The sequence below is a fragment of the Taudactylus pleione genome, unplaced genomic scaffold, assembly GCF_031769625.1.
Source record: "Taudactylus pleione unplaced genomic scaffold, aTauple2 ptg000306l, whole genome shotgun sequence".
Taxonomy (NCBI): Eukaryota; Metazoa; Chordata; class Amphibia; order Anura; family Myobatrachidae; genus Taudactylus; species Taudactylus pleione.
The window spans coordinates 6,204,830-6,493,187 of record NW_028284707.1 but is presented as its reverse complement, the minus strand read 5'-3'; the positions used below and the strand labels follow the sequence as shown (position 1 = coordinate 6,493,187).

Here is a 288,358-nt window from a genome sequence, read left to right as displayed (position 1 = left end):
TGATTGATGTCAGAAACGACTAGCGGAAGCCCGCTTTGCTGGTCGTTTCCGACATTTGCAGCCCGATTAATGAGCGATTGAATGATAACGATGTCATTATAATTCAATCGCTCTGTTTAATCGGGTAGTGGATGTGCGCCTTCTGTCCCAGAAGAAGTGTCTTCACTCTGCTAACACTGACGGTCCCATTAGGGACATTGGCCCTCATTCAGAGCCGTACGCTCTGAGCAGAGCGCACGCTCTGAATGAGGGCCGGGCTCCATTTTCATGGAGCGTCCTCCTGGACGCTCGTATAGCTGTGGGTCACCACCCACAGGCTATACGAGCGTGCTTTGTGATGGCCGCGATGGTCGAGACCATCGCGACCATCGAAATTGCGAGCCGGAGCCTGCGGTTGAGGTTTTCAACCGCAAGCTCCGGAGTGATTTTGGCTCTATCAGAGCCAAAATCACTCCCACTGACATCACTAGTGATGTCAGTGGGCCGGCTTCTGACGGGAGGCGTTCCCGTGGGAACGCCCCCGTCAGGGAGGCACGCCCCCGGCACGCCCACCAAAGGGGGCGTGCTGTCAATCAACATTGACAGCACGCCCCCTTTGATCGGACACAACGAGCGAAGGACTTTCCTTCGCTCGTCGCGTCTGGCGCATGCGCACCACGGAGCTCCCTCCGTCGTGCGCATGCTCAGTGCATAACATCGACCCACTTGCGAGCGGACAGCCGCTCGCGAGTGGGTCTGAATCAGGCCCATTGTATCTATATTGAAAGATATACACTATGGGCCTGATTCAGAGCCGCTCGTAAGCGGCCACTCGTTCGCTCCGAGCGATGTTTGCCCAACTGCGCATGCGTACGGATCGTTATACGCATGCGCGAACCAGTCAGTGCAGTCGAAATTCATGTGCTCACAAAATAGCGAATGCCTGATAATTTGAGTGACAGGATGAGGCGTATGTGGGTGGTAACGGGGGAAGGTGCTTGAAAACGGGGAGTGGAGATCCGAACGCAGGTGTGCTTAAAGGTCAAAACGGGCGTTTTATGGGTGTGCATAATTAAAACAGCAGCGTCATTGACCACGTCACTGGGTTATTTTATAGTCAGAACTGCTCGCAAAATTGTGGTAGGAAAAACCAACCCCAAGAATAGCGAGCAGTTCATACCCTGGTCGATGTACTCGATTAATCTAATAAATAGTGGACATGACGTAGGATGCGAGCGGCCAGGGGGCGTATTTTTTCAAAAAACGACCGCAAGTTTGGTTCGCTCGTTCAGACCTAGAGGCGTGAACAGACCGCAAAGAGCGAACGGTTGATTTGAATAGCCACCCCTATTTTCTGGACGAGCGAGCGCTAATTGCGTCCGGCTCTGAATCAGGCCCTATGTTTGCCCATTTTTTCGCCACATATGTGACGAGACATTAAAAAACAGGAGACAAAGAATAAAGAATACAGAAGTGGTTTATAAATTCATTTAGGGAAGTACTTTTCATTTATTTTCCTCTATAAACTCAGCGCCAACTGTTAACCTCATTTTCTAAGGGCACCCTATTTAAACCAGCAACTGACTGCTCATTGCCAGTACAACAACTCTCTCTGAGGATCAGTAGCCTGGCTCTTAGATCAGTATCTGCTCCAGTATTGCTTCACAGTATTCTACTCCACTGCTATCCAGATAATCTGCTCCAGTATTGCTTCACAGTATTCTGCCTCACTGCTATCCAGAAAACCTGCTCCAGTATTGCTTCACAGTATTCTACTCCACTGCTATCCAGAAAATCTGCTCCAGTATTGCTTCACAGTATTCTGCCTCACTGCTATCCAGAAAACCTGCTACAATATTTATTTACAGTATTCTGCTCCAGGGCTATACAGAAAACCTACTCCTGTATTGTTTTACAGCATATTTAATTGCAGCTTTCATCAGTTGTGCTCCCGTTACCCATTTCCAATATATCATAGTCTGCCTCTAAATCTTACATTCTGCTACAGCCACAGGCTATCCTGCTGCCCTGCACCTGTTCTCAATACCTATTCTCCTAACCATTATATAGCATCAATCTTCCATTGCTACTAGTAACCTGCATAAGGAACTGCATTATTAAGCCACCCAACCAACACTTCAGCCCGTACAGCTAGCCCAAGGGGCCCTTACCTGAATCAACAAACCCCTAGTGCCTTGACAGTTTGTTTTTTAGTTCTGGTCAAATAGATTCAGCAGGGAAACCAACCCCAAAGGTGGATCCAGTCCAATATTTGTCTAGCAGACTGGAAAGCAAGAAGCCATTCAAGGCCAATTCATTCAATTCCTGCAGGACTTATCAACTTGCATGGTTTTGATTCAAGTATCTCTAAGTAAGCAAGCAAGCCACACCACAGTTGCTTAATCCAGTAAGGTCCAGTACTCTGCCTTCAGCAACCAGGCTCCATTTGGAACCTACAACTTGATGGGGATTTCTGAACCAATGCAGCATCTACTTTGTACTGCAACCTGGTGACTTCCCTACAGCAAGAACTAAGATTGCCAACATTATATCCCTACTGTATGGACAAGCCTTGGCCTGTGCATCTCCTCTGTGGGAAACATAACACAAATCCTATCAGACTGACAGCTTCTTAGCTACATTTTATAGGATCTTAGACAAGCCTAGAATAAGAACATCTTCAGCACCTGAAATTTTGGGACTTCATCAAGGTTCACATACAGTGAAACAATACATTGTGCAATTCTTAACTATTTCATCAGAACTCCAGTGGCATAATGAGCCACTTGTCACTGTTGTCTAGCAAGGCCTCCCATACAGAATTAAAGCTGAACTAATGACTTTTTTTATCCACTTGCCTAGATGATCTGATATCGCTTTGCAACAGGGTAGACCATCACTTCCGTTTAAGAGCCCAGGAAAGGAATAGGGTGGAGTGTCCCAAGGAACCCATGCAAGAAGGCCATTCTTTTCTCACCCCCAGAAGAACATAAACGATGATTCCAAAAAAAACCTTTGCCTTTATTGTGCTGGTCCTGGCCATACAGTATGTTTTGGTCCTGAAACAGATTCAGTCATACACAGATATACAAGTGTTGCATATCAAATTAATCAGTGCTGTCTCATAAAGCAGTTTGTTGTATCTATTTGTGACTAAGATGCACTTTCAGGTGATAAAGATGCAAAAAATAAGCTCGGTGCAAGCCGAGTCGCACATGACCTGGTGGTTTACTCGTGGCAGGCATCTCGCGCAACACATGAGGTATTGGGGCTAGTTGTATGAGGACACATCTGCAGTTTTATTTTGGATACACACTACAATGCCGGATCAGTCAGAAGACTGATCCACCATCCAATCAGTCAATTGGTAAGCTATACACATACACATGTCTGGCGTGATATCACAACTGGGCGGGCATTTAAATTTGTCCACCCAGTTGAGATGTCAGTGTCGGCGGTCCCTGCATTAAGTGTATGGGAGGTCGGGGGGTGGTCCGTATAGACATGCAGATTCAGGGATTCAACTGATTGGATGGCGGATCAGTCTTCTGACATTGTAGTGAGTATCCTAAATAAACTACAGATGTGTCCTTTACTAGCCCCAATACCTCATGTGGGTTGTGAGATGCCTGCCATGAATAAACCACCAGGTCCTGTGCAACTCGGCTTGAATGTGTATTGGATGATTTAAACACTCATTGACAGTTAAAGCGCAGTTCCTCAATTTTTGTTAAGCCTGCAGAGACTTAATTGGAACAGCAGCTAAATAATCAGCTTATGAGTGGTGTTATTAGCAGACTGGGATAATTAACGCCTATTGGTTATATTGTTAGATTCAGAGATGACCTGATAAGTCTGTGAACAACATCATTCACAGACATATCGGGTGTACATACCTGTTGATGCACTCACCATATATCATTAATCAATCGAATGAATGATATAATCGACAAGTGTGTACCTAGCATTAGGCAACAAAAATCTAAAAACAAAAAAGGGTTACATTTGTCTGTGGAACGATGAAAAGAAGGTTGGAGCAATTCTCCATGTCAGATGGGCTTCCAATTTTCAGAAGTCACATTGCCCCCTTTCTGCTGGCTCACTGTGAAGATACTATTTAGTTTTTATGGCCGCTTTGTCCTGGTTTAGAGTCAGGGTATATATTGTGACAAGTTAACGTACAAAACCTTATGGCCTGCTATAAACCGTTATCTGTTATCTGATCCACAAGCATCTCCCTACATCTGGCACCTCCTTAAGCTGGGTACAGACGATGTGTACCCAGCCCGACATTGGCAGCGATGGGACCCAGCAGGGGAGCTGGCATTGGCAAGTGCATACACAATTGCTAATGCAGGCAGCGACGGAGCAATGGCGGGGACTATGCTGCATTCAGCAGCATCACCTTAGCTAACGACATCCCCCATCCGCCCTGCAAGTAGGGCCGACAGAGAATGTGGCTGACAACGCATAAGAGCACACATCGTCAGCCACATACTGGGCACACACTAGACGATGTGTCTGATGTCTACTGTGTACCCAGCATTGGACAAATAATTAACCCTGCAGCTGGATCTTACACAAAGGTTCATCTGCAGGTCACCATGCTTGGTAATTAAAAGAAATACATTTAATAAACACAAAGGGTGACATGTCTAATATGTGAGCGATCTATAACATAATCATGACACTAACCCTCCCTCTAGTGTCTAACCCTAACCTGACCTCCTCACTGCCTAGCCCTAACTTTCCCCTAGTGCCTAATCCTAACCTGCCCTCCCCACTGCCTAGCCCTAACTTTCCCCTAGTGCCTAGCCCTAACCTACCCTCCCCACTGCCTAGCCCTAACTTTCCCCTAGTGTCTAACCCTAACCTGCCCTCCCCACTGCCTAGCCCTAACTTCCCCCTAGTGCCTAACCCTAACCTAACCTCCTCACTGCCTAGCCCTAACTTTCCCCTAGTGCCTAGTCCTAACCTGCCCTCCCCACTGCCTAGCCCTAACTTTCCCCTAGTGCCTAACCCTAACCTGCCCTCCCCACTGCCTAGCCCTAACTTTCCCCTAGTGCCTAACCCTAACCTGACCTCCCCACTGCCTAGCACTAACTTTCCCCTAGTGCCTAACCCTAACCTGCCTTCCCCACTGCCTAGCCCTAACTTTCCCCTAGTGCCTAACCCTAACCTGCCCTCCCCACTGCCTAGCTCTAACTTTCCCCTAGTGCTAACCCTAACCTGACCTCCCCACTGCCTAACCCTAACCTGACCTCCCCACTGCCTAGCCCTAACTTTTCCCTAGTGGCTAACCCTTACCTGACCTCCCCACTGCCTAGCACTAACTTTCCCCTAGTGCCTAACCCTTACCTGACCTCCCCACTGTCTAGCCCTAACTTTCCCCTAGCGCCTAACCCTAACCTGACCTCCCCACTGCCTAGCCCTAACTTTCCCCTAGTGCCTAACCCTAACCTGACCTCCCCACTGCCTAGCACTAACTTTCCCCTAGTGCCTAACCCTAACCTGCCTTCCCCACTGCCTAGCCCTAACTTTCCCCTAGTGCCTAACCCTAACCTGCCCTCCCCACTGCCTAGCTCTAACTTTCCCCTAGTGCCTAACACTAACCTGAACTCCCCACTGCCTAGCACTAACTTTCCCCTAGTGCCTAACCCACCCATCCCGCAGCCTAAGCCTAATGTCAACAATTCTGACAATGTCAACATTTCACATGTCGACATTCTAACAGTGTTGACATGTTGTCTGTCAACATTTTAACATTGCTGACATCATAACTGTCAACATTATGAGTACCAACATTGTAAATGTGGTCCTATTGATTACATCCTCCTAGTGCATAGCTGCATAGCTTGTCCCTGAAAATCTCCCTCTATCTCTAATACTGACCAGTTGCAGGCTACAGCTCCTGAGTTCCTCTTGTTTTGTATGCTTCATGCAATTCCCGCTATCTGTTCTTATCATCGGCGGTACATGGAGTATAAAGTACAAAACAATACATTACGGCTAAGTTTACTAAACTCGTCACTATGAGAATTGTTTGTGATGTGCTTTGGGAAGCCACAATCCCAGCACATAAATATCTTTCCAGTGAGATGCTACCCATTCAAAGTGACACGGGTCAGTAAATAATGTTACATTAACTGGACAGAGGAAAAGAGATAGAAGAAACTGTCTGGTTTTTGCTGTTTATTTAGCTTCTCCTAATTCCCAGTATAGATTGGACTTTGCTGTGGTTTCTATGGATAATTTTCCTTTATGTATGGGATATTGATACTCTCCCTAGGGGCATTATTTTCCAGTCTCCCAATGAGCTGCCATTGTAAATGTAAAGTCCTGTGCATTATCCATCACAGGGCCCCTGATATCACTGGTTACTGTCTTATGGGTGAGGCTAAACACAGAAAGAGTATTCCAGCTGGTGTGAAATGGAACCATTGGTCAGTAGGGCAGTTTGTTTGGCTATACTCAACTGCAGTCATGGAGAGTGGAGATTGCCACAACTGCCACTTAAAGGAACACACACACATCAATTTACTCTGGTGCTCATGAGGTGCCATGACCTATAACCAATATTTTCCAGACTTCCAAACCTGCTGTAATTATATGGGTTCTATTTCTTCCAATATACTCTGGTACATGAGGAGTTTTGCAGTACGCATTGGTGAATAAGGTAGATTGCGTGCTTGGATGAACAAATTATTATTGTTCACTACACTTCAGTGAGCCAAAACCATATATAGAAGATGTCCTTCAAGTATAGATGTTCAACCAAGTTATTTTATTTCAAAGAATTCCACAATAATGACCTGAAGGAATAATCCATTCTCCAGGTGTGGAAAATAACATTTACAGTATCAAAAATAAATATAAAAAATGATGAAAGTAATAATATTATGGACAGTGTGATAAATAGATAAAAGTAAAAATAAAGCATAAAAGTAAACATAAATGCAACGCGTTTCGCTGGTCCAGATTCACTTCTTCAGGCAGTTCAGACGTGTATCAACTCGCAGACAAGGACATGTCTGTAGTCAATCAAGTTCCACCAGTACTTATTCCATTAAATACTACAATACTGAGGCATCTCTATTTCTATGAAACAGGCCTCGGTTTATTCAACTAGTTAGAAGTGTTAACCATCCAACTATGCCTGACAGATGGTGCTGAGAATACTCAGAAACATGGAAACCCAGGGAAAAGCTGCTTCATTGTACAGTCCTTGATGCTCCACTAGGTGGAAAGAGCAACTTAGTTTATTAGAAACAAAAAAAATAAGTATAACAAAGATCTGGTATAATGTGTGGGGTCTTGCGATAAAGCAATGGTGTCCCCCAAACACTGCCCCTGCTCTCAAAATTCCAACATCCATAATCAGAAATTTGAACCCCCCTATGGGGCATATACAATTGTGCGTGAGGTTTAGCGAGGAAAAAACCTGGCACCCCTCGCGCCCTATTTAGAAATTCCGCGGGTATGCGCACTCCCGATACCCACGTTATTCAATTAAAAAAATGGTTCACGCGGGGTTTTCAGCTCTGAAAACCCCGCACCGCGTAAATTTAAATTTAAAAAAAATTGTTCACTTACCTGGCCGGGGGTCTCCGGTGGTCTCTGCGGCTCCCAGTGGCCTCCCCTCTCTCCTGGGGAGGGGGCTGCTGGGAGTCCCGGAGGCTCCTGGAAGGCTCCAGGGGCTGGTGGGAGGGGCAAGGGCTGCTGGGAGATGTAATTCTCCCAGTGCTCATTCCGGGGGCCACATGGACACTGGGCGGGGGGCACATTGGCACTGGGGGTCACACACTCACTCATACACACTTACATACTCACCCTGCTGCAGAAGAGCCGGCTCCCGATGCTGGATGTAGAAAGTGCTGCAGAAGGTAAGTAATTAAGGACTAATTAAGCTAATTGGAAACTTCCAATTGCTTAATTAGTCCTAGGTGGGGTTGCCGCCGGGGTCCCAGAGCAAGTCCCACTGATTTTTCCAAAATTAACGATATTAGGAAAAATCACATTTGCTCTGGAGGTGTGTGAAAAAAACCTCCCTGCGCGAAAAAAAACAAAACATGCACCTAATTGAATAGCAAAAAATCCAGAGGAGGTGCAGGTTTTTTTCTATTCTCGCACTCAATAGAATATGCCCCTATGGCTGCATAATGCATATATCCTGGATGATAATTATGCAAAAGCCATTTTTGCTTTTGATGACATATATTTCTGAAACTGATGATCTAATGGGAGAAGCTGTAGCAAGCTCTTTGGTAATCTTCCTGAATTTGTTCATGTTACTAAAGGCGGGCGTACAATTGTGTCATTATTGGACCCATCCACAGATTATCGGCGGAATTACCTGATATTCAAATAGTGTATGTCTGCGACCGATCAGCGATGATCCAATGGTCTGAGGCATGAGAAATCTTCCAACACGCCCAATTGATCCGATTATCGTTCGGCCGCATTTGACAGTGTACATTACACGCTGCCGCGGTCAGGCATATCCACTTTTCCTTCACAGGGGAGGCACAGGGAAATGTCTCCTCTCCAGGAGAGGACCCCAGATTTTGTGTGGCCATGCACTGTGAATTATCTCACAGTGTATGGCTGCGATTACTGCTGGGTGTCAGGCTATTAGATAAAATGTCTGTCAGTCTGCTAGATACTTGCAGCAGCTATAAAATACAGATTTAAGAAGGTGTCCATTTTGGAAGAATGATAATACATTTTAATATCTAAGGCCTCTACACTGTCTGGGGCAGATGTACTAAGCTCTGTAAAGGGATAAACTGGAGAGTGATAAACTACCAACCAATCAGCTCCCGTCATTTTTTAAACACAGCCTGTAACATGACAGTTAGGAGCTGAGTGGTTGGTAGTTTATCACTCTCCAATTTATCACTTTTCAGAGCTTAGTACATCTCCCCCCTCTATAAGTTTGCAAAAAAGCTATAAAAAGAGAGAACCCTTCTGCTCCAGTCTGTGTTTTTTTCTCACTATCAGATTTCTGGAATAAATTTATGATATTGTAAATATGGGATTGCACATTTTCTTTATTGTAACTGTGAAGTATGTGCTGCTTCCCACAAGCAACTCTTTGTTTATCCTAACACCTTTATGGAAATTGTACTTGAATTGGATTGCTCTTATCTCCGTTCTCCCATGCACACAGATAACAGCCTCTCAATTCTGTAAATATCTCTACTCCTTCCCAACAGAAGCAGCTGTGGCTCCGGACAATCGCACATAAAACCAGACATTGACAATCAGGTCCAGCATTCATCTTGTAAGATAAAAGTCTCATTGTGCCAACTCTCTGCTGGCTCATATCTCATCTGCAACAGGCGTTATTTAGATAAGCTCATTTACTGGGTGTCACAATAAAAATGAAATATATGAAATATGAGAGCTTAGCGCACAGTATCAGGAGAAAACACAAAAGTGTTCATTTGAAATAGAGTTCATGAACGCACTCAGTACGCTCAATATACTGGAACGCGAGATGGTCTGGATCAGTTACTGGATGGAATTGTATGCCTTATAGAGAGTTTTCAATGGAAACTGCTGTAAGATGTAGTTATATGTATATAAAATATCAGTTTGTATGTTCTATCATAACATTGCGAAATGTATCTATCCCTCTCTCTCTCTCTCTCTCTCTCTATACATAAATTCTAAAGGAATGTCTTGTATAGCATTAATTAACATGAATCATTTTTAATACATGATCATTTACTATAGACAATGCAGGAAAGAGTATATGCATAGGCTCATTTTAGAAGCTGCAAAAATATGACCCTGTTGGGCAATATACATTTTGTGAAGACATGTACCAATTCCTGCATAAATGCAATAGATGACTATGGGCTCTATTTATTAACAATATTTTGACTAAAATAAAGAGAAAAAGGGTGTTTTAACACCCTTTTCACATTATTTTAGTATCACCTATAGTTATTACAGGGCAATTGGAGTAGAATTCGTAAAATTCTACTCCGACCCCTAATTATAACTTATTTTTAGTAATCAGATCGCATTTCCCATAACTGTAATGGGAAATGTCATCCGACCAAAGTTACTAAAAATAAATTGTGAAAAAATACCGGGGAATGCCCTGTGATAATAACGCCACCTGGAGGTGGCGTTATCCAGGGTCTCCCCCGGTTACCGGCCTCCTACTCTGCTCTAACGGGCAGGGCAGAGCCGGGAGTCGGTCCCAGTAATCAGCAGTGTGGTCTAAACAGACCGCAAGCTGATACACTGCATGAAAAAAAAAATAGTAAAAAATGACTTACCTGACTCCATGGACCGGTGGTCGGGGCTCCGGGTGATGTCCTCCCTCCGGTCAGCTGGTCTCCCATGCTGCACTGCTGCCCGGTCATCAGGTGATTGGGTCCCAGTGCATTATAAGAGATCAGCTGACTGGAGGCATGGATCATGCAGGTAAGTGTAATTAAGGGAAGGGGGGGTCACGGGGGTCCGCAATCGTGGGGGCGGGGCTTAGTGCCGGGGGTAGCAGCGGCGGCCGGTCGGCGCATGCACGGCCACTTTGTCACAGTATTTTTTGCGAAAATACCGTGATAAGGCTCCGGAGGGGAGTCACAGGGACAGAGCTTTATCGCAAGCTCTGTCCCTGCAAGGGAATTGTAGTAAATCCCTGTGATATTGCCTGAATTCACAATGCAAATTCAGTCGGTAATATCACACTACAATCTGCATTCAATATGCGGATTGTAGTAAATAGAGCCCTTAATAACAGTTATATAAGTCAACACATGGCTTGAGTTGGTGTTGACTACGAGGATCAGCTTTGTGCATTAGGACATTTGTTGCTCAGGAATCAGTATGAATGACCGCCAGATGTCAGCCCGGTGGTTCAAATCCTGACGCCGGCAGCCCGATGGGTGAAAATCCCAACAGTGCAGGTAAGTATACTATCCCAACCCCTCTCCCCCCCTAACCCTAACACCCCCTTAGGGGTGCCTAACCCTAACCTTCCACCCTAGTGCCTAACCCTAATCGCCCCCCCTAGTGCCTAAACCTAACCCCTCCCTTTCCCTAGCCTAGCCCTAACCTTCCCCAGGGGGGTGTCTAACCCTAAATCCCCCCGGTGGTCCCTAAACCTAACCCCCCTCCCATCCCCGGCTAAGTGTATACTCACCCCCGGCAGAGGACGATCGGTCCGGCGTCCTCTCGGCGTTCCGGCATCAGGATTAACATAGGCGTCGGTATTTCAACGCCTATGTTAAATCCCTTCCCGGGATTACAGTGTCGGGATTGAGACCGGCGGCCGCTACAAGCCATTGCTCAATGTGGTGAAGGAATAGGGCCTGATTCATTACGGATCACAACTGAGAATGCAATAACGATTACGCACGCAGTCTCACTGTGATAGTATGCTAATCCATTGCCATCCCTATGCCATCGCAGCACAACATAAGGACGCCCACCTTACCTTACACATATCCGTAATGTTTAGCAAGACTGCAAAACCATCGGTAACATCGAGTACCATCGCAGTCACACGCACACTTGCACATGCTCTGACCTCACTCAGAAATTGCTGACCTCGTCGCACACTGCGAGTACACAAGCTGTGTATGGCATCGCAGTGGATAATTTATGCATGCCCATGCAATGGTGTTCAAAAGCACTGGCAAGCCGTTTCGCCGACCACCCTCCCATCACTTCCCACAAACAGCACTTCCTGTCAATCACTCTGCGATGGGTCTGCATAGTCACTGAGATCGCAGTCCCGATCGCAGTGGCTGGTTCGCGCACGCGCACTGCAATCCATGCGCAAAACGCAACTATCGCCCAATTGCGTGCATAATCACAGTTGCAATTCTTGCTGAATCAGGCCCATAGTCCGGTAGCCGAGAGGGGGGTGGGTACAAATCACAAGGTTCCATCTGGCTACCCAGGCCTGCTAGGGAGCTGCAGCCACACCCCCCAAAATGGACAGGTCACATCCCCTTCAGTGGTGCGGCGCCGCTTTCCTCCAGCGTATCATATAAAGAGGGCTTACCTATTCACAGGGTATGACAATGCCCCCCAACTTGGCAATGTCCTCTCCTTCAGCACTGGGGCTCAGAAAGATGTCTCAGAGGGGCCGGAGCATATGAATACTTCTCATTAACATGGAAAAACAAGATTTTGCGTTGGACTCACTTGAGCCTGCGTGACCTGTGGGTGCAAAGAGTAATAAAATCAAAATCACCTGGCCTATCTATAATGATTAAAATGCCCCCTTTTTTACACCTTACACTCCCCCTTACGTACCCGAATTAGACACCACGAAGATTTCCCCAAAGCTAAAGTCTGGCAAAAATATACATACAGTAAAAGAATGCACATGTTTTGCATAAAATAAACGAGTATAAATCAGAATATTAACTTGAAGTCAATATTTTGAATTAATATACGACAGCTTATTCGTGAGGATAGATTTTCCCAAAAACTGACAACTTTCCTCCAGAATAACTGGGGTTTAAAACCTTTTCCCTGTGTCTCTTCCTTCCTTCTTCTGACATCACTGGAGAGTGCAAGGCCCAGGATGTACTAAGGTTGCGGTAACCATTACGCCAGTCACCGGAACCTTACTAATTGCATATGTACTAACAAAGGACAACTCTTGCGATAACAGCTGCCCTTTGTGAAGCAGCCGATGCCGGGTGAGGGGGTCTCCGTGGGACGCTGCCCCCTCCCGAGCCCCGAGAGCTTCCTGCTGGTCACATGTGCAGGAAGCCCCGGGCTCCTCCTCCTACTCCCTGCACCGGGAAGAAGATTAGGAGGAGGAGGAGGTGGAGGACCCAGGAGGAGCACGGGCTGGCGACCATGGACAGCAGGTGAGTGGGGGCCAGTGCTGGGCGCCGGCGGAGCGGCGAGGCGCTGGCGAAACGTCGGGTGCAGGGTGCGATTAGAAGCCCATAGGTTTCTATAGGGTAACAGCAGGTTTTTCTGGCGTTACCCTCCACACCGAAAAAATGGCGGCTGGGGCTTAGTACAAATGGAAATGCGGTAAAAACCCCGAAAACAGGGTTTTTACCGCATTTTTCCTTTAGTACATCCCGGCCCAAGAGAGAAGAAAAACAGAGGGTAAATGGGCTGATTCATTATGGATTGCAATTGCAGCAGCGTACACAGATCGGCCGATGGTGTACACTGCGCATGTGTATGCATGGTAGTGCGCGTGCCTGAGTTAGCATTGCGATCACTTACGCAGATACAAAGCCATCGCAGAGTGAGTGACAGGAGGTCAGAGTCTGGGGGTGGTGACAGGGGAAGTGTTCGGAAGAAATGCAGGCGTGCCAGTCCGGTGCATTGGCGTGCATAAATTAGCCACTGCGATGGCATACATAGCTTGAGTACTTACTGCGTGTGATGAGGTTAGCAATTTCGGAGTAAGGTCAGACCTGTTGTAATTGTGCGTGAGGGGCCGATGTTACTCGATGTTCCCCACGTATATGCAGGACTGCGAAGTATTACGGATGTGAGACAGAGGTAGTGGGCGTCTCTATGCTGGCTGAGCGATGGTTTTGCGATTGCATTCATTAATATATATTTGCAGCAGACCTGTGTGCATAATTGCAGCTGCAATTGCAATAGCGATCCGTAGTGAATCAGGCTCAAAATGTGATCCTTAGTAAGCAAAGATAAAAGTAAGGGCTAGCACTAACAACATGTATAAGAAACACAATATCAAAAAATGCATAACAGTGTCTTTAGAGCAGGGGTGGGGAGCCTTTTTTCTGCCGAGGGCCATTTTGATATATATAACATTATTCGCAGGCTTGGTGCAGGCCATGCCCCCTTGGTGTGATGTCACATGGGGGTGGGGCCACAATCGCCGGTGATTACAGCAATGCCCAGAGCATCCTGAGGATGCTCCAGGGAGCTGTAAGGGCAGCGGTGTGACCGTCTGAAGCGTCCTAAGGACACTCCAGGCAGCACTGCTGCATAGATTCTGGCTGCAGGATGCCATTCTAGGCACACTGCTATCCAGATGAGGCTAGCAGAAAAGAGCTCAGAGGGCCAAACCAAATGATTCCAGGGGCCTTATACGGCCCCCGGGCCTGAGGTTCCCCATCTCTGCTTTAGAGTATACACAGTGATTAGATTAATTGCCTAGAAAAGCATTATATATGAGCTTCCTATACTGTAGTCTATTAGATAAGGATGTGATTCCTATACCTGGATGGATCATAAAAGGGAAACATGTAAAAAATAAATAAATAAATAAAATAAAATGTTAAAACTACTAGAAGAGTGAGGTGATTCACCCCTCTGAAAAGTGTGGTATTATTTGTGTAAGGTGAAATATTAGTGATAAACAATGTTAAACACACATATTAAAATACAACACCACGAACCTAGAACTGTCCATAAATACTGTATATAACTACAATTGTTTGTAAATAGCCCTCATTAATAGTAAAGGGAAGATAGGAGTTCCACAATTAGACTCCTATATTTGTGTAACTTCAGTATAGATAGAGACAATTCATAGAGCATGTGCAAGTACTTAGATAAGGATTTGTTTTCCCCCATTTGCTAATTGCATTGTAAGGAAGATGACAGTCCTCATCTCCCACTCAATACAATTAGCTAATTGGGGAAAGCAGATCCTAATCTAGACAAGTGGACAGGTTCTATTAATTTCCTCTATATTGTATTGAAAGGGGAGTGCGCTACTACACAGACTCCATTTTATGCTGGGTACACACTGACAGATACATTGGCTGATCAATTGATTGGACAATATATCTGCTGCCCGTCGGCCAGTGTGTACCCGCGATGTCGGTGGACGTTGGCATTCACCGACATATCGCATTGGCTGTGCTGCACAGTCGATGGACAGATATGTCTGCAGACATATCTGTCCATGGGCAAGTGTGTATGGGCGGTCTGCCATGAGGAGGGGGGCGGAACACGCCCCAGACCCACCCACCAGCCTTCGAGTCCCGCCCCCCTGGTTGCCGAGACCCGAGGGCACAAGCAGATGCTGGCCGTTCAGTGTGTATAAGCGACCATCATCTGCAGATATATCTGTCACCCACCTTTACTGTCCCTCCTGGACACTTCATTCCCTGTAGCAAGATGGCGGCCGTATGTAATACTGTTCATGCATGGGTGCCATCTTGCCACTGTGTAGAGTGACATGGTGGGAGACAGACCTCCCACTAAGCTCGTGAGAGACCCAGTGATATAACTACCCAAAACGCTGTTCCAGTCAGTGGCGGAACTCCCAGAGACAATGGAGTAATTTGCCGCCGGGCTCCAGCCCTCAAGGGGACACCTGGCTCCATTGTCCCCCGGGCCGTTCCGGGCACTGCTATGGAGATGGAGCGCCGCTGATCGGCATGCCACCTCCAGCAGCGTCAATAGAGGGGGTGCAGTCATGCCCCCTATTTGCCGGGCGCCCGCTGAGTGTGTCACCAGCGGGCGCCCGGCTCCTTCTTTCCCCCCGGCGGTAACCAGAGGAACGGAGCTCACTCCTGAGCTCCGCTTCCGGTTCCCGCAATGCACTATGGGAGTGACATCATGACATCACTCCCATAGTTCTAAGGAGTGGGCTTCGGGGACGGAAGGCAGCAGCACTGGAGCGAGGTTTCAGGTAAGTATTTTTTTGGGGGGTTGTATGCATGTGTGCTCGCGGGGGGGCTCACTACAGGGGGCATTATTGGGGGCTCACTACAGGGGGCATTATTGGGGGCTCACTACAGGGGGCATTACTGGGGGCATACTACAGGGGGCATTACTGGGGGCTTACTACTGGGGGCACTACAGGGGCCCTTACTACTGGGGCACTGCAAAGGGGGACTACTACTGGAGGTACTGCGTAGGGGGACCATTACTGGGGGTCACTACATAGGCAGCACTGCATAGGGGGACCTCTACAGAGGGCACTGCATAGGGGGACCACTAGTGGGGGAACTGCATAGGGTGCGGACAGCTGGGGCTGACATAGGTGCTGGGGGGGTACATTTTAATTTGGGGGGGCACCAACATTTATCTTGCCTCCGGGCACCTGGGATGAAGTTATGCCACTGTGGCCTGCACCGGTACCTGAAAGAGTCATATACTCACTGGATGGTGAATTGCATGAAACACGCTCTATTCAAGCCTTCCGGGAGGTGGCAGCCAGATTGGAGCAGGGGGCATGGCCACACAATCTCTTCATTTTGTCACTTCCCCCCGCTACACAATGTAGAGATTACCCACATTGTGAAGCAGGGGGCAGGACCAAAATGAAGCAATTCAGAGTGAATATCGTCATGGGACACTCCCACTGCGGGGGATTCTCTCACAATCGCAGGGGAGGCCAGAGGGGTCGGCTACCCGCCGGAGGTTTGCCTGCTTTTCCAGAGGGCCAGGAGCGGTGCACGATTTTCGGGAGGCTCCCAGCCGAATTGGGAGGGTGGGCACGTATGGTATAAGATAGCCAGACATACAAGCTGAGACACCCAAGTAAGCATATAAACTCCATCTTAGGCACATGTGTAGTGCAGACTGAATAAGAGCACAGACTGAAGACAGCACAGTATGTAAGCACAGCGGCTAGTCAGTACATAGAAGATGCATAAGAACATAAAGTGAAGAAAGCACAGAGTGTTTGCAGCACAGTGTGGCAACAGTGAAGCTAATTAAAGTACATAAGCTGCATAGTCATGTCTGTAAGAAGCATACATACAGGAGCTACACCCATAATGTGCTTTAGTAAGCTAAAGGGTGCAGAAAATTATACAGCCTGAAAGTTTACTATAGAAATGCAATTAAAGCGTGAGAGGTTGTGGAAGGTCACAATAGCCCCAGAGCAGTTGCAAGACCGGATGATATAGAGAAAGCCATGAGGACCATAGACTTAAGTGTAGTGCAACATGTGTACTCTATAATACATGGGAAAAAGTCAATAAAAGAAATGTCGACAGCACTGCAAGATGTGTATCAAGATGGAAGTCTCATGAGAAGGATACATTTCAAACATGTATTGCATAACACCAAGTTTAATGAATGCAGTAGTATGAGTAATTACATCAGTAATTCCCAACCTTGGTCCTCAAGGCACGTTAACAATCCTGGTTTTAGAGATATCCATGCTTGAGCACAGATGATTAAATCAAATTATCCAAGGTACTGATTAAGTCACCTGTGCTCAAATATGGCTATTCTCAAACCCTGGAATGTTAGTGTGCCTTGAGGACCGTGGTTGGGAACCCCTGAATTACAGAGACAAAATGATGAAGAGATTGCTACAGCAATGCTGCAGAACTTTACACCTGAGTTTGACTTCTTGGTTGCAGCATTAGAGGCAAACGTTAACAACAGACACAGTAAGAGAAAAGTTGTTACAGTTTCAGGAACATGTGTCCTGTGATTTTAATGCTGAGAAAACTATATTACATACACAGAATGAAAAATTCAGAAGATTTAAATTCAAGTGTTACAATTGTTTCTTAGGTCAATTGAGCAATTGAGTGTAAACACAAGAATGTGAATCCTGTACAAAGCAAGAAATGTAATGGCCGAAATTAGGCAGCCCTGAGTGTTACTGATAACCGCAGAAAAGATTGCTGGTACATCAATTAAGGCACATCAAGGCAAGTCAGCTTCAATGAGGAATGGTTCACCAAATCAACTGTGACCATACTGCTATCAAAGGAAATGGCAATCAAGTCCTTATAGCAAATAAAGTTGGGACAATTAAAGCTTGCTTACAAATTGGAAAAAGAACAAGTCACAGAGATCCAAGATGTGCCAGAAATGGGAACAAATCTTATTGCCATCAGTGTCCTAGAGCAGATAGGCCACAGAAATTACTTTGCTACAGGAAGGTGCATTGTGAGAAATAGAAAAAGGACCATCATACTGTAGCTACAGACACAAGATGCCAGCGATTGCATGTCCTTGAAACATAGCACTGTTGTGCAATGATGACAACTGAATCACAGTCATTAGAACTCTGGTATAGAAAATTTGGTCACCATGAATATGATGGTGTTCAGAAAACACCCATTTATGCTGTGAAAGTATAAAAGCCATCTTGTTCAAAACAGACTCTATCTTGTCTTTAGACTTACAGATGTGACACGTAAGAGCACATAGAGATATATGTACATATAAGGACAGAAAAGGAGTTATTCAATTGTTTTAGCTTAAGTTTCCTGCCAGCTCATCACAGAATGACAGTTTTACTGGCATTGATGAAAAGCAGACCACTTTGTGAATGGTTGAAAGTTTAATGTATATCCTGAACAGATGTTCTGCCTAGCAACTTGAAAGGTATAAATATATGAAAAATTGTAACATTTAAAGCAGAAAGAGATACTTGTGGTCACAAACACTGGTGTCCTGTGTCTCCTTCTCTGATTGATCGTATGCAGCTGCAGCAAGAGGCTTGAGGGTTACCAAGAACTCAGTTCACTATCCATAGAAAGTGGCACAATTGATAACCTAGAGGTTCCACCAAGAGACCCATAAGAATTGACCACTGAGCCTGATTCAGCTTTGGGAACAGAGTGAGAAAGAGCACGTAACTGAACCAGGACAAACCATGTTGCAATGCAAGGGGTGCATGTAGGGTAAATACTTGCTGCTTTTGCATGCAGCCCACAAATACTGCACAGCTTTATTTTTACACTGCAATTTGGATGTCAGTTTGGACACACTCCTCCCAAATCTAAATCTCTCTGCACATTTTACATCTGCCCCACCTGCAGTGCAGCATGGTTTCACCAAGATGATAAGTTATGTGCTGTTTTTCATTCTATTCCCAAAGCTGAATCAGGTCCACTGGACAGACATCAAGGCGTGTTCTGAGGGGAGAGACACCAGGACAATAACCTGGGTGAGTAGTATTCTACTCTGTTTTGGCTTCTCTATCTTCACCACATGTAGCGTTCTGTCCTGGGGCCAGTCTTGGGTATTTATTGGTCACCATCAAGGTTCTTTTTCTTTACTTTTCTGAAATGTACTAACCAATCTGTCTCATTTGTTGTTATATGTTTAGTGAATGATAGTTAAATGTTTGAAGACTTGTCTGAAAGAACATCTGTCTGCATAAGAACTGTATACAAGCTTCTTCACCTCTTTGAGACCAATGACAACCCCTGGCCTTGTAGGTGGTGTATACCACACATTGCTGTGATGCCCCTGGGTCACTGAAACGGAACATCGTCTTATCAGGTGTGAGAAGCCCTGTTGTATAAAAACAGGCAGTGATATTGGCCAGATTCCCTGTAGTTCCTACGGGTGACACATATGAGGTGTCCTAGGTCAGGGAATGTCTTGTTTGTCTTGTAAGTATATGTATAGTATTTAACCTGTCCAGAATGTGTAGTTAGAATTACATTAGCATATCCTACAGATTTGGCAGGTCCATTAGGTCCACCTGAGTGGTTTGTTTATGATATAGAAGAAATTGAAGAAAGTCCATTAGATCTGCAGTCAACACCCACTGGGAATTGGCAATAGGGACCAGAAATTTTTAGAACAGTCTGTTGTCATTTCTGGTTATCAGAATAACAGGTAGACCCTGGAAAACAGTGACCAGTCAAATTAGAGGGGAACATCAACCAGTTAACAGCACCAATCAGCCAGTAGACCCTTCACAATAAGGAAGTCCATAGATAAGATATATAGTCAGGATACTTAGGGAACAGTAGGGTCCACAGACATAGGTAATAAGGGACTTTGACCACAAACTTTGTTAGACAAGGGACAGTCTACCAATGGGAAATACTGACAGTAAGTCAGTGCCTCAGGGTGATAACGAAACTATATGGCAATACAAAGGGAAACAGTTTTGTGAAGGTGTTCAAAAGGCAGGACCTAGAAGGGCATTATATCAACAAAGATATCCAAATTGGTCATGTCTTGCTTGTGGATTTTGTAATGTCCCAGGGGACACCATGTGCAATAATTATCAGGTCCTGTTGTCTGAACAATGTCCAACCTGTGAGTTAGGACTGATTGATAACCTAAGACCCAGAAACCCATTGACCCCAGAACAAATAATGTATCACATCAGAAATCCAGCAAAACATACTTGGTGATGTGACTGTGGAGTCTGTCACTATTGGCAAGATAAACAATGTACCACTTGTAAGGTACTGAGAAGTAATAGAAGAGACTCTTTCTCTGTAGGACCTAAAGGGGCCTTATAAAACCAGACCAATATTTCCAGTCTCAGTCTCACAGTCAAGAGACAATAGCAATAATGTAATATGTACTACCTCCTCCTCTAAGCTGTGGACCCCTGTGGAAGTAATGGGGTTCATAAAAGATTTACCAAACCCCAGAAACAATCCTATGGGTTTCCATAGGTACGGTACATGGAAAGGATTAGAAGCATTCATAATGACACATGGTTAGATATGCATGATCTCACTGAAACAGCATCAGGAATACATGTAGCCAATGAAATAGCTCAGGCTAGAGCAGGAAATGGGAATGGTGATTTTATTCCACCAGACATAGCAGACCAGACAACAGCAGAAAGTGGGACCCAATGGGTAACTAGTTGCAGAGTTTGGACCCAGACAGAGGCTGCTAACATAGAACCAGACTAAGGATCAATCTGTGGTGGAATATTAAGAGCAACTTCTTAAGAGGCATACAGACCAGGGTTTTAATATGCAAGACTCTGGTCATGTAAGGATTCTCAAATTAACCTTGGTTGCAGGAATGAATCCTGAATTAATGCAACAGTTAAAAGTCTGTAGGCCTGAATATTCCTCTATGCCTCTGACTGACCTAGTCAAAATACTTAGGTCTATAGAAGATAATGCTAAGTATGATAGAAAGAAAGATGCCATGCCCAAGCCCATGTATGTTCTTACTTACCCTAATTCAAACAAGAAGGGTAACAAGGAACAAGGGGCCTGATTCAGAGCCGCTCGTAAGCGGCCACTCGTTCGCTCCGAGCGATGTTCGCACATCTGCGCATGCGTATGGGTTGTAATGCGCATGTGCCAACCAGTCAGTGCGGTCGGAAATCGTGTGCTCGCAAAATAGCGAATGCCTGTTAATTTGAGTGACAGGATGAGGCGTTTGTGGGTGGTAACAGGGGAAGGTGCTTGAAAACGGGGAGTGGAGATCCGAACGCAGGCGTGCCAAACGGTCAAAATGGGCATTTTAAGGGTGTGCATAATTAACAAAGCAGCGTCATCGACCACGTCACTTGGTTGTCTTTTAGCCAGAACTGCTCGCATGATTGCGGTAGGAAAATGCTACCACAAGAATAGCGAGCAGTTCATACGCCTTTCGATGTACTCGATTAATCTAATAAATAGCGGAGATAACGTATGATACGAGCGGCCAGGGGGCGTCTTTACAAAATAGCGAGCGCATGTTTCATTCGCTCGTTCAGACATAGAGGCGTCAACAGACCGCAAAGAGCAAGCGCTCAATTTAAATATCCGGCCCCTTTTTCAGAACGACCGTCCGCAAATAGTGTCCAGCTCTGAATCAGGCCCAGGGCCATAGACCACCCAAGCCACCAAGCAGACCAAGTAGTCAGCAATCTAGAAGATCAGAAGAATGCATGAAAAAAGTGCGTTGTTTCAATTGCATGGAGCAGGGACACATTAAGAGAAACTATCCCAAGTTAAAGAAACCCCAAACCCAAGGCATATTTTGGGGGATCTTAACCAGCAATAGGAAACAGGCCTCCAGAGTCTAATTTGTCCCTTAATAACTAAAGCCATGGTAGGACCTCAAATTGTGGTCCCAATTAAATTAGGAAACAAGAAAATAAAGTGCTTAGTAGACTCCGGGGCCGCCGCAGGCGTCCTAATGGACACTTCATTGGATAAACACTTGATGGGGACAGAAACCACTAAGATAGTGGGAGTGGGAGGCCAAGTCACAAAACTCCCCAAAACCAAACCTGTACAGATTCAATTAGACTCAGGAGTAATGCTAATGACCCAGTTTCTAATCTCAAAAAATTCACCAGTCAATATATTAGGAGATGATCTTCTGGCAGCTCTTGAAGCTATCATAGTGTACAGAAATGGGGAAGTTAAGTTAAGTACACCAGCAAGATTGTTGTAAACTATGGCCTAGGACACTGCACATGCTCTAATGACATGTTTACCCTCTGAACAAAAGGAGCAACACTAATTGTCTGTAATAGAGGTGAGGAAACCATCAGGGGTATGGGCAAAGGGAAAAATGGATGTAGGGCTCTTACCAGTAGTTTCAGTAACAATAAAAATTAAATCTACAGCAACGCCTGTAAAAAATGAAACAGTATCCCCTTAACGAAGGCCAGACACAGGCAATAGAAACACAGATACAACAGTATGTACAAGCAGGAGTGTTGCTGTAGATCCCCATGGAGTCCCCTGTAGATCCCCATAGAATACTCCACTATATCAGATTAGGAAAAGATCTAAGGACAATGAACCAGTATCCAACAGGATGATTCATGATCTAAGGGAGGTTAACAAGCGTATGGTAATTGATAGTCCTATTGTGCCAAATCCATATACGCTGCTAAATCAGATCCCTCCCTCTGTTACACACTTTACAGTCATAGATCTGGCTATCGCTTTCTTCTCAGTCCCTCTGACAGAAGAAAGTCAATTAATGTTAACCTTCACTCACAAAAATCAACAATACACGTGGGCAAGATTACCATAAGGATTAGCCACTTCACCTCGTTCCTTCTCAGAAGCTATGACACTGGTATTAAAAGGATGGGTACCAATTACAGTAAACCTTTCACACTATACTATCATGAGGTCCAGGGCCACCCACAAGGGGTTTTAACACAAGAACATGGGGGTAGATAGACGTCTTTGGCTTACTATTCCATACAGTTAGACCCAGTCATTAGAGATGCCCCAACCTGTATCAGGGGGCTGGCAGCAGCAGCCATTTTACTAGACAAAACTGCAGACATCGTTTTAGGTCATCCACTGACATTACAAGTGCCACGTGCAGTCACAGAAATACTCAATCAGGCATAGACTAAACACTTATCTGCAGCAAGACTCACATCCCGAGGTGTAAGGTATTAAATCCAGTGTCATCGCTTCCAAAGCATTCAAAATGGGGGAGTCTAGACAACAATTATTTTTTAGAAACAGGAGAAACTGATACATCAGCAGCACCGGATATGCTAATTAATAGTGGAGCTGCTAGTGACAGTAATAATTGCAGAAGGGGAAGTGAAAACCTCAATACTTTTTATTCAAACACATGCTGTGAACATGATTGCAGTCAACTTATGGAACAGAAAATCACACAGATCTCTCCTGTATTAGATATACCAATCCCTAATGCACAGTTAGAATTGTTTGTAGATGGTTCAAGGTACTACATAGACGGCCGCCCACACATGGCATATGCAGTTACCACTGCACATGAGCCAAGAATTCAAGGACATTTATCACCTAACGTCAGCACAAGAGGCTGAATTAGAGGCATTGATGACTCCATGCATTTATGCTGAGGGACAGACTGTAAGCATCTACACTGATTTCAGGTATGCCTATGGAATTGCTCGAGACTATGGGCCAATCTGGAAGAGTAGGAATTTTATAGGTTCTACAGGCAAACTAATAAAACATGCAAACTTTATTAGACAGTTATTTGAGGCTTTTCAGGTTCCCAAGCTGCTATCAGTGATCAAGATCAAAGCCCACGCTAGGGAATAGACTCCAAAAGCTAAGGGAAATGCATGTGCGAATGCTGCTGCCAAGGAGGCAGCCAATAAACCCCTACAACAGTCACCACAATCATCTGCTCTTATAGCATCAGCTGTAGAATTACCTAAAGTGAGTCAGGACCTTCTCTTACAGTTGCAAAAACAGGCCTCTCCAGATGAGTTGAAACCTGGCAGAAACAAGAAGCTGTGTGTATACTAGAAGAATGGTCTTGTAAAGGACTAACCTGCCTGCCCAGGAGCTTCTACCCAGTGATGGCACAAATAGTACATGGAAAGGTGCATGTGTCTCCAGACACCATGATCAACACTATTAATAAACATTGGCATGCTCCAGGGTTTGGCCAGGCTGCGCAAGCCTTTGTATCCAGGTGCATGGTATGTGCACTTCACAACCCTGGCAAAGCTGTCAAGGTACCACTTAAAAGTACCCCACAGATGTTTTTCCTTTTCAGAGAATCCAAATATATTTCATCCAACTGCCTTCCTGCTCTAGATATGTCTATGACCACTATAGTCACTGATCTGAGGCTTGGGCCTGTAGGGCAGCATATGCCAAAACAGTAGCAAAAAAGCTAATCCAAGAAGTCATTTGCAGATATGGGGTACCAGAAATAATAGAAAGTTACTAATTTTTCAGGTGAAATTGCACAACACATAATGAGTGACCTAGGGATAGTCTCCACCCTCTACATGCCATACCACCCCCAAAGTTCTGGGCGGGTGAAAAATTAAATGGCACCCTAAAACTTAAGATATAAAAATTAATGGCAGAAACAAGTAAAACTTGGGTAGAATGCGTTCCAATGGCTCTACATTCTGTAAGAAGTGCAGTACCTCATTGAAAAAGACTAAGCTGACACGATATGAGATACTATTTGGTAGTCTATACAAACTTGGTAATTACTTTCCTCAGCAGTTGCAACATTTACATGGTTATCTAACTGGTTATATGATACAGTTGCAGAAACATCTAACTCAAATCCACCATCAGGTGTTTTCACTATTCCAGATCCAAATGCAGACTGAGGTTTTCATAAGCTACAGCCTGGAGACTGGGTAGTCATTAAAAGACATCTGAGGAAGATCCTTGAACCCAGATATGAGGTTCCTTACCAGGTTTTCCTGACAACTCCTACAGCGGTGGCATAGAAAAACATGTGGATACACACATCACACTGCAAGAGCTTCACACAAGGGAAGTTGGAGAAAAATTAATAGATATATGCTTTTAGGCCCCCGACAGGGGCCTGTGGGGATGTATTCTATGCTTTGCTTTGGTTATTGTACTTACTTTAGCAATGAACTTTGAGGTATTGATAAACAAGGGAAATTATGCTTTTAATTATACAAATGGAACTAATCAATACTTGGTAAGGGTTAAAGGGGAATTGCATTAATATCTTAATGAAATAATGGACAACAAGTTCTTGCAAATGCACTATCAATTGATTAACCTCTCTAACTGTTGGAATTGCACACATTCCCCAATCTCAGCGAAAACCATGCCATACGTGGCAACCTCAGTAAGTTGGGAAGAATGGAGCAGAAATATAGACACCTGGTCTAGGCCAATACAATTGACAAATGAGCCATGTAATAACTCTGCAGTAAAACTGTTTGTGGCTGGGTGGACTCCAACCCCCCTCCTTTTGGAAAGCAGTACGCGACGGTTGTTCTCAGCATTGGAACCATACTGTCCAAACAAGCTACTATAGTGAATGTGTTAATGTTAAGAATGAAGGGTCTAAAAATGCAAACCTACAACTAGGGACTATTCACTTTAAAGTAAATGTTACCTTCTACGCTAGACACAATATTGGTGGGGTACAGATACAACAAAGGAGAGAGTGAGTCCGCACAAGTAATGCAAATTTTAATTATTTTATAATAAGATAATATGTACCAACATGATGGTCTATCACAAAGAATAGATTCTGGATGATAGTAGGTTGGTGGTGCAGCCAAAAAAAATTGTGCAATACACATATAGCAAAGTTTAGGTAAAGAACGAAAACTAGGAAAAAAGACAAATATGTCTATGTGGGCGCACTCTTGTAACAATATAGATAGGAAAGTTTATATGAATTTCCTGCACAGAACTTAAGTATTAGTCTTAAACCCCCTATTAATATATTTTCGTTGATATTGCCTCAATGATACGATCTATGTATTGTTTATCACATATTAAGGTGTGGGGGAAGTGGTGCCACCTTGCTCACTAAATAGGTATGATATATAATCAAAGGAAGGGGAACAATGTGAGACTATTAAGGTGCACACTAAGACACAAGGAAATGGTTACTTAGCAGAATAATAAAACTTAACTTTTATTTCATATATAAAACATATATATATTTATTGACATTTTATTGTTTCTTTAAAATAAAAGTAGAGAAAGAAGTGTTGATAGTTTGGAAAGGTGTTTTAAAATCAGTCAGGTCGTTCCATGGAGTCACAGTGGGATAACATTATTGGCTCTTGTATTTATAATAGCTATTCAGTGCATATCAAAAAATAATTCAGTATGGTTACCAAATAAGATGAAAATATGTTTATTTCTATCAGTTAGATAGTGATATATAATGGTAACACATGAAGTGTCTTAAAGGCACAAAATAATCTGTTTGTAGTTAGAAAGAGCAACTGCAACAGTGTAAGCTAGTTATTGCTTCACTGTTGCTTGGGTCCACAGTTTATGTTTGTTACAACATATTGTTAGAATAAATTTCTACAGCGTGTCCATATTCCTATTAACAAACATCTAGAATTCCTATTTTAGGAGCTCATATTAGTGTTGATAAAAGGTACATTCCAAAACTTTTATAAATTATTTAAATATTTTTCACAGATGTACTTGGTCTATTGTACGCTGTTACTGCGTGAAAATGTATAGGAATTCTTATGTAGATATTTATTCCTAGTATAAGCACACTGACTACATATACATAGTTTATTTAAATATTACACAGATGTACTTGGTCTATTGTACGCTGTTACTGCGTGAAAATGTATAGGAATTCTTATGTAGACACTTATTCTTAGTGTAAGCACACTGACTTCATATACTTGTTGATGATAGAACACACATATAATTAGATATATATCATAAAGTAGTATTTAGTTATTATTTGGGCATAAGCGCTTGTATGTATGCTAGACACGCATACCAATAAATGCTGTAATGAGTGTGTGTTTTAAGTCAGCCGTCTAAAGTTTCTCCAACCACGCGCCAGCATCGGCGCTGTAATGGTCAGACGCGCTGATACTATATATTGTAGACTGGGAGTGGGGTGAGCCACAGCCTCGTTATTTCATGTTATTCACATAAGATGCTCTGATCACTCGCTGCCATAGACGCCGGGATTTACAGGCGCGCTAACACTGTGGACCACCCAAACTGTGACTCCGTGGTCAGAACTGACAATAGCCTAGCCGATACGTATTTCGCCAGATGTCCGGCTTCTTCAGGGCAAGCCGAGCAGGTCCCTCGTTACGCTTTAAATACTTTGTGTATGGATACTGTTGATAGGGGGCGTGTTTATAAATCTTTTTCTGATTTCTCCCTCAATAAAAAATATTTCTCCCTTATCGTATTTATTCCAATATTGTATAGTAGTTATAAATTACCAGATATTAATGGATATTATTTTAGATTATTTATAATTCAACAAGTAAGGTAATTATGAGTTTCAAAAAATAGATATAATATAAAATAGATAAATTATATGGTCATCAATCATTGCAGTTATGATGGGCATTTCACAATATCATGTGTAAAAATATGTTTTATAAATGATGTTTATATTTTACTATATATATATATATGTTCCTATACTTTTTCCCTATTTATTAAGATATGTATAGGAATATAATTTTTTAATGACGTATTTCGTCTATCAAAAAATATATTTATTATCAAGTGAAAAGAGAAGAAAAAAGAGGGATTATATGTGAAAAATATAAACAAATGTGATATTCAGAGTGTCAGTTATCTGGCACATTTAATGTGTTGTGAATAGACAAAATGTATCCCGAAAGGGGAGTTCTTGAGACTGCGAAGAAATTGCTCAGATGAGAATTCATTTGAAACCCTGAGCAAAGATTTAACATCAAGACTTCATGAAAGAGGATACAGCAAGTGATCCATCAAAAAGGCTGTAAATGATGTCTCAGGAACCAAAAGGGAGATGCTAATTTTTGCGGACAAACCGCAAAAACAGGATTCCAATGAGATAAGATTTATAGGAGACTTCTGTAATAGCTGGAAAGAGGCCAGGGACACATTACAGAAATACTGGCACATCTTACTCTCAGATTCCGACCTGGCTGACAACATAGGCAGTAGAGTTAATATGAGCTGGCGTAGAGCCCCAAACCTGAGAGATAGATTAGTCAGAAGCCACCTCAATTTGCATTCAAATCTAACCTCAACCACTGTTGGGAGCTACCCCTGTGGTGCTTGTACAGTGTGTGCACACATACAAAATGTGGATAAGGTCACAGATAAATTTGGTCAGGTCATTAAAATGAAAGAATTTTACAATTGCAGAACAACGAATGTGATCTATTGCATTACATGCCCATGTGATAAAAAATATGTGGGCATGACATCTAGGATGATGAAAGTCAGAATCCTTGAACATCTGGGAAATATTCAAAATGCTGAGACCGATATAAAAAAGATGAAACAACTAACCACAGTGGCCAGACATTTTCACTCTAAACATTCTGGGCGAACGCAAGATCTGAAGGCTTTTTGCCTTGAAAGAATCAAACTCGGCCTAAGAGGAGGAGATCTTAATAGAGCCCTCCAACAAAAAGAGAGCGAGTGGATATTTAGACTGGGCACAGTAATACCCGGTGGTCTCAATGAGAATATTAACTTTAGTGTTTTTCTTACAGAATAACTCATGTCCGTACTCCTTCGAATCAATGACCTTCTCAAGGGTTCGATCTCTTTGCTGATCTGTCAATTCTAATTCACTACACACATCATCGGTTTATTTCTTTCTCATGCCTCTCAAATCCTCTCTTATTTTTTACTTGATTCAGACATATTCCCTGTATGTTTCATAAATTCTGAACTCTTGAATTTTCGTATATATTTATTTTTCAATTACTTTATATATTTTTTATTTTATCTCTGCTTTTTTCAGGTTATACACCAATTTTTACCAATTAGTCCCCACAACTCACTCACTAGATCATCATCCCCTGCACATCACAGCACTTACATCACTATATTTTCCTTTACTCATTTTACTTTTATTTCTTTTTCACCTGTTTTTTATATATTTCAGAGTCCCATAGGGTCACCTTCATTCAAATCCCTATTACACCTCAATTATCTGTTTAAGCTTCACATTTTCTCAAGCATGTCACAACACACATTCACAACACTACCCGTATGGGTCTGATTGATGTAACAGTCACTTACCCACCTAGTCCGCTGAATAGGCGCTTGACACAGACTATATTTTATTTTTTGGATTTTATCTATGTTTACACACATTCATTCCTACGCAGTCTAACACCTTTCAACATCATTTGCACTTTTACAGACTATCGTCACCACAAATCCCATGCTAACAATTTTGGGTATTGCACATACCTTCTTATTTATTAATCACTCATTTCATCAGTAATCTCTTTTGAATGTTATTATTATATGTTTCATATCTGAGACTCGGGCCTTCTTTATGTTTGCAAATACTTTTAAAACTACTTCACCTACATATGCTAACCGCACGATTTTAGAACATCTTTAGAACCAATCGGATGCACGCAATGGCTGGTACTTCTTTCGTCTGAATGACTGGCTTGCCCGTCAATAGTAAATAAATCCTCATGATCGGATTTGCTTTTTGACATTTGTATTTAACATGTGTCTCCTAACTGAGAATTACCCATTTTTTCATCGATTATATCTCCTTCATTTCCGAGTGTGTTTACATTGATCTACGATTTCTTTCATAATTGATCATTATCAATCTCTAACAGGTTATTACTTAATCTATTTGTATACTCTTTCATATACTTTGATATTCAATTAGCATTCTCTGCTGCAGATTATAAACACATGCTTCACATTTGAATTCTTTAGTTCCTCTCAGTATGCTTAAATGCTTTCCTAATTACTTTGTTTACATATGCTAATTTCCTACGTGGGCTGAACACCTTCAGAACCACGTGGATGTATGTGTTGCTAGTATTTTTCTTTTCCTTCCTTACAATTGGCTGGTCTATCTATCATTTATAAATACAGTCCCATGATAGGACATACTTTCCGTTACTAAACGGATTAAATAAGTGCCTTCCTAATGAGACTAACAAACCCTCCTTTCTCAAATAACACTCATTTACATACATTTGTAACACCCATTTATGTTTATTTTGTGTCTGGATAAACTTCCTTTTAAACTACGTCTGTATGAGCATTAATTAATGCTACCCTATTACGATTGGCTGCTGTGTCAGTCACTCAGATAAGGAACGCTATGATTGGACGCCTGTCCTTTAACTATGGGAAGCAGTAGTGCAGCCTAATGACCAGGTGATCAAGCCTTCCCGGCGAAACGCGCGTCCTGCTGTGACAGCATTTAGCTTTTGGATCTCACACACACTGCACTCCAGCACACCGCTTCTGACACAGGTACTTTCACTATCGCTCAGATACACTCTCTCATCTGAGTCCATAGCATGTGACTCCCCTTGCAATGTCCAGCTGGTATCAGGGCTCAGACGCAGCTACATCTCAGAAAGCAGAAGTGTCTTCCTGTTGTTTCATCTGAGGCTATGCCATTGTCACTCTCTCATTCCCAGTTTGATTGACTGGGAACAGTAGAAGAGACTTAGAGCGTTTCTCTCACCTCAGACTTTACTGTTTTCCTCTAACCATATGTGACTCCTAGTATTATACATATACACTCAGGTTTCAGACCCTTTGCTTTGAGGTCAAGCCTGCACTGGTTTGTACCCTGTTAATTATATGTGATTTTTACATTTGATCTATGTCTGAATTATTTATTAATATTGGGAGAACCCAACTGTGAATGGCATCGGTAGCGATCATATTGACTGACATTGTACATATCACATGTATTGAATTGATTCATTTTTTGTCGGTCGTATTTGATGTTTTTTGTTTTTTATGTGTAATGTCCCTGTGTCCATTGTGGACCTTTATCAATCAACTGTGATTGGTATCAGTAGCGATCATATTGACTGACATTGTACATATTACTCGTATTGAATTGATTCATTCTTTGTCAGTCATATTTGATGTGTGTGGTGTCCCTGTGTCCACTGTGGACCTTAATCACAGAAACAGGACTTTAGAGATCCTTCTAATACAAGCATTTATTTTCGCCATCTCTTCCTGCATTATGCCTTCAAGCATGGGCTAATTATAATAGATATATTCTACATAGTGTACACCACCTCGTGGTTTCTATGTCTTAGGCCTTTTTGCAGGAAACTTAATAATTATTGTGTATGTATCATCCTGATTTAATATTTGTTTCTACACATTTTTGACCATTGTATTTATACGTTGTATCTATACGTTGATCTATAAACATAATAATTACTGTGTATGTATCACCTTGATTTAATATTTGTTTCTACAATCTTTTGACTATTGTATCCACACATCGATCCATAAATAAGTGTGATTCTTTGTAGTGAAGAGATTCTCTTCTCTTTTAATTATTAAATCTCATTAAAAGTTAAGTTTTAATTAATTCTGATCTATCTATATTGTTACAAGAGTGTGCCCATATAGACATATTTGTCTTTTTTCCTAGTTTTCGTTCTTTATCTAAACTTTGTTATATGGGGCACAGATACATCAACAACTAATAATGTATAACACTAGCGATACTAGATAGGTACAATATCTCAATCATTCCAGTGTTTAGGATATAACTGAAAATCATACATGATCTACATCAGAAGACCGAAGTACGTTATACGTGATAGAGGGTTGCCCTGTAAAAAATACCACAAAGATGTTATTGTATGCTGAAGAAATAATCCAAAATTTGCAGCTTAGACTGCCAGAAGGGTATTATTGTATGTGTGGTCATAAGGCATATAAAGTTCTATCTTGGGGAGGGTCAGGCAGTTGCTCCTTAGCAAGACTAAGCCCAGCCTCATGGATAGCAGAAACCATAGACATAACAAACAGCCCAGCCAATCATCGAGTAAGGAAGGATCTTGTAAACAGTAAAACTCATGCCCATGATTTAGTATATATCCCATGGTATAAGCAAATGGGCCTAGCTTTATTAATATCCGGACTTAGGGCCTGATTCAGACCCGCTCACTAGCCCTGTGCGCTCGCAACTGGCCCGATGGTTTGTGAACACGCATGCGCATGCTTCGTTCTGCGCGTGCGTGAACTACTCTGTGCGATCGCAGCCCGCTCACTTGCCCAGCACAGACAGCCCAGTGAAATGAGTGACAGGAGAGGCCATTTGTGGGTGGTAACAGGGGCAGGACACTAATAACGGGGGTTGGAGATGCGAAAGCAGGCGTGCCAGAGTGTTTCAATGCTGTTTTCAGAGGCGTGCATAATTAACAGGCAGCGTCATACTACACATCACTTTCCATTACCCTGATTTCCTCGCAATGCTTGCGGTCGGGTAAAGCTCCCACAAGCACTGCGTTAGCATACGATGGTGCTCGATGTACCAATGTTTTAATACAATTCCAGGAGATGATGTGTGCTGGTGGGCAGCTCTGCTTTTGCGATTGGGCGTACGTTCACACAAAGTGACCGCTCGCTAAGACATGGTGGGCGTGCTTATACCTTTGTGAGCGATCGCTTCCAGTGGCGTCACTTTGAAAAATTTGCATACCCATCTAGCGAGCGTACGCAGATAGCAACTGGGTCTGAATCAGGCCCTTATTGTACAGAATGCTCACAACATAGAAGCATTAGCCAGACTATTTGATAAAGTTACAGATGAAATATTGGATGTATTAAAGATAGTGGTTGAGACCTTAAGGTATCATACCAAGATTCTCAGACAGCATCAGCTGGTTCTGGACTATCTAACGGCCTCACAAGGGGGCATGTGTCAGATAGTGGGGCCTGCTTGCTGCAATTATATACTGTAGCTGATAATTTCACTGTCCCAATATATGCACACTTGGAGAAAGTCAAGGAATTGAAAGAGCAATTTAGGAAGATAATAATGATCCATACTATGATCTTGATAGTAATGGATGGTTTGCATGGATGAACCTGGCAAATTGGTTCAAGGGGACAGGAGGATGGCTTTCAGGTATCATCATTTTAATAGCCAAAGGATTGGCATTGCTTGTATTAATTTATTTTGTTGTTAGACTTCTTGTGTGGCTAATAAGGAAAATACTTACACTTGATTGTTGTTCTAGGTTTAAAGTGTCCAAAGAAACATAGGAGACAGCTATGGTCCTGCTATATGAACACACCCAGAACTTCTGTGTAATCTGCAAGACAGGGGACCTCTTGCTGGGCACAGACTTGTGCGAACAATGCATGGTAATAATAGAAAACTTTTACAAAAATATGGATGAAAAAGAAGACACAGAACTATAGGGACTGAGGGACTCATCACCTATGTGGTCTTGAATGGGCACTGCCCCAAGAAGCTACCTTGTTAGGAGGGATACAATTGTGTGAAGTAGGGACCGGATACGTAGGGGGTGGGCCATGGCTAGGTAAGCTAGAAAGACAATAGTATGTCAGATTTGAATAAAAAGGAGGGAAATGTGAAAGTATAAAAGCCATCTTGTTCAAAACAGACTCTATCTTGTCTTTAGACTTACAGATGTGACACGTAAGAGTACATAGAAGTATATGTACATATAAAGACAGAAAACTGTTATTCAAATGTTTTAGCTTAAGTTTCTTGTCAGCTCATCACAGAATGACAGTTTTACTGCCATTGATGAAAAGCAGACCACTTTGTGAATGGGTGAAAGTTTAAGGTATATCCTGAACAGATGTTCTGCCTAGCAACTAGAAAGGTATAAATATATGAACCATTGTAATATTAAAAGCAGAAAGAGATACTTGTGGTCACAAACACTGGTGTCATGTGTCTCCTTCTCCGATCGATCGTATGCAGCTGCAGCAAGAAGCTTGGGGGTTACCAAGAACTCAGGGCCAGATTCAGGTTGGTTCGCAAGGCTGCATTCGCATTCATCCAGCCGATGTTTGCATTCTGCGCATGCGTATAAGACGCAGTGCGCGTATGCGAACCGGTCACTGCGATCAAGAAGCGATCACAGTGAGCACGCAGAGTCTTCACACAGTGATTGACAGGAAGTGACCGTTTGAGGGTGGTGATGGGGTCGGTGGTCAGAGAAACGCAGGCGTGCCTGGGCATTTAAACGCTGTTACAGGGGTGTGCATAATTAAGCCCATGTGATAGCAAATGTTGGCAGAGGTCTAGATGGCGACAGGAAGTTTAGCAGTTCCTGCGGTAGGGTCAGGTCAACCACAACTGTGCGGATGGTTCCGATGTTACTCGATGTTACCGATGTTTTTGCTGACATGTGGATGCATGTCATGGGAAGTGGGCGGCCTTATACAGTGGTGGGCGTCTTAGTATAGAGCTGCGGTTGCCGTGCGATTGCATACATTAGCATATTTTTGCAGTGAGCGGGGTGTGTGCGAACGCAGCCTTGCGAACCAACCTGAATCAGGCCCTCAGTTCACTATCCATAGAAAGTGGCACAATTGACAATGCAAACACACCCATTTATGCAAATGCCCCCAATTATGCAAAACCCCTAAACCTGCAGTCAAGGGTGTATCTAGGGATCCGAGCGCCCCTGGCAAGGTAATGGACTGGCGCCCCCCTCCCCCATAATTTCAGGAAGTGCCCCCCAGTAGTAGTCCCCTCTATGCAGTGCCCCCAGTAGTAGTTCCCTCTATACAATGCCATTAGCGGCCATCCCCCCCATAATGTGCCCCCTGTAGCGGCCCCCACAATACAGTGCCCCCAGTAGCGGCCATCCCCCCCCATAATGTGCCCCCCAGTAGTGGCCCCCACAATACAGTGGCCCAGTAGCGGCCATCCCCCCCAATGTGCCCCCAGTAGCAGCCCCCACAGTACAGTGCCCGCAGTAGCATCCATCCCCCCCATAACATGCCCCCGGTAGCGGCCACTCCTTATACAGTGCCCTCTAGTAGCCATACTCCCCACCCCTGTGCTTTGCCAGAAAAAAGAAAAAAAAGCAACTTACCTGATCCCCGCTCCTGCCGATGACCACCGCTGTCCACTCCTCTGGCCCGCTCTTTGCACTATGGGATGGGAGAGATGACATGACATCTCTCCCATCACCCACTGTGGAGGGAGCCGGAAGACGGAGCTCATGAGTGAGCTCCAGCCGGCTGCCTCTCATTGGCTGGCTGCAATAACAAACAGGCAGCCGCCGCTTGCGGCTGAGTGTTTGTAACTGTGTAGGGCAGACCGCTCTCACTGCGGTCTGCCCTACACTTGAGGTCCAGGAGACTAGCAGGGCTAGTTCAAGCCCCTGGGGTAATCCACCCATTGGCTGCTCGTAGCACTGCCGGACGGCGCCCCCCTTTGGCCGACGCCCCTGGCGAGTGCCATCCTGGCCAATGGGTAGATACGCCCCTGCCTGCAGTGTACTAAACATTTAAACTATATTTAAACAGTCATATTTACAATACAGAGCACACTCATCTTTCATAAATAAAATAAGTTTGATACCCAGTTGGGTAAGAGGAAGCCTGCACGTACATTTTAAAATGTTGTCATTAAAAGAATTTCAAATTCCTATTTGCGTCTGCTACTATTCGCACCCTACAGGATCCATTCCAAAGATGCAGCAGCGATGCTAACAGTGTACAGCTCTAAATCAGGCACATAGGCAGCATCTGTATGCCCACTGCCCACTTCTGAATGTCCATTCCAGCCCCAGTCTCAGCTTCCTAGTCGTACAGTCACATGTCTGTCGTACGACTGTATAAAAGACACACACTGAGAAGTTGAGCACTAAAAAAAATACAACGTGATGTAAAATAGCCACAAATCACTGTTCTTTTTTATTTTGCCCTGAATAAGGCCCTTAATCTACAGCACCTAAGCAGCTAATCCTGAAGGCAGCAACACTAAATGGTTTCTGAGCAACCGGCACTGACAGCCAGAAGAGTGGTGGCACTTGCGGGAATGATGGCAGCAACTGTTACTAAGGAAGAGACCTGGGCTTGGGACAATTAAAGCTCTCTTAAAAATTCACAGAGATCCGAGATGTGCTTTATGTACCAGAAATGGGAACAAATCCTATCACCATCAGTGTCCTAGAGCAGCGAGGCCACAGGGTTACTTTCCTAAAGGAAAGAAAAGTGAATTGTGAGAACCAGAAAAGGGACCGTCATAGCTACAGGCACAAGATGTCAGAAATTGTACGTTCTTGACACACAACACTGTTATGCAATGATGACAACTGAATTGAAGTACTTAGAACTCTGGCATTGAAAATTTGGTCACCTTGAATATGACAGTGTTGAGAAACTACATAACGGGGTGGTCATAGGAATGTCAGTGACTAACACAGAGAAACCATATGTGAGAGCTGTATTCTGGGCAAACAAAGTCATTAGCTATTTCCAAAGTCAACAAACAGACCTACAAAACCACTTCAAGATGTGTGTGTTCCAATGAAAGTAAAGTCTGTGAGTGGAGGGAGGCTTCATTCCCTGTACCAAGATGGCCACTGTTTGTAATACTGTGCATGTGCAGGCACCATCTTGCCACGTTGAGAGTGACATGGTGGGAGACCCAGTGATATACCTACCCAAAATGCTGTTCCAGTGTCCTGCACCGCTACCCGCAAAAGTCATATACTCACCAACTGGTGAATTGTACGAAGCACCGCTCCATCACCAGTGTATACTGTATGTAACAGTGAGTAAGTTTGTACCTAGGGCCGTTGCTTCCATTAGGCAGCTTTAGGCAGCTGCCTAGGACACCGGCCACTAAGGGGCGCCGCTGAGGCCGCCTACCATAAAAGTAAAGGATGTATCTGAAAGAGACATCTTTATTCTAAAGTGACATTGCTTGTGACAGCTGCGAGTCTTATTATACACAGATGGCGCTATCTAAACACTTCTCTATGCTTCCTGGCCCTTACTTACTGTACATGTATGCTGTATAGCGCCAATGCGGCACTGCAGCTTCTCCTGAGTCCCATCCTGCCCTTGCGGCAGTGGTGGGCTGGGCCAGGGGGCAGGGTGCCATCTGCTCCCCGGGCCGGTGCAATTGTGCAGCACTAGGGCTGCCGCTGCGCTCTATGAGCATATACCAGTGACAGCCGGGGAGGTTCCAGTGCCTGCCTCCCGGCTGTCACTGTCAGGCTGCGCTGCAGCAGTGCAACTAGATCGAGAAGAGGCCAGCCCAGCAGACACAGACAGGCACTAGGGAAACTAAAAGGTGGTCCCCGGAGGTATGTGCTGACCACATGTGTCAGCACATACACTAATAGCTCCGAATCTGCAGGAAAAAGGGAGGGCACGGGAGGGTGGGCGGAGCCTTAGGGGACCACCTGCTGAGCCTGAACCTTTGAGAGATCAGTGCTTTCAGACAGGGGGGCGTTGTGTGGGCGGAGCGTGACTCGCTACTCCTGCCACGCCCACACCACACCCCCAGTATGGAGGCACGGATGATCTCTCAATGTAATGCAGGCTCAGCAGGTGATCTCTCCCCCCTGTGTGTTCTGTGTTAGGGGAGGGGGGGATCTATGTGTGGGTCAAGCACTGTGTCAGCATGGTGGGGGAAGAGCTGTGTGTGGGGTCCAGAGTGAGTGGGGAGAGTGTTTGTGTAAGGGGGGAATCTAAGTAAAGGGGAAGATCTTTGTGAGGTGGGGGATCTGAGTGATCTGTATGGGTGCAGCGCTGTATGTATGTGAGGAGGTGATCTCAGTGATTGGGGAGAGGTGTGTGGGGGGGTTCCTAGTCCCGATAATTATAATTTCTTAAAAAAAATATCCTACCAATCGAAAACAACCATCATAGGAAATGGATTCATAATATTCCAGGAGGACAATTCAGACGCATAAAAAGGAATTGTACCGAGAACTCCACTTACCAACACCAGATTACAGAAATGAAAGAAAGATTCATACAAAAAGGATATAAAGAGAGTTTTCTCCAACAGGAAATAGAAAAAATATCTAAATTAAAAAGAAGAGAACTCATCACATATAAACAAAAGAACAAAGAAGATCACGGACCAATTTCTTTTATCACCCAATTTAATGGAAACCATGCAATAATAGAAAACATTCTCCAGAAGCACTGGAACATACTATCTTTGGATAATGATATTAAAACAATAATAACAAAGAAACCACGTATAATATACAAAAAAGCGAAAAATTTAAAACAGCATTTGACACAGAGCTTCTTACCGAAATCTGAAACATCAATAAATATAGGGCAAAAAGGTTTCCACTTCTGTACAAAATGCATGGGTTGTAAGAACCAAAATTCAAGTACGAAACCAACACAGATATTTACATCCTCAATTACCAAAAAAGAGTACAAAATAAAAGAAATTATATCATGCGAGAGTGAAGGAGTTATATATTTACTCCAATGTCCCTGTGGGATCCAGTACGTAGGACAAACAAAACGTAAACTGAAAATAAGGATATCAGAACATCTACAATATAAGAAGGGGCCTTACCACCCACAGTCTATCGGCCCACTTTCTCAACCATCACAACAAAGACCCCAAAGGGCTAAAATTTATGGGAATACAGAAGATATATGCCCCATTGGAGAGGAGAAGATGTGGTAAACCTCTTGAAGAGAACAGAAACAAAATGGATCTTTCTTTTAAACACATTGGAACCGAATGGTTTAAACATAGATATAGAACTCAAATCCTTTTTATAACACATACAGTCACACATAATTTAAGCATAATAAACGGTTTTAACATTTCTAAACAATTTAAAAAAAAAAAAAAAAAAATGTAAAAAAAACTTTTTTATTTGTTTATTTGGCCCAGGAACATGTGCTTGACGCCAAAACCTGAGGCACATCCGGTTTTTAAACTAATTACCAATAAAGTTTTACCTATTTAAAGAGCTGTGGGAGAGGTCTCTCCTATTCTTGAGAAAGGACCTAGATGGTCTGAAATGCATAGAAGCAAGGAGGAAAGAGGAAGCAGTACATTCAATTCTGACAAACGCCTAACAGGACTCGAGTATTACATCCGGTGCCGGGCGCTAGACGTCATCAACCAGCGCCGCAGCACAGCCGACTGCCCGCAACAAGTCCCCGCCAAAGAAGCAGAGGGAAGTCCCTGACGGAGGTAATCCCTAAGAAGATCGGCGGTAAGGTAGAGACAGGTAGTACTGGCATAGGCGGACTATCACCCGGACCGGGTCCTGACTTTCCTCCCACATTAGTCAAAAGACTATAAACATCAATCAATATCATTTATGTTTATTTTATGTTACACGTTTATTATGCCTAATTTATCCATATAGCGCTCATTCTCATTTTTATATACTATCAATAATACTGAGCTGCTTTTACACCACAAGCGCATTGCACTCATCCATTATTTAAAATTATAATTTCTTGTCGCCAATATTGCACGTGTGTGTGTATACAGTATATAGATGGATATAATATGCACCATGCCAAACTCTAACTTGTCTCCGGGTGAATGGGATGAAGTTACAACGTTGGGTGCGGTGGTTGGATGTTGTATGACGCAATCGCAGTTTGTCAGTGTGAAGAGGAGCCGGTAAAGAAGCTGAGGAGCTGCAACCAGCGACACACAGCGCACCAGCCAGATGCTGGCAGTAATACTGTTGGCAGGGCAGCTGGAAGAGAGGCAAGTGTGGCGTTGCTGGATGCTATAGGGGCGGGCTGCGCATGTGAGGCCATGGCATATACTAAGTCCTGACAGTGACAGTCGCACTGGCAGCCGCAGTCATCTCTCTCATGTCTGTGTGTCTGTCTTCCCACCCTCCTGTCTCTATAATTTATATCCCCATTATGTCTCTATAAGCTGATATTATATTATATATATAAAAAATAAAATATTGGTATGTATCCACAGTCTCCCTACCCCCGAAATGTTTTACCTGCTCCATTTCTTCCTTTCCTTCCTCTATGTCAGTGGTTCTCAAACTTGGCCCTCGGGACCCCACACAAGTCACGTTTTCCAGGTCACCTAGCAGGTGCACAGGTGTATTCATTACTCACTGACACATTTTAAAAGATCCACAAGTGGAGCTAATTATTTAAATTGAGATTCTGTGAGGAGACCTGGAAAACATGCACTGTTTGGGGTCCTGAGGACCGAGTTTGAGAACCAGTGCTCTATGTGCTCCCCAGATCCTATTTTCCTATTTGTAGTTGTGGCCTTTGCTTGCCAATTGGGTGCAGCCAAACAGAGGAAGCAAGGTTGAAATAAATGTAGTGTAGGGATATACATGTGCACTGTGTGCCCTTAACTAAACTGCACTCGTTCCGGAGCACTCGCTCCGGCGCTCACATCCAAAAGGGACGGCTGTCGATGTTGATCGACAGCTCGCCCCGTTTGGAAGGTGGGGAGGGGGGGGTGGCTGGGCAAACGGAGGTGTTCCTGCAGGAATGCCTGCCGTTTGTGGGCAGCCCTACTGACATCACTCATAATGTCAGTAGGTGGACTTCCTGCTCTTTTAGAGCAGGAAGTCCACTGGGGCTTGCGGCAACGAGACCCTACCGCAAGGGTCTCGTCGCAAAGCCCGATGGTCGCGATGGTCTTGACCATCGCGACCATCACCTGGCCGTCCGCTAAAGCTGTGGGTGGTCACCCACAGCTTAGCGAGAGGCCAGCTCAGAAAAAACAAGCGGCCGCCCTGATTCAGAGCGAGCGCTCGCTTTTTGCGAGTGCCTCTGAATCAGGCCCTGAATTCCTTAACCACATAGAGACTGTCATTCAGACCCGGTCGTTAGCGCCGATGCGCTCGGACCGGGTCGATGGCCCCCCACAGAGCATGCGCATGACGGCGCCGTCATGCGCATGTGTGAGACCCGCTACGACCGACAGCGCTGGTCGTAGCGGGTCTCGATCCAAAGGGGACGAGCTGTCAATGTTGATTGACAGCTCGCCCCGTTTGGAAGGCGGGCCGGGGGGGTGGCATCCCAAACGGGGGCCTTACCACCGCAAAGGAGGACGTCTTGAAAATTCAAGACATCCTCCCCTCATTCAGACCGACCGCACGCTCTGTGCGACCGGCTCTGAATGAGGGCCACAGTCCCGCTGCTAAAGGAGCCGTTTAAAGAAAAAAATCTAAATTCAGGAGTGCTTTAATGCACAGGCAGTGTGACTGCATACTGGCCTAATAGGAACAACTGAGAGAGGGGGGCAGAGGAATGTGCCTCTCCTCTTACTTTGGCTGTCCTGGTGCTGATGATCCATTTCATCAGCGCCGCTATGTCAACAATGCCATAAGTCATTGCCGATGCCCATGTCTTGCTTAGCACATGGACATAATCAGGTGATCTGCAGTGCTATTTTACAGAGGGAACCACCTTAGCAGGTGGGTATGGCTGCCCCCAGTGTAAACCATAAGTGGAAAGACATAACTCTATTACAATGCTTTCTGGTTTGGGTCCTCGGTGCACGTTGTGCATGCACGGCTGTTGGTCGGTGCATATGTCACTGGGGGCTGACGGAGAGGGATCCAGAATACCCCTCTCTGGAAGGATTTGCTAAATAGTAGCCCATAGGCTACTATAGGATAATGGGCCTGATTAAGCAAGGAACACAGTTGCAAAGACGCACGCAATCGGTCGATTGTTGCGTTCTGCGTATGCATGAACTAGCAATTGTGATGGAAACTGCATTTGCAGAGGCTATGCAGACCCAGAGCAGAGTGATTGACAGGAATTGCCGTTTGTGGGTGGTGACGGGGGGTGGCCGCGTGACCGCAGGCGTGCTGGTGCGTTTCAACGCTGTTTCATGGGCGTGCATAAATTAGCTACTGCGATACCTGACGCCTCCTGAGGTCTCATAGCATGTGCAGTCTGGAGATGGCATTACCCTATCAGGGCCAAGCTCCTAAATGCTTCACAATATGCTAGTAGAAAATCCAGGGCCACTTGCTTGTGTTTGCCCCCCAGGCTGAAAGTTGCCAGCCAGCCCCTGCCTTGCGGCACCTCCCCTTCCCTCCCAGCCAGAGAGGAGCTCCATATCCCAGCCGAGAAGCTGGCAACTGCTGCTAAGAAGGATGAATCACAGAATGCAGTCTCTGGGGGCATGTGTCCCGGGCCACTCTCCCTCAAGGACCCCCTCTCGGTCATTATTTCAGCTAAACTGCCTTGTAGGCAGAAGGACGAGTAGAAGGATGTGACAGTGTCCCAGCAGGGGGCGGGGCTACACAGTAAAGGATACAGCACTGACTCCTGCAATGTAACATAGGAGATAGGAGGGATGGAACAGTCCACTATCAGTGACAACTCCCTATTCTGTAAGGTATGAGGGACATTAGTTATATTGTATTGCCCCAGTCTGTGTATGTTTAGATATGTGTCTGTGTAACTGTATATGTGTATATATGTGTCTGTGTAACTGTATATGTGTGTCTGTGTAACTGTATATATGTGTCTGTGTAACTGTATATGTGTGTCTGTGTAACTGTATATATGTGTCTGTGTAACTGTATATGTGTGTCTGTGTAACTGTATATATGTGTCTGTGTAACTGTATATGTGTGTCTGTGTAACTGTATATATGTGTCTGTGTAACTGTATATGTGTGTCTGTGTAACTGTATATATGTGTCTGTGTAACTGTATATGTGTGTCTGTGTAACTGTATATATGTGTCTGTGTAACTGTGTATATGTGTCTGTGTAACTGTATCAGGCTTGCCTACCCTCCCGATTTGGTCGGAAGCCTCCCGAATATCGGGTGCCGCTCCTGACCCCCCGGAAAGACAGGCAAGCCTCCCGGCTGCCGCGGGGGCACAACTACTTGAAACCCCCGCAGCGGGGATGCCCGCTGACGCGATTCGCGCTGAATCGCGTCATTGTGGCTCCGCCCCCCGCTTCACAATGCCTTTATTTTTGGCATTGTGAAGAGGGGGCGGGGCCACGATGACGCGATCGTGTGCTCACGCCCCTGGCCCCGCCCCCAAAACGTTGTCATAGCCGGCCACACCTCCCCCTCTATGCTTGCATTCAGCTCCCTCCCGGAAGGAGGGAGCTGAATATCGGCAAGTATGAACTCGTACAACCTGAAGAAACTCCAGCACTTGGAATTAGGGAACTGGTAGAGTTGCATGTGTGTCTTTTTTCATGGCTCATCTTTGCGCAGCCGCAAGTGTGACTTGTGAATGTATACGACTGGAGGGGGAGTGTATGTGGGAAGCTGGGCGGAGGTATTGGGGGAAGCAAGGGTGGTATTTACGTGGCAAAGGGCAGGGTCGGCTAGAAACCTTGCACTGGCCCCAGCTGTACTTGCTACTTTACAATAAACCACAATCACAGGTTAAGTACAAGCGCTGTGTATTAGTAGTCACTTGCTGGTGTGTACCTAAAGGTGCCCACACACTGTCAGATGTCAGATATTTTGTGTGATTTGCCGATTTCGACACATCGGAACAACAAATCGTGCAAAATATGTGCAATCGTGAGTGTCCACTCACGATTTCGATGCGCGTACCGGGGATCGTACATCGCATCTTCAGAGCTTCCCTCCTGCTGATAGGATCTGGCAATCTCGTTAACGATGCACTAGAAGTAGTTAAGAACGCACGATAGGTCGTTGGTAGATCGTTTGTCAAAATGAAAACTTTATGCATGATATCGTCAGTCCAAGAATGCCAGGGAGCTGCCGGGGAGTTCACGGGAAATCGCTAGCAACAACAACTCTGCATATTACAACACCTGCACACACATCATTTACAAAATATTAAAGTTACACTAAAATAGGAGTCTAATTGTGGAACTCCAGCACTATCGCTGTCCCATGGCACCTGCATGTGGCTTGCAGGGTGACTGGAACAGCACCCTGCAGCCATTAGCACTACTGCAGAACCACCCAGATCATCCAAGGGATACTCCGGGCAGGCACCCTGCAGGGCTGCCCACAGTGCTCTACTTTATGGAGCTGGTGGTCCCATCCCCTAGACATGATGACATAGGATTAGGAGGCACGGTCGGCACAGGGCAGCATAGAGCCCTGTTCTGGCACTGTCTGCAGCCACAGCCAAAGTTTTTATGCTGCCGGAACCAGTGAGCCTGCGTCGGAAGATGCAGACACTGGCCCCAGGAGCCCCCATTATTTAGAAAGCTAGCCATCGCGGCCCAATCCACACCCCCAAACAGCCGCATGTGGGGGGATTGCATGTGCAGATCTCACACTCCCCCGAAGATGTACTTAAACCAAAGTTAATTTCCAGCAGTACAGCATCCAACTTTATGTATCAGCAAGCAGGCCCGGCGACAGAAGGGGACCAGGGGCACAGCTGTGCCGGGCCCCGAGGTTGTTAATACTTACCTTGATTGTTACCTGCGCTGCTGCTTACCTTGCCTGCTCCTGTCTAATGGCAGTGCCAGTGCGGTGCTGCGTGGCGTCATGTGCTGCAATAAACAAAAAAAACTATATTGCGCCGGCCACCGCCAGTGCAATAAAGTTTTTCTTGTTTATTGCGGTGCAGCATGTGACGTCATGACGCATTGTCACTACCATTAGACAGAAGAGCCGCGACAAGGTAAGTACTGTAAGTAGTAGTAGTAGTAAGTAGAAGCTGGTTGGCAAGCGGAGGGGCTGGCCATCGGAAAGACGCTGTCAGGGGGCTGGACACTGCAGGGACACTGACAATGACATGGGGCTGGCCACCAGAGAGGCACTGACAGGGGGCTGGCTGCAGTGACATTGACAGGGGTCCGGCTGCAGGGAAACGGGGATGGGGGTCCCCTAAAAAATGTTTGTTCTGGGCCTCATTATTTCTGTTGCCGACCCTGCCAGCAAGGACCACTCTGCTTAATGGAATAGATAACTGCTGCAATTAGTGATGTGTGCAGACCCCCATGTTTTTGGTTGTAATTCATCACCGCATTTAGGTTTTGGTTTTTGGCAAAACCACCCTCAAATCTTTTGGATTGGACTCAGTTGTGGTTTGATTTTTGATATCCCACATGACTGGGGCGGGGATGTACTAAGCATTGGAGAGTGATAACGTGCAGAGTGATAAAGTGTAGAGGCCCTGATTCAGAGCCGGACGTTCTGACAGAGCGCTCGCTCTGAATCAGTGCCGTCCCTCTTGCTGTTTGGGGCGGCCTCCTGGCCGCTCGCATAGCTGTGGGTGACCACCCACAGCTATAGCGAGCGGCCAAAATGATGGTTGTGATGGTCAAGACCATCGGGTTTGTGACGAGACCCTTGTGGTAGGGTCTCCCTGCCACAAGCCCTGGAGTGATTTTGGCTCTATCAGAGCCAAAAGCACTCCCACTGACATCACCAAGGGAACGCCTCCGTCTGGGCAGCCACGCCCCCGGCACGCCCACCAAAGGGGGCGTGCTGTCAATCACCATCGACAGCACGCCCCCTTTGGTGCGAGACCCATAACGACGGCTTGGCCGTCGTTATTCGGGTCTCGCGCATGCGCAAGACGGAGCCGCCTCCGTCGTGTGTATGCGCACTTGGGCAACATCGACCCGCCTGCGAGTGCTCAGCGCTAGCGAGCGGGTCTGAATCAGGCTCAGAGTGATAAAGTGCCAACCAATCAGCGCTAAACTGTCATTTTTCAAACACAGCCTTTAAAGTGAGTTAGGAGCCGATTGGTTGCTACTTTATCACTCTGCACTTTATCACTCTCCAAGGCTTAGTGCATCTCCCATGTAGTCTTCTATGCCACAGCTCCATGGACTGATTTGTATCACATGTTGCCTTTGCACAACACTTCTCAGTGTCAAGGACATACATCTGTTGGCATCAGGTTGCAGTTGCTATCACAGTCCAGCTTCTGTAGTGTACAGCACACAGGACCTGATTCAGCAGGGATCGCACGCAGCCAGCCGATGTTTGCATTTTGCGCATGCGTATGCATCGTACTGTGCGTGTGCAAACCGGCCGCTGCGATTTTGAAGCAATCGCAGTGAGCATGCAGAGTCTTCACAGAGTGATTGACATGAAGTGACCGTTTGGCGGTGGAGAGGGGGGTGATCGGCGGAAGGCAGGCGTGCCTGTGCGTTTGAGCGCCGTTTTAGGGGCGTGTATAATTAAGCCCCTGCGATTTTATATGCTGGCAGAGGTCTAGATGGCAACAGGAAGTTTAGCAGTTTGTGAGGTTGGGTCAGTCCAACCACAACTGTGCGAATGGTTCTGATGTTACTCAATGTTACAGATGCTTTCACTGACTTGCGGATGCATGTCATGGGAAGTGGGCGGCTTTATAAAATGATGGGCGTCTTAGTATAGTGCTGCGGTTGCCGTGCGATTACATTCATTAGCATATTTTCGCAGATAGCGGGTACATGTGTACGCAGCCGTGCGATCCATGCTGAATCAGGCCCATTGTCCCTTTCCAAACTGTACCTTGAAGGCTATTTTTTCCCAGTATGCTTATGGTACACACAGCACATCCTCAATATCAGTGACTACTGTCTCGCCCTTCATACTCAAATAAACAGTTATTGAACCAATTTCTGTGGTAGTAAGAGGCCTATTCATCAAGATATAATTACCATTAGTGATAATTATGTTTTGAACTCACTGAGAGTTCAAAGTACCATTAAGAGGCATTCATCATGCCTCACTAATAAAGTACCGTTAGGAGGCATTCGTCATGCCTCACTAATAAAAGTATCACTTCCGAAAAACTGCTCTTTTTGCAGAGTCAGCTTTTTGGAAGTGATCCTTTTCCCCTGCAGCTACGGTATCCACAAAGATTTCCTAATACTGCATGCCCTGCGGTGTCCTATCCGCTCCCTCGTGGGTGTACAATCCATCCCCCCTCCCCCCGCGGATGTATGATCCGGCAATCCCCTTCCCCCCGTCCCCCCGCTGCCGCATCCCCTTCCGGCTCACCTGTCTTCAATCGGTGAGTCTGGTCCACATAACTGCGGTCCCCCGGAGCTCTGCAGTGTAGATACAGCAGGGAGGGATCTTAATAGATCTCTCTGCTGTGGCTGGCATGTAATTCTTCACAGGCTGTCGCGTAAACAGCAGCCTGTGAAGATTATCGGGGGCTGAACACAATCTCAGGGTGTCATACAGTAACACCATCAAGTTCCGAAAAAAATGCTTTTTCAGAACTTGACGAATGGCCCTGACACTTACTTTTTACACAATTATGTGAAAATGTTAATTTTCACCTGCTTTTGTAAAAATTAAGTTATGATGAATAGGCCCCTAAGGATCCTATCTCCTATCCCATTGACTGTTACATAGTCACATCATTTTAAAAACTTGAACCAAACTTTGTTGCAGCTTAAGTGCCTTGTGGCTCCTGTGTCCTTGTACTAGCACTCCTTTCTGTGGCTGTTGGCTACATTTATTCCGTCACAATTCCATGAAATACCACTTGGTTCTCTTGACCTGCATTCTGAAGCTTTATCACGATTGCGATATATAAAATACTTTGTTGTCAAGGCAGAACTCTCAGCATTTGTCTCTACAGTTTTACGCTCTTGAAACTGCAGCAGCTTGGCTGCACAGAACTCCAAAGCAACCACTAGGAAGTCAAATTCTGGAGCCAGATTCTGCAGCATCCTCTATGCAACCTCCTTTTTGTCCATCTGGACTTATATTGATGTAAATTGCTGAAATATAAGCAGCATTTTATCCATGTACTTGTTCATATCCATGCACACATTCAACTTGGTACAGTACAAAGTACATCATATGCATTGGAGTTGTTACCGGGATTGCACGTGACCTTCCACAACTTCTCCAGCTTAAGTTGCAGTTCCATGGCAAATTTTCATGTAGCATACAGAAGTTCTTGAGCCAGCAAGTTTTGCAAAACTCATAGTAGCCCCTGCACTTTACATGAACCCTCTGTTCATGAATAAAGAACTTTGGGCCTGATTCAGACCCACTCGCGAGCGGCTGTCCGCTCGCAAGTGGGTCGATGTTATGCACTGAGCATGCGCACGACGGAGGGAGCTCCTTCGCTCGTTGTGTCCGGTCAAAGGGGGCGTGCTGTCAATGTTGATTGACAGCACGCCCCCTTTGGTGGGCGTGCCGGGGGCATGCCTCCCTGACGGGGGCGTTCCCACGGGAACGCCTCCCGTCAGAAGCCGGCCCACTGACATCACTAGTGATGTCAGTGGGAGTGATTTTGGCTCTGATAGAGCCAAAATCACTCCGGAGCTTGCGGTTGAAAACCTCAACCGCAGGCTCCGGCTCGCAATTTCGATGGTCGCGATGGTCTCGACCATCGCGGCCATCACAAAGCACGCTCGTATAGCCTGTGGGTGGTGACCCACAGCTATACGAGCGTCCAGGAGGACGCTCCATGAAAATGGAGCCCGGCCCTCATTCAGAGCGTGCGCTCTGCTCAGAGCGTCCGGCTCTGAATGAGGGCCTTTTTCTGTACTTTCAGCTTCCTTTTGTTAATTTTTCTTGCAGCTGCTCTGGTTTTATCCTCTTTTTGACACATGGGGCCTGATTCAGAGTTGCACACTGCATCTTCATGCTATTGCCGTGGCTGAGGGTCTTTCGACTATGTCGATATTTACTATATCGAAAATGCAATGCCATCGCCAGTATCCTGACATGGTTCTAATGCTTATTAAAGCATTATAACTTTGTGTGCTTCTTAACAAGCTGTTTATATATTTGTATAACGTTTTAATGCCCGCATGGTTGAAAGGTACGAGTTTGTCCCGCAACTCACAAATGTAATAGGGTGTCAGTTTTAGGGTCCCATTTTGACTCACATGCGAGTTAAAGCTTTTGTGTTAAAACAAAAACCTATAAAAGTGTAAACATTCAAAAAAAAAATGAAGTGGGACCCCCCCCCCCTAAAAGCACAACCAGCACCAGGCTTATCTGAGCCAGTCCTGGTTGTGAAGTACAGGGAGAAAAAGATGTAGAGGTCTCTGGGTACCTCTAGTTCACCTTCAAAAGAAATATTTAAAAAACCACAGGACACAGAAGTTTTATTTTTTATTTCACATGCACTCACTCATTCACTCACTCACACTCACCTGCACTCTCACTACATTCTTAACTTGTCCCTAGCGCCGGTCTGTCCTCTTCTCCAGTAAAGTCTTGTGATCGGGACCTGTAAAAAAAATTACCATACTCTCCTACCCCTTGGTTCTGGTCCTCTTCTGTCCATGTAGACATCCTTTGTCTTAAAATAATAAACCGTCCTCTAAGGGCCTGATTCAGCAAGGTTCGTAACTTCTAAATCGTACGCAGCCTCTCTCAGCCAATGAGCGGTTCCCACCATTGATGTAACTTCCTGTTTGAGTTGCACCAGCTCTACTTCCATCACCAGAAGCAAATCTCTCAGGTCTCTCATACAAATCTACAGAGGGTTGGGCTCTTCTCTGGCGTCAGAGGGTCACTGGTCACTCACTGTAGCATCTGTCTGTATATGGTGAAATATTCACATCTTGTTCAGCTAGATCTGCCCAGTGGCAAGTTGCAGAGGCCCGTGGCAAATTGTTCTTGTAGTCGGTTATCAACTGTACCCAGAGCCTGGATGACTTTATAATATTCCCTCCACCTCATCTATACGATCAATTCTTGCAGGGCATTTGGCAAACTGCAGGATGGTCTCATGTCCCTGATTGCACATGGAAAACCTTTTCCACAACATTGCAGTGCGAGGTCTGTCTGCATCTCCTCCGCCTCCTTGTGTGCTGCACCTCACGCTCTCTGCCGCCAATCAAACATCAGGTTCCGTCCACTGAACTTGGGCAGATGGGCCACCACCTCCCCGGCCCCTTTGTGTGCTAGTGTCGCAGTAGTTGCTTTATAGGAAGGCTGCTTTGGACGTTTTGTGTGGAGAGGTTTGGGCTGAATACGATGGACCAGGGATAAAATAATATTATTTTAAAGGTGTGGGCCCCACTCATTAATTTGCACAAGTTCTCGAGGGCCCGCATCTGGGATCACATTTTGTATTGTATTGTTTTATACTTACAATTTCTGCAATGTACATCTTTGCCATAGATTTGGCAATAGCACTAGTGAGTGTCTACTGTAAATTTATTCTGGCGCAGTGATGTCTTTGTCTCAGATGGGGGTCAGGTGGCCTGTAGATGCGGTCGTTCAATAAGGTGGAGTTCCAGAGGTAAATTTACGAAGATGGGAGTTCTATTAAGAAGTGATGTTGCCAATAGCAACCAATCAGATTCTACTTCTCATTTATCTAGCACCGTCTAGAAGATAATACCTGGAATCTGATTGGTTGCTATGGGCAACATCACTTCTTAATAGAACTCCCATCTTAGTAAATTTCCCCCCCATTCTGAACATCAAACAGATGTATATGACTGGAGGCAAATAACTTGCGGCTGCTTGACCACTGGCACAACTTGGAAACTGATGATGACCAGCAACCTCATCTGATAGGCTACGTGTCTAAATCCCTCCCAATTATGCTAATACTAACATTTTATACCCATCATTCCCCAGAGCACATGGTTTTCTTCTTCCTGTCATATTTTCCCATCCCCACTTTATTTCTGTCTCCCCCTTCTCTGTGAGGCCCAGCCATGGACTGTAAGGCTCTCAACATATCTGGTGATCTCTGTGTGTTGTCCGCTCTCTCTCCATTTTTTATCTGGCACTTGCCGTGGACTATCAGGTTTCTCCAGAGATCCTATTTTATTTGTTGTCCGCAGCACTGGGGGACATTGGCAGGATGGTGGTGGTGGTGGTGGGCGAGGGGGTTCGGCTTCCACTGCTCATGGTGAAGATAGGACATAATTCAAGATTATACAATGGATTCTCATAAAAATGTTGCTCCGAACTATTTGCAGGATTACAGTAAAATGAGTGAGCGGTTTCCAGTAAGAAAAGCATACAGATGTTTCCTCACACACCTACCACCTTTACGCCATATGGAGGTGCTCTGCCACGGGTGCCGAAGTGTACTCTATCCTAACTATAGCATCTTAGTCACATTGTAGCCACATACAAAGCCGCTCACAATGTGCCAGGGACGCTAGGTTCATACTATTGATTAAGCATACCAAAATGAGGTGAATGGCCGCGTGCGTTCGTATCGGAACTTTTTTTTTAACAGATTTGCGACTAATGCGGGTCTTACAACTACGGGCCGATTCCCCATTCTGCCAACACCCATCTGCCAGGGAATCAAAAAATCTCCAAAACAGACTAGAGGTATCGGCTCCATTAGTCGCACACAGAAGTACTGTAAGTCCCAGTGGTCAGTGTAGGCTTGCAATGTAGTTTTCTCGCTTTAGTGGGGGGAAAAAAATTATATAGAGGTCTGAAAAGTGTTGAGTTAGCAATAATTAATAGTCAATAATTTTAATTCGAGGGTATAATTTAAATATGAGGGTGAGTCAAAAAATGATTAAACTACAGTTATATTAAAACTTGGCCGCACTGTCTTATAAACGCTTTCGTATTATGTCAAGGTCTCCCCAGTCACTGCTGCGCAGATTTGAACGTGTTACGTCTGTTCATTTGTGACAGCAGTGCAAGAAAAAATGGCTGCCCCACTTGTGATTTGCACGAAAGAAGAGCAGCGTGCAGTGATTCGTTTTTTGTGGTCTGAGGGGGTGTCTGGTGCCGATATTTATCGACTACTTTGTGCATAGTATAGAAAAAGTGTTTTGTTGCGAAGAAGTGTGTATGAATGGATAGAGAAGTTCAAAGAAGGTTGCACAAGTGTCAGCCATGAAGAAGGAGCCGGACGCCCGTCCACGTCCACAACTGATGAGAACATTGAGCGTGCACGTGAACTGATTCTGTTGGATAGACGAGTGACAGTGGATTATGTTGCAAATCAGCCATGGCACTGCCTATGCAATAATCCACGACAGACTTGGGTTTTGAAAGGTTTGTGCTAGATGGGTACCGAAACAACTCACGGAAGATCACAAAAACAAGTATTTGGACATCTGCAAACAAAATTTGGACCGATACTCTAAGGAAAATGAAAGTTTCTGAAAAAGAATCATTACTGGTGACGCGATATGGATTCATCACTACGAGCCTGAGAGTAAACGACAGAATATGGAATCGAAACATCCTCAATCGCCGACCAAGAAAAAATTCAAAAGTCAACTATCAGTTGGAAAATTGATGCTTATAGTTTTCTGGGATTCTCAAGGGCCAGTACTGGAACAATTTCAGGAACAAGGTTCAACAATCAACAGTGCTCGTTACAGTGACATGCTCGCTGAAGAGTTGAAGCCTAAAATTCGAACAAAATAAAAAGAGGACTCCTATCCAAGGGTGTTGTGTTGTTGCATGACAATGAACATCAGCACACCGCTTTTCATACTGTTGACACTCTCCAAAAACTTCGTTTTGAAGTGTTAAAGCACCCTCCCTATAGTCCTGATCTTACCCCATCAGACTGTCACCTGTTTGGTCCCCTGAAAGAATCCCTAAGAGGACGAAGATTCATGTCTGAGGAAGAGGTGAAGACAGCGGTGCATTTGTGGCTCGCAGCTCAGCCTAAAACATTTTTTAATGAAGGAATACGAAAGCTTGTTGACAGATGCACAAAGTGTATTGAAAAGCAGGGACAAAAAATAATGCATTTGTCTTTTCTGAAAGTTGGTTAAAATAAATTCTACAGCCAGAGGCCCTGATTCAGATTCGGTCTTTTTTTTTTTTTTAGAACGGCCTCCTGGCCGCTCGCATAGCTGTGGGTGACCACCCACAGCTATAGCGAGCGGCCAGGAAGATGGTCGCGATGGTCAAGACCATCGCGACCATCGGGCTTGCGACGAGACCCTTGTGGTAGGGTCTCATTGCCGCAAGCCCCAGAGAGCTTTCGGCTCTAACAGAGCTGAAAGCTCTCCCACTGACATCACTTGTGATATCAGTGGGGCCGGCCCCAGACGGTAGGCGTTCTCATGGGAACGCCTCCGTCTGGGCAGCCACCCCCCTGGCCCACCCACCAAAGGGGGCGTGCTGTCACTCAACATCGACAGCATGCCCCCATTGTTGCGAGACCCGGAGCACCGGCTTGCCCGTCGCTATCCGGGTCTCGCACATGCGCACGACGGAGCCGGCTCCGTCGTGTGCACGCGCACTGGCCCACCATCGACGCGGATGCGAGCGCATACCGCTTGCGACCGGGTATGAATCAGGCCCAGGGTGCAGATAATTTTTGACTCACACTCGTATAAACTAAAATATGAAAAGAGCAGCAAATGGCTACTTATCTCTACATAATAAAACAAAATTAGACATTCTTATAAACAGCCACCAGGTGTCACCAAAGAACCATGAATCACTTCCTTTCAGGAAAAGTTAATATTCAGAACCCAGACAAGGATAGGACATTATACATTTATATACATATATACAACTTGCTTCATGTTGTTCTATATTATCTATGGGCCTGATTCATTATGGATCGCAACTGCAACAGCAACAGCGTACACAGATCAGCCGATGGTGCGTACCGCAGTGCGTAAATTAGCATTGCGATTGCACAACGATAACCTACGCTGATACTAAACCATCGCAGACCGAGGAACGGTACGTCAGTGTTTGGGGGGGGGAGTGATGGGTCAGTGGTCGGGGAAATGCAGGCATGCCTGTCCGTTTGAACGGCGTTACATGGGCGTGCATAAATTAACCACTGCTCTGCTGTGTGCAGCTTGAGAACTCACTGCGTGTGACGAGGTTAGCAATTTCTGAGTAAGGTCAGACCTGTTGTAGTTGTGCGTGAGGGGCCGATGTTACTCGATGTTCCCAGGGCCGGCTCTAGGGGTGTTCGATCTGAGCAGTCAAACAGGGGCACCCCTCCCCACCCATAGGGAGCGCACCCCTCTCCAACATCCCGATTTCACTTCAGTACTGTCCCGCTGTTCCACCCATGGGCCAAAGTGAACCGCGGGTGGTCAAATCGGGAGGTTAGGGATCCCGACCGCCGCTGCTGTGCGGCGGTGCCGGACCCTGGAGTAGCTGAATGGATGCTGCGCGCATGCGCACGGCATCCATTCAGTGCCGGGAGAGGGCTGGGGGAAGCCCAGCTAGTGACAAATGCTGGGCTCTCCCCCAGCCTGACGTTATATGGAGGTGTGCCATGCGGGCACGCCACCAAATAACGTCACTTAGGGGGCATGGCCTGGGAGGCGCTGTTAATAGAGGGCACAGGGTGGTCGGACCCCTGGAGCCGGCCCTGAATGTTCCCGATGTATACGCAGCACTGCACGGTATTACGGATGTGAGATAGCGGTAGTGGGCGCCTCTATGCTGGCTGTAGGACGGCTTTGCGATTGTAGTCATTAGCATATTTTCGCAGCAGACCTGCAAGAGTAATCGCAGCTCTGATCGCAATAGCAATCCGTAGTGAATCAGGCCCTCTATGCTTTATGTCACTTGTCTGGCATTTTCTGTGATTCAAGCATGGAATACATTGCTAAGATAACCTTACAGTCAGCTATGGGGGGCAACCTCTGGGGCCTGACTTAACTGCACCCAGGTCAACAAGTTGTCTTCCAGGTTCCAATAATTACCCACTAAGCACTGTGTGGCATAATGTGAACTAAGGAGCTGAATCAGAATCCGTAGCTGGCCGATATTTGCAATCTGCGCATGCGTATGCATCTACAATGTGCGTGCACGAACCACTGCGAAAGATCGGGAAGCATTTGCTCGCTGCGCATAGACAGCCCAGCAGAGTGAGTGACAGGAGAGGCCGTTTGTGGGTGGTGACAGGGGCAAGCCACTAGAAACGGGGGAGTGGAGGTGCGAACGCAGGCGTGCGTCTCAACGCCGCTTCAGAGGCGTGCATAAGTAACAGGCATCGTCATAGTACTCGTCACCTGGCTTGATTTTACACTGAAGTGATCGCAGTGCATGCGGCAGGCTATTGTCAAGCTCAAGCGCTGCAATTGCATCCGATGGTACCCGATGTACCGATGCTTACATACACTTCCTGGAGATGAGGTGCGCAAGTGGCTGTCTTAAGACAGGCTGGTGGGTGTCTGCATTCACAAAGTGATCGCACGCCAAGACATGGTGGGTGTGCGATTGCCTTGCCGTGCGATTGCCTGGCTTTCTGGGATCTGCATACGCTGGGAGCGAGCGAACGCATCTAGCGAGCAGATCTGTATGAGCTGGGCAATGTGTACTGGCAGCAGTATAATGAGGTATAGTGTTAGCTTGGGGGGGGGGTACAATATCACATTATATGAACGGGGCACTGTGTGGTATAATGTGAACCAGGGCATTACTCTGGGGCATAACATTAACTAGGACACTAGTATTGCACATTAAATGAACAACTTCTGTGAAGAGCGTTGTCTCTCTAGAAGGGGAAGGGGCCCCTCTAAAATGTTGCTAAGGGGGCGCACAAAGTTCTGGCTACACCCCTGCTTGCGGTGCTTCAGCTATAGGAAAAAACTGTCATTTATGCATAATAAAACAGCTCTCTTACATCACGTGGAATGAGCATTTCTTAAAATTAGAGCTGTACCGAATCCTGGGCCTGATTCAGACCCGGTCGCAAGCGCTGGGCGCTCGCAACCAGGTCGATGGTGGCCCAGAGCGCATGCGCACGACGGAGCTGGTTTCGTCATGCGCATGCGGGAGACCCGGATAGCGACGGGCAATCTGTTGCTCCGGGTCTCGTACCAAAGGGGGCATGCTTTCGATGTTGAGTGACAGCACGCCCCCTTTGGTGGGCGGGCCGGGGGGGTGGCAGCCCAGACGGAGGCGTTCCCATGAGAACACCTACCGTCTGGGGGCGGCCCCACTGACATCACAAGTGATGTCAGTGGGAGAGATTTCGGCTCTGTTTGAGCCGAAAGCTCTCGGGGGCTTGCGGCCACGAGACCCTACCACAAGGGTCTCGTCGCAAGCCCGATGGTCGCGATGGTCTTGACCATCGCGACTATCATCCTGCCCGCTCGCATTAGCTGGGGGTGGCAACCACCAATACGAGCGGCCAGGAGGCCGCTCCATAAAAAAAAAGAGACCGGCCCTGATTCAGAGCGAGCGCTCTGTAGAGCGTCCGGCTCTGAATCAGGGCCCCTATTACAAAAGATTGTGTTGTTTCACCAAGTAGGGCTTAAATGAGAGAAACATAGTTTTTTACGCTTCCTGGTATAGTAACCAATTGCCAACACGATCCTGGCAGGGCCTCAGGGTGAACAGCTCACGAAAAAAATAACCCGGGACGATTTACCCGGCAATCTTACTCGGGATGAGAGCTGTGTTGAAACGGGTTGGTCCCGGGTCATGCGGCAGTGTAAACGGGTGCTAGCCGGATTATTCGACGTGGTTAGCTCCGAAAGACGCTGATTGGAGCTTCTGGGGCACTGGCAGATGCATACTTGCTGACAAACAGCTAACAGCTGGGTGCGTGTCCGGACGGTTATGACATATTGGGGGCATTATTTTCGACATTGTGAAGCAGGGGGAGGGGCCATGATGATGCGATTCAGTGCGAATCGCGTCACCGCCTCCCCCTTCCCGCTCCCGGGATCTCTCTAGTTTATTCTGGGGGGAGGTCGGCAGGGTTGGTGGATGCCGGGAGGCTTGCCTGCCTTTCTGGGGGTCAGGAGCGGCACCCGATATTCGGGAGGCTCCTGGCCAAAATCGGGAGGGTAGGCAAGCCTGGGCAGATGATGTAATTTGTCAGTGCCCTGCAGAGAGAGATACAGTAGCACACGCAACCATCGCTTGCCTGCCTAACCTCCTGCACTACAGCAGCCTGACCAGAAGCCACAACAGCAGGTAGACACACAGCCTGACCAGAAGCCACAACAGCAGATAGACACACAGCCTGACCAGAAGCCACAACAGCAGGTAGACACACAGCCTGACCAGCAGCCACAACAGCAGATAGACACACAGCCTGCCACAGCCTGCCCAGCAGGTAGACACACAGCCTGACCAGCAGCCACAACAGCAGATAGACACACAGCCTGCCACAGCCTGACCAGCAGGTAGACACACAGCCTGATCAGCAGCCACAACAGCAGGTAGACACACAGCCTGACCAGCAGCCACAACAGCAGGTAGACACACAGCCTGACCAGCAGCCACAACAGCAGATAGACACACAGCCTGCCACAGCCTGCCCAGCAGGTAGACACACAGCCTGACCAGCAGCCACAACAGCAGATAGACACACAGCCTGCCCAGCAGCCACAACGCAGGCCTTTTGTTGCGTTTTGTGACCTCATCCTTGTCAGCCCTTAAAAAAGTAAAGTTTAATTACATCTATAGGGAAAAGCAGGGATTATCCGGGTGTAAACGGGGCCAACCCGGGAAAAACTGGGTCGAGTTGCAGTGTAAACGGGGTCTGAAGCCGCATTCGACCGGGGATTGACCAGTGTTCACATTCCTGGGTCGTACCCGGGATTTTGGTATAAAAGGGGTATAAGTAACCCTATGGACGCGCAGAATGGTCGTGGGAACTGAGACGCCATAGCTATTTTTATTGCGGACGGGAACGCAAACGAAAGCTGCGTTTTTGTCACCTTTCCCACGTTACCCCCCCAAATGCTCCCTGTTAATTACACTGCAGGAAAATAGCCGCGATGGCATATACTGTACCTTGACGCATCTGCAGTACCACTTAGACACATGCGCAGTCTACCGATAATCGCTCAACTGCGTAATTATTGCCATTGCATCCATCCCCAAAGCAGGCCACAAGTTCTACGATGATGTAATTTTGACAGCCGCCATACTGATCGAAGGTACGCGTGGGCATCTTAGCTGTTAGCCGCAGGGGGGGGGGGTTGGTTTAGGCACCACAGTGGGGTTAGGCTTTGGGGGGGGGGTTAGGCACCACGGGGGGAAGTTAGGGTTAGGCACCAATGGGGGGAAGGTTAGGTTTAGGCACCAAGGGGGGAGGGTTAGGTTTAGGCACTAACGGGGAGGATTAGGGTGTGGGGTGGGGAGGGTTAGGGATACCGAGCATCGGGATGCCGCTGTCAACATTTTGACAGTAGACATCTCGACTGCCGGCATTTCATACCCAGAGAATATTTATTTGGAGCTTGCAATCTATGGGCCTGATTCAGAGTTTGGGGGCAGCGTCCCAGAAAACAGGGGCGTTGGCTCCTTCACTACTTTCAGCTGTGTGAAAACACCGGCCATCCTGAGTATCTTTAAGGTAATCCCCATGTCCAATGGCCACGCAGATGATCCGGTGCTGCCTCCTCAGATGCAGCCGCAGATCACAGAAGTCGGCAGGAGGCCCAAATTTACCCAAAACGTCTCCTGCGGCATTTAACATATCTTAGCATTGCTGCTGCGCCCACAGACCCGCACACACACATTAGGATAATTTTTTTTTTCTTTCAGAATCCAATTAACCTACCTGTACAGTATGTTTTAGGATTGTGGGAGGAAACCGGAGCACACGGAGGAAACGAACTGCAAACACTGGAAGAACACACAAACTCCATACAGATAGGACCTTGGTGGTAATCGAATCCAAGACCTAAATGCTAACCACTACGCTACCTGGGCTACCCATATCTTTCTTGTGTGCGCATACACATAAGTAATGTACCATCGATGGCTCACACCATCGAATGGCTTAGAAACGATGGTTACCTGCTATTGTCCGACGCCCACCCGTGATCCGTAGCGGGGCGATGGTGTCATTCGCAGTGCCACCCCCACCAATTATATGTAATATTGAACAAAAATTTTTACAGTAGCAATTTCACCCTCAATTGGGAAATATTGTAGCTAAAATTGTATTATTTATATACATAAAATCTACTTTGCATTCTGTTATTATCCATGATATGCAAAGCACCAACGTATTGTGCAGTGCTGCATACATGACAATCTAGTTCCTGCATAGTGTATACTTAATATCAGATGTGAGCTAGCTAGCCTGCCATCCACGCCTGCATTGCTGTGACGTCACGTCTCTCCCCTCAGCACCACGTGACTTCTCACATCACAATGAGCCTGCTGGGGGAGGGAGCAGCAGCAGCAGTCTCTGTGACGTCACTGATGATCCGAACCTGGGAGACAGCTGGTTCCATGTTACCTGACACCAGCCTGCTCAGGTGGGAAGAAGAGGCAGCCCTGCACCTGCCGCACTGACCTGCTCTGGTAGGATGGGATAAGGGGGCTTTTACATCTTTGCAGCCACATTGTATTTCTGTGCAAATGTACAGCCTGAATTGCATGACATGCCATTAGTAAAGATGGGTGGCCTGGGATCTGGGTATTGGACTTAAAACACTATTGAAATGAGCAGTGTGCCCTGGAGTCAGCAGAATGGCAGTAGCTTATCAGTGCTGCCATAATAACATGCTTTATGGCTGGAGGAGGAAGCTTTGTTGTACTGATTAGTACATATGGACACTATGACAGAAAGAGAGGGGCCCCCTCCCCAGTGCACTGGCAGGGAATCCTGTGCATACAGTGGGGGCAGGTACTGCCCAGAGGAGGGGTGTGAGAGCAGGAGTGAGTGAGATTCCAGGCACATCTGACGTTGCATACACATACATCAGCCTGTCTCATGCAATTCCCAGTGTTATCATCCTGTGTGTGTGTCTGCAATCTGGCAGGTAATCAGGGTTCTCCTCTGTATGTGGAGGTGCTATATAGTGGCTTATAATATTCCCACAGCAGTAACATATGCTCACCCTCTCTCTGTTACTTTATTATGATTTTTATTATAATTATAAGTGAAAGTCCACCAGTGCACGCTCAGTGTGTTACATAGGGGAAGGACACAGGACACTCTTATAGGTGAGAAGTACTACTGTGTATGTGTGTTGTGATTATGTGGGTAAAGCAACATAGCTAATGGAAAAACATTATTTCAAATTAAACTCTACTTTGTTCTTTAAGAAGCACAAAAATAACAAATGACATTTGGGGTCTGGTGACAGACAGGCAGGAAGGACTGCAGGTAGATCATGAGAACACGTGCATGGGAGGGGGGACACTTATATGATGTCACGCAGGAAGGGAACCAGTTTTCCGATATGGTTCTGACTTTTTTCTGCTTTACGTCGATGAAATACCCAGTGCAGCTGTGTACACATTGTGTGTCTTCATGTAATGTACCTGACGTTAACACTATGTGACCGGTAACGATTACACGACAATCCTGTCAAAGCACTTGTGATCGCTTAAAAATGTTGTTGTTTTTGTATGTAGCAGACAAAGTAAATGACAGGCCTGTAATATCTATAGAGCTTCCCAAATAACTGGTATCAGTCATTGTAGCGGAGACCCCCAGCCTCATTAGGTTTTTGTCACTGTACCCGGAGTTCCCTAGGCAGGGCATGTAGGACGGCCCAGTGTACACAATGGCAGCTGTACATGTCTGGGATCCACGTCATATGTTCATTAGTCACCTGTTTATTCTGTGTTCCTGTACCTGGAGCGTTATCACGCTCGGCCTCCCTTGTGTACCTAAGACAATGTTCCTTTTCATAATTACAGCAATGAATGCAAGCTTTGCAATAATTGAGTGACTGGGTGAATGCAATATAAACATTGTTTTGTGACAGTAAATCTACAGATGTATATTTTTTTTTTAATCAAACCTCCTATATCACAATTTTTGCTGGAGTTTCAGATTTTCTACCAGCAATATTACCAAGCAGCTGATGGACATTGGTCCCCCACAAGCTGTCCAATCCCTTTGACTTGTATCTATCTAGCAGATAGTTTCATGTAACCCCCTTTTAACCTCTAATACCCCTTTTACACCAAAGTCCTGGGTCCGACCCAGGATTTGGAACACGTTTCCAACCCGGATCAGACCTAGGACAGACCACGGGTCGGCACCGTTCACACCGGAGCTGGGTCAGCACTAACCCGGCTCCCCAGCGCAGGGGAGCAGCTCTTCTTACCCTCCCTCCCCCTCTGTGACCTCCTTACCTTACGCCGAAGCGGTCCGAAGGCACGGGGGGCGGGTGGGGTGCGCGTTCTGGTCGGCACGGCGGTGGACACTTGGAGATGATATCTGAAAGCGCCACTGAAGCCGGCCAATCGGGCAGCAAGTGGCGCAACCCAGGTCAGCGTGACCTGGGTAGCACCGTTTACGCTGCAGGGTGACACGGGAATGACCCGTGCTCAACCCTGCAATCCAGCCAGGTCGGATCCCCGGGTCACTGGATCCGGGTTGATCCGTTTACGCCGACAAAAATCCCGGGTTGATGCACGTTCACATGCATCAACCCGGGATTTTTAAGTCGGTGTAAAAGGGGTATTAAGGGACTCTGGGGGACGTATTCAATTAGAGACGGAAAGCCGTAATCGGCGAAAAAGTTTTGCCTATTGCTGCTTTTCGCCTGTTCAGAACTTATCTACAAATTAAATTCCAGGACAATTTCGCCTAAGCGGATACTCAATGCAATGTAAGAGGAGAGAAAGTTGCTCCAAAGAATAGCAGGTGACAATAGGACAAATCTGGCCAAAAAAAAAAAACACCTAAGAACACCCCAAAAAAGTTCTTTAATTTTTGTTGCGAAAAACTAAAAAGTGTGGGGACCAGCATAAAAACTAGCGAAATAGACTTCTTGGGGGTCTGCAAGGATGGGTCAGGTGTTTTTAGGATTGCAGGTGCGTTTTTGATGTTTTTTAAAAGTTCACTTTAGAGACATAAAAATATGTTAGCACCCATTTTCAAGTACCCCAAATTTGATTGGACAAAAAAAATACTGCTTTATGCTATTCTTCACTTATGCAAAGACGCAATTAATACAACTTAAGTACCCCAAACACTTTTATTAGGGCTATTAGTACACATCTACATTGATTCCCTATGTTAGTGCATCTTTTTTGGGCGTACAAACTGATTTCCCCACTTCTGACAATATTTTCCGCATTCGCCCCTTTCAGTTTTCGCCTGTTTAGGAACTGAATAGGGCGAAAAGCAGGGACGCGCATGAAAAGTTTTCGCCTCTGAAACAGGCGAAGGAGGCGGAAAGTCGGGTAGGCAAAACGTATCCGACTTTTAGCCTCTAATTGAATGTGGGCCTTGGTTACCAATTACCTTGGTGTATAGAACATCCTTTTATCAGTGCCTCCACCCATTAGTGGTCAGTCTGGCCCTACTTGGGAAAACCCAAATGTTAATCGGGATTACATAGGCAAACGCAGGGGGGGGGGTTTCCACCTGCCTGGAAACCCCCCCCCCACCCCACACCATGACCACAATAGAAATAGTAATATATTGGAATTTTACTAGCGCTGCATGTTCTTCTCAGTATCATAAATTAAATAATTAGCACCACCTGTGGATCTTTTAACATGTATCAGCCAGTAATAAATAACCTGTGCACCAATTAGGGGATTTGGAAACCATGCACTGTTAGGGATGCACTGCTATAGAGCCCAATATGTACATATATGTCCAGGGCAGTGCTAGGTTCTTCTGCTGCTCCCCCAGACTCCCAGACTTGCTCCCATGCCCTGGAATGGTGCTCACATCTAAAATAAATACATTCAGCTCAGGCAGGATGGCCCTAACGCCGCATCTAATGGCTTACTGTGATCTCTGGTCCTGTATATGCCGGAATTATGACACATAGTATACTTTGTATGATGCATATTAAAACTGGATAAGTGGTAATTATACCGTCTTCATGGACTGGCCACACTCGCTCTAAAATCAAGCATTTGGAAGCCCCCCTCAAGAAATCCTGCGTTTGCCACTGGATTAGTAAATTGGTGTAGATAACCCAGTGTATAAAGTATAATAGTAGTCCTGTTCGAATCCTAGGTTAGGTCTTCACCAATTACTCTCACCACTCCTCCAGGTAAGTAACACAACTAGGTTATAATTTATATATCTTTATAGGCATAAGTAATACCTAGGTGATAACAAATATTTACTATATACTTTAACTTTAAAATACTCAGTCAGACATGTTTATATATTCACTAGGCATTACACGGGTTTAATTATTCCAGTTATACCCCTTTTACACCAGAGCTAAAAAACCTGGGTTTTTGCTGGGTCTACCCGGGTCGCAGCTCAGTGTAAAAGGGTCCCTGAAAAATAACCTGGGTCAAGTGACCCTGCAATAGAACCCAGGTAGCTACCAGGGTTGGACCCAGGATGGACCCAGGTTATGGTGCAGTGTAAACGGTGCAACCCAGGTTATCCGACCTTGGTCATGCCTAAAATTAGCTGATTGGTGGTTGTGGTGGTTGTGGAGCATTCACCTCCCACTTTTTATGACCTCACAGGTTTAGCAGGGCAGACCTGAGTTCAGTGTGAACAGGGCTGACCTTGGAGTAACCCAGATCAAAGGTGCAGTGTAAATGGGTCTGACCAGGGTTGGAACCATGTCCAAAAACCCAGGTCGGACCTGGGTTTTTGGTGGAAAAGAGGTATTAGTAAGTGAGGCATCCCAGACCAATTGCTGCCCCTCTGTGATGTTTTCATCCAAATCCATCCAGTGGAAGGCCCAGAACAGGCTCCTCGGGTCAAAGTTCTGCCCACCGTACACCAAAAGGATATCCGACCGGGACCCCAACCCCCCCTAAAACCTGGCCAGGATCCAACTGGAACACCTCACTTTGGTTTGATCCCAATCGGTGCAGACAAACAAATACCCCTTTCAGATTGCTAATGGCGGGATTTGTGTACGTATCGATCCCGGGTGCGACCCGCCCGAGTCCCCTTTCAGACTGGCGGTCCGACCCGGCCCTAATGCCGGGTCAATGACGTCACCGCCATCTCCAAGCGCCGGCTCTCCCTATGCAGTGAACGGGACCCGGGTCACCTCAACTTGTGTTCAACCCTGCTCACTACCCGAATTGAAATGCCAGGTCGCTCAACCCGTGTTATTTCAACTGGCCCCTTTCACACTGCAGAGCAGCCCGGGTTGCTGCGCGTTCATGTGCAATTACCCAGGTTACATGATGGCAGTGTGAAAGGGGTAAAAAAAAGACCAATGAATTTTATATAGCTGATACATGTTTACTGAGCAATACTTTTATTCCCCTTCAGAATTATATATAGTGTATGTATGTATGTATGTATGTATGTATGTGTGTGTGTATATATAAATAAATAAATAAATAAATCGACAACCAGGCGGCACTTATGACAATAAAGTGGCAGGAAACCCAGATACGCCATATATATATATATATATATATATTTTCCCTAAGTTGAAACTATGGCCTGTATTCAATTTGATCCGTACCCGCGATACTTTTTCGCCTCCCGGACTTTCCCCCTACTTCGCAAGCAGAAAAGTATAGCGCCCGTGCCCACGTATCCTCGTATTCAATTTTAAAGTACGTGAAAACGGGACCCGGCGAAACTGAAACAAGCGGAAAGTCCTGTCAGATTTGGGGATTTCAGCCTGGCACCCCCCCCCCAAAAGATGCTCTGACATGGGTGTTCCCTATGGTACCCCCCGATTTGGCTTGCTGATGGTATTTGTTGTTTTTAAATGTGCTCAATATCTGCTAAATAGCGTTTTCGTATAAGTGGTGCAGAATAGTATTCAGGAGGTTTTTTTGCAGAAAATAACTTGTCCCATAAAATTTGGGGTACTTGACAATGAGGGTCAGCATATTTTAAAGTTGCTAAAGTGTAGTTTTCAAAAATGTGAAAAATCCACCTGCTGCAAGCACCTGCAATGAAAAAAGACCTGGGGCATACTTGGGGACCCCCCTGGAGTCTAGTTCGCTAGTTTTTAACTTTGTCCCCCAATTTTTTTTTACGCCCCCAAAATGAAAGTGATTTTTTTTATTTGGGGTGTTCTTAAGTTTTCTTTTTACCTTTTGGGGGACTGTCTGAAGGCTGCACGGGGGTTCCCGCAACGTTGCACCCCAAAACCCCAATTCTGCACTTTTTTCTGCATCCTATTCATAGGCAAAACTTTTCCGCCTATTACATTGCATTGACTTTCCATCTAGGCGAAAGTCTTCCAAATTGAATACGGCGATACTTTTCCGCCTGGTGAAATGAGGTCATCGGCGAAACTTTTTCGCCGATTACGGCTTTTCGCTTCAAATTGAATACGGGGCCTATGCAGGAATCTAGAGTGTTACAGCGAATCCAACATCCCTGTAAATATCAGTTATATACAGTTGTCCATTTCCACTTGTTTAAATCGCACACAGTCAGTAGTTGGATCAGAGTAATAATGACGTATCATAAAGCCAGCAGAGGAAGAAGCCGTAGAATAAACTTATAAATACAATTTTGACTTTTTTGCAGAGTTTATTTGTTGATATCAATAGGAGACAGGACGATTCAGTGGTCCCGCAATTTATCCCCACATATCCATCATTTGCTTCTAAGGGCCGTATTCAATTGCCGGCGAAAAGTCACGGACTTTTTGCATGTTGGAGTTTTTGCCGTCATCGCTAGTTTTGGATACGGAAAAGTATCGCTTTCGTCATCGCTTTTCGCCCTATTCAATTCCAAAGGACTCGAGAACGCCTCCCGGCGAAACTCAAATCGTCAAAGTGCTGTCAGACTTGGGGAAATCACCCTGACACCCCCCAAAAGATGCAATGACATGGGGGATCACTATGGATACCTTCAGCAGGGCTATTCGGGGGTATTTGGGGTGCTTAAATGCTCTCAATTGGTGCTGTTTAGCGTCTTTGCACAAGTGGTGAAGAATAACATTTAGCAGTTTTTTTACCAAAAATAAGTAGTCCCACCAAATTTGGGGTATATGATTATGGGTGCAAGCATGGTTAAAAAATTTTAAGCGATGCAAAAACCGCATATTCAGCATGCACCTGCAATTCAAAAAAACACCTGGGGCAGACTTGGGGGACCCCCTGGAGTCTATTTCGCTAGTTTTTAAGTTTGTCCCCCAACTTTGTTTATTTTTTTTGCCCCCAAAACAAAAGTACTTTTTTGGGGTGTTCTAAAGTATTTTTTTTTTTTATTTGTTTGACGCAGTGTACCTTTGGGGGACTGTCCCAAGGCTGCAGGGGTGTTTCCACAACGTTGCACCCCAAATCCCCAATTTTGCTCTTTTTTCCGCCTACATTCCGAGGCTAATCTTTTCCGCTGGTTACAAGGCGCAGACTTTTCGCACCGGCGGAAACTGTTTGCAATTGAATACAGGGAAAAGTTCTCGCCTGGCGAAATGACGTCACCGGCGAGAACTTTTTCGCCGGCAATTGAATACGGCCCTAAATGTGGTATTATCCGTCTTTATATATAGATGTGTGATTTGTATACTTTATTTTTTTATTTTTCTACAATAAATTGCATAATATCGATCAGTGTGGTCACTTGACTGAACTAGTGCTCCACTCTTTTCTCTTGTTGGTGTGATATTTAGCAGGTGCAGAACCTGCTTGTGTGAGCTGCTCTGTTTTTTCAAGGGGGTATCTTCTGTTTTGTCAGCACACCGGTGTTCTAGTATATTGGAGTATTTCTATTTAGAGCTGCTGCCAAGTCTGCGTCTCCTGCTACATGGATAATTAGTGACGCAGTAAAGTAGTGTTGACTCTAGCTCCGACGGCAGGCAGGGCGCCGGAGCTAGAGAGGGCACTGCAGTGCACGCGTTCGAAAAGGGGGCGTGGTCATTGAAAAGGGGGAGTGTCTATAAGACGCGTCCCCTTGTCATCTCTCTTTGGGGCATGCCCGGCACTTATGGACACGCCGGGCAGCCCCCAAGCGCTGCAGACAGGGAGAATAGAGGCCGGGTGCATGTTCTCTGGCGGTGACCAGGTCACCGCATATTTCCCCACCCGCGGGACACTGGTGAAGTCGGCACCCGCAGGCCCACCCGCGGGTGAAGACGGCACCCGCAGGCTGTGAGAGCAGGGCGCATTTTGTCCTCCTTCTGGAGGGCAGGGTGCTTTTTGCCCTCCAGAAGGAGGGCAGGGCACCGCGCCCCGCTAAAACAGCCTAGCAGGAACACTAGTAAAGTGGAATTGCTATAACCCCTGGAATTAGCAGTTTTCCCAGTGACCGAATACCTATATGTAATCCTCTGGCATGGGTATACTCCTAATATGCTCTCCCCTTAAGCTGAAGGTTTCTAAAGCTTGGTACACATTAACCGATATGTCATCAGCCAGTATGTACGCACTACTACGACCATTTGCGCTCCCGTTTGGTAGTCAGTTCAGCCCTACATGCATCTCAATTTGACGATGCAGCTGATGACCCCATGCAGCGGGATGCAGTTGGTGCCAACATATCGGGCTGTCGGTCACCGGACCGTGTAATGTGTACCTGCCACCCGATATGTCGGACCGTCGGCGGTGTGGTCATCTGTCGGCTCACTGGGTACACACATCGTTAAGTGTGTACCCAGCTTTAGAAGTGCTGAGTGTAATTATTATGTGTTCCGATCATCAGTGGCGTCACTAGGGGGGTGCGGCCCGCAGCGGGTGTCACCCTTCAAGGGGGTGACACCAAGAAGAGCAACACGTCACACCCGCGGGCCGCACACCCACGGCACCACCGCCGACCATGCTGCTGGAGCCGGAGGAGACACTTTTACTGTATACTGTATGCAGGTCCACCGTCTGCGTCCGGCCCACCGCGCGCTGGTCCTCTGCTCTGCCCGCCGCTGCTGGGGTGAGCTGCACAATCTTTCACCGCGGCCAGCGTCCAGAGCCACACACAGACACAGAGAATCTCTTTGTGCTTGTGTGTGGTTCTGGACGCCGGCTGCGATGACGTCATCGCGCACGCCGGCTCCGCTTGTACTTCTGGGAGCCGCTCATCCTGATGGAGGAGGAGGGATTATAGGCCTGTGAGTGCGCTGCATGTCAAGAACAGAAGGACTCAAGTGCGCAGTGCGCACCCCACCCGGACTCACCCAGAGGTAAGTACTGACTCACTGCACAGGGGGGCACAGCATAAGGGGGATTACTGGGGGCCGGGGCCACTGCATATGGGGGGCACTGGAAGCACAGCTTAAGGGGCATTGGAGTTCCATGCTGGGGCACTGTATAAAGGCACTACTGGGGGCTATGGGACACTGCATAAGGGCACTACTGGGCCATGGAGCACTGTATAAGGACACTACTGGGGGCCGGGCCATGGAGCACTGTATAAGGGCACTACTGAGCCATGAAGCACTGTATAAGGGCACTACTGGGGGCCATGGAGCACTGTATAAGGGCACTACTGGGGCCATGGGGCACTGTATAAGGGCACTACTGGGCCATGGGGCACTGTATAAGGGCACTACTCGGGGCACACCAGGCACAGCTTAAGAGGCGCTACTGGGGGCACTGTATAAGGCACATTTCTGGGGGTACTGTATAAGGGGCACTGTATAAGACACACTACTGGGGATACTGTATAAGGGGCATTACTGGGGCACTGCATAAGGAGCGCTACTGGTGGTAAAGTATAAGGGCGCGATGATGCCACAGACTGTGCGCGGCTGCAACAGGTGAGTGGTCCCGGTCCAGCCTTCGGCATACACGTGGTGAATTGTAGTTTTCTATTTAAGGTGAGAGTTGTTTTGTGTTAATTAGCCTGATGACAGAGCCTGATTAAACAAGCACTGAAACGTTGCAAATCTAATGCCAGAGTTGTGTTATCTGTAAGAGCATGGAATGCTGCATCCCCCGCTGCTGTGTGTGTGTGTGTGTGTGTATATATATATATATATATATATATATATCATACAAAAAATGTAAGATACAGACCAGCACACCACCATAAGTTGCAAAAAGTATATACTGTATTTAAATGTCCTTAATAAAGTGCATTAGCATATTTAGCAGCAAATTTATACAGAACGTATTTGTAAATAGGCGTGTTACTTATCAAGTATAACAAAGCAGCCATGTCAACCGTCTTGGTCGATATCCGTCGGCATGATACAATGGTGACCTGGTAGCCAGATAATAGTCACTTTTGGGCAGGCTATCGCCCCTCCCCCAGCCATATCAGTGAATGTAGCAAATGGCTGCTTTATTGTACTCGGTAAGTAACACGCCTATTTACAAATATGTTCTGTATACATTTGCTGCTAAATATGCTAATGCACTTTATTATGGACATTTAAATACATTTTTTGTATGATATCTATGTCTTTTGAATCCTTATGTGACGTCACCACCCAATGAAAATTTGAGCCAGGCTTTTGTGCTTTTTTTTCTGATTTTTATTTATTTTTTTGGGTGGAGGGGGTGTCACCATGAGTTCTAGCACCGGGTGACACCAACCCTAGTGACGCCTCTGCCGATCGCCCACTGCCTGCTCTCCTGTCCAGCTGACAACTATAGAGGTCTACTCCATGAAGCAGAGAAGGGCCTTGTCAATCTGAAATCAGAGCTCTTCTCTGCTTCGTGCCATTCATGGAGCTAGCTTACCGTGGAGAAGTGTAATGCTTCCCCAGCAGTGCCCCCGCTCCATGAATGCATCGCGTCACCGTACTATTGTATGGTGAGTGCGATTCATGAAGCAACGTTCCTCTCCTCCAGTACAGATTCGCCATCTGAGGATGGCGTCATCGGTACCGCAAGCCGAACAGAGCAGGGAAGCTGCATACTTCCCTGCTATCTGCCCGGCACTCTGCGCTGGCTCCGCCCCCTTTTCCCAGCATCCCTAGCAGCAGGTCTGACCTGACCTGCTGCTCTTGGTCCACGGCGCATGCGCAGTGAGGAGCAGGCATATCGGGCTCCCGATACGTCTATATTCACACTGCGTACAGGCATCGCGGAGGGGCCGGACAGCGCATGAAGGCATCAGAGAGGTAAGTGTACATGAATGGCTACTAAACATCACTATATATCGCATCGATGTGACGCGATCACATACCTCCCAACATGACCCCCTCCAGGAGGGACACAATGCTCTGGTCCTGGACTTCCCTGGTCATTTATGATTGGTGGAGGCTCCAGAGGTGGGGCTGCAGCACAGTCCAATCAAATAGGGGAGTCACACCAACTGCCAGTGAGTCCCAGCCAGTGATGTTGGGCAGCGTGTGAAATGACAGTTGGTGTGGCTCCTCTATTTGAATTTTGAACTGTGCTGCTGCCCCGCCTCTTACCAGGGAAGTCCAGGACCAGAGCATTGTGTCCCTCCTGGAGAGGGTCATGTTGGGAGATATGCGATTATATAGTGATATCTTTTAGTAGCCGCTTCATGTTGTACATGAATAGACCCCATAAATTTGTACAGTAGGTGAATGATATATCTTCTATCTCCTATGTCTGCCGTTGGTGCTATGTGAGTGCTCATCACCTCCTATAGTAGCGGTGACTTCTGCTATCCGGGCTCTGCTCAGCTGACAGACCCTGGAATTTGGCTAGATGCGGCTGTCTCCTCCCGGGTGTCTGAATAGTGCGGCCCCTCCGGTGCTGCTCCGTCTCCTATTACAGCTGAGCCCCCTCAGCTGACTGACTCAGCTCAGCTGCTGCCGACCTCCAACTGCTGCCGGTCAGCCTCCTAAACTGCGGGCGCGTCCCCTCTCCTGGAACGCAGAGTCTCAGCAGGGAAGATGTGCCGCAGTTCTGCCATCATTGTCCGCGGGTCACCTCTTGTCACTGCCACCGTCAGTTGCCACCTCCGCTCCCGTCCGCTGGTCCGTCAGCTGTGCTGACAGCGGTTATATCCCCTCCTGAAAGCCGGCCTCTCTTTCTCTGACAGGAACCAATTCACTCCCAACTGTATCACTCCGCCCCCTTCTTCTATAGCGCATGTAGAGGGAGATGTATCATCGGCGACATCGCCGATGCGTTACATACCGCGGTTAATTACCGCGGTATGTACCAAGAATATCGCAAAGAACAGCTCTCTCGATGAGAGCTGTGCTTTGCGATGCTGCTGGGCAGAGGGACTTCCGGGTTTAACACCCAGAAGTCCTTCTGCGCATGCTCCGCGGCCCGCGGGAGCTCATGGGATGGATCCGTCCGGATCCCTCCCAGCCCCGAGCGTCGCGCTAAGAAGCCCATAGGCTTCTATTGGGTAATGCCACCTGAAGGTGGCGTTACCTAGCAACGCGAAGCTGCATTCTGCTGCTTAATACATACAGGGAATGCGGTAAAACCCACGAAAACTGCATTTTCGGGGGTTTTACCGCATTTTTGCCGTTACTACATCTCCCCCGTACATCCCATACACTGGGGCACATCCTCACCACCGTAAGAAGTACCATACAAAGTTATATGTAAATACATGAATTACATTTACCTGTATACATAAATGACTTCAATATATATTGTTAATATTGGACTAAACATATTTTACCTCAGGGGAGTTTATATTTATGAATTACACATTTATAGTACCGGTCATCCTCAGGATTTGTCACATATATCTTATTACGAATTACAATGAATATGTTTTTAATAATATACTTGAATAAAAAAAAAAATATATATATATATATTATTTTATTTAATTTTTTTTTTATTTTTTTTTATTTTACTTTACATATTTGTAGCAACACATACATGTTTACTAATATAAGCAACATACTTTTGCAAACTTTAATTAGTTAAATCCCCTCAAGTGTAAATATATGAAATATACACCCATATATACTTTTCTTATTAATACAGAATATTTATCTAACCCTTAACCTGGGTTACATTCACAATAGTAAAATTGGAGAACTCCCTTAAGCTGGGTACACACCTTACGACGGTGCAATAAGTGATGTATCAATACAACGCAGGCTCCGTCCATTCTGCGCGACCCGCCATACGACGGCGCAATGTATCGTTACATGCTGCATGTAATTACACTGCATCGTTCATGGAATCGTCCCATCGGACTTGCAGCACAGCAGATGGGACAATTCTGGAAACGACAGATTGGGTGCACACACTATACGATGTGTACGATAGGTCCTTCCTCATCTTTGCGGCCCCTGCTGGAGGCGCTGGTTACACTACTTACATATCTTCACAAGTCAGTGAAGATATGTAAGTAGCATAAAGATCAGCCAGTGTCCAATGTCATTCCCAACCATCCAAGTGGGCATGGAGGAGGAATATATCCATGTAGCGAGCTACCGTGCCCGCAGGGTGGCAAGCAAAGCGAGCTCGCAAGGGGCCGAATGGTATTTCCTCATCTTTACGCTACTTACGTATCTTCACTAACTAGTAAAGATACGTAAGTAGCGTAACCAGCGCCTCCAGCAGGGGCCCGCAAAGATGAGGAAGTACCGGTATGGATATATATCGTTTAGATCTGCGTCAGGGTGATATGATTTATCGTACGGCGTGTACCCAGCTTGACGCTAACCTGTGTCCGGGCCTTACTTTGTTGAATTCATTTTGTTAAATAAGCAAGAAGGGAATGTTCACTTCTGTGTGTAACGCTACTTGGTTACAGTAAAGATAAAATGACACCGTGCAAAGCAATTATTGTGGTGACCGATCTTTCAAACAAGATGCTCTCCAAAATCTCACACTCGTCCATTATTGTAAACTTACGAGTAATCTTTCATATTGAATATTTTATTTATTGAAAGCTGTATATTGCGGAGATGGCAGTCATTTTGCCCTATGTTTGGTCTGAAAATTTCCAGCACTGACACAATGCTTACAGCGCTCACTTTTTGGTGTCAATTCAGTTAGACACGACTTACTCGCGGCCGCGAGTAACTACGGCTTTATGCCACAGTATGGTACCTCCTGACCTGCGGATTTCCATGAGTCCGGAGCATGATGGGGCGAGTTGCAGTGCCGTTGGCCGTATTTCCACGTCATTACAATGGCAACTTGCCCCACTTGCGTCTCATTGAATCGACCCCTTTTTGGGGCGATTCAGTTTAGCACAATGCTGAATAGCCCCAGGAAGGGGTTCCCGGAGCTATTCAAGTAACCGCAATGTTAAGTCCGACTACAGGATTTCTGCTCGTAATCCGCCTTAAGTGCTGGCAGCGATGCTGCTTTCCGACTAAGGGTCTATTCATGTGATATCAGTGATAAATGGGCTATTCACGGCTTTCTCCTGCTCATAGAAGGGGTTACCATGGAGAAATCTCAGATTTATTTTGCAGAGCTCCCTGAATGTTGTGTTTGATTAAATGTTTGTCGAACATGGAGAACCCCTTTAATTACCTGGATCAATTACCTCAATGTAGCTATATACTAATAATTGCAGGCACAGAAACAGACAAATCTCAGGTGCACAACTCTATATTATTAATAATGTATATAAATGCAATAAAATTTTGCAATCAATAGAGGTTTTTAGCATAATCATGGCCAAGGTTATGGGCCTACCCACCATATCCCATATACTCCATTTAATGTGCTTTATTGCACTTCTGAGGGAAAGGAGACGCCCTCATTCTGGACTAGCACCCTTCCTTATTGGTTTAAAAGCATGGAGTATGGTAATGTATATGCACACTGTATTAGGCACAATTATAGATAAGTCCTACAAGTTATATACTGTAGTGCAACTTTGGTTCATTTTTGGGGCGTGGGTCCCCCTAGATTGCGTTGGTTGATCTGTCTCAGGGCACCGCATTATAACACATTTTCCTTTATAACACATTTTAACCCTTCACTGTGTGTTTAATATATATGTACTTCACTTTTTTCTTTTCATTCTTTATATGCAGCAGCAGCTGCTCCTAACTATCTCTTTACACTGCACTTTTCTTACTATGGTGGGGCCCTGGGGCAGCTTGGCTGGTCCAGTTTTGGTGGGTCCTGCGCTCTGGATTTGAACCCTAGTATGTTAGGGACCTACCCGAAAGAGGTTACCTGGATCTGGTGGGTAGGCCCATAACCTTAGCCATGATTATGCTAAAAACCTCTATTGATTGCAAAATTGTATTGCATTTATATATATATATTAATAATTTGGAGTTGTGCACCTGAGATTTGTCTGTTTCTGTGCCTGCAATTAGTCTCATCAGGTAGCACCTCCCATCATATATATATAGTCAGGTTGTGCAGTCCAGAAATCTTTCCCATATACTAATAATTACCAGATCTATATGATTTCTAGTGAGAAACAGGCTTTCTGCATCATATGGCAACGTGGCCCAACTACATAGATTCTGCTTGACTTGTCCAAATCAAATACTTTGCATCATGCAATCCTATGGATCGTGGGTGCGAACGCAGCGTGTGCAGCCGGTCACGAGTGCGCAACTTGCAGCATACGTGATGCGATTTACAAGAGGACACATCTATATGTGCGCAGGCTGCGGAACATTGCTTCGAATTAAAATTAATTGGGGGAATTTATCTTCATGGATCTTGTTATAAAATTAATTTTTTGGTGTTTAATCTCCCTTTATACAATGTTCAGCAAAACGAATAGGTACTGTATGTTGCTTTGAAAACAGAACCATATATTTTGCATTTGTTGCCTGGAGAAGTAACTACTATTACAAAATTTACATCTAAAGGCTCCAATCTCACTTTTTGCGATCAGATTTCTAGATTCTGCAGTTACTATAAAACTTGGTTAAATCATTACAGCCCGTGAATGATATAATATTGTCTTGTTTTGATTGTGTTATGCTGATGATTTAATTGAAGAAAAGTTCAGCTCAAATTGTTGTGGAAACAAATACAGTCGGGTTCCCTGTATCACTGTAACTTTGGGCTTTTATTAGTACCTGACACTGGGGCTGATTTAGAGATGTACGCAGTGCCAAAATAGACGCAGATCGAACGTTTATTTGCCGTTTTGCATGCGTGTAAGTCGCACTGCTCACGTGCAGCCATTGTTTTGCGACTATTCTCGCACAGAGGATTCAGTTGCAAAGTGAGTGACCCTCAAGTTTTAAGGTGTCAGTGTTTGGGGGAGGTAACAGGGTTGGCTAGGCAAACGGAGGTGTCTGACCATTTAAACGCCTTTTCATGAGAGTGCATACATCAGCCATTGCGATCTCCTTCACAACATGAGAGCTCTCAGTGTGTCAGGAGAGAGTGCTTGAGACAGGTCAGACTTGCCGCATATGCAGGGGCGTCTTAAGAGAGGAGGGGGTCCGTGTGCATTCCCTGTCCGGGGCCCCCTCCTCTCTCCCCGACAGCCTGCTGACGCGGCTGTCATTTTCCGCCGTTTTAAGCCGCACTGAGACACCCAACGCGGGACCTTGTTGACGTAAGTTTTCTTTAGATAATATGGGTATAGGTCACCTCTGGACCCGGGGGTCCGTGTGCACCGCACAATCCGCACCCATTATAAATATGCCCCTGCGCTCATGCTGCATGGCTATCTGATGTGTGTCGATGTTACCGATGTTTAAGCTGATTCACGTTGTTGGATCGGTACGAGAAGGCAGCAGCGGGCGTCCCTATGCTCGGGTAAGCTTTGGAAACCTTAGCATATTTTTGCACTTGCCCACCATGCGAAATGGCCGCTGCATTAGCGTACAACTCTAAATCAGGCCCACAATCCCTAATACAGTCTTGAGCCTATTATTGACGGCTTCTGGTATAAAAAGTAAGTAATAGATCGTAGACTAATGAGCTGTATCCTATGCCAGGGTTTTGTTTAAAATATGAAAGCGCTAAGGGCAGTATTACAGAGTAAAGCTAAGCCGTATGATCATGTCAGTGTTTGTCCTCATAAATTCATCTCATCGGCGCCATGATTAGACTTACAAATAGAATCTTATTATGTAAGGGTAAAGACAGACGAGATCGTCTTTATGTCCCGGCAACGTTCTCTGTTTTCCATGATCGGACGCTATGGAAGAGATGGGCAGCTGGGGGTTATAGTCAGATTATTGAGTGTAACTTGCTTTGTTCCACCCTGATATTGAGGTGGTAATTATTTATCTGTACGCCCTATAGCTAGGGAAAGCTATGATGAGTGTTGAGATTGCTACAGACTCTCTACATTCCGCATTTTGCTCTTCTGTGCCCAGCTTTATTCTGAGGACCACCACAGCCTGCCTGGCATTATAACTATACCCACATGTTGATTTGAACCTCCAGAGGTCCTATTCAGCTTTAAAAAGGCATTAGAATGGCCCAAACCAATGGCGGCACATACCTGCTCACTTGAAAATGTCCTGGTGGGCAATCTGGGGGCTTGATGGTGCAATTCACCCTTCCACAGCAGGGGGCGGGCATGATGATGAAATTCATGGTGCCACGTCCCAACCCTACCTCACCTATAGGACCTCCCGGAGGGCATCATTTAAGAGTAGATAATTTTGTGGCAGCGTAAGTGCCAGCGCACCAGACTACTGCGCGTTGCATCACCTTTGCACATTCTTTAGGTGGTTTTCTTATTATCCCATGGGGAGCTTTTTATTATGTGGGGTTTTCTTTTCTCATTCCCAATACTACTGGCCAAATGTAACGGCGATTTGCGGGTCATTACATCAAGATAGCCACTAGATTTAAAGCAGTGATCGTTTTAAGGCAAATCAGGTTGCCATTTTAAATCTTGCAGCTATCTCTGTGAATTTGCCCCAGTGCCCGCATATGGCAGGCTGTTACGTATGGGCCTACATTTGCTAAGGCTTAGGAAGCGTTGTGCTTGGAGCACACATGCCACATCATTGATATTTCCTGGCAGAATACACTTTTGCCTTTTATACAAATAAAACATGGTGTAGTCCTTGTGTTGTGGGCTATGTGGAAATTATGAAAGTGGAAGAGGCAAAACCAGGACTGGTGCAAGGTTTCTGGGCGCCCTAGGCAACATTTCACCCACCTCCCCTGCTCCAATCAATTAATAATATGCCACACATTAGTGACCCAATTTATAATATAATATGCCACACATTAGTGACCCAATTTATAATATAATATGCCACACATTAGTGACCCAATTTATAATATAATATGCCACACATTAGTGACCCAATTTATAATATAATATGCCACACATTAGTGACCCAATTTATAATATAATATGCCACACATTAGTGACCCAGTTTATAATATAATATGCCACACAGCAGTGTCCCATTTTCATAATATACCATATAGAAATGTCACAGCTAATATGCCACACAGCAGATCCCCAAAATCATACTGTGCCTCATAACATTTTCCCAATTCATAATATGCCACACAGCGGTATCCCCAATTCATAATTATGCTATACATCAGTGCCTCCAATAAATTATATTCCACGTATTTGTACCCCTGATAGAGACAGCCTTTTTTTTTTTTTGTGGACTCAGCGGCGCCCTCCAGTGGCTGGCGCCTTTAGGCAGCTGCTTAATGGTAGCACCAACCCTGGGCAAAATGCTCTGGATTTGCAGTATTGTGCAAAATAATGGCAATACAAAAGCATAGACTGTAGGCCTCAGTTCACGTTGACTTTCTGCCAAGGTCTTTGTACATAATCTTTCTCAGAATGACAAACCTGTTATTCCAGTTGAGCTACAGTAGCTCAACTGCATTGTTTAGACTGTAGTTTCTTAGACCATCTACTATGAAGCTGTGAGGTGTTTTTACAATTCATCTTTCTTTACATTAGTTTGTTTTTCTGACCTAAACAATAATGTTTGTCCCCATAGGTCAGAGGTTCCCAAACTCTGTCCTCAAGACATCCTGAGGGCTATATCACACCTGCCGGTTTTCAGCGGCCGGCAAAAATCTGGGCGTTTTTTTCCAGTGGATATTTTCCTTTCACACAACGGTTTAGTGCCGTGTGTGCTGCTATTGCCGTGTATGGTTTTCTTTTTTCCAATCTTTAACATTGAAACCGTGGATGGCATCCGTCCATTTCAGTGGATGTGTCCGGCTGTAACACGGCGACCGTGCCGTGTCCATGCCGTCTGTAAGGACCCATCTGCTTTCATGCTTTCTTAAAAGTGATCCACGGCAAAAAATCGCCCAGTTTTTTGCCAGCCAGTGAAAACCGGCGGGTGTGAAATAGCCCTAATAGTCCAGGTTTTAAGCATATCCATGAACACAGGTGACTAAATTAGTACCTCAGTCAATTTGATTTAGCCACCTGTGCTCAACCATGGCTATCTCTAAAACCTGAGCTGTTAGGGTGCCTCGAGTGTTTGGGAACCCCTGCCATAAGTATAAACACAACTGTGTTTATGCACCAACAAATTTGAAGTCGCCTTACCCCCTTTACAGAGGATCGGAACGCAGCCTAACCTATCCCCCCCCCCCCCCTGCGGCTGTGTTTATGCACCAACAAATTTGAAGTCGCCTTACCCCCTTTACAGGGGATCGGAAAGCAGCCTAACCTATCCCCCCCCCCCACGCGGCTGTGTTCGGCATGCCGGGCGTTGGGCTCCCGGCGTAGGGTTGATGATAGGTGTCGGGATTTCGCTGCCTATCATTTAGACCCCTCCCAGGATTAGACAGTCGGAAAGCCGGCGGCCGGCATTTCGACCATCTGCTTCCTGACTTCATCCCCTTTACAGCCACATACTCTAAGCAAGCAGTCTGTCTTATATGCAGGACACTAACCTAAATTGAATTGACATAATAGTATTAAATTATTTAACCCCATTATATCTCGCTATCTAGCAATTGCTGAACAGTGTCTAGTGTTCACTCTAGGTCCATCGCTGGGCAGTGGCCACGAGCAAAGGGGGCGCATCTTTAAGATGCACCCCCTTTTCATCACTCTTGGGGGCGTGCCCGACCCTTACGGATATGCTGGGCTGCCCCCGAGCTCTCCCTTCTCTGGGAATAGAGGCCAGGCGCATGCGCCCGGCAGCTATTTACCGGCGGTGATCACAACACCGCAGATTTCCCCACCCTTAGGAAACTGCGGCCCGTGGGTGGGAACTGCACTCGCAGGCTGTTTAGTAGGGCGCCGCCAAAACGGACAGGGTGCATTCTGCCATTTTGAATTCGGGCAGGGTGCGGCTCCCCGCTAAAACAGCCTAGCAGGAACGCTATTGTCTACAGCAGATACAATTCCAGTCCTTGGGTTTGCTGGTCTTGTCACAGAATCACAAGTGAAATAATTAGGACCAACTGTGGATCTTTTAAAATGTGTCCAACTGTAATGAATACACCTGTTCTCCAGCAAGGCGATATGGAAAACATGTACTGTTAGTGTATCCTGATGACTGGATTTGAGCACTGGTTTACAGCACGAAGGCTCACAGTCTTGGGTTCAGTTTGAGATTTGATCAAATTCAAAAAGCTTGTAATTTTTTTTTTATACATGATACTTATCGCTTCCTAGAGCTTTAAAAGTCAGGTACATCGTTATAATTTATGTCCAGATCAATTAATTTCACCATGCAAATTACAGATCCCATTTATCCGTATATTCAGGATGCCTAAAATAGTTGGCGTGCAAAATGTGCGTTTCCAAACCGCAAAGTTACTTTTGATGTATAGGCATACAGGGGGCGTATCTATCCATTGGCCAGGTTGGCACCCAGCTCCTTCTCTGCAGCCAGGTTTCTGGCCACCATCACAAGCTCCATCCCAAGGTGCTTTCTATACTTATAGAAGAAGGCTACGCTTCATTAATATTACTTTATACATTATAGTGTTCACTCTAGGTCCGGCAGCAGGCAGGGCGCCGGACCTAGAGATAGGGCACATCTGCGCGCGTCAAAAGAGGGCGTGGCCAAAGAAAAGGGGGTGTGTCTTTATGATGCGTTCCCTTTTCGTCACTCCTGGGGGCTTGCCCGGCACTTATAGACATGTCAGGCAGCCCCCAAGCACATGCGCCCGGCATCCATTCACCGGCGGTGACCGCTGCACCACCGTTTTGACCACCCGCGGGAAACTGCCACCCGCGGTTGGAGACAGAACCCGCAGGCTGTCTCAGCGGGGCCTCGCTGAAATAGCCTAGCGGGAACACTATACATTATACCATTCAGGTTAGGGAGACTAAAAAAATACACATTTATTATTTATTTTCTTTTATAAGATTTACCATATGTTAATCACCATTTATTTATTCCTTTAATGTAAACTAACGTGGCAGAAAGTGCAAATATTACGTATCAAAATGTATAAGCAGCAAAATAATTTGCATATATATGTATAAATTATATAGTTGCTAGACTGTATCCTTGTAAATTAAGTAATGTGTGCACTCTCTGCTCAGTTAACATTTAAGGTTTAAATTACTGGTGATTAGCATATGGTAAGTATTATGAATCAAAAATATATAATAAAAAAATGTCTCCCTAATTGTACCCCTAATGTTTATTTGCATTTCTATTTGACTTCTCCCACATATTGGATAGCTACTTGTGTTTGCCATCTAAAACATTGGGAGTAGGGATGGACGTCGGAAGCCCAGAATTGAATTCCAAGCATTTAATGGTATAACCATTGCGATGGTTATACTTTGCGCATGTGCAAAAGCAGTCATAGCTTCGTGCATGTGTACTTAAGGCTGAAAAGGGGACGAAGCCTTGCAGCACCCACGTTCACGTCACACGTGCACGTCTCCGAGGTACTGGGCTGCCGCCAGGCTCCCCCCTATTCCGAGAATAGATGCCTATGAAGAGCAGCGGTGTGTGCCTCCCTACACCGAGAATAGATGCCTATGCAGAGCAGCGGTGTGTGCTCGCCCCACAGTCAGCCATCAGATGGGCATTGGAAAACTGCATCTGATAGCTGGAAACCTTTGAATTTCTGCTATTTAGATGGAAAAAGTACTTCCATCGAATCAGAAACATGGATGTTTGCAATGTCCATCCCTAATTGGGGGCTAAAACCTGATCCTTGTGGCAGAGGGAAGCCTGAAGACCCTTACACCCTAAGGATCTAAAGTCGCTTGCACCTAGTGCAGTTTTGCTTTGCACTGGGTGATTGGAGCATGTATCTATGGCTTCTGTATTGGATGAAGGGAGATTTTTCCACAGTACCAAGTAAAACCTAAAAACCTATTGGGTGCAGCAGTGCATCTTTATGCCTTCAGGCCTGGAGGGACACAGGGGGAGCCTGGAGGCAGTGGCGGAACTCCCGGAGACAATGGAGTAATTTTGCCGCCGGGCTCCAGCCCTTAACGGGGCACCTGGCTCCATTGTCCCTCGGGCCGTTCCGGGCACTGCTATGGAGATGGAGCGCAGCTGATCGGCGTTCCACCTCCAGCAGCATCACTATGGGGGGTGCGGTCGCACACCCCCTATTTGCCGGGGCGCCCGCTGAGTGTGTTACCGGCGGGCGCCCGGCTCCTTCTTTCCCCCCGGCGGCAGCCAGAGGAACGGAGCTCACTCCTGAGTTCCGGGTCCCGCAATGCACTATGGGAGTGACATCATGATGTCACTCCCATAGTTCCGAGGAGCGGGCGCCGGGGACGGAAGGCAGCAGCACTGGAGCGGGGTTTCAGGTAAGTATTGTATTTTTGGGGGGGTTTTTTGTATGTGTGTGCGCTCGCGGGGGGGCTCACTACAGGGGGCATTATTGGTGGCTCACTACAGGGGGCATTATTGGTGGCTCACTACAGGGGGCATTATTGGTGGCTCACTACAGGGGGCATTATTGGGGGCTCACTACAGGAGGCATTATTGGGGGCTCACTACAGGGGGCATTATTGGGGGCTCACTACAGGGGGCATTATTGGGGGCTCACTACAGGGGGCATTATTGGGGGCTCACTACAGGGGGCATTATTGGGGGCTCACTACAGGGGGCATTATTGGGGGCTCACTACAGGGGGCATTATTGGGGGCTCACTACAGGGGGCATTATTGGGGGCTCACTACAGGGGGCATTATTGGGGGCTCACTTCAAGGGGCATTACTGGGGGCTCACTACAAGGGGCATAACTGGGGGCTCGCTACAGGGGGCATTACGGGGGCATTACTGGGGGCTTACTACAGGGGCAATTACTGGGAGCACTACAGGAGGCATTACGGGGGCTTACTACAGGGGGCATTACGGGGAGCTTACTACAGGGGGCATTACGGGGGCTTACTACAAGGGGCATTACTGGGGGCACTACAGGGGCATTACGGGGGCTTACTACAGGGGGCATTACAGGGAGCTTACTACAGGGGGCATTACAGGGAGCTTACTACAGGGGGCACATCGGGAGCTTACTACACGGGGGCATTACGGGGCTTGCTACTGGGCGCTTACTACAGGGGGCATTACGGGCGCTTACTACAGGGGGCATTACGGGCGCTTACTACAGGGGGCATTACTGGGGGCTTACTACAGGGGACATTACTGGGAGCTTTCTACAGGGGGCACCTGGGATGAATTTAAGCCACTGCCTGGAGGGACACAGGGGGAGACTAGATTGACAGCGGGGCGCGCCAGTTTCTTACTTTGCCAGGGGCGGTTGGACCCCTAGAAACACCCCTACAGTTAAAATGTAAAATACACGGCTATCATTTCTTTTGACAGGATGTACTATGCATTGCATTTTGGAAGCGATTCATCCCGCCATTTATCGGTTGCATAGCAGCTTTAATAACGCCAGTATGCACTTAGTATTGCGATTAAGATCAGAAAGCACAACTCTTCCGAAAAGAGCTGTCCTTTGAGACAATAGGACTTCCGAAGTGTGACCCGGGAGTCCTTCTGTGCATGCTCTGGTTGGTGCGTGAGCAGTGGGAGACACTGAGAGGTATCCGATCGGATCCCTCTCAGGGAACATTGTGAAGAGAAACCCATAATCTGCTTCTAGTGTTCATTCTAGCACCCTGCACCTGTCACAACCTGTACAGTTCCTCTTTCCTGCCTGGGGTGTCGCTCTCTACTCTGGTGCTTCTAGCACACTCTGGTCTGTATCTCCGCAGTTTCTTGAATCAGCTGAGTGTGCTAGAAGCACCAGAGCAGAGAGCGACACCGCAGGCAGGAAAGAGGAACTGCACAGGTTGTGACAGGTGCAAGGTGTTAGAATGAACACTAGGCATCTATTAGGCATGGCTATCTATAGATGGCATTGCCTAATGGGTCCAAGCTGTGGGACATATTGCATTCTGGAGCTTGGTCCGTATGGGGAATGTGGCCAGAACTCTGAAAACAGCAGTTTAAAGTATTAAAAATAGTTTAAAATATTTATCAATTTATCATGATGATACCAAATTTTAAAATAAGTATTTACATGTTTACTTTAGAGCCCTTAGAGTAGGCAGCAAACAGAGCCCTACGTGAGCCATGCTTCCTGGCCAGGTCAGCGGCCAGCCCATGGTGGGTACAGAAGGCACATCCAACATTGGGCATCTTTTAGCCTCATCCAGATGGGTTTTTTTCCTCCTGTACATATTGGGGCAGTTTCTATTATCCATGGTAACATTTTTGTTTACCGCAGGCTTGAATTAACACACTTATCGTGCGGTAATGTCTATTTTCCCATCTATGTGCACTCCCGCTTAACCTACAATAAAAATGGTAAAGACTTATCCAAGTGGTCAACCTTTAATTCTCTATGATGTTAAGTGTAGGGAATATTGGGTAAATCAGCTTGCACCCCAAAAACGTGCCAAACTTTAATTGGATAACGGTATAGAAGTTGATTAGTGGCCAAAAGCAAAGTATTTGCGTTTCTTACAAGGTGTCAAACGACTGATCATTGAGGTGTGTGTGTGTGTGTATATATATCTCTCTCTCTCTCTCTCTCTCTCTCTCTCTCTCTCATTTATATATATATACTCTCTCATTTATATATATATACATATATATATACATATATATATATATATACACTCATTGATAAAATAGGCTAATAGACAACAAGTGTTTTTCAGCAGATTAATGCTCTGGCTACACATACCTGTAGATGGGGTTTTTTTTGTAATTTTTTCCACTTTTGAAAAATTCTAAAAAAAAAAAAAAACACCTGGGACGACTCCTGCCATCGTAAAAGACCCATTCCCATTAATGCAACACCCCCATATACCTGTCCCGCATAATTTATTCTGCTCTTTGCAGAACATCACCCCAAAAATGACGTCAGTATAGGCCAAATTAAAATAATTAAGAACTTAAAAGGGGGGAATTCAATTGTTTTCTCGCTTAAGTAATGGGCGCCTGGCGTGCGATATTCAGTTGTTTTGCCGATGGGCATGAGAGCCGTGGGCGCCCATTACTAATCACGCATGTCACACCCAACTGCACCGGGTTTTGACGCATATAGCGAGTACTGGGTGCGCTGCTGAAACGGGAGTTTGGGAGCCCAAAAGTCCAACTGTTTGCAGATTTCATCTCGCCCCACCTCAGGAGGGTGCAAGCAGAAATAATGGGCGCTCCCGCACCCCTTAACAAGAAATAATTGAATAGCTGGTTGGATAGGGTGGGTATGGGGTTTAGGCAGACGGGGTCAGTGTTTGGGTGGATGAGAGCCGGGGCTTAATTTGTCCTGATTTTGCGTGTCTAAATGTACTCGCTATGTTTATATTTTCCGCAAACATGCAGCTAAAATGTGCAAAATGTTTTCAGTGAAAGAATAGGACGAGGACCAATCTTACACCTCAAAGTAGAAAAATCATGCCCTTTTGTGAGACCTAAAGGGTTATGTGTGCACCTGCAACGACCTCTAGAATAATCTTTTCCCCATAAACAGTATCTTGTTGTTTTAGCATTCAAGTGCATGTATATGTCTGATACGCACTCCAAAAAAATTGCCCTTTCTTGTGCCATCCCCCCCCCCCCCCCAACAGATGGAGCAGACTTTAGCACTACTGCCATCTTGGCTCCAAAATCTTGTGAACGCCAGGGAACTTACACACCTACACACACACACACACACATGGGAGAGTACTATGTCTAACCTCATCTACACACTAAAAACTAGCTTGGCGGCCGCTGTGTGGCGCGTTAGTTTATCCTGCGCTCTCCGCAACGCTGTGCAGGAAGACATATATCTTATGCATCTGGAGATTGAGCTCTCTTATAGGGGCATTTGTATTAAAAATTGCGAAATGGCACTAAAAATGAACATTCGTTAGTAACATGTATCGTGGCAATAAGGGGTATTTTTTGGGGGGTATATATGATCCTTCAGTTTTTGGATACACGGGTTCCAATAAGAGCCTATCTGGGTGATGAGAAATAAGTCCTTGCTTATGAGGTAAAGTTACAATGGGCATCGTGGGCACTCCAGGCCTCCAGAAAGGAGGCACAAGGTCCCTCTCCAGCTGAGCGTCCCCGTAGGGAGTAGTGGGCTCATGCCATCTGAATATGGCAGTAGCTACTGCAGGCAAGTTCGCGAAAAGCTACGCTTTTTGGAGCTAGTTAAATACTATCCTCATAGAAAGCTATGGGGATGACCCCTGTGAGGGCTTATGATTGAAAACCAGGAGTAGAGTTGGCCTTTGACGGCTAGCAACCATCAATAGTTTGTTGGATATGGTTGATGATGGTTTTACCAGCAATGGTGAAACGTCCCTCACATTCTGCATTGTGCACATGCAGTTTCCCTTCCCCTGCGCATTTGTGGCCACGAACCATCAATGGTTACCCAGTCGATGGACAACCCTAACAGCAGGAGATGCTGTCTATTGTGTTACATACCTGTGATGCCCAATTACACTTAAACATGAAGACACAGCCATTACCACGATTTGGGGGCAGCATTAGCTTAATAAATCCACCCCATAGACCTAGATCAATTAAGCTTTACTTTAGAGTCCTGTTACCAATTCATATTTGATTTTATGTTACTGTTCAACAGTGTGGAATGATATGTTGTAGGAATGGCCATCTCCCATCAGTGGTGGAGATCTGGTGGTTGGCAAAAAACTTGGAGAAGTTCCCAGCGCAGGGGGCATGCATATATCCCTTCCCCTTACCTGTTTGGCCACCTTTCCAGTCTGTTAGAGCCACTATACTGATGGCCGTAGATGATGTTGTAAACCATCTATAGTTTCCTGCCATCAATGTTAACCATCGATGGTAGATCCGTCAATGGCCAACCCTAATATAGTGTGGCTGTATTTCTGCAGATTACCTCAGGTTATTCTCTTACTCTCCTGTCCACTTGATTTACCATAGCCCTCACTGACAATGGCACTTTCTTTCCTGCCATAACTTTCCTACTCTCCCTCACCGTCATCATCCGCTGTTTTATTTTACAGATTTTGGGGCCCATTTATCAATGAGTTTTATTATACGCAGCTCGTTGCATATGATAAATGGTGCTCCAGCCAATCAGCTCCTAACTGTCATCTGTTTGAAAAATGACAGTTGGGAAATGATTGGCTTGAGCACCATTTATCATATGCAACGAGTTTTAAAACTATTATCTATTGTCGAGACAGTAGTAGCAATAGTGATGAGGGGAGTGGGCCGCGTGGACTCCAACTGAGTGTCTACCCTGGCTAACTCCCGAGTGCATGCGCTGTGCGTGCTATGGAAGCTCGAGTCGTAACTGCGACACTGGCTGGTCGTTGCTGCGTGTGGGTGTTGAGCGCTTGCACCTTATGGCTGTACTATCTCCGCTTACTATAGTACAGTGTTTCCATAGCAACTACACTGTCATGTTTGCACCAGTGCTGGCGTAAGACTATTTGCTGACCGCTATTCTTTTTTTTTTTTTTTTCTCCCCCTAGGACTCTGCAGAAGAGGTGAACAATGGACGGCCACAACTAGTAAGTCAGTGTAAACCACAGTATCAACAAGCCTAAAGCTGGCCACACACTAGACCAACTTTCATCCAACCAGCCAACTTGTTGATTGGTTGGAATGAAAATCTGGTAAGGTACGGGAGTAAATGATGATCAGCAATTTACTCCTAACTGCCAGAAAATAGATGAAAATGGTCGGTCAGACAAGTTTGTTAAATGTTTGATCAAAACAATTTGTTCAAACAACAGTTTTTAGTCCATTTTCCTGCGTTTGTGTGCAAATTGCTGATTGTCATTTGCTTTTATCCCTTACCAGGTTTTCATTCCAACCAATCAACTAGTTGGATGGTTGGATGCAAGTTGGTCTAGTGTGTGGCCAGTTTAAGGCTTTATTATGTGTGTACCCAGCATGCCCTCCTAGCTTATTCACTTCTGCCGCAATTGTGGAAATATGTGACCCCTGCATGCAGCCCTCTTTGAATAGCCGACTAGTACTTCTGCAGTAGTTGGAGGTACAAGACCCCATATACCCTCCCTCCCAGTTTGGGCAACTACACTTTTGCTGCAGTGGCGTAACTACAAGACCCAGCATGCCTTCCCAAATTGGCCAACCAGTGCTTCTGCAGCAGTTGTGGGATTACAAGTCCCACTGTGCTGGGAGTTGTAGTTCCACAGCAGATGGGAAGCTACAGTTTTGCCTACATGTTACTCTGAAGCATAGATGACTGGCTTATGTATTTTGACTTTTATCTTTTCGTTTTGGGTTTGGTATATTATCAAAATTGGTTGTTCCCTGCCAGTTACAGAGAGGGAAAAAGAAACTCATTTTGTGGTTAACTGAGTAAAAGTTACATTTTAAACTCTAGATCTTTATTTAAAATAGGTAGCAGCAAAAATACAACAATAAACAATATGTAAATACAAATTGTTCCTAATACCTTGCAACGCAATTCTGTTGCAGGAAAAGGAAAGGAAACATGTTTTCTTTTATTTTCTCTTTGATATCTATAAATAAACCAATTATGTCTCTTCCAACTGGTTTGATCAGCTTGTTTTTTGGCTCTGGGGAGCACCGCCAACCCCCGCAATCTCAGGATGATAAATTATTGTTGGCACCTATATCAAATAACAGAATATTTAGTCCTGTGCAGAAACCCCCCCCCCCTGCTTTCCCCTCCGTTCAGTATATTATGTCAACATTCATTACATTGATGTTTTGTCAACATTTTTGGAATGGCGACACTGTGTTTTTAATGTGGGGCAAATCCTAAGTGTAATGCAAATGTCGACATTTCACATGTGGTCATTCTGTTAACTAATCTGGACTAAGTTAAACAGTGCTAATAAAACACTTTTAACATCCATTCTTTAATAGTGACCAAATGATTGAAATGACAAAACGACTGTCATGAGCAGGATATAATTACCCAGTGTGAATGGATTCACTTCACCACTATATTATTTATTAGCAGTTATTTATATAGCGCACACATATTCTGCAGCACTTTACAGAGAATATTTAGCCGTACACAACGGTCCCTGCACCAGTGGAGCTGACACTCTATAGTCCCTATCACATACACACACAGTTTAATTTTTGTCGGGAGACAATTAACCTACCTGCATATTTTTGGAGTGTGGGAGGAAACCCAGACAAGCACAGGGAGAATATACAAACTCCACACAGTTAGGGCCGCAGTGGGAGTCGAACCCACAACATCAGTGCTGTGAGGCAGTAATGTTGACCAATACACCATCTGTGCTGCCCACAGACCATATACCGTATAGCTGTATGTTATAACCACCGACAGAGTTTATCTTTACTGTGGACATCTAATATTAGAGCAGAATGAGCGACATGTGGTAATCGCAGATTATGCAGTGTCAGGGCCAGGCCTGTGTTAATGTCCAATGCAGCCAGGATGCAGTATGCTGCTCTCACTGGGGTCTCATACTTCCATCCTTAGCGCCGGATTCTGAGTCGCACTCGGTTCCGTATGCCTCCGCATCCGGAACACTGATATTTTGCTAATGTGAATATACGCACACAGTTTTTCTGTCTGCAGTTGTAGCCGTCATTTCTAATATCGGGACTTATGGTGCATACACACATAGCAAACTAAAAGGAAGATTTGAATGATAATGATATCGTTACCGTTATCTATCAAATCGTCCTTTTAAATGGTCCCTACTAACTTACCCTCGGCCAGCAATGTACGGGCACGTATGGACCATAGCGATATCGTCCATCGGCCGTGCATGCCGGTCAACTTGCTCGATATCGAGCAAGTTACTATAGGGACCTGCGATCATCGATCGCAGGTCGCTATAGTCGACGGTAAGTATGTGGTGTGCTGGGTGATCTATATTAATCACCCAGCACACCATAACGATCTGTCAGCGATATCGTATCGCTGACAGATCTATACGTGTGTACGCACCATAACACCATTCTGAGTTCAAGAGATCTGTCTGACAGAAGCTGGGTACACACTAGGTCGACTGGTCGACCATTCAGCCACCCCTTCGACCTATCTGACGATTGGTAAGTGCATACACTTACTGATCCTATGCCCAATATGCCAGGTTTGGCGTCATAACTGGGCGGGCACTAAAATTTGCCTGCCCAGTTGAGCTGTCACTCATCAGCGGGTCCCTGCAGCATGTGTGCGGGCGATCGGCGGGTCGTTCGTACACACCAGCAGATGACCGAAATATCTTTCAGATATATTGGCCATCTGCTGTGCTGCAGGGCCGATCCGATATGTCTGTGAACGACGTTCACAGACCTATTGGGTGTACACACCCGACGATGTACTGAAGATAAATGGGCCGTTCAATGGCCATGCCCAGTTGACCTGTAAAAACTCCCATTTCACAGACAGAAGGAGCTGTCCCATGTCCGTCTGACTAGAGACACGCAGAACAGCAGATGCTCCCCACAGTGCGTGCATGCATTTGGAATCTGGCCCTTACCTTGCATGCGGAATAAAAACCTGTGTATCCGAACCCCCTTATACTTTTGCGCCTTCCTCTGTCCATTTCTCACTTCGAAGCGTACCTTTGGGTCTGTTTGGCTTCCATTGTCTACTTCTCTGGGGAAAACAGCAAGGTGGCAATGGGCCCTGGGTGCATCCATAATGCTGGGTACACACTTGGCGATATCTTGCAGATAGATCGGTACATCTGGCTGTGTGAACGGGGAAACCCGCCGCCTGTCCATACACTGGCTGCAGGGACCACCGACACTGACCTCACAACTGGACGGGCAAATTTAAATGCCCACCCAGTTGTGATGTCATCCCAGACACATCGAGCGGACGATTGTTAAGTGTGTACAGCTTACCAACAGGCCGCACTGACAGTGCATCGGTCTGTTGACCGATCCATCATCCTAGTGTGCAACCAGCTTTAGCCGATGGGCCGGTGCAGGATCCCACAGGCTTCCACCTGAAGATGGCGTTACCTATTGGGACGAAAACTGTATTTTCTAGGGTTTTACCACATTTTTACGTTTAGTACATCCCGCCGTTGGAGAGCGAGAGAGAAAATTGATGGGGATAAAGTACCAACCAATCATCTTCTAACTGTCACTTTACAGGCTGTGTTTGAAAAATGACAGCTAGTAGCTGATTGGTTGGTACTATGGGCCTCATTCAGAGCCGGTCATAGGATGCAAGCGGTCGTTCTGAAACAGGGCTGCCGCTTGCATCCTGAACGGCCGCCTCCATGTCGGTCGTTAGGCTGTAGGTTAACACCCACAGCTCTTAGGGGCTTACGACGAGACCCTAAGGTAGGGTCTCGTCAACCTTAAGCCCCAGGGAGCTTCCTGCTCTGTTTGAGCAAGAAGCTCCCCACTGACATCACTGATGACGTCAGTGGGGCCACCCCCAAACGGCAAGCGTTCCGACAGGAACGCCTCCGTTTGGCCGGGCACGCCCCAGGCCCGCCCAGCAAACGGGGCAAGCTGTCACTCAACATCGACAGCTCGCCCCGTCTGCTACGAGACCCCTAACGACGTATCACCCGTCGTTAGCTGGGTCTCGCGCATGCGCACAATGGAGCCGGCTCCGTCGTGCACATGCGCACTGGAGCAACATCAACCCGGTCGCGAGCTCGTAGAGCTAACGACCGGGTCTGAATAAGCTCCTATATCTCTCTCCAATTTATCTTTCCCCAAGGCTTATTACATCTACCTCTAAGGGCCATATTCATTTAGGCTGCGAAAACCCACTATCGGCGTTACTTTATCGCCGATGACGTAATTTTCGCTGTTTTCACTTTTCCCCGTATTCAATTTCAAAGATATTTTGCAGGTGCGAAAAACCTTTGCCAAAATCCAGGGATAAGTTTTCACCATAGAATAGGTGGCGAAAAAAAGTGCAGAATTGGGGTACAAACGAAAAAAAAAAATACCCTGCACACCTTGGACTGTCCCCCAAAGGTATTCTGTGTTAAAAAAAAATTTAAAAAGTTCCACAGGACACCCCAAAAAAAGTGCTTTCGTTTTGGGGGAGAAAAAAAAAAGTTGCGGGACAAATAGACTGTGGGGGATTCCCAAGTATGCAGCAGGTGTATTTTTTTAATGCGGTTGGTTTTCGGCAGGTGGATCTTTAACGATTTTTAAAAGTTAATTTTAGGGACTTAAAAATATGCTTGCACCCATTTTCATGTACCCCAAATTTGATGGGACTAGTTATTTTCCCCCCAAAAAAAACATTTAAAGACCCCAAATACCTTTTTAGCAGGGCTTTTTGGGGGTACCCATAGTGATCCCCCATGTTAGTGCATCTTTTGGGGGGGTGACAAGCTGATTTCCCCAAAAGAGACAGGACTTTTCTCTACTTAGCTTTTTGCCGGGTCCCGTTTTCGCCTATTTGAAATTGAATACGGGGATACGCGGGCACGCGCCCGATACTTTTTCCCCAAGAAAAGCTCCGATGATGGCGAAAATTCCTGCAACTGACTTTTCGCCTCTAATTGAATATGGCCTTAAAAATGAAAACTCATAGACCACCTTTGAAACTGTCACCAGAAACATGATGAGACATGATGACCTCTGAAATGAAAGTATTCTTAAAGTGAATGTTCATCAACAAAAATCTCCTCACTCTCAAGGGGTGACACAGTTCTCGATGATGTGCGCAAATGCTCACATTGCCAAGAGTTACGGTAGAGGAACAACGCAGATTATCCTCCTCCGGTTCTATGGGCTGCATAGGAAGATCTGTGGTGATTGTGAGTGGCGGGGGAAACAGTCTGGTAATGCACGGGCTTTGCGGTTCAGTTCAGTTGCCCACTGTATGGCTTATACACCCAGCCCTCTGCCATTATAGCAGTCAGGAATGGGACTGTTACTTATAGGGTCTCTAGTTCCTGAGCACTGTTCTGATTGGTGCTTGGACATGAAGATGTGACACAACGAGATACAGCTAGCAAATAACAACATCGCTCCACCCTACTGAGGAGTCTTTGTCAAGATAACCGATAGTCCAGAAGGAGCCTCCCTGGAGTTTTATATGAGGTTGGGGGCACTTACAAATGTTAGTATACTCTCTTATTCTTGAACATCTGCCAATTTAATCGTAGTTCATTTCTTGTTCTTATTAGGGTGTAAATGGGGTCAGTGTTAGTGCCCAATCATTTAATAACAAAATGAATGTCGTTTTTTGTCACACATTTTTTCTTATATTTTAGTTTATTATCCAAAATGTATGAGTTGAGTATTAGTGAACATCTGCAGTTCCCATCTGCCTAATTCGAGTTACTCTGGTTTATTTTGTTTTTCCCCCAGTCATTACTCCAGAGACTTCTATGACCGGTACGCACAAGGACAGGATAAATCGGTGGTGAATAAGATGCAGGAGAAGTACTGGAAGACCAAGCAGACTTTTATCAAGGTTACTGGGAAGAAAGAAGATGAGCATGTTGTAGCCTCGGACTCTGATCTCGATGCCAAACTTGAGGTTGGTAGTGCGGGTTACTTAGCTGTACAATAAACAAGGATGTTTCTAATGCATGCACAAATAAAGGATTTGCAGCTGGGCAGGTTGCACCGTTTTGACCAATGCTATAAACTATAACAGTTTTAATTGTAACTAAATGTTAAAAATGTAACAAACAACATTAGATAAATTCCATAATTAGTACAACATGTACCACAATAAAAAGCGCACTGTCCAATTAATGTCCGGGCTGTCTTTAAAGATGGTAATAGGCACCATACAAGCTTGCCCGGATATCCAAGGAAAACACTAATAATTCCCTTATTATGATAATAATGTAATTAGGATAAATTTCATAGCGAGTCAGATCTCCTATAATAGGCATCAGCAGTATTGTCCTGCTGTGCTAATAATGAACGGCTCCTATAATGGGTATCAGCAGTATCGGCCTGCTGTGTTAATAGTGAACGGCTCTTATAATAGGCATCAGCAGTATCGGCCTGCTGTGTTAATAGTGAACGGCTCTTATAATAGGCATCAGCAGTATCGGCCTGCTGTGTTAATAGTGAACGGTTCCTATAATAGGCATCGGCAGTATCGGCCTGCTGTGTTAATAGTGAACGGCTCTTATAATAGGCATCAGCAGTATCGGCCTGCTGTGTTAAGTGAACGGCTCTTATAATAGGCATCAGCAGTGTCAGCCTGTTGTGTTAATAGTGAACGGCTCTTATAATGGGCATCAGCAGTATCGGCCTGCTGTGTTAATAGTGAACGGCTCCTATAATAGGCATCAGCAGTATCATCCTGCTGTGTTAATAGTGAACGGCTCCTATAATAGGCATCAGCAGTATCGGCCTGTTGTGTTAATAGTGAACGGCTCCTATAATAGGCATCAGCAGTATCATCCTGCTGTGTTAATAGTGAACGGCTCCTATAATGGGTATCAGCAGTGCGTCCTCCTGTGTTGATAGTGAACGGCTTAAATTGTAAAAGCAATTCGTATTTAGTAAAGTGAATTAGGGAGGTTCACATGCAGGATTATGTGGTGGAATATATGAGAGAACAATATAATTTAAGAGTCCGGAACACTGATTTCTGTCAGGACCACCTCCTTATTTTGTTGGCTGCTTGTGAACGCAGATTGCCGCCTAGCCTTCAGTGCAGCAGCAAGAAGATCCAGGTGGACAGCAAACTTAGACATTAGTTACCTATGGCAGTCCCTACTCCTGTTTGCCAATAGTATCCTGCTCAGCAGAAAGTCGGGCATGTTTCGTCCACTGCTTTGAACTTTTTCAAGCTGTAAGTCCTGAAATACTGATACTGCTGATGTTTTTATAGCTTGCATTGAAATTTATCCTGTTATATTAATATTATCATAAGGGAATTATTAATGTTATCCTTGGATATCCGGGCAAGCTTGTATGGCGCCTATTGCCATCTTTAAAGACAGCCCGGACATTAATCAGACTCTTGTCATCACTGTCAAGAACTTTATAATTTATCCACAGTGTGCTTTTTTTATTGTGGTACATGATTTACTGTTTATGGCAGTGGTTCGCAAACTTTTTTGAATCACGGCACCCTAGTGTATCGGCATTGTTTTCACGACACCCCTAAGCCAAAAGTTTGTTGTTGAGCAATTCAGAAAACAATGTAGTAAAGTGAAGTAAATTGTTCTTACCTGTCATCCTTAGGGTCAGGTATGTGGTGATGGACAGGTTTGCAACTTCTGTTTGTCCACATATTTACATTACATTGACGATAAATAATTTGATTTGGTGCTGGACCACCAACCTGAGGCACCCCTGCAAGTGTCCTGAGGCACCCCAGGGTGCCACGGCGCACAGTTTGGGAACCACTGGTTTATGGAATTTATCTAATGTTGGTTGTTACATTTTTTAACATTTAGTTACAATTAAAACAGTTACATTTTATTCCATTGGTCCTACTAGGTGTAACCAGACCAGCTTCTAATCCTTTATTTGTTTGTTTACTTTCTGTGGAGTTTGCACATTTTCCCCTTCAACTGAAACTGCTGCAGTTTGGATCCTGTTGGGTTTTGATATAGCCTAGCGCTGGCTATTATATCTTGGTATACTTGTGTTCTATGCAATGCACATCTGTCTTTACATACATAAAAATGATTCATTATTGAGTGCGCTGGTTCACAACCTTTCAACAGTGTAAAAGTTCACACCTCTTCTCTTTTGAAAACTGGTACCCAGCTAAGTCTAGATCATGGTGCTACAGCTCTGGGTGGAGGTGGCCTTTTAATGTCCCCTTTTACACTTTTTTGCTAACTTTTTCTTCGCTTCCAGCACTGCGTATTCTCCTCCTCCCCTATACAAATGTACAGTGAGTAGAGCAGGCAGAACGGGAGCTTGTCTCAGGTCTCCTTTTCTCTTTCCCCAGCTTTTCCATTCAATCCAGAGGACGTGCATGGAGCTGCTGAAAGTCATTGAACAGTATCAGAAGCGGATTTGCTGTAAGTTTTACCTGATGTAAATAGGTTTGTGTTCTGTCATCTAAACCTGGGGAAGATCTTCAATGTTCCTCTGCTGCTCCCTTCTCATTCCTAATCATTGAAATGGCAGAAGAAAAAAATTAGGGCTGATTTTGAGCTGGGAGCAGAGGAAAGAAGAGCCAGTAACGCTGGGTACACACTAGCCTCCACACCGGGCGTTCAATTGAACGGGCGATATATCGTGTGCACGTCGGCCAGTGTGTACAGACTATATGTAGACCTATCACGTCGGCTGTGCAGCACAGCTGAAGGCAGATCTATTTGCATATCGTGCCATTCACTTGCTGCCCAGGCCGCCGAGGAGGGGCCACAACGCGACCCCCGGCCAGCGGGACCCCCCTGGTTAGATGGCAGCGATGGTTGGTCAGTGTGTATGAACAAACATCATCTGCAGATCTATCTATCAGGTGTGTACCCAGCTTAACTTTGCACCTTGATAAAACCATGATGCAGTACAGGCGGGGCAGATGTAACCTGTGCAGAGAGATTTAGATTTACAAGAGGCGTGTCCTAACTCAGATCTTAATAGCTGTGTAAATTGAAGCTGTCCAGCATTTGTGGGCTACATGCAAAAGCAGTAGGTATTTTTTCTGCATCCAAAAATATACATATATATTTATATATTTGCATCCTTTAGATTGCAGCATGGTGTGTCCTGGTGCACAGTTACTTACTTTTTATATGCTTTTCTCCTAACTCAGTATCAGCCCTAAATGAACTGAATTATTTACTAACTTTTAATGAAAGCTTTAAGTCTACACTGAAACAAAAGCAACCAATCAAAGATCGTCTCTCACTGTAACTTGTATTGATTTATGTGCTGTACCATGTGCCGGTCCTTTTTCTAAATAGGCCTGACCATTTGGCAGGACCATGAATAAAACACTCTTAACATCCATTCCTTAATGGAGCCCAAGTGATTGAAATGAGAAATTGCCATCATAAGCAGGAGCAGAATATAATTATATAGATCGTAATGACCACTATGATATAAATCTGCTCCTGTGTCCTACTTGTGCAAGTGCAGTGATGGCTGGAGGGAGGCCTCCCCCCCTCCCCTCACAGCTCTCACTGGCTGCCCGAGCGCAGCCTTTCTTCTCCCTTTCTGTGCTGTATGTAAGGACAGTACAAGACTGTTCCTTTCGGTCAATGATCGTCCCAGGCCCATCCACCGCCCGACATGATTTGCTCCTTACATTGAGGCAATGATAGCGTATGATGTTATGAGGGTGGAGAAACATGTAGCAGCACGTTGACAGCTCATCCTCTGATGGGATCTTATTAACATGTGGTTTGTCCTCCTTTTACGCTCTCTTTTTAGTTTTATCACAAGAAGAAAATGAATTGGGGAAATTCCTGCGCTCCCAGGGATCTCAGGATAAAACCAGGGCAGGGAAAATCATGCAGGCCTCAGGGAAGGCTCTCTGCTTCTCCTCCCAACAGAGGTGCGTGGCCTTCACTCTGAACCCCAGTTATATTACACTTTAGTTTTACTTTATTGATTTGTCTTTTGCTCTGGAAAAAAAAGCAATGGCCTACTTTACTAGGTATAATAACCCTCAGTTCCCAACGGATTCATGTTTTGAATGAGTGTCCAATGCTGCATTACTCTCTGAGTTGGAAGAATATATGGAAAAAGAAAATGAAAAACCATATAGTGTGCGCTCTGATATTTACTAAAATCATAGAATTGTTTGTTCAAAATAGGAGTGAGGCAACGATGAAAGGGAGGGATAAAGGGGTCTATGTATTAAGCCTTGAAGAGAGCTAAAGTGGATAGAAAGTACAAACCAATCAGCTCCTGTCATTTTTCAAACAGTCTGTAAAGTGAGAGGAGCTGATTGGTTGGTACTTTTTCTCTCTCCAAAGCATAGTACATAGACCTGTCCTTTAAGTCAAGACCCTTCCCCTTGACACATAATTAGTTCCAATGAAGTTGTCCAAAAAAGCAAAGATTTGTTTCAACCCTTTAGATTTTTTTGTATATTCATTATATAATAAAGCAAAACTTTTTAAAAGTAGAATGTCTCACACTAGTCCATTCTAGAATATCTCACACTAGTCCATTCTAGAATATCTCACACTATCCCATTCTAGAATATCTCACACTATCCCATTCTAGAATATCTCACACTATCCCATTCTAGAATATCTCACACTATCCCATTCTAGAATGTCTCACACTATCCCATTCTAGAATGTCTCACACTATCCCATTCTAGAATGTCTCACACTATCCCATTCTAGAATGTCTCACACTATCCCATTCTAGAATGTCTCACACTATCCCATTCTAGAATGTCTCACACTATCCCTTTAAAGATATCTATCAAAACAGTGAATTAGAATCCCCATTTTTGTAAATGATGGGTCCCTGAGACCCATATAAATTATGAGCTTAATGCAGTTACTGTAATAACTATATATTATTACTTATATGATAATTCAGAATCTCAGTGGCCACTTTATTAGGTAGACCTATATGCCATCTTGTTAATGCAAATATCTAATGGAGCATACACACTGTCAGATTTTTCTTCAGATCTGAACGATAATGATTTAAAAGATCGTTCAATCGTTCACATCTGAAGGAAAATCTGACATATCTGTCAGATGAACGATGCGCTTTCCCGATGGTCATATAACGATATCTGACATCTGATGTGTTTGCAGTCAGACTTGGACGATTCCATTAATTTTAATGCAGTCAAAAATCGTTCAAATCTTTGGTAAAATCGTTCAAATCGTTCATCTGACAGATATGACAAATCTGAACGTGTGTATGCTCAATAACCATCCAATCATGTGGCAACAAGTCAATGCATAAAAGCGTACAGACCTGGTCAAGAAGTTTAGTTGTTGTACAGATAAACATACATTCGAGTGGGGATGAAATCTAAGTGACATTGACCATGGGATGATTTTGAATAGCTGAGAAACGTCTGGTTTCCTGGAATTTTCACACAACATTCTCTAGAGTATACAGAGGATGGTACAAAAATCGGTATGCGGTCAGAATGCTGACCGCTGGGATTCCGGCGGTCAGAATGCCAAGGCCGGAATCCCGACACTTGTCAGACTACCGGCGCCAGCATCCTGACCGCCGGAATCCCGAAGGTAAGTACGAGGGTTAGGGAATAGGCACTAGGGTGAGGGTTAAGGTTAGGTTGAGGGAGAGCAGGGGGGGGCGGGTTAGGTTAGGTTTAGGCTGCGGGAAAGGGAGGGTTAGGTTTAGGCACTAGGGAAGGGAGAGGTTAGATTTAGGTTAGGCTACCTGGGGGCGTCAGCATTCTAACACGGTCGGGATTCTGACCGCCGGTATCCCCTGCGCAGATTCTGTAAAAAACCCAGTGGTATACAGAACACACAGCAGGTCGAAACTTCACACGGATGGGCCAGCAGCGGAGGAAGACCACACATGGATCTACTTGTGTCCACCATGAACAGGGGACTGATGCTACATTGGGCACAGACTCTCCCACACTGGCCATGTAATTATGATTCGAAAAACATTGTCTGGTCTCATGGATCTCAATTTCTGCTGCAGCATGCAGATGGTAGGGCCAGTATTTGGCATAAACAACATGAATCCATGGGTACTGCCTTGTGTCAACAGTTCAGGCTGGTGTTGGGAATATTTTCTTGGAACACATTAATGGTTTAAGGTGAAACTACACACTATTCTCTGCTGCTTTATGTTTGGAAAAGAATTAAGCTCAGCACTAATAATTAACTCTTTGGCAAAGTGTCACCTTATTATTTCAGCAAAGTGGCCACGGCTACCAGTAGGGCATACAGAGCTCAGGCTCTCGTCATTCCAAACGTGCTTGATACATGTCAGCTGAAACCTTCATGGACCTTTTAGATAGGCTAGATAAAACTTTAATATATGCTTATTTTGTTACAAGCTAATAACTATTATTTTGAGTATTGTATGCTTTTTTTTTCTTCTCTATTTTAGGCTGGCATTGAGAATTCCTTTATCTCGGCTTCATCAGGAGGTGGAGACCTTTCGCTTCCGAGCGATATCGGACTCCTGGCTGACGGTTAACAGAATGGAACAGGCCAGGACTGAATACCGAGGGGTTTTGCTGTGGATGAAAGATGTCTCTCAAGAACTGAACCCTGATATCTACAAGCAGATGGAAAAATTTAGAAAGGTATTTATATGAAGAGGCTCTAAACCTGGCAAAAATGATATGCTGGTGTGTAATCTGAATAGTGCAGTTTTACTGTTTTATTTAAGTCTCTGCGAGCCAGTGCTTCCTGCAAGCTGCCATGTTTCTGAAAATGTCTATCCAACGGCACAACGCGATGAACAAACAAACTAATATGGGCAGCACAGACGGTGTAATGGTTAGCATTACTGCCTCGCAGCACTGAGGTCGTGGGTTCATTTCCCATCATGGCCCTAACAGTGTGGAGTTTGTATATTCTCCCTGTGCTTGCGTGGGTTTCCTCCGGGAGCTCCGGTTTCCTCCCACACTCCGAAAATATACTAGTAGGTTAATTGGCTCCCAGCAAAATTATCCCTAGTGTGTATGTGTATGTGGTAGGGAATGTAGACTGTAAGCTCCACTGGGGCAGGGACTGATGTGAATGTCCAAATATTCTCTGTAAAGTGCTGCGCAATATGTGTGTGTTATATAAATAACTGGTAATAATAATAATAAGTGACACTATTTGACATTCTAAATCTGAAATTCCTGTGTAGGCTATAACCAAAGTTAATATCTTAAAATGACTGATAACTGTTTATACTTCTGCCTGTCCAGCATATTTGGTACGTGCACCCTTAGGGAAAGCTAATCTTCACTTGGACGTCAGTGGTCCGGCTAAGTTTAAGTAAAATGTGCAAGTTTGATATTAGACGCGCCTTCCAGCTGGCCTTCATACAGCAGACCTGTCCTGTTCTCACTGTTCATCAGGGTACAGTGGCGTTTGGTCAGATCACACCTGTGTTGGTGGCAATAGGAAGAGTCCACTTAAATTCTTAAGTTTAAAAATTCCTCAGCATCGGTGCTGTACAGAGCTACGAGTGTGCGGGTTGGAGCCAGGATAGAGCATACCGTGCGGAGTAAAACACACTGGACCTGACTCGTAGTTGGAAGCACTCTGGCACCCGAACTTGCGACTTTATGCTAATGTCGCTTCAGAGCCCTTTGCCAGTGTACAAGCGTGCGTGCAAATGTGCAGTGACTGAGAAACCCACTCGCAGCCTCTATAGTCTCTGCATTACCATCCGGTTCTTTTCTAGATGCACCATCGGTGGCAATATGGCCCGGTGCAAATTCTCAGTCTGTGGCCTCCTATGTGAGCGGTCTCTGTACGGAAATGCTTCGAGCGACACGCCTGCGACACTCCCATAATACACAGCACCAGTGTGCTTCTGTTTAGGCACCCCTCTGTTACCTCCCAGTCGCCAACCAGGAATGCCACAAGCACTGCCTTTACAGTTCATTGTTCGTGCATTTAAATCTGTACTGTGACTCTGTATGAACACCATCTGAACGCATAGGCTGTTTGCGCGAATATCGTCATAACGTGCCACTTTGTGTGGATATGGTTCTGCGAGAGTAATCCATTTTTGATTATTATGTAGTGCTCAAGGCACGTTGTAGTAAAGCAATAAAATCGCTGTAGAGCACCTGGTGGCAGGTGGCTTTGTTACTGTTTATGTGGGTGTACGCTGAGCGGCAGGATGAGCCATGTGATCAGACTCTCGCATGTCAGAATGTGGTGTAACCTGCTTGTTCCATGTGCGTTTTTGGTTTTTCTAGCATTATTCCCTACTTGTGTCAGCAAGGACTATGGATATTTTATTACAGTAAGATTTGTCTAACTTAAGCTTGCAGAAGAACAGGGCACACCAATATTTAAACAACCTTCCTCGCCGTTATCAACACCCGCTGTATTTAGTATGGCGATAACTACCCCACGGACGCTTTGTCATTCAATTATCCGCGATGTGCGTTGGCTGCGCACAGCACAAAAAAAAATTGCGGCAAAGCAAGATCGCTTCGTTTATTGCATGCATATGGGTGTGCGAGGTAAAAGGAGATGCAGGGGTCTATTTACTAAGCTTTGTTAGGAGATAAAGTGAACGGTGATAAGGTACCAGCCAATCTGCTCCTAACTGCCATTTTTCAAGCACAGCCTGTGACATGGCAGTTAAGAGCTGATTGGATGGTATCTAATCACCGTTCACTTTATCTCCTAACAATGCTTAGTAAGTAGACCCCACAGTATGTTGCGCCTTCAATGTGCAGCCGTTACCAGCAATTCCATGCCATTTCACCGGTACATGGCAGGCTTTGCCTTAACTTGACTTGCTCACAGTAGTGTGTGCGTATACATTGCATTACTATAGCCTGCACAGGGGAATGAGCAGTCCGGCTAGTTGCCTGATCGTTTCGGCTCCCAAGAGGAGGACACAAGATGGATTCATGGAGCCGGTATTTGTTGGTGGTGTGGGTAACGTGGTTGGACTTGGTGCTGAGTACTTCAGATACTGCCCACCAGGAAGAACCTTTTAAATTGCCTGAACAGCTCAACAAGCTTTAGCTGACTTCGAATTATAGGTACATTTGTTTATAAAAGTATATCGGCAGTGTAGCAGCCAGTCCTTTGAATGCAGGTCATATTTACAAAGTTGGTTGTGTCTTTTTAAATTGCTTTTGCTAATTGGCTGAGAAATGTTTTGACAATGATGAATTGTTGCAAAAAGATCACATTGCAGAGCCGATTGCTTTCTTTCCATGGTTTGTGAAACTGGATTTTTGAGTAGCAGGAGAGGGAGTAGGGGGCATAAATTACTACTAGAAGTTTAACATGTACCTGTCACATACAGCCATGGCCAAAAGTATTGAGAATGACACAAGTATTGGTTTTAACAAAATTTGCTGCTTCAGTGATTTTAGACCTTTTTGTCAGATTTTACTATGTTATACTGAAGTAAAATTACAAGCATTTCATAAGTGTCAAAGGCTTTTATTGACAATTACATTTAAGTTTATGCAAAGAGTCAATATTTGCAGTGTTGACCCTTATTTTTCAAGACTTTTGCAATTCACCCTGGCATGCTGTCAATCAACTTCTGGGCCACATTCTGACTGATGGCCGCCCATTCTTGCCTAATCAATGCTTGGAGTTTGTCAGAATTTGTGGGTTTTTGTTTGTGCACCTGCCTCTTGAGGATTGACAACAAGTTCTCAATGGGATTAAGGTCTGGGGAGTTTCCTGGCCATGGACCCAAAATTTTGATGTTTTGTTCCCCGAGCCAGTTAGTTATGACTTTTGCCTTATGGTAAGGTGTTCCATCATGCTGGAAAAGGCATTGTTCATCACCAAACTGTTCTTGGATGGTTGGAAGAAGTTGCTCTTGGAGGATTGTTTGGTACCATTCTTTATTCATGGATGTGTTCTTAGGCAAAATTGTGAGTGAGCCCACTCCCTTGGCAGAGAAGCTACCCCACACATGAATGGACTCAGGATGCTTTACTGTTGGCATGACACAGGTATGATGGTAGCGCTCACCTTTCCTTCTCCAGACAAGCGTTTTTCCAGATGCCCCAAACAATCTGAAAGGGGATTCATCAGAGAAAATAACTTTACCCCAGTCCTCATCAGTCCAATCCTTGTACCTTTTGCAGAATATCAGTCTGTCCCTGATGTTTTTCCTGGAGAGAAGTGGCTTCTTTGCTGCCCTTCTTGGCACCAGGCCATCCTCCAAAAGTCTTCGTCCTGTGTCATGTCAACAGTAAAACCTCCTGAGACCATTCATATGTGGAATTGCTTCTCAGCCAAGGGAGTGGGCTCACTCACAATTTTACCTAAGAACACAGCCATGAATAAAGAATGGTACCAAAACATCCTCCAAGAGCAACTTCTTCCAACCATCCAAGAACAGTTTGACGAATAATGCATTTTCCAGCATAATGGAGCACCTTGCCATAAGGCAAAAGTCATAACTAAGAGGCTCGAGGAACAAAACATCGAAAATTTTGGATCCATGGCCAGGAAACTCCCCAGACCTTAATGCCATTGAGAACTTGTGGTCAATCCTCAAGAGGCGAGTGGAGAAACAAAACTCCACAAATTCTGACAAACTCCAAGCATTGATTAGGCAAGAATGGGCGGCCATCAGTCAGTATGTGGCCCAGAAGTTGATTGACAGCTTGCCAGTGCGAATTGCAGAGGTCCTGAAAAAGAAGGGTCAACACTGCAAATATTGACTCTGCATAAACTTTATGTAATTGTCAATAAAAGCCTTTGGCACTTATGAAATGCTTGTAATTTTACTTCAGTATACCATAGTAACATCTGACAAAAAGGTCTAAAAACACTGAAGCAGCAAACTTTGTGAAAACCAATACTTGTGTCATTCTCAAAACTTTTGGCCATGGCTGTACATAGAGTGGACGCAGCCATATTCAGGAGATTGGAAGCTATCAATTACCAATTATCGCTGAGGCACAAAATGGCTGCCTCTGCTATATGGGCGAAGGGAGGTACGGCTTTAGTACTTACAAACATTTTAGCACAGTAGTATCAGGACACAAGACACATTAAGAAACAAGCTAGGAGAATTTCTTTCATATCTTTTGCTGTTATTTATTTTTTTTATTTGAAAAGACTTTTCTGTATATAAATTTTGGCTATTTCGTTCAATGCTAAAATATGTTGGTTTATTTCTTTTTAAGATAGACAAACCTCCAGCGCTGTCTTTGACTCAAAGAATGTATAGGGGCAATAAATCCAAGCTAAATAAGGAACATTCTTGTTACTCCCTCATATAAACTGAGTTGGTGGCCAGTAAAAATATTCACTAGACTTTAGTTAATACAAAAAAAATATATATTTTTTTATTTCACATCAATATAAAAATTAGAAACGCAGTTCTATGTCCTGCAGTGACGACTCCTACTTACAATATACAGCAAGTAAATTCATACTGTATAAGAATACTTAAAGATAAATAATTATACAGATATACAAAATACATTTTCCTTTCTGACAATGTTGCAACAAATAAGGTATCAAAACAATTCTAATATGATAAATGTAATTTTTTTTTTTACTGTAAGTCAGTTTTCTTCTTTTGCTCTGCAGTAAGGCGCTGCGGAACACTTGTGGCGCCATAAAATTAAAGGATGATAACTTCAAAACCGATTAGACCACTTCAAAAAATAGAACATAAAGGCATTTGAAATGCTTTAAAACATCGGCCAGACTCGCCAGGACTTCGCCGATGCCTGCAAGTAGCAGGCTATTACTTTTACCCCCATAAACTTAAAAATAATAGAAAAAAAAATAAAAAAATAAAATGAAGGTGAAAATAAAGTAAGGTCTCTTGTACTGTAGTGCAGTCCAAATGGACTACTACAAGTGAGCCCACTCCGTGGTTTTTTTAAAGTGTTTTAAATGCCTACAATTTATATTTATTGTACTTTTGATACTGACCTTATTTGTTACAACATCAAAAGTCACAATGTTTTATAAAAACAAAATGTAATGTATGTTTTTGAGGACCACCTTGCCAACAAACATATGTAAGGGTGTAGACTAGTGTGCATATCGACAACTAAGTGATCAGGTCTTTTGCACAATGTTGTTTATTCTGTTTGGTTGTGCTGACCAAGTTGGCTCATGAACATCGCTGCACTTATGTTATATAACTAATGCGATCTATTGTTATAAAACAAAAGCCTGGACTACAAGAGTGTAATGAGGTAGGCAGGGAAGGTGGGGGGATTCCAGAACCATCCTGCCTCCCGAGCCTCCAGTTGGAGAGAAATGGGGCCTATTTATCATCGAGTGATAAAACTGTCATCTGTTTAAAAAATGACAGTTGGGAGCTGATTGGCTGGAGGACCATTTATCATACGCTCGTTGTTTTTGATAAAACTCATTGATAAATGGGTCCCCTGGTATATAAAATAAAAGACCAGTTTTAAAAATAATAAGAAGAAGAATAAAAAAAACGAAACATAAAATTAGAGGTAAAAACAGACCGTGACGTGCTGGGGAAATAATCCGAGTCATCAAAATAAGTGGCAAATAAGACAGCTGGACAGTGTAAATAGTTGTTAGTGGTCATGGTCAAAGTAATGGAGTAGGTTACATGTTGATGAATTTTGCAACTTCTATAAATTATGGAGAAATGATAACCAGCAAGTATATATCCGCAAATAAAAAAGTGTCTGGGGTATGTTGGGGGTAATTTTAATGTGTCTCTATAATGAAATGTGTGTGTATATATAAGTTTGCAAAAAGTTGGAAAAAAAAACACTTGCACCTCCCACCTGCAAGTTCAAAAAACACTTTTCCCATCAATAAACAACTCAACCTATCTGTCCCACATAACATTACATAACATAACATACATGTCCCACATTATTTAACCCATTTTCTGGTTTCTAGATAAATCTCCTAAAAATTACTGTTTTATTGGCCATATTTTCTGTTTAAAACCCCCCTAAACCAGAGGTTCCCAAACACGGTCCTCAAGGCTCCCCAACAGTTTAGGTTTTAGAGAGATCCATGGTTGAGAATAGGTGGGTAAATCAAATTGACTGAGGCATTAATTAAGTCACCTGTGCTCAACCATAGCTCTCTATAACCTGAACTGTTGGGGAGCCTTGAGGACTGTATTTGGGAACCTCTGCCATTAATACATTATTATTTATTGGGAGGGGTTTCCCAGGGGTTCTGCACTGTGCACCAACATGTGCCTTGAAATAAGGATTTTAACCTACTTTTTACCTTGTCTGGAACTGCGAACTAAAATCCGCGTTAACTCCCCTTTAGACCTGCGTTGCGTTAACTGAACCTGGAGGATTGCTAATAGAATAGCCAAAAGTCGTGTCAGTAGGTTTTTAACCCACGTTAAGCAATTTTTGTCTAACCCACGGCTAATTGAATCTACCCCTCTAACTCTGTAAATAGCTGAATTCCACTTTACATGACATGGAGACACATTTTTGGTGTCTCGACCCATAGATTATAGAGGACCACCTCCCAGATGCAAGACACCTTCCTACCACAGTCTAGTGTCCGTGGCCCTGCCATTAGTAAACCTCTGGTATCATTTATACTGTAATGATAAAAGGTCCGTTCTCCTGGCAGAAGATCTAGAAGGCTGAGGTCCTGATTCAGTGGTGGACGCTATTGCCGCAGCTGTCTTTATGCTAATGCCGCAGCTGATGGGATTTATACAGAGACCCCCACCAGCTGCGGTGCTAATCCACCACTGTGCACATTAAGATACACCAGCAAACGCATTGTTCGCAGCATCAAACATTGTACCAGCTCTATGAAGCTGCAGATTATTATGTGTGCGTCATCGAAACTGCGTGCACCTCTGATTCTGCAAGACTCCATTGCTGTCCACCTATCCCCTCCGTGCTCTCCAAAAGGAAACTGCGCAGATGTTCAGAAACGTGTGCATATGATCTATGTACAGGAAAATATTATATACCTGTTTATGCCTTTTTTTTATAAAGGGCATTGCAACACTAGGTAAGGAGGTTAGAATGTTCTAAAGTTAAACACAGATTGAATAAACGTGCGCCATTGAGGCCGATGGATCCGCTGCTGAGACGAGATGAATGTTCTGGAACATAATTATAGCACCGTGGCTGCGTACAGCAACTTAATGGCCTGAGATCCTGGTGTTCCCTTGCAGCAGCTAAACAGCTGCATGCACTCTGCTTGTGGCGGCGTCGATACAAAGTACAGTTTAAATATAGAAACTTGCTCATCGGAAGGGATTACGTCAGGCCTCACAGATTGCTGTGTGCCTTTGAAATTCCTCTTCGTCTGTTCAATTATGTAGGAGAGGGAATTGGAGGTCACACAGGAGGGGTGTTCATTACACGCAGCGAAAACCTGAATCCAATTTGCGGAGACTTCAGCTTCAGAGGGGAAATTGCAGAGCATATGCAATCGATGGCAGAGTCACCTGCTAGGCTTCCGAGCTGCACAATATGACCGTCCTACTATATCTCGCCAAATGGCATGGTCTCCAGACAGCACAGTGAAATGAGAATGTATTATTGTGATAAGCAGGCAAAACCTTCTCCAGTCCTATAACTTCAACCTCCATGTCTCTGGTTGGAAGTCACCGCATTGTACCTGTGATGTCCCGTACCACTTCTCATTAGCATTTGTTTGGGTGAATCCAACCAGCAAGACAGACTCCTTCCAATGCAGTGTTTTTGGGGGTTCCAACCCCATTCTCCAATGTTCTTCTGTTACAGGTTTGCTGCCCTTTTTTGTCATCTTGAAGATCTTTAGGTCACAACCTTTGCACCCTCCCTATCCACCGTCTGCACCCCTCTTACCGAAAACAGTCCATAGTTTTATCTTATCACAGAGCAGAATGTATTAATATGCTGCACAATTCATCCCATTATCAATTAAATCATGTTGAGCCCAGTTGACTTAAAGGTTCCTCTTGTTGTTTAAATCAATTGATTATTTATTTTTTATCCTTATTTCTTTTTGTTTTTATGTTTATATATGGATTATGCTAGAAAAATACTTGTTTCAGTCCTAATGTCCTTAACTTTAAATGGTCTTCTCACTTTATTAAAGTGGTGGTGTTATTAATATTATTATTATCATTATTATTTTGATAGTATATTATTAAAATAGGCATATTTATGTATTCTGCCAAGACATTTTTTCAGATAATAATACATTAGTGTATGCACATAATAAACATATATCGCTGCTTTCCAGCAGTTACTGACCTAACTGTATCATCTTCATTGAGTATACTGAGCATGAAGCTGGCCATTCAGTGTAGTGCGGAATATTTTGTGGCCTTCGCTGTGTGAGTTACGCATTGTTACTACAGGCTGAGCTGCTCTATAATGAATACATTGCATTATTAATACATGGAACTCTTTTATTACACTGTTGCTCTTTATATAGTTTTTACTCTCTCCTACGATATATGTATGCGTGTGATATTGTAGCCCATCTATTAATGGCTTGTTAATGGAACAAATGCTAATAGATACATAAATAAATGCTTTATAAATCAATAGAAACCTATACAGTGAGACCGGGAGCATTGACTATGTTGAACACGTATAAAGCATTTGGGGTTATTTCCGTTCAGCCCGATGGCCACGAAGGTGCCCCACAGACAGTATCCTCACTATTTTCTGAGCTAGCGCAGGCTGTGTACCATAATAGATGGTGATCTGCACGGGTGGACAATGTTCTGATGTCTGACGGCACGTTACACAGAATTCAGCTTACCCCCCCCCCCCACCCATTAACGTCCTAAAGTGTGTCTGTCCCCTTTATACTGTGGTGCCGCGGTTCAAACGGACATGCACGCCTTTGTTTCTCCGACCACTCACTATCACCACCCCCCAAACGCTCGCTACCTGTCAATCACTGTGCGTGGTCTCTGCATTCGCAGTGGGATTGCAGTGATTCCTTCGCGCACTGCGATGCATGCCCAGTACGCAACTATCGGCCGTCTGCGTGCGTGATCACAATAGCGATCCGTACTGAGTCAGGCCCTTTGTCTGGGATGCAGTCAGGAAGCCAACAGTCCAAATGTCAACTGCCGGCTTCCCGACTGTCTAATCCGGTCTAATGATGGGTGTCGAAATCCCGACGCCTATCATTATCCCTACGCTGGAAGCCCGACGCCCGACATACCGAACGAAGGTAAACCGGGCGGCGGGCCGGACAGCCGCTGGGAGAGTGGGAGAGTTAGGAGATTCTGGGGGGGACTTAAGGTTAGGCCTCCCCCGGGAGGGTTAGGCTAGGGGGAAGGGACGGTTAGGGTTAGGCACCCCCCCCTGGGGAGGTTAGGGTTAGGCACTCCCCGAGAGACTTAGGATTAGGCTGCGGGGAAGGGGGGTGATAGGTTTAGGCACCCCTATGGGAGGGTTGGGGGGGGGGTAGGATTAGTAATAGTTAAAATACTTACCTGTCGGGAATTTCTTTTGCCGGTCTACCGGCGTCGGGATTTGAACCGCCGGTGTTTCATACCGATCTCCTTTGTCCAAAGTCAGTTTCTGCTATCAGAGTTGCCATAAGCCTCCTTAACAAACGCTCTTCTCTATCAGTGCTCCATTTTGGCCAAGTCACAATTGTGCATTAATCCTCTCCATTTCCCAAAGATGGACTTGACAGGGTCATGGGGATATTAAACATCTTTTGGAATCTTTTTGTATGCTCTTCTTGATTGATGGCTTTTCAGTAACCTCCTCCTAGATTTCATTTGAATATTCCTTGATCTTCATGATGAAGCTCTTTATAAATGCACCTCCCGACCGCGGGACCTGCCACTGGCCGTTGTATTCAATTTTAAATCGGTTGAAACTCTTCAATTGTTCACAGATAGACTCCAGTCAGTTATGTGACCCCGAAGTATTGCTCCATGAGATATTTAGGTGTTTACAGTACCAGGGGGGTGAATACTTATGCAGTTATTGTTTGTAATTTAAAAAAAAAAAAAAAAACTTTACAAAAAATATTGCTTTATAATGTTTAATTACAGTATATTCAGTGTTCATCAGAATAAGGATTTGCCTAATGTAAGAGAACGCAATCTAAAGTGGTAGTGGGTGACTTTTTTCTGTAGTCACTGTCAGACTGTACCTGTTATGCTGAAATAAAAATAAAAACAGCCAATTTCCAGCACAATATCCTTCGTATAATTTATGATGGGTTCCTCTATTTTGTCCCAGTATACACGGGTAAGGTTAAGGTTTGGGTTGGGATCCCTGACTGCATGAGGCGGATGATGGACAAATTCGCCAACAGAATCTAAAAATGGATTGGATTCTGTTCCTATCACAAATTTTATCTGTACCTATAATTAGTAGAGGACGTGTTTGGGGCGATCGATCGGAGAAATGTATCCATTTGCCATTTTAGTGGCCAGGAAGAACTTTTTTACTATTATTTTTTGTACCCTTGGTCTAAACTGTTTGGGAGACTTGTTTTACCTTTTAGCAGAGTTTATGAAAGGTTAAACGGAATAGACCCCTGTCTTTTTTTTTGTCAGCTTAACTACGTAACAAAGGGCCTGATTCATCACGGATTGAAACTGCAACAGCGCACGCAGATCAGTCAATGGTGCGTACTTCGCATGCGTTAGCTTTGCTATCGCAGAGTGAGTGACGGGAGGTCAGCGTTTGGGGATGGTGACGGGGGAGTGGTCGGAGAAACTCAGGCGTGCCTGTCAATTTGAACGCCATTGCTTTGGCGTGCATAAATTAGCCACTGTGACGGCATACGCAGTTCGAGTACTCACTGTGTGCGACAAGGTTAGCAATGTTCTTATTAGAGATCTTATCTGTGTCTATAATTAGTAGAGGACGTGTTCGGGGCGATCGATCGGGGAAACTTATGCATTCGCCATTTTAGTGACCATCAGTGGCGTAAGTTCATCCCAGACGCCCGGAGGTAAGTTAGAATTTGGTGCCCCCCTTGGCAGAATCTGCTTGTGCGTCCTATTCACATCACTGTAAGATGCATTCGAAGGGAAAAATTAGCACAAACGCTACCGAGTCACCCTGCGCTCACGTGTTGTGTCGCACGGAGGATAGATGTATGTGGGCACATCTGTATGCATTAGTCATGGATAATATAGTGACCTGTATGGTGCAGTTAGCATGAGGCTTAGAGTCCTCCTGGTGATAGCCACCTGATGTGGAGTGGGGATCCCTCCTGATACCCCTGATGGAGGGGAAAACCACCTGATGTGGAGTGGGGAGCCCCCCTGATACCCCTGATGGAGGGGAAAGCCTCCTGATGTGGAGTGGGGAGCCCCCCTGATACCCCTGATGGAGGGGAAAACCACCTGATGTGGAGTGGGGAGCCCCCCTGATACCCCTGATGGAGGGGAAAGCCACCTGATGTGGAGTGGGGAGCCCTCCTGATACCCCTGATGGAGGGGAAAACCACCTGATGTGGAGTGGGGAGGCCTCCTGATACCCCTGATGGAGGGGAAAGCCACCTGATGTGGAGTGGGGAGCCCCCCTGATGGAGGGGAAAACCACCTGATGTGGAGTGGGGAGCCCTCCTGATACCCCTGATGGAGGGGAAAACCACCTGATGTGGAGTGGGGAGCCCCCCTGATGGAGGGGAAAGCCACCTGATGTGGGGTGGGGAGCCCTCCTGATACCCCTGATGGAGGGGAAAACCACCTGATGTGGAGTGGGGAGCCCTCCTGATACCCCTGATGGAGGGGAAAGCCACCTGATGTGGAGTGGGGAGCCCTCCTGATACCCCTGATGGAGGGGAAAACCACCTGATGTGGAGTGGGGAGCCCTCCTGATACCCCTGATGGAGGGGAAAGCCACCTGATGTGGAGTGGGGAGCCCCCCTGATGGAGGGGAAAACCACCTGATGTGGAGTGGGGAGCCCTCCTGATACCCCTGATGGAGGGGAAAACCACCTGATGTGGAGTGGGGAGCCCCCCTGATGGAGGGGAAAGCCACCTGATGTGGAGTGGGGAGCCCTCCTGATACCCCTGATGGAGGGGAAAGCCACCTGATGTGGAGTGGGGAGCCCTCCTGATACCCCTGATGGAGGGGAAAGCCACCTGATGTGGAGTGGGGAGCCCCCCTGATGGAGAGGAAAGCCACCTGATGTGGAGTGGGGAGCCCCCCTGATACCCCTGATGGAGGCGAAAACCACCTGATGTGGAGTGGGGAGCCCCCCTGATACCCCTGATGGAGGGGAAAGCCACCTGATGTGGAGTGGGGAGCCCCCCTGATACCCCTGATGGAGGGGAAAACCACCTGATGTGGAGTGGGGAGCCCCCCTGATACCCCTGATGGAGGGGAAAGCCACCTGATGTGGAGTGGGGAGCCCTCCTGATACCCCTGATGGAGGGGAAAACCACCTGATGTGGAGTGGGGAGCCCTCCTGATACCCCTGATGGAGGGGAAAGCCACCTGATGTGGAGTGGGGAGCCCCCCTGATGGAGGGGAAAACCACCTGATGTGGAGTGGGGAGCCCTCCTGATACCCCTGATGGAGGGGAAAACCACCTGATGTGGAGTGGGGAGCCCCCCTGATGGAGGGGAAAGGCCACCTGATGTGGAGTGGGGAGCCCTCCTGATACCCCTGATGGAGGGGAAAACCACCTGATGTGGAGTGGGGAGCCCTCCTGATACCCCTGATGGAGGGGAAAGCCACCTGATGTGGAGTGGGGAGCCCTCCTGATACCCCTGATGGAGGGGAAAACCACCTGATGTGGAGTGGGGAGCCCTCCTGATACCCCTGATGGAGGGGAAAGCCACCTGATGTGGAGTGGGGAGCCCCCCTGATGGAGGGGAAAACCACCTGATGTGGAGTGGGGAGCCCTCCTGATGGAGGGAAAAGCCACCTGATGTGGAGTGGGGAGCCCTCCTGATACCCCTGATGGAGGGGAAAACCACCTGATGTGGAGTGGGGAGCCCCCCTGATACCCCTGATGGAGGGGAAAGCCACCTGATGTGGAGTGGGGAGCCGCCCTGATACACCTGATGGAGGGGAAAGCCACCTGATGTGGAGTGGGGAGCCCCCCTGATACCCCTGATGGAGGGAAAAGCCACCTGATGTGGAGTGGGGAGCCCCCCTGATACCCCTGATGGAGGGGAAAGCCACCTGATGTGGAGTGGGGAGCCCTCCTGATACCCCTGATGGAGGGGAAAACCACCTGATGTGGAGTGGGGAGCCCCCTTGATGGAGGGGAAAGCCACCTGATGTGGAGTGGGGAGCCCTCCTGATACTCCTGATGGAGGGGAAAGCCACCTGATGTGGTAGCTTTGAGGACCGAGTATAAGTGAAACTACTGTAAGACTGCCACTGCGGTGGGACTACAAATCACAAAATGCCCAGTCTACTGCCGACTGCATCACATGCCGGGAAGTTGCTCCACCAAAAATCTGCCCCCCAGACTCAGTCGTTGGTGCCCAAGGCCACTACCTCCCAATCTCTATTGCTCCGTTCGATACATCCTTGTTGACCTCCAACTGCTGGAAGATCTGCTGCCGCCAGGGAGGAGTGGGACGGAGAGTTGTGGTTGTGGGGGGTGCCGAGACTGCTGCACGGGTCTGAGCCTTGGGCTGTCACCAGGGAAGAGTGGGACGTGAAGTTATGGGTGATGGGGGCTCCGTACATGTCACACTGACATAAGAAGCTGCAACACCAATGAGTAGGAGGGATAAGATATAGATAGACGGAGGCGGCAGCTGATGGTCTGACATGGAGCTCTCCACTAGTGTATGGTGGCTTCTCAGGTGCCGGGAATGGGAGCCATGTATTGGGCGGCCGTGACTGTACACTCTGGGAACACAGTTACAGCCCTAAATGGGCAATGGAGGAGATGCCCCCCTTCAGTGCTGGAGCCCGGCGGCAGGCGCCTCCATTGTCTCCCATAGTTCTGCCCATGGTGGCCATGAAGAACTTTTTTTACTATTATTTTTGTACTCTTGGTATAAACTGTTCGGGGGACTTGTTTTACCTTTTAACACAGAGTTTATGAAAGGTTAAACGGAATAGAACCCGGTTTTGTTTTTTTTTGTCAGCCTTAACTACGTAACTAAGGGCCTGATTCGTCACGGATTGCAACAGCGTACGCAGATCGGACGACATACGTCAGCGTTTGGGGACGGGGGAGTGGTCAGAGAAACGCAGACGTGGCTGTCTGTTTTTAACACCGTTGCATGGGCGTGCATAAATTAGCCACTGTGACCGCATACGCAGCTTGAGTACTCACTGCGTGCAATGAGGTTAGCAATTTCTGAGTAAGGTCAGACCTGCTGTAAATGGGCGTGAGGGGCGAGGTTACTCGTTGTTACCGATGTATACGCAGGACCGTAAGGTATTACGGATGTGAGATAGCGGAAGTGGGCGTCTCCATGCTAGCTGTGCAACGGCTTTGCGATTGCAGTCATTAGCATATTTTTACGGCAGGGGAAGCAATCGGGAAGCCGACTGCCTAAATACCGGCAGCCGGCTTCCCGACTGTCATATCCCGGCAAGGGTGAAATGCCGGGCGTCTAGATGTAGACGCCCGCATTTCCCCGACGCCGGGAGACCGGCGCCCGGCATCCCGATCGTAGTGATGCTTGGCGCCGCGAGCGGACAGCCGCGGGGGGGGGTTAGGCTAGGGGGAGGGAGGGTTAGGCACCCCCGGGGGGGGACTTAGGGTTAGGCACCCCCCGGGGGACTTGGGGTTAGGCACTTGGGGGGGAAGTTAGGGTTAGGCACCCCTAAGGAGGGTTAGGGGGGTTAGGTTAGTAGATACTTGCCTATCCACGTTCGGGATTTCCAGCGCTGTCGGGCTTCCGCTGCTTCTAACTCTGCTCTTGTCGGGCTGCCGCTGACAGGAATCGAACCGCCGGCCATGCCCATCCCTTACGGCAGACCTCCGTGCATTATCGCAGCTGAGATCACAATAGCGGTCCGTAGTGAATCAGGCCCTAAGGCTGTATGTTGACTCATTTATAGGCTGGTGTTTTGAGATTTAGTATTGTGTTATTATCAGTGCCAGGAATCCCTGCTATCTTTCCATATTTGTTATGAATGATCAGCGGTAATGCTGTGATCTGTGCTAGTCCCCCAGTGTCCGAGCATCCTGTCCTGCTCACAGGAACATTTGGTAGCTCAGCGATAGTCCAAGTATTTTCCTGATCAGATATGACATAATAGATCTGCGTATTTCTGTGACAATGATCGCAGTCCCTGCTAGACGGAAAAGCTTTACACAAAAGATGTGTTTTTCTCCCATACTTGCATTAAGTCATTTCTGTAAAGTTGTCGTTATTGTTAGGGAGAGAAATGGGACCCACAAGTTGTGAAATATTAAAGTGTTTTTATCCTTGTTCCTAATTAAATATAATTATACGATTTAAATATACGCTACAGAGAAATGACGTACAGGTTGAGTGTCCCATATCCAAATATTCCGAAATACGGAATTTTTTTGGCATGACTGAGATAATGAAACCTTTGATTTTTGATGGATCAATGTACACAAACTTTGTCTAAGGCACAAATTATTAAAAATATTGTATAAAATGACCTTCAGGCTGTGTGTATAAGGTGTATATAACACATAAATGCATTGTGTGTGTATATTTGGGTCCCATTCCCAAGATATGTCATTATAGTATGCAAATATTCCAAAATTCTGAATATTCCGTTATCCAAAATACCCCTGGTCCCAAGCATTTTGGATATGGGAGACTCATCTGTATCTGTCTGGTGTAATTGTCCTCTCTGTGTGGACTTGTGCACTGACAACCACGAAGTCACCGTTATTGGCGACTATGCGGAATGTTTTACCTTTTATAATGGCAGCGGGAGCGTTTTGGAGTATTGTACTCTATAAATACAGTCTCCTTGCAGAATGACGCAGGCTAATGGTTTTTTAATTGAACAATTTAGAATAGATTTTCTTACACTGTCACATATGGCCTTTGATAATGTGAAACAAATTAGCCATAATGTGAAATGGTGAAAGCACCTGCTGTAAGTGCATGTAACCCCTTTATAAGGCACTAATATGATTACTTAGCTCAGTAATACAACTCCCGCTAGAAAATACAATGTAAGAGGTGGGTGACCATGGTACCTAGATAGTATTTGTTCTCCAATTGCTGCATTTGTTGACCCACAGGGTTGGTTTAAGGTTTGTGGGGGCTCCAGGGCAAACTAACTAACTTGTGGGAGCCCCTAGCAATAAATTGTGAAAATGATTTACTGGAGATGTTACTAAAAATGATCATATGTAAATACACCCAGCACTGCAAATGTGTGGATCACACTGTAGGGTCCCCAGTTCACATTTTGCCCCACTGATGATGTAGCTACAGTATGTGTGGGGGCCCCTGGGCGACCGTTCCACCCACCCTGTTGTTAATTCAGCATTTCTGACCCCAATTATTATGGTGTCTGAAACGGACTGGGTATGGGATGCTGGTGTTCAGAATACAGACAGCAGAATCCCTACAGTCAGAAACCGGACGCCTGGAGGTAAGCACCCTAACTCTCCCGCAGCCTAACCCTCCCCCTAGTGCCTAACCCTAACCCCTAAGCCTAATACTTACCTTTTTGATGTGCACGGTCAGGATTCTGGAGCCGGGATTCTGACCGACGGCATCCCAAGTACCGGGATGCCTACTACATCCCTCCTGAAACTGGTGAGAATTATACTGTGTCTAATGAGAGAGAGCTGTATTATTACAGCTCTGATGAGGCATTTCCCTAAAGTTCTGTTACATATCTGACATAATAATCAAACATTATACTATGGCATCAGTTACTGCTTAATCAAGTAACAACATTGATAAGGCTTAACAGGAATGCGCAATGGAGTCGCTAATCCAAAACATCACCAAATCAATACAGTTCCTGTATTAGATAAAAGCAGAAACAGAAATTGACGTCTGACCATCCTATCGTATCGTGCAGCCGAGATGCCCTGTCCCAGCAGGTCTGGTGTAGCAGCAAGTAGTGTCATCCAAGGGCGATAATCCCATCTGTGAGTGATATGCAGCTTGATCTTACAGATGTATCGGAAAGATACATTTATTCTCAACTGTCAGAAGAAAATTCAGTTATATGTCACTTGATGATTCCAAATACGTGTGTGGTTAAGGGAAGGAAGTTACTTTGCGTTGCCATGGTCACCAGAGCCAGACCGGGAAGAGGACAATTGTCACTTAGATGTGCAATCTGCAGCTGTCACTCAAGGGTCGTTCATGCGATAATGGTGCACATGCACCAGATCACATCACTTTTCCATTCATGGGCTCCAGCCTTCATATCTCATGCACTCTGTCTACTGTCCCCACTGGTCAGCCGGTGTCTGGGAGAGTGTTGGAAAATACATCTAGTAGATGGGAGGAGAGACTGTGAGAGTCCAATGTTCTAGCTCCGGTTTCAGTATCTTCTTGGCTGTTCACGCCATCAGTGGCCACTTTCTCTTACTTAAGGGCATTCTCAGTCTGTTGGTTTATTTCAAGCACAGACCATCTGGATAAAGTTACCACTGAGATCTTTGATGCTTTACCCAATCCAGTCTGAGTAACCTCAATATTTTCCATAAGGATCAAAAAATGTTGTTTGCAGGTTATAGACCCAGCTCCTAGCTCTTGGCCCAAGAGACTGAGCTGTCAGACGGCTGTTCCATCAACCTCTCCTTTCCAGTAAATCCAAACTGAGAAATCACAGCCAGATTAAGTACCACATTTATTAATCTTAGTGATCCATGCATGTAAATAGCATGCCATTTATATAGAAATGAGTACAAAAATCTTGGGGATTGGAAATATAGTTTTATACGTAGCATTTTCTTATCTTCCTATAGGTTCAAGCACAAGTGCGTCATACCAAATCCGCTTTTGACAGACTGAAAACAGATGTGTGTGAGAAAGTCGACCTTCTCAGAGCCAGTAGATGCAACCTTTTGTCTCATGTTTTGACTACATATCAGGTAATGACGCGTTTTCGCAATCCAAATTTACTCCACAAATGTGTTCAGACTTTACAGCTTGAAGTCTTTCAGATTTATTGCTTGAGCTTTGGTAGTTTAGTAAATTGGTTGTAGTAATGTTGTCACACTGTTTCTTGTTCCGTGCCTCAATATTCATGTCTTTCTTGTGTAGACAACACTACTTCACTTTTGGGAGAAAACGTCCCATACAATGGCCGCAATTCACGAAAGCTTCAAGGGCTACCAGCCGTATGAATTCACTACATTGAAGGTAAGGAGAACTCTTTTGTTATGGATTTCAAAGAGAAATAAATAATATAGAGCCAGTCAGTCACATCTAGGACCCTTTAAGGAGCCAGAACATTCATCAGTAGAAACGAACCTCAAACAGTTAGGTGCCAACAGTAAGTTCTTGGCACATTGGCTGTCGATCTCCTGGAATTTGCCCAGCTATGACATAGGCACTGGTAAATCCGACATTGGTGCAGGGTGGGCAGGCAGCCATGATAATAAAGGGACCCCAGAGTGCAGGAATCATGTCGGTCATTTTAGCAGGCCTTTGCCGCCCCTGCATTCTTTTAGGCAGGTGTGGTATGAAAAGTCCACATTCAGATTGTCAACACCAAAATATCGACATGTTCCTTAATGTGGGTAGGCTGAATGTCGCCATGGACGTTAGGACGACAGGAAGAACGTTGACATTCAAACATGTCGACATGCTCATAATCTCGATATGTTCATAATTCGACACCAGAATGTCAACAAATTTTAGCTTAACCCTAAAAATTACAGAAAAATGTACATTCAACATTTTGGTTTAGACCTATAAAATGTAGACATTGTGAACATGTTGACATTTTGTCTGTGTCTACATTAGTATATGTTGACACTTTACATGTCGATATTCACAAAATGTCGACATACTGACCGGATACCCTCTTAGACACGATTCTGGATAATTCATGAAACGCGCCCGGATACAGGCACTGCATATTTTGAACTTTTCGGTCTTTGTTTGGCATTGCAGTTGTGTTTGTATTTTCGGAGTCCCCCCTGAGTGCATTTGACGTCGCTAGTAGCTTAAAAATCTGTTTTCTTTAGCTTCATTTTGTTTTTTCTTGTCTTGTACATCATCATTTTGTTTTTTTGTTTTTTTTACAACCATTTTTTTTTTATTATAATGAAATACGTTTGAAATGCTGCCAATTTCCTTCAAGCCGGGGAAGCAGCCATTTTGTAAACTGAGCAAACGAGAAAACAAGCACCTCAGTGATGTCACTATGCACCTACGGAACTGCTTAGGCTCCATAATTGTGTCCGTCCATTGCGGCCGTATATTCACGTTACTTAATTGACGTTTCCTTCTGATCCCCTACCAAAAAACAAGATCCCCATTTGATTTTATAAAGGGGTAACAATCGGATACGGAGGTGTCTGTGTCTAATTATATTTTATATGGGAATATCAACTTTTGCATTTATTAATATTTGACCAGAAACTATTTTGTCTTATGTATCTGACACTTCATTACATTATTATACTTTGTGCCAGATGGCCGAGCGCTGCTTTTTCCCCACATTTCTTGTGACTTTGGTGGAGAATCATTTTTCCAGGTTCACTTTAATGCGGGCGCGGTGAGGACCATCTAAGCACAATGGTGCAAGCGTTGTACTGGACGCATCCTATGTGTGTCATAAATTAGGTACTCTCTCTTTCAGTCTAATAAAGTCCCCTAATGGGATTGCACAGTTTAACCTAGCTTCTGCATTCATGTGTATATATAGCAAGTGTACCTACAGTGGCAATGCTTCCAGTCATGTCAGAGTGTGGTCACCTGAACATTGGTTTGTCAATGTAGAACGGAGTTGTTTCTTATTGGATCAACTTGCGTTCTAAGCGTAGTGGCTATGTACGTGGTACGTGGAACTGTACTTGAACACTGTATTGTTCTGTTTGCCAAAAACCTTCATTAAGATATTGCTGGTCTCCAGCTTCACTAATTACCAGCATGTGTGGGCGCTGAGCTAATGGCACAAGAGGAAGAAATATTGTTTATTATTATGACAGTTTCCAGCTCGTCCTCTTGTTTGGCGCTGGGTTATTTTTAGTTGTCACGACGGAGGACCCGTCCTGATAAATTATGGTCATTTGCGAGCCAACTCCAGAAGCCACAGCGATGTCTCTGCAGTTTTAAGCCATGAGAACAGGTGCTGTGTTCTGGCACAGTAACGTCATTGCGGCATTTCATCCGGGGATATTACACATAAACACACTACACTATGAGGGGAGAGTCTGATAAGGGAAGAAGCAGCGATGTTTTAGCCTTGGTTATGCAGAATCCATGTTTTGTGTGATCACCAAAATCACAGCCATTGTTTCCTGGAAGTTCCCCTGATCTAAACCAGGCTTGTACCATAAACCTTTTACCTTTGTTGGAGAATTGCAGAATGCCCCGGTGTGGAGACAACGCAGCTAGTTGTAGTGGGAAATGGGTGAATTATAAAGTGTATATTTTCATTTGACGCCGTCATTTGCAGCCGTCTTATGTAAACCAGAAACACTCGGTAGTGCTAATCCAGTGAGCGCTCAATCATGGGTTATTATACAATGTGGCCATTCATAGATAAATTACATATACTAGTATACCGACTGTCACAATGGTTCTAAATGTCATGAGGTAGTATTACTAAAATCCAATAGAAAAGGTCATACGAGTCCATACTAAAACTTGATCGAATAAATATTTAATTTAAAAAAACTTGATAATGTTAAAAATGACAGTCAAAGAACAATGATGTTTAGCTGATATAATTGACAAAAAACGTAAACTGTCTTAGCACAGCTGTGTGTGGATATTAGACAGGGGACATAAAACCGGGTCACACTAGGGTAGGAAGTGGGAATGTGAGGGTTAAAAATGGAAATGAAGAAATATAAAAAGAATAAATGTTTAAAAAAATATTTGGAAAAATCTGCATTAAAAATTAAAACGTTAAAAATAGATAAAAATTAAAACGTTATTAAAAATAGATAAAAATTAAAAAAAGATATGCAGAAAACTCTATTGTCTAGTCCTGCAGTGTCCAGAAATCCATAAATTTACAATAATCCGAGGAAACAAGGTTGAAGGTTAATGAATACTTGATGGCTATACTTGGTACCTGCACCCTTTTCACGGTGACTTTGTTAGTGTTGTATACCGCGGCTCTGCAGTAGTCGCGATCCGTATAGGGCCAGCTTCACAGCTGTCCTGAGAAGCCGCTGAAAAGACCCCTGGGCAGTGTAAATGCTTTTACCAGGCAGGTGCAGGTTCCTGGGACTTGCTGTCCGCCAGTAACAGTAGTATGGTGTAATAACAAACTGGCGCACTGTGGCCGCTTTCACCAGAATACCAGCCCTATGTTGTGCATAATCATTACAGTGTGTTCCTATAACACTGCTGGGATAGAGGGGATGCCTGCGTAACATGCAGTGTACAGGAAGGACTCTGAGATACACGCAACGGTCTTGCACAGGGTTTAGCTTTTACTCACCGGTTGGTTGGCAGTCTCAACGTGCAGCGGAGGGTCTGGTCTGAGCGGGATGTCTCTAGCTGTCTTATGTAGTTTGCATGATAAAGATAACTTTGAATGCTCTCCAGTGCCACCTAGCTCATATAAAACGTGGAAAAAGCCAGTCTGTTTATTGTTGGTGTTGGTCGTTTCTTGCAACATTATAGTAGCTTGTTTTAATTTTGTGATAACACATATATCTAGCACCCTTGTGCACTAAACAGCCCTTCTAATCGTGCCATGCCGTGGTGTGACTCGGTAGCACTGAGTGTCTTTTCGAGCGACTTTTTACCTTCAAATGCGTCTTATTCGCACAGCAATGTGTCTAGATAGCACAAGCAGCTTCTGCTGATTAAAATGATATGCAGCATGTCTATGTTCTGTGTGCAAGTGCGAGTGTATCTGCATGCGAAACGCTACGTTGGTGTCAGTGGCTGTAACACTGTAACGTAGCGTTTTGTATGCAGAAGCTGCTTGTGCTAACTGTTCGCATTGACTCATTTGAAGGTAAGAAGCAGCATGAAAAGATGCTCGGTGCTGCAGAGTCACACAGAACTCCCGCATTATGTGTGACTTGTAGCGCACAGAGCATAGATGTATGCGGACATCTCTGTAATGGTTTCAACCTTACTCATTAATGAGTAAATTAAGGTGGCAGGCTTACATCGGGCACTGTCATGAGCAACACTGTGGTGCTACAAACTAAAACTAAAATGCTCAATGTCAGGTTCTGTTGCCATCATTCATACACCTACAGAATGACGCCACGGCCATACATGACTCCTAATTGTATTGACCCCTAAGATTTATTTGGTGACTTGTCGGAGCCATAACATAGTGGGTCTGACTCAGCGGTGTACACAAACATTGCCGCATGTTTTGACGGTTTCCCGTCTGCGTCTTTATGCAAATGCTGCTGCAAGCTCTCTCCCCTCCGGTGCACAAGCATGCCCCTGAATGTGCAATGACTGAGACTCCTACTGTCTGCGTTCGTACACACTGTAATGCAGATGGTGCGCCCCTAGACGCCACCATCGGTCACACCTTCGAAACTAAAGCCGGTGCCATGATTGAGCACCGGCATTAGCTCAACACGCCCATAAGGCGGACCATCTCCAGGCGCCTGTTTAGCCGCCGCCCAGGAACACCCAGCACTTTTCCAAAACTTTGCTAATACCATGCGTCGCAACTGTAGCAGCGCCTTTTGTGCGCACACTCTGTGTAACGCAATGCACCGTAGGAATTTTTTACGGCTTTTCACTCCATAGCAAAAAAACGCTAATCTCAGTTTATCGCGTGCGGCTCTGATGGCCAGCAACAATGACCTCTTTCTGACGCAGCAGCGGATCAGAGAAGCCGGCAGGTGGCGTCTCTTTACTTAAGACGCCTCCTGCGATATTAGCATAGTTTAGCGGCTGTGCTGTAGCATCCACCTCTATTTCGGCCCCATAGATTGTGCCTTGAATTACATCAAGGTGAGCCTGGAGGCCGAAGTGAAATGTTGGCAAACATGACCGTGTATAAATGATGTGTTAATGCAAAGTTTTTATAGTTCACACACAGACCGGCCAGGATCATATTTTTCTCTCCTGCCTCCAATCTGAGTCCACGTTCTGTTTGACTTTGCCCCGTCTTACTGGGAGAATATTGCAGCCAGTCTCCGCCATTGTCAGGCTGTGCGTCCTACTGATTAGTGATGAAAGAGAATTTCTGAGCACAGGACAAGAGGATGCAACAACTGAGACTTGGCGGCCACTGATGTCAGCTACCACAAGCTGCTACTTCTAATTATTTCTTTACATGTAGTGAAATATTTGGTCAACGCACAGACTAAGCCATTGATGGGCATCCCACTAGATTTTGCCGGCCTATTGTGCAGCCCTCAAATGATTAAAACAGTAGCATGTTACATTATTACAGTATTCAGTTTTGCTTTAATAAAACAGATATGTCCCCTTTGTCGTCTATCCCCCGTGCGTTATGGGATATGTTACACAGGGCGCATGAGAGCCGCTTGCTCCAGTGTAATGCGATGCGTATAAGACGCACAGACTTTGCTGATTAATGAGAGATGCGGCACGTGTATGTTCTGTGTGCGGCCGAGTCTGTAATATCATCACAACGGAACGTGGTGCGGAAAACAACCGCTTTCACTGTAGCGTAGCATTCCCTATACAGATACAGCGTCAGTCGCACACAGACCGTACACATACCGCGCATGTCATTGTAATCAGCAAAGTCTTCTTGTGTATCTTGTATGCATCGCATTGCGAGTAAGACCTAATTGCGGTGAAAAAGATGCATGAAAAGACGCTCGGCATGAGTAAACTCGCACGGGACTAGGTGCGACTAGAAGGGCTGTATAACGCTAATGCAGCAACAGTGACGGAGGATGCGTCTGTAGGCGCCTCATTAAAGATGAAAAACCAGATTATCATCACATGTGATTATTGTTTAAGCAGAGATGAATAATTGGTGATTTCCGCTGAAGTGTAGAAGGGACTATTATTATTATTATTATTGTTATTAATATTGTTATTATTATTATTGTTATTATTATTATTATTATTGTTATTATTATTGTTATTATTGTTGTTATTATTATTATTGTTATTATTATTTGTGTATAGTGCTTGTGAATAACAGGACCGCAACAGAGATACCACTAGTATGTAGCAATGCTCAGCAGTAATGTGTTCACAATCATCTCACCGGTAGTATGCCAGCAGTAATCTATCTCACCGGTAGTATGCCAGCAGTAATGTACCTCACCGGTAGTATGTCAGCAGTAATGTACCTCACCGGTAGTATGCCAGCAGTAATGTACCTCACCGGTAGTATGTCAGCAGTAATGTACCTCACCGGTAGTATGCCAGCAGTAATGTATCTCACCGGTAGTATGCCAGCAGTAATGTACCTCACCGGTAGTATGCCAGCAGTAATGTATCTCACCGGTAGTATGCCAGCAGTAATGTACCTCACCGGTAGTATGCCAGCAGTAATGTACCTCACCGGTAGTATGCCAGCAGTAATGTACCTCACCGGTAGTATGCCAGCAGTAATGTACCTCACCGGTAGTATGCCAGCAGTAATCTATCTCACCGGTAGTATTTCAGCAGTAATGTATCTCACCGGTAGTATGTCAGCAGTAATGTATCTCACCGGTAGTATGCCAGCAGTATAACACCAGTAATGTGTACACAATCATCTCGCCGGTAGTATGCCAGCAGTAATGTATTCAGTCATCTCACCGGTAGTATGCCAGCAACAATGTATTCAGTCATCTCACCAATAGTATGTATGCCAGCAGCAATGTATTCAGTCATTTCACCAATAGTATGCCAGCAACAATGTATTCAGTCATCTCACCAATAGTATGCCAGCAGCAATGTATTCAGTCATCTCACCAATAGTATGCCAGCAGCAATGTATTCAGTCATCTCACCGGTAGTATGCCAGCAGCAATGTATTCAGTCATCTCACCAATAGTATGCCAGCAGCAATGTATTCAGTCATCTCACCGGTAGTATGCCAGCAACAATGTATTCAGTCATCTCACCGGTAGTATGCCAGCAGAAATATATTCAGTCATCTCACCGGTAGTATGCCAGCAGCAATGTATTCAGTCATCTCACCAATAGTATGCCAGCAGCAATGTATTCAGTCATCTCACCGGTAGTATGCCAGCAGTAATGTATTCAGTCATCTCACCGGTAGTATGCCAGCAGCAATGTATTCAGTCATCTCACCAATAGTATGCCAGCAGCAATGTATTCAGTCATCTCACCAATAGTATGCCAGCAACAATGTATTCAGTCATCTCACCGGTAGTATGCCAGCAGCAATGTATTCACAGTTATCTCACCGCTAGAATGGCAGCAGTAATATTTTCACAATCATCTAACTTGTAGTATGCCAGCAGTAATGTATCTCGCCAATAGTATGCCATCAGTAATGTAGTCAGTCATCTCACCGGTAGTATGACAGCAACAATGTATTCAGTCATCTCACCGGTAGTATGACAGCAGCAATGTATTCACAATCATCTCACCGGTAATATGCCAGCAGTAATGTATCTCACCAATAGTATGCCATCAGCAATGTATTCAGTCATCTCACCAATAGTATGCCAGCAGCAATGTATTCAGTCATCTCACCGGTAGTATGCCAGCAGCAATGTATTCAGTCATCTCACCAATAGTATGCCAGCAACAATGTATTCAGTCATCTCACCAATAGTATGCCAGCAGCAATGTATTCAGTCATCTCACCGGTAGTATGCCAGCAGCAATGTATTCAGTCATCTCACCAATAGTATGCCAGCAACAATGTATTAAGTCATCTCACCGGTAGTATGCCAGCAGCAATGTATTCAGTCATCTCACCAATAGTATGCCAGCAACAATGTATTCAGTCATCTCGCCAATAGTATGCCAGCAGCAATGTATTCAGTCATTTCACCAATAGTATGCCAGCAACAATGTATTCAGTCATCTCACCGGTAGTATGCCAGCGGCAATGTATTCAGTCATCTCACCAATAGTATGCCAGCAACAATGTATTCAGTCATCTCACCAATAGTATGCCAGCAGCAATGTATTCAGTCATCTCACCAATAGTATGCCAGCAGCAATGTATTCAGTCATCTCACCGGTAGTATGCCAGCAGCAATGTATTCAGTCATTTCACCAATAGTATGCCAGCAACAATGTATTCAGTCATCTCACCAATAGTATGCCAGCAGCAATGTATTCAGTCATCTCACCAATAGTATGCCAGCAGCAATGTATTCAGTCATCTCACCGGTAGTATGCCAGCAGCAATGTATTCAGTCATTTCACCAATAGTATGCCAGCAGCAATGTATTCAGTCATTTCACCAATAGTATGCCAGCAACAATGTATTCAGTCATCTCACCAATAGTATGCTAGCAGCAATGTATTCAGTCATCTCACCAATAGTATGCCAGCAACAATGTATTCAGTCATCTCACCAATAGTATGCCAGCAGCAATGTATTCAGTCATCTCACCAATAGTATGCCAGCAGCAATGTATTCAGTCATCTCACCGGTAGTATGCCAGCAGCAATGTATTCAGTCATCTCACCGGTAGTATGCCAGCAGAAATATATTCAGTCATCTCACCAATAGTATGCCAGCAGCAATGTATTCAGTCATCTCACCGGTAGTATGCCAGCAACAATGTATTCAGTCATCTCACCGGTAGTATGCCAGCAGAAATATATTCAGTCATCTCACCGGTAGTATGCCAGCAGCAATGTATTCAGTCATCTCACCAATAGTATGCCAGCAGCAATGTATTCAGTCATCTCACCAATAGTATGCCAGCAGCAATGTATTCAGTCATCTCACCGGTAGTATGCCAGCAGAAATATATTCAGTCATCTCACCAATAGTATGCCAGCAGCAATGTATTCAGTCATCTCACCGGTAGTATGCCAGCAGAAATATATTCAGTCATCTCACCGGTAGTATGCCAGCAGCAATGTATTCAGTCATCTCACCAATAGTATGCCAGCAACAATGTATTCAGTCATCTCACCAATAGTATGCCAGCAGCAATGTATTCAGTCATCTCACCAATAGTATGCCAGCAGCAATGTATTCAGTCATCTCACCGGTAGTATGCCAGCAACAATGTATTCAGTCATCTCACCGGTAGTATGCCAGCAGAAATATATTCAGTCATCTCACCAATAGTATGCCAGCAGCAATGTATTCAGTCATCTCACCGGTAGTATGCCAGCAGAAATATATTCAGTCATCTCACCGGTAGTATGCCAGCAGCAATGTATTCAGTCATCTCACCAATAGTATGCCAGCAGCAATATATTCAGTCATCTCACCGGTAGTATGCCAGCAGCAATGTATTCAGTCATCTCACCAATAGTATGCCAGCAGCAATGTATTCAGTCATCTCACCGGTAGTATGCCAGCAGCAATGTATTCAGTCATCTCACCGGTAGTATGCCAGCAGCAATGTATTCAGTCATCTCACCAATAGTATGCCAGCAGCAATGTATTCAGTCATCTCACCGGTAGTATGCCAGCAGCAATGTATTCAGTCATCTCACCAATAGTATGCCAGCAGCAATGTATTCAGTCATCTCACCGGTAGTATGCCAGCAACAATGTATTCAGTCATCTCACCGGTAGTATGCCAGCAGTAATGTATTCAGTCATCTCACCGGTAGTATGCCAGCAACAATGTATTCAGTCATCTCACCGGTAGTATGCCAGCAGCAATGTATTCAGCTGTCTCACCGATAGTATGCCAGCAGCAATGTGTTCAGTCATCTCACCGGTAGTATGCCAGCAGCAATGTATTAACAATCATCTCACTGGTAATATGCCAGAAGTAATGTATCTTGCCAATAGTATGCCAGCAACAATGTATTCAGCCATCTCACCAATAGATTGCCAGCAGCAATGTATTCAGCTTTCTCACCGGTAGTATGCCACCAGTAATGTATTCACAGATATCTCACCGCTAGTATGGCAGCAGTAATGTATTCACAATCATCTCACCGGTAATATGCCAACTGTAATGTATCTCACCAATAGTATGCCAGCAGCAATGTATTCAGTCATCTCACCGGTAGTATGCCAGCAACAATGTATTCAGTCATCTCACCGGTAGTATGCCAGCAACAATGTATTCAGTCATCTCACCAATAGTATGCCAGCAGCAATGTATTCAGTCATCTCACCAATAGTATGCCAGCAGCAATGTATTCAGTCATCTCACCGGTAGTATGCCAGCAGCAATGTATTCAGTCATCTCACCAATAGTATGCCAGCAGCAATGTATTCAGTCATTTCACCAATAGTATGCCAGCAACAATGTATTCAGTCATCTCACCAATAGTATGCCAGCAGCAATGTATTCAGTCATCTCACCAATAGTATGCCAGCAGCAATGTATTCAGTCATCTCACCAATAGTATGCCAGCAGCAATGTATTCAGTCATCTCACCAATAGTATGCCAGCAACAATGTATTCAGTCATCTCACCAATAGTATGCCAGCAGCAATGTATTCAGTCATCTCACCAATAGTATGCCAGCAGCAATGTATTCAGTCATCTCACCGGTAGTATGCCAGCAGCAATGTATTCAGTCATCTCACCAATAGTATGCCAGCAGCAATGTATTCAGTCATCTCACCGGTAGTATGCCAGCAGCAATGTATTCAGTCATTTCACCGGTAGTATGCCAGCAACAATGTATTCAGTCATCTCACCGGTAGTATGCCAGCAACAATGTATTCAGTCATCTCACCGGTAGTATGCCAGCAGCAATGTATTCAGTCATCTCACCGGTAGTATGCCAGCAACAATGTATTCAGTCATCTCACCGGTAGTATGCCAGCAACAATGTATTCAGTCATCTCACCGGTAGTATGCCAGCAGCAATGTATTCAGTCATCTCACCGGTAGTATGCCAGCAGCAATGTATTCAGTCATCTCACCAATAGTATGCCAGCAGCAATGTATTCAGTCATCTCACCGGTAGTATGCCAGCAACAATGTATTCAGTCATCTCACCGGTAGTATGCCAGCAACAATGTATTCAGTCATCTCACCGGTAGTATGCCAGCAACAATGTATTCAGTCATCTCACCGGTAGTATGCCAGCAGCAATGTATTCAGTCATCTCACCAATAGTATGCCAGCAGCAATGTATTCAGTCATCTCACCGGTAGTATGCCAGCAGCAATGTATTCAGTCATCTCACCGGTAGTATGCCAGCAACAATGTATTCAGTCATCTCACCGGTAGTATGCCAGCAGTAATGTATTCAGTCATCTCACCGGTAGTATGCCAGCAACAATGTATTCAGTCATCTCACCGGTAGTATGCCAGCAGCAATGTTTTCAGTCATCTCACCGGTAGTATGCCAGCAGCAATGTATTCAGTCATCTCACCGGTAGTATGCCAGCAGCAATGTATTCAGTCATCTCACCAATAGTATGCCAGCAGCAATGTATTCAGTCATCTCACCAATAGTATGCCAGCAGCAATGTATTCAGTCATCTCACCAATAGTATGCCAGCAACAATGTATTCAGTCATCTCACCAATAGTATGCCAGCAACAATGTATTCAGTCATCTCACCAATAGTATGCCAGCAACAATGTATTCAGTCATCTCACCGGTAGTATGCCAGCAGCAATGTATTCAGTCATCTCACCAATAGTATGCCAGCAGCAATGTATTCAGTCATCTCACCGGTAGTATGCCAGCAACAATGTATTCAGTCGTCTCACCGGTAGTATGCCAGCAACAATGTATTCAGTCATCTCACCGGTAGTATGCCAGCAGCAATGTATTCAGTCATCTCACCAATAGTATGCCAGCAACAATGTATTCAGTCTTCTCACCGGTAGTATGCCAGAAATAAATGCCATCTAATAACCCACCAGTAATAGTATAGATATTATTGAAATAAGCCAGCCATGGTTCTTAGTGACAGTATTGTTTTTAACAAATAATGAAAGAGAATTTAAAAATTAATATAATATATTCTGCCCAGCACGGACACACACACACACTATATATGCATACTGTGTATGTATGTGTATATATATCTACATACACACACACACACACACACATGCTAATATATATATATATATATATATATATATTGACAAAGGTCCGTGGAGTGGACTGAAACGTCGATGGCTGTACTTCTATTATAATGGTTTAAATAAAGTTAAATATTTTTCATGAAGACTGGTGAAGTGCACCCCTAGTTCTGAAAAAAAAATGTGTGTGTGTGTGTGTATATATATATATATATATATATATATATATATACACACACACACACACACGTCATGCATACATTACAAACACACTTACCTTGCAGCATCTGTGGGTTGTAGACCTGATAAGGATGAGACCTGGCAGGCTGGCACCATGTTATTATGCCCCTCCCCCTAGCGACAAAATGCAGTGGGTCAATTGGGGGGCGGAGCCAAATGATACAATGCTAATGGAATCACGTCATATTGGGTCCGCCTCCTCCCGATTGACCCGTGAATCGCTGCATTTTGCTGCATGTGGGTTGGGCTTAAGAAGATGGGGTCTGCTCTCCAGTCTGACAGGAGGGGTTTCTGTGTACTCAGAAACCCCCCCTGCGTGCGCTAGTGTCATTAGTCATCTGGCTGTACACTGGAGGAATGTTCTGAAAGCAGCGTAATGCTATTGTGTATGTGTACAGTATAGAAGACGGCCCTGCAGCATAGCGCACTGTCAGATCCCAGTCTTCATCTGGTGTATGGCCAACGACGCCCTGATTACAGACATCTGATGTGTGGAAGACATCTTTTATATGGAGAAACTGTAATTGTGGGTCTTATTCAGATCCGCACGTAATGCTTAATGCAGTTTGAATAATTGTTAGCCTTTGCGCATGTGTGAAAGCCGCACTGCACATGCGCAGCGTTTGTATTGCGATCACACCCACAAAGAGGACTCGCTCGCAAAGCGAATGATGGGTAGTCAGCGTTTGGGGGAAGTAATAGGAGATGGTTAGAGAAACACAGGCGCGTCTGACCATTCAAACACTGTTTTCTGGGTGTGCATAGAGTAGCCGCTGCGTCCTTGCTAGCAGCAGGAGAGCTCTCTGTCTGGAGACCAGCTGTGTCTGCAACAGCTCAGACTTTACTCAGAAGGCTGATGGCCGCCTGATCTGCGTTCCATGTTTTCGGTTTTGTGCGGGAGCGGCGGATGTGAGATGCTATCAGTGGGCATCTCTTAGCCCTGGATGATGAGTGAGTCAAAATATTGTCGCAGTTGCGATCTGTGAGAAATGGAAACTGCGATGGCATTTGCATGGAGATCTGAATCATGCTGTAGAGGAGGGACGGAGGGTAATAGTAAAAACAATGACAGGTTCCTGATTTATTTTCTTCTTCAATTTAAGAAAAAAAAAAAAACCTCCTTTGGCTATATCAGTATATCACTGCAATCGGGCCCCCCACCCAGTGACGTAACTAGGGTATTTTGAGCCCAGGGCCAACATCCTGATATGTGCACGCGCTGGGAAAAAAATGGGCGTGGTCACTTAAACATGGGGCGTGTCAACATGACACACCCCTTTATTTTCACGCTGAACATTCCTATCCATATGCACCTTAACCCCAGTAGTACCCCTTATACAGTACCCCCAGTATGGAGTTGGGGTCCCTCTTATGCAGGCCCATAGTAGTGCCCCTTATACAGTATCCCCAGTAGTGGTCCCCCTTATACAGCCCCCAATTAGTTCCCCAGTAGCGGTCCCCCCAAATGCAGTGCCCTATGTAGTGTTCCCCCTTATGCAGTGCCCCCAGTAGTAGTCCCCCCCCCCCCCCCATGCGGTGCCCTTTATATAGTGCCCCCAGCAGTAGTAGTTCCCCCCCCCCAAGTAGTGGTCCCCAGTTGAGGTTCCCCCTCCCGATTAAGTTCCCCCTGTAATAGCCCCCCCCAGTAGAGGTTCACCTAATAATGGTGCCCCCAGTAATAGCCCCCCCCAGTAGAGGTCCTCCTAATAATGGTGCCCCCAGTAATAGCACCCCCCAGTAGAGGTCCTCCCAATAATGGTGCCACTAGTAATAGCCCCCCCCCAGTAGAGGTCCCCCTAATAATGGTGCCCCCAGTAGTAGCCTCCCCCACCCCAGTAGAGGTCCCCCCAGTGGTAGCCACCCCCGTTGTGCCCCCAGTAGTGCTGACAGGTTTTTAAAAATATATATATAAAAATATACTTACCTGAATCCATGCTGCTGCTGCTGCTCCGCCAGTCCGTGCCACCGCCGCCGCCCGCCAGTCCTCCCGGGCTGGCGCGCTCAGCATAATGGGACAGACGTCATGACGTCTGTCCCATTACCCACTGCAGGAGCCGGACGGAAGTCCGGCTCTTGCAGTGGGTGCTGCAGCAGTCAATGAGAGTCTATCTGACTCTCATTGGCTGCTGTTTAACACACGCATCGCCGCCAGCGCTGGCGGCGATGCGTGTGTTATGCACAGCCTGAGCCCGCCTCCTGGCGCTATTGGGCAAGCGCTCAGGGGGAGGGAATGGGTTCAGGTGTGCAGCACAGGACCGGCGCTGGAAGCCTAGCGCCGGTCCTGTGTAAATGTATAGCGCTGACCGCACTCATTGCGGTCGGCGCTACACTGGTGGCTAACTAGGGCGGGCTGGACCGTGGCCGGCGGCGCCCCCTCGCTCCACCGGTCCCACGGCGCCAAGGACACGCATCCTGCCCGACCCCCCCTAGTTACGCCACTGCCCCCACCACTGAACAGATAAATCAATAATTATTATTATCACCAGTTATTTATATATCGCACACATATTCGTTTTGGCCATAATTAACAAATCAAAACGTCAAACGGAGATCAAGTGATGCCTTAAAGACATACTACATAGTTTATCATTTTATTTCGTGCTAATATATGTCGCATTGAATTCAAGGAGGAATTTAGGAAAAGTTGTGTGATTTTTTTTTTTTCCTTTCAACTTTACTCTCCCTGTGTCGGAGATGAATATACTGTATACTAACAGCAATGGTGTTATAGGGCTTAACTTACATAAACTCTACATAAAGATTTTAGGTTTTAAAAGAAATCCATAAGGTCTATTGTTATAAAAGACAATGTTTCAAACTTTTGTTTTAATTCCCGAAAAAAATTCATTAACTAATTTTTCTGAGCTATTCTTTCTATTTTTGATGCTGTTAAAAATAATACCATACAACCATAAGTACTGCAAGATGATGATCCACAATGATAGGAAAACATGGAATAAATTCTACTATTCAGGGATTTGAAAATCTCTTGATCGTATAGAAATCTTTGCAAATTTGCAATATACAAAGATCACATTAGTATTCCCAGTAGTTATGTACTTGGCTTAGTAAGGCGCTATACATACACACAGTTAATGGGTTAGTGTCTGGTTAGTATCCTTGTGCACCAATAGACAGAGTGGTCAGTCTCTCCACGGGATGTAGTCAGTTTACTGCCGCACGGGATGCTGGCGATGGAATCCCGACCCGCAGCCAGAACACCGGCACCATGGTCCCGACATCAGTTGAGATGCCGACGCAGAAATCCCCGACGGCCAGCATCCCAAACGTAAGTATAGCAGGCTGGGATAGCTTGTAGCCGTGGGGGGAGAGTTAGATTTAGGCTCCACGTAGGGGTTAGAGTTAGGCTGCGAGGGGGGGAGGTTAGGAATAGGCTGCGGGCAGGGGGGGGGGTTTAGGTTTAGCAACCGCAAGCGGAGGGTTAGGTTTAGGCACTAATGGGGAGGGTTAGGATGCAAGAAGTGAGGGTTAGGGGGTGAAGGAGGGAGGGTTAGTATACTTAATGAGCCCCTGTCCGGATTCTCCGCATCGGGATTCCGCTGTCTGTCTTTTGACAGCCGGAATCTCGACTGCCGGTCTCCCATACCCAACCCATCTCCATTAGTAGTCACCCGACCATACAGTAGGGACTCGTAATGCTTTTTACTTGGTGATTACAGATAACCAAATATAAAAAAGGGTATATAGGGGATCACTGCGCACTCAGAGGGCTGCATAGGGCGATATCTATAGTGGGGCATCCACCACTACTAATCTAGAAAGGAAAAAAATAGAGAAAAAGATCCTCCTATTGTGCTCTACCAATAGTAACGTAAGACAATAAATAAATAAACAATAAAATAAATTTGTCCTATAAAAAAATTTCAAAAAGGTCCTCCACTGTAAAAGGAAACTTTCCCTTTTACTCGATACTCTAGACCGGATATTGTAAGTAAACCAAGCCAGATAGTCCAGGAAGAATGTCTGGAAATTTAAGAGATGTATCCCCTTTGTCTTCTAAGCCAAGGTCTGCGTGCCGGGCTCACTCTGATATGAAGAGGTTTTTTCCTATAAAGGTATCTTTGTTTATTTCCAATCCTTAGTTTAAGATGTGGAGGGTAACGGGCTCCTCTTTTTGTTCAGATCCTCAAATAGTGTATTACGTTCTGAGAGATATTCACATACACATCATATATGTCCTGATCAATAGTATATCCCTTCACCTTTATTTGTAGAATGATATCTGGGTATGCTTTATGTACTTACTCTGATCTACAGAGGTTTCCTCCCATAAAGGTATCTTTAACCCACAGTTCTTTTAATAAATCTGCAACCACACCCGTGATAGGGATATAGAGTAAGTGTACTTTACTTACAATAAGTAGTACACAGATGTATCCATAATGCGTTCTTTGGGATCCTTATATTCTCCTCTTCTCCTTCCTTACATTCGTTCCCTGTCCCCGGCTAGGTGTACACAGGAGGCAGAGACGGGATATACGAGGCTGCGCTCCTCCTGTCAGTACTATCGGTAGAGCGCAATAGGAGGATATTTTGCTCTATTTTTTTTTCCTTTCTGATTACAGATAACCGCTTAGGACAGTGGTTCCCAAACTCTGTCCCCAAGGCACCCTAACAGCCCAGGTTTTTAGGATGTCCATACTTAATTAGTACCTCCAGTAGGTTTGATTTATACCATGCACAAGCATGGATATCCTTAAAACCTGGACTGTTAGGGTGCCTTCAGGACCAAGTTTGGCCTAGGCAGTCATCGGTATTTATAGACTACACTGCATATGATCGCATTGGACGTAGGAGCAGGACATTCTGGGCCTGATTCAGACCCGCTCGCGAGCGCTGAGCGCTCGCAAGCTGGTCGATGGTGCCCTAGTGCGCATGCGCACGACGGAGGGAGCTCCGTCATGCGCATGCGTGAGACCCGAATAGCGACGGCCAAGCCGTTGCTATGGGTCTCGCACCAAAGGGGGCGTGCTGTCGATGGTGACTGACAGCACGCCCCCTTTGGTGGGCGTGCCGGGGGCGTTGCTGCCCAGACGGAGGCGTTCCCATGGGAATGCCTACCGTCTGGGTCCGGCCCCACTGACATCACTAGTGATGTCAGTGGGAGTGCTTTTGGCTCTGATAGAGCCAAAAGCACTCCTGGGCTTGCGGCAGCGAGACCCTACCGCAGGGTCTCGTCGCAAGCCCGATGGTCGCGATGGTCTTGACCATCGCGACCATCTTTTTGCCTGCTCGCATAAGCTGTGGGTGGTCACCCACAGCTATGCGAGCGGCCAGGAGGCCGCTCCAATAATAGGTAGGATGGCCCTGATTCAGAGCGAGCGCTCTTGTCACAGCGTCCGGCTCTGAATCAGGCCCTCTGTTTGGACTTCCACTCATTATTTAGCCCACAGGCTGGAAGGTTCCATGAAGCTGCGTTATAGGATGCGACTTGCAGGCCCGGGGATAAATATATCTATTTAACAGCATAGTAACCGAAGTAGCGGTATTCATATAAAGGACTCGTTTGCCTCTGGTTATCTATATCACCACATGGAAATCAGAAGTCCCTACTATATAGTCACATGAATATTACATTTTGCAGGTCTGCACTTGCAACAGTGACTTTCCTCCATGGAGCTCCTCGTCAGCCGTTCTCATGCACTTTATTTTATTATCCAGCAACAGCTGCACCCCAGCCCGCACCCCGTTTTCTCCTTTATCAGGTACCATCAGGGTTTTATCATTAATTTCAGCCAACTTCCACAGTGTTGTGACGGAGAGCTGCTACAACTTGGCGCTCCTTGTCTGCACCCCATTAATGCTGCAGCTGCTACAGCATGTCACTGAACACTCTTAAGGGGTATATTTACCAAAGTGAGAGTTTTTAGAAGTGGAGATGTTGCCCATAGCAACCAATCAGATTCTAGCTATTATCTTCTATAAGGTGCTAGATAAATATTAAGTAAAATCTGATTGGTTGCTATGGGCAACATCTCCACTTCTAAATAACCCACACTTTAGTAAATATACCCTCTAACGCGTTTTATTAGTATTCAGTAGACATGTAAGGAGGAAATAAAGTAACCCAGCATCGATGCACTGTGCCGTCCCAGAATGGCACATCTCGCCCGACTGCATCACAGGTTTTCCTTCACACCCCGTAGAGGTGCTACGGAATCTAGCGAAGTCGGCACTACCGTATCTCGTCGACATGTGCTGAAGCATAGAGCACTATGTGCAAAACTGACCAGCTTTTGGAACAGAGCAGCTTCATAACTAAAGTAATAGTTTGGTATTATATGTAACACGGCTGTGCATGAAAACTGGCTTTGGCACACACAAGACATGGAGATGATTAATCTTATTACCATGTGCTCTTGGCGGACGGCCATGCAAATCCGCAAATATGGAGGACAGAGGAAAAAATCGCAGCTCTCGCCTCCATAATACCCTTAATATACAGTCCCTATAGTTGTATTTTGCCTGAATATCACATGAACAGACTTAGCATATAGATAACAACATGCAGGCAAGCCTTTACAAACAGTAACATACAGTAAAACCATACATGTGGATCTGTCAGTTAGAGACCCAGAGACCCGTTATCACTAGTCTCTTGTGAAGGACCCACTCCCACGAAAAGACTTCAGTCCGCATGGAATCGGGTGATACCCTGTGGTCAGAATTCATAGTCCGCAGTGAATATGGATGGAATTATATTCCACAAAATGATATGATGGTGGTATAATCCCCAGACGGTAGCAACTGCAGTAATCCGCTGAGTAACCCATGATTATGCTCAGTAGGTCTCTCCCACCAGCCTTCAGGTGCCAAGCTGCCCGAGAGATGGCGAAACCTCCGTTCTCCGTACAGGGCCGCTTCTAGACATTGTGGAGCTCAGGGCGAAAGTTCACAGTTGTACCTCCCTCTCCCCCCCCCCAAAAAAAACTTTTTTTTTAGATGACGTTCCGCGCTTCCGGAAAGAGGGCGTGTCCTTGCGGAGCAACCCCAATTCATCGCACTGTGGGGTGTGCACTGCACTTATGAAGGTGCTGAGCTTACCCCCAAGCTCTCCCCCCCTCGTGGCGAATAATTGCCATGTGCAGTAAAGCACCTTACACAGTAATGGCCTTTATAACACATTATGCCATATGCAGTAATGCCCTGTATAACACATTATGCCACACACGCTAATGCCCTTTATAATACAGTATTCCCAATTCAAATTACGCTACACATTAGTCCCTTATTCATGTTATGACACACAGTGGTGCCCCTTTTACACAATGCCCAAATTAGTGCCCCTTATACACAAGGCCCACAGTACTGAGTAGTAGTGCCCCTAATACAATGCCCACAGTAGTAGTGCCCCTAATACAATGCCCACAGTAGTGGTGCCCCTTATAGAATGCTCACAGCAGTGGTACCCCTTACACAATGGTCCCGGTAGTGGTGCCCCCCATGCAGTGCCCTCAGTAGTGCCCGCAGTGGTAATGCCCCCATTGGTAAAGTCCCCTAAAGTAGTGCCCCCAAATGTAGTGCTCACAGTAGGAATGCCCCCTGTACTAGTGCCCCCAGTGGTAATGCCCCCTTATAGACATGCCCCCAGTAGTAATGCCCCCTTATAGACCTGCCCCCAGTAGTAATGCCCCCTTATTAGACATGCCCCCAGTAGTAATGCATCCCAGTAGTAATGCCCCCCAGTAGTAATGCCCCCTTATTAGACATGCCCCCAGTAGTAATGTCCCCTTATTAGACATGCCCCCAGTAGTAATGTCCCCTTATTAGACATGCCGCCAGTAGTAATGTCCCCTTATTAGACATGCCCCCAGTAGTAATGCCCCCTTGTTAGACAGGCCCCCAGTAGTAATGCCCCCTTATTAGACATGCCCCCAGTAGTAATGCTGCCTTATAGACATGCCCCCATGCCTCCCTTCTGAAAAATAAAAAATGCAAACACAATACTTCCCGTAGGCCACGCTCCTGCTGTCCGGTCCGACCGCGGCTCCACCACGGATCTATGGGAGAGACGTTATCATGACGTCCCGCCCATAGTGCTCTATGCGGGAGCCGGAGCTCTGGAGTGAGCTGCCGCTGCAGGGAGGGAGCCGGGTGCCCGCTGATAACGCCGGGGGGGGGGTGTTCTTATGGGAATTTTTTTTTTTCCCCTCCTGGGGACTCAGTGGCGCCCTCTAGGGGCCGGCGCTCCGGGCAATTGCCCTGTTATCCCGCCCCTAGAACCATCACTGTCTCCGTACCCTAACACTGACAGTGCCCATCAGACGGTCTACTTTGTGTAAGGAGTTCAATAAAAATAAGATTACTTCTCATGTCTGTCCCCTGAGCTTCCTGGAACATTCTGACTCAGATTACACGAGCAGCCAGGCCTTGTGCTTACCCCATGTAACCTAATCAGCAATGGGAAGAAAATAAACACAAGGTTATTCTAGGAGGCCCAACACACTTTGTTTAATAATCCCATTAAATGCACAGACCCTGTTCATAAATATTAATAATAATGTTCACAGGGTCATTTACAGCATTTGTCACATCCATTATTATTTGTAGTAATGCTCGGAGATGTGTAATATCCATCCACCAGCTGGTTTATCCCTGTTCTTGCAGCATTTGGTCGGTGAAGTTCCATCCTCGAGTTGTCTGAATCTAGACCCTTGCGCCCCCTGGTGGCTGCTATCTTGATGTGTAAAATAATATGATTTAAAATATTCAGATTAAAGTTGCGTACACACTGGGCGATACTACTGAGCGACTGCACGATTACAACATCGTAATCGTGCACAAATCGTGCACTTTTATGTCAGAAACGAACAGCAATGTGCGCTCCCGCTGGTCGTTTCCGACATTGTCCATCGCCTGAACATGCAGCACAATCTGCCGATAACGACAAATTGGCATGTTCAGGAATGCTGGACAGTGCCTGCACTGAACGACTGATCGTTCAGTGCAGACACTACAGGGGATCAGGAACGACGGTACGATTACGATGTCGTAATCGTACTGTCTTTCCTGATCGCCTAGTGCGTACGCACCTTAAGAATAACTTTTGGAAATAAAAACATGGCAGAAACAATTTGCTGGTAACGATTCATATAACAAAGAAAACAGAAGTAAATTATAATCTGTCACACATTGCTTTTACTGTGTTGGGTTTGCCTGCAGAGTATTGTCCCTGAAAGGAGGGTTGCAGGAGAAAGGAACAATCTCCACAGAAGGGGACAGGGAGGAACATGTTGGGTATGATGTCATTGAGGTTTAGACAGAACCGGGTAAAGCTAATATGAGAGAGCAGACCCCCTCCTATAGCCAGTACAGGACAGGTAGACTGATAAGCAGTGGATGCTCCCTGGACTGTCTTCTTCTCATTGGCATGGGCTACCCTCCAGCTTAGGGGAAGTCTGTCAGAATGGAGATAGAATCTGGAAAGGTTATTGTGTTGGAACAATTGCACATCCCTCAGCCCTTTTGTCCCCTGAGTATCAGTGTCACTGTAACCTCCCCTTATGCCAAGTGGAGAAACTTTGTGTGATGTCATCACAAGAGGCTGCATGCTCTGGTTCCAGACCGTTAGGAAACTGAGAATAGAGACACAAGGACACATAAGATGTATGTAATGGGACATTGATGGCTTTGCAACATCTGCACCTTTTATATATGTGGCTCAACAAACATAATAAACATGGTTGGTTGTGCATGGACGGGGTAACCATCAATGCTGCTCCTATGGTTCTTGACCATCGGGAGAAAACCACCAATGGCTAACACCATCCATGGTTCGGGTCTGCAGTACAGGGATAGGGGGTTTTAACATTGGGATTATCCCATCCATGGCAAAACCACCTGCGGTTAACAGTCAGTGGTTTCTAACAGTCGATGGCCATCCCTATAACATGGCATTCTTTAACTAATGTTATTAAGAACAATAATGATTAATTATTCCTTTTCTATATCATAAAAGGAATTAGAACGGTGCCTGTTTTGACACGTCCATTTGTGCCATTTACCATATTGGAGAAGGTTCACAGTCTTACTTCATTGGTCATTTCTTTGACAACTTTTGTCAGTTCTGTTTGTACATCATTTGTGTGATTTTATTCTGTTTATTTGATGAGAAAGTGTTGAAGGTGTGGCCTCTTTGAGCAGCACAGTGAGCCCTGGGTTAGATCCTGATCAGGGTGGCATCTGGATGAACTTGGCATGTTCTCCCCATGTTTGTGTGAGCTTGTCCCTGGTGTTACACAGTCCAAAACATACTAATGTGTGCATGTGTGTGCACGTACCTGTGGTAGGAACATCAGATCGTAGACCCCACATTGCGTATGGAAAGTATTGTTTAGTATGTTGGTGCTATACAAGCAAAAACAAACAACAGTGTGTCATTTTATTTTTGAGAGTCCTCCCAGGAGATCTGTAGAGGAAATGGTCAAATACGGGAATTTTCTAAAGACCTATGAACTGTATATTTAGCATAAGAGTCCATTTATAAGGTATACATACAGTATATGGGGTTTAGGGCTCCACATGAACCATCCTCTCTGCCTGCCAACTGTGGATTTCTAACGTAATCATAACTTTATACTAAACCAACATTATATGCACTAAACTAACATTATTTATACTAAACCAACGTTATATGCACTAAACTAACATTATTTATTTTATACTAAACCAACATTATATGCACTAAACTAACATTATTTATACTAAACTAACATTATATGCACTAAAGTAACATTATTTATACTAAACCAACATTATATGCACTAAACTAACATTATTTATACTAAACTAACATTATATGCACTAAAGTAACATTATTTATACTAAAACTACATCATATGCACTAAAGTAACATTATTCTCTACTCTTCTGCAGAGTTTACAGGATCCGGTTGACAAACTAACAAATCAATCTAAGAAAAGAACAAAAGCCAAGAAAAATCTTCCCAAAGAACAGAGTGAGGATCAGTAAGTAGCACAAAATAATACAAATGCAAAATAAGGGCCTGATTCAGCTGCTGATCGGTGATTCCCGATTATCGAGAATCTGCCCGTGCACAAGAATTATTCTGCGAGTGTGCGTAATGGGTCCTGTGTAGTTGCACGCAGCTCCTTCTGCGCCTCAGCCTGTTTGGCAGACAGAGGCATTTAAGGGGTGTTGCGGGGGAGCGGTCGGGCAGCGTTCCCGGAAACGGGGGCGGAGTCAGACCCATTTTGCGGGAGTGGCAAGGCCAAGGACTACGTCGTCCGACGCAGTGTCCTGGCCTTGCAAGCCGGCCAGCCTGAGTAAGCTGGCAGCCCGGCACCGTCCACCATTGCGACCATCGACCACCGATGTCGCAGTGCTGGGATTGCAAATGAAGCAGGGGTGTCATATACACCTCCTGCTGTATTTGCATAATAGCAAGGACGGAATTGCAAAGCTGCCTGCGTACATACATCACATATCTATATCCTGCGTGCAGCTTTGCAATTGCAATCTTTGCTGAATCACCCCCTAAATACACAGTTACACAGTTAGGCCTGTTTCACACCAGCTGGTTTTGACCGGCCGGCAAAAATCCAGGCAGTAGCTGGCCGTTTTTCTCAGGCACTCAGTGCCTTTCACAAGCAGCGGCTGCTGTACAAGCCGGCGGGCTAACGTGAAAGGAAACATTGTTTCCAATACACCACTGGCGTGCAGGGACGGCACAGGCAGCCGTCCTTCTCAATGGATATTTCCGGCTGTAACACTGCAACCGTGCCGTGCCCGGGCCGTGTGAAAGAACCCACCTGCTTCCCTGCATCACTACATTTCACACCCAGCAAAAAAACGGATGTTTTTTTGCCGGCCGATCAAAACCGGCAAAGATAAGTAAGATAGAGCAAGTGACTGTGTACCTGGACAAGCCATGTTGCAATGCAAGGGGTGCAAATACATACATTTGTTTTTGCATGTAGGGCAAATACTGGCTGCTTTTGCATGTAGCCCATAAATGCTGGACGGCTTTATTTTGACACTGCAATTTAGATTTTCAGTTTGAACACCCCCTCCCAAATCTAATTCTCTCTGCACATCTTACATCTGCAGTGCAGCATGGTCTTACCAAGATGTACAGTTACTTTCTACTTCAGGGTCCATGGGGTATCCACAGGATACCTTGGGGTATAGGTGTGACGTCAGTCGCTGGGCACCATAGAGTTAAGCTTTTCAGCCTCCCAGGACGCACTAGGGTCCCCCTCCTATACCCCGCCCCCGAGCCACGGCACCTCAGTTTAGTTTGGTGCCCGGCCGGAGTTGGGTGCACCTGTCGGAGTGGGGGCTAGAAGAGCCCCTGAAGCTTTCTTCAGTGCAGCTGTGGCTGCACATCTGGATGTACAGCATGGACAGTCAGTCCTGACGTCCATGCTGTCTTCCCTACACCCCCGCCGGTACCAGAACGCCGGTACCGATCCGGGGATGCTGGTGAGCATTTGGGGTCACAGCTAGCGGTGACCCCAGATGTTCCGGGCCATGGCCGGATCCAAGGGGGACAAAGGTAAGCAGCGGGGTCCCGCGGTGGGTCCCCGCTGGTCACATGGTCCTAAGTCCCCAGGCAGGCGGCTCCCTGGGGACTGGCTGCAGCGTGGAGCCAGGCAACTAACCTGCGCTTTCCACTACCCCCTGGGACAGCGGACCGCAGCAGAACGTTGGCGCTGCGGCGTCCCAGGGGTTAAATGCATGCCAGGGGTGCGCGCCTTCCCTGTCTCAAAGCCGGCACCTCCCCCGCTGCACACAGCCCTCTCTGCACGCTGCCGACTGGTCCTGTGGCAGCGCTCCTCCCCCAGGCCAGCCTCCTCTCTGCTCCTCGGCGGCCATCTTCTCCAGAACGCATGGTGAACGCTGCTGGAAGCCTGGAAGGTAGCATCGTGGTCTGGGTCCCCCCGCATACCTCTCCTCCTCTGTGGTCAGGTCTGTGTATGCAGCGCTGTGTCCTACCAGGCCCTGTGTCTGCGTAATTGAATGATCAGCGCTGTTAGTGCAGGAATTGATTTTCTTTGCATTGTATGTGACTGTGCTAGCGCTGCTGCCTGTAACTTTTCTCTAAACTGTCAGCTTTATTACTGTCCCTGTTCTTTCTGCTAAGCCCTTGCGGTGTGGTGCTGCAGGGTGGTCTCTCGCCTATTTAAGATATAATTGGTGAGAGAGGTCACATACGTGGTGCCTTCATGTCCGAAAGTGATTTTCCCCTCTGGCTACAGTGTACTACGTGTAAAGTACCGTTAGCGGAGGGGGAGGGTAGCGCGGGGGGCCTTTGCCGGCAGTGTCTGTCCATGGCGCGGCCTCTTACGGTTACAGCACCGGTACAGGAGCCGCCCTGGGCTTGTTTCGCTCAGGCGCTTAAAGCCTTAGTGGGCCAGTTAGCTCCGCAGCCTGCGTTTACACCGATGGGTTTATCCCAGCAGTCAGTGGTGTCGTCACCCATGCAGGGTTTCCCACGACAATTGGTGGTACTCCACAGTCTCCCTATTTCCCCGCTCCCGGTTTCTCAGGAGCCAGCGTGGGCTAACTCCCTGACGAGTTCTGTACAGCACTTGTCGGATGTGTTGCAAGGGGAGTCTGTGATGCGGCCGCATAAACGGCCGGTGTCAGCTCTGTCGGCTCCTTATGAGGTTGACGAGGGGACGTCTGATGATGAGGAGATTCTGGATCCTTACGATCAGGAACCTCTCTATACTAAGGACGCTGATGCTAAGTCCAAAGTATATATTCCTGGACTTATTCGGGCGGTCCGCACAGAATTGGTGATTGAGGACGAAGTTCCCCCAGCGGCTAAATCTAAATATGCCTTTTTCAAAGATGTGAAGGGCGATGCCACAGTCTTTCCTCTTTCGGGTCAGTTGGTGGACCATTTAGAGGAGGCGTGGAAACAGCCTGGCAAAAGATACCAGCCGCAGAGACGCCTGGCGGTGGCTTATCCGTTCGCGGATAATTATTTTGCAAAGTGGGAATGCCCTCCACAGGTGGATTCTCACGTGACCCGTCTTGTCCGCAGTGCCACATTGCCGATGCCATCTATGTCCTCCCTTAAGGATGCTACGGACCGCAAGGTGGAGATCTGCCTGAAGTCCGCTTATTCCCTTGCGGGGGGGGCAGCACGGCCGGCTATGGCCATTTGCTGGGTTGCCAGAGTGATGGAGCGCTGGGCGGATTCATTAGAGGCTTCTTTTGATTCCGACTGTCCGGCCGAACAGGCGGAGTTGATTGGTAATCTCCGTGATTCGGCCACTTATATCAACGAGGCGGCCCTAGACATTAGTACTCTGGTGTCTAGAATTTCTTCAGCAGCGGTGGCTGCTCGTCGCACCTTGTGGCTGCGATCCTGGAAGGCGGACGCAGATTCCAAAAAGGGTCTGGAGGCGTTGCCATTTACCGGAGAAGTTCTCTTCGGTCCGGATCTGGATAAGATTGTGGCCACGCTGGCGGCAGCCAAATCGGCTTGTCTCCCGTCGGCCGCTGCTCCTTCTGGTTCTGGACCATCGTCCTTTCGGTCATCTAGGGCCCAGGGCAGGCCCAAACCACAGTCGTTTCCTCGACAGGCTGGCCCTAAGAAATCGGCCAAGCCCCGGAAGCAGGCATGGAGTACCAGACGTCCGGCCCCCAAGCCAGATGACAAGCCTGCGGCCTGACGGTCCGGGCCTCCCTTTGGGGGATCCCAGGGTGGGAGGCCGCCTGCTGTAGTTTGCCCAGTGTTGGTCGGCCACTACGACAGACACTTGGGTTCTCGAGGTGGTTTCCCACGGATACGCCCTCTCCTTCCGGCACAGACCCCCGGCTCGATTCTTCACCACGGGTCTACCATCAGACCGGAACAAGGCTACGGAGCTGCGGAAGGTATTGCACACTATGCTTCAGGCTGGAGTTATAGTGCCTGTTCCATTCTCCCAGAGGGGCCAGGGTTTCTATTCAAATCTATTTTTGGTACAGAAACCCAATGGGTCGTATCGTCCGATTCTCAACCTCAAAGCACTCAACAAGTCTTTGCGGGTTCCGAAGTTTCGGATGGAGACCCTACGGTCCATCATTCTGGCGCTGGAACCTGGGGACTACATGGTGTCATTGGACATACAGGACGCTTACCTGCATGTCCCTATTCTTGTGCGCCATCAACAGTTCCTCAGGTTTGCAATCCGCAGCGACCACTTCCAGTTTCGGGCGTTACCTTTTGGCCTGGCGACAGCACCACGTGTTTTCACCAAGGTGATGGCGGTCATGGCGGCTTCTCTGCGGCTGCAGGGAGTCCGCATTTTGCCGTACTTGGATGACCTGTTATTGGTGGCAGGATCTCCAGAGCTCCTGTTACGCCACTTGGACCTGACCATTGCACTGCTGCAACGGCACTTCTGGCTAATCAACTGGCAGAAGTCCACTCTAATCCCGTCTCGGAGGATTCTGCATCTTGGAGCCTTATTGGACTCGGGACAGCAAAGGATATTCGTGACGGAGGACAAGATCTCTGCTTTACAGTCAAGGGTGCGCAGTTGTCTGCACAGCCGCCGGGTGTCCCTACACTCGGCGATGAGGTTACTGGGCTCCATGGTGTCGGTGTTCGACATGGTGGAATACGCCCAGTTTCACTCCAGACCTCTGCAGCACCTGATCCTGTCCAAGTGGAACGGGCTGCCTCAGTCTGTGAAGTCCCAGACGATTATTATCACCACGGAGGTTCGCCTGTCCCTTGCGTGGTGGTTACAGACGACCCACCTCAACAAGGGACGTCCGTTCTGGGTTCCAAATTGGGTCCTGTTGACAACGGACGCCAGTCTTCAGGGCTGGGGAGCAGTTTCGGGTCCACACTTGTTCCAGGGCAGGTGGACGCCGACAGAAGCGGAGCTTCCAATAAATATCTTGGAACTCCGTGCGGTCTTCAAAGCTCTCCAGCAGGCACATCTGTTTCTCCAGGGTCACCCGGTGCAGGTCCAGTCGGACAACGCTACCACCGTGGCCTACATTAACAGGCAAGGAGGAACTCGCAGTCGGGCGGCTCTCGTAGAGGTCTCTCGGATCCTGGTTTGGGCGGAGCGCAATCTTCCGGCCATATCAGTGGTCTTCATCCCGGGAGTGCTAAATTGGGAGGCGGACTTTCTAAGTCGCCAGGACGTTCATCCGTGGGAATGGTCCCTGCACCCGGACGTTTTTCAACTGCTGGTGGACAGGTGGTTTCTTCCAGAGATCGACCTCATGGCGTCCCGGCACAACAACAAGTTGCCGGTGTACGGGTCTCGCACAAGAGACGTAGGGGCGTCTCTGGTGGATGCTCTGTCCGTCCGGTGGACGTTCCGGTTCGCATACCTGTTCCCTCCGGTCTCCCTTCTTCCACGGGTAATCCGGAAATTCAAACAGGAAGGAGGGACACTCCTGTTGATAGCTCCCGCGTGGCCCAGACGGCACTGGTTCTCAGACCTTCAGGGTCTGTCCGTGGACAGTCCTCTGCGGTTGCCGCTACGACCGGACCTTCTGTCTCAGGGTCCTTGTCTTCACCCGGACCAGACTCGGCTGTCTTTGACGGCGTGGCTGTTGAGACGGCCATGCTGAGGTCCCGGGGGTTTTCCAGCTCTGTGGTGCGTACCATGTTGCGAGCTCGGAAACAGTCTTCCGCGAGGATATACCATCGCGTGTGGCATATGTTCTTCCAGTGGTGTCGACCGAGAGGTTATGCACCGCGGGAGTTTCGTCTGTCACGAATTCTCGCCTTCCTGCAAGCGCGACTAGATCATGGGCTTCGCCTTGCTTCTTTGAAGGTACAGGTTTCGGCCCTATCTGTCTGGTTTCACCGTAGGATTGCTACAATCCCGGATGTGCACACCTTTATGCAAGGTGTTCTCCGCATTCAGCCGCCCTTTGTTCCACCTGTGGCGCCTTGGGATTTGGCTGTGGGCCTGAGGGCTCTCCAAGGACTGCCGTTTGAACCACTGGGCTCAGTGGATCTTAAATGGCTAACAGCTAAGACTGTTTTCCTTCTGGCTATTGCTTCGGCCAGACGTGTTTCTGAGTTACGGGCTCTTTCTTGTAGACCCCCTTTCTTGGTTTTTCATGGGAACAGGGCAGTGCTCCGCACTCGGCCCGAGTTTCTTCCCAAAGTTGTTTCCCAGTTTCATGTTAACGAGGAAATCGTTGTTCCGGCCTTTAACTCACCGGGTCTTTCTGTGGGTGAGGCCTCTTTGGATGTTGTGCGGGCCTTAAGGACTTATGTTGACCGCACTTCTTCGTTTAGGAAGTCGGACACCTTGTTTGTCCTCTATGGCTTCCGTAAAAAGGGTTGGCCTGCTTCAAAGCAAACTTTGGCAGCCTGGATCCGTATGGCTATTTCTGAAGCTTATCTTCATGAAGGTCTGCCGGTTCCTCCTTCTTTGAAGGCTCATTCCACTAGGTCTGTGGGTCCTTCGTGGGCAGCTCGACGTGGTGCCTCTGCAGTCCAGATCTGCAAGGCTGCTACGTGGTCCTCTGTCCATACCTTCGTGAGGTATTACAGGTTTGACACCTTCGCCTCTCAGGATGCTTCCTTCGGGCGGCGGATTCTCCTTTCAGCACAGGAGCGTCCCCACCCTTAAAGGATACTGCTTTGGGACATCCCCAAGGTATCCTGTGGATTCCCTATGGACCCTGAAGTAGAAAATATGAGATATGGTAAGAACTTACCCTTGTTATCTCTATTTCTACGAAGTCCATAGGGTTCCACAGGACTCCCGTCCTGTCGCACCTGTGCTGCAGATGGGCTTTGCTCTGGTCACCGGTTTTCCGTCTCCCTCTGGTGAGAATGTGATTCTTGTATGTGTCCAGATCTTTTTTCTCTCTCTTTCTTCTCCTCCTCCGACCTATGGCTTGATAACTAACTGAGGTGCCTTGGCTCGGGGGCGGGTTATAGGAGGGGGACCCTAGTGCATCCTGGGAGGCTGAAAAGCTTAACTCTATGGTGCCCAGCGACTGACATCACACCTATACCCCAAGTTATCCTGTGGAACCCTATGGACTTCGTAGAAATAGAGATAACAAGGTTAAGTTCTTACCATATCTCATATTTTCTCCTTCCTACTCTATTCCCAACTATACATCAGTAACATAAGACACAATAAATAAATGTCACTTACTTATGACAGCCAACCACATATATTGCAGTATTTTCAAAAAAGTCTGCCTGCTCATGAAGTCATGACTTTTTATTGTCATTTAAAGAGGAAGACTTAGCACAAGCTTATGAGAGTCTTGTGAAATAAGGCTCCGCTATTGTCCTCATTCATCTCGCGATGCTTCCGGTCTAATAATTCAGGTTTATAAGGTCACAGAACCATAAAAATAAATACAAAACAAAGTTTACACCATCTTAGGGCATTCCAACCGGAGACCTACCAGATACAACCCATATTTAAAATCACCAAACCTCAACTGTGTTTGGATAGTACATCTCTCACAGAGGGAATTATATCTACATTTTTTGTGTGTGTGTGTGTGTGTGTATATATATATATATGTGTGTGTGTGTGTATATATATATATATATATATATATATATATGTGTGTGTGTGTTTTTGTCTAGATTCATTCTTTGTGGTAAATTTACTAAGATGGGATTTCTGTTAAGAAGTGATGTTGCCCATAGCAACCAGATTCCAGGTATTATCTTCTAGAAGGTGCTAGATAAATGAGAAGTAGAATCTGATTGGTTGCTATGGACAACATCACTTCTTAAATAGAACTCCCATCTTAGTAAATTTACCCCTTTCTCTCTTCTGCTTTTCAACAAAGACCTTCAGGCTGTCTTTGGTCCTGAATGAAAGATGCCTCAATCTGTCCCATTCAGTAGTTACGTTCCTGACAGCAACTCTTGCAGCTCACTGACCATAAACCACACAGTGTTCTCCCTGAAAATGTTACCAGCCAGGTGGCATTAATAAGTAGACGTGTGGGTGCAATGTAATCTGGTTGGGCACAGATATCATCATGGTTGATTTCAATATCCCGATTGTGGACTATCAATCTCCTCATGCCTCCAGACTACTCTCTTTAACATCCTCTCTTGGCCTCTCCCAGTGGACTGACTCCTCTACTCATGAGGAGGGCCACTGCCTTGATCTTGTATTTACCAGACTATGCTCAGTTTCTGATTTCACTAATGCTCCTTTCCCTCTCTCAGATCACAACCTTATCACTTGCACACGCTCCTCCATTACATCAACCTCAATGTCAATCAAATCAACCAAACCTCCTAAAACCTGCAGAGATATTAATGCTATTCATTTTCAACACCTATCTACCTCTCTACAACAATGACTCTCACCAGTTTCTACATTCACTTCTCCTGAGACTGCTGTATCACACCTGAATCAGTCCCTAGAACTAGCCCTTGATGTAGTAGCTCCAGCTACCCATCAAACTCCACATAGACTTAGACGTCAACCGTGGCATTCCAAATTGACAAGACCCCTACAAAAACTCTCACGTAAAGTAGAACGTCAGTGACGTAAATCTCGTACTCCAAGTGACTTCCTCACATATAAGACTATCTACCACTCTTATCGTAATGCACTGGATACTGCCAAACAAACATATTTGCAATCTCTCATCTCTGCCCAAGCCTCTAACCCCAAGCTAATTTTTATTACATTTAAATCCCTTCTTACCCCTCCCTCACCCAACCCATCTGCTACTATCAGTGCACAAGATCTTGCTTCCTATTTCAAGGACAAGATTGATAATATCTGAAATTAAATGGTGGGCTCTTCCTCAGCCAGTGACCTGCTCAATTACCTACCGGAACCCGCTGGCACATTCTCTTCATTTGACTCCACTAATGAAGATGAAGGGCCAAATGTAATAGGGTGAGAGTTTAGAAAATGTGAGAGTTTAGCAGTACACTCTTCTCATCCTCCTACTCTACTACCTCTCCTCTTGATCCTATACCCTCACAAATCAGTAAAGCTCTGTCTCCTGTGCTCATCCAACCCTTAACTAAAAACTGTAATCTCTCCTTCTCTACTGGTATCTTTCCATCACTGTTAAAGCATGCAGTGATCACTCCCATTTAAAAAAAAAAAAATTCTGACCCTAACACTCTCTCAAATCTCCCAGCTCCCATGCCCCTCCAAGCTACTGGAGAGACTTGCCTACACTCGCCTCACACACTTTCTAAACACCTACAACTTATTGGACCCACTTCAGTCAGGCTTTCGTTCCCAACACTCCACAGAGACAGCACTGACTAAGGTAGTAAATGATCTGGTCACTGCCAAGGCTAAAGGCCATTATTCACTCCTAATTCTTCTAGATCTCTCTGCTGCTTTGGACACCGTTGACTACTTTCTTCTCATACAAACACTACAATCCCTAGGTCTTCAAGACACAGCCCTTTCTTGGTTCTCATTCTACCTATCTAATTGCTCTTTTACTGTTCGATTTCTGATTCTACCTCCACTTTCCCCACATTCAATCTGTCTCATGTTACATACCTCTAAAAAACATAGCTAAACTCGAACATATCTTACACATGCCACTGCAAAAACTCTAATCCATTCACTCATTATTTCCTACATTGACTATTTCAGTAGTCTCCTAATTGGTCTTCCCAAAAACAAACTTTTGCCGCTACAATCCATCTTGAATGCAGCTGCGAGGCTGATCTTTCTCGCCAAACGTTCATTGTCTGCTGATCCACTCTCAGTCCCTCCATTGGTTACCGGTCTTCTACCGTATTCAATATAAAATACTTACACTCACACATAAAGCTATTAACCAAACCACACCAACATACATCTCTTCACTTATCTCAAATATCTTCCAACCCGACTTCTCCGCTCTGCACAAGATCTGCGTCTCTCCTCCTTACGCATTACTTGTTCCCATGCACGGTTACCCTGTGGAATACCCTCCCAGGCACAGTAAGACTTTCCGCTAGTTTCCAAACATTCAAGCGTTCTCTGAAAACTCACCTCTTCAGACAAGCTTATCATATCCCAGAACCGCCCACATAACCTTTATAGCTTTCCTATCTAACTCCCTTCTTATAGTTTACATATATCACATTTTCTCTCTCTTCAATTTCACATCCTCCTGACCCTAGGCCAACTTTCCAGTGTGATTGGATCATACAGCTCACCAAGAACATCTGCAATCGGGCTAAACCAATTTGCAATATGTAGCCCCTATCCTTGTGTATCAGCACCTATTTCCCTGTAGATTATAAGCTTGCGAGCAGGACCCTCTTACCTTTATGTCTGTCTTTTACAACCCAGCTTTGTTCTATTAATGTTGTTTCAAATTGTAAAGCGAAACGGAATATGCTGCGCTATGTAAGAAACTGTTAATAAATAATAAATATAATTGTCCATCAATGCCCGCTGAGACACAGTGCACGTCTGCACCCTCTCCTCGCTGCAATGCTTCCGCCATCCGAACCGCACCCTGCCTCTTAAAGACGGGGGAGAGGTCTCTGTTAATGTGCCAGTCACTGTAATGTAAGCGCAGCACGCCTCTGATTTTGGCCGTCAGACCCCTGGAGCAGGATAGTACCGGGTGGCATATAAAAAAAAAAGCCGGGTGAAGTGCCTGTGAAAGAGATCCTGGGGAGAACACTGCCGAAAGCATCACCAACCGCATATGGACTCGTGACGAAATGGTTCAGAGAAGCCAGATGCAGATTGAGGCCAGGGATGCAATCTAGAACTGTTGTTCCCCATATCCACATATGATGGTGCCTCCAAAATTTATAGGGTACGGCCCATGCCTTCTTACCTAACTTCCCTTAATGGCCTGGCTGCCTCCTCTTCCTTTGATTTAGCAGAGTTCCTTTACTTCTAAGCAGAACTTAATGTTTGTGTCCAGGAACGCTCGATCGAGCCCATAGGAGGCATGGGAACAATGTTTCATTATCTCTATATTAGATCTTCTGTGGGTTTTAATGAATCTACTTGGAAGCCACACAGACTTTCTCCCCGCTAAACAATTTAATTTCTCCTCCTCGTCTGAGATGGTGAGACTGGGGCTCAGCCTCTACTTATAATGGGAAGCTTTTCACAGAGTGCTTGTTTAAATGAATCAAGACGTTGGCCCTAAAGTGCCAGCAGATTGGAATTTGAAGTGGCGTCTCCCCTCCCCGTGCACATTGCCGGGTGTATACACAAACCCGCACAGATTGACTTTTTAAGATGCTCACCTAGAACCGCACTACACAGAATAGGTAGGTTAGCGGGCAAATGATGCGTTGTAAATGCAGATTGTAAATGACCCCTAATGTTTTATGGTGAATAAGCCTCGGTTACTGTTACAGGTCTGTAAAACGGAGACAATGATTGTGGGAAATGCAGGGATATAAGTCTCTCTTTGCTGCCCTAGTCCTTTATGAATGTGCAGTAAGTAGCGAGGAAGAGACTGAAGAAACATCCCTTTTATATTTACAGGCTGATTTCACTGGGCGATCAGCAGCAGAATGAGGCCGGACCAGCGTCTTCGGGTAATTCCGATCCTATTTTAAAATTCGCTTTGGTTTGCGATTATTTGTGGTTGGGATTTACTAGACTCACACAGGACAAAGAAGGAAAGTACTTTTTTTGAGGTCTGTAGCCCCCTCCATCGCCCCTCTACTGCCGTTATGCAGAGAGCATCTGTCTACATAGGCTGAGCTCCAGATCATTCGCTGCCATGTCACTACTGACCTTATCAACCATTTTCTGTCATCTATGTCGTATCCTAATCATCAACCTAATTCCAGGCTTTATTCTCCTCTCTTATATTTACAATATTGTATTTTGTTTCTTCTTTTGTTTTTTTATATTTCATTTAAAGCTGAACCTGAGAATGACAACACACCCACCTTTGATGGTAAGAAAAACTCATTGAGTATTATTTTTATGTTCCGTTTATCTGGTTTAGCCTTAGCATGTTGTATTTTTCGTTTTCTAGGTACGCTGGATGATTTGCTAGACCTTAAACCGGAGGAGAAATTTCTGTATGAAGAGAGTGGTGAGTTACTTGTCTATGAGGATATCTCCTCGTCTGTGTCCTTCATGCTGTTTCTGTTGCTGTATAAGAAATAGCCGCGTTCCTGGGCTGAGTAATATAATGAAGCCTGTCGTTCCACAAAACCTTGTCATCTCACTCCAGCCACACACTGTAATAATAACCACTCTACGCGCAGCAAACGTCTATGTTTTATAGGTAAAAACGTAAACACCGGGCAAGATATTATTGCGTTAGAGAACCAGACAAATGTACAGTCCCATTGGGTGTTTTTATATTATTTGGACATGAGAATATCGTCATAGGCGTAATGTTGACGTGCAGCATCCAGTCGATACTGATGAAATATCGACATGATTAGAATGTCGACAAAATGTCCCTGGTGGTCTAATGGTGACTTACCTGGTACAGTGGGTCGGGAAGCTCCAGCAGTGTCTTCCGGGTCCGGCAGTGACGTAAGGATGACTTCTGGCGGATATTGCGACACTTCCGTTAGTAAGTATGACTAACCCTACCCCTAGTGCCTAACTCTAACCCTTCCCTCCCATAGCCTAACCCTAACCCTCCGCTGATGGTGTGTGCAGGATGTCGGCATTTCACATTGTGAACATGTCAATATTCTGCACATGGTTACATGCTCAATGCCGACATCATCACTGTCGACATTACATATGTTGATATTATGACAACATCCCATCCCACAGACACAAACACACTGGTACGTCCATGAACTGTATGCGATGTATGACTAATACGTTGCGTTCTCCTTTAAGCCATCTCGAAGGACCCATTCACAGATCCCACTGATGCGGATTCTATGGAGAAGGATGAACTGCAGCTGCTGAATGAGATCCTAAGCACGACCGCCCTGGACAGCGCAGACCTAGGCAAAGAGTGGACTGACGTGTTCGGGGAGCACCTGATCAATGACCGGCCGTTAAGCCCAACAACGGGCGACCTGGAGCAAAAAGCCGATACCACGTCCGGTTTCCTCCCTTCACAATTGTTAGACCAAGACTTCAATATGCTCCAGTCTTCAGTATTCGGTTAGTTTTTGAAATATAACTTTTGGTTGTCGACACGTGTTTCTAAAAGCAAGGCTTACAGTGCGCCTGTCACTTACACACCGCGGAGGCAGCCATTTTGTGAGGTGCACCAATATTAGGGAGAATGCCGTCTATTCACCAGAAACTAGGACTCTATTCCTGCATGAGGTTCCTAGTTTCTCATAAATTAATATGCTGAATAGTTTTTCGGCTACAAAATGGCCACCTATAGAGTGGGTATTGTACAGCGCTATTCTGTAGACGTGCCATAAGCATTCACTTAGAAAGAGGTGAAAAATCCTCATTGAAGCTATTTGTTAGGTTGCATCATGTTTGAGACGTTACAAGGTTGGTTGCAGGAAAGTTGCTGCATAACAAATCAACCACAAGGCTATATGTAGCATCTTACAAAATGTAATTTGTAAATGCTTATTTTATTTCGAATTTAAGATACTAGATACTCGACTGCCGGAACATTTTACGACCTTCCGGTTATTTGCGGTCGCAGTTGCAATCTCCAAATAGAGGTAACTTTCTAAAATTTGGGTGGAAACATCACCTGCAGCATTAGAAAGGTTCTGCCCTACATCAGATACAGTGCACATATCTTTTCTCTTACCAGTATGGCTGGTAGCTTTGTGTAGTCACGCCAAAGTGAGGTCACTGACTGCTGTGGTTTACGGAGCGTTACTCCTCTGTGCGCCCTGCTAGTAAATAAGTCTCTTATGGCTAAATGCCAATAAAAATAAAAAACAGGCTGATCCAATATCAAAAAACCCTTTTACAATGAGCACAAATATACAATCAGCAGCCACCTTATTAGGTACATCTGTCCACCTGCTTGGTAACGCAAATATCTAATCAGCCAATCATGTGGCAGCAACTCAATGCATAAAAGCATGCAGACCTGGTCAAGGGTGCAGTTGTTCAGATCAATCACTGGAATAGGGAAGCACAAGCTACTCCTCACTCCCCTGTACAGAGGGGCAGCCCGAGCTACTCCTCACTCACCTGTACAGAGGGGCAGCCCGAGCTACTCCTCACTCACCTGTACAGAGGGGCAGCATGAGCTACTCCTCACTCACCTGTACAGAGGGGCAGCACGAGCTACTCCTCACTCACCTGTACAGAGGGGCAGCCCAAGCTACTCCTCACTCACCTGTACAGAGAGGCAGCATGAGCTACTCCTCACTCACCTGTACAGAGGGCAGCACGAGCTACTCCTCACTCATCTGTACAGAGGGGCAGCATGAGCTACTCCTCACTCACCTGTACAGAGGGGCAGTCCAAGCTACTCCTCACTCACCTGTACAGAGGGCAGCACGAGCTACTCCTCACTCATCTGTACAGAGGGGCAGCGCGAGCTACTCCTCACTCACCTGTACAGAGGGGCAGCGCGAGCTACTCCTCACTCACCTGTACAGAGTGGCAGCGCGAGCTACTCCTCACTCACCTGTACAGAGGGGCAGCCCGAGCTACTCCTCACTCACCTGTACAGAGGGGCAGCGCGAGCTACTCCTCACTCACCTGTACAGAGGGGCAGCCCGAGCTACTCCTCACTCACCTGTACAGAGGGGCAGCCCGAGCTACTCCTCACTCACCTGTACAGAGGGGCAGCCCGAGCTACTCCTCACTCACCTGTACAGAGGGGCAGCCGAGCTACTCCTCACCTGTACAGAGGGGCAGCGCGAGCTTCTACTCACTCACCTGTACAGAGGGGCAGCCGAGCTACTCCTCACCTGTACAGAGGGGCAGCGCGAGCTTCTACTCACTCACCTGTACAGAGGGGCAGCGCGAGCTACTCCTCACTCACCTGTACAGAGTGGCAGCGTGAGCCACTCCTCACTCACCTCTACAGAGGGGTAGCACGAGCCACTCCTCACTCACCTCTACAGAGGGGCAGCGCGAGTTACTACTCACTCACCTCTACAGAGGGGCAGCGCGAGTTACTACTCACTCACCTGTACAGAGGGGCAGCGCGAGCTACTCCTCACTCACCTGTACAGAGGGGCAGCGCGAGCTACTCCTCACTCACCTGTACAGAGGGGCAGCGCGAGCTACTCCTCACTCACCTGTACAGAGGGGCAGCGCGAGCTACTCCTCACTCACCTGTACAGAGGGGCAGCGCGAGCTACTCCTCACTCACCTGTACAGAGGGGCAGCGCGAGCTACTCCTCACTCACCTGTACAGAGGGGCAGCCCGAGCTACTCCTCACTCACCTGTACAGAGGGGCAGCCCGAGCTACTCCTCACTCACCTGTACAGAGGGGCAGCCCGAGCTACTCCTCACTCACCTGTACAGAGGGGCAGCCGAGCTACTCCTCACCTGTACAGAGGGGCAGCGCGAGCTTCTACTCACTCACCTGTACAGAGGGGCAGCCGAGCTACTCCTCACCTGTACAGAGGGGCAGCGCGAGCTTCTACTCACTCACCTGTACAGAGGGGCAGCGCGAGCTACTCCTCACTCACCTGTACAGAGTGGCAGCGTGAGCCACTCCTCACTCACCTCTACAGAGGGGTAGCACGAGCCACTCCTCACTCACCTCTACAGAGGGGCAGCGCGAGTTACTACTCACTCACCTCTACAGAGGGGCAGCGCGAGTTACTACTCACTCACCTGTACAGAGGGGCAGCGCGAGCTACTCCTCACTCACCTGTACAGAGGGGCAGCGCGAGCTACTCCTCACTCACCTGTACAGAGGGGCAGCGCGAGCTACTCCTCACTCACCTGTACAGAGGGGCAGCGCGAGCTACTCCTCACTCACCTGTACAGAGGGGCAGCGCGAGCTACTCCTCACTCACCTGTACAGAGGGGCAGCGCGAGCTACTCCTCACTCACCTGTACAGAGGGGCAGCGCGAGCTTCTACTCACTCACCTGTACAGAGGGGCAGCGCGAGCTACTCCTCACTCACCTGTACAGAGGGGCAGCCCGAGCTACTCCTCACTCACCTGTACAGAGGGACAGCGTGAGCCATATCTACTTTCTTCTTCGGGGTCCATGGGGTCCACAGCCATTACGTTGGGGTATGAATCCCAGTCACCAAACAGTTAACACAAACGTGCTCTCTGCTCCCAGGATGCACCGGGGTTCCTCCCCATATACCCCACCCAGAGAGCTCGTTTGTGTTAACTGTTTGGTGACCGGGATTCACACCCCAACGTAATGGCTGTGGACCCCATGGACCTCGAAGAAAAAGAGTTGTTAAAGGTATGTCATACCATAACTCTTATTTTCTCCTGTACCTGGCAGAATTAAGCAGAGAGAAAAGATCAGCCAGTGTAATGTATATGTGTTATGTGATAGTCACATTGTGTGATTCTATGTTCCAGACTGGGCGGCTGGCAGCGGGGCCTCATCCTCCTCATCACTACCAACTCCACCTATTAACCTCAATCAAAATATCAACAAGACCTCGCAAAAAGGTAACTGGCAAAACTGGGCCCATTTTCTTGTGAATAAATGATACATTTGTCTTAGACTCCTGTTCCGTAATGTAATCATACGTACTAGTTACATATAGCGATATATACATACATGACTCGTGTAGTATGACAAGCTACCTAACTTCAGATGAGAGAGATCCCATGCTCTAATTACTGATGTGTTATCCGATAAACTGATCTAGTAATCCACAGTGATAGAACTGGATTCATGTAACTCATAGATGATTCATTCATGAATCTGCATTTTGCTATAGAGTCACAGTTCTTATTCCAGCTGAATTGCACCCTTTGATATGGGTAAGATCGTATCAAGATGGCGGCTCCTAATATGGGGATCAGGGATTCCATGTTGAATGCAAGCGAGCCACAGGAGATCACTCTGCGTCCTTACAACAGAGCCAAGTAGCCTATCTCGCGATGAGAATTAGATGAGCCCCACGTGTTTCCAGCAGAATGGGGATAAGGGAAGGGAGAGGGAGCAGTTAAAACTCGAAGGGGTCTAGTTACTAAGCAGTGTTAGGAGACAGAGTGAAATGTGATAAGGTGCCAGCCAATCAGCTCCCAACTGTCATCTCACAGGCTGTGTTTGAAAAATGACAGTTGGGAGCTGATTGGCTGGCACCTTATCACATTTCACTCTGTCTCCTAACACTGCTTAGTAAATTGACACCTAAGAGAACCTGTAATGGCAGCATCTTTTAGACCAGGGGTAGGCAACGTGTTTCTCTTTTGGCGCCAGATGTTCAACATCACAAGCCCACAAAGTGTCCAGAGTGTCATCATAAATACAACATATAATAATAGATGGGTACAAAAACGTTACTGATTTCCCTGTTTTTCTTTTTTTGTGACTAGTTTCCTCAGGTTAGGTTTATAACTTGTAGTCTGGAGGCGCAGACATGCTTCTGGTTTTTGTACTATTATTTGGCTGTGAGCAGGAGTCACTGTGGCAAGGTTCACTCACCAGAGGCCCAGGCTTCGTTGGGTATGCAGGCCACCCTTGGATACTTCGGTTTGGAGAGGATGTAGCATGCCAGAACAGTTTCCTCCGTGAGGGATGGAGGAGGGGGCGAGCAGCACAGCGCGACTATTGGGAGAGGGACTGACCCCAGGGGTGCCACTCAAAATATCCCTGAGTGCCAGCTTATAGCACTAGTGCCAAATGTCTACCCCTGCTTTAGAACACTGTGGCCCTGATTCAGAGGCGCTCGCTATTTGCGATGGTCATGATTATTGCGACCATCGGGCTTGCGACGAGACCCTTGTGGTAGGGTCTCGTCCACCGCAAGCCCCAGTGAACTTCCTGCGTTAATAGAGCAGGAAGTCCACTACTGACATCACGTGTGCAGCCACACACACACACCCCCGTCCCCACCCCCCACCGCCCCGACCCGCTTTCAAAACAGGGCGAGCTGTCGATCAACATCGACAGCCGTCCCGTTTTGCTGTGCTCCCCAAGCGAGTGAAGTTCTCACTCGCCCAGGGGCTCGCGCACACCGCGTGTGCGCACTACCCGACCATCGACCCACTTGCGAGCGTTATGCACTCGAGAGCGGGTCTGAATCAGGCCCTATATCCACAGGGCCCAGTGGGATAGTAGGGAAGTACAGCTAGGCCTGGAATGGAAGAGTAGTTTTAAGGTCTTTGTTCAGAGAATACAGTAACCCGGAGCAACATGATCCACATCAGCAATTGCTGACATGAGCCACTAGCAATTGTTCTCAGGTATTTATGCTTTAATCTAATCAATTTACACCAGAAGCGGATAAAATGACTGTAACCTCACACATTTCCTTTTTCTAATTGTATGCAGGAGAAAGAAATGTACAGGTGTGTGCACATACATCTATCCTCCATGTACCTCAAGTCATGTTACACATAACACGTGAGCGCCGTGTGACTCGGTAGCATCAAGCGTCTTTTGTGCGACATTTTACCTTCAAATGCGCCTTATTTGCACAGCAATGCAAATAGGACACACAAGCAGATTCAGCTGATTAAAATGATACGCGGCATGCCTATATTCTCTGTGCGACTGCGGGAGTATCTGTATACACAGCCGCTGACACTGTAACGTAGCGTTTCTCATGCAGATACACCCGCAGTCGCACACAGAACATAGACATGCCGCATATCATTTTAATCAGCAGAAGCTGCTTGTACGCCCTATTCGCACGACTGTGAATAGTCACACGAGATGACGCTCGCCACTACCGAGTCACGCCACGGCATGGCGCAACTAGAAGGGCTGTGTAACACACAAGGAGGCTGGATGTATATATTATTTTTAGAGAATTTTACCGGTCATCCTACATATACAGAGGAAACAATAGGGTTAGGGACATTTTAAGCTGCAATCTATATTACAGTACAGCAGGTGAGACATTTAGCCTCCTTTTTTATGAACCTATAGCTAAGATGAACAACTGATGAACCTATAGCTAAGTGGTTTATTTTTAGTTTATTGCTTCATCAAAATTCTGAGTTCGCCATCACCCCCATTGTCTAATTTTACCGATCGCTATGTAAATGTGGACCCCTATTATTGCACAGAAGCGTGCTCCAAAGCATTGGTTGGATGTCACCCCACCAATAGTATATTTACATACACATATATTATGAGTATATTCAAGGCTCCGACTAAGATACATTTAATAGGACTTGATTGAGGTCTGTTCACAATGTCGATTTGGGATTTTCTTATTATTTTGTTCCCAAAGAGTCATCAAAAGGCCTAAAAGATCAGACTGCCTGGTTTAACCTCTTTGCCGATCTGGATCCATTATCTAATCCCGACGCTGTTGGGAAAACGGACGAGGAACATGAACTACTGAATGCGTAACGCATACGGTTTCCAGTCCCTGGGATTGTCTCCGTCGCAAAGGACCTCTGTGCCACGCTCAGGAGTCTCGCAGAGGCGCGACAAGTGCCACTAATATTTTACTTTTTATTTTCTAGAGATAAAACATCTGGTTTCTGTTTGCTGTATAAGAGGAGACCTGTGATCTTTCCGGAGTAATTACCACGTTTGCCAAGACATACACTGGACTTTCTAATTAGCTATTTAAAGGGAAATACTCGGAAGCTATTTTTATACCGGCCATTGTTATAATCACAGGCCATGCTAGAACTGGAGGCCAAACATGTTTTGATGAAACCGATGCTGTTTTTTGTTTTGTTTTTTTTAAATGAGATTTTTCTTTCTGTTTAGAATAATTTATTAGGTTTGGAGTAAATGATCGGATTGGGGGTAAGAGGGGGTGAAATACCCAGCAAGCACTGCTTGGAGCGCCCTTGGGGAAATAATTTTCCTTTATGTCATGTTATCCTATCTGAGCAAGTATTGCAGAGCCCACGGGCAGATTACATTCTCCAAGGACGGTCACCACTATTAATATCTGACATTGGGAAAAGCTGCCATAGTACAGAAGCCTTTTACACACATTTTATGTTACACTGGGAGGGGGAGATGTATCGAGCCTTGGGGAGAGATAGAATGGAGTAGTTGCCCAAAGCAAGCAATCGGCTTGTACTGTCATTTCAACGACTGTGATGGTTAATTGACAGTGTGTGATTGGTTGCTTTAGGAAACTTCTACGCTTGATACATCTCCCCCAGAGTGATCTACGTCAACCGCAGACGCTGCTGTTTTAGACACTCCATTTACTTAGGAATGAGCATCGCATTTGCCTTCTAGATGCCTTCAACATGGAGTATTAATCCTACCAGTTCTCAGCCTGAACATCTCTGCAGAGTCATTACATTAAATTTTGTTTTTGACAAATAAAGTCCGGTGTGATTATTTCACCATGTAAGGTGACTTCTTCATTGTTGTGTTTAAATGTATAGTTCCCAAGGTAGCCACAGTAAGGTCCTTATTAAATGGCTCTCGGACTTCATGTCTCATGCCCCATGGGCCTAACTACCATTGGTGCAAGGGGTGCAGCTGCTATGGGGCCCAGAGTTTAGAGGGGCCCATCTTCCTTGTCCAAGTGTTATATACATTTCACACCATTGGATGGTACATAGGGGCCCTTACAAGCTTTTCCTATGGGGCCTCCTGCCAAGCCCTGTTAGTTTTTGCTGAGGTGCAGTTCTGAAACAGTTGGAAAGTTACATATTGTGTACCTCCTGATATACATGATCATCTGGCCACAAGGAGGCACTGTTTCATTGGGATCTATCAATGAGATTCCATCCTCCGCCATTAAAAGTTTCCCACCTTGTTTTCTGAAACTCGTATACAACAGTATTCTCTACAACCACTAGGTGACCCATGCAGCAGTGACTTGGTATGTACCGTAATGATCTCTGGGCACCAGAGTAGGGATCCACACATGGATAATCGGGAACCTGTCGTCATTGTGTAGCTGTGTGTTGGATCGTCAGGTGCTCACAAATCATTACAGAAGAGGGCAAGTGGCATTGCCCACTGATAGTCGCCACCAGGACCCTAGGTCATTGAGTATATCAGATGATGTAGCAGTGTTGGGGTTAAAAACTAAGCTGGAAGTCTCATTTAATTTCCTCAAATGTATATGATTGATCGGGCCCTTTACGTAGTAGATATACAACCTTCTCTCTCCACACACAAAAATTCTCATCCCTCCGGCAGTTACTCTTTGTGGTGTTGGTTTTTTCTTTTAATGATGTCATGGTCACCAACACACTTTTCTAGAGCAGAGGCTAATAGCCAAAGGTAAAATGTACGTGGAGATGTTAAACGTAACTGATGCTCCACGTTTTCTCAATGTTTCGTGCCCAATTCTCTCCTCCTTGTTCAATGCGGTGGGTAATAGGTGCTGATTTGGCCAGAAGAGCAGAGCAGCAGGGAGCGAGCTTGAATGATACGGGCAGTAGGTCACCATCTATTCATTACAAAAGATTCTGTAGAAGTCGTTCATTACACTTCAAAAATCTTTCACTTTTTCAAGGGAAAATCTGACAGATAGTCTGACAGAAAATCTTTGGTTACAAAATCGTTACGTATGTATGCACCTTTACATAGGTTATATGGTGGCAGGAGCTAGCGCTAGATCTTTACGGGCTAGAATACCATGTGATACTGCATTATTGCCAGTGCACTCCCTGAAAATGGAGTCATTGGTACCTTACAAGATTGTGGGGAACGCACCTCTAGCTTAGTGTTTGTAGCAATTCATTGATGCTCGGCTGGGGTGAAGCTAGAACTTTGTGGGCCCTATAACATCTTTTTGAAGGGGTTGTTCATTTTATGCCCCATAGTAACACCTTAGTTCACATTATGCCACAGTGTCTCCAGTTGTAGGCGGCCTCTCTCTTCTTGTGCTCTATATGTCGAATTTGCTGGGTACCAGATGACAGGTCGACCACAAAAAGGTTGACAAGCAATAGATCGACACCAGATGGTTGACGTGTACGAAAGGCAGACTCAAAAGGTCAACATGTGTTTAGGTTGACAGGTACAAAAGGTCGACATGGGTATGGTAGACACCAAAGTTGTTGTTTTTTTGTCACTTACCGGAGAGTTAGGGTCACGCACTAGGAGGGACGACTAGGGTTAGGCACTTATACTAACCGTTATGGTTAGGCACTAGGAGGGACGGTTAGAATGCAGATTATGGTTAGAATAAAAAAAATCATGTGTCGACCTTTTGTCCCTTTCAACCATTTGGTGTTGACCTTTTTATTGTCGATCTAATGATCCATGCCCGAATCTGCTGTATGTGCTTCACTGTAAGGCGGCGGGCAGGTAGAAAGTTACTCTGCACATTTATCTACCCAGGATGTTACCGGAGACCTGCAGAAAAGCCAGAGTCTACGGCGCTGCCAGAGTGGAGCCTCTTCTCTCTTAGAAAGGTAACTGTTGACACAGGGGCGGTCTAACACTTCCAGATCCCACAGTGGTCCTAAGTTCTCCTGAGTAGAATCTGTCACAATTTCCAACTGTAATAATCTCACTGTGTAAATGTGAGAACTGCACACAGACTGAACAACACTTTTATTTCCAGGAAGTCGCTCACTATATACAGTACTAGAGAAGAGAGGTTTGGTTTTGCTGAAAACTGAACTTTGGGTTTCCGAGTCGAACAGAGTTCCAGCTCCGCTCTCTTCTGGGTTCCTAGTAGAATGGAGTCCTGACTCGAGACTTCTCGCCAAGTTTGGAACCTCGTTCTTAAACCCGGATCTTGTGTAATTTGGATGGCATTTTAGTCCCTCCCTCGTGATTTCAGGTGCTGTGAGGTTGTTAAAATTGACCGGAAATGACTGTAATTGATGTGCAGAATACTATAGGAACAAAAGCAGGCCCAAGTTACATGATTTTGTCAGTTTTTTTAATCAATTTGTAAAAAAAATTCGAAACCGAACCAAAACATTTGAGGGTGGTTTTTACCAAAACACGATGATGATTTAAAACCATAACATAGGGGTCTGCACCAGTGGTCAAAGTGGGAATTTTGAAGTGGGTGTATGGAAAAACTAAGGTTGTACTTATGCGCGTGTCGAAAAATGGGGGATGGCCACTCATCAGTGTAGTGTACCCTACCATAGTACCCGTTATATGCATTATGCTACACAATAGTAGTGCCCCTTTTACAATGCTCACAGTAGTAGTGCCCCCTATACAATGCACACAATAGTAGTTCCCTTATGCAATGCCCACAGTAGTATTTACCCCTATACAATGCCCTCAGTAGTAGTGCCCCTTTTACAATGCTCACAGTAGTAGCGCCCCCTATACAATGTGCACAATAGTAGTGCCCCTTACGCAATACCTACAGTAGTATTGTCCCTTACACAATGCCCACAGTAGTAGTGCCCCTATGCAATGCCCACAGTACTAGTACTCCTTATAGAATGCCCACATTAGTAGTGCCCTTAATACAATGCCCAGACTGCATTGTACCAGCACAAGCAGCAGCTGCAGAGGGCACTTGTCCAGACATAATTACAGCCACAGGTGAAGAGGTGGGCATGGAGTGGAGGCAGACGGGGAAGTGGGTGCGTAAGTGGGAAAGAACAGAAGGTGGGTGAAGAGTCTGAGATAGGCAAGAATGCATGCTAGTAGCGGGGAGAGGACTGGAGATGGGCAAGGACTAGATGCAGGTATGGAGACGAGTGGGTATAAGGGAGTGGACTGGAGGCAGGTGAAAAGGTGGGCGAGTAGGCAGGAGAGGACTAAAGGCAGGTGAGGCAGGAGGGTAGGTGGGGACGGAGACAGATGCAGAGGCATGCTGGTAGGCAGGAGAGGACTGGAGATGGGCAAGGACTAGATGCAGGTGGGGAGATGAGTCGGTAGAAGGAAGTGGATTAGAGGCAGGTGAAAAGGTGAGCGAGTAGGCAGGAGAGGACTAAAGGCAGGTGGGAGAGTAGTGGATGGAGACAGATGTGGAGGCATGCTAGAAGCTGGGAGAGGACTGGAGATGGGCAAGGACTAGATGCAGGTGTGGAGACGAGTGGGTATAAGGGAGTGGACTGGAGGCAGGTGAAATGGCAGGCGAGTAGGCAGGAGAGGACTAAAGGCAGGTGAGAGGAGGGAAAGGAGTGGATGGGGACAGAGAGACAGATGCGGAAGCGTGCTGGTAGGCAGGAGAGGACTGGAGGTGGGTGAGGATTGGAGGCAGGTGGGTGGGTAGAAGGGAGTGGACTGGAGGCAGGTAAGAATGCGGTTGGGTAGGCAGTAGAGACTAGAGCAGGCATTAGGCAGTGAGAAGGTGGGTGGGAGATGACTGGATGGAAAGCATGGAGACGGGCGAGAAGGCTTGCTAGTAGGCAGTAGAGTACTGGGGGTGGGTGATGATTAGGGGCAGGTAAGGATGAGGTGGGTATGAGGGGAGTTCAGCTTGTAGAGTGAAAAGTAAAAAAAAAGTAACATTTCCAGATGGTACCTGTCTGGATTATTAACACTTCGGATAGTCCGGAAATCAGGTCCTCTGAGTAGTAATAATTACTCTCACACTAATAAGCTAACGCTGGTGACAAGTAGTGGCTGCAGCTCCACCATCTCCCACTTGTGGCCATACTCCTTCTCACCCCCTCCTCCTGCGCCATACTCCCCCCCCCCCCCCCCCCCCGGCTCCTGGCCCAACTCCCGCCCCCCGCAGCTGTGCTCCTGAGTCCCGACCTCCCCTGCTCCTGGCCCTACTCCCGCCCCCCGTGGCTATCCTCATGAGTCCCGAACCCCCCACCTCCGTTGCTGTGCTCTCGAGTCCCGACCTCCCCCGCTCACGGCAGGACTCCTGCCCCCCGCGGCTGTGCTCCAGAGTCCCGACCTCCCCCACTCGCGGCAGTGCTCCCAACCCCCTGCTCTTGGTCCTACTCCCGTGGCTGTCCTCACGAGTCCCGAACCCCCCACCTCAGTGGCTGTGCTCCCGAGTCCCGTCCTCCCCCGCTCGCGGCAGTACTCCCAATCCTGGTTCTACTCCCTCCCCCCACAGCTGTCATCATGAGTCCCGGCAGTGCTCCCGACCCCTGCTCTTGGTCCTATTCCCGTGGCTGTCCTCACGAGTCCGACGAGTCGAAGTGCCGGTATACCATACCGTTGTATACCGGCACACTTCGAGCACTGGTCTGTGCACATCTCTACTATATAAACACAAAGTAAGCTTTGCCCTAACCCAGACGTATAAAGCTAATGCTGGGTACGCACTTGTCGATATATCGTTCGGTTGATCGGTGGGTATGTACACCTGATTTGTGTGTGAACAAGTGTACAAGTGGCTGGCATGTCGGCCTTGCAGCTCAGCTGATGAAACGTATATGTGTACGGGGACCCACTAACCGCCTGTACACTTGCTGCAGGGATTGCCGACACTGACATCTCAACTGCCACCCAGTTGTGTTGTCGGCCCAGACACTTTGAGCAGCCACCTGGTTAGTGTGTATAGCTTACCAATCAGCCATTTGGTCCGTTGACCTAGTGTGTACCCAGCATAAACCAATTGGCTCCTGTGGCCCTGTTGTGAGAAACACTTAGAAAACACTTGTTACTATTGGGCAATACTTAATATTCAGCTGACATGTACAGCAAAGGCAAACTCCCGGGGTGAAGCCTAACCCTAAGTCCCCCTGTGGGTGGCTAAACCTAACCCCCCCCTTCTCAAACCCTAAACCAAACCCTCCCCTCTCATCCCAGTGGTGCCTAACCCCCCCCCCCTTCCCTTAGCCTAAGCCTAACCCTCTCCAGGGTGTGCCCAAACCCACCCTGCGGCTAACTTCTAAGCGCCCCGGACTTACCTCGTGCAGGATGACGTCTGTGTAGATTCTGGCGTCGGTGTTAAAATAGGCTTCAGTATTTCGATGCCGTTCTTAAGTCCCGCGTCTAAATTTATACCTCCGGTTCCGATAACAACACCCCCTCCCAATTTATTAATGAAAGGATGTTACCAGCTTCCTATAAGCAGTACAAGGCTTGTATATTGCAGCGCAGTATGACAGATCTGGGTGTAGTCCAGGCATCTTACTGATGGTGCAGTAACTGGTGTTGGCACATCTCTGTGTGACAGACCCAAATTCTGGGGTCTATGTACTAAACCTTGGCGAGAGAGAGTGGATGGAGATCATGTACCAACCAATCGGCTCTTGTCACTTTACATGCTGTGTTTAAAAAATAAAAAAAAATACAGGAGCTGATTGGCTGGTACTTTATGCTCATCCACTGTATCCTTCTCCAAAGTCCTTGATGAGGGAAGTGGTGAAGATGATGGATCCAGTATGGATGGAGGCCCGTGCTGTGCAGGGAATGTACAACGTAAAACAATAGATGTAAGACAAATGCCAATAAACTACCTGAATATGCAATAATGTAATGTATTAACAGCCATAATTTTATATCTGGGAATGTTAAGGCGGGTATCCACTTGCCGATTAAAATGAGCGATTGAACGATATCGTTCATTAATCGTGCACAAATTGGGCATGAAAATGTCGGAAACGATCAGTGCTGTGCGCTCCCGCTGGTCGTTTCTGACATCAATCATCGCCTGAGCATGCTGGTCAATCTGCCAATAACGAAATATTGACCATGTTTATGAGGGAGGGTTCCTGCACCCTCCGACATATCGTTCAGTGTAGGCACTGTAGGGGAATGGGGAACGACGGTACGATTACAATGTTGTAATCGTACTGTCGTTCATGGATCCGCACCTACACTTCAGGCTTGGATGCCGCAGATCTCATATAATTAGTAACTTATTGTAAAGTTTCCTTGATCAAGATGTGTTTCAGTTCTAGCTGCAATCACAAACAAACAAGCCTGTATTCAGCGGTCATCCAAGGAGCCTAAGTGAAAAATACCTGACGTACAAAGAGCACCCCAAAGGGACACATTAAATTGGATCAAAGTAGTTTAAAAGCAGCGAGTACATTAAGAAATGTCTTGTTTATCTGAGACGCTCTCACTCTGTAGGATTGAATATCTCTGTAATGGTAAGCGTAAAGATGTCCTAGGGATCTCCCTGAGAATCATCAGTCATGCACTAGGTGTGGTCAGTCTCATTTGGTATTACTGAGAGATGGCAAAATTAATTTCTTCACTCTCAGCTTTTAATTGTTTATTTATTAAAGCCACTGATTCTTGGCTTTGAGGGCTGGATATCAAAGGGCAATAGTAAGACACGTAGAACAAGTCTGATCCTTTAGTAAATGTATAGTATACAGTAACTTCTACCTATAAACATGCTGCAATTGGGACTTCCTGTGAGTGGGGCATACAAGATGGCCGCCGGCCTGTTTCCTTCTAATTATAGTCACCTGGTGCTTCAGTGTCCAAACCTAACTACAAACAGATAGGTCTGAGCGTAGGTAAGTTCATACCAGTATTACAGATGTGGTTTAACCCATGGAGCCATATTATTAGGGTCTATCAGAGTACAAGTTGAAAAATCACCGCTAAACCCTGTTGCCTGTTACAAGTATATACTGTAAAACACTGGATTTTTGAAACGGACACTAATAATAAAAAAATAAAAAGTACCATAGTGCCATCCAGCCCTAGGCCAGTCTAGGCTAAGCGCTGTATTACCCAGAGCAGAGATTCCCATATGCAGTCCTCAAGGCTCACCAACAGTTCAGGTTTTAGAGATATCCATGGTTGAGCACAGGTGGTTAAATCAAATTGACTGAGGTACTAATTAAGTCATCTGTGGTCAAGCATAGATATCCTTAAAAACCTGGACTGTTGGGGTGCCTTGAGAACCTCTGCCTTAGAGGTAGCACCACCCTAGGAAAAAGCAGCAACAACCACCCTGGGCGGTGAGTGTTGGTGCAATAAGTATTGTTAAATGTTAGATTTTTTTTATTTTAGTATTAGTACTATATGTCCTAGCAAGCCCTGTCCTGACCAATTTTAATGGCTGCCCGGGCATGCTGGGCTATGCAGTGCACCTGTAAAAATATAAAATAAAATTGCATGTACATACTAGATGTTTAAAAAAATTTATTGATCCTATAGATTGTAAGCTTGCGAGCAGGGCCCTCTTACCTTTATGTATATCTGTTACTACCCAGTTTTGTTCTAGTCATTTTGTGTCCATTTGTAAAGCGCAACGGAATATGCTGCGCTATATAAGAAACTGGTAATAAATAAATATAAAACACCCCACAGGCCACTTTTCCCCATGTATTACTTATGCTAAGTCACTGGGAAGGTCCTCATCAGTCCAAGTAACATCAATGTCCTGGAATGGCAAACAAACTCAAAACATTGCTACGTACCTACCAATATTATACTAGTCCCCAGCGGGGCTCCTCATGCGTGCCTTTGTTGCAGGGCCGGCTCTCGTGGGGTGTTACCAGTGGGTTAAATAATTCATTTCTACATAGGCATTTAAGTTGTAACACATATACCCTTGCTGGGCCCGATTGAGGTATGAAAAGGATATTGTATTCATATACTTGCAGTCTATGCACAGCCTGGTTAGATTCACCTTTTGAGGTCAAATAAGATATAAATTGAGGGGCCCTAACTTGTACCTGTCACTATCAGAGATGTATAATGAGCCATCCATAGCTTATATGGTGTTATCAGACAGTGAGCTATGTTCCAATGGGGTGACCATTGTAAGATGTGTAGAGACGCTAAGCATTATGGGTTAATGAGATTCAACACAAAGGGGTCTCGAGAGTTTATCTCCAAACATTTGGACACGTCATTAATGTATTTCTTTGTCTGAGTATATGTTAATGCTTACAGGGCATGTGCAAGAGTTAAGAATGGGCCATGCTATGTTGTACCAATCAGTGCTTGATACCCAGTTTGTAACTAATATGGGCTTAATATCCGGAACACCAACACTCATACTAGGGTAAATAAATCAAGACAAAGGCTTTTTGGCTCGTTCATGGACCTGAGACTGCAGTAGGGTGCCTGCAATGTAAATTGAACTGCCTGGGCATTATTGAAATGAGGGCTCCCCAGATGAAGATGAATTACATCCTATGTTGAAGATGATGAACTACTGGTGTCATCTGAATACCTAGACAAAATTTGAGTATACTGTATACTTTGTATGTTAATTGTTTGTTATTTGTAAATAAAGTGTGTGCATTTGTACTCACTCAAATGGTCACATGTGTGTACTGTTCATTTCGATCAGAACAAAACCCACCGTTATGCAGGGTGTTCGACAAGTGCGGTTGAACAGGGGTGCCACCCATAGAGGGTGCACCTCTCCCCAACATCCCGATTTCAGCAGGACAGTACTGACCCACCGCTCCACCCATGGGCCAAAGTGGGCCGCGGGTGGTCAAATTGGGAGGTTGGGGACCCCCACAACAGCAGCTGTGCAGCGGTGCCGGACCCCGTAGTCTGGATGCTGCTGGCATGTGCGGCATCCATTCAGTGACGGGAAAGGGCTGGGAGCACGCCTCCAAATAATGTCATGCAGGGGGTGTGACCTATGGTAATTAGGCCATGCCCTCATCTCTGGTCACGTGCGGCTTCGCCGCGTGCGATGTTCAGGGGGCACTTTAGAGAGTCGGCAGAGGGTGCTCCGACCCCTGGAGCCGGCCCTGCTTTGTTGTGTACGTGAAATGGGGCATGGTCTCATGCCCACTAGGCCACAACCCCTGATGTATGATTTATTTGGGGGTGTGACCGTGTGTTACATCCACATTTCTTGTCACACTGGAGGTGAGCCCATCACTTCGGCAGCTGCTAGGCTGCCCCCCCAGCCTCCTCCTGGGACGAAATGACCTCTGCTCTGCAGAGTGTCCCCCAACCTCCTGACCACCACATGGCTGGGACAGTGGCCAATGAGTGGGACTGTCCCGTTGAAATCATGATGGTTGAGCGGTATGTTATTACAATGCTCAACTTATCTCTAAACATATGACAGACAAGGAGCCTGTTATTCCTGTTGAAGTGAATGACTGTTCTCACACCCTGACCAATCAGAAGTTATTTACATAGAGAATGCTGGATTTTTACTGGTTTATTGCTGAGGAAATTTTGGGGTATTTTTCTTGACTGGATAACCTTCTCTGTCATACAGTACCCCTATTTCAGCCAATAAAATGATTTGAGCAACTTCCATTCTCTGTATCACTAAGCAAATACAGTGCATCCAGAAAGTATTCACAGTGCTTCACTTTTTCCACATTTTGTTATGTTACAGCTTTATTCCAAAATGGAATAAATGCATTTTTGTCCTCAAAATTCTAAACACAATACCCCATACTTCTTCTATTTATGGATGATGGAGGCCACTGTGCTCATTGGGACCTTCAAAGCAGCAGATATTTTTCTGTACCCTTCCCCAGATTTGTGCCTCGAGACAATCCTGTCTCGGAGGTCTACAGACAATTCCTTGGACTTCATGCTTGGTTTGTACTCTGACATGCACTGTCAAGTGTGGGACCTTATATAGACAGGTGTATGCCTTTCAAAATCATGTCCAAACAACTGAATTTACCACAGGTGTAATTTAGAAATCACATGTACATAAGTATTCACAGCCTTTGCTCAATACTTTATTGATGCACCTTTGGCAGCAATTACAGCCTCAAGTCTTTTTGAATATGATGACACAAGCTTGGCACACCTATCTTTGAGCAGTTTCGTCCATTCCTCTTTGCAGCACCTCTCAAGCTCCATCAGGTTGGATGGGAAGTGTCGGTGCACAGCCATTTTCAGATCTCTCCAGAAATGTTCAATCGGATTCAAGTCTGGGCTCTGGCTGGGCCACTCAAGGACTTTCACAGAGTTGTCCTGAAGCCACTCCTTTAAGCTCTTGGTTGTGTGCTTAGGGTCGTTGTCCTGCTGAAAGATGAACCGTCGCCCCAGTCTGAGGTCAAGAGCGCTCTGGAGCAGGTTTTAATCCAGGATGTGTCTGTACGTTGCTGCATTCATCTTTCCCTCTATCCTGACTAGTCTCCCAGTTCCTCCCACTGAAAAACATCCGCACAGCATGATGCCACCACCATGCTTCACTGTAGGGATGGTATTGGCCTGGTGATGAGCGATGTCTGGTTTCCTTCAAACATAACGCCTGGCTTTGACGCCAAAGAGTTCAATCTTTGTCTCATCAGACCAGAGAGTTTTGTTTCTCATGGTCTGAGAGTCCTTCAGGTGCATTTTGGTAAACTCCAGGTGGGCTGCCATGTGCTTTTTACTGAGGAGTGACTTCCATATGGCCACTCTACCATACAGGCCTGATTGGTGGATTTCTGCAAAGATGGTTGTCCTTCTGGAAGGTCCTCCTCTCTCCACAGAGGAATGCTGTAGCTCTGACAGAGTGAGCATCGGGTTCTTGGTCACCTCCCTGACTAGGGCCCTTCTCCCACAATCACTCAGTTTAGACGGCCGGCCAACTCTAGGAAGAGTCCTGGTGGTTCAGAACTTCTTCTATTTATGTATGATGGAGGCCACTGTGCTCATTGGGACCTTCAAAGCAGCAGATATTTTTCTGTACCCTTCCCCAGATTTGTGCCTCGAGACAATCCTGTCTCGGAGGTCTACAGACAATTCCTTGGACTTCATGCTTGGTTTGTACTCTGACATGCACTGTCAAGTGTGGGACCTTATATAGACAGGTGTATGCCTTTCAAAATCATGTCCAAACAACTGAATTTACCACAGGTAGACTCCAATTAAGCTGTAGGAACATCTCAAAGATGATCAGTGGAAACAGGATGCACCTGAGCTCAATTTTGAGCTTCATGGCAAAGGCTATGAATACTTATGTACATGTGATTTCTTAGTTGTTGTTTTTTTTTGTTAATTACATTTACAAAAATGTAAAAAAAATTTTTACACTTTGTCATTATGGGGTATTGTGTGTAGATTTTGGAATAAGGCTGTAACATAACAAAATGTGTAAAAAGTGAAGCGCTGTGAATACTTTCTGGATGCACTGTATGGGATTAGTAACTGGCAGAGAGTTCTGGTCCTTGTAGTTCCATACTGAAGGCTCTTGGGGTACCTCTTGCAAGTTCACTCATATTTTAAAAACACACAATTGTATGACCAAATATAGGGATTCTCATTGTCTAATTAACTTTAGTTAGCAGAAGCGCTGTGAATTGGCCGGTGACTTAATATCTATTTGCAATTGTGTCTAAGCTTCTGGTTTTCATTTAGCCAAAGGTTTCCAAACTCCGCCATTACAGTCCACGTTTTAAGGATATCCATGCTTGAGCACAGGTAATTTAGGGGCCTATTTATCAATGAGTTTGATCATAGGCAACGAGTGATAAAAACTCATTGCGTATGATAAATGGTGCTCCAACCAATCAGCTCCCAACTGTCATCTGTTTGAAAAAACTTGTTGCGTATAAAAATGTTGCTCCAGCCAATCAGCTCCCACCTGTCATCTGTTGGAAAAATGACAGTTGGGCGCTGATTGGCTGGAGCATCATTAAATTAGTACCTCAATTAATTTGATTTAACTATCTGGACTCCAGCATGGATATCCTTAAAACCTGGACTGTAATAGCTGCATTTGTGAACCTCTGCATTTGACACAGAGGCACGGGAAAGGTATTTAAAGCTTGTTCCTGTGCCCACCACATCACCTATCCTTGAAAAAGTCCCTACAGGGGACGAAACGCGTTGGAAAAACACATTGTGACCAGGATCGGTGCTACAATTAGGCAGCCGCCTAAGGGCGCCGGCCACTGGGGGGCGGCGCCCCCAAGCACCAGCAGTGTCTGGCTACAGCTTCCGGCTAAAGTGAGTGCAGTACTGCTGGGGAAACTTTCTATGAAGAGGAATGCTGCTACTTCTGCTTTTGTGATGCACATGCATTTCCGTCACTGTGCCAGCTGTTGCAACCAGCAACAACCTATATTGTCCTGTATAAGAATAGGAGGCTGTGTACAGGATATGTCAGAGGTCTGCTATGTGTGTCGGTCTGGAAAGACCACACAGTGCAAGGTGGGTTAATAGAACTGCACTCTAAGGGGGTGCAGAGGGGAGTAAATGTATTGTAGCAGAACTGTCAGATCTTGTTGACAGTGACAGCTTCATATATGGGCAGGGGGGAGATAAGAGAATGCTGCCCGGAAGGGACACTCACCTACACATGCACAATGTTCCAAAAGCTGCCTGAATTCCTAGTTTGTTGTACTTCTATGGCTGACAGGAGGGCTCTCTCTCATGTGCTATAATAATAATGTGCACTGTGTGTGCTGTATGGTAGATGCAGAACCTTTAGTGCCAGCTGCAGGACAATGAGCCATGAGGTTCTGCAGATGACTTTTCCTGGTCCTGTTGGTCTGCTGCAAGGACTGATCTGGTCCCCATTCTCAGAGGCTTCTCCAGCACCAAGAATGTCCCTGTTCTCAGTTAAAGATACATATGTATGGACTGTGTCACGGCATGTGTATTATGGAGCATGTGTATGTACTGTGACATTAAACAAATAAGAGACATCACACATTTTAAATGTTAATTTCAGCATTGTGAAGCAGGGGGCGGGGGCCACGATGACGCAATTCAGCGCAAATTGAAACACCGCCCTCTTTTAATCATTACTTAGGGGGGAGGCACCAGCCAAAATGTTGCCTAGGGCACCAAATTAGCTAGGGCCGTCTCTGCTCTGCCACAGCGAAGCAGAGATCACCAGTAAGAGAGCGTTCGCAAATGGCTAATCAGAAGCGGTTGTCATTATTTTCATCTTCATCATCCCATATGTGCCCCCGGTCTGTATGTATTCACATTTGCGTGAACATATTCTAACGTACTTTGGGCCCGATTCAGCACACGACGGAATTGCAAAACTGCACGCAATTACGGTAATGCCGCAGGAGGCGTCATGTCTACTGCATGCATTACTTATCCGAGCTGAGTCCAAGGATGCAGCATTGGATAATCTGCGATAACATCGGCCAGCTAAGTGACCCATGGGGTCGCGCAAGCCCCCCAAACAGCGGTGATACACCTCCTTTTTGGGAAAGAGGCCGTCGCCGCACCCTCCCGCCCACAATCTGCGCGCAAACGCGCAGGAGTCGTACTGCACATGCGCAGAAGGGGTTCGGTGCCTGCACAGATTCCAGACCATTGGTAGTCTGCGTTCAGCGGGGCTGAATAAGGCCCTTTGTCTCAATCAGAACGCCGTGGCCCTATTATGTACTGCAAACCTAGACGCAGGACGCCGGAGACAGACGTAAGTGGCTGAATGTCAGAAATCTGCAGGGCTGCATATGTCATACTTTTCTCTGGGCATTTGCATGGCAACTTCACACAACTTACGCTCCGTAGTTTTCACTCAGCTTCAGCTCCTCACTGTACAGCTACATAAACTATTCCATGGATCCACTTCTTTTACACGAAGAGGCCTAAAGACGCACATCCACTAGGCGACAAGGGAAAGATGGTACAATTACAACATCATAATCGTACCGTCGTTCCCCATCTCCTGCAGTGACTAGTCGTTCAGTGTAGGCACCCTCCTCCATCCCCGTCGTTATCGGCAGATTGACCGGCGTGTTCGGGCGATGATTGAAGTCAGAACCGACCAGCTCCTGGAGCTCGAATCGGTCATTTCCGACATTATAGCGCACGATTAAGGAGCGATTGCACAATGTCGTAATCGTGCAATCGCACATTAATATCACCTAGTGGCTGAGCCCCTTAAGGTTGAAAACTAGGTATCAGACATGTCCGCTCCAACTCTCGTTAATTAATATATAGATCAGGTACGTTGTGCACATTACTGACCAGTTTTCACTAAATAAAGTGGATTAGATCCCTATTTATCAGCTGGTATATTTTTTAGTGCAATAGAAAACAACACCTGTTCCGGCTGTCTACAAGGGAGAGCTCTGGCTGTGCAGAGATTCTCGGCAGATAAATGCAGATTGCTGGCGCAGCCTTAGCTCATTTTATGTTGTCTTTGGTGGACGGGATGCATCTGTTATTGTACTGTAATGAGTAAAAGATAACACATTCACCACAAACTGGGTCACAGGCCTGTAACTGACACGAGATGGTGATAGAACAGGAACCAGGGTGGGTGTACGCTACTGGCAATATGTGCAAAAAAGATTATTCTCATTTCATGGCATTTTGCATAATGAAAGAGATGGCCATATGCAGTCACACAGTTACAGCTCCGTCTAAGGTACAATAACCAGAAAAATAAAGCAGAGTTTTTACTAAATACTCTGCAAAAAAAAATAATTCATGCAGCAGCCACATTATAGGTTTGACGAAGCGGTTTACAGCTCGGCTGATTGCAGGTGTCAGGCTTGGTTCATTAGTAGTCAAAGTGTAAACTAGTTTTAACCATTATGTAATATTATATATATATATATATACACACACACACACACACACACACACAGTAATCCCTGGATCCCAGGAACAAGACTCCTTGGACTTAATAAAGTGCAACAAACACCTTTAATCCATAAACAATCAAGGTTTCAAGGACTCACGGGCCTTTTCATCAATATGTTACATACATACACACATATACAGTCATAGGAGAGCAGTTCGGATCTTATAGGTTCTGTCAACACAACCCTACCTGCAATACTCTTAACAAGAGGAACTAACAAAATCTTATGGGAAATGCAGTGCAGTAATAATAATTGCCAATAGGGAGCGTAGTCTTCTGTATTACTCACCTGACCGTGCAAACTTATATATAAAATTCATTGGTCTGTTTGTCCAGTTATGTATTCAGACACCTCTGCACAGATTGGGATGAAACCAACATGAGGTGGTCCTGTTGGATCATGGCCACATTTTAGGGGGATTGGGGTCCCGGTTGGACCTCCTGTTAGTGTATGTTGGGCAGAACTTTGACTCAGGAGCCTGTTCTGAGTTTTCCACTGGATGGATTTCAATGAGGTCTGGGATACCTAACTTAATAACTTGAAGCTTAAAACCCAGGCAACGCTGGGTACTTCAGCTAGTATATCTTATGTAAGGTAATTAACATAGGTGGATGTACAGTCTTGTGTGCAAGAAAATGGTAGTGGCAATTACATATACGCATTAGGTTTTCAGTAACGGTTCAGTTTCCCTCTTTATCTGTGGATCCCTTACTGTGCTCTGCCAATTCCCTATCTGAGCAGTAACTACACTTAAATGGAAGAGCAGAAACAAAAGATTCTGAATTGGACAAAGTAAAAGATAATTATTTCTCCCACTCATTGTAGATGTGGCACATTCCCTGGTTCTTGGCACTTGGTGTAAGCATTCTCACAGAGCCCAGTATGTCCCAGTGCCATGCGGTGAGGTCAGTGGCTGGGGAGGCACACATGGAGATGGGTCTGAGTGCTGGGAGCCTCTCTCACCCCCTATTCACTGTAACTCTGCTCTCACTACACTAGGCTCCAGTGTCCATTGATTCTCCTATCTGCATCACTTTGTCTTCTTTTGCTGCTGCCAACAGCTTCGATCTCTAAACACTGCCGTGCACTTCCTGATCACGATACATCCAAGGTGACCACCAGTGCTTAAGGCACACCCCCCCACCTCCCCATGCTCCAAGGCATGCCTCTGCTAGCATTCTTTCTGTGCAGCTTACTGCCCGTGGTGTGGCCCCGCCCCCAGCTCTGCAAGCAGTGTGACTATACAGAGGTGAGGCTGAGCTGTTGCTGCCTCATCTCTCATCTCCCTGCAGTCCCAGGAAGCTCCACAAAGCTGGTGACTGTTAACTATAAAAATGACTACAATAAACAAAGACGGTGTTTATAAGTTATTAATATATTCCTTGTATTATTCTAATTAATTTTACATCAAATCTTCAATGGGAGGAGAGAAGGATTGTGTCCAGACAAAACGGATGTCCTGCTCTCCAAGTCCTAGGATAAAAAATGGTTACATGCTACAGCCGTACTCTACGCAATAAAAAAAAAAAATACACATAAAAAAGATATATACATAACCACGTTGCTTGGACATGATTATTTGACAAAAATTAAAAATGAACACATTTAATAAAATACACAGGTACATCTGCAGGTAATAGGTAAAGTCCTTGCACTGCTTAGTCGGTTTGCTGTTCTGGCCTTATCTTCATAGACAAAACATGGCAGAATGCACAGTGCCAACGTCAGGGAAGCAATGAAGGGCTATTATCGGGCTTCTGAAAATTGTAAATTAATGGCAGAATAATATGAGATATGGTAAGAACTTACCTTTGTTAGCTCTATTTCTACGAAGTCCATAGGGTTCCACAGGATACCTTGGGGTATAGGTGTGACGTCAGTCATCGGGCACCACAGAGTTAAGCTTTCAGCCTCCCAGGATGCACTAGGGTCCCCCTCCTATACCCCGCCCCCGAGCCAAGGCACCTCAGTTTCATTTGGGGCCCGGCCGGAGTCGGGTGCACCTGTTGGAGTGGGGGCTAGAAGAGCCCCTGAAGCTTTTCTTCATGCAGCTGTGGCTGCACATCTGGATGTACAGCATGGACCGTCAGTCCTGACGTCCATGCTGTCTTCCCTACACCCCCGCCGGTACCAGAACGCCGGTACCGATCCGGGGATGCTGGTGAGCATCTGGGGTCACAGCTAGCGGTGACCCCAGATGTTCCGGACCATGGCCGGATTCAAGGGGGACAGCAAGGTAAGCAGCGGGGTCCCGCGGTGGGTCCCAGCTGTTACATGGTCCAGAGTCCCCAGGCAGGGGGCACCCTGGGGACTGGCTGCAGCGTAGAGCCAGGTAAGAACCTGCGCTTCCACTACCCCCCTGGGACAGCGGACCGCAGCAGAGCGGTAACGCTGCGGCGTCCCGGGGGTTAAATGCATGCCAGGGGAGCGCGCCTTCCCTGTCTCACAGCCGGCACCTCCCCCGCTGCACACAGCCCTCTCTGCACACTGCCGACTGGTCCTGTAGCAGCGCTCCTCCCCCAGGCCAGCCTCCTCTCTGCTCCTCGGCGGCCATCTTTCCTGAACGCATGGTGAACGCTGCTGGAAGCACTGGACGGAGGCATCGTGGTCTGGGTCCCCCTGCATACCTCTCCGATTTGGGTCAGATCTGTGTATGCTGCGCTGTGTCCTACCAGGCCCTGTGTCTGCGTAGTTGAGTGATCAGCGCTGTTAGTGCAGGAATTGATTTTTCTTTGCATTGTGACTGTCCTAGCGCTGCTGCCTGTAACTTTTCTTCTAACGGTCAGCTTTATTACTGTCCCTGTCCTTTCTGTAAGAGTCCAAAAACAAAGTAACAGAGCGAACTTGCATGTTTTTTAGATTTAAAATCTCATTCAGATGTTTTCCCATTATGAAGATAAAACTCAACCAATGTGAGGGTTTACTGCTAAACTCTCACATTTTCTAAACTCTCACCCTATTACATTTGGCCCAATGTATCCCATGTAGAATAACCATGGAGCAGTGTGTGCGTGTGCGTGTGTGTGTATTTTTATTTATTTCAATGCAGCCCGTTTCTCCCCCCCCCCCCCATCAGCACTGTTGGAGTCCCTCTCTCATCTGGTGTCCTCTCCGGATAGACACCGGACAGCAGAAGGGACGGAGACATCTTAGTGCTGTACTTATCTATCCTAGCTGATCTATACACCTATAGACACTGGCTTGTTGGATTGTATTTACTATTTTCATATTTATACATCCTGTTTTAATGCAATTATTTATGATACTCTGCCACAATGTTATTTATAACAATCACACTGCATGTGGAAGACTAGGATATTAAAAATCCAAGCCTGATCTATTGTGCAAACCTATATCAATGCTGAGGGCATCATTATTATGATAGATCACAGGTTCTCAAACGCGGTCCTCAGCACCCCAAACAGTGCCTGTTTTCCAGGTCTCCTCACAGAATCACAAGTGAAATAATTATCTCCACCTGTGGATCTTTCAAAATGTGTCAGTGAGTAATGAGTACACCTGTGCACCTGCTGGGTTACCTGGAAAACGTGAACTGTGTGTGGTCCTGAGGACATAGTTTGAGAACCACTGTGATAGATGGAAAGATTTTATTGCTTTCAATAAAATGGCTCTTATTACACCACTACGATGTAGGCAATTCTTGGATACAAAATACAGCTAGGTAATTTTTTTTTTCCTTTATGGTGTAACCTCATGTGTGTTCATTTGCAATAGGGGATATGTCTCAAGCAGTGTAAATAGTGAAGTGGAGAAGTCGCCCATAGCAACCAACCAGCTTAGCAGTAGCATTTATCAAGTACATTCTATAAAATGATAGGAATAAATGGATTGGTTGCTATAGGCAACTTCTCTACAGTATACAATGCGCGATACAACTCCCCCACTGTCAGCAAGAAACTCTGCTTTCCTACTATAGTGTTCACACTATAGTATTTTTAAAGGGCAAAATGCGCCCTGCCCTTTTAGCGGCACCATGCTAAAAACAGCCTGGCCGCTGCCATTCTGCCTTCGCGTGAAGAGAGCAACCAATACACTCAGTCAAGTCTCACCGATTACCCCGGTTCCTAATAAATTGCCATGTTGCATGTTCATGAACATCGATTCAGCCCAAAAAAATGGTCTGCCTCTACTGTATTGAAATACATGGACAGGAAGTCACTTCTCAAAGCAAATAAGTGGCTGCAGTGTGACCCATTTACAGGCCATACAGTCTATAGGTTAGAGCATGCCCCCAGATGAATATGTTGCACAGGTTAATCAGTATGGCAGCTGAACACAAACACAATTTTTTTAATTTTTTTTTTACTAATAACTTTATTTAAATAAGGACACAAGAACCTCTATACTGAAAAAAAAAAAATACAAAACAAAAAGCCACACATCTTTTTCGAAGCAATATTGTGTGGTAACTGGAATACTGTAAAGCACATCGGCTAAAAATAACAGTACAACTATGTACAAATCTTTCATCAATATTCAAAAAAAAAAAAAAAAGATCTACAGCGGTTTAGGATACACTGGAACGAGAATAGTTAAGGACACGTACATAGAATTGGGACAGATTTCTCTACAACCTTTGATTCAACACACTGAATAATAAAAAAAAAAAAAAGTGTATAGCAAAAAGTTATTTAGTATCTTGAAGGTGCGTAAAAACAATCGTTCAATGCTACTGTGCATGACCAACACTCGTCATTTTTAATGGTGCGATTTTTTAAATTAACATGAACATTTTTCAATACTGTACTGAACGATAACAGGGCGGGAAAAAAAACAAAAAAGGTAACAGAAATTCAAAGTTGCACTTCCAGATTTTAAATCATCTATCCACAGTCATGGTCGCACTTTTTTCTTTTAATTAGAGACCTGAGATTGATTGCAATAAATGCCATTTCTTTCCGCAGTGTTTCTAAATACTGTAGGAACTGGCTTTAGCAAAGGAAAAAAAAAAAAAAATGATCCTTAGGCTTAAACAAGTATAAAAATATAAATAGAAAAAAAAAAAAAAAAATTAAATATCTTAATTCTCCACCTACGGTCATAAACTGAAATTTTACAATCATTCATTCAAAACTGCAATAGGAGAATAATGGAGAACAGACGAAGATAACATTGTACAGGAAGATCAGAGTGTAGAGAGAAGGACAGGAAGAGATCATGTACTGTACGTTGAAGTGTGCAAATAAACAACAACAAAAAAAAGTCTATTAGTAGGAATTTTGGTACGGGACACGGCACGGGGCCGCGGGTTACAAAGATTGGCAATGTACAGGGTGTGGAAAGTACAGACAAGTCATATCTGACTGTAGGAAAGTTAATGAGTGCTCGAACTATAAAAATAGATCCCACCTCTCGGGCGGGTTTTAGATTTTGATTAGCAAGAGTTCAAAATATTGCTTGTGCTAGCCTTCAAACCCTAAGCGTTCTCTTTGTACAGCTTTTTTCCACTTTTTGAAAAAAAAAAAAATGTTACATTTTCCAAATTGCAAACTTAAAAGGATAACTTTATTTTCAGTTGTGGGAGGGGGTATTGAACTGAAATAAAAAAACACCGTCAAGGTGGAGTGGATCCAGTCACACATGGTGCATCCGGCCATTCCGTGGGTTGGACCAATATTCGATCTAAGGGTTGCATTTACGAAGCAGCTTCTCAGCGTGTAGGAGCTGAAAATTTAAAGTGACACTCACATTCAGGATAAAGCCTGGCTTGCTTCACACCGTTAGTGCGGCTTTGAACATTCAGCTTTAACCCGCCGAGAAGCTGCTTCGAAAACACCGCCCTAGGAGTTAATTTATGTGTAACGCTCATACTTCAGCGATGTCTCAAGTTCTTAGTGGACTGATCAGGTAAATATTGGTTTGGCCCACCAAATGTCCGCTTCTGCTGTCACGCATCCACGTTAAGAAGGGAGCAGAAGGACGTAAACAAAGATGAACAGGGAACGCAAAAAGGAAGGTAATTTCAAGGGTCCATCTTTCAAGTACCTATCAAAAACTGGAATAGTGTTTCTTGGGTACAAAATTTAACAGTCTGTAAGACCATAAAGCAGAGGGGAGGGAGAAATCACCCCCACCCCCAAAATGATAAGCCCACCATACTTTGATGTGTCTCAAGGTTTGCTGGTTCTTACTGGTGACCCGTGTCCAGGACATTTACCATTTTGGAACCAAATGCCCAAGATGGAATGTCACAAGAGGGGGAAAGAAAAACCCAACACAACTAAAAACAGGAAACGCATAAACTTAAAGTTGTGCCCACTCTTGAGCTGCTGCTTATAAGCTGTAAGATTTGAGATTTCCAATGTGGTTTACATTCCATGTTACCTGAGATTTAGACTTCAGCTGAAGTACCTGAAACGTAGGCCTTAGGATGGGCACTGTGCAATTGACGTGGTCTTCGGTTAATTTCTGCCTTCGCATGCTTGAACCACCTCTGCGGAGAAAATCTAATGTACATTGCGGTGTCCGACAGACCATCTTGCCCCTCGTCAAGCGGACATAAATCTGCGAAACACCTGGAGCATCTGTAAACATAATCCTGCAGTACAGTATTCTCTACAAAACACAACACAGCAAGCCAATTTTCTCTGCAGACAGGTGCTTGATTTTGTGGGTATACAGAGCTCATTGTTTGGAACACAGAAAGCAGAATTTACCTGTTCAGCCATACTTTAAAATGCATAGTACACAAAGAAATCATTCAGAGATATTGGCGGAAATCTGCACTAATTACCACTATTCAGGAACAACAGGTAAGATAAGAGAAAAGTTGAGGGAATTTAGTCCCAGACCAGGATAAACATTGGCAGATGTGATCATTTTACGCTAAGCAGTACTGGTCTTTAAATTAAGTCGATCAAATAGCGTTTAACTAGTCCACATGCAGGAAGTTGGAAATCTGGCTTCAAAGTCAGCTTGATAGTCACAGAGGCCGGCTCTGCGCAGGTTACAGGACAACATGGTTGTGAGAAGGAGGAGGAGACCGCGATAACTGGTCTTCGGCCGTTTGCTCGGCACCGTGCTGCTGCTCCTGTGGGGGGGCGTGGTCGTTGGCTTCAGTGTGGTCTACTGTGCTGGTGGCATTGTCTGTCAGGGAAGAATTGGAGACCTGAGATGAAAGGTGATCAACAGTCATGGGACTCACGGCGGAGCCTTGGACAGGGTTTGGAAGATTCTTCCAGGTTAGATCAGAAGGGAGGAGCAGGGAGCCCAGTAACTTTACAGGACAGAACGCTGATCCGGTCGGGATGAAGTTAACCTTGTTTTTGTCAGGGCATGAAAGGAGAGCGGTAGGGACTGGCTGCCGAGACCTGTGGAGAAAAGGGGATAAAGAGAAGTCTATATATAGATTAAACATATAGCTTGCCATCTACGTAGAAAGTTTTGCATACTTCAAACAGAAATGGAGATGAATCACTAACCTTTATCGTGGCTTTAAATGTCAATGAAAGATGAAGTCTAGTTTGATGGGAAACATCTTCCATATACATGCAATATTAACCCCCATCTTTTTTCCCCCCCCATCTACTGATTTCAGCAAGTAGAGGGGTAACTATCAGTGCACCACCACTGCTGCTACCAACATAGTGATCTATAGAGCCCGGAGGAATTGCTCCCTCACCTATATGGTATGTGTAAGAGACCTTTATCCCTCTACTGCCAAATACAAAGCCCACTGGAGAACGTCATACAGTATGTGGATACTCTGCGCTAAGGACTTAATGCAGGGTGTTTTCAAATCCCATCCTCAAGTACTCCCGACAGATTGTGTTTTCAGGATTTCTTCCTGCAGAAGCAGGCAAGATAATTACTAACCCAGTTAAATATTTTAACTCATCTGTGCATGAATAAAGCCGTTAAGAAAACATGATCTGTTGGAGTACTTGAGAACTGGAGATGAAAAGCCTGGATTTACAGTATAAGATGGATATAGGAGTACGATTGCGTGTGTTGATGTGGTGTATTAGTATTTTCATTATTTATAACAGCCTGTGTATAAAAAGACCGTGAATTTATTAGACCATTGCAAAGTAAACAATTAAAAAATATTCTAAAAGTGACAATATCAATTAGGTGCTTTATTTTAAAAATAAGAGTTATGGTATAACATACCTATATTAACTATTTTTCTTCGAGATCCATAGGGTCCACAGGAATTACCTTGGGGTATGTGGTTGGAGTGATCCAGGCACCAAACAGTTAAAAGCTTTAGCTCCCAGGATGCACTGGGTCCTCCTCCATATATACCCTGCCCCTGGCTACAGGCACTTAGTTTGTTACCAAGCCCAAGGCAGGAGAAGGAAAGAGGAGAAGGAAGGACAATTGTACCCCAGAAACACTCTAAGAAGAGGGAATCATTAGAATACAAGAAAAAAGAAAAAGAAAAAAAAAAAAAAAAAGATTACCCAAAAACACCAGGTGCGTTAGGGTGGGTGCCCTGTGGACTTCAAAGAAAAAAAAAATTGTTAACAAAAGGTATGTTATACCATAACGCTGATTTTCTTCTTCAGGTTCCATAGTGTCCACAGGAATTACCTTGGGGATGTCCCAAAGCAGTTCCCTTAAGGGTGGGGACCCTCGTGTTTAGCAGAAAGGAGATTCAGATGCCCAAAAGAAGCATCATGAGAGGCAAAAGTATCAAAGGCGTAAAATGTGAGAAAAGTGTGGACCACGTGGCTGCCTTGCACAACTGTTTAGCAGAGGCACCACGACGAAACGCCCACGGTGGTCCCACAGAACGAGTAGAATGTGCTGTCACTGTGTTTGGGACAGAGCGATCAGCTTGTGTGTAAGCCTGAGAAATCGTCATATGAAGCCATCTAGCCAGAGTGTTTGTTAGATGGCCAGCCTCGCTTATGACAGCCATACAACACAAAGAGAATCCGATTTCCTAAAGGAGTTGGTATGATCCACGTAGATACGAAGGGCATGCACCACGTCCAGAGAAGCTTCACCTACAGAGAGGTCTGAAGACTGTAACCACCATTTCTTCATTTTACTACCTTAGGAAGGTAACCCGCCCAGGTACGAAAAACAGCTCTATTCTGATGAAAAAAAATCAAAAAGGAAGAGCGACAAGAAAGCGCTGCCAAATCAGAGACCCTGCAGGCAGAGGAGATAGCAAGAAGAAAAACTGTCTTCGCTGTCAACCAACTAAGGTCTACTGATTACAGGGGTTCAAATGGGGGAGCCTGTAGAGCCCTGAGAACCAAAGACAAATCCCACGGAGATACCGGATACACAAAGAGGCTGAACCCTCAGAACACCCTGAAAAAATGTCCTAACATCAGACAGCGGGGCGATCCTTTGCTGAAACCAGAGTGCAGATGCCTGAACTCTCAGGATGGCCAGGCGGAGACCCCGGTCTAACCCAGCCTGGAGAAAAGTAAGCACTTGTGAGAGCCTAAAAACTTCAGGATCATATTTTCTATGACTACACCACTGAAAATACGAGTGCCAAATTCTGTAATAGATGCGGGCAGAAAGCGGCTTCCGTGCCCCAAGCATCGTCTGAATTACAGAAGTAATAAAACCCTTGGCTCTTTAGATGGAAGATTCAAGAGCCATGCCATCAAAGACAGACGGGGAAGGTCCGGATGCAGGCAGGGACCCTGTGTGAACAGGTCCGGCCTTAGGAGGAAGAAGCCATAGAGTGTCTATGGAGAGATTCTGAAGGTCGGTGAACCAATGGTGCCTGGGCCAAGCAGGGGCTATCAATATTACTGTTCCGCCCTCCTGCTTGAATTTCCTCATGACTCTTGGGAGGAGGGAGATCGGAGGAAAAATATACGCCAGCTTGTAGTCCCACTCCACTACTAGAGCGTCCGCAAAATCGGCTGAGGGTTCTCTAGTTCTGGACCCGTACCTGAGGACCTTGTGGTTGTGGCTTGAGGCCACGAAGTCTACCTCTGGTAGTCCCCATTTGTCCACTAGGATCTGAAAGACCTCCAGATGAAGAGCCCATTCCCCTGGCATGTATATCCTGATGACTTAGGAATTCCACTTCCCAATTGAGGACTCCTGGTATGAATACTGCAGAGACTGCTGGAAGGTGACATTCTGCCCAGACCAGAATGTTTGTCACTTCCGCCATGGCTGCCAGACTTCGATTGCCTCCCTGATAGTTGAGGTAGGCTACAGCAGTCGCGTTGTCGGACTGTATCTGGACAGGCCTGCCCTTTAGTAGATCCTGTGCCTGAACAAGTGCTCTGAATACTGCACGAAGTTCCAGGATGATTATGGATAGGTGACCCTCCTTGGCCATCCATCTTCCCTGGAAGGTGTGACGACCCGTCACTGCGCCCCATCCACGGAGGCTGGCATCCGAAGCACCCAATCTGGAATCCAGAAGGGGCGACCCCTGTTCAGACGAAACGTCTGCAGCCACCATGAGAGGGGAAGTCTGGAGAAAGACTGACCGTCTGACTTTTATTAACTGGTACTTCCCGCTCCACCAGGAGAGGATCAGCTGTTGCAGTGGTCTGGAGTGTAGCTGACCATATTCCACCATATCGAAGGTGGACACCATGGACCTCAGAACCTGCATCGCTGAGTGGATAGATACAGTCTGGATGCGCAGTAATCTGCAAACCCATAATTGCAGGGCCATAATCTCGTCTCCTGGCAGAAATATCCTTTGTGTCAGAGAATCCAGGAGTGCACCTAAATGCACCATCTGCTGTACTGGAGAAAGCAACAACTTTTTCCAATTTATGATCCAGCCGTGTCTGTGTAGTCAGGCAGTCGTCAGTCTGAGATGATGTTGTAATACATCTGGAGACTGTGCCAACATCAGAAGGTCGTCCAAGTATGGCATTATACTGACTCCCTGACGCCTGAGGTAGGCAGTCATTACTGCCATTATTTTGGTAAAGACCCACAGGGCTGTTGACAAACCAAAAGGCAGCGCCTGAAATTGGAAATGTTGCTGCAGAACAGCAAACGCAGAAACCTTTGGTGGGAAGGCGTAATTGGCACATAAAGATACTCATCCTGAAAGTCCAAGGACACCATAAAATCCCCCGGTACCATAGCCAGAACAATTGACCGAAGAGTTTCCATACAGAACTTGGGCACCCGGATAAATCTGTTGAGGCCTTTCAGGTTCAGAATAGGCCGGTGGGACCCATTGGGTTTCTGGCTCAAAAATAGATTGGAATAACCCTTTCTTTGTTGATTCAACAGAACTGGGATTAGCACCCCTGAACCCAGCAGAGAACGAATGGCCTGCTGGAGGACTAAGGCCTTGGCAGACTCCGAGGGAGGAGTTGTGCAAAAAAAACCTTTGCGGGGGACTCTTCCAGAAAGGGCGTACCCTCGAGAGACCACTTCTCGGGCCCAGGTGGCTGTTGTCTGATGCCAGGTATCTGAAAACTGGAGAAGTCGGCCTCCCACCCTGGGACTCCCCAGGGGGGCCCCACCCCATCAGGCTGAGGGTTTTTCATCCGACTTGGAAGCTGGACGTCTGATTGCCCAAAATTTCTTAGTTTGCAGTCTCCCATGAGAACTGGGTTGTCTAAAAGGAAGACTGACATTTTGCTTTTCCTTGCAGACGAAAGGCTTGAAATGACGACTGGTTTAAGGGTAGTCGTTGAAGGCAGACCGGCCGCTGTAGAAGCTGCCAGAGTAGCCACAATCTTATTCAATTATGTGCCAAACAGTATGCCTCCCGTAAACTTCAGGAATTCCAGAGCCTTCTTGGAACCTGCATCTGCTTTCCAGGCCCTTAACCATAGTGCTCTGCGAGCAACAACTGAAGCAGCTGATGCCTTAGAAGCCAGAATACCGGCGTCTAATGCCGCCTCTCCCAAATAGAAGGCTGCCTCCTGGATATAGGAGATAATCGTCAGTTGCTCACTGGAAGCCTCTGGCAGAGCATTTCCAGTGCTCCTGTCCATTCCTCAATGGTCTTAGACACCCAAGCCGTGGCCATGGCCAGGCGGGTAACACCTCCTGACAGAGAATAAAACACCTTGGGTGGATGCAGATGGTATAGGCAAGGTGGTGCTCTTAACCAGATGTTCCACATGAGCATCCACAGCGGAACTTCCCAGTTAGCACATTCGTCAGGTAGGAGGGGGTATAAAGCTGTAACCTTCTTTGTAACATGGAATCGTCTATCAGGAGAACTCCATGCTTCCCCCATAAGTTCAGAGAGTTGCTCAGATGTGGGAAACTCAGCCTTAATGACCTTCTGGCGCTTGAACACCTGAGACTTCCTAGGTTCTGGCTCTTCACTATCTATGTTTAAAAGAGTTTTGACCACCCTAATCAAGAAGGGAACATCCACTGCTGTTAGATGGTCTTCCTCTCCTGAGAGAGAGACTCCTGAGAGGAGCCTTATACCTCTTCAAATTCATCTGAAAATGCATCAGAATATACAGGCTGGACGGACTGATAGGAAAAAGCCGACCGCCTTCTGGTATTAGGTACTACCGGCCTGCTTGCTTTCAGCATTTGCTGAAATGTAGCAGGGGGCGGAGCCATACTCTTGACTTGAGTGAGCATAAACATCCATCCAGGACTGATGCATAGGAAGCATAAGCAAAGGAGGTTGTAGCTGCTGCAGGTACCCCATATTAGGGGTCGGCATGGGTGTAAATAAACTGTTCACAACCTGCGCCATAAACTGAGTAAAAGAAGCCCAAGGGGGTTCTTGCCCAGAATCTGGTAGGTTGGACTGATGTGGTGGCTCCTTATAACAGCGACCACACAATCCATCTTGTATGAAATCCTGAGGGACAAGCCAGCCTTACAGGTCATACATGAAACCAGTACAGGGGCTTTAACCTCCTGTTTATCTTTATCCTTAGACATAACAATACAATGTTATGCAGAGTACAATATGACAGTGTTCACCCTCAAAATAACACACACCTGTAGCAGACGGTTATGAGGAGAAATAGCAGTGATAGTTATTCGGGAATAACTAAGGCAGTATAACATACAGTAGAACTTACATGAGTCACATACTATGCCTTGATATAGACATACAGTATTATATGCAATAGGCTCTTAGTCAACTACGAAAAGCACAAAAGCTTAGTAGGATATTGATCTCTGTATAACCTGGCCACCAAAGGAGAGGTATACAGGGAGACTGACCAAACCTCCTGAGATACGCAGCTACAGTAGTGCACAGAAAGTGGTCTCTGGGCGTCTCATATAGGTAGGCAGGGATGAGCAACCCAGACACGGGAAACCTCGTTTCTGGACCAGCGTCTGGGCTGGGGAGGGACTACCGGGGAGAGCCTACCTCCCCTAGGCTGTATCAATCCACTGGGCGCACTGGCTTCTTACATGGACGCCGCCACTGTCCCCGGCACCAGAACTATATGCCCCGATGGTCTAGTGGGGAAGCTGTCATCCCTGGTTCCTCACAACAGCGGCTTCCGGCAGGTCTCCAGAGATACGGACTGTAGAGTTCCCGCTAGGTTGTTTTAGCGGGGCGCGCCGCCCTAACCTCCTTCTGGAGGGCAAAAAGCGCCCTGCCCTCCTTCAGGAGGGCAAAAAGCACCTTGCCCTCATAGCCTGCGGGTGCCGTCTTCACCCGCTGGTCGCAGTGTCCCGCGAGTGGGGAACATATGTCAGATGAACGATGCGCGTTCCCGATGGTCAGATAACGATGTGTTTGCAGTCAGACTTGGACGATTCCATTCATTTTAATGCAGTCATAAATCGTTCAAATCTTTGTTAAAATCGTTCATCTGACAGATATGAGCGCGTGTATGTTCCATTACAAAGTGCACTGATCATGCACACCAAACAAAACAAAAAAAACTAAGTGCCTGTAGCCAGGGTCAGGGTATATATGGAGGACGACCCAGTGCATCCTGGGAGCTAAAGCTTTAAATTGTTTGGTGCCTGGATCACTCCAACCACAAGGTAATTCCTGTGGACCCTATGGAACCCGAAGAAGAAAAATCTATATAATTTGCATAATGTAGACTTGACGGTCTTGTAGCCAATCGCCTGAAATAACTATGGGCACACCAGAACCCCAGAAGAAATCCGAAAGGAATCGGACAAAACTAGACACTCTCAGGACCAATAGCTGAGGACCGTGCCGACAGACGGTACTCGGACCCCGCCCATCGAACAGGGAAGGTGGATCACACTACCTTGCATGAGCACCCGAGACGGATGAATAAATTTAGATCCCAAATAAAGCGCTCCAGACGATTGAGCGCTAGCACCCACAGCGAAAAGGAGCACCTTCCCACTGACTCGGCCTCCATAGCTGTGAGTAGACACCATCATTCACTCAAGGGAGCGCATAAGATATGTGACCTTCAACTTATACGGAGATACTAATGACCGCAGCATTGCTTTAACACTGACCGGCTCCAGGCACATTCAGTCCCACCATATGGTGACACCACCACCACGTGGGTTTATTGTGTGATGCATCGCTTTAACATATATATTGTACCCTATAGCTGTTTCAAGCGATTAGCTACCAGACCATTAGGCCCATATCATTTGTTTGCCATGGTCTAACAGACACATGCTTTCTGTACCTTAATAGACAGGCTACCAAGTCATTAAAATACTACACGCCACATCCTCACACTAAATTCTTAGGGCCGAATATACACATAATGCAATGTTACCCAATAGAGTCAACAATCTCATTTTACTGCCATGATCACTGGGTCTGGCAGGGGATGCCAATACAAGGGGCGCAGCTCTGCACCGCCTCATGCAAGAGCGGACCTATAGGCGGTGACCTGGGCATACTGCCAACAAGCCTGAATGGATATAGCTGCAATGCTAGTAAGATGGCCGCAGTATAAACGCTGATTCCAGCGATTGCCTCTTGACGTCAATAGGCACATGGCTGCTCTGTATGTGATATTCTAGAAGGACACCGCAATTCAGTGCCACCTGGGACATAAAAATCAGGCGACAAGAGGCCGGTTTCCTATCTGTAACTTCCTGGCTTATTAAAATCAGATGGATGTTCTGTAATTTAGTTGTAAAAATCTGAGAAAACCTCCAATAGTTATTAAATAAGTATCTTTATAAGAATTAACCTTAAGGTGCCATAGTGTCTCAATTAAAAAAAAAAAATCAATGCTTTTCAGTCTATACATTAACATGGGGAAAGCTACTGTCTGCAGATTACATCTTTACACCACAAATTACATATGTAATAAATAAGGAAATGTCTGCCCTGGGTAATTTCAGGGTGCACCAGCCATTGACCTACAAGGGGAAGCCATTTTGGAGTGGTCATGTGTAGCATGTAAATGCGCGAGTGGGTTTATAAAAGTGAATAATTTATGGCAAAATCGACATTAGACTCAGACTGTACCTAAAGCGGTCAGCACTTCATTATAGACATTAGGAATATTATAACACGATCATAGGATATTTCAAGTTTTTTGGGGAACTATGGCCTGCCCTCCTCTTAGCAGCGTACGATGATGGGGGGGGGGGGGGGGGGGTGTCAGTAATAAATATAGGTGTACTGAACACAAGGGCAAGTGTGGACTAGACATGGTCAGCAAACTTCAACTCTCCAAAGGGTATATTTAATAAGCAGTAACTTTTCAAAGCTACCACTAGACTACGTTTATGGCTGCAGGATTTAAAAGGGCAAGAATATTTAATACTAAACACTCCTGGTTTTGCTTTCAATACTATTGCCCTTTTAAATCTCATTGTGCAGCACAGGTAGTGTAATGGTTCGATTTCCGCCACGGTCCTAACTGTGTGGAGTTTCTATGTTCTCCACGTGTTTGCGTGAGTGTTCTCTGGGTGCCCTAGTGTCCTCTCACAATCTAAAAACATATTTTGACAAAAAATTAACACGTGTGTGTGTGTGTGTGTGTGTGTGTGTCCATGTAGTAGACTGTAAGCTCGACTGGGCCAGGGACCGATGTGAATGGGAAAATATTTTCTGAGGAATGTGTGCGCGTTCTATAAAGAACTGTACAACAATACATTACCACTGACAAGTGGCGACATTGAAAAGTCGTTGCTTAGTGTACATACCCCCAAGTCAGTTTGTTCTTTTTCTCTTAATTAATATTCCATGGTGAATCGGAAGCATTATACAGAGGTATCCTTACTCATCTAGCCTAAATACGCCAGGCGGCGCGATCACTTAAGCCTGTATCATTGTATCATAATCCGAGTCATCACAACTCAGTACACAATACATTAGCAAGCCTCATAACCGATGCATAGAACAGATAGCCTAGGTCAGTAGGCTTTGAGCTATGTAGAGTAATAGCTTCAGGTTTGTGGTTGCATATACAATGCTTATATCCTGGTAGGACAAAGTAGCCACCACCACCCAGGCAGCAAGGCATGGTCGCACCAGACGGGTATCATTAGCCTTATAGTCACATATCAGCTGGATGTCACCATGCTTCACTGTAGCTGTCTGCCCACCTCCATGCTGAGACTTTTAGTCCCCCCCCCTCCCCCGCCCAACAGCCGGAGAGTTTCGGGGTGGCTTACACCCTACTTGAACTGCCGCCAGCTGACAGAAAAGGTATTACTTACGACATTTCCTCAAAGACCTTCACTCGCTCACATCCCTCTGGGGGCTCTCGTTTGAACATGTAGCTGTTGTTTGGTTTGGGAGATGAAGCATACTTGGGCAGCGGAGAGCTGCTCCCACTGTCTGAAAATTTAAACAGCAATATTACCAGCGGTTGAGAGCACCAATCATATTCATGAGATAGAAAAGAAAAAAAATCCAGCTTAAAAAAAAACCAGCAGAGTTTCACGTTAGCGATTTTGATTCCTGCTCATCTATATGTAGGAAAAGAACGGTCTATTATTTCCAGGATGGAAAACAGAGGCATGAACAAAAGCGTAGAAGCAGACGGAGAACCAGAAGACACAGGTTTGTACAGTACATGCAGAGATCAGAGGAGGTTACAGCCACGGTGTTAGCAGGGTGGATATTTTGGCAACGGATTGGCAGCTCACTTAAGGATTTAACATACTTTCCTAAAACGGTGTTATTTGGCCTCGGATCACTTTACAGCAGGACATATTGAACTCTGGAAACCCACGCAAGCCCTCCCCAAAATCCGGATATCAAAGGACAAAGTTGTTATATGGGTAAAGGGTCTGGAACAGGGGTGGGCAATAGGTGTCCCCTCTGGCTGTTGTAGAACTACAGATCCCAGGGAGGAGAGTTAGGTTTCAGGTGCGGGAAGGGGGGGGGGGCTACTGGGGGCGAGGTTAGGGTTAGGTACCACTAAGGGAGGGTTACAGTTAGGAGGGGGAGAGGGTACTTACCCGCCCTAGTCGGGATCTTCAGTGATCGGGCTTCCGGCATCGGTATTTCGGCGGCTATTCAGCCCACGGCATCTCCTACCCACCCCCACTTAAACAATTACCCAATAAGCTGCAATTTACTAGAGACCAGCTACAGGAATGAAGCACAGACTACGCAATTGCCCTTAGTTCCAGTGAATAGGCTACAGGCTTATATAGGCCACAGCTGAATGATTGCTGCACAGTGTTACTAATGCGGGTGTTTAGTCTGTGACTGCATTTATACCCAACAGTATCTGCACAACAAAGAAAAAATAAATAAAAAAAATTTAAAATAAAAATAAAAAGTTTTTCCAATAAAAATGTAACTTAATTGCACAAAACTGTTACAAAAACCCCCAAAACACATTGCCCATTAACAGCATGAAGACTATATAACAGATTAAGCTCGAGGTCTGGAGGTATGCCCATTCTTGCAAACACACCAATGAATGCGATAACTAAATCCACAGGTGAATAGCGGAGCCAGCGTCCATCTGACACCTGTGTATACTGGCGGCAGCACTACAGTCTCCATAAACAAACAGGTGCACAATAGGCTGGATTATATTTGGAGAAGCAGTGTGTCAGAGAGCTGGTATGCAAGGCATTCTGCAGTATAGGTGCCCGCTGTGGGGTGTGGAAGTGGGTTAAGGTGTTGCCAAAGTTGTGGCTTCTGAGACAAAAGCTTCATTATTTCAAAACCATTGGCCAGCGCAGCGATTCTCAGCCCTCCCCAACCACACGGGTTCCTCGCTGGCCTCCGCCATAGCTGCTACTAATTACTCAGGCTGCAGGTTGTGGGGGGACTCTTACTTTGAAAATCTATTGCATTAATAAAGAGGACAAATACATACGCTAAGTACATATAAATAATTAACGCCACACTGCGCTCTGTCCCACAAGTCTCTGCTTTTTTTTTTTTTTTTTTTTCAAGGTTGTGTTTGGGTAGCATAACAGAACGTATTGTATCAATTAATCTGAATAAGGGACACGCTGACAAGTTGACAGGAGAGGGACAGAGTGACAATGTCCATCTGTTCGCCTGTATTTGCCAATCCGGAGCAAGAGGGTCTCGCCTAAAGTGCGGCCCAGTGTGACAAGTACCGGTCCTGCAGATAGTGAGGAGCACGCCTCGGTGCTGTAACGGAGCATACAGGGGGAGATGTATCAAACCTCCGACAGACAACAGGTGGAGAAGCTGCCGATAGCCACCCAGCAGGTAGAAATGGGGAACACCTCCACTTGGGCGGTGGCCACGGCAATGACAGCCATATTGAGGAGCACCGGAAGTACGTCCCTGTGATTCCACATCCCCACAGACTGCCTCCCCCTGACCAACAGCAGCTATATCAGGACAGCACAGGAGTTATTGCTACTTTCTTCTAACATGATGGAACTGTAAGAATGTGCACCTGTTTTATGTATTACGGCTCACAGTTATGGAGGTGCCATGCGAGAAGGCACTAGCGCTCAACCACGCGTCAGGGGGAAAAGTTTCTCCTTACTAGTGCTGAGTGCTGTGACTGCTAGTGCACTTATAGATCCACAGCCAAAGACACACTGGGGTGTGAGTGTCCCCACACGGCAGGAATATAGATTGTAACCTCTATATTATATCCAATAGTCTCCGTAACGTGTATTATCTCGATATAAGTACCAATGCTTCTCCCCATCTGCTCACATCAGCCAAACAGTGTTTAGAGTTCAGAGACTTCCCCTGCTACAGGTTCTATCAGGAGGGTGTGTTGCACTTGTTGTGTATAGCTTGTACTGGTTACAATGGATCCAGCCATCACCAACAGAAGTACAGTATACCGCGACCATCGTCACACCCGATAAGTGGTTGATTTCTAACCCTAGGAATCACGTAGTTGTATTTATATAGAGGATGAGCCTGCAGGCTGGGGAGAAGGGTTACTTTGCTCATTCTTATATGACTGACACGGAAGTCTACAATCCCCTAACCAAGCTATTTCTTGCTCTCTCAAGAGGAACCCTTCTAAACAGATGTATCTGGACTTTATAGCATTGGATCTTCTGTCCTGTTAATCCTGAGTGTCCCTGTACAGAAAACGCAAATTTCGATCCCTTTTTATTACATTCATAGTCCTATCGTGACTGGACTGGAATCCAACTGGAGAGACATTACTAGGAGATTCCTAAGAACATCTATTTAAAATCAATGTGTTACAAGGACACATAAGGTGCCCACACACTGGACGACTCGCAAAAGATGCGATGTCACCACCGGCACTCCCGGGCAGACGATAACTGTGCAATGTAACGAATGACCTATTGTGCGTCCTTAATGATTTTCAGTGCATCGTTACGGAGATTGCCAGATCTTACTTGTAGTAGGTAAGATCTGAAGATACGACAAACGACCCGTGGAACCGCGCATTGGATCGTTACCGTTCCTGGAAGCTGCACATTTTTAAAACGATGCATCGTTCTGTTGCAACGTTTTCGTGCAAATCGTGCCTAAAATCGTCCAGTGTGTGGGCACCTTTACACTTTTATTCACCAGTCCCAAAACATTTCAATTAATTTCACCATTGTGTGACCCCGTTTTTATTTCACAGGTACATGAAGCCGTACAGAAATAGGCACTAGCCTATCACAGACATCCGGAAAGATTGGGCTTTGGGAATAAAAGTCTTAAAATACAGCAGTATAATGCTGCAGGTTACAAGTAGACTGAATATATATATTTAGCAACAGTGGTGGAAAGCATGACATACACAGAACAAGGGTCTCAACCACTTCTGTAACCCAGCCAACACAGAGCTATGCCGGACAGCTTTCAGGACTGATCTAGCGATACGCTTTTCGTATACGTCATAAGTGGGGTCTCTCTAGACACCTTGTTGGAACCTTTTTGTTGTTTATCGATTGTGTGCAGCTGTGTGTGTGTGTGTGTGTGTGTGTGTGTAAATATATATATATATATATATATACACATATATATATATATATATATATATACACACACACACACATACACACACATATATATATACACACAGTGCCTTGCAAAAGTATTCATCCCCCTTGATTTTTTTTGTTACATTACAAACTGTCATTTGATTAGTCTAATTTGGTGAAGTGAGATAGATAGATATATATATATATATATATTAGGGATGTGCAGGCTCGGTTCTACTCGGTTCCGTTCGGTTCTTTTTACCGAATCTTATTGGCTATCCAAAACTCGTGACAGCTGAAACCCAATAAGATCCGGTAAAAAGAACCGAACGGAACCGAGTAGAACCGAGCCTGCACATCCCTAATATATATATATATATATATATATATATATATAATTGGCATATGCATATGTAATCACCCCCTTTGCTATGAAGCCCCTCACAAGTTCTGGTGCAACCAATTACCTTCAGAAGTCACATAATTAGTGAAATGAAGCCCACCTGTGTGACATCTAAGTGTCACAAGATCTGTCAGTATAAACACACCTTTTCTGAAAGGCCCCAGAGACTGCAACACCACTAAGCAAGAGGCTTCACACCATGAAGACCAAGGAGCTCTCCCAACAAGTCAGGGATAAAGTTGTTGAGAAGAACAATTCTGGGTTGGGTTATAAAAAAAATAAAATATCCAAATCTATGATGATCCCCCAGAGCACCATCAAATCCGTCATCATCAAATGGAAAGAACATGGTACCACAACAAACCTGCCAAGAGAGGGTCGCCCACCAAAACTCACAGACCGGGCAAGGAGGGCATTAATCAGAGAGGCAGACAGAGACAAAAGGTAACCCTGAAGGAGCTGCAGAGTTCCACAGCAGAGACTGGTGTATCTGTGCATGTGACCACAATAAGCCGTACACTCCATAGAGCTGGGCTTTATGGAAGAGTGGCCAGAAAAAAGCCATTACTTAGTGATAAAAATAAGAAGACATGATTTGAGTTTGCCAAAAGGCATGTGGGCGACTCCCCAAATGTATGGAGGAAGGTGCTCTGGTCAGATGAGACTAAAATTTAACTTTTCGGTCACCAAGGAAAACACTGTCTGGCGCAAACCCATCACATCCCATCACCCCAAGAACACCATCCCCACAGTGAAACATGGTAGTGGCAGCATCATGCTGTGGGAAAGATGGATGGTGCTAAATACAGGGATATTCTTGAGCAAAACCTGCTTCAGTCTTTCTGTGATTTGAGACTGGGACGGAGGTTCACCTTCCAGCAGGACAATGACCCGAAGCATACTGCTAAAGCAACACTCAAGTGGTTTAAGGGGAAACATTTAAATGTGTTGGAATGGCCTAGTCAACGCCCAGATCTCAATCCAATTGAGAATCTGTGGTCAGACTTGAAGATTGCTGTTCACAAGCGGAAACCATCCAACATGCAGGAGCTGGAGCAGTTTTGCCTTGAGGAATGGGCAAACATCCCAGGGGCAAGATGTGGCAAGCTCATAGAGACTTATCCAAAGCGACTTGCAGCTGTAATTGCCGCAAATGGTGGCTCGACAAAGTGCTGACTTTAAGGGGGTGAATAGTTATACACGCTGAAGTTGTCTGTTATGTTGTCCTAAATGTTGTTTGATTCACAATATAAAAAAAAAAAAACACAACTTCACAGTTGTAGGCATGTTCTGTGAATGAAGTGATGCACACCTTCAAACAATCCATTATAATTCCAGGTTGTGAGGAAACAAAACATGAAAAATGCAAAGGGGGTGAATACTTTTGCAAGGATGTGTGTGTAATAGATATATATATCTATCTATCTCTCTCATTAAAGAAAGCATCCTACATTAAATTGCACTGACCACATTTCAAGCTGTTGCTTTTTGCTATATAAGTTCTTTATCACATGGAAGCCATTCCCTTCATCTCCCAGGGCTGCAGTGCACGCACTACGATGCCTATGGATAAGATGGGTCTTTGCAAATTTCCTTTTGCCTCATTTAGGCCCAGTACTTCCTGCTTCGTTTGTACTGGCAGCGTCAGGTGAGATCAGTGTGTCTACACTGTTCCTATTAGAATAGCTCAGCAATGCTGGTGACATGGTGCCTAGAAATCTGATCAACAGGGCAGAACAATGGCTCAGCCATTAGCATAGAAGAGTCATAGTGCTGGGGTCATGGGTTACAGTAGATTCTGGCCAGAGCCGTATCTGGGTGGAGTTTGTATGTTCTTCCCGTATTTGCATGGATTGCATTATCGATCATCTGCTGGCGTAATATCAGGCCAATTGCCTCTAACTGACAAATATGGCTGTGTGTGGCCAGAGTAATGTAATATCAGGTGACGGCTCTGCGTGATACTGACGTTTAGAAGAACTGCATTTAGCACTGTAGCAGGACATTGGTTACACATCTGTTCGGATGTAAAACTAGCAGAACGTACCATATAAAACCATACAGCTTTTGTTTAACAGCATTATCAGGACACTAGCTCAAGGGCTAGAATAGCCGTGGGAATCCATAGGTTCACAGCGGCACAATGCCGTCATCCGCAATAGAGAAGAAGGTGTGAGTTGTAAGAAGTACAAAGGTGGATCAGAAGCAGCCGCTCCAGGGAAAGTACAGGATGGAGAAGGGGGTTACTGTAACTGCTCCGTACCCATCACCCAGCAAGAACGGAAATACAAAGTGTGCGTCAGTGATGTTAGTATGGATCAATGGTGCCTGCCCAAGGTCTCATTCTCCAACAGCTCAAACATGCTTCTACTATGACCTGACAAAGCTGCAGTCTCAAGCAATCTATGGAAGATGTTTGTAACAAGTAAATGGTAAGGAAATGCAGAGATGGAGGTAACACTACATGGCAGAGAAGACCAAGACGGGTTCAGTATAGACTGAGACTTAGCACAAGAAAAAGCAACAAAGAGTTAAAGGCCAGGAGAGCGAGGCTGCCACCGGCACACTCACCTTTATCCCGGTCATAGAGCAAGTCGTCTGTGGAGCACGGGCTGCCTTCCTGCGACTCGGGGGGACACGAGGGAGACGCACATGGGGAATGGCTGCTGCTGCAACTGCTGCTCCGCCCGTGGACGGAAGGAGTCTGCGTGTCGATGCTGCGTGTGCTACTGCTACGATATGTGGAGGGTAACGGTGCTCTGCGTCCATCGGGGATTTCTAAAGGCTGGAGGGGAAAATGGAAGAGACACGTATAACTCATCTCTCTAAAAAGAGATGGACCTAAAGTTTCCTCCTATTAAATGATGCTGAAAACAATACACTGTACATGTGATGTGTGTGTGTGTGCATGTGTGTGCGTGTGTGTGCGTGTGTGTGTGCGTGTGTATAGGCAAAAGATCAGTGATCATAGGAGCTGAGCACGGAGTCCTGTGCGCGGCCTCTTCTTGTAACCGCTCCTGTTGGCTGTATACAGCGTTCACATTCTCATATGATACGTGCTGAGAGTCACCGGCATCCAGGGAGGAGCTGCAGGCGGCCCCCTTATTCCTCTATATTGCTGAATTCTGGTGTAGACGGACAGTCCATGTGGGGAGCGAGAGGGGACAGGCAGCAACTTCATGACTTAATTAGCGGTGTCTATTTTTCACACCCTGCACAAATCTCTTTTTAAGACAGCGCTAAGGACTTGAGATGGCTACACACCGATAGATATAATCACCCGTACACATGCTGCAGGGACCCGTACACACGTGCCGTACACATGCTGCAGGGACCCGTACACACGTGCCGTACACATGCTGCAGGGACCCGTACACACGTGCCGTACACATGCTGCAGGGACCCGTACACACGTGCCGTACACATGCTGCAGGGACCCGTACACACGTGCCGCACACATGCTGCAGGGACCCGTACACACGTGCCGCACACATGCTGCAGGGACCCGTACACACGTGCCGCACACATGCTGCAGGGACCCGTACACACGTGCCGCACACATGCTGCAGGGACCCGTACACACGTGCCGCACACATGCTGCAGGGACCCGTACCGCACACATGCTGCAGGGACCCGTACACACGTGCCGCACACATGCTGCAGGGACCCGTACACACGTGCCGCACACATGCTGCAGGGACCCGTACACACGTGCCGCACACATGCTGCAGGGACCCGTACACACGTGCCGCACACATGCTGCAGGGACCCGTACACACGTGCCGCACACATGCTGCAGGGACCCGTACACACGTGCCGTACACATGCTGCAGGGACCCGTACACACGTGCTGCACACATGCTGCAGGGACCCGTACACACGTGCCGCACACATGCTGCAGGGACTCAGCAGTGATTGACTGCTCAACTGGGCAGGCGATTTAAAGGCCGGCCCAGTTGAGCTGTCAATCTCGGCACATCGGGCAGACGATTGGCAAGTGGGTATACACTTACCAATCGTTAGATAGGTCGGCCGGCAGGACGACCTAGTGTGTACCCAGCTTAAAAGACTCAACAGCAAGGGCCATTCATTAGTCGGTGCTTTACAACATGAGAAGTACCTAGCCCCAATGTCTCCCCTACAGCCCTCTACTAACCTCAGCTATGTGCAGCACAGCTGCTACTGCATGGGCTAGAGGCAGCTGAGGACTGTAGTGTCAGATGGAGTAAGACTGGTTCTCCTACATGGCAACGGATGATATAATAATAAGGTGACTGTGTAGCTTCCGATAAATATTGGCCAACAATTTAAAATTATTTCCAGGCACATGTTGCTAATGAGCAGGTGTATCCAAGTGTCTACGCTGCAAGTGGTAGGGAGATTGTAAGCTCACCGGGAGTCCTGTTTCTGAATAAAGCGCTTGGACTGTACAATACTGTAGATTATGGCGGCTACACATAAATAGAGTCTTTTCCTTACTGCATTCTGATTGTCGCACAGTTACTAATCCACAGGTCTTAGCCAGCAGTACAGCAATCAGATTTCCCCGTAGACACGCTAGGCACAACATGAACATGCGTGCTAGGAAACATACCAAATAATATATTGTGTTTGTACTGGTGCCATCTACTTCATTGCTCACGTGGATATGAGAAGGAGCTGGCATGATAGATCTTTAGGTGTCCTGTAGATTGCGGTGCCAGATAAGAGCAGGAAGATTCCCCTTGCCCAGAATAACTACCTGTAGCTTATGCCTGACGGATAAATCCAATGTCCCTGATCTCTGGGGAAAGCAGCAGAACTAAGCACCTACCACGTGCACTCCCCGACCAGGTGTAATCTAGCACTGGAATGGAACCCGCCACCAGATAGGAGCCAGTGGCAAGTTACGAACAGTGCAGAGGCGACCACAGAATCAAAGCAAAAATTAACCAAAGTCTCCTTTTATAATCAGAACTATATGGGAGATCTGAGAGAGAAGAGATGTTAAACTGAGACAACAACTGCGAGCAAAATAGCAAATCCGATAGTCTGTGTAATTTCTATATGGCAATCTTCACATGAGCTACCGCACATCAGCAACATTTTGCTAAGAATGCTTTGACATACAATGAAGAGACGGTAAACCCACAAGTCTGTCATTAACCTACTAATACAGTATATATATGAACATTACGTATTAACATTTATTTATACAGCACCAGCATATTTTGTGGACAACTGAATATATATTATATATACACAAACACACGAAGGCGATACCTTGCCTCCGTCTCGCTCGCTGGTTTCCCTAATAAAGACTTTTTCAAGTTCAGGACTTATTCCTTCAACGCTGCATGGAACTCGGGAGCCTATGGATTTTGGTACCAGGATACTGGCTGTGGGCACCGGCATTGATCTGGATGTAGAAGCCTAAAACGAGGGATACAGAGAAGAGATTTTTAGAACACAGTATAAAAAAGGAGAACACAGTAATGGGGAAGCATCTACAAATATGACGTCTGTCAAATACTTCGAGCTGTTGCAGAACAGACGAGTTTCCAGGTTACCGGTCGCCCAGTATGGCGGACAAAAAAATACAGTAAGGTGGGGCTCATGCATTCAAATCCGGCTTCGCGTGACTAGTACTCAAACCCCCTGACGTGTCACCTTACACAGATATCAGAAGCAAAATGTGTAGAGATCACATACTCCTACGCTCAATGCGCAAGACCCCCGGCGCGACTGAGCCGAGAGGTGTAAGGTACAGTATTTTATTTTTTAATTTGCATTTTGTACACATCGCAGACACAGAGGTCCACCACTCACAGTGCACCAGAGATGCCGGGCTGCGACTTCAACCGCATTGCAATTAGTTTTAAACACGTACCAAGTCGCAGATGAAGCACAACAGAACTTGGCGTAAGATATCGCCGTGGCCGCTGCATTGCCGCACTTCGCACAGATTCAGACTCAGGGACGTATTCAATTTGAGGCAAAAAGTCAGTTTCCGCGTGTTTTGGGCAGAAACTTTTCGCCGATGACGTCATTTTCGCCTGTTCGACTTCTACCCCGTATTCAATTTAAAAGACTTTCCGCCTAGGCGGAAAGTCAATGCAATGTAATAGGCGGAAAAAGTTTTGCCTATGAATGGGAGGCGGAAAAAAGGGCAGAATTGGGGTTTTGGGGTGCAACGTTGCTGGAACCCCCCGTGCAGCCTTCTGACAGTCCCCCAAAGGTAATCTGTGTCAAAAAGAATTTAAATACTTAAAAACACCCCAAAAAATTACTTTGAAAAAGGGGGCAAAAAAAAAAAAAAAAAGTTGGGGTACAAACTTAAAAACTAGTGAACTTGACTCTAAGGGGAAGGGTCTCCAAATATACCCAAAGTGGTTTTTTGATTGCAGGCGCTTGCGGCAGGTGGATTTTTCAACTTCACTTTAGCAACTTTAAAATATACTGGCCCCCATTTTCAAGTACCCCAAATTTGCTGGGATGTTATTTTCTGAAAAATATACTCCTAAATACTATTCTGCATCACTTATAGAAAACGCTATTTAAAAGCTATTAAGCTAGTTTAAAAATCACCAAATACCTTCAGCAAGCCAATTGGGGGGTACCAGAGCTAACCCCCATGTCAGAGCATCTTTTGGGGGGGTGTCAGGCTGATTTCCCCAAACATGACAGTACTTTCCGCCTGTTTCAGTTTCGCCAGCTCCCGTTTTCGCGTACTTCCATATTGAATATGGGGTAAAGCAGGGAGGGCCGCGATACTTTTCTGCCTGCAGAACAGGCGGAAAGTCCGGGCCACGAAAAAGTATCCCGGCTAGGCTCATATTGAATACGGCTCTCCGTCACACACAAATGATGCACATATAATTAATCAGTGCGATGTAGCAAAGTAGTTTTGTCTCTCCCAGTTGTATTATTTCTACTCCTGGGACCTACCATGCTGAGAGGGGGCCGCAGTGTGGGAGGACACACCTGTATGATAAACCATGGGACTGAATGGACTAAATACAGGCCAATGAATGTCCGGCATTCCCTAACCAGTGACTACAGACATGGGCTGCACTCCACTGGTATGGGTGCGTGTATCTGCATAGACTGTAAGCTCACACGAGCAGGGCCCTCTTGTCTCTTGTGCTTTTCATTGCCTCCCTTATACCATCGCCTCCCTACTGCCAACTACAGCACCAAACCTTTGGGTCCTGCTGCCACACTGCACATTTGGGTATTATGGCTTCTGCTGCAACAAAGTTTATAAGCCTTGTCCATGATCTGCAATACTTAGTATAAACAAAACAAGAAGCGACTTACAGTACAGTTTGTTTACGCACGCTGTAAGGCGCTGCGGACACCTTGGGGCGCCATAGTGATAATACTATATTACATACTAAAAATACCGCAGCAAGAAAAGAGGGCGGCGTGCCGAAGCTGTAAAAGGCGCCACAGAAGACTTCCTCAGAAGTTACTAACAGTCTTTAAAGTTAAAGGGTTTTCCATGCATATTAATAAGCCTCCCTATCTGACAAAGGCAACAACTCATTTGTCCCTCATACTTGTCTAGCTGAGGACTTCAGTGCTGATTAAACTTGTGGCCTTCTGCTTCTAAGTGCTCACATAACTCACCGGAGACTTCACACATCATTAGGTTTCACCTAAATCAGGGCTTGACAAATTTTTCTAAAATCTAGGAGCCAGGATGAAATTGTAGGAGCCAGACCACGACCACCAAAAGAAATTGCAGCAGTGAGTGAGGAGCACAGCTTTGTGTGTTGTACACACTATACTAGTCCACAAAATGGTCACAGTTGAATGGATACAGTAAAATGGAGACCCCCTCACTGCTCTGCACAGCTCCCCTGCTCCACCCTCCAGTAATAACCGACCACTTTTCACACAAAACAATGGTGCCAAAAAGTACAACAGAACCCCCCCTACCCTCATGGTCACACCACTATCTCTCTGAAGCCGCTCCGCAATCCCTGGCCACGCATAGACCCTACTACCAGAGAGCTCTATGCAGCCGGAGATAAGAGACAGTAGACAGCCAGAACGTACTGGAGGATCAGCGTAGAGTGGGACAGACATGAGGGATCAGAGCAGGCCAGGATGAAGAGGAGTCGTCAGCGCAGGACGGGACAGACAGTGGCACAGCAGTCACCGCAGGCAACACTCAGCACATGCACTCCTGTGCATGATATGAACACCGCAATACTAAAGGCACAAATCTCCACCTGAGTTGAGGAGGATCTGCTTCCTCCCTCACTGCAAAATCTGGTAGCCAGGCAGCAAAATCTGGTAGCCATGGTGACCTGACCCCTGGGATTTGTCGAGCCCTGACCTACATAGCAGTGTTTGCAAATACGCGCTGTCGTGCACTGGGGACCCACTTTTTTAAAGTTACCGGGTCCCCGGGGACGCGCTGTGCTGTGGCCAATCCCTGACAGCTGGCTGCAGCACAGCGCGTCCCCCTGCAGTAACAGACACAATTGCTGTCTGTTAGAACAGCCAATGAGAGTCAGAATCTCAAGTGTCTGATCCCAGCATCGGCATAGCATCCGTGCCCAGCGCTGGGACAGTGTGTTTGTTCCTAGCGCCAGGTAAGCCACTGCGGCGGGTACCTGGTGAAGGGACCGCCTGGTCCCTTCCACCAGTGGCGGCGGGAGTAGCTTGGCTCCGGATGCAAGCTAAGCTGAGCTCACTGCCCGGAACCCAAGTAGCGACGGTCGGCGATGGTTGTTTGGCACTGGCCGCGAGCCAAACACGGATCGCAGTCCAGCAGCCAATAGGAGGTAGACGCGATAAGCCAATTGCGGCTCGCCGCGTCACAGACCAGTCTTGAATTAAACGCGGCTGTGTGGGGAACTTCAGTACCGACGGCGGAGGGAGGAAATAAGACCTCCTGAAGAGCAGAGCGGCACGGCAACAGTTTCGGCGGCCACGCAAGAGGCCAGAAGACGGCGTGATCAAGAGGGAAGAAAGGAAGAGGCGGCGGCGCTGGTCGGGACGGGCCAGCGGGAGAAGTATGAAACTGAGGACCGAAGAGGACTGCTGGGGTAGGAAGAAAAAGAGCTATCGAAGATCCCCCCCTGCAGCCTCTTCCACCATGCAGGTAGGTGGCCTTGGGCCACCATTATTTACCCCTCCCTAGACCACCAGGGTTGTCGGGCACTAGGCCCGTGGCATAAATTCAGGCAATAGACCTGTTGGTATATAGGTGGGCACAAGGCCCAGGCTACATAGAGTGCATTAGGCCCAGGTCACTAAAGGTTAAAAAAGGTGGGGCACTGCAGAGGGGGGATTATTACTGGGGGCACTGCAGAGGGGGGATTACTACTGGGGGCACTGCAGAGGGGGGACCGACTACTGGGGGCACTGCAGAGGGGGGGGGGGGGACAGACTACTGGGGGCACTGCAGAGGGGGGGGGGGGGACAGACTACTGGGGGCACTGCAGAGGGGGGGGGGGGGACTACTGGGGGCACTGCAGAGGGGGGGGGGACGGACTACTGGGGGCACTGCAGAGGGGGGGGGGGGACGGACTACTGGGGGCACTGCAGAGGGGGGGGGGGGGACCACTACTGGGGGCACTGCAGAGGGGGGGGGGGACCACTACTGGGGGCACTGCAGAGGGGGGGGGGGGGACCACTACTGGGGGCACTGCAGAGGGGGGGGAGGGGGACCACTACTGGGGCACTGCAGAGGGGGGGGAGGGGGACCACTACTGGGGGCACTGCAGAGGGGGGGGAGGGGGACCACTACTGGGGGCACTGCAGAGGGGGGGGAGGGGGACCACTACTGGGGGCACTGCAGAGGGGGGGGAACCACTACTGGGGGCACTGCAGTTCGACCACTACTGGGGGCACTGCAGAGGGGGGGGGGACCACTACTGGGGGTACTGCAGAGGGGGGGGGGACCACTACTGGGGGCACTGCAGGGGGGGGGGGGAGCCACTACTGGGGGCACTGCAGGGGGGGGGGGAACCACTACTGGGGGCACTGCAGGGGGGGGGGGGAACCACTACTGGGGGCACTGCAGGGGGGGGGGGAAGAGAACCACTACTGGGGGCACTGCAGGGGGGGGGGGGGGGGAAGAGAACCACTACTGGGGGAAATGCAGAGGGGAGGGGGGGACCACTACTGGGGGAAATGCAGTGGGGAGGGGGGGACCACTACTGGGGGAAATGCAGAGGGGAGGGGGGGGACCACTACTGGGGGAAATGCAGAGGGGAGGGGGGGACCACTACTGGGGGAAATGCATAGGCGGACTACTGCCAGTGGCAATGCATAGGGGGTCATCTACTGGGTGCAATGCATAGGGGGACTAAAGGGCATTAATGTGCAGCATAATATGTAAAGGCCGAGGATGGCATCATTTGTAAGGGGCATTACTACGTGGCATTAATGTGCGGCTTAATGCTTAAAGATCGGGCATGGCTGTGTGGCAAAATGTTAAGACCTGGGCATTACCTGCGTGGCATAATGTGCAGCATAATGTTTAAAAGCCGGGGAATGGCTCTGTGTGGCATCATTTGAGAGGTATGGGGAGGTCTGAGAGTTATATAGTGAGCTCTAAAGCATAAATTATGGATGGGGACCCAGAAACTGTCAGGAAAGACCCTTTTTTTTTTTTTTTTTTTTAAAGCCACATATTTTGTCGCTCACCGCGATCACTGAATAGTGTTCTAGGAACTTTGCAATTTAATATACCTAAATCAGAATTGCTTTATTCAATTTAAGGTGGTCCGTTCGATCCGAAATAAATGTCCGCTTAGCAGCGCCATTAAGAAGTTTGTATATCCTATACGGCATGGGTGGTCTAGTGAGGGATGCAGTGAGCCCCTGGGTAGTGTATCACCTACATCCAGGGCTGGTGCACCATACAGTAGTGTCATAGCTCTGCAGCCTACCTTATGTAATATATGTTATATACCACCTGAATCCAGATTACCTATACAGCTGTACTTATGTTCCCTTTACTAGGTGTTCTGATGAGCGATCACATTTGTCTGAGAAAAATAAAGCTCATAAGGGTTAAAGTATTTTACTTTTCAACTGGCTGCTTCACATTGTTTGACACCTCTAATTCTCTCTTACAGAGCAGCTAAATCCAGTTCGCTTGGAGCCAGTCATTGATTTATTTTGGGTCATGGTTTTTAAAAAGGTGCAAACCAGAATATGAAGCAATCTATTCTAATTGTTCTAAGCTTGCCATTCCATTGTGACAAGTGTCACTCGATATTTGCATGTGCAAATAAGTTACACTATAACGTTCTGTTCTAGTGCACCTAGAGATAATCTGTCTTTGTACTTTAGGAATGTCTGAGCAGTTTTTTTGGAAATGGAAAAAAAATGGGCCTAAAGGCTTATTGTACTAGGAAAATGTCAGAGGACACCTGACGTAGCAATTATTGACCTTAAGTGATTCTCCTCACAAGCCAGAAGCAACTCTATAGCCCCCTGGGGAAGACGTGGTGGACAGCAGGTACGCACACGGACACTTGCTGGAGACACTGGCAAGGAGGACACCAAATATTAGACTACAAGCTCAACTGAGTCTTGGGACAGAGCTGACATTTGCTGTGATGCATTAAACCTGTCAGTACTATAAAAACAAAACCTCAATTCTGTGATAAGAGATATCAGTAGTATGCATACTCCATATACAGTACCCATGACTGCAGAGACATCATACCACGCTGATACTGGGGTGGCATGGCCAGGGCACCATTGTTGTGCAAATTACTATGGTGTCCATCCAATATAAACCATTGGTGGTCTTCCATTGATATCAAAGATATCTGCCATTGAAGGTAAGCAGCTCTAATTTGTACCCTCCCTTCTCAACACCCCGACAGTACAAGGGGCATATCATCAGGACCATTTCTCCAATACTATTACATTGTCACGTATCCTGCCCCACCCCAGTGCTGGTGGAAAGTTCTCTTTAGTTTTTCATCTTACAAACTCTACTTTTTAGAATTGGGTGTAAGAAGTCATTAATGGCCCAAACCCTAAGAAGGTAATTCAAATCTCGTATTGCCCCCCAAGATTACCACAGAGGATACAGTCATAGGTCTTGATGGAATAGTAGTGGGAAAACTTCTATTCAATACTACTAAGGCAAACAAACTCACAAAAAGGGTTTTCCCATACATTAAAAAGGTTAATTTTTCTCTCATAGGGATTAAGTGTACAAAATAGGCAAGGCCCTATTTTCAAAATAAAACGGCTATTCTAACTCTATATACACTTTAATAGATTACGGCGTTGCTGTAGGGCAGGGTGGGGAACCTTTTATCTGCCAAGGGCCATTTTGATATATATAACATTATTCAGGGGCCCGGTGCAGGCCACACCCTTTCCATGCGATGTCACATGGGACGGGGCCACAATAGCTGGTGATTACAGCAATGCCCGGAGCATCCAGAGGATGCTCCGGGGAGCTGTAAGGGCAGCCGTGTGACCATCTGAAGCATCCTAAGAATGCTCCAGGTGGTACTGCTGTATAGATTCTGCCTGCAGTTTGCAATTCTAGGCACCCTGCTATCCAGATGAGGCTAGCAGAAAAAAAGCTCAGAGGGCCAGACCAAATGATTCTGCGGGCCTTATACGGCCCCCGTGCCTGAGGTTCCTCATCTCTGCCATAGGGAGTCCCATCTATGCTCTGTGTCCTCAGCCTTCAAACAGAATTGTGCCACTCCGTTGAAACCTAATGAGGCTGACCATTTCTACAGACTTGAATATTTCTACTTACACATTGCAGAACAACCCCACCCCAAACACACACAGAAAAAAAAGGGGCTATTTCACCGAACTAGAACATTAAATAATTAAGATCGCAGTGTGTGAATTTCATTTTTGAGCTTTCAAACGTTGTAAACACTGAGATGTCGTCCCCTCGTGGAAAGGAAACGAGAAGGGAAAGCAGGAAGGAAGCTCTTCCATAAGACGCTCTACAGACTTTCTACCACAGCTCCTGCTGGAGAACAAAAAGGCTCAACCTTGTGCCCTTGGCTGGCTAGGTGCGTCTCCAGTCACTGGCTGTGCAGAAGGGTATAGTGACAAGGCAGAGATCACAGGCTCTCTGCAGCCCATACATACATACATACATTAACTGTATGGTGGGAACTTTCTGAGTTGCAGGGGTGGGGGGAGAATATTTAGCAATTACCATTTAGAAAGCAAATGACAACCCCATTTATAGGTCAAACAAGAATCCCCGATCAAAATCTGCACTGCTAAAGAAAATCTGCCCTCTGGGAAGGTGCTAGACTGGATTATTGGCAGCTGATGCACCTGTGGGACAAAATGTCTGTCGTCTCTTACAAATAAGTCTGGAGCAAGGTCAGACTCAGCCATGATGATCAACAGTTTGTCCAGACAAAGAAAAAATAGCCCCCAGAAGAGCAGCTATTACCACCTTTACCTTCATAAACACTTGGCGCCATCACCAGTTTGAAAAGGTAGAGACCTTAATTAGAAACGATGAGCCCAAACTGAATTTCAACTTCCCACATGCAGATCTGCAACCACGTTTTCCATGGGGAACACCATCTAGAACTTGTCCACCCCAAAGCTAGATATTTAAAGCTTTGATATTCAAAATCAGACAATTAGAAGGGAAACTGGTAATGGAAATTACCACCCCCGGCATCTCCGGGAAGGTGAACAAACATCTGGGTGGGGTATTTAGGAAGACTATCTGAATGATTCTTCTCATCCAGTCATCTGAAGTGGAACTAAACCACAAATCCTAACTAGACAGGCTCTACTGACAGGCACCCCAGGGTGGGCAGATTGCCCATCATGCCACCTTTTTACGGAGGGTTTCACAGCTGGTATCTTAGCTGACCAAGCCCATTTATTTTACGGTTACCCATCACATTGGATCTCTTGTTCTTCCATTTAAGATTGTTTCCAGAGTGTATAGCATTCAGCCCTAATGAGACCATCATCCAGAGCAGTGGTCTCCCAGATATTCGGACGCTGGATTAATGCACTCAGTCAGCGCAAGCAATTCAGGGTTTTTATGATTGTAAACATCAAATAACTGCTCCAACCACTTTTTCATCACCTTGTTAACCATGGCAGAGGCTACAATGGGCCTAACAGGTCCCAGCTGCAACACAAACACAGACATTGGGGATGCCTAGGCCAGGAAATTTAAGGCCATTTTTAAGAGCTGCTATGACTGCGATCAGTATAGTTGGGGTGCTGGACAACCTACTGCAAGGCCTGAATTTAGTAGTCTACTCCACGTTGTCTAGAGAAATCCTCAACCAATTTCAAGAAATCTTAAAGACTGAATTTTTGGCCACTGCCAAAAATTCAGAGTCTGATCCTTCAAAGGATTGAACCACTGCGGTACTCCAGTACTTTCGTGGCCTTGTCCTGCAACAACTTAACCAGGCTTGGCCCCAAGTCGACTCCTTCAATTGTGTTGCAATGGAGACTAGAGACCTCTGCCCAAACACGCATATTGGAAAAAGATCAATTTCCTGAGGTCATGAGGTAGAATACCTTTGCTTGCCCCCTTGGGACCAGCTGCAAAATGTCCACAAAAAAGACTGGGCCTAAGCACTGTTTAGTTCTGCCAGATGCGCTGCACTACGAGAAGGAAAGGAGTCGCTTACCTGCATGTCATAGCACAGGTATGGAAGCCATTGATCTTTACCTGCAGAAGTTCTTCCCATGGCAATCCCACAAGTGGGCGAGAAAAAGACGTGAGAAGCACCGAGATTGCACCTTTGCAGCCTACTTCGGGCATCACACAGCAGCCATGGAAGGACTATCTGTATGCCTCTGAATCGCTGGAAAGCTTAAAGGGTTGAAAGGGAGGGCTCTAATTTGTGTGCCTTTATCATGTGCACCTCTATGGTTACGAAATGAAAATTAAAAAACAATAATAATTTGTTCGATAGGAAACAAAATCTGCCATTCTGTATGTGATTGATGGGGGAAATAAAACTAAAAAGAAACCAATGATCACTTATATTCTGCTTCATATTTTAGGTATACAAACTGTTTCCGTTTTTCGTAAGCAAAAATGTAACTCGCTATACGCCCAGATTATATTACACTTAGAGCAATTTAGATATGTGGAAAAGATAAAATTACAAGCTGAACCTGCATTTAATTTATGGCTATGATTACGCAACAAGTGCACTCACCTGAGTATGAGCGATTGCTATATGGTTTCCTTGAAGAGGCGATGGACTGTCCTTCTCCTTGATGTGGCGATTGTTCTTTGTACGCTGGAGTTGCTGTCTCAGCTTGGCGATCTGTTGCAAAATGCAGTAAAAGCGCAATGTTAACGACTCTGCGCCATGGAATCCCATGCAGAAAGATGAACTAGTCTCTAATACACAAAAAGTGTTTTTTTTGTCATTTGTAATTTCTATTAGAGATAAAGAGTCAGTCTCTCTCTCTCATAGAGATATATATATATATATATATATATATATATATATAACACAAAGATAAATGCAGATAAATGCAGGTTCACGTTTGATCACCACTTCACCTAGTTTCTATAAAAGGTTTTCTGAACGCAATGTACACTAAAATGCTGCAATCTTACAGCCGTTGTTATGGGGGGTATCCAATTAGCACAAATCAATTGCAATGGGTCTATCCAATTAGCCTCGAAATACGGCCCGACGCCGGCACTTATTGTGGATTTTTTGGGGGACCTGATGTGTCCCGAAAAATAGTCCATAATAAATGCCGCTTTTCACGGACCTGTGTGTTTTCGGGCAAAATGTCCTATAATTCAGTCTGAAATAATAGGATAGGGAAAATAAAACTAAATAAATAAAGCGGAAAAAAAAGGGGATAATCAGCGAAAAATCCCAGTTTTTCACAGATCGCGGCTAACTGGATACCCCCCCCCCCCCCAGTCTGTCTGACCCACTCATCTCCCATCATAACCTGCTGTAAATCTTATATACAGTATTATAATCCATTCACAACAGATATGTGTCAGTGGCAAAGGCTGATCTCACCAGGGGCAGGGCAATATTAGAGGTGTAAAATAAAGGGAGACAGCCTCTAATTTATCATAACCAGTATAAAATGATTAAAAAAAAAATGCATATAATATGTATAATTTTATATTGTGTGCGAGAGACAAAAAGTTAGGGAGTTTACCTACAAAATGTAATCAATAAAATGTGTCAAACATCACATTCTATCAAAGTGGGGGAGCTCATAAATACATAGGGGCAGATTAAACAAGCCATGAGGATTACCAGCGGCCAATTGCTCTGCCCTGCGGTATATAATTCAGTGCCTCATCCCTGCGCGTTATGCCGCAGAGGGTGCACCTAGCGAAGATTTTGATCTTGAGAGGAAAAAATATCGGTGTTAAATCTAACACTCTGGGAATTAACACATAGATTGCAGACACGGAACCCGGAACCTATAAGTTAGCCGTGTGTTTACCGCTCTGGGAAATTGTCCAAAAATTTTATAGCATAAAATCCTGAGCTTTATATGTATTGAGTTACTCTAAGGGAGCAGACAGGGCCTGAATGACAACTTGTCAGACTTGCAGTTTAGAACTTCTATGCGAATGGGTCATTTCATACATGCATCAGGGATAGGGATATCACAGTACCCCAAATTACTATAGAACATGCTCCTTGACCTCTACGAGTACTCTCCAGGATACGGAGTGGGAGGAGCTGCCATTGCCTAGCGGAGTGGGAGGAGCTGCCATTGCCTAGCGGAGTGGGAGGAGCTGCCATTGCCTAGCGGAGTGGGAGGAGCTGCCATTGCCTAGCGGAGTGGGAGGAGCTGCCATTGCCTAGCGGAGTGGGAGGAGCTGCCATTGCCTAGCGGAGTGGGAGGAGCTGCCATTGCCTAGCGGAGTGGGAGGAGCTGCCATTGCCTAGCGGAGTGGGAGGAGCTGCCATTGCCTAGCGGAGTGGGAGGAGCTGCCATTGCCTAGCGGAGTGGGAGGAGCTGCCATTGCCTAGCGGAGTGGGAGGAGCTGCCATTGCCTAGCGGAGTGGGAGGAGCTGCCATTGCCTAGCGGAGTGGGAGGAGCTGCCATTGCCTAGCGGAGTGGGAGGAGCTGCCATTGCCTAGCGGAGTGGGAGGAGCTGCCATTGCCTAGCGGAGTGGGAGCTAATCTGCCTACTGCGCCTCACACCATGGTGCATTATCCGCTTCCAGTTTTGTGGCAAGGCAAAGTTGGCACCTGTCTGAAACCAAGGGCTCCTTTTCCAAAGATTACATTTTTACTATGGTATGAAATAAGGATATACCATAAAGGGTAGTTATGTAAGACGTATGTCATGATTAGATTATTCATCACAAGGTATTGGGCCACATGAAACCATGTATGTCGATTAAATGTATAACTGAAATTTGTAAATTACTATTCTGACCTGCAAATGAACCTACATAACCAACGTCCCGGTGCTGGGGTAAATATTTGTCGTAGGAAGATGCCATGAGAAGAGGGGAGGCTGGACGATTTATATAAAGTCCATTCTGACTGCCAGTGTTGATCAGAAAGATAATGGTAAAATGATGGGGTCTTATACTTTTCGGGTTTGGGAGTATTTTCACATATAAAACTTAATTTATTAAGATTGGTTTCGGTGAATATTTGCCTGTGGATTCAGCTAACCAATGCTAGATACTATCTGTTATTATTTGGGGGAATAACAACTTTGACTGACTTAAGATCTTTTCCTAGGTAGGGGGGAACTCCAGACTTCTTATTTGGAGCGGGTTGCTCCCAAACCAGCCTTTTGTGGTGGCAGAATCTGAGAATAAGTAGTCACACTCCAGCTTCACGCAGGTTCGAGTGCTGACAATGAGGAGATTATTGAAATCTCTTAGAAGTGGGTCTGTGACAGCGTATAAGACTATTGATGTAAATATAATGTGATCTTTAAGACTATTCACAAGTCGGTCATCTAAAGCAAGTTGGATTTAGGGGGGGTACCTAGGATCAGCGCCAGCCCGACCATTAAGCATGGTGCGCGGGCGTGTAGGGTGCATTGCACGGCGCAGAGCATAAAACCCCACCCACCCACCTTACTTCCAGCTCTACTGGAAGTAACTGGCGAGGGAGGCGCACGAGAATCCTGCAGCTTCCCAGTAGTAATGAGGTCTGTCCGCCCCGCCTAGGATGTTGGCTGCCACCTTGTTAATTACTCTGTCCATATTAACTGCTCATCATGTAATCCGTTGTTGTGGATTTAGATGGGGTTTAACAGTTAAGATGCAATACAAGAAAGCAAAAAGTTAAATAAAAGTAATTAAAAAAAAAATTATAATAAAAAAAAAATACTTCCGTAAAATGACTAAATCCTCATTGGTCTGAGGGTATAAAAACTTTTCAATGATGCTGGTACAATGCAGGGAAGAAGTGAACACGCTCTTCTTAATTAAACAGACTAGAACAATAGCGATGTCTAGGTTACGGAGAGTGGGTGTACAGGAGCTAGCGAGCAGTGTAAGACGCAGGGCGTGGGCGCAGAATGCATGACACATAGTAATTTGCAGCCTGTGCTTTTGTGTGAACTGCGCAGCTCTCATTGGGAATGACAGATTGGGGTATTCAGGATGGTAATAGCTGCTGACCTGAAATAACACTCAGCGCTCAGGAACATCTTCCTTTCCCTGCAGAGCTGAGGAGATGTGACTTTTCGGCAGCAGCACCACAGACACAAAGTTTTCCACCTACAGATGACTAATTTACTGGCTAGCAAACCAGGTTATACATCGTACGTGTTCTTAAAGTAGCAGCGTAAATTTAGACCTGTAGAGCGACTTTATAAAGAAAGAAAACAGACAGATGCTCTCTATTAGGGGTAAATTTACTAAAGTGAGAGTTTTTAGAAGTGGAGATGTTGCCCACAGCAACCAGATTCTAGCTATTATCTTCTAGAAAGGGCTAGTTAAATGTTAAGTGGAATCTGATTGGTTGCTATGGGCAACATCTCCACTTCTAAAAACTCTCACTTTGAAAATGCCTCTATATATTTACTAATTAGGTGTGAAAAGCCGTTTCCGGCGAAAAAGTTTCGCCGGTGATGTCATTTCGCCAGGCGAAAACTTATCCCCGTATTCAATTGTTCTCGCCGGTGCGAAAACTCAATTTATTGGTGTAGGCGAAAAAGATTCACCTATGAAACCAGGCGGAAAAAAGTGCAGAATTGCGGTTTTGGGGTGCAAAGGTGGGAAAACCACCCTGCACCCTTGGGACAGGTCACCAAAGGTTAACTGTGCCCAAAAAAAAAATGGCTTAGAAAAAGAGGACGGAAAAGTACAAAGTTAGGGTACAAAACTTAAAAACTAGCAAAATAGACTTTGTGGGGGTCTGCAATTATAGGGGAGGTTTTTGTATTGCAGGTGGTTGCTGAAGGTGCTTTTTTCACGTTTTCTGAAACCTCACTTTTGCGATTTTTAACCATGCTTGCACCCATTTTCATGTACCTTAAATTTGCTGGGAGTACTTATTTTCACCCCCCCCAAAAAAAATGAGATATGGTAAGAACTTACCTTTGTTATCTCTATTTCTACGAAGTCCATAGGGTTATACAGGATACCTTGGGGTATAGGTAATGACGTCAGGCATCGGGCACCATAGAGTTAAGTTTTCAGCCTCCAGGAAGCACTAGGGTTCCCCTCCTATACCCCGCCCCCGAGTCAAGGCATCTCAGTTACGTACCAAGCCATAGGCCGGAGGAGAAGGAAGAGAGAGAAGAAAGATCTGGACACACAAGAATCACATTCTCACCAGAGGGAGACGGAAAAACCAGTGACCAGAGTAAAGCCCATCTGCAGCACAGGTGCGACAGTCCTGTGGAACCCTATGGACTTCGTAGAAATAGAGATAACAAAGGTAAGTTCTTACCATATCTCATATTTTCTACATCAGGGTCCATAGGGTATCCACAGGATACCTTGGGGGATGTCCCAAAGCAGTATCCTTCAAGGGTGGGGGACGCTCCTGTGCTGAAAGGAGAATCGGCCGCCCGAAGTCAGCATCCTGAGAGGCAAAGGTGTCAAACGCATAATACCTCACAAAAGGTATGGACAGAGGATCACGTGACAGCCTTGCAGATCTGGACTGCAGAGGTACCACGTCGAGCTGCCCACGAAGGACCCACAGATCTAGTGGAATGAGCCCTCACAGAGGATGGAACCGGAACGCCTTCATGAAGATAAGCTTCTGAAATGGCCATATGAATCCAACCTGCCAAAGTTTGCTTTGAAGCAGGCCAACCCTTTTTACGGAAGCCATAGAAGACAAACAAGGCGTCCGACTTCCTAAACGAAGAAGTGCGGTCAACATAAATCCTTAAGGCCCGCACAAAGTCCAAAGTGGCCTCACCCACTGAAAGGTCAGGTGAGTTAAAAGCCGGCACAACGATTTCCTCGTTGATATGAAAACGAGAAACAACTTTGGGAAGAAATTCAGGATGAGTGCGCAGCACTGCCCTGTTCCCATGAAAAATCAGGAAAGGGGTCTACAGGATAGAGCCCCTAAGTCAGAAACACGTCTGGCCGAAGCGATGGCCAGAAGGAAAATTGTTTTAGCTGTCAGCCATTTAAGGTCCACTGAGCCCAGTGGTTCAAATGGCGGTCCCTGGAGAGCCCTCAGGACCACAGCTAAATCCCAAGGCGCCACCAGTGGAACAAATGGCGGCTGAATTCGAAGAACACCTTGCATAAAGGTGCGCACATCAGGGATTGTAGCAATCCTACGATGGAACCAGACAGGGCAAACACCTGCACCTTCAAAGAAGCAAGGCGAAGCCCACGGGCTAGTCCCACCTGTAGGAAAGCCAACACTCTAGACAGGCGGAACTCCCGAGGTGTATAACCTCTCGGCCGACACCACTGGAAGAACGTATGCCACACACGATGGTATATTCTTGCAGAAGATGGCTTCCGAGCTCTTAGCATAGTTCGTACTACAGAGCTGGAAAATCCCCTGGACCTTAACATGGCCGTCTCAACAGCCACGCCGTCAAAGACAGCCGAGTCAGGTCCGGGCGAAGACAAGGACCCTGTGACAGCAGGTCCGGTCGTAGCGGCAACCGCAGAGGAATGTCCACGGACAGACCCTGAAGGTCTGAGAAACAGAGCCGCCTGGGCCACGCGGGAGCTATCAACAGTAGCGTCCCTCCTTCCTGTTTGAATTTCCAGATTACCCGTGGAAGAAGGGAAAACGGAGGAAAGAGATAAGCAAACCGGAATGTCCACTGGACGGACAGAGCATCCACCAGAGACGCCTTTTCGTCTCTTGTGCGAGACCTGTACACTGGCAACTTGTTGTTGTGCCGTGACGCCATGAGGTCGATCTCTGGAAGACCCCACCTGTCCACCAGAAGTTGAAAGACGTCCTGGTGCAGAGACAACTCCCCCGGATGAATGTCCTGGCGACTGAGAAAGTCCGCCTCCCAGTTGAGGACTCCCGGGATGAATACTGCTGATATGGCCGGGAGATTGCGCTCCGCCGAGACCAGGATGCGGGACACCTCTACCAGTGCCGCCCGACTTCGGGTTCCTCCTTGCCGATTTATGTAGGCCACGGTGGTGGCGTTGTCCGACCGGACCTGCACGGGGTGACCTTAGAGAACCCGATGTGCCTACTGGAGAGCATTGAAAACGGCGCAGAGTTCCAAGATGTTTATTGGAAGCTCCTTTTCCGCCATCTGCCCTAGAACAAGTGTGGACCCGTGACCGCTCCCCAGCCCCGAAGGCTGGCGACCATTGTGAATAGGACCCAGTTCGCCACCCAAAACGGATGACCCTAGTTAAGATGGGTCGTCTGCAACCAACGGGCAAGGGACAGGCGAACCTCCGGAGTGAGCACCGTCGTCTTGGATTTTAGACTCTGAGGCAGTCCATTCCATTTGGACAGGATCAATTACTGCAGAGGTCTGGAGTGAAACTGGGCATATTCCACCATGTCGAATACTGACACCATGGAGCCCAGTAACCTCATCGCCGAGTGTAGAGACACACGTGACTCTGCAGACAACTGCGCACCCTCAACTGCAAGGCAGAGATCTTTTCCCCCGTCACAAAGATCCTCTGCTGACTGGAGTCCAATAAGGCTCCGAGGTGCAGAATTCTCTGAGACGGGATCAGGGTGGACTTTTGCCAGTTTATCAACCAGCCGTGCCGTTGCAGTACTGCAATGGTCAGATCCAAGTGGCGTAGAAGGAGCCCTGGAGACCCTGCTACCAACAAAAGATTGTCTAGGTACGGCAACATGCGGACTCCCTGCAGCCGCAGGAACGCCGCCATGACCACCATAACCTTGGTGAACACACGTGGTGCTGTCGCCAGGCCAAAAGGTAACGCCCGGAACTGAAAGTGATCGTTGCGGATTGCAAACCTGAGGAACTGTTGGTGACGCAAAAGAATAGGGACATGCAGGTAAGCGTCCTGTATGTCCAACGACACCATGTAATCCCCAGGTTCCAGCGCCAGAATGATGGACCGTAGGGTCTCCATCCGAAACCGCGGCACCTGCAAGGACTTGTTGAGGGCCTTGAGGTTGAGAATCGGATGGTACGACCCATTGGGTTTCTGCACTAAAAATAGCTTGGAATAGAAACCCTGGCCCCTCTGGGAGGATGGAACAGGCACTATAACTCCACCTGGAGCATAGTGTGCAAAACCTTCCGCAGTTCCATGGCTTTGTTCTGGTCTAAGGGAAGACCCGTGGTGAAGAATCGGGATGGGGGCCTGTGCCGAAAGGAGAGGGCATACCCGTGAGAAACCACCTCGTGAACCCAAATGTCTGTCGTAGTTGCCGACCAATACTGGGTGAACTGCAGCCGGCGGCCTCCCACTTTGGAATCCCCCAAAGGGAGGCCCGGACAGTCAGGCCGCAGGCTTGTCATCAGAGTTAGGGGCCGGACGTCTGGTACTCCAGGCCTGTTTCCTGGGCTTGGCCGATTTCTTGGTGCCAGCCTGTCGGGGAAAGGACTGTTCTTTAGGCCTACCCTGGGCCCTTATAAGGCCGAAAGGACGACACACCCGAACTGGAAGGGACCGCAGCAGACGGGAGACATGCAGACTTGGCTGCCGCCAACGTGGCCACAATTTTGTCCAGATCCGGACCAAAGAGGACTTCTGCATTAAAGGGCAAAGCTTCCAATCCCTTTTTGGAATCAGCGTCCACCTTCCAGGATCGCAACCATAAGGTGCGACGAGCAGCAAACACTGCCGAAGAAATCCGAGATGTGAGGGTACTAATATCCAAGGCCGCTTCATTGATGTAAGTGGCCGAATCCCGGAGATTGCCTACCAACTCGGCCTGTTCAGCTGAACAGTTGGAATCCAAAGACGCCTCCAAACTATCAGCCCAGCGCTCCATAGCTCTGGCTACCCAACATACGGCCATAGCCGGTCTGGATGCCCCCCCCCCCCCGCAAGGGAATAAATGGACTTAAGGCAGATCTCCACCTTACGGTCCGTAGAATCCTTCAAGGAGGACATGGAGGGCATGGGCAATGTGGCACTTCGGACTAGGCGTGTCACATGAGAATCCACCTGAGGAGGGGATTCCCACTTAGAGAAATAATAGTCCGCAAACGGGTAAGCCACCGCTAAGCGTCTTTGAGGCTGATACCGTTTACCAGGGTGTTTCCACGCCTCCTCTAAATGGTCTACTAACTGACCCGAAAGATGAAACACTGTGGCGTCACCCTTAATATCCTTGAAAAAGGCATATTTGGACTTGGACACCGGAGGATCATCATCCTCAATAACTATAGTTGTGCGGACTGCACGAATAAGGCCAGGAATATAAACCTTGGACTTAGCGTCCGACTCTTTAGTACGGAGAGGTTCTTGGTCAGAAAGATCCAGAATCTCCCCATCATCGGTCGTCACCTCGTCATCCTCATAAGGAGCAGACAGACGCCACCGGCCGCTTGTGAGGCCGCAACACAGACTCCCCTTGTAACACGTCCGACAAATGCTGTACAGAACTTGTCAGTGAATTAACCCACGCAGGCTCCTGAGAGACCTGAGGAGGGGAAATAGGGAGACTGTGGGGTACCATCAATTGCCTCGGGAAACCCTGCATGGGTGACGACACCACTGACTGCTGGGATAATCCCATCTGTAAGAACGCAGGTTGCGGAGTTAACTGGCCCACTAGGGTTGTAAGCGCTTTGGCGAAACAAGCCCAGGGCGGTTCCTCTACCGGAGCAGTGACAGAAATTGGTTGCGCCAATAAAAAACACTGCCCCTCCGCGTTACCCTGCCCCTCCACTATTGGTACCTTGCACGTAGTAAACATTAGCTGGAGAGGAAAGTCACTCTCAGACATGATGGTAAGTATGTGACCCCTCTCACTGATACTCATTAGTATAGTGGGAGAACCACCCTGCAATCACCGCACCGCAAGGGCTTTAGGAGAAGAAGAGCAGGGACAGTGTAATGGCTGACAGTAGAAAGTGAAAGTACAGGCAGCAGACGCTAGCAGAAGTCACATACAATGCAAAGAAATTAATCCCTGCACTCTCAGCGCTGATCCTCAACTACGCAGACACAGAGCCTGGTAGGACACAGCGCTGCATACACAGACCTGTTTCAACAGAGGAGAGGTATGCCGGGGGACCCAGACCACGATGCCACCGATCAGCAGCTTCCAGCAGCGTTCACCATGCTTCTGTAAAGATGGCCACCGAGGAGCAGAGAGGAGGCCGGCCTGGGGGAGGAGCGCTGCCACAGGGCCAATGGGCAGGTGTAGAGAGGGCTGTGTGCAGCGGGGGAGGCGCCGGCTGTGTACAGGGAAGACGCGCTCCCCTGGCATGCAATTAACCCCTGGGATGCCGCAGCGCTACCGCTCAGCTGCGGTCCGCTGTCCCAGGGGGGTAGAGGAAGCGCAGGTTGTTACCTGGCTCCACACTGCAGCCAGTCCCCAGGGAGCCCCCTGCCTGGGGACTCTGGACCATGTGTTCAGCGGGGACCCACCGCGGGACCCTGCTGCTTACCTGCTGACCCCCTTGAATCCGGCCATGGTCCAAAACATCTGGGGTCACCGCTAGCTGTGACCCCAGATGCTTACCAGCATCCCCGGATCAGTACCGGCGTTCTGCTACCGCCGGGGGTGTAGGGAAGACAGCATGGACGTCAGTAGTGACTGTCCATGTTGTACTTCCAGATGGGCAGCCACAGCTGCCTTGAAGAAATCTTCAGGGGCTATACTTAGCCCCCCTCTAAACAGGTGCTCCGACTCCAAGCCGGGCACCAACGAAACTGAGATGCCTTGGCTCGGGGGCGGGGTATAGGAGGGGTACCCTAGTGCATCCTGGGAGGCTGAACACTTTAACTCTATGGTGCCCGATGCCTGATGTCATCACCTATACCCCAAGGTATCCTGTGGATACCCTATAGACCCTGATGTAGAAAAACAACTGGTAAATGCTATTCTTCACCACTTGTTCAAAGACGCTAATTAGCATCTATTGAGTGCATTTAAGTATCCCAAATAGCTTCAGCTGGCTATTCGGGGGAATCTACAATGATCCCCAATGTTAGTGCATCTTTCGGGGGGTGCCAGGCTGATTTCCCCAAATCTGACAGCACTTTGCCTGTTTACGATTTGCTGGGTGTCGTTTGACGATTTCTAATTGAATACGGAGATAAGTGGGAACGCGTGCGTGCAAAAAGTCCGGCATGCGAAAAGTACTCGACTTTTCGCACCTAACTGAACATGCCCTATAGTGTCTATTACTATTAGTATTGCTCTGTTGCCACAATGAGAACTGTACTTTTGTGCAAATCGTTGCTGAAAAAAAAGCGAAGTTCTGGGGACTCTGTACTGTGTGTGAGATTTAAAAATGAGGAACGGCGTAGATCACGGAACTGTGCGTGGCTCACCTGCCAAGCTCCGCGTCCCTCTCCATTCCCCAGGATTTATGATCTACAGATCCTTTTGCCTGGCATTTCTATCCTGTGATGTCTGGATCTCCTGCCGCTTGCCCACATTGTTTGCAGTTTCCCCCTTCCAACCCACTTGGACTTGGCTGGAACCTTTAAGCCAAAGTAGTCATCCTGCACTGCATAGGCAGGTAGTGGTCAGTGGCTATCAGCGAGTCACAACGCACAGACCGCCAAAGGGGGATTAGCGGCAGCTTCCAGGCTTACTCACTGGCTGCTTTTTATAGGTGAAATGGGCCGAACCCAACAACTTGCGGGCCATATTTTGCCCACCGCCACTCTAGATTTTCCTTTACTTTAGCACAAGAGAACTCCACACACACTTTGAATAACTTGGGGATATTGGTTAGTATTGGGCAGGGGAATGACCACACAGTCACAAAATCATTGTCCCTTTCTATCACTTCAATGAAGCAATAGACATTGTGCATGGACGGAGAGACTAGCACGTGTTGCGGCTAGCTGCCATCTGCCCAGTTCTCCTAAAATTAGGAATGGGAATACAAATACCTCTTTCAGTTGATCCGCACTACCCCAGGAGGCAGAGCGCTGGTGGCCAGACTTCTTCTCTACTCCCTCGTCTCCCCAGCAGCTTGGTGTCTAGAGAAAAGGAGAAGTACAAGGTTACAGCCAAAACAGTGGCATCCACCATCTGACACGACAAATCCAGCATTATTACATAGAGCTAGACCTATGTAATAACCTATCTAGGAAGTGCCATGGAATCACCAGAATCTGTTTTTTTTTTTTTTTTTTTACAGTCGGCCAAGTCTGGCGCTCTAAACCAATGCTAGTGGTTCCCAACTGATGCTCGGAGGCAGGGCCATGTTGGAGCGGGCACAATGGGAGGAGTGGGTATAAGGAAAACCTTGGCTTTGTGTAGTACTCTCAACCTATTCACATAAAGGTAACTTAGTCTCTTGCACAGCAAACAAGCATGTGTGAGATTTGTAACGTCTATAGTGCGGATACAGCTGGTGATAAAGTGAATGGATCATGGTTCCTACTGCCAGCTTCAACCTCACTCCTAAGCTACATTCAGGGTTCCAGCAAATGGGGTCTGAAATCTCCTGATGCTCACGGAATACGCACCCACGGTCACACCGCTCACATACAGGACACACGTTGACAGTGTTCTGCCCCGACTGCACCCACCATGTCGGTAACTCAAGTATCGAACAGCACTGTTTGGAGGACCGAAAGCCACAGACTGATCTCCAAGCCATGGAACAGTCGGGGTCATTCTGTATCAGTCAGGGGAGAGTTAAACGCTTTAAAGCTTACACTCAAAGTGGCATCACATGGACGAACAGACCTGAACAAAGCTCAGGCTCCAATGCAAATGCAAACTTTCAGATCATTTCCTGGGACCTCATTTTTTTAACCACTCGGCTCACACCCCCCACATACATGTCATATGGGGCATTACATTAGCTTACACACGCCTCAACGCAGTAATACGTGTTAATAGATTGCAAGTTAGCCTGTGTGCATGGATGGGTGGGGGAGGGGAGAAGGATGATCAGGTGATTTAAATACCATGTAGATAGTTGTATTGGCAGTCTGTATTTGGCAGGTACATTATGTGCAGCTGAGATAGCTGGAGAACTACAAGACGTAGGAAGGGGTTTCTCAATGGTGTTGGGCAGTTTATTAAAACCCAGGCTGCAGTAGTGCAGTATATTTCAGGGATAGCAATAAAAACCCTTTTTCATTAAATCTGCCAAACGTCAGTGGTTAGTTCGCGGCCAGACAGAATAAAGGCTGCGGTTATATGAACCAGCGCTGTAGTTGGAGGGTTACCATGCACACACATGCTGTGCAGGAGGAAATAACCAGCCTGCGAATCTGAGTCACTTCTAGCATGGCCATGCGACTGCGAGTCCCGCCCTGTCGGTTGATGTAAGCAACGGCCGTCGCGTTGTCTGTTGCACTCTTACCTGACAATACCATAGAAACTCTGTCGCGTCTATCGGAGCATTGTAAATCGCTCTGAATTCCAACACATTTTGGGCCACTTCTGTTCCAGAGGGGACCATCGACCCTCAAAGCTATAATCGAGGACTACTGCACCCCATCCTCAAAGGCTGACATCCGTTGTTACAATGATGCAGTCCCACACTTAGGATATATGGATTGTGTCCACCAGGAGCCACTCTGGTAACCATGTTCAGATGGATCTGTCTATGTAGAAGCAGATGAGACCCTGACCCATAGTGACAGCAGGTCCAGCTGAAACACTGTGGAGTGGAACCGTCCGAACTGTAGTGCCTCGAAAGCAGCTATCATCTTCCCAAGAGACACAGACAAAGAAGTAGGGACACTTTCCTTGGTCTGAGGACCCGCTCAACTAACAACCGGATATCCTGGGCTTTGTCTTGTGATGCTGTATCCAGGACCATGCCCAGAAATAGGAGTTTCTGGGACAGAATGAGATTTGATTTCTTGAAGTTGATTATCCAACAGCGTTGGATTAGTGATATATCAGTAAGGCTTGGTCTGAGAGAAGGTTACCGAGCCTTGAGTAATAGGTTGTTCAAATAAGGGATTATGTTCACTCCCAATGACCGAAGAAGAGCAATCAAGACTGACATGAGTTTGGTAAATATGCAGTGAGCAGAGGATAACCCGAACGGCAACGCTCTAAATTGCTAGTGGTCCTACAGTATAGTAAACCGCAGGAAGGCTTGATGCGGTTTTCAAATTGGAAACTGGAGATAAGCATCCTTGATATCCAGGGATAATAGGAACTCCCCTGGTTCCAAGCTCGCAATCCCAGACTGCAGAGATTCCTTTTGAAACGATACATCTTCAGATATAGGTTTAAGGACTTGAGGTTTAAGATGTGCCTGACCGAACCATCCAGTCTGGGCATTACAAACAGGTTTGAGTAAAACCCCATACCTCGTTGACACTCCGGAACTAGCACAGATGATACTATTAGAGACTGGATAACCTCCTGTAGAACCCTGGCCTTGTCTGCAGGTATAGGCAGACTTGTAGTGAAGGACCGAGGTGGAGGGGGGACTTCGAAGTCTATTCAGTACCCCAGGGAAATTAGTCTCCACGGTTCTGAAGAGGTCTGTTGAAATTTCTGTAAGCAGGCTCCCACCGCAGGGAACCCCAGGTGGGATGGAAGACCGTCATGCCACCTGTTTTACAGGTGGTTTAGGCTCCTGTCAACGTACAACAGTGTGGTCGACCTCTACCTCTGCCGCTTTTTTTGCTAGCGTGGGATCATCTCTGGCTCTACCACGAAAGGAATGTGGTGCATGAAAGAAATGAAACGAAGGTTCAGTGTAAGATCTTCTGGGAGCCTGAGCAGTAGACGGGAGGAAAGAAGACTTACCCCCGTGGCCTGAGATATCCATTCGTCCAATTCCGGGTTAAAAAGCAAGTCACCAATGAATGGTGAACCCCCAACGCATGCTTGGATACTGCGTCCGCTTGCCAAGCGCGCAATCCGACCCGAAATAGCAAACGCAGATATGCGATTCTTAGAAGCTTCTCCCAGGTAAACTGCAGACTCAACTGCATTCTGCTAGTAGACATAGTTCTGCTCTGGAAGGAACAGAGTCCGATCCTGTGAACCACTGGTCAGCTCAGCAAACCACAGCCTTGTTAACCCATGCAGTAACAAGGGTAGGTCTAAGTTGAGCTCCCACTGCAGTATAGATAGCCGTTATCTTTATCTTCCACTTACGGTCCAAATTGTCTTTTAGTACAGTAGCTCCCGGTGTTGTCTTCTTAGAAACGGGAGGTAGACTCATCTACAGGAGGAGGCGTTTCCCACTTTTCCAACGTGGATGATGGAAAAGGATAGCTAGACGGAAACAGAAGTGGAATTTTGAACCGCTTATCCGGCTGTTTCCCGGCCACTGAAAGCTGCTGCGATATACGGAAAAACAGCAGTGTTCATGAAAAAATTTCCCACTCCTGGGACGCAGGAATTATATCCTCAGTTAAATTGAGAATATTTCTGATTGCCAAAATTAGAGATTCCACCCCAGGAGAGGCAGACTAACTCCTGAGGAGTACCGTTAAAGGAAAGGCCTTCAGGAGATTTGAACCAGGGGTTCCGCCATCACTGCCAGTAGTGAGCTCAGCGTCTAACCATTTAAGCCACATGGGCTTCTCCTGTAAATGATGTGAATTGGAGGGTGCAGACACTGCTGTACCCATAACCTGTACCATGGTGTCTAGAGACTTAGTTAACCCAGCCACCCAGGTAGGTTGAGACCTGCGTGCCTCAGCTAACGCAGACGTTATGTCCGTCATAACTCATACCATGTCAGCGGCTATGGAGGAGAGTTAGTAATCGTATTATACAAGCATCACATAACGTGGAACCAGTGGTATGCTTGTTACACTTAGAACAGATAAACAGCTTTTGAGAAGCATTTGTTCTGTTTGACATTGATACACACAGTCATTCAGAATGACACACATTAATCAGAACTGAACAGATCTGAGACAGAAGGCTGGTCTGGGACACAGAGGAGGAGATGCACCCCACTACCTTCCCACAGATTAGACTCCCTGCACTTACATCCCAGTGTTACTAACAGCCTCTGTACCAAGGATGTAGTAGGATTATGGTTGTGCAGGAGTCCAGCCTTCTGTAGCCTTGCAGCTGCACTCTGCCTTCAGGAGGGAGAGAATGCAGTCATTAAGAGCAAAATATAGCAGGCATGCTGTTTGTAATAGCTCTGTGCCTGAGCTTTCCGCGCTGTGTAGGCTCCGCCCCCCCGTCCTTATCAATTATCCAAAATGGCTGCCCCCGTCTAACGGAGGAGCTCATTCACAGTCAGTCCCGCTATGCGCCCCCGCCGTCCCTCTGCAGCTCTTAGCGGCGAGCAGGGACTGAGGACAGCTTCTCCGGCTGTTTCTCTTGTCTGCCCCCGCCTGAAGCAGCGCTATGTCACTGGGCGGTGGGCGCGTGGATTTGGGGGATGCGCAGCAATACTCACTGCGTTCCCCAGAGGTAGGATCATCAGTCGGGTTGACACACACCCTGGTTGTTGATCAGAGCGGTGCTGGGGATCAGGATTCCACTTATCATGCCTGTTTCTTCATGAGGAGGACAGGTAAGGAACACCCTCACTGATGATCTCTCACAGCTGCAGCACACTCTTCTCCTTGTTAGAGTTGTGCTGTGGCGATAAGGAGCTGTCAGTGCTTTTGTAATAAGCGATGCGCACTCCTTCCTGTTCTACTAAGAACAGGGCGCCAGGTACCAGGACCCCACCTTTAGAGAGGTGGCGAAGGGTACCGAATATAGTGTAAAAAGATGCTTAAAAAAAAAAAAAATTTAAAACCTAAATGTAAAATAAAAATCATGTATTGATTGAGCACAGCAAATTGTGACCAGCTCCTAGTAGGCAGATTTTCTAAACTGAGGGCTGATGGGGCATAGAGGGGGAGGAGCTTCACACTTCTGAATTATTTAAAGTGCCGGCTCCAGTTATCCACGCCTCTATACCCCAGAGTAAGCAACCTCCAGTGTCCCCTAGTGGATGAAAGAGAAATTGAGAGGCATTCCCAACAAGAGACCCAACCAGTACAATGGATCGGAGACCCCAGCGGCTCGTGACACAACAACCACAGAAGGCCCCACAACAACCAAAAGCGCACACTGGCCAGGAGCATGCGCAGTGAGCTCCGGATAATCATCCTGCAACATCAAACTGCCAGCTCTCAGTACATTGGCTGTGAATGATCACATGGGCTCCCCCTGTCGGCGGTAGTTCTGGGATGGATAGGTGTTTATTAACCAACTTCCCTCAAAAATGGTGCATTTGTGTTAATGACTAGGGGGTGTAGATTTACAATAGCTTCTAAAAATTAAAAGTGAACATGTTGCCCATAGCAACCAGATTGTAGCTATCATTTCTATATAGCATTCAGAATCTGATTTGGTTGCAACACCTCCACTTGTCAGTTTTAGATGCTTTAGTAAATCTACCCCCTAGATATATTAGCATTTTTTTACGGTTGGCTACATGTACAAATATTTTTATTAAAGAGAACTTTAAAACTAAGGTGCTTGTACAAAACCCATTGCTATAGGGGCATCTATGTTGTTAGTAGTTCACGTGGACACAACCGATACGGCACGTTCACACACAAGAGGATAAGCGGCCCTGGTCTGCACCATGTGCTACTGGGAGATAGTTGGGAAGTACAGTACGATGAGCTGTAGCACCTCCAAGAGAGCTCTCACTACTGTACATCAAGCAGAATGCAGAACGGCTTCCTGCATAAACCCATATGCATATTAAATCTCTGTATCGCCAACACCAACAATTTCAACACTATAATAAATGTAATTTACATGATTTCACAGCTACCATACTGCAGGTAGGTTGGGATGTGTAGGCGGTATGTACTTGCCTATAAATAATACCAAATACTTATTGTACACTAATAGGCTGCAGCATAATAACTCAATTACAAATAATTTTTTTATCATACTTACTTTTGGGTCGCTTATGCAACTTTGAGAACTAAGATTAATGCTATAGATACTGTAAACTATGACGTATAAGCTTTCATGCCAGTCACCTGGGTGATGGGGCCAGGCATAAACAGCCTGTGTAATATGCCTGTGCCGGGAAGAGACCAAACTCCCTCCAATATAACACGCAGGAGCCTGGAGACGTTACCTGTGTGGCTTTATCATTCATACATGACGGGTGGTGCACGTGATGGTCCCGAGGCCAATGTCCACTCAGGTACGATCCAGTTATCGTGTCCAAGGAAGAAGTGCGTCTTATGGTGTTAGATGTTCTTAGGTGATGGGAATTTGACCGATCAGCTGTGAAATTAAAGTGGGAAAAACCATTAGCGCCATATATTTCTCCTCCGTTCCTGACCTCCTGCCATCCTGTGTAATGTGGAGATCTGAGGTCACTTGTTTTTAAGTTTGGTAGGAATACGGAACCCCCTACTGCAGTGGTGGTGAACCCTGGCACTCCAGCTGCTGTGGGACTACATATCCCAGCATGCACTGCCAGAGTGTTGCTATTAGGGAATGCTAAAACTGTGACAGGGCATGCTGGGATATGTAGTCCCACAGCAGCTGGAGTGCCAGAGTTTGCCACACTATATGGAAAATTTCTGCAATTGTTGCTTCAGTGTTTATAAGGAGCACACTCTCCTGGCGTAAGACATTACAGACGTTAGCCAGCGCCCTGGATTTACGTGACCTGTACAAAAGCAGACAGTCTGCGGCCTTGTTCCTTTATAGGGTCACAGGCCTCCAGAGAATACTGACAGTGTTTATTCTAGCACTCTGCATCGGTCACAGCCCGTGCAGTTCCTCTTTCCTGCCAGGGGTGTCGCTCTCTGCTCTGGTGCCTCCAGCACACTCAGCCAATGCAACAAACTGCCGAGATACAGACCAGAGTGTGCTAGAAACACTAGAGCAGAGAGCGACACCCCAGGCAGGAGAGAGGAACTGCACAGGTTGTGACTGGTGCAGGGTGCTAGAATGAACACTAATTTCTAATATCCTTATATTTTATTTCATCATACAGAGTGCATGACTCCACATATAACACAACACATATACTTCATCCATCACATTTTGTCCCCAAAGCAATCACTTGCAAGTAAGTAGATCAGACTGCGCAAAACCTCCTAACCGCATGCAAGGTAGCCATTTATTTTCAACAGTTCTGAACTTAATAAAAATCCTTATTTCTAAGTGAATAAAGAGTAGAGGAGGCACAGCTGTCCCCTATTCACACAAGGCAAGTGATCAGGTCACCTAGGTTTAAAAATACAACATTTTGCTCTTCTAAATTCAAAACAGATTCCAAACAGACAGGAAATAAGTATATAATGTGTTTCACCCACTGTCAAAATGCACCTAGAACCTGTATGTGGAGACGGCGAGAAGTACTAGAAGACAGATACTGTGAACACTAAACACGACGTACGTAACGGCTAGGGTCCTATGTAGCAACATCAGGGAATTACCAGCTAAGGCACGAGGACTGTTCACAAAGTACAAACTTGGGAAAACAGCTGTGATTAAAAACTATTTTCATTTATAAAAAAAACAAACACACACTTACTAATCCACCCCCCTTCCTAATAGTTATCTGGGGGTCCATCCTCTGGGACATACAGAATTCACTCTGGTCCCACCATATACATATAGCGGGGATTTCTGACAATCGGCGATGAGCCTTATTCGTGCAAAGAGAAACAGCGACTTGTTGCGTCTACCATGTCCTGGTACTTGTGTAACTGGGGCTTCTGCTAAAAGTACTTTGTCAGGATTAGAGTAGAACTCAAGGGTTAAAGGAAATGGAGACACCTATTGATTAGGAAATGATTCTCGGGATGCTGGCTGAATGCTGTTACTTCTATGCACCATGTGAATAGGACAATCTCCATAATTATACACATCTCTTTGCCCCTCTTCCAGCTTTAAAGATTGTACAATTATTGCTACATGAGTAGCGCAGGGTAGTCGGGATGCCAGTGGTCATAATCCCGGCGTCGGAATGTCGCCTGCAGAATCCCAACGGTAAGTATTACGGTTAGGCACTAGGGGGAGGGTATGGGTTAAGCTGTGGGAGGGGGGGGGGGGGGGGGACGTTTTATGTTTAGGCTGCGGGAGGGAGGTGGGGACGTTTAGGGTTAGGCTGCAGGTTAGGGATGAGATGCCGCTGTCGTTATTCTGGGATCCCATACCCAAACTACTATGCAGTCTATTCACTAAACGGGTGCCGTGGGTTGGTGGTCTGCTGCAGCACATTTTTAGGAGGATTTACAGAGTCACAGGTTGAATTGCACTTGCCAGCTCCAGCTCTGCCACGTCCATTCTCCTCTTCTGCGCGGTTTACTTCCTGCATAGTCCCAGCGAAGCTAAATACAATACTGTCCCCACTTCTCTTCTGTCCACTGGACTTCATTCTGAATCCATGTCTGTTCCATACTCTGTATGAGTCTGCTCCCCCTCTCTGCCTGTACCTGTCTGTTCCATACTCTGTAGGAGTCTGCTCCCCCTCTCTGCCTGTACCTGACTGTTCCATACTCTGTAGGAGTCTGCTCCCCCTCTCTGCCTGTACCTGTCTGTTCCATACTCTGTAGGAGTCTGCTCCCCCTCTCTGCCTGTACCTGTCTGTCTCCCCATGTGTGCCCTGGCCAGCCCCCCCCCCCCCCTTCCTTACACCTCTGTCCCCCCTTACTTTAGGTTCCAGTCCCTTTATTTCTCCCCCTTTTAGTGTACGTCTCTCATTATCTCCTTATCCCATCTGTTCCCACAACACACTGTCCACTTGCACCTTCTCCCCTGATCTTAACACTTCTCATGTCCCCCCTTCCTACTCTTCTGCACCATGTGGTTCAGCAGCTACCAGCACTGGTTTTGCCCATCAAAAAGCGCTTGGACAAAACAGAAGTGCCACCACGTCCAACACCAAATATTAGAACCAAAAAGGATGTCAGGATAGCACAAAGCTCATAATTGTCACACAGCGTCTTCTGGTGAAAATTAAGCGAGAGCTATGGCTACACACATAGGAGGTTATTATGGTAAGAAAACCTCACCTGACTGATCCTTGCCGCTAACTGAATCAACCCCTTGTGCTTGCATGCAAGGGAAGAGACTTTATGTAAATTGAAAGCTGGTGACTTAACAGCAGGAAAGAAATAAACCAACATCGTACAGCAACATACAGCTCTTACTATTTCAAACCGTCATAAATTACCGCTATTATCGTTCACATCTAAAAAGACTTTAAAAAGGATAATTTGGCATTTTGTCCTGTGTGTTCATCTTACAACATCTAAAGCCATCGCTACAACACATTGCAGCCATTATACAGAGCCAATTGTGAGGTATTTCAGAGGCTTGCCAAAGTACTGTATTCCCCATTTACATAATATGCCACATTAATATCATCACCCGTTACTAAAAGCAACTTATCCGACATACAATTAGGGGGGAGGAGCAGCTGCAGACTGATTTGCATGCTCTCCGTGTTTTCTTCTGGAGGAACCTACAAAAAGGATAGACGGGCTTTACTTTCTCCACTAAGAATTAAGTTATTTGATTCTAGTAATTCTTTCATATTTTGAAATATATGGTATTGACACTTTAATTGTACAGTTTATACCACCATATATTCACATATTTACATGTATTTAAAATGTAACACCATGTGTTTAAAACGCAATACCATGATTTTAAAAGAAAATTGCCCTTAATTATTGAATTAGTGTTTTTAATTGAATCAATAAAAGTTCTAAATAAAATGGAGCACATCGGAAAGGAGCGCTATCCTTGAAAAAGGGCCAGGAGCATGAAACGCGTTGGTTTTAGCGCACATTGGACACACAGTGACGTCATATTACTGCACCGTTGCAGCATCGCGCCGTTTACACGGACGAACACCTCTTGCAGGGAACCGGCCGGACGGAGCGGGAGCCGCCAAAGGTAGGCAGCAATAGGGAGAGATGGCTAGTCAATCATTCAAGTCTGACTCCATCATTACACCACACGGCATTACATTGGAACCCTTGTGTCATATACGAACTTCCCTAAATATCAAAAGGGCTTTAAACATTTATACTAACTTTTCTTATGCCACAGGTATTGCGTCTTACATGTATACACTTACGAACAAGCGCTCTTATTTGTAATACATTGATACTATCCTTTTATTAGGAGCTGCTATATCAGTAACAGCCATAGCGCAGAATATATCATCTGTCTATTGACACTTTAGCATAGCAAAGGGTTCTTTTTTTTTTTTTAATAGAACTGCACAACAGAGGAGGAGGTGGGAGAACGCTTACAGGGGAAGCCGCAACGGCAACACTCAAGACAAAATTCAATTATCTGTGGCACTTACTGATGTCTTGTAGGTCCCGGATAAGTGCCTGGGGCTATTCACTTACAGCCTGCAGTAACCAGGACCTGCAGCAGCGCAGCAAGTCTTGCGGCTAATTGAATTCACACCCATAACACATAATTTCCATTATCACACACATGACTAACGTTTACTAGCCGACCTTCTTCACACCGGTCATTGTTTAGCAGAGCCCCTCACAAAAGCTGAAATACTGTATAAGGCGCACTACTGGGGGGACTGCATAAGGAAGAACTAGGGACACTGCATAAGGGGGCATTACTGGGGGCACTGCATAAGGGGGCACTATTATATGGGACACTGCTACTGGGGGAATTGCAAAAGGGGCACTGCATAAGGGGCACTGCTACAGTGGGCATTAAGGTGCATATGGAATGGAAAGGAATGTTTCCAGAGTGACGAGAAACGGTGGAGTCATGTTGACATGCCCCCATTTTTCACTGACCACGCCCACTTTTTTAGCGCACATCCATAGGGGGGACTCAATTTTTCATCTTGCCCAGGGCTCCAAATACCCTAGTTACGCCACTGGTCTATATCTATAGCTTGATCTAGCAATCAGAATGACCCCACATGTGGCAGGGAGAATAATTAAGAGGAGAAGCAGGATTCCGGAAAAAACTTTATTGCAAAAAGTTGCCGATAGGGGGAGCCTGGAGTTGTACAATGTACAACAGCATGAGAATGGACAGAATTTAAAAACAAGACCAGGCTGTAATGAACTATTACATATATTGTGGGGTGGGGGGGTTGTAAATTCCCACGTGCTTCCCCTCACTGCCCTGGAATTACCCTCAGCACATGATATTTGCAGGAATGACAATAACAGGTTCCCAGATTAACCATACCTTTACAAATTAGGACCTTCTATTTCCTGTATCACTAATCGCAAGCTCTAGCTATCAGGGGCTCATGTACCCATTTTGCTGTATACACGATGAGTCTCCCCAGTCATGCAATGCTGTTGAATACGTTGGTGTTACTTAAGTTTAGGATGACCAACTTACAGTTTGAATATAAAGGTGTTAAAATAAGTAACTTTTCACATACTACCCCCTTCACCTAATGCTTCTACATTATATCTATTGTGGATATCAACACTATAAAGCACTGCAACACACCTGGGAGCTGTCAATCTCTCTTGTGGATCACAGAAGTGGAAGGCCGAATTACCCTGGCAGAGAAGTGAATGCAGCCCATTTCACCTGTGGTGTTCTCTTGAGACACTAGGGGCAGCACAGAGCAAGAACAAACAGCACAAGCTCCAGCCCCTTCCCAGCCTGGCTGAGCATTCAAGCTTAACACATGGGTACTGAAAGCATTGGGAGATCTCACTCCCTCAAACAACAAAGTACATGATACTGCAAAATACAGTACGTACATACATACATAACATGGGTTCTTGTGATTGCACGATGCCTGAACAGTACAGAGTAGGCGTTATCCGGCTTAGCAGGCCTTTTCGGCAGCGATTGCCCTTCCGTAATGGTATAACCTGTTCTTATCCACCGGTACAGGCACTAAGGGACCACCCTCACACGGGACCCCAGGTACTGTAAAGCGTAGCAGGATCCACCTTCCCTCGCATGGAAAATAGGAAGAAATAACTTAGTTTTAAATTTAATTTCTTTTACACAGCAGATGGGATATGGACCAGATTGTATAAGCAAAACATGTGTACTGATTACTAGAGTAGCATGCAAGTAAACCGTGAGCTCTCCTGGGCCATAATCAGGTATCACCCTGGCATTCCTTCCTTCCACAGGGGGTCTCCTGCTCTGTGCAAGACAGAAATAAATTGGGGAACAATCACCATGATGATCCATACAAATTTTTGGGAATTACAGATGAGCATATATTACATTTACATACGAATTTAAGACCTGCTCAGAACTTCCCCCTGAAGCTAAGCATTAGGTTATAATCAGTGTAATGAAAGCTGCACTGTTTTAATAGGTCTTCCCTTCTGACTAATCGGGGAACAATGGGCTCCACAGGAACCTAAGGTCTTTGTCCATTGGCCCAGTCAAATCTAGTCCTAATTGGTTGGTTCAGTGCAGTCCATCCGCTCCCCAGATTGGCCACCCCCACTCACACACCCACTAGGACTGTTCTAGTATTCTAAGTGCTTATTAGGTTTAGGTTCCATGGGGGGGGGGGGGGGGGAACATGTGCCCATAACAACTAATCAGCTACTAGCCATTATTTATCAAGTACATTAAAGTTCCCGCAGGGCACCACACCCTGCCCAATTTTAAAAGGCTAAAATGCGCCATGCGGTTCAGCCTGCTGTGCTGCTGCACCTCACCCTGCCCCCCCACCCCAGGGGGAGAAATTTGTGGGTGAATAGATGCCGTACTCATGTGCACGGCATCTATTCACAGCGCGAGGAGAGCTTGGGATACCCCAGCATCTCCATGAATGCTGGGCACGCCCCCTACAATTAAAGGGGGGGGGTGCTGTGAGGACCCCCATTCCCCTGAAAAGTCAGCCCCCTTTTTGGACACAGATGTGCCCTACTTCTGATTGGCGCCCTGCCCGATCAAGAAGCTAGAAGGAACACTATACTGTCTATAAAAGGAGTTAACCGTTGATTGGTCGCTATGAGCACCTGATTTACCTGTGCTTTTAAAAAGCTTTGGATATATCTCCCCTTATATGAATAACACATGGCTAACGTTTTGTTTACCCCACTTCTGGATGAAATCGCCAGTACCACAACACTGATGTGCAACAGTCCTTGTCAGGACTACTTATGAACAATAAACCCCATGCTTCAAGATACTGCATGACACCAATTACCTGCTGTATCCCTATAATCCATTCCCCGTCTTTTCTCTGTTGTACATATTGCCCAGAGTCAATGCCCTGCAAGCAACCCTCCAGCACTGCTCCAAAGTAAGCAGCCAGGACAAACCAGCCGCAAGACACCTGCAAAGAGTTGCTGCAGCAGCTATACCAACACACACAAGCAAGCGGGCCCATGTGCTGGTGGAGGAACCTGCTGGTGGCTACTCTCCTGCATCTGGTAACACTAGGGGGGAGTAGTCCGCAATCGCAGTTTACCGACTGTAAACTGTAAAGCAACAAATAAACCAACAAGACCTTTGTGATCACTCTTTCGATGCAAAGTACAATCTAACTTGCGACGTTCAACCACCATCTGTCTAAAAGACACAAAGGCAGCAGTAGCATAGGCAGTACATTTGGCAGTGCGCACGCCCTTCACTTTTGATCAGATATGGCACTATCGAATTGGATCAATATTTACCAGCACACAAGATGTAAACCTTCGATTCGACCAGTTTCTTTTCGCCAAGGCATGATCGAAGGTGCGTTCACACTCTTGCGGATTGGAGATCTGCAGCAAAATTGGACAGGTGTGTACACATAGATTGGAGGTGGACTCTGCAACCAGATCTTCAGTAGGATGGTCTCAACAGTCTGGTCTGGAGTTGGATCCCAGGAGGATTGGACAATAATGTATCCAAGCTTTAGACCAAACGGTCACAATACATTTTTGGAGCATTAATTTGATATGCGACACTTGTATATCTGTTTGTGAGAGTCTCTCAATCAGCATAAGAAGTGCTGTGATGCAACGGACGCAGCTTTTTTCCACGCCAACTTCAGTTTACAGAGTCCATTGCACACAGATATACAAGCGTCACGCAGATGCATTTTCGGCAACAAAAAAAAAAAAAAAAGAAGAAGAGGCCGGATGTTAGCAGAGTTGCACGGGATCTGGAGGCTCGCTGACTCCAGGCATTATCGTGCTGTGTGGCGCATTGAGGCTAGATGAGCAAGGACACATCAGTAGAAGCACTTGACGGAGCATGATAAATGTCTGGAAATTGATTCCAAAATAACTGGCACAACAATTCGTGCCGGTCGGTAGGTTTTTTTGTGCAGTAGAACATGCGTCCTTCACAAAGTCCATATTCCATCTACTGATAATGATAGATCATATTATGCAGGCTTTTATTTTATTTTTCACATATCACAAACTGAGTATCCAACATTTGTTATAGAACACAATAGGTACCACTGTATCTTACCCAAATACAAGTTATATACTGATACATGGTGTTCATCAAAAAGATCATATTCCAAAGGCTTCAAAAGACACAAATAAGATGGAAAACAAGCAGACAAGCCCCCCATGAAGCACGTGTCCTTGTGCCATTACAGGTTGGTGTACTCCTCTCTGGGTGCCGCCATCTCCCGAAGTCTCCTGAAGACCATTTCCTTCATTGTCCCAACCTTGACTACTATACATCTGTCAGCTTCCACGTCCACTTGGTGTTACCTATCTGGCACCTCCTGACCCTCTAGCAGACGTCAATAGGAGAGTTCTCGGAGAACCATCAGATTTTTCAACATGTCCCCTAGAAGAGCTAATATCACTTAAAGTCAGGAAGGTGGACGACCAACTGGTAATACTAAAGAGACAGTTCTCACCAATCACTGGCAATGAACTCTGGAACTTCCACCACTAGCAGTCGATCATATAGCACAGGAAGTGCTGTTCTGTTAAGAGTTCAATTGGGTCATGGCTTGAGATAACCAGAGACTAAGGCGAGCCTGATTCTTTATCTGGTTAAATGGTGGCCACAGTTATCACATCAAGCCTGGGACGAAAGACCGCAGGGTGCCTGCTCATACACAAGGAACAGGGAGAGGCACCCACTCTTGTATGGTTTTTGGCTTCTGCTTCAGTGGATCATGCTAATGACTGGATCTAAGAAGCTCCCGAGGATTTTGGCACTTTATAAGCCTTACCAAAGCAGGGAGGCAGTGGCCTTGGTCTATACCTTGTGGCTCAGCAGAATAGCAACTATCACAATCACACTACTAGACACGAGTTCTATGCAAGATGCTGTGACACAGGTCAGTCACACGGATGACTGCTGATACTGGTGTACAGATCTGCAGCAGCCAGATACGGCACAGGCGAGATAAGGAGGAGCAAGAGAGGCCAGCTTCATGCCAAACGCTGAAAAACGTGCTTCTTACAAGTTTCAAAAAGTCAGCAGGGAACTAGACTCAGGAAAGTGTGTTACGGTTAATTACTGTAAGTCTTTTACCGCTCTTTGATATGCATGATGCTAACAGTAGTTTCCTGCAGCAGCTAGTCGTTTGCAGACTAAAGTTAATTGTCTTGTCAGCTGCAAGAGGTGTTTTGAAGGAAATAATGGATGTTCTTCAGACCATCAGCCGAATATAAATAATTCTGACATGAAGGACCATAAGATCATCTATAGAAGGGAATAAAACTGCAACTTAACATGCAGAAATAAAAAAGGCTAAAAGAGGATATAACTTCATATGCGCAAATAGGTAATAAGAACGGCTACGTCTGTCTTTGTATTTATCACCACATCAGCCTGTTAATATTTAGGCTTTAGTGAATTACCTTTGGGATTCCATGAATGAAGCACATCAGTGACAAGCCTTTTTTTTTTTTTTTTAGATGGAGTCTCTTTTAAGGGGCCTGAAAGACTGAACGTCTAGGTGCGGTGCCCGCAAGGTGCATTGCCCGCAATGAACGGCGTTCACTGAACGTCATTCAGTGCAGGAGTCCGACCTCCTATCTCTGACCATGACGAATCTGACGAGCGTCGTCAGGTTGACTGGCGTGTTCAGTAGATAGTCGGGGTCGGCAAGGACCCAGCGTGCATGCGCATCGCTGGTCCTTGCCGTCTAGCCATTACCCGACTTTGTGAACAAGGCGCCCAGGACCTGATTCAGTGGTGCACACAGCTGCAAGCGCCGGTGCGTATGTTTGTGGAGTTGCGGCGATGAAAATATGCAAATGCCAGTTTCAGCCCTCCTCAAGCACATTTAAATGTGCAAGGACTGAAACGTCAACTTTCAGTGTAACTCTACAGTGCAACACCGGCCAACTCTGAACCAGGCTCTCAAAGCGCAGTTGTGCGATAGCTGATGAATCATATTCAGGCAATCGAAGTGAAGTCCCTGAGTCAGAGGTTCCCAAACTCCACCATTACAGTCCATGTTTTAAGAATATCCATGCTTGAGCACAGGTGACTTAATTAGCACCTCAGTCAATTTTATTTAACCATCTGAACTCAAGCATGGATATCCTTAAAACCTGGATGGTATAATGGCAGAGTTTGGGAACCTCTGCCCTAAACAAACGGTTGTACCTCATCCCAAGTATTAAGACACCATATACCTAGAACAGGGGTATTCAACATGTGCTGCTGGGATGTGTAGTTCCACAGATGGAGGGACGCATGTTGAACACCCCTGACTTAGAAAATATCTAAATGTCAAAGCAATACGGATTTTTCAAAAACTACGATTAAAAGGGCACAAGAACGTGTCAAACCCATATCCACGTATCACGCTTATTTTCTTACTGACCCAGATGCAGATCGATGTTATAAGTTAGGTATATGCTGTAATACGTTAAGGTTTGTTTTTTTTTACAAATCTCTTGTGACAAAAATTCCCCATCCACTTATACATAAATCACCATATAAAAACTACATTGATCAAATCGACTACAATAGAAGAGCGCCCCACATGGCTAAGCTGTGAACAAGGCACAAGCGCGCTAACAAATAAAAATTAAAACCATGCCACCCCACCGTGTACCAAGAGCTGCAAAGGGCGCCAGCACTTCCTCTACACAATGCTCAAGATAAATATAAATACAATACTGGATTAATAAATGCATATGGATTAAGAGGACAGCCTCTTCAATTGAAGAACTTAAATCAATGATATTAGAACATTTCTATTTTGATAGGCATAATGCTCTTTCAGATATTGAACAAGGTGTGCGGAGGGGGATCGGGATGAAATACCGCCGGGCCTATGTCTGGGGGTTCAAATCCAACGCCGGAAGACCGGCAGCAGTGAAGATCCCGACAGCTCCAAAGCTATTTACTAACCCTACTGTCCCCCCCCCCTAACCCTCCTTTAGGGGTGCCTAGCCCTAACCTCCCTCCCTAGTGCCTAACCCTATCCCCTCCCTTCCCCACAGCCTAAACCCAAGTCTCCCGGGGGGGGGGGGGGGGGGTGCCTAACCCTAACCTCCCCCCCCCCCCCGGGGATGCCTAACCCCCCATTCCTAACCCTCCCTGACCCCAAGTCCCCCCCCCCGGGAGCCCCTAACCGAACCCTTCCCCCGGCGGCTGTCCACGCCTGGCTTACCTTCTTACGGTATGGCAGGCGTCGGGCTACCAGTGTAGGTCTAATGACAGGCGTCGGGATTTTGACGCCTGTCATTAGTACCTTGCCGGGATTTGACAGTCGGGAAGCCAGCAGTCGGCATTTCGACCGTCGGCTTCCTGACTACATCCCGTGCAGAGATTCTATACTAAATGGTAACCGTACCTTCTCACTCTCCCATTACAGTTGCAGACTGGTATAAAGAAAGTATTTGAAAATACGACCTGGTATCTTCTCCAAAGTGTTGTATGACATAGTGCTATAAGCCCTTGACATCTCAATTTGATCCTTATCACTATACAGACATATCTGAGTGGTGTAATAGTAATGTTTGCTAATGGCACTTTTATTTATTTATTAATTTTCACCCCGGTTATTGTTTTTCTTTTCCCCCTCAGACTTTGTTCCTATTTTTAATCTGTTTATTAAGCTCAACTAATATTATATGTTGGGAAAAATAAAAAATAAAAATTACATCAAAATTCACCTTATGTTTTGATAATGTATATGAGGTTACATCTATTTCACATGTATTCATATAGGAGAGGTTTCAATGAAATGCTTAAAAAAAAATAAAAAAAAAATACATGTATATGGAGATAAATTCCCTGTATGAAAGTGGAATATATACAAAAGGAACGTTACATAAACATAGCATCTGCTATAACCACAGGGGAAATAAGCGCATAGATCAGACCGGCAGCATAGGTGCAGTAAAACACACAGTAAGCATAAAAGTGACCAGCCCCCACATAGAGGTCGGTATCATCACATTAAAGGTTTGTTTCAACCTCAAACATGAAGATGTTGCCCATAGCAACCAGATTCTAGCTATCATTCATTGAGTACATTCTATAAAATTATAGCTATGGGCACTGTCTTCACTTACCCCATTTAGGGCAGCACAGACGGTGTAATGGTTAGCATTACTGCCTCTCAGCACTGAGGTCGTGGTTCAATTCCCACTACGGCCCTAATTGTGTGGAGTTTGTATACTCTCCCTCTGTTTGCGTGGGTTTCCTCCCACACTCCAAAATATACTGGTAGGTTAATTGGCTCCTATACACAAAAAATGAATCCTAGTGTGTATGTGTGTTCATGTGGTAGGGAATATAGATTGTAAGCTCAACTGGGGCAGGGACTGATGTGAATGGACATTCTCTGTAAAAGCGCTGCGGAATATGTGCGCTATATAAATAACTGGTAATAATAATAGGTTTGATAATATTAAAAATGTGAAGGACAGGTAGGGGTGGCCATCGGTTATTACCATCGATGGTACACAAACCATCAATTGTTTGCATCCCCTCAGTGGTCATCTCTGCTGCGGGTATGGCGGGCCGCTGGTCTATGGAAAATGGGGGCGCGGCCATTGGGGGCTGGGCTAAGCTCCATCCTGCCACTATTAGAAAAGAAATCCATTGGTTCTTTGCCATCGATGGCAAAAGAAGGTGACATCGACCAGCAACAATCAATGTTTTGGAAACATCATTGGTCGATGGCCATCCCTAAGGACAGGTTCCTGCAGGTTTCCTTTTGGCATCCTACTTACAAAATAGTGGCTGGAATGCGCTTTAGATAGATCCCTAATGTCAATTAAACAGGTTCCCGCTGTTAATCTACGGAGCTTCTCATAGGTGAAGAACTGAGATGAGAAACCATAATACCTTCCTATGTAAGCTACGACTGCAGTCAGAAAGGCCACATAGGAGCTCACCAGTGTCACTGCGATGGCGCTCCAGCATATACTAGCACCATTTTGGCTCTCCGCTTCGCATTTGATGAATCATTTAGGGTTGGATGGTAAATACCAGCCATACATACCTACAAGAAGCTGCACTGACTTAGAAGTAGACAGTTTTCAAACTGTCAAGAAAATAATGGAAATGGCCCAAAAACGTGTAGGCTGCCAGTAGGCAAATACCACAATGTGCCATTTTTCCATTTAAAATGGTGGCGTATGGGCAGAAAACTAGCTTGGCACAACTGTGAAGCTTTGGGTAATGCATGTCACATGGCAGCACCGATGTCCTGTACAAGGCAACATGGAATAGACCTACCGTATAACAGCATGGTTATACAAACACCAACCTACAAGATGTAAGCGGCTTGTAACGGCCACATTATCATGCAAACATCTGAAAAACTATAACATTATACTGTGCCTAGGGGAATGGTTTCCCCGTGCACAGCAAACACCCGACATCTACTGACCGTGGGCTTCCCTAATGTTACACGGACAGTTTTTCGGGCAGCCTGTCATGTCTGGGCATAAAACTACCAACAGCCATGACTGGATGTAGATAGATCACAGCAGGACGGTGAACGAAAAGCCTGCACATGCAGCTCCCTCTTACACGTTTAGCCAAATAGTGTGTCACACTTAGGAGTTCCCACATCTTGGCTGGAGCTGGAATATGTTATTTGAGAATATATACACTTCACTAACACACATGAGTGTCAGTCACTTTGTAAAGTGAAACAATTCTGAGCCCTTTAACTCACTAGGAAGAGAAGACGTGTGAGGCATTCTGTTCTGTCAGAATACTGGCTTCCACAAAATGGCTGCTTACTCTGCTTGCAGACAACGCGTATAACAACTACTCGTGATGCAGTCCTGCAAACTTCCCCATAATCATAGACTAGCTAGCAAATATTCACCTAAGAAGAAGCACATATTACTGTCCTATGTGCAATGTTCAATCCTTGAAAGGAAGTTTTTATATGTAGAACACACTGGTTCATTTGAATGTGTGTTTTCGATATCCCATGTTGTGGGAGCCTGTGAAGCATCTACACTGTACTCCTCCTTAGACTAACCCCTGCGGATGAGTGGGGTTTATCCTTTGCATGCATAATAAAACTGTGGAGGATGAGTCCCACTCATCCTCCACAGCAACGGGTGGGCTGCGAAAAGGGTCTACCTCTTCCCTACTGGTTCAGACGACTGCTGGACACAGAGGAAGGCTCGGGATGTGAACCAGGTACGTACATGTGCACCTACAACACTAATGTAACATAAATACATTAAGCAGTTTAAAAGAGGGGGGAGGGGGAATCTTGTGTGAAAGAGGGGAGTCACCTCTTTGAAAGTTGGTGCCCCATAAAAGAAAATGTCTAGTGTGGTCAATATTAACCTCTGCACTACTGTAAAATCAGGGAGTCCAGGATTGGGAGAAGATGTTGCCCAACCTGGTTTCCAATAATAAAGGGGCAACCTCATTAGAAAGAGGGGGGACCCCTTAGTACACTCTGGGCGGAATTCAATTGTTTTCGCGGCTCGCATCTCCCGTCTAAAGTGACAGGAGATTGCGGGCCGCTATGCAATTGTTCCAGATTTTCGTGCTGATCGCGCCCAAAGTGGTCGGGTTTAGCCGCGTAAAGCAGCTATACCCGACCAAAGTGCTGGGCGTCATCGCGAAAAGTGATGCTTGGGCGCCCAAACATGTCACTTTTCGCACATTTCAGCTCTCATCCCCCAGGGGCTGCGAGCTGAAATTTAGCGCTGGCAGATGACCGTGCCCGACAGGAGCAAGAATTGAATAGCTCCGTCGGGCGCGATGGAGGCAGGAATCAATTGAATTCCGCCCAATGTCTGACAATCACATGAAAAAGCTACCATGCACACAAAACACATTCTCCATATATGAATGGAAGGGCACGTGTCCTACACGGTCATGCTCGTAAGTGCAGGGGCGCCGAGGGGGGGGGGGGGGGAGCGGGTACAGATTACCGGGGCCCGGCACCGCTCCCCCTCCCTCACAGCAGCCCAGCACACAGCGTGTGCTGAGCTGCAGTGGAGACTGCTCGTGGCTGCTGAGCAGCAGCCTCCTAAGCCTGTGAGGGGGAGCGATCACACTGATCGCGCCCCCCCTGGCTTTGAGCAGGGCTGAGGGGGCACAGAGCGCCCCCCTCCCCAGCGATGCTTCGCGGCGCTGCATATCTTTGTTTTCCCGGGAAGGGGGCGTGGCCACGCCTTCCGCGATTAGGCCACGCCCCCTATTACCCGGGCCCGCCGTGGCTCTCAGTGGGCCTGCGTAAGTGCCCTGACAACCATGGGGTACCCACATTTGAGGAAATCGGTATGAAAGACTGGCAGCAGTGAAGATCCCAAAAGGGGATTAAGGTAAGTAACGCTAATCCCATCCCCCCCCTAACCCTCCCTTAGGGGTGCCTAGCCTCCCCCCTAGTGCCTCACCCTAAACCTTCCATAAGTGCCTAAACCAAACCCCACCGTTCCCGCAGCCTAAACCTAACCTAACCCTTAACCCCCCCCCTTCCCTGACCCAAGCCCTCCCGGGGGGGGTGCCTAGCCCTAAGTCCCCCCCCCGGGAGCCCTTAACCTAACCAGACCCCCCCCCAGTGGCTGTCCACACCAGCCGCCGGCTTACCTTCGTTTGGTATGCCAGGAGTCGGGATTTCAACGCCTATCATTAGTCCCCTGTCGGGATTGCATATTACTGCATCCCTTGTTGGGATGCAATGTTGTACCCATCATACTACACATTTATGAATCAAAAATGTGCCTTTCCCCCCCCAAAAAAAACCCAACACATTATAATTTGTTTGTGAAAACCTAAGCATCCATTGTTGCTGGCTGCAATTAATGATGAATTGTGCTGAAGCAAGAACCGCCGAGTATTTACAGATGTGTCCTCAAGCACTGTGGCTTCAGTCTCGCCAAACGGCCCCTCTCAGTGCAAGGGAACCCGCGCTGGCTGCGCCGACTTTCTTGCTCAAAATTTGCTTCTTATTCGACTACATAAAACAACGGAAGTGACAAAACTACATCGCTAGATTACACTGATCCATTTGATGTACGACATTAGAACATCTGCGTGCAACTGAGCTTATATCTGTACATGAAGTTCTACCATGCAGCGGGCGCGTTTTTTTTCTCACTCCAAGTTCTGTTCGGTTTCATCTGCAACTTTGTATTTAAAACTAATTCCTGTGTGATTTAAGTTGCAATCCAACATCTCTAGTACACAGAGTGATGATTTGCTGCATCTGCGATGCAAATAAAACACTAAAATTAAAAAAAAAAAAAGTCTGCATACTACAGAGTTCAGAGCAGCCCAGTTGCGTGCTCTGTGGCATATAGATGTTAACTGTATGACGACATCTGTATTTCTGGTGTTCATTTTTTTTTTTTTTTCCTTGAAATTTCAATAGCATTTTTGTGCATTACAGTAAAAAAAATTAAAAAAAAATTGTATTTGATGCGTTAGAATAAGCAAAATGAACTAATGGGATTTTCTGTAAAAACAAAGTTCTGAAGGAAAAGAAAAAAAAAGACCGTATGTGTGGGTTTTGCAAAAGAGTTAAAAAAAAAAAAAAAAAAAAAAATCAGCAAAATTTTAAACTTTAAAATGTTTAAATAGGACATGGGTAAGTATCAAATAAATGGCACAACGGTGAGAAACCCATCAGCAGCAAAGGTTTGCCTCCACTCCCTCCATTAACAGTTTCATATGCTGTTGTCATAGGATCAGCTTCTGTAAAACAAGTGGCCTACGCGGCCACAACATGACACCAATACTGTCTCAGTGGCAGCTGCATAGGATGGATCAATTACTACCAGATTCAGGCAAGTCCTTCACAGACACAATATTGGGCCTAGGCTACGGTGGCCCTGTAAGACCAAATGTCAGAATAACCACATAGCCACATCAAGCTTCTCCATTGGACCTCCCCAGGAAGGCCGCCTGCTGGTCCAAAATGCATCCGGCCCATTCAGTCTGTGTCCATAACACGACTGGCTTCTTGACTGATTACTGCTTCTCGACTTAGTCATACCATGAATTTTACACCACAGGTTTGAGAAGATTACTAGAGCCAAATACAAGATTGTATAGTGTTAAAGTTTTTCTCCGTTATGCAATGCAGATTTCCTGCCTAAGTTCAACAAAGGGCATAAAAAGGGCAGGTTCAACTAGCCGTGGGTTGAGTCGCACTGTCTGCAGCACAGCCGACATATCTGAAAGACATATTGGTGCATGTGTGTACGTGCTGCAGGGACCGCCGACACTGGCATCACAACTGGAAGGGCAAATTTAAATGCCCGCCCAGTTGTGATGTTCGGTCAGACAAATCAAGAGCCCGATGTAAGCGTGTATAACTTACCAATCGGCTGTTCAGAGGCTTGGTGACTGCAGTTCAAACCCACGCACGCCCCATACACGGGAGATAAACTGAGAGGAACATTACCAAGTTCACAGCGACGGCTGGATGCACAATGGGATGTGCCGGATCCACATTCCTTCCAGCACTCCGAATGTTCTTATTTGCAGTCTGTGTTCAATGAAAAGTGCATTAAAGCCTATAATGACAGGTGGGCTTTAAGTATTTTCTTATACACTGGAAAGTGGCGTTCCTTTAGTACATGGACAGAAACAGGAATACAGAACGGAGGAGTCTTTTACATACACACCAAACACCTGGCCCCAGCCCTCTTCTGTACAGTCATCATTGGCTGCGGCGTGCGTCCGGCGTGTGTAGTAGGAACCAGGACACGCACTGCGTGACATGCACACAATCATGATGATCTAATTTTTGCCAGGCACCAGTTTTAAATATATTATAAAAGTATAATATAAATTAGGGTAACCTTTGAAAATATTCTCAAAAAGGTAATTTATCCAGAGATTACATACATAACCCCTGGTTACCTTGCAAAAAAAAAAAAAAAACACACAGTGCAATGTTTACAAATTACTAAAATAATATATATATATATATATAAACATCTCTATTTTCAGTACAAGCAAAGGTGCCCGGCAGATACACAACAGGAAGGAAAGACTGTATTAGTCACTAGTCAGTTTCTTAACTCACAGGAAAGATTAGTTTAAAGGGGCCTATCCATTAGCAGATAAAGTGAGCGATTGAACGATATATCTTTCAATCGTTCATTATATCTGCTAATGGATAAGCACTGAACGATGACAGATGCGCACTTCCGCGGCCGATAAATCGCATCTATCATCTCTCCAACATGTTGGTCAATTATCGCGTATAGCTGTACGATGTTAGCAATATCGTGCACTTTATATGCGGTAAACGACGAAAGATATTAGCAGCAGCTACAGAGAAAAAAATCCACTCCCTGAATGAGGTCATGCGATATCGTTCAATAAAATCTGTTATGTACATGACCGATACTATCGTTCAGCACAGCCATTGAAATTTTCAAGGGATATCTTTTATCTTTCATCGCTCAGAAATACACCTGCTAATGGATAGGCCCCTTTACATGTAAAAAGCCATCACCGAGACATTAAACAGCATCGTTACAGATCGTAATAAGCAATCCTGTTGTGTAGAGAAATTTTTTGAGGCCCTAGTAAATCTGCCTGAGTAAATTTCACTCCACAGCGGACACCCTGTATAAAAGGCCCATTGCGCTACATAAATCCCACTAAGCTTTAAAAAAAAAAAAAAAGTTATTAAATCATTCATGTGTAGATGTATAAAACTTTCAGGAGCTTATCAGACTGGATTGTTGGGGGGGGGGGGGGGGCAATGTTTCAGTACTCACAGCAGACATGTCCCACTGAAGGGTTCTGTAGCGAGCCTCTCACCAGCCTGTAATTACTGAGGATAGCATGAATACCTCCCGTTCCGCCCAATAGATAGCCAAGCGCATGTGTGCACTTACTGCAATATGCTCGTATCCTATGCTCCGGCGGCCAATGCATGTGTGCTTTACACCACTCCAGCAGACGGTGGACACTGTACATGGTGATCTGATGCTGGAGCGTGGCTGCTCTGCCAGGAAAACTCAACCCACGAAGATCCAGACAAAGTTCTTGCTTTCAGTAACAATTTAGAACTCGGTAGTACGTGTTGCCACCCAGACCAGTCTACGCGCTGCGTCATTCTGAGTTGGTTGGCCTCCCGCTGCGCTGTTGCTGCTCCTCGACATTACCACCACTGACAGAACTGCCAGGTGACCGGGGCATCTTGACTTGTTGGAAAGATGACGACATGACAGTGTCACGGTTTAAAGTCACTGAGCTCTCCAGTATGACCCACTCTAATGCAAATGTGTGACTATAGAAATTGCACGGCTGAATGCTTTACACACCTTTTAGCAATGGGGGTGGCTGAAATGGCCAAACACACTAACTGGACGGGGTGTCCACATGGTTTTAGCCACGTATTGTATATCTGTGAATGTAAAATGTCATCTTCCTTTGCGTAGGTTCATCTTTAAGAGGAGAAAATCATTAAACTTCAGACAGTGCCCTTACTGTATGTATGACGTGGGAGCACAGGTGGTATAGAGTCAAAACGCGTCGGTGGAGTACAGGAGCAGCTATCCTTTCTTGGGACCTCTGAAGGTTGACCATCTACAGCGCAGAGGTGATTTGCCCCAGGACTGTTGCTTACATGCAGTCTTAGTGCCTTGGTTAAGGCTCAAGTTGGTACGCAGACATTTTTTATTATCACTATATGAAATGGAAGTATATTTTAACATGGAATAAATTGTACAATTTTACAGTATGAGAAGTATATATTTAGGATTTGAGGTCAATCGACACAGTATACCAAAGCGACTGAAGTATTGCTGTGGAATATTGATGGGTCCTAAAGGCGTTTTTTGGATCTGGAATTGTTATCTATCAAGGATTTGCTTAACTGGTATACGAAGCATATTATATCAGAGACTTGCTGGACTGGTACAGACTGTTCCCTCAGGGTTGCATAAAATTAGATTTAAAAAAAAAAAAAAAAATCAAAAACTGATTGATTTAAAATATTTTTTTTTTCTATTTAAATAGGATTTTGTATAAAAAAAAATTTTTTTTAAAGTAAACGTTTTAAATTCTTAAACTGTATTTAAAAAAAATTAATAAAAAAACCTACTTAAAACAAATAATTTTTTTTTTTTTTTTTAAATCCAATTTTATGCAACCTGTATTCCCTAATTTGGGAGCACTCCATCACATCTCTTTATAGTGTCTGCATATTTATTGGGTTGGTGGTAACCTTTTTCTGCAATAGCTGCACCCTGATCTATGCGCACAAGGTGTATTTTGTTCTTTCACATTATAAGAAATGTGAAAATGCGTCCAAACAGGGATCATCAATTGTCTCAAGCGCCTTACCAACTAAATATTAAAAGGCTACCCAGACTTAAACCAACAGAAATAAAATGGCTGCCTCCTTTTACTGACTAGATAGTCTAAGAACTGTGGGCAACGAAGGGTAAACCAGTAGATTTGTTCTAAAATAATAAAAGCCGGAATAAATAAATTTACTGTAATCACGTGTTTTTCACCCTCTGCCACAAACAAGACACAACCCAGTGCTAAAATCTCAATTGTAAAGTGAATTCTCAACACACGAAGTGTGGCAGTCGTCTGGCATGATACGCCCATGCCCTTGTGTGAATATACCAATCTGTACCGATAATTCGTTTATGTAGAGACTGAAACTGCCCGCCAGCCATATGCAGTGATGCCAAAAATGCAGCTCCAACGTAAGCGGCCTTTTAAAAATGGCAGCTGCTGGGACCGAAAACATGACGGACAGATTTTGTTTAAACATCTATATTTCACAATAGCATATAGTCATCGTGTTACTGACCTATTAGAAAGGTGAGGGGGCATGAACAGGGGACAATGAGAATAAGCTTTCCATGGCAAGGTTTCCCAGTGCGTGAGAAACCGCGTGCCACCTAGCAATGACGACAGCCCTCTTCTTTACATACCATTAAGCAGTAGCGTCTAAGAGGAAAATAGCTTATTGATCTCAGACTATTAACAGTCAGTATTATGGTCCACTTTGCTGTATGTTAGTAGTGCAGGAAGATGAGCTATTTGCACAGAGACAGCACTGGGGAGACATGCCTCTTACACTGGGTAATATTACATAGGGTGGAATTATGGCAATCAATGTTAAATCATTTAAAGGCAGTATAGTGAAGGGCGTTAAAGGTGGCCAAACATACAGGTAATGTCAATCAAATTAGGCCATTATTGTAGCATACAATTCAACAGGACCACTACTTTATACAATCAAATAGGATGTACTGGGTAAACAGATTGCTAATGATTTATGTAATGTCACCAGCTTGGAACCAAACAGATGTGAACGATAAGCCATCAGGTACAAACTAGGGTGCCTTAAGGTGGGTACACACTTGCCGACCACCCAATGCAACAGCCGATGAACGATATATCAGGCGGTTGGTACACACTGCATGAATCGGTGACCGCCTGCCCGTTATGTCATTTACTGGCACCAGTGACTGTACCGGTGTCGGCTCTGTCGCGACCCCCGATAACAACCAGCGGGGGCGTGCATAGTGGGTACACACTAGACAATGTGCCCAATATGTTGACCTGATACGCAGCATTGGACGACATATCGTCTAGTGTGTGCCCGGCATTAGAGTGCATTGTGATTTGGTGGAGGATATAGGTGGGTATTCGTGTACTGTGGCAACTTCCGTGGCCAGAGTTATGCTTTTAGTGATAGGCATTATAGGTGTCAGATGGCCATATATTTGTGGGGGGGGGGGGGGGGGTTTCAGCGTGGGTTGGGCCGGCTGTTTAGTGTAGACATTACGGTGCCAGTGTAAGCGGTTACAATGTAAACATATCGTGGTGTATTTGGACAGCACTGTAGTGTTGTCTGTATTGCTACACCGAGGTTTTCGGGAAATGGGGTGACTTTTTTTTTTGCCACTGCGCATATGTCAAGGTACATTACCGTGGTCACGTGCTGCGAGTCTTTAATCACAGTGTGAATGACAGGCCGGGATAGTTTGGGGTAGGCAATGGGGAGTGTCTGCTAAAAACGCAGGCGAATCTCGACCGTTACTGGGGCGTCACATCCTGTGCCTGCGAACCCGTACGCAATTAACATGTCTCCGGAGTCTCAGTTACGGGGCCTATTCTGCGTGACCATAGATGCAGTCAAGGAGTCGATGTTTGCCTGACCTGCATCAGATGCAGTGTATGTGTACACAGTTGCGGACAGCTGCGATGGCTCCGATGGGCGTCTCAGTACAAGTCCCGACCGCCTTCGCATATTTGCACACATCCTCAGCTACGAAAATGGCAGCTGTGGCAGTTGGAGAACTGTGAATGGCAGTACACTGACCTCTACACACTTTTACAGTCAGAGGCTATACACCTACTGTGGAACTACAAAAGCCCCAATGGGCTCATAGAACAAGCTGGGACATGTAGTTCCACAACAGTTGGGAGAGCCAGATGCTGTTTACCTCCTCTGAACCATTGACACTTGAACACCGCCAACGGCAGCCACGTTCTGCGAGTAGCACAGTATGGCTGCTCTTCCAGTGCCGATGTCTTCCATGCACCGACTTGTCCCCGAGAGTTCAGCAAGTTCCCTTTTCTCCAAAACTCTGCAATGTAGAAAGCCGCTGCCACCAGCGTAGTGCATAAACTGCTTCACTAACAAGGACCAGCCCTTTATTGCTACTTTTAGTAAATCTAAAAAAGCTCAACAAATCCCGGGTGCATCATTTGTGTGCGACGGAGAGCCGTATTCAATTTGAGCCGAGCCGCGATACTTTTTCGCGGCCCGGACTTTTCACCTACTTTGCCTGTTTTGTAGGTGGAAAAGTATCGCGCATGTGCCCGCTTTACCCCGTACACGAAAATGGGACCCGGCGAAACTTGAACAGGCAGAAAGTACTGTCAGATTTGGGGAATCAGTCTGATCCCCCCCCCCCCCCCCCCCCCCCAAAAGATGCTGACATGGGGGTTCGCTATGGTACCCCCGATTTGGCTTGCTGAAGGTATTTGGTGTTTTTTAAATGGGCTCAATAGCTGCTAAATAGCGTTTTTCTATACGTGGTGCAGAATAGTATTCAGGAGTATTTATTCCAGAAAATAACTTATCCCATCAAATTTGGGGTACTTGAAAATGGGGGTCAGCATATTTAAAAGTTGCTAAAGTGAAGTTGAAAAAAATCTTGAAAAATCCACTTTCCGCAAGCCCCTGCAATGAAAAAAAAAAAAAAAACAGGGCATACTTGGCGACCCCCCCCAGAGTCAAGTTCGCTAGTTTTTAACTTTGTACACCAACTTTTTTTTCGCCCCCTTTTTTAAAGTCATTTTTTTGGGGTGTCCTTAAAAAAAATTGACAGTTTACCTTTGGAGGACTGTCTGAAGGCTACACGGGGGTTCCCGCAACGTTGCACCCCAAAACTCCAATTCTGCTCTTTTTTCCGGCTGCTATTCATAGGCAAAACTTTTTCGCCTAGTACATTCAAATTGAGAATGGGGTAAAAGCAAAACAGGCGAAAATTACGTAATCGGCGAAAAAGTATCGCGGATCTGGACTTTTCGCCTCAAATGGAATACTGGCCTAAGTTTTGCACGAGCCACGTACACTACAAATACAGCGAATTGTCAATAAAATGCTCCTCCGCTGGTGGTTACAGGAGTAGGCGGGGAATGCCTATCACATGAGGAGGAGCGTGTATCCGCAACTTTCAATCAGTATGGCTCCGCCACCTCCTTCCTGCCCATGTGCGTTATGAAGCCACCGGATCTGCCTCTCCACAGCATTCCAGGGGGGCACGGATGGACTGACGTAGTTGCTGCTACATTGAGTACTCTGTGTGTTGGGTATTGGTATCAGTACAGGTTTCTGTATATGTGCCACTCACCGTACCTGCTCTCCCAGTTGTATGTGTGCCACTCAGCAATACCTGCCACCCTGTATATGTGCCTCTCACCAATAACTGCCCTCCCAGCTGTATATGTGTTAGTCACCAATATGCCCCTCTGTCCTGTCATCTGCCAGGGGTGCTAGGACTGTGGAGGCCTGGCCTCATTCTGGAGGAGGGGGTTACATGGACTATCTCTCATCCCACCTTTGTACTGAGACCTGCCATCCAGCTCACCCAAAGTGTAATCTCCATATATGTGAAGGGCTCTGCAATAGTTACCTCACAAAGTAGCGTTCCCGCTAGGCTGTTTTAGAGGAGCGCCGCTGCCTGTCTGATTTCAAAGTGGCAGAATGCGCCCTGCCCTTTTGTACCCCGCGGGTGGAAAAACAGCTGCGCTGCAATCACCGCTGGTAAGTAGAAGCCCTATTCACAGAGGGGGCGATTCAATTCAACGCGAATTGAACAGCGCCGGGAGCGAGCTCCCGGAGCTATTCAATTCAGTGCACTGTGTGGTCGGAGAATTGCCGGTTATCTCGCCTATCACCCCTTAACAAGGGTGTTAAGGCGCGTTAACCGGCATTCTCCGACCAAAGTGCCGGGCCTGCGGCTGTTAGCGCCGCGCTAAGCAGAAAATCGGCTGCGTGCCCGGCACTTTGGTCGGATTTCTCCTCACATCCCCAGGGGGGTGTGAGAAGAAACCCTTAGCGCGCCCAAACAGCGCGGGGTATTGATTAGCTGCAGGAGCACCCACCCGCGGCTGTTCAACATCGCGTTGAATGGAATTCCCCCCCAGAGAGAGGAGAGCTTGGGGGCAGCCCGGCATGTCCGTAAGTGCCGAGCACGTCTCCTAGAGTGATTAAAAAAAGGGGGCATGTCTTAAATACATTCCCCCTTTTCTCATGGCCATGCCCCCTTTCCGGGCGTGCGCTGAGGTGCCCTTTCTAGGTACGGCGCCGTTTATTACTGAACACTAATAAAAGGAGATATCGGAGATGTGCTGGACCAGGGGTAGGCAATTTGTGGAACTCCAGCTGATGTGGAACTACACTTGTGAGCATGCCCTAGCAAATTGTTGCAGGGCATGTTGGCATGTGTAGTTCCACAGCAGCCAATGGGGCCGCATGTTGCCTACCCCCTTTTAGCTAGTCAGTGCTAGAAAGATAAACCATTGCTAGTGCTCTTCTAAATGTGGCATACTACGAATTTGGGCCCTACGGCGTGGCATACTACGAATTTGGGCCCTACGGCGTGGCATACTACGAATTTGGGCCCTACGGCGTGGCATACTACGAATTTGGGCCCTACGGCGTGGCATACTACGAATTTGGGCCCTACGGCGTGGCATACTACGAATTTGGGCCCTACGGCGTGGCATAATACGAATTTGGGCCCTACGGCGTGGCATAATACGAATTTGGGCCCTACGGCGTGGCATAATACGAATTTGGGCCCTACGGCGTGGCATAATACGAATTTGGGCCCTACGGCGTGGCATAATACGAATTTGGGCCCTACGGCGTGGCATAATACGAATTTGGGCCCTACGGCGTGGCATACTATGAATTTGTGGCAGGTACGCACATGTGGTAGACTCTGATGACCACTGAAGAGGAATGTGTTGCTGTCTATACAAGTTTGCATATATTTTGGTTGCGGGCAACGATCTGGCTTCTAAACCTTTAAGCAGGCTCATAGATTTTACAAAAATGTTTCAAGCCTTCATTTAAAAAGCATAAAATGATGGTTATAACCAAATCCGGCAAATATTATACAACACAGATGAAAGTGCTCCATAGTGTCGGCAGCTATGCAAGATTAGAAGCTCGCAGCACCCTGTAACTCAGGCTATGTTATCCGTGGACACAACAGGACTGCACTGATCAACACTTCAGTACGCGTATGATAGAGCCACAACCAAGGAACATAGCGGCTACTGCAGGCCACGAGTGCTACCAGGCCATGAATAGAAGTCACTGACAAAGCGCTTGGGTCAGATCTGCTCATCTATAGACACTGCAGTCATAGTTGGCAACAATCTGGCTGCCTCCTCCATGTAAAAAAATGCAGGCTCTGCATAATTTTATAAATTTTGCTATGTACTAAAAACCTAATGCAGGAGATTTCACAGAAATCTCCGCCAGAAGGCTCACTGGCGCTGCAGATCTGACTCCTACGTACTAAGATGGTGTAAACCGCTTTAAGCCAATGGAGGCTTACTCACGAGAGAGGGATCTTCCGATCCCTCTCCTGCAGCTACCGGCTGGCTCCAGAAACAGACACTGTGCAGTGTCAGATTCCCCTAGAGGAGTACTCCTCCAAAATGCCGCGGGAAGTACGTCGCAGGGACTGTGGTTATCATTATCGCTGTCCCTGCAGGCTAAATTTACCACATAGCGGGGATATTTTGAATCAAAATATCCTTTGCAATACAGAATAATAATACATAGGACTTTTCAATCTCCCTCCGTGTTGAGATAGGGAATATGAACAAGCAGCTTTTTAGCCCCTATACTGAGGATTTGGGAAACCGACCGTTAGACACAAGATGTGCAATAAGATCAACTGAATAGATCAGCAGTCCCCAAACATGGTCCTCAAGTAACAGCCCACGTTTTAAAGATATCCAAGCCTGGATATCCTTAAAGCCAGGCTTGAGCACAGATGGTTAAGTTACATTTACTGGAGGTACTTAAGCCACCTGTGCTCAAGCACGGATCTCCTTAAAACTTGGACTGTTAAGGCGGACAGAGCTTGGTAACCACTGGACTAGGGGAGGGTTAAAAAAAAAAAAAGAAAAACCTAAAAGAAATTATTTCTGCCTGGCAGCTGTTTAACACAAACAAGAATATCGAAAGCATAAAACGGATTTAAATATTAACTTCTAGATAAGCACAGTTTTCACACTGTATAAAGCTATACAAAGTTTTTCTTAGGCGTAAAGATCATGAACAATAAATGAGACCTTACCAAATATTACTATCAGCTAAACACACGTTAAATGAAAGCACCCAATCGAGTTCTACCACTAAACACAGCTACGACAGCCATCATTCAGCTGACAGGAGTAAAACAAGGAGGTAAGTTATAGTAGCTATAGCACCAGATTCCTACAGGAACAAACAAACAACAGCCCTGGATTGACTGAAGGAGTTTGTTTGAGCTCAGGCTGGCCGGGAGCGAGACCATGTGCCCCGGAGAATGAATTCATGCAGAATCCACAGTTGCCAGCACTGACAGTCCTCCAGGATTATAATGTGCTATCTGCTTACTTGTCAGCCTCGTGGACTCTTCTCCCCCATCTGCTCGGTGCATGCAGGCACAGCTTCCTAATCCGCTCTGCAAATATATGCAAAAGAGCACCCCTGGGAGGGAGAGTCTAGCGATGTAAAACTTTAGTCAGGCCCGGATTAAATAGACATTTACTCCATCAAAATGGCGTACTGTTTTCTGTTTAAGAACTCGAGAGCTGAAAACATACATTAGCCTGGAGATTTACAGGCCTGTGCATTGCACACGGGATGCAGGATCTCTATGCCAAGCTAAGGGATTTTCCAGGGACCGTTTTATGTTGGTGAGTGAACTCTGCAGGGCCATTCTCTCCCAAAATACTTGCTAGAATTTCCATCCAAACTTTTATTTTATTCATGTAACCAAAATTGCACAGAAATTTTTTTTTTACATATAAATAGGTTGAGTCTCACATATACAAATATTTCGAAATATGGATTTTTTTGGAGCGTGATTGAGATAGTGACTCCTTTGCTTTCTGATGGTTCAATGGATTCAATGTACACAAACTTTGTTTGATGCACAAAATCATTAAACATGTTGTATAAAATGACCTGCAGGCTGTATGTATAAGGTGTATATGAAACAAATGCATTCTGTGTTTCTATTTGGGTTCCTTCCCTTATGGTATGCCAATATTTCAAAATATGGAAAAATGCAATATCCAAAATTCTTATAGTCCCAAGCATTTTGGATATAGGAGACAACCTGTATAAATAAAAATGGAGGAATAGCCCGGGGGCATCCAGGTCGGGCAGCAGGTAGAGTCCTCATATACATAGACCATGGGCTGCTCAAAATAAATAATTAACTATAAAATTATATATATATATATATATATATATATATATATATATATATATATATATATAGTGTTCACTCTAGCTCCGGCGCGAGGCAGGGCGCCGGAGCTAGAGAGGGCGCGTCCGAGAAGGGGGCGTGGTCATAAAAAGGGGGCGTGTCTATAAGACGCGTCCCCTTTTCGTCACTCTTGGGGGCGTGCCCGGCACTCACGGGCACGCCAGGCAGCTCCCAAGCCCTGCAGACAGGGAGAATAGATGCCGGGCGCATGCGCAGGCTGTTAGGGCAGGGCGCTTTTTGCCCTCCTTTTGGAGGTCAGGGCGCTCTTTGCCTTCCAGAAAGAGGGCAGGGCGCCGCGCCCCGCTAAAACAGCCTAGCGGGAACGCTACATATATACACACACTATGGCCCTAACTGTGTGGAGTTTGTATATTCTCCCTGTGCTTGCGTGGGTTTCCTCCGGGTGCTCTGGTTTCCTCCCACACTCCAAAAATATACTGGTAGGTTAATTGGCTCCCAACACAAATTACCCCTAGTGTGTATATGTGTGAGCATGTGGTAGGGAATATAGATTGTAAGCTCCACTGGTGCAGGGACTGATGTGAATGGCCAAATATTCTCTGTAAAGTGCTGCGGAATATGTGTGCGCTATATAAATAACTGGTAATATATAATAATAATAATAATAATAATAATAATAATAATAATAAACAGAGTACTATGGTAAAGTGTTGTATACACTGGGGAGAAAGCAATTCAACGCAATGTTGAACCGCGGGAGGGACTCCCGCCGCTATTCAATACACTGCGCTGTTTCGGCGCGCTAAGGATTTCTTCTCGCACCCCCCTGGGGATGTGAGTAGAAATCCGACCAAAGTCCCGGGCGCGCACTCGTTTTTCTGCTTAGCGCGGCGCTAACAGCCGCCCGCGCCACTTTGGTCAGAGAATGCCGGTTAACGCGCCTTAACACCCTTGTTAAGGTGCGATAGCCGGCATTCTCCGACCACATAGCGCACTGAATTGAATAGCTCCGGGAGCTTGCTCCCGGCGCTATTCAATTTGCGTTGAATTGAATCTCCCCCACTGATAATAAAAATACGAGCGCACCGAACTATGCTGCCGGTCTTGTTATCAGTAGTAGAATACCCGGGGTGTTGGTAATTACAATACCAGCTATCCAGTTCACTTAATACCCCAAAAGTAAAGATGGGAAGGAAATAAGCTGAGTAAAAGTAGATTTAGGCCCATAAACAGCTTCTGAATTGAAAGTAGCCAAGAGAGAGACTAGATGGCCAGCCGCAAATGCCAAGACAAGCATTGAGGACTATGAGAACGCTCACAGCAGTTACAACCTCAAACAATAAACATCAACACTGCCATAGTAACTACCGTACATGAAGGACGAGGGACAAAGAAGAGAGAAGCATCCGCACATAGTGCCAGCACAGAGAAGCTGCAGAGCATCGCAGCACTCACCTGCAGCCTGCTTCAAATATATTTAAAGCAAGCCTAAAACAAACAGACAAAAAAAAAAAAAAAAAAAATCTCATTTGCAGATTCTTAGAATCTTAGAGCTTACTTCTAAATGAGGGATTTCTTTGGGAAGCGAGGGTGACATTGAGGGCTGCAGATTATAATCGCACTGCAACTGCAAACTCTAGACTCCAGTAACAGAGACAACAGTAAGCCTCCTACACAGGCCTTGTGCATGGCAATAGTTCTACCTGTGGTTGTCTATGCCAGATACAGGAAGGATTTACCTCCCCCTGAAGAGGTGTCAGAATTGCATAACCAGCACACAGATCATTTGTGTACATTAGGAAACCAGTAAATTGTAGCCCCTGAAAACTAAAAAAAATGTATGTATATAATTAATTTATGGCCAGTATCTTATGCTCATTTGGACATTTCGCATCGGCCTAATGTAAAATATTGCGAGCGATTATAAGGGGCACAAAGCAGATTTTATAGGTCAATTTAGCAGTAGCCATACTGAAAATAAAAAAAAATAAAAAAGTATATATATTATTTATTTATTACCAGTTATTTATATAGCGCTCACATATTCCGCAGCGCTTTACACAGAGAATATTTGCCCATTCACATCTGTCCCTGCCCCAGTGGAGCTTACAGTCTATATTCCCTACCACATGCTCACACACATACACACTATGGTCAATTTTGTAGGGAGCCAATTAACCTGCCAGTATGTTTTTGGAGTGTGGGAGGAAACTGGAGTACCCGGAGGAAACCCACGCAAGAACAGGGAGAATATACAAACTCCACACAGTTAGGGCCATGGTGGGAATTGAACCTCATTGTTGTGAGGCAGTAACGCTAACCATTACACCGTCTGTATATACATATACACACACACACATTATTCATGGGCCCAGCACAGGCCACACACCCCTACTTGTGACATCACAGGGGGGCGGAGGTAAAATTGCCGGTGAATACAGCAATGCCCGGAGCATCCTGAGGATGCTCCGGGGAGCTGTAAGGGCAGCGGTGTGGCCGTCTGAAGCATCCTAAGGATGCTCCAGGTGGCACTGCTGCATAGATTCTGGCTGCAGGCTTCCATTCTAGGCACCCTGCTAGCCAGATGAGGCTAGCAGAAAATAAAGCTTTGAGGGCCAGACCAAATGATTCTGCTGGCCTTATACGGCCCCCGGGCCTGAGGTTCCCCATCCCTGGTTTAGGCAATAGGGGGAGGTTAGGTTTAGTGAGAAAGTTAGAATACTGACCGACCGGTGTAGATGTCCTAACTCTGTTGGGATGCCAGTGTTGGGATTCTGACCGCAGGGACCCAATTGCCAGCATCCCGTACTCAACCCCCTAGCAGAAACAGCGCACCCAATAAGATGCTGTCCTGGGCAGAGACTTTCAATACAGTGATCATGATCCAACAACAAAAAACACAGTTCAATCAAATATATATTAATAAATAGGGCCCTAAATTACTAATATCCTGCTACTTCACCATAGCTGTCAAGGACAAATATACAGAATAAAATCAGACACTGACACTATCAAACATCAATATGACATTGCCGGAAAATCAGCTATAACAGGTTATGGATATTATACTATGCCAGACAATGCAGGAACCTACTGAGGGCCTAAAACCGCTAAATCAAAAACTTTTTGTTTTCTATGTGTGGTTTTAATCTGGAGAAAAACAAAGCGCATTCAAACACACACAATCTATTGTCTTCAGAGAGTGAGAAATGTATTTAGGGCAGAGATTACACAGGCTGAGGTGCAGATAATTGCAAAATTATTATTTTACCCAGTTTGTTTATGACACAGGCCACCCCTCTCTGTGCTTTCTTTGTCAATAAACCACTACAAAATATAATATATTACTAATAAAGCAATGCACGTGTTCCTGGGAGAGCTGCAAAGCTGGTTTACACCGAGTACCAATTAAGCTGGGTGTTCTAATTAGGAAGAGTTCACTCCATTCAACTCGGCAGATAGGTCTCTGGTGTTTTATCAATGATGTCACTACTAGAACAAACAGCATTAATAGAGTGCAAGCCCATCTGCGACCCACGCGAGAAATGCAGAAACATAGTACATAGCACACAGTGATATTCCGAAAACACTGATGAAAAGCACGTTGAATAAACACATTTCTTCTAGACCTCCTATTTGATCTGCAAATGTTTTTTCCCAACCTCTAGTAATGGAGTAAACGCACAACAATTACTATAAATGAGCCCGTCTGATGTCATCTCGCTGCCTCAAGGGCCTTTTAACAGAATCCCAATGGAACAGCGCTGGAGTTGTAAACTTACATATTTTCCATGCAAGTCTGAACAGCACACGCCTGTATTTATCACATGGAGAGATGCATGGAGCAGATTATATTAATGCAGACCTGCCAGGCTATCACACTAGTAATACTCTGAGGCTTTCACACAGCAGTTAGGGCACTAATAACTAGTTCAGGGGCTTAAAACGCAAGGGCAAAACAGGAGTGAGGGCATGAGGTGGGTGAGTGGAGGGGCAGATGCTACAGTGGTGCCAGGGCATGAGGCAGGCGAGTGGATGTGCAGATGCTACAGTGGAGCCAGGGCATGAGGTGGGCGAGTGGAGGGGCAGATGCTACAGTGGAGCCGAGACATAGGGCAGGTGGGTGGAGGAGAACATATTTCAGTGCAGGTAATGCATGGGGCAGATGCTACAGCAGAGTCCGGGCAGATGCTACAGCAGAGTCCGGGCAGATGCTACAGCAGAGTCCGGGCAGATGCTACAGCAGAGTCCGGGCAGATGGGGCAGATGCTACAGCAGAGTCCGGGCAGATGCTACAGCAGAGTCCGGGCAGAGTCCGGGCAGATGCTACAGCAGAGTCCGGGCAGATGCTACAGCAGAGTCCGGGCAGATGCTACAGCAGAGTCCGGGCAGATGCTACAGCAGAGTCCGGGCAGATGCTACAGCAGAGTCCGGGCAGATGCTACAGCAGAGTCCGGGCAGATGCTACAGCAGAGTCCGGGCAGATGCTACAGCAGAGTCCGGGCAGATGCTACAGCAGAGTCCGGGCAGATGGGGCAGATGCTACAGCAGAGTCCGGGCAGATGGGGCAGATGCTACAGCAGAGTCCGGGCAGATGGGGCAGATGCTACAGCAGAGTCCGGGCAGATGGGGCAGATGCTACAGCAGAGTCCGGGCAGATGGGGCAGATGCTACAGCAGAGTCCGGGCAGATGCTACAGCAGAGTCCGGGCAGATGGGGCAGATGCTACAGCAGAGTCCGGGCAGATGGGGCAGATGCTACAGCAGAGTCCGGGCAGATGGGGCAGATGCTACAGCAGAGTCCGGGCAGATGAATAAAGGGGACAGATTCTGTAGTGCAGGGGGTATTCAACATATCATCTAGCTGCTGTGGAACTACACATCCCAGCATGCCGTGCCACAGTTTTGGCATGCCCTAATAGTGAAACTGTGGCAGGGCATGCTGGGATGTGTAGTTCCACAGCAGCCAGAGGGCCACATGTTGAACACCCCTGCTGTAGTGGTCAAGACATGTGTCAGATGAGTGAAGCAGACAGATGAATTGACGAGTCAGGGAATGGGGCAGGGAAGCAGTGAGGGTAGATACTGCAGTGGAGTCAGGTAATGGGGCAGGGAAGCAGTGAGGGTAGATACTGCAGTGGAGTCAGGTAAAGGGGCAGGGAATTAGTGAGGGTAGATATTGCAGTGGAGTCAGGGAATGGGGCAGGAAAGTAGCGAGGGTAGATATTGCAGTGGAGTCAGGTAATGGGGCAGGGAATTAGTGAGGGTAGATACTGCAGTGGAGTCAGGTAATGGGGCAGGGAAGTAGCGAGGGTAGATATTGCAGTGGAGTCAGGTAATGGGGCAGGGAAGTAGTGAGGGTAGATACTGCAGTGGAGTCAGAATGGTGTCAGTATGGGCAGTGAGTATAGGGGACAGATGATAAAACCAGGGCAGGGGAGTGGAGGTGGCAGATGGTGCACTGGGGTAAGGAAATGTTGCAGATGAGTAGATGTGGCGGATGCTGAAATGCAGTCAGAGAATGAGGCAGATGCAGCTAAATTAGGGCACAGGGCAGGTCAGTGCAACAGGCAAATACAGCAGTGGAGTCAGGGCATGGGGCAGGAGAATAAAGGGGCAGATGCTGTGGCAGCGTCAGAGCATGGAAGGGGCAAATGCTGTGGCAGACCAAGGCATGGAAGGGGCAAATGCTGTGGCAGTGTCAGGGCATGTGATTGAAGGGTACAAGTCAGGGCACCAGACAGATGCTGCTGGGGAGTAAGAGCATGGGGCAGGTGATGCAAAGGTGTAATGTTATGGGGCAGGTGATTTGAGAGGATTGATGCTGTGGCAGAGTCAGGGCACGCACAGGGGCAAATGCTGTGGCAGTGTCAGGTGGCAGGTGATTTGTGGGGCAGCTGCTGCAAGAATGTCAGGGCACGGGGCAGATGCTGCAGGGGAGTGAGGGCACGGGGCAGGTGATTGGAGGGGCAGATACTGCAATGGTGTAAAGTTATGAGGCAGGTGATTGGACGGGACAAATGCGGCAGAGTCAGGGCACACACATGCAGGGGCAAATGCTACGGCAGAGCCAAGGCACAGGGAGGGGCAAATGCATGCGGCAGAATCAGGGCACATGTAGGGGAAAATGCTGCAGCAGTCAGGGAAAAGGCAGGGGCAGAGTCAGGGCAGGGGCAGAGTCAGGGCAGGGGCAGAGTCAGGGCAGGGGCAGAGTCAGGGCACAGGCCACGGGCAAAGGCAGGGCACGGGCAAAGCACGGGCAAAGGCAGGGGCAGAGTCAGGGCACGGGCAAAGGCAGGGGCAGAGCACGGGCAAAGGCAGGGGCAGGGCACGGCCAAAGGCAGGGCACGGGTAAAGGCAGGGCACGGGCAAAGGCAGGGCACGGGCAAAGGCACGGGCAAAGGCAGAGTCAGGGCACGGGCAGAGTCAGGGCACGGGCAAAGGCAGGGGCAGAGGCAGGGCACGGGCAAAGGCAGGGCACGGGCAAAGGCAGGGCACGGGCAAAGGCAGGGGCAGAGTCAGGGCACGGGCAAAGGCAGAGTCAGGGCACGGGCAAAGGCAGGGGCAGAGTCAGGGCACGGGCAAAGGCAGGGGCAGAGTCAGGGCACGGGCAAAGGCAGGGGCAGAGTCAGGGCACGGGCAGAGTCAGGGCACGGGCAAAGGCAGGGGCAGAGTCAGGGCACGGGCAAAGGCAGGGGCAAATGCAGTGGCAGATGATTGGAGGGGGCTGCAGCAGAGTAAGGGCACGGGCTGGTGATAGGAGGGGGAAGATGCTACAGGGGAGTGAGTATGGGACAGGTTGATGGAGGGGCAGATGTTGCAGGGGAACGAAAGTACAGGACAGGTGATTTCAGGGGGGCAGATGCTGTACAGGAGTTAGGACATGGGGGAGGTGATTAGAAGGGTAGATGGGGCAGTGGAGTGAGAGCATGGTGAAGTTGATTACAGGGGGGGGGGGGACGCTGCATGGGAATCAGGGTATGGGGCAGGTGATAGGTGAGGGGCAGATATTGCATATAAAGGCACTGGGCAGGTGATTGGAGGGGGGCAGATGTTGCAGGGAAGTGAGGGCACAGGACAAGTGATGGGGGGCAGACACTGTAAGGGAGTCAGGGCAAGAGGCAGGTGATTGAGGGGGCAGATGCTGAAGGGGAGTGAGGGCACAAGGCAGGTGATTGGAGCTGCAAAATGGGCATTGAATTGGGGGTATGGGGCAGGTGGTGAAGTTACATAAAGGCAGCACGATGGGTCAGATGGGCAGAACAGCAGGGAGCTAAATGCTAACTAATCTACTCCCAGCATAGACCCCCGCCAGCTGCACGCTGCACAGAAGCTGGACCCCCACCATGCTGACCTCAGAGGAGGGAGCCCCGTTCTTACCTTTGCTCCCGGGGGAGCCGGCGTTTCTCCTCTCCGGGGAGGTGCTCCTCCTCCTGCGGACTCTGGCCGCCTCGGGGCTGCTGTGCGGCTGGGGGAGCAGCGGGGAGGGCGGGGTGCCGGTTGGGGGGCTGGGGGGACCGGGCTCGGTGTTGCTCCCCACTGAGGCGGACGGGGAGCGGCTGGGGCTGTGCAGGAGCTGGAAGGGCACGGTGGCCCGGATGGGCTGCAAGAGACGGGCGGAGTTGCCGTTGGGTGGTGAGCCGGAGACGCGCTTCACTCGGGGGTGAGTGGAAGACATGAGGGCGGCTGGGTGCACTCCAGGGTCCCCCCCGCGCTGTCACTCGGCCGCCGGTGACGCTGCTGCTCCTCCTCGGCCCCCGGTCTGGCCGGCGACTGTCACACAGCGGGGAGGTGGGAAGGGGCGGGCCCCGGTTCGTGACGGAGAAGCCGCAGCCAATGGAGAGTCGAGTTCTCACAGCTGCGCGGGCCAGTAGGCGGAGCCGGTAAAGTGGTGGGAGGAGCGTTCGGTGACGTCAGCAGACAGAGTACACACTAAGATTACACATATTATTATTACACTTCTGCCACTATGTACTACTGCTACTCTCACACAGCACACACATGTAACATGTCCTGCCCACCTTATACATTTACATATACCTAAGCATCCTAGGGTACTGCTCCTCTCACACAGCACACATGTTACATGTCCTGCTCACCTTATACATGTACATTATATATACATAAGCTTCATAGGTACTGTTCCTCTCACACAGCACATGTAACATGTCCTGCTCACCTTATACATGCACATCATATATACATAAGCATCATAGGTAGTTTTCCTCTCACACAGCACATACATGTCCTGCTCACCTTATACATGTACATATACATAAGCATCATAGGTACTGCTCCTCTCACACAGCACATACATGTAACATGCCCTGCTCACCTTATACATGTGCATAAGCATCATAGGTAGTGCTCCTCTCACACAGCACATACATGTAACATGTCCTGCTCACCTTATATATGTACATCATATATACATAAGCATCATAGGTAGTGCTCCTCTCACACAGCACATACATGTAACATGTCCTGCTCACCTTATATATGTACATCATATATACATAAGCATCATAGGTAGTGCTCCTCTCCCACAACACATACATATAACATGTCCTGCTCACCTTATACATGTACATCATATATACAGTACATAAGCATCATAGGTAGTGCTCCTCTCACACAGCACATGCATGTAACATGTCCTGCTCACCTTATACATGTACTACATATATACATAAGCATCATAGGTACTGCTCCTCTCACACAGCACATACATGTAACATGTCCTGCTCTCCTTATACATGTACATCATATATACAGTACATAAGCATCATAGGTAGTGCTCCTCTCACACAGCACATACATGTAACATGTACGTAATACTGTACATGAAAATTATTTGTTTTGCTCAACCGACACATAGTATGCATATCATTTCCATCCTCATCATATCTACATAACAATGTCGTGCTCCTCTTAGACATATATACTGTAATATGTACAGTACCACACAGCTCACACATCATTTACATGGCATGTTCACCATCATACACGAACATATTATATGTACTATTCGTCTCACACAGCACATATGTAGCATGCTCATTAATATATACATGTAACACTTACATCATACATAAACGGACACCGATCAGCCATAATAATAAAACCACTGACAGGCGAAGTGAATAACATTGATTATCTCGTTACAATTGCGCCTGTCAAGGGGTGGGATATGTGAGCTGTCAGTTCCTGAAGATGAAGCAGGGAAAATGGGCAAGCGTAAGGATCTGAGCGACTTTGACATGTGCCAAATTGTGATGGCTAGACCTCTGGGTCAGAGCATCTCCAAAACCATACCTCGAAACTTCGGAAAGTTCAGCATCGGGACTGCCGGGCGCCTCGCGAAACGTCCCCTTTTCATAACTACGGGGCGAGATCAGCATCCACGTAGATGCTGGGCTGCCAAACAGTGGAGATATGGCACGTGCGCATGTGCAGGGCATCTATTCACCCGCTGCTCTGCAGAGCAGGGGTGAGACTGATATCCCCCAACTTCCTCCGACTGCGGGACACTGCGGCCCGCAGTTGGGTCGGCGGGACAGTTCCTGAATAGCGGGACTGTCCCGCCAGCAGCGGGACAGTAGGGGGTATGCCAAGACGACTGTGAGTTGTTCCCAGTATGCAGTGGTGAGTACCTACCAATAGTGGTCCAAGGAAGGAGAACCGGTAAACTGGCGACAGGGTCATGGGCGCCCAAGACTCATTGATGTGCAGAGGGAGCAAAGGATAGCCCGTCTGGTAGCATGCCACAGAAAAGCTACTGTGCCCATGTTGACCCCTGTCCACTGCCAAAAGCGCCTACAATGCACATGTGAGCGACCACAGAGCAATGGAAGAATGTGACTTGGTCTAGTGAATCATGTTTTCTATTACATCATGTGGACGGCCAGGTGCGTGTGTGTCACTTATCTGGGGAAGAGATGGCACCAGGATGCACTATAGAAAGAAGACAAGCCAGCGGAGACAGATGTTCTGGGCAATGTTCTGCTGGGATACCTTGGGTCCTGGCATTTATGTAGATGTTGTTTTGACACGTACCACCTACCTAAACAGTGGAGAAGACCAAGTACACCACTTAATGGCAACGGTATTCCCTGATGGCAGTGGCTTCTTTCCCTGGGATGAATCTCCCTGCCACACTGCAAATATTATTCAGAAATGGTTTGAGGAACATGACAAAGAGTTCAAGGTGTTAATTTCGTTGAATTACGGAGTGTGCTACCTTCATGTATGTCCCTCTCCTGAAGTATTAGGCTTCACCAAGATGGCCGCAGGTTTGGTGTTCTGCACATTCATGGCGCCATCTTGACACTGTGTTAGAGTGCCACAGTGGAACACGGGCACATATGGTTGTACAACCACCCTGGCACACAATAAACCACACTCCTGGTTAAGGCCTAAGATGTTTGGTGCACTGAGTGATTCCGCTGGTGTATACTGTTTACTCTGCTTTCCACCATTGAAAAGTACACACATGACAACAACACACTTGGGGGTAAATTTACTAGGTGGCGGTTTTGGGTTTTGGGCAATTTTCCGTCTGTTTTGCAATTCGACCTTTTACTAAAGGCAAAACCGATAGAAAACCAGCCAAATGACCGACTCCAGAACATTTGTCCAACTATCAATTATTTTACATAGACAAGTATATAATACAACCCACAGATTTACTAATCATCGGTTTGCAAACCAACAGTCAACACGTTCAAATAATAAACTGGAAACTTACAGGCGTGTTTGAGTTCTAGAACACATTCTTTAGGACAAAGCACTTATTATTAACAACTTTTTCACATGTAAGTATACCTTGTGTTTTGTTATTGCAAAACTAAAAATCCAGTAATGTTATCTCACATAGGATAGGTACTTGATGGATTCTAAACTGGCAATTATTTAAAAATAAAAAAATAAGATTGAAACGTTTGTCAAAATAGGCTTTACTCTGACTGTTTAAATGTATTGTGCGAAACATTGCACAAAACCAGTGTAACCACATATGGTGTACCTCTACCTCTACACAATATATTGTTTGTTGTGATAAAATACTTTTTTCAAAGAACCAATAAACAAGCATTTTAATGGTAAGTATGCTGAAATGTAAACTTAATGTCAGCAAATTATTGGACATTATTGTTTCCTGTTTAGAAGTGAGGCTGGCGATGGGTCCTCGTTGGTCCTCCCTACTCCTTCTCCTCTCCATCTAAACAGATAACACAAAGAAGACAGACAAACAAACACTGAAAAAGAAAACCTACACTAACACTACACTCCTCACAAGGCCGGTTCGAGCATACATTTTTTGGTAAGCGAAGGTAAATGTTGGCGCCCATTGGTGGAAGGCGTGCACCGGAAAAAGGAAAGAGCCATGGTCTTGTGAGAAAAGCTGTACCCACAAGCCCCATTTTTGTCACACTGGGTGCATGCCTGGTGCTCTGGGAGCTGATGGGCATACCCCCAGACCCTCTATACTATGTACTATACACACACACAGCTAAATCTTTTCTTTTCTCATCACTTTTTCCAGCTCAGTGATAGTGCTACGCCAGCCCGAATTCTGCAGTAGCGCGGTATCAGTTACATTTATGAAATTCCTGTTACTTACTCCTTGGTGGGCTACGGGTGTGCGGTTGTATATCACCACCAGCAGAGTGAGGGGCAGCCCTTAGAGGTCCTGGTTTGGTGGCAGGCCTGGGAGAGTGCAGCCCTGGGGGTCTTGATCGAACGTCAGGCAGAGTGGAGGAATAGCCCGGGGGCGTCCAGGCCGGGCAGCACTCGTTACGCAGTCTACGCACTTGCGTAGATGGCGTAACGAGTGGGCCAGCCCTGACTCTTCACAAATACACCACAGGCACACACAAATAAACATTGACAAGACAGAATATAAAAATAACACCAGATAAATAATAAGACAAGCTTTAAACTCAGACAAGACTACACAAGAAATGACAAGACTCAGAAATTGCAGTAACACTCACCAAACTTCTCTAACAAATCACCTTTCAACTACTACATCTAACCACCATGTGGCAATCGGTTGGCGGTGTTGTCATCTGATTTCACTGGAAAGGTCAAAACGACAAACATGGCCGTTGGTTTTCGAATAATATTGAAAACCGGCAGATAGTAAATGCACATTTTTTTGACACAAACACGCCGTCTATACCCCTTGTTTTCTGTTGATTTTAAAACCGGCTGTTAGTAAATTTACCCCTTAGCCTCCAAATTCCTCAAATCTCAATCCGATCTAGCTTCGAAGGTGGGAAGGTCTGGAAAAACAAGTCCGAACCATGGAGGCTCCATCTTGCATTTGGCTTTGAAGGATGCGATCATAGCACTGGGTTGTAACAAAGAGCACCCGCAGAGACAGAGGCTCCGAAAGGAGCCCGTCTCTTCCACATGTTGGGAGTGATGTGACCACGAGGGGATGCACTCGGGAAGCTGACTGACATTATACCGACAGCTGGATTCCCGACTGTCATATCCCGGCGAGGGTGAAATGACCGGCGTCTAGATGTAGATGCCTGTCATTTTACCGACGCCGGGAGACCGGCGCCCGGCATCCCGATGGAAGTGATGCCGGGCGCCGCTGCAGACAGCCGCGGGGGTTGGGGGACGGTTAGGTTTAGGGCTCCCGGGGGGGACTTAGGATTAGTAGGCACCCCTCTGGGAGCTTAAGGGTTAGGCTAGGGGGAGGGAGGGTTAGGCACCCCCGGGGGGGACTTAGGGTTAAGCACCCCCCCGGGGGACTTAGGTTTAGGCGGCAGGGAAGAGGGGTTAGGTTTAAGCACTTAGAGGGGGGATTAGGGTTAGGCAGTGGGGGGGAGGTTAGGGTTAGGCACCCTAAAGGAGGGTTAGGGGGTTAGAATTAGGTTAGTAGATACTTACCTTAGACGATCGGGATTTCCTCCTCTGCCGGCCTCCTGGTGTCGGGATTCCAAACGCCGGCCAGGGGATCGCCGGTAATTCGTATGTATTCTGACCACGAGACATACCAGGACCTGCTCATCATATACATATAGATAGACCATGGCCTACTCATCACATACATATAGATATAGCATGGCCTGCTCATCATATACATATAGATATAGCATGGCCTGCTCATCACATACATATAGATATAGCATGGCCTGCTCATCATATACATATAGATAGACCATGGCCTGCTCGTCATATACATATAGATAGACCATGGCCTGCTCGTCATATACATATAGATAGACCATGGCCTGCTCGTCATATACATATAGATAGACCATGGCCTGCTCATCACATACATATAGATAGACCATGGCCTACTCATCATATACATATAGATAGACCATGGCCTGCTCGTCGTATACATATAGATAGACCATGGCCTGCTCGTCATATACATATAGATAGACCATGGCCTGCTCGTCATATACATATAGATAGACCATGGCCTGCTCGTCACATACATATAGATAGACCATGGCCTGCTCGTCATATACATATAGATAGAGCATGGGCTACTCGTCATATACATATAGATAGACCAGGGCCTGCTCGTCATATACATATAGATAGAGCATGGGCTACTCGTCATATACATATAGATAGACCATGGCCTGCTCGTCACATACATATAGATAGACCAGGGCCTGCTCGTCATATACATATAGATATAGCATGGCCTGCTCATCATATACATATAGATAGACCATGGCCTGCTCATCATATACATATAGATAGACCATGGCCTGCTCATCATATACATATAGATAGACCAGGGCCTGCTCGTCATATACATATAGATAGAGCATGGGCTACTCGTCATATACATATAGATAGACCATGGCCTGCTCATCATATACATATAGATAGACCATGGCCTGCTCATCATATACATATAGATAGACCATGGCCTGCTCATCATATACATATAGATAGACCATGGCCTGCTCATCATATACATATAGATAGACCATGGGCTATTCGTCATATACATATAAACACAATAAGTCCTACTCATTTACTTACAACATATCCAGCCTGTGGCGTAAGTTCATTCCAGACACCTGGAGGCAAGTTATAATTTGGTGCCCCCCCCTCCTCGCAGCCGGGCTATATATAGACGGAGGCAGCAGCTGATGGTCTGACATGGAGCTCTCCACTAGTGTATGGTGGCTTCTCAGGTGCCGGGAAGAGGTGACATGTATTGGGCGGCCGTGACGGTACACTCCGGTTATATAGCCCTAAGTGGGGTGAATATATTGTGGGCAATGGAGGAGGTGCCCCTTCAGTGCTGGAGCCCGGCGGCAGGCGCCTCCATTGTCTCCCATAGTTCTGCCCCTGTATACTGCTCATCATGGACCTGATTCAGAGTTGGATGGATACGCGGCAGTGGGTGCGTTTTTGCCACAGTCACATCTGCGTCTCGATGCTAATGCCGCTACAAAGCACTTTCCTGGTGTACACCCCTGCCTCTAAATGCACAAGGATTAAGACCCCCCATCATCGGCGTCGGTGGACGCCTTTACACGCACCATTGGTCGCATCATTGAAACTCGGACCTGCCCTATGACAGGCGCAGCTTCTCCGTTGGAGTATGGCCTCCAAAGTGACCAGTTCAGCGTCTCCGGCTACAACCGCGTTCAGCACACGCTTGCAACACTACCATAGGGTGCAACATCTCCATGTGACTTTTTAGCCACTCCCCCTGTTACCTCTTAGTCACTGACCAGGATCGGCCCTTACATTTCTGCCACCGGCGACCCTGTAGGTACAAAATTGGAATGCCTGCGCAGTGATCCTCATAGGAAAAACATGTCTCTACTTCGTCCGCTGGGGCGTATCCTCCTATTGGTCAGGATGGCACTCGCCAGGGGCGCTGACCAGTGGGGGGGCGTGGCCAGCTCTGCCTGTCAAAAGTCTTTGTTGCTGCTGATCTCTCAGTCAGATGCATCAGAGCCAGACGACGAGGGAGGTGGGGGGGGGGCGATCGCTGCCCGTACAGCCACCATGGTGTCTGTTTACTAACTGCAAACAGGGTGGGGCGCTAGTCCATTACTTTGCCAGGGGCGCTCGGACCCCTACATACACCCCTGTGCAGCATCCGACTCAGAATCAGGCCCCATAGATATAACATGTTCACCTTGTTGTATACATACGGATATAGCATGTCCTGCCAAGGGTGTATCTATAATGGGTGCAGGTTGTGCGGTGCACAAGGGCCCCCGGGTCTAGGGGGGCCTGTATCGCACACCCTGCACCCATATTATCTAAAACTTACCTCTCCGAGGTCCCACGTCGGTTCTCTCAGCGCTACTCAAAACGCCGGAAAATGGCCGCCCGATGCTTTGTGCATGCGCTGTGAGGAAATCGCTGGGAAAATGATGGCAACGCCATTTCCCCGGCGATCTGCGCATGCGCAGTAGACTCTGGGCACATGTTAGTGCCCAGAGTCTACTGATTCTGCGGTGGCCAGCCAGCCACGTCAGTCGGCTGCCGGCCGCCGGGGTGAGAGGAGGGGGCCTGTGACGGGGGATGTACATGGGCCCCCTCCTCTCTAAAGATGCCCCTGTGTCCTGCTAATCATCTTTACATATAAAATAGAGATACGGTAATGCTTGCATACTACTTACTTCTAGAAGACCAGTTAAAATGTTGTACTCTGGTACAGTAGCTTCTTGGTAATAATTGACAGGATAAATCTTGACCGAATCATCGGTTGGAGTCTACAGAGCCGTCATTGTCTATCTGTAGAGGTTTAAAAAGCTTAAGTATTAAAAAAATGGTCTACACAAAACCTTGTTCCTACATGCTCCTGGAGGGACCGGCCAAACATTTGTAATTTATTTTTAATTAATCTCTGAACCTAGGCTACAGTGAGACCACAATCTGCTATATCAAGGTACTATGTATTGACTACAATTCTGCAGGATTGCATCATTGATCATTTGTCACAGAAGAGAGACATCAGAGCTATATACAACTCATTAGATGATGTGATATGCACCAACACAGGAGGAACCAGGGGCAGAACTATGGGAGACAATGGAGGCCCCTGCCGCCGGGCTCCAGCTCTGAAGGGGCACCTTGTCCACAACATATTGACCCCACTTAGGGCTGTAACTATGTACCCGGAGTGTAACGTCACGGATGCCCAAAACATGGCACCCCTTCCCGGGACCTGAGAAGCCACCATACACTAATAGAGAGCACCATGTCAGACCATCAGCTGCTACCTTTGTGTATCTATAGCCTGTCTGCATGAGAATTGCTACATTACAGTGTCAGCGGCTAAGACGGGGGGGGCACCAAATTATAACTTGCCTCCAGGCGTCTGGGATGAACTTACGCCACTGGGAGGAACCACTCTGGGGCTCCAAGGGATTTTCCACCAAATTCAGCCACAGGCTCAGAGAGGGACAAGGGCCGAACAAGTGAACCCATCGATGGACTGTTTGGCTTTGAGTAGAGAAGTGGGAATATTTAGAGTGTACTTGAAGGCAGACACGTGCACAAATACCACTTGATATCAGAAATGGTACTGGAAACAGCTGACGGAATCATAATGATCAGCTGGGCCACAAACATAGGTACTTCCAACCTTGGAAGAGCTGATCACCAATATTTGCCCCAAGATGAATGGCATAGATTTACTTAATCAAAACAGAATGACGCTGAGACTACCATCTATGAGTATCTGCTACACTACTTCCCTGCGACCAGAGGGTAAATGACTCAGTGGACAGAGCAATGGAAGGCTGAAATGTTAAGTATCCCATGGTTGGTTTTCAACTCTTCCAAGACTCCAGGAATACCTGCTCAACAGCTTCTAATGAAGATTTGAGCTTCAATTAGATTGCTAACTAAGGGCCTGATTCAGACCCGCTCGCTGCAGACGACGTTTGCTAATGTGCACATGCGTGTAGGTCGCAGTGCACGTGCGCAAACTAGTACGAGTGATCGGAATGTGCTCGCTCGCCCTGCAAAGACAGCCCAGTGGAGTGAGTGACAGGAGAGACCATTTGTGGGTGGTAACAGGGGCAGGCCAGTAGTAACAGGGGAGTGGAGTTGTGGACGCAGGCGTGCCTGAGTGTTTTCACGCCATTTCTGGGGCATGCATTATGAACCGGCAGCATCATAGTACACGTCACTTGATAGATTTTTACACTGAGCTGCTCGCAGTGCTTGCGGTAGGGTACATTCAACCGCAAGCGTTGCGGTCTGGTCCGATGGTTCCCGATGTACTGATGGTTGTATATACTTCCTGGAGATGACGTACGCTAGTGGGCGGCTAAAGACAGGCTGGTGGGCAATTATAAACACAAAGTGATCGCTCGCCAAGATATAGTGGGCGTGCTTATGCCTTGCCGTGCGAGCGGCTGCCTTGACGACACTTAGCTGAATTACCATACGCTGGGAGCGAGCGGCCGCATCTAGTGAGCGGATCTGAATCAGGTCCTAAATACACATCTCTGCAACAGATCCCGATTCAAAGTCCGCCGCTTGAAATCCCATGTCATAGAGGCCACCTTACCAACAGGCTGTGTCTTCATAGCACATATAGCACATATGCTTTGCCCAGCGACTACTTCTTTCAGTTCAAGTGCTTGCAAATGCAAATAAACATCAAGTTGTATTTTGCCATTGCCATCAATAAAGCTCCTTCAAAGTGACCAGGAATGACTTCAGGGATCGATCCTGTGTGTTTGGCGGCCTCTTGGAACTTAGGGCCTAATTCAGACCCGTTCGCGAGCACACAGTGCTCGCAAGCGGGTCGATTGTTGGCCATTGCAAGTGCGCGAGCCCCGGAGAGAGTGAGAACTTCACTCGCTCCGGGGCTCGCTACAAGATGGGACCGACAAAGATGGGAAGATGTTGATCGACAGCTAGCCCCGTTTTGTAGGCGGGGAGGGGGGTGACACGTGATGTCAGTAGTGAACTTCCTGCTCTATTAGAGCAGGAAGTTCACTGGGGCTTGCAGTGGATGAGAGACCCTACCACAAGGGTCTTGTCACAAGCCCGATAGTCGCGATAATGGTGACCATCGCCATGCCGCCCGCTAAAGCTGTGGGTGGTCACCCACAGCTTAGCGAGCGGCCTGGAGGCCGGTGAAAAAGAAAACCGGCCCGCCCTGATTCAGAGCGAGCGCCTCTGAATCAGGGCCTTAGGCTAGCTTGTCACTGGCTCTGAGTCATTTTTCCGCCTTTTGGGCTAAGATCAGGTATAGATGCTCATGTACGTTGTGGGGCTTTCAGGTGCAGCCAGTAGGCAGTGGACCATCGCTAGGACAAATGGACAAAGGGCCAGTTGATGCATAATGCCTCTAGCCTAGTGCCATCTGTGCCAGAAAGGGTACACCGGCACACTCAGTATTGCACTTTGTACATGCACTTTTATTTGGCACAATATTATTTTATTCAGGCACTATTTGACACTAGCAATTATACACTTAATGATTTCCAATACAGTTAACTGTCAGAGATATGACCCTCTTATGTTACTTGTGTTTGCAGTAGCATTCCACTGTCTTATATGGTGTTCTACATCCCATGTCCTGCTAATTGTCATTAGTGTATAAGGTATTTTACTTTGCGCATTAGGCCCGTACTCAATTAGCCGCGAAAAGTTGGAATCCGCGAAAAAGTATCGCCGAATGCGACTTTTCGCCAGACGGAAACTTATCTCCCTATTCAATTGCAAACTCTTTTTGCATACGCAAAATCGCGATGCAATGCAATAGGCGAAAAAGATTCGAAAAAAGGGCAAAATCGCTATTTTGGGGTGCAAAGGTGGGAAAACCACTCTGCACCCTTGGGACAGCCCCCCAAAGGATAACTGCGTAAACAAAAACCTAAAAAAAAAAAGAAGCACACCCCAAAAAATTACTTAGAAAAAGGGGGTGAAAAAGTGCAAAGTGGGGTTACAAAATGTAAAACTAGTGAAATAGACTTTTGGGGGGTCTGCAAGTATGGGCGAGGTGTTTTTTGGATTGCAGGTGCTTGCTGCAGGTGCGTTTTTTAAAGTTTTTTTTAAACTTTACTTTATCAATTTTAAACAATGCTTGCACCCATTTTCAAGTACCCCAAATTTGACAGGACTACTTATTTTATCCCCAAAAAACCTGCTAAATGCTATTCTTCACCACTACTGCAAAGACGCTAATTAGAAGAAATTGATACCACAAATAGCTTTATTAGGGCCATTCGGGGGCATGTACATTGATCTCCAATGTTAGTGCATCTTTTAGGGCAGGGATGGGGAACCTCAGGCCTGGAGGCCGTATAAGGCCCGCGGAGTCATTTGGTCTTGCCCTCAGAGCTTTTCTCTTATAGCCTCATCTGGCTAGCAGGATGCCTAGAATGGCACCCTGCAGCCAGAATCTATGCTGCAGTGCCGCCTGGAGCATCCTCAGGACGCCTCTGACAGTCCCACCACTGCCCTTACAGCTCCCTGGAGCATCCTCAGGACGCCTCTGACAGTCCCACCACTGCCCTTACAGCTCCCTGGAGCATCCTCAGGACGCCTCTGACAGTCCCACAACTGCCCTTACAGCTCCCTGGAGCATCCTCAGGATGCCTCTGACAGTCCCACAACTGCCCTTACAGCTCCCTGGAGCATCCTCAGGACGCCTCTGACAGTCCCACAACTGCCCTTACAGCTCCTCGGAGCATCCTCAGGATCCTCCAGGCATTGCTGTAATCACCGGCAATTGTGGCCCCGCACCATGTGACGTCACATGGAGGGGGCGTGGCCTGCACTGGGCCTGCAAATAATGTTATATATATTAAAATGGCCCTTGGCAGAAAAATGGTTCCCCACCCCTGTTTTAGGGGGTGTAAGGCTGATTTCCCCAATTCTGACAGCACTTTTCGCCTGGTTTGCATTCACCGGGTTGCGTTTTCGCATGTTTTAGAATTCAATACGGCGAATCGCGGGGATGCAAACGATAAGCTTCTGCAGCTAAAATATGCGATGTAGGCGAAAAGTCCAGCATGCCAAAATGTTTCGCGGGTGCAAAACTAATTGAATACGGCCCTAAGTCTGAAAGGTCCTGTGTTTGTTTCCATGTTAACATAATGTTGTTCAGCCTTTCTGCAAGTAAGATGTAGAGAGTGACACTGAAAGTCTTGTGGTGAGCAGAGATAAGTTATCTGAACCTCAGCTGCTTCCCTGGACTCACACACATGCATGGTAAGATACAGTGGCCACTAAAACTAAACTGTAATGTGGTATGTTCATTTTGCTATTGTCTGCCGAATCTTACAAATATATGTATAAAAGATCCCAAATTATCATAGCTTTTAAAGTAGAGTGGATAATACAGAAGGGTTTATCCTGTGTTAAGGAACATTGCAAGTCTCTATATAAGACTCCCACACTGCATGGTGAAATGCGTTGTCTTCAACCTCCAACAAGTTCAGGAAACACAGAGTGGGCAGTGATGTAATGATGAAGTCAGTTTCATCACATGTCCTGACCCACCCACTATATAATGCTAACTTCAGAAAACTCACCCTTGTAAATCTTATCCCTGTTTCAACAACTGATAGAGCACTGTGTTATTTCCTTACTACACAGGAGCTGCTTCTGTCTAATTTGGGCCTGTAGCCGCGGTGAACTTACCACCAATGCCGAAATGTGGCCTTTATGGCCTCTTGAGGTGAGGGAGACAAGCAGTTTCAGTCCTGTCCCTGGCCGACATAGCATGTGCCATCAGTCTCAAGAAAGAAGGCATCCAATAAAGCAAAGTGAATCATTTAATTATTTAGAAAAATTGCAAATTGTACTTACTTTCAATGACAATTATAGGACTGTCCCATAGCTACACAGGTGGATCTGGATTAATCCATCAATGTGCTGAATTACTTCGGATCACAGGGAGCTCTTTGCCCTTCAATAGGTCATCTGGAGCCTCTTTATTCATTGTTCACCGTATACCCAAGGTTCCCAGACATGGATCCAGCAATATTCAAGTAGAGGCATAACCTATACTATCACAGATACAAATAAAATAAATAATTACACATAAATGTTTAACAGTTAAATTCATGGATCTTGAGTAGATTAAAAACTGTAGTTGCAACCGATGGTCCATCTATGTATCAGGTAAAAGAGGGAAAAAGTGCAATTGTGCATTATTGCAATTTATAAAAGCACTGAAATAAATATATATATACACACATATATATATATATATATATATATATATATATATATACAATTCTATTAAATAGAAAGTAATTCAGCTTAATTAGTTAAAGTTAAGACAGGCAATTTAAAAGTGTCTGGAGAGTCGACAAAGTTTGACCAACAATCATGTTCTCTATCCATCAATGGCTAATAACACCACATGGCTCAGGGGAATGAAGGCCAGTCCCACCATGATTCCTGGGGGGAATCAAAACGAGGACACCTCATGGTGTGGTAATAGTACATGTAGGTATATACAGTATATACCTGACAAATATTAGCAATTCATACAGGGTATTAATAGTTCTTGTAGCTACAGGCTAGCTACTTGCCTGGTTGTGGTTCTTTAGTTCATAGTGCCTCTCTCTTGGATTTCAGAGAGAATGAATGAAACAGACATAAGCTACAGTACCCTACGCGTTTTGTTCTAACAACTTTGTCGGCTGTATGGCTTCCTGCGCAATCATAGTCAGTGTTTTTACAGACAACATGGCTAGCTAACCCATCTATTCACAGTGGGTGAAGCCTAAAAATATACACTGTGTTCTTTGTAGTATAATTTATGTTACTTACACATTTACCTGATTAAAATGCAGGCAATTGTAAGTTACCCTACATGTTTAGTTCTAACAACTTTGTCAGCTGTATAGCTTTCTGCATGATCATAGTCTGTGTTTTTATAGCCAACATGGTTAGTTAACCCTTCTATTGCTAATGGGTGAAGCCTAATAAAGACAGGTCTAAAAAAAAAAAAAAGGCAGCGGGTCCAAATGATTAGCAAAATCATTTATGTTAATTACACATTTACCTGTTTAAAATGCAGTTTGTAATTTTTTTTGATGGTAGAGAGGTAAACGTAGAAGCAGTAACTAATGGCAATGAAAGAGTCTTAAATCGCCAACATATCTGTATTATAAAACGTGTATTGAACAGTAACCAGATACAGAATACTTGATGCACAAACCCTTGTAAGACAAAGTACGATGTGAATGAAGCCTTATTAGAAATACTCAAGCTGTAATAATTAATAATTAACTGCACCCGACAGCTGGAGAAATTCAAATCATATTAAATTACAAAGTCTAATGTAAAATAATCTATACTATTCAATTATGGTGTTTATCAAATCAATATAGAATAACGTTAGAAGTGAAAGCCAGTGAAAATACTAAATAATTAAATCGCACCTGACAGCTGTAGTAGAAGATAACATAATATTATCTAAAAAATATCTTAGAATTCAAATAATATAATTAATATACAGTATGATGAAAAAGCAAGACTTATGTAATGTATTAGAAGAGGTTAAGTGACAATATAATAGCAACGAGATCTAAAGTAGTTAACTGGTATTTATAATGAATTATGGATTATGATAGCCACACTATTTCGTTTTGAAGCGTGAGAGGCGTAATATGTCATTGGGAATCTCAGGGATGCAAGTGATAGGACTGCTCCTCTTGAAATGTATCTCCTGCAAGAAAATCAGCTGTCTACTCTATATATTTCTGGTAGAGTGTGAAGTGTCTTTGAGTGAGACTCCAATTCTCTGGTGTTGAAAGAGATAAATTGAAGTGTCGTCTTCGTGTGACGTCTGTGATGGCTACTTAGAATACTTGCCTAAGACTATATACTGGCAGTATCATTAGACAAACCCAGGTGGTTACCGAAGGTGTCCATGGTTTGAGGCATCTAAAACAGCTTTATGCAGGAAAATGCAGAACTGTTAGAGAATGTTCCCATTATCTCAAATCCTTGTTTTCCCACAGCCCTAATTCAGGATGTGACAAGGTTATCGCTAACTGCTCAAGAGCAAGCTCCCTGATGATGCTCCTGCACAGAACCGGCCCTAGGCATAGGCTAACTAAGCAAATGGCTAGGGGCATCCAAGCCCGCCTAGGGCTGGCAGAGTTTTGGGGCAGGGATGGCCGGGGCAACTGCTGCTGGCTGGGCAGAGACTCTGGCCGCTGTGCGGCGTCCATGATCGGAGCTCAGCTGACACCCCCAATCGAGCCCGGCAGCAGCAAACAGTGAGCGGGCAGCGGCGGAAGAGCCGGCGGTGGTTTGCGGTGGCGGGACACCTGGACGGCCACTAGTGATTACAGTCTGCTGGCTCTGGAGCGATATGTACGGGGGTTGGCAATGAGGTTCTGTGCATGATTAGAGGCTCATTCAGAACTCTAAGTAAATGGCAACGGGATGGCTGCTACACCCTCAGCAGCTCCTCCCATGGGCCTCTGCAGAGCTCGGAGTAGTGAGTTACTCCTCACAGCTCCGGGATCTGTCTCCAGCAATCATCACACGCAGATGCAGCCTGCCAGCCTGAGCCAGGAAAAGCGGGTCTGTCACCCGCGGCTTGCTGTACCTCAACTCGGGCGGCTCTGCAGGCTGTGCTCAAGTAAAGTACGTCTAGAACTGGGAGAGGGCCGGGGTGCTGTGGTGCTCATGCTGGGAGAGGGGTGCTGGGTCAGGTGAGGGGTGCTAACACCGTGCTGTGCTGGGAGAGGGGGGGAGTGCTGTGCTGGGTGAGGGATGTTGTGCTGGGTGAGGGGGGTGCTGTGCTAGGATAGGGGTACTTGGTCAGGTGAGGGGTGCCATTGTGCTGTGCTGGGAGTGGGGGGTGCTGTGTTGCGTAATGGGTGCTTTGCTGAGAGAGGGGTGATGGGTGCTGTGATCTGTGATGTGCTGGGAGAGGGGTGCTGGACTGGGTGAGGGTCGGGGTATTGGGTGGGGGTGTTATGCTTGGAGAGGGGGAAGTGCTGTGCTGGGATAGGGGTGCCGACATCGTACTGTGCTGGTAGAGACGGGTGCTGGGTTCTGTACTGGGAGAGGGGTGATGGGTGCTGTGATCTGTGTTTTGCTAGGAGAGGGGTGTTGTGCTGGGTGAAGGGTGCTGTGATCTGTGCTGGCAGAGGGGTGCTGAGTTGTGATCTGTGCTGGCAGAGGGGTGCTGGGTGCACAGCACAATGGGGGAAGGGGTCATAGCACACACTCCTTTTCATGATCCCAAGGGAATTTTGCCTAGGGCACTAGTTTGGCTAGGGCCGGCTCTGCTCCTGTAGATTGTCTGTTTGTATCCCAGAATCTAATGGAGCATAAACACGGTCATATTTTTCTTCAGATCTGTCAGATGAACGATTTGAACAATGTGCGTTCCTGATGGTCAGATTACGATATCTGATGTGTTTGCAGTCAGACTTGGACGATTCCATTCATTTTAATACAGTCAAAAATCGTTCAAATCTTTGGCAAAATCGTTCAATCGTTAATCTGACAGATTCGACAAATCTGACCGTGTGTATGCTCCATTAGACATGAGGTGCTGAGTGACGTACATGACAGTACAGATGCCGGCCATCCTTTAAAGACTATTGAACTTTTGTCCATGGATGTTTGGTGGCCTTCTGTGAAAATAAATAACGTAAATTATATGAAAACTTATGCTATTTGTGACAAGAATATGTTTCTGAGGAGACAACCTTCTGGTCAGATAATGTCCTTACCAGCTCCTAAGAGGCCCTGGATGCGGCCGGCGGTTCAATTCCCGACAGCGGCTGCCAGACAACGGAGGAAATCCCGATTGACCTAAAGGTAAGTATTTACTAACCTAACCCCCCTAAACCTAACCCTCCTTAGGGGTACCTTACCCTAACCTCCCCCCCTGTGCCTAACCCTAACCCCCCCTCTAAGTGCCTAAACCTAACCCCCCCTTCGCCGCTGCTTAAACCTAAGTCTCCCGGAGGGGTGCCTAACCCTAACCTCCCCCCGGGGGTGCCTAGCCCTAACCCTCGCTCCCCCTAGCCTAACCCTAATCTCCCGGGGGGGTGCCTAACCCTAAGTCCCCCCCTGGGAGCCCTAAACCTGACCTCGGCTGTCCGCTGCGGCGCCCGGCATCCGCTCGATCGGGATGCCGGGCGCCCGACGTCGGGCAAATTACAGGCGTATACATTTAGACGCCTATCATTCATCCCTAGTCGGTATAAAGCAGTGTGGAAGCCAGCGGTCAACATTTAGACCATTGGGTTCCAGACTACATCCCCCTGGATGTATTTACTTATCACCCAAAGAGGTTACAGTATTCTTTGGTTGATTGTTGACAGATTAATTCTGACAGGGGGTTCACAGTTTATGTAAAGATGTTTTTTTTGTAAAAAAAAAAACAACCTGGAAATAAATATATAATTTTCATTAACTAGCACAGGGGTTCCCAGCCACGGTCCTCAAGGCACACTAACAGTCCAGGTTTTAAGGATAGCCATACTTGAGCACAGGTGTCTCAATTAGCACCTCAGTTACTTTGATTGAACCATCTGTGCTTAAGCATGGATATCACTAATACCAGGACTGTTGGTATGCCTTGAGGACCGAGGTTGGGAATCACTGAACTAGCAGATTAACGGTCAGACTGAGAGGACACAAATACTGGATAGGGCAGAATCTCTACCATGGACAGAGGGCACCCACAACTGTAGTTTGCAGGAATCTATGACCTGCAAACTTTCTTTGTTCTAAGGAATAGGATTGCCACCCAGCAACAGCTGGTGGGGTAGGTAGGCAAACCTCCCGACTGCTGCTGGAGAAAGTAAAGTGTAAACAAGTTTCACTTACCTTCTCCACAGCCGGGATAGCGGGCTGGCGCAGCTCCTGTGATGTGTGTATGTGTGTGCTCGGCACGTACGTCATGCGTGCGGACATAAGTGCTGATAGGCGCTACTGAACCAGCAAGGAAGCGCGCACACTGGTCACGTGCACGAACAATGAGCTGCACTGAACAGCCCGCCCCCTGCAGATTTTACGGAAACTTGCGGATGGCAATCCTGAGGAGAACAATAGGTGGGAGGTGTGTAACTCCAACCTGTGCTAGCATACTAATAAGGACTGGAGAATAAGGGATGGAGAGTGAACAGTATTTAATAGTAGTATTGGTAAACTCAGTCAACCAGGAGTAGAAGAAGAACTGATAAATTGGAAGGAACTGTTTAAAACCTAGGAAACATCTTAGAACAAGGAAACATAGGTAGATTTCAAGCAGACTTTCGGCAATTGAAGAACAACCAGGGGCAGAACTATGGGAGACAACGGAGGCGCCTGCCGCCGGGCTCCAGCTTTGAAGGGGCACTTCCTACATTGTCCACAATATATTCACCCTACTTAGGGCTGTAATTATATACCCGGAGTGTACATGGCACCCCTTCCCGGCACCTGAGAAGCCATCATACACTAGTGGAGAGCTCCTTGTCAGACCATCAGCTGCCGCCTCCGTCTGTCTATAGCCTGTCTACATGCGAATTGCTACATTATAGTGTCAGCAGCTATGACGGGGGGGCACCAAATTATAACTTGCCTCCAGGCATGTAGGATGAACTTACCCCACTGAGAACAACGGAGTGGAGTCATGGCCTGATACAGACCCGGTCACGAGCGCTATGCGCTCGCAACCGGGTCAATTGTGGGCCAGTGCGCATGCGCACGACGAAGCTGGCTCCGTCGTGCGCGTGCATGAGACCCGGATAGCGACGGGCACTCCGTTGCTCCGGGTCTCACAACAAAGGGGGCGTGCTGTCGATGTTGAGTGACAGCACGCCCCCTTTGGTGGGCGGGCCGGGGGAGTGGCTGCCCAAACGGAGGCGTTCCCATGTGAACGCCTCCGTCTGGGGCCGGCCTCACTGACATCTCGAGACCCTTGTGGTAGGGTCTCATTGCCGCAAGCCCCAGAGAGATTTCGTCTCTAACAGAGCCGAAATCTCTCCCACTGACATCACGAGTGGTGTCAAGCCCGATGGTCGCGATGGTCTTGATCATAGCGGCCATCTTCCTGGCCGCTCGCTATAGCTGTGAGTTGTCACCCACAGCTATGCGAGGAGGCCGTTCAAAAACAATAAATAGCCCGGCCCTGATTCAGAGCGAGCGCTCTGTCAGAGCGAGTGGGTCTCTGAATCAGGGCCTCAGTTCTGTTGTTTAGGTGGTTTTGCTACCTGTTTCTTTGGACCCTTTGGAGCGCCTGTAACCAAAGGCTAGAAGAGCCATTAGCAGTATTGGAGATAAAAGGAGAAACCAACAGACCTAGCAAAGTATAGGGTGGGTAGGGTGGGTGCTGTTGCTAGGTGGCAATCCTATTCCCTAGAACAAAGAAAGTTTGCAGGTCATAGATAACTGGGAAAGATTTCTGGACTGCACAACCTGACTATATAAATAATGGGAGGTGCTACCTGATGAGACTAATTGCAGGCACAGAAACAGACAAATCTCAGCAGCTGCTCCCAACTATCTCTTTACACTGCACTTTTCTTACTATGGTGGTGCCCTGGGGCAGCTTGGCTGGTCCAGTTTTGGGGGGTCCTGCGCTCTGGATTTGAACCCTAGTATGTTAGGGACCTACCCGAAAGAGGTTACCTGGATATGGTGGGTAGGCCCATAACCTTGGCCATGATTATGCTAAAAACCTCTATTGATTGCAAAATGTTATTGCATTTATATATATTATTAATAATTTGGAGTTGTGCACCTGAGATTTGTCTGTTTCTGTGCCTGCAATTAGTCTCATCAGGCAGCACCTCCCATTATTTATATAGTCAGGTTGTGCAGTCCAGAAATCTTTCCCATATACTCCATTTAATGTGCTTTATTGCACTTCTGAGGGAAAGGAGACGCCCCCATTCTGGATTAGCACCCTTCCTTATTGGTTTAAAAGCATGGAGTATGGTAATGTATATGCACACTGTATTAGGCACAATTCTAGGTAAGTCCTACAAGTTATATACTGTAGTGCAACTTTGGTTCATTTTTGGGGCGTGGGTCCCCATGGATTGTGTTGGTTGAGCTGTCTCGGTGCACTGCATTGTAACACATTTTCCTTTATAACACATTTTAACCCTTCACTGTGTGTTTAATATATATGTACTTCACTTTTTTCTTTTCATTCTTTATATGCAGCAGCAGCTGCTCCTAACTATCTCTTTACACTGCACTTTTCTTACTATGGTGGTGCCCTGGGGCAGCTTGGCTGGTCCAGTTTTGGTGGGTCCTGCGCTCTGGATTTGAACCCTAGTATGTTAGGGACCTACCCGAAAGAGGTTACCTGGATATGGTGGGTAGGCCCATAACCTTGGCCATGATTATGCTAAAAACCTCTATTGATTGCAAAATTTTATTGCATTTATATATATTATTAATAATTTGGAGCTGTGCACCTGAGATTTGTCTGTTTCTGTGCAGGTCATAGATAACTGCAAACTACTGTTTATTAGTCGGGAGGCTTGCCACCTAGCAACAGCTGGTGGGCAGACTACCACATAGCTGGTGGTTACTCTGAGAAACTCTATCCTCTGGGGTTCAGAAGGTCTCCAATAGTGCCTAACAAAGGTATGAGTGGAGGACCAACGTGCAGTCTGTATTATAGATTGCAAAGGCAACCCTTTTGCAGCTGCCGAAGTGACTGCCGCTCTGCGGAGGGAATGACCCTTAAACAGTGAAGTGTCAATACCGGAATCACACGTACTGTAGTTACTATCCATCCTCGTATTGTGGAAGGTCTGGCAGTATGAAAGGGTTTACAACAAGTAATAAAGAGTTGGGAAATGTTGCCTCTGTTAGAAGCGATGATAGTGAGATAAGAAGACAAACAATCCACTAAGCAAAGAGAGGTATCCGACTCATCTCTAACGAGGTCAAACGCCATTAAGGGATTTTGAAAAGAAAGTGGTTTTTGTGTGTTCTCTGAGTATTATGTGGAAACCTGCTGGGGTTGGTGTCATCCAGGGGTCTTAAATGTCTATTAAGGAGAGTTCAGCTCCTCTTGCTGCGACAGCCAAAGCTAGGAGGGATCCAGTTTCCTTGACAAACAGGAAATATCTGAGGGTTCAATGTATCAGGTGGAAGAGTAACGTGGATATGATGGCCTAGATAAGAAAATGCCTTTGAGCAAGCAGAGATATCATTTATTCTCGGAAAGTCCGGGAATTAGGAGTGTGAGGGCAGAGCCGTATGAGCATATGGTGGCCGAAGCCAACCCTGCCTCATATCTGCAAGCTAGGAAGTTTAAGGCAGAGTTTACAGTGGAGGATAAGTGAGAAGTAGGACGTGTGGTTTGCCAGGAAAGAAATTCCTTGATGATTGTGTTATATCTAGATCTCATTATCAGCCTGAGAGATGCATTAAGAAGGGCTGTAGAAGTGGCTGAGAGGTGTGAGCCTGTTAACAACCGAGCAATATCGTCATCCACATGCATTGAGGTAGCTCTCGAAGCAGGTCTTGAGTCCCCTGGAAGCAGTCTTTGGATAGTCCTAGGGGAAATTTGGGTCCTCAGGAGACTGATTAGGGAGAACCAAATTCTGGATGGCCAGACTGGGTATACTAGAATGATTTGGGTACCCTGTCTGTTCTGATCTTGTGAAGTACTGTCAACAAACTGGCCGGGGGAGGAAAGGCATATGGAAACAACATTGCATCTGTGTGGAAGGCAGCTTGGACCCAGATTCTGGATACGAAGGTCAGAACCTGAGCATTGGATGGGGTTGCAAATAAATCCAACTGCGGTTGGATCAAGGCTGTCACAACGCCCATCGCCAGATGTCTACTGCCTCTTGGCAAAGTAGTAGTGATCGTGTGCCGCCCATTTTGTTTATATAAGACATGGCGGTTTTGTTATCTAGGCGAATCTGAACCGGGATGTCTCGAAGCTGTGGGGGGGCTAGAGCATCCAAGGCTTAGTTCTAAATGGTTGATGTGAGCCTCTGATTCCAGAGCGGACAACTTGCCTCTCACGGCTTTGTCTCGTGTGCATGCTAACCCAGCCTGAGAGGGAAGCATCTGAGGTGATTATGACCTTTGGTAGGGGTTCTAGGAGAGGCCTGGGAAGAGGAAGGGGAAGTACTAGCCAATTCTCTATCTCCTGTTGTGCTACAGCCGTGAGTAGGATTTTGTTTTACCAGGTGAGACCTCTCTTGATAAGAGATCCCAGAAGGTTCTGAGAGTGTCTGCAAATGAGGGGTGCATGTAGAAACCCTGGATCTAATGCTCTCATCTTCCCAATAATTCTGGCAAGATCTCTCATGGTGAGCTGGCGGTGGAGAATACGAGAAATAAAGGTCTGAATGTCTTTCCATTTGTCTGATGGGACTGCTTTTGAGAAAGAAGGGGAATCTATTAGGAACCCCAGAAAGGTTATACACTGGCAAGGGGTTAGTATTGATTTGACGTAATTCATCGAGAAGCCCAGGTTGAGAAGGAGGGATATGATTACATCTCGTTGAGTGAGCAGCTTCTCGCATTCTGAATGGACTACCAGAAGGTTGTCCAAATAAATGATGCAGTGAATCTGTTTTTGCCGGAGATGAGTCACTAGCACTTTCATAAGCTGGGTGAATGTGTAAGGGCCATTGGACAACCCAAAGACCATCACCGTCCATTGGTAGAGGACATCTTTCCAAAGAAATCTCAGAAGCCTTCTGTGGTATGGATGGACCTGAATTGCATGGAAGGCCTCCTTGAGGTCTATCTTTATGCAATAGTCTTTTTGAGTAAGGAGAAAAGGAACCTCTGCCAGACCTTCCATTCTGAATCTACGATGTCTTATGTACCAATTTAGGGATTTAACATTCAATATGGGTCTGTAAGAACAATCCTGCTTCCTTATGGGGAAAAGGTGACTGGTCCAACCTTTCTTGGAAGTGTCTTCCAATTCTATTTTGCCCTGAGATAATGCTAGGGTCAAAACGTCATCCAGCCGAGGACTGACATTTGTAGAGCAGGGAAATATTTGGTGAGGGAATCTCAAAAGTTGGGGGGACAGGTCTTTTTGCATGATATTTAGCAGCCACTTGTCTGTGGTAATCTCCCTCCACAAAACTATTGCATGATAGAGGCCAAGGTGGGAGGGTATTTGTAAATGACTTACCATGCCCTCTATCTCTTCTGGAGGGGTTGGGTATAGCGGATGCTGCACCTCTGACACCTGGAATCCTGTAGTAGCCTACTCTTTGTCCTCGGGGGGCAAATCGCTGGTCTCGGGTCAAACCGATGGATCCTGCAGAACGACCCTCCTGGCAAAAGGGCCATTTGGAGGACTGGTAGCCTTTAAGG

At 46.3% G+C, this 288,358-nt stretch overlaps 2 protein-coding genes, 1 non-coding gene and 1 pseudogene across 3 annotated transcripts; 1 reads left to right on the top strand and 3 right to left on the bottom strand.

Moving 5' to 3' along the window:
• The first annotated feature begins 58,733 nt into the window (after positions 1–58,733).
• ICA1 (islet cell autoantigen 1) lies at positions 58,734–160,710 on the top strand. Its single transcript, XM_088442209.1, has 15 exons — positions 58,734–58,891; positions 86,091–86,129; positions 91,900–92,071; positions 94,463–94,535; positions 95,896–96,019; positions 98,536–98,734; positions 116,916–117,041; positions 117,214–117,312; positions 140,339–140,430; positions 151,873–151,925; positions 152,258–152,293; positions 152,375–152,434; positions 153,205–153,477; positions 156,809–156,901; positions 159,643–160,710. The coding sequence occupies exons 2-15, from the start codon at positions 86,113–86,115 to the stop codon at positions 159,762–159,764; spliced, it is 1,539 nt and encodes a 512-aa protein (XP_088298335.1). The 5' UTR covers positions 58,734–58,891; positions 86,091–86,112; the 3' UTR covers positions 159,765–160,710.
• A 19,299-nt stretch (positions 160,711–180,009) lies between these two features.
• Positions 180,010–264,905, bottom strand: GLCCI1 (glucocorticoid induced 1). Its single transcript, XM_088442246.1, has 8 exons — positions 264,476–264,905; positions 228,902–229,053; positions 222,747–222,836; positions 211,472–211,582; positions 201,579–201,728; positions 198,888–199,101; positions 192,221–192,341; positions 180,010–183,015 (listed from the first exon to the last, which is right to left on the bottom strand). The coding sequence occupies exons 1-8, from the start codon at positions 264,771–264,773 to the stop codon at positions 182,652–182,654; spliced, it is 1,500 nt and encodes a 499-aa protein (XP_088298372.1). The 5' UTR covers positions 264,774–264,905; the 3' UTR covers positions 180,010–182,651.
• Positions 201,085–201,217, bottom strand: LOC148511472 (small nucleolar RNA SNORA54). Its single transcript, XR_015868731.1, has one exon. It is a non-coding gene; the product is annotated as a small nucleolar RNA SNORA54 (small nucleolar RNA).
• A 19,318-nt stretch (positions 264,906–284,223) lies between the features above and the next one.
• The window catches only part of LOC148511470 (uncharacterized), a 5,781-nt pseudogene continuing 1,646 nt past the window's right edge, over positions 284,224–288,358 (bottom strand).

Bases quoted from the DNA above. Each gene is read 5' to 3' on its own strand.
- ICA1 (XM_088442209.1), top strand. The intron at 140,431-151,872 runs GTAAGTAGCACA...TTATATTTACAG, and splicing joins AAAGAACAGAGTGAGGATCA to GCTGATTTCACTGGGCGATC. The intron at 152,294-152,374 runs GTAAGAAAAACT...TTCGTTTTCTAG, and splicing joins CAACACACCCACCTTTGATG to GTACGCTGGATGATTTGCTA.
- GLCCI1 (XM_088442246.1), bottom strand. From the start codon at position 264,773: ATGTCTTCCACTCACCCCCGAGTGAAGCGCGTCTCCGGCTCACCACCC. The intron at 229,054-264,475 runs GTAAGAACGGGG...TTAATTTCACAG, and splicing joins CGGCTCCCCCGGGAGCAAAG to CTGATCGGTCAAATTCCCAT. The intron at 222,837-228,901 runs GTAACGTCTCCA...CCTTTTCTCTAG, and splicing joins TGAATGATAAAGCCACACAG to ACACCAAGCTGCTGGGGAGA.